General features: G+C 36.7%; 5 protein-coding genes across 13 annotated transcripts; 2 read left to right on the top strand and 3 right to left on the bottom strand.

Moving 5' to 3' along the window:
• Window positions 1-2801: 2801 nt before the first annotated feature.
• Window positions 2802-32583, top strand: ZBTB11 (zinc finger and BTB domain containing 11). 2 transcript variants are annotated; one of them, XM_044251276.1, is made up of 11 exons: window positions 2802-3310; window positions 10143-10378; window positions 11004-11235; window positions 20201-21039; window positions 21520-21699; window positions 24448-24693; window positions 25989-26133; window positions 27081-27198; window positions 29154-29312; window positions 29434-29609; window positions 30363-32583. In XM_044251276.1, the coding sequence occupies exons 1-11, from the start codon at window positions 3001-3003 to the stop codon at window positions 30878-30880; spliced, it is 3159 nt and encodes a 1052-aa protein (XP_044107211.1). In that variant the 5' UTR covers window positions 2802-3000; the 3' UTR covers window positions 30881-32583. The 2 variants fall into 2 exon arrangements, with proteins under 2 accessions (XP_044107211.1, XP_044107212.1); XM_044251277.1 differs by lacking the exon at window positions 2802-3310 and adding an exon at window positions 5591-5606.
• A 12105-nt stretch (window positions 32584-44688) lies between these two features.
• LOC122908457 (PEST proteolytic signal containing nuclear protein) lies at window positions 44689-62216 on the bottom strand. Of its 2 annotated transcripts, none has more exons than XM_044251274.1 (5): window positions 62109-62216; window positions 55763-55977; window positions 52658-52732; window positions 47645-47700; window positions 44689-46494 (listed from the first exon to the last, which is right to left on the bottom strand). In XM_044251274.1, the coding sequence occupies exons 1-5, from the start codon at window positions 62170-62172 to the stop codon at window positions 46368-46370; spliced, it is 537 nt and encodes a 178-aa protein (XP_044107209.1). In that variant the 5' UTR covers window positions 62173-62216; the 3' UTR covers window positions 44689-46367. The 2 variants fall into 2 exon arrangements, with proteins under 2 accessions (XP_044107209.1, XP_044107210.1); XM_044251275.1 differs by lacking the exon at window positions 62109-62216 and adding an exon at window positions 56001-56098 and having other exon boundaries at window positions 55763-55925.
• A 3959-nt stretch (window positions 62217-66175) lies between these two features.
• On the bottom strand, window positions 66176-71361 carry TRMT10C (tRNA methyltransferase 10C, mitochondrial RNase P subunit). Of its 4 annotated transcripts, XM_044251270.1 has the most exons (3): window positions 71207-71350; window positions 70371-70397; window positions 66176-67598 (listed from the first exon to the last, which is right to left on the bottom strand). In XM_044251270.1, the coding sequence occupies exon 3, from the start codon at window positions 67587-67589 to the stop codon at window positions 66318-66320; it is 1272 nt and encodes a 423-aa protein (XP_044107205.1). In that variant the 5' UTR covers window positions 67590-67598; window positions 70371-70397; window positions 71207-71350; the 3' UTR covers window positions 66176-66317. The 4 variants fall into 4 exon arrangements, with proteins under 4 accessions (XP_044107205.1, XP_044107207.1, XP_044107206.1 ...); XM_044251272.1 differs by lacking the exon at window positions 70371-70397 and having other exon boundaries at window positions 71338-71361; XM_044251271.1 differs by lacking the exon at window positions 70371-70397 and having other exon boundaries at window positions 71303-71360.
• A 10516-nt stretch (window positions 71362-81877) lies between these two features.
• Window positions 81878-86761, bottom strand: LOC122910051 (putative protein FAM172B). Its single transcript, XM_044254795.1, has 2 exons — window positions 86756-86761; window positions 81878-82972 (listed from the first exon to the last, which is right to left on the bottom strand). Exons 1-2 carry the CDS (start codon window positions 86759-86761, stop codon window positions 81878-81880), a joined length of 1101 nt encoding a protein of 366 aa, XP_044110730.1.
• Window positions 86762-95219: 8458 nt separating this feature from the next.
• On the top strand, window positions 95220-258340 carry SENP7 (SUMO specific peptidase 7). 4 transcript variants are annotated; one of them, XM_044251265.1, is made up of 24 exons: window positions 95220-95557; window positions 116086-116138; window positions 126425-126523; window positions 147041-147138; window positions 188090-188287; window positions 194713-194907; window positions 204973-205088; window positions 208944-209128; window positions 210177-210510; window positions 212885-213039; window positions 215522-215668; window positions 219992-220025; window positions 227173-227352; window positions 228985-229247; window positions 230838-230971; window positions 232528-232644; window positions 236095-236217; window positions 250302-250394; window positions 251012-251136; window positions 251919-251971; window positions 254013-254056; window positions 254151-254219; window positions 254903-255053; window positions 256494-258340. In XM_044251265.1, exons 1-24 carry the CDS (start codon window positions 95518-95520, stop codon window positions 256629-256631), a joined length of 3144 nt encoding a protein of 1047 aa, XP_044107200.1. In that variant the 5' UTR covers window positions 95220-95517; the 3' UTR covers window positions 256632-258340. The 4 variants fall into 4 exon arrangements, with proteins under 4 accessions (XP_044107200.1, XP_044107202.1, XP_044107201.1 ...); XM_044251267.1 differs by lacking the exon at window positions 188090-188287; XM_044251266.1 differs by lacking the exon at window positions 194713-194907.
• The last annotated feature ends 2269 nt before the right edge of the window (window positions 258341-260609 follow it).

Genomic DNA, 260609 nt, shown 5'->3' with positions numbered 1-260609 from the left:
AAATTGCAAAAGAAAAATGGTAACCTGATGTTTAAGAAATACTTACGTGTAAAATGTGATAAGGAAGAGTAATAATTTGAGTTAAGAATAGGCCTATGGGGGTGCCCGGGTGGCTCAATTGGTTAAAGCCTCTGCCTTCACCCGGTCATGATCCTGGGATTGAGCCCCACATCAGGCTCTCTGCTTCTCTGCTCAGCAGGGAGCCTGCTTCCCTTCCTCTCACTGCCTTTCTGCCTACTTGTGATCTCTGTCTGTAAAATAAAATCTTGGGAAAAAAAAAAAAAAATGGGCCTGCGCTGGGATGCTTGTGTGGCTCAGTTGGTTCAGTGTCTGCCTTCGGTTCGTTGTGATCCCAGGGTTCTGGGATGGAGTCCCACATCTGTCTCCTTGCTCAGCAGGGAGCCTTCTCCCTCTGCTTGTGCTCTGACAAATCTTTAAAAAGAAAAAAAAAAAAGGCTTGCTCTGGGGTGCCTGCAGTACAAGGGACTGAGCCCTGTGTTGGGCTCCCTACTTAGCAGGGAGCCTGCTTCTGCCTCTCCCTGTTTGCTGTTTGCATGCATTCTGTGTCTCTCAAATAAATAGAAAGTCTTAAAAAAAAAAAAAAAAAAAAAAGACAAGGCTTCCCCTTCGTATAAGGTAGATCATCTTGTGTTCCATGCTGCCAAGTTAAGACTGTATACAGTGAGTAAGCCTCATCCTCATTTGAGAAACATGGTTTTATACATAGAATACTTAGGTAAAGGTAAAAATCACATCCCACCCTCTCCACACATACCTACATTCTATCCAAGGTGATGGAACTAATGATTGTTCTGTGTAGGTGATGTTAAATTCAAGCATTGTACTAGGTGTTGGGAATAAAGAGTCCTTTTGGGGGGCTTGAATACTAAAAATATGTGTAAAATCAATCCTAAAAAAATATGCAAGATACACTGGCTCTGGTTTAGAAACGTAAGCTTTTGCTTGGGGAGAAGATCATTTTTATTGTGGTAGTGTTTTCTTTATGAAATTACAGGGAAAAATAAATCATTATTTAGCTATTAACAAGGAAAGCTTAGCCAATCAAAATATCCAACTTGAATTTAGAGTTACAGAGTTCTAAATTTTGGACACAAAGTTCTTTTTAAAGAACTGCTTCACATCTAATACAATGAAACTGCCAATTCTGATTACCTTTGATTACTGGGTAGCCTCCTGCCCAGCAGGAGGTAGAAATAAACACTGAATAGCTGTTGGGAGGATGGCAAGTTTAGCTTTTAGACCAATTAGACCACCTGTAAAATCTTTTTCTTCATATTGGCACAAAGGCACAGAGGCGAATCCAAGTATGGTGGGCTTCACAATGCTTTTACACGTTTGGTTTTGTTTGGCAAAAACTGAAGCGGGTGTAGGGATTTAAGTTTTTTTTTTTTCACTTACACGATTTGTTAAATTTTTATTTAAATAATTTTTAAATTTAAAGGGGGTCGATTTCACAGCTGAAGAGGGATGGTGCTGACCCGGCACACAGTTCTTGAAGCACTGATTTGAATATCTGCTTTGGATGCCCCACCCCATGTAGGGTAAGGGCGCATCTCCACCTTCTAATTCTTCCTTCCAGAGCTGTCTCTATGGATTGAGTGACCCTAAATAAATTCCATATCTGGTCGTTCTGTGTGTGACTCGGAGCTTACTTATCTACAGCCAGAGTCACTCAAGGATGCTCCTCAAGTATCTAAGCCATCTGCTAATTCCTGCAACCCCCCACCCACAAGTACTACAGAGACTGGGTGCCATCCTGTATTTTGAGCCCAGTGCATTCACCTGTTGTCTGCCCCTAACCTCTCTCCACAAAAAATCCTCACCCAAGGACTGCAGACTCCAGCCTGAGGAGAACGGGTTGGCCAGGAGTTCTCAGGCGCCAATAAAGCACTGTCAGTACCTGCCCCGTGTCAAGCAGGATGTAATAGACCTGTGGTCTTGTCTGAGCTGCAGATTAAACACATGGAGGGTGACAGCAGCCATCACTCTGGGCTACCCGCTAAAAGTGTGAAACTGGACTCACAATGCACACTGGAAAATGCAATTCAAGTCGCCCCAGCCTTTTGTGCATTCAGTAAGTACTGGGTGTAAAACTGAGAATTTCCCCCTAAATTTATGTAAAAATATGTGCGAATTAAGCTGCAAGAGTGCTAGCTACGCCTCCCCACTCTGCCACATCGTTACCTTCCTATATAGAAAACTGCCCCTATGTACGATTATTCCAGAAAAATCCCGACTACTCCATGCGTGATTTGGAGCCAACAGTTTAAGTTTAGAAATTACAGTAAGTCCTATCATTAAGGGACTTGGATTTTAAACGTTAACTGGTAATTCCTTTACATGTGAATGGGCGGTCTTCGGTCTTGGCGTCCCTAGGCTTACATTTTACTAGACGCCTCAAAATCTGATGCTTTCCTGTTGTCGGGGGATCTCAGAAGGTAGGCGGGGCAAAAACAGACTCGTCTATATCTCGGAGTACCTCGGACAAGATAACAACAGCCCACCAACTCCTACACGTGCTCAGAGCATGGGAAAGAGGGGAAAAATAAAAGGGGAAACTGCCAGGACTTAAGATGTCTGCTCGAAGCTACTTTAGTCTCCCAGGAAGGGCCTACCCGCTTCCAAAATGTCCGCCCGCAGTCCTCACGTCACTCGGTCGGCTTCTTCAAGTCAGAAAGCCAGTGCGCTCCAATCAGGACTCAGTCCCCTCACCCACTGCCCTTGATCACGTCACTTCCGGTGGTGCAGCAGCCATTTTGTCAGTCGCCTGCGGATCCCGCGCGCTGGAGAAGTGCAGTTCCCCCTGGTTACCAATTCGTCCGTTCTCCCTTCGCGCTGCGGGCGCCGTCGAAGAGCACTCACCACTGATACAGCCGTTCCTCCCTACAGTGCCACCGCCGCTGTTGCATCCGCCCGGAGCTAGTGCCCTGTCTTCCTCCCCCACCACTGACAGGCGCCCTCAGGGAGCCGCCGTCAGCGATGTCAAGCGAGGAAAGCTACCGGGCCATTCTTCGCTACCTGACAAACGAGCGTGAGCCGTATGCGCCGGGCACCGAGGGCAATGTCAAGCGTAAAATCCGCAAGGCAGCTGCCTGCTATGTGGTGCGCGGTGGGACTTTGTACTACCAGCGGCGGCAGCGGCACCGCAAGACCTTCGCGGAGCTGGAGGTGGTGCTGCAGCCGGAGCGGCGCCGGGGGCTCATCGAGGCGGCGCACCTGGGCCCCGGCGGCACTCACCACACCCGGCATCAGACCTGGCACGACTTGTCCAAGACTTACTGGTGGCGAGGTAGGACCTCGCCCGTGGCGAGGGGGCGGGCGGCGGCTTGTTGCCCAGGCCAGGCCCGCTGGCAGAGGCGGGCCTCTTCGTGCACGAGCGAGTTTGGGGGTCCCAGACGCCCCTCGCCGGGCCAACCTGCGCTCGCCGGCGGAGCGGCTGCCTGGCGGAGCCGAGAGGGTGGGGGACGCGAAAGGAGCCGTACTTCCCACAGGAAGGAGGCCTGGGAAGCTGGGGGCGGGCCCTGGCCCGGGGTGGGGCGAAGGGGGCTTCCCCGGGGGCCGGGCCAGCCGCCCGGAGGGGCCGGGCGGTGCGGGCGGCGGCGGGCCCGCCTCCTTCCGCTGCGCGGGCGGCGGTGGCTCCCGCCCTCCCGGGAGGCTACTAGACCGCGGGGTCGGCGGCGCTGCGGAGCGGTGTGTCGCGCCTCCTGAAACCCTGTTGTGCTGATGGTCTGGGGCAGGGACGGTCCGCCCCAAGCCAGGGCTGTTTGCTCCAGCCGTTTCCGCTGGGGTTCGGCCTGCGGTTTTGAGGTTCTCTGGACCTGCCTGCGCGTATTCCTCAAACTGTGCTACTGCGGCGTAAATAAGCAGTAAGGCAGTTGTGCGCAGAGGTGATCGGAAGGGACTGTATGGGAACAGCCGTCTGCAACTTCGATTATGAGGCAAGGAGTCTATGTCAAGGATAACAGCCTGCATTCTGAATGTTTTCATGTCCTTCCTCTGATACTGTGAAAAGCTCTTTGGAAACTCTGAAGCACTGTGTATACCCAGAAAAGATACGGTTACTGTGTTTGTAATAGTCAGGAAATAACTGCGCTCGAGTTTATCTTGACTCCTTGGGAACCAGGCAAGGGAAGGAGGGCAAGGGTCTTTACCTCTCTCACTGTCCACAAAGTTGATTTGCATTCATTTACGTGGACACTGTTCAGTTGGAATCAGTGAAAGATTTGCAGGCCCTGATGAGCGGTTGTGTCTGGAAGGATTCAGCCTCTCACTCTCCTTATGGCTCTGGAGAAGTTAGGAGTCTTGGTTCCTTATCTGTGAGCAAAGAAACTGGACTACTCAGTACTTTCTGAAGTTCTTTTCGGTTAATGAGCTTTGTCATCAATGAACAATGTCATCATTAGTGAGAAACTAATGGGTGGTCCTTCTTTTTGTTCCTTAGAGTTCTTTCGTGTTTTCAAAAACGGTCCAGCTCTTGTCTTCTTAAGTGTTTTCCCGTCATTTATTTACTATTTTAAACCAATATTTGAATGAAATTCCTCTAAAGGGAAAAAATTTTGTAGGGTGAATACGGAGTAATTGCATTTTGCTGATTCTTGATCTCTGGGTGTTAAGTTCGAGCCCCACCTTGGATTGTAGAAATCACTTGAAAAAAAAATTTTTTAAATACTTTATGACATATTAAAAATGACATTTATAGCTAAAAGTAAGCTTGATCAGATTTTTATATCAGGTGTAGCTCTGAGCTCTTAGTTTGTTTTTCACTCATTTACTCTTGATAAAACCTTGTAAGGTGGAAACATTTATAGCTCTATTTTACAGGTGAGGAAACTAAAAGCACCAGGAGGTTACATGTCGGAGGTCCTGCAGCTACCTTTGTAATTTCACACTCTTAACCACTGTTAATATGGTGCTGTAAGAGTTTAGTGTTAATAATTTTCCTTCCCAGGACCTCTGGGTGACTCATTAAGCATATGCCTTTTGATCAGGTCATGATCTTAGGGTCCTAGGATGGAGTCCAGCATCTGGCTCCCTGCTTCTCCCTCTTCCTCTGCAGCTCCCCGTGCTTGTTCTCTGTTGCCCACTCTCTCTCTCTCTCTTAAATAAATAAAATCTTTAAAAAAAAAAATGCCCTTCCCTGAATTTGTTATCTTTGAATGATAGCGAATGAAGTTTGGTGGGGCGGCAGGGGTTGTTTGGTTTTTGGTGTGCAGTGTCTTAGGCAAAAAAACTGAGACCATGTTTACGTTTAATTGAAAAATGAAAGAGATACATTTGTTATTTGTATACATTTGTAAAATTAAAAGTCCTTAAGCAACTAGATAGCTATTCTTGAAGTACAGTACTTATGGTACTAAACCTCTGACAAGGGAGGCCCTGAGATCCTTTGAGAGGATCCACAAAGTCAATTATTTTAATGATAATTCTAAGGCATTATTTGCCTTTTTTACTCATTGTCTCCCAGGTATACAGTGGAGTTTTCCAGAGGCTCTGTGACATATGATATATGATATTAAATTGAATGCAGAAGCAAATATGATGATCTGTCTTCTGTTGAGCCACACATTAAGAAGATTTTCAAAAATGTAAAGTAGTACCCCTTTTCTTACTAATTTTGTTTTGTTTGGGAAAATAGTGATTTTTCATAAAATGCTATTTTAACATTAATGAGTTTTCATTATTTGATGATCTCATTACTTATTATTTTAGTATTTCTTCCTTTAAAATAAGAATTTGGAGGACCTACCTGGTTCAGTCCATAGAGCATTGGACTCTTGATCGCAGGGTCATGAGTTCAGACCACACATTGGGCATAATTTACTTTTAAAAAAGAAAAAATAATAAGAATTCATAATAAGCATCAGAGAAGTTTGCCTCCCATTATTAGATTTTCATTTTAAAAAGTTTTTTTAATAGCTCTTCATTTTGATATTTAATACATGAACCCTTGGGTTATTTACTTGTTTCTACTTAAAATATACATATTCCAGAGCTATAGTTGTATCTGTTTATCTGAAAGCTTAAGATTTGATCAATGTAGGTGCCAAAAAAAGAACTATTCCCGAGTCATTCCCCCAGAAGTTGTATCAAGGACAGTTTACTGAGATTCATTATATATTTTGCTTTTTCGGAATGCTGCCATCATAAGTTATATTCTAGTGCTCAGGCAAGTTTGTAGCAATTTTCCTCCTTTGAGCATAGTTGAAAAACTTGAGAGAAAGAGAAGGAGAGTGCCTGACATTTACATATAGCACGTTTTGGGATGTAAAATGTTAATAAATATTCTTGCAACCCCCCCACCCCGCACACACATCCTCTTTTTTTATCCTGTATTGAATTATGTGGTGCAGTTTCAAAATAAATGATTCTCTCCCTTGCTTCAGTCAGATGCTGATGGGTAGGGAATTTACAGTGAAATGCTTCCAAAAGCATTATTTTTGTTTAAACTATGGGATAAATGGATTCCACTGTTATTTAGTCTAGAAGAGGAGGATGTAATCTCTAGAAAACCCACCAAAAATGGGTCTTTGTAAATATTAGGTATAACTAGCCATTGTAACCTCTTTGAAGAAAACAAAGAAGGAAGAACTAAAAAGTATGGAGCTAGAAGTGGGAGCCCCCGAACTGGGGGTGGTCACTGTATCCAAAACTGACAGGGAAGGAGGTTCTTGAACAGCTAACAGGAGCAGATTGTTCAGGCAAATAGATCTCTAAAGCATTGGTTCTCAACCCAGGGACGATTTTGCCTCTCAGGGGACGTCTGTCTGGCTGTGTCTGGAGACAATTTTGGTTGTCATAACTGGGGGTGATGGTGGTGGTGGTTGAGGTGTTGCTGTTGACATGTAGTTGAGGAGAGGTCAGAAAGCTCCTAAACTTTCTAGAGTTAAGAACGGACAGCACAGACCTTTGCATCCCTCCCCACTCCCAACAAGAATGATCTTGGCCCAAAATGTCAACACTGCTGAGGTTGAGAAACCTGCTCTAAAGAAACTGTTTCTCAAGTTGTTTTATTAGACAACTACCCACTAAGGTCTTTCATCTTTGTTTTTTTGGTGTGGCTTTTTTTGTTTGTTTTGTTTTTGTTTTGTTTTGTTTTTTTGATTCTGTGCTCAGTGAAGAATCTTTTAATGGTAACTTGGTGTTTTATGTGAGTTTTCGGTTTTTGTTTTGTTTTTGTTTTGTTTTTTAGTACCATAGAGGTTGATCAGTGATTATTACTGTATTTAACAAATACTTATGTAGTAACTATGTGTCATATATTGTTCAAAGAGTTTTATAAATATTAACAATCACAGCAGCACCTTATTGTTATCCCATTTTACAGCTGATGACACAAAGGCATAGGGAGGTTTAGCAACTTGACCATGGTCACAGAGCTAGTTAGTGGATTCAGATTTTGTTGCATAAGTAGTTTCAACCCTTTGCAGTAATGTAGTAAATTAACTACATTTATACCTTGATGCCTTTTAGTGGCTAACCTGAGTCAGTCTTTCAGCTTAATCAATTCTGGATTAACTGAAGAGGTCAGGTTTCTGAATCTGTAAAGATAACTTTAAGATGATCCCATCAAAACATTAACACTCAGATGAAAGGATTTAAAACATACTGGGTCCCTTTCGAGACAATTGTTAGACTATCATACATTAATAATTTTTTCCTGCAGATTTTATTATTTTCATCCTTTTCAAATGCTTCATTTGTAGTTTCTCCGATACCATTTGAACTCAACCAGTTTATAGTGTAATCAGATTTATGCTGTATGCAGAATATATTGAACTGTAGAATCATAAAATGTTTGGAAATACAGACAAAATTAATTAGGGGAAAAATGCCTTCTTTGTTCATTGTGAACATGGAAATTTCCACGTTTTTTGTTTTTTACTTCGAAATACATATTCTCAGGAAGCTTAGGTGGCTCAGTCAGTTAAGTTTCCAACTCTTGATTTTGGCTCATGTCACAAGCTCAGATTTTTGTGATCGAGCCCTACATCAGGCTTCTTGCTCAATGCTGAGTCTGCTGGTCCCTTTTCCTCCCCCTCAGCCCCATGACCTGTACGTGGGTACATGCAGTCTCTTTCTCTCTCTCACAAATAAATAAAATCTTTAAAAATAGATATATTCTCTTACATGTCTTCTATTCTTTTTTTTTTTATTTTATTTATTTATTTGACAGAGAGATCATAAGTAGGCAGAGCAGCGGGCAGAAAGAGAGGGGTAAGCAGGCTCCTTGCTGAGCAGAGAGCCCCATGTGGGGCTCAATCCTAGGACCCTAGAATCATGACCTGAGATGAAGGCAGAGGCTTTAACCCACTGAGCCACCCAGGCGCTCCTCCATTTACTCTTAATTGTATGTAAAATATATATATATATATATATATATATATATATATATATATATATATATCCCTCTAGACTTTTCATCACTTTTTTTATTCTGCTCACTGCATACCTCATACTGGTATAGACTTTTTATTGACTTAAGCATTTTCAGACATTAGAATGTATATTGTCCTCTAAATGTGCACATGCAAATTGACTTTTTATGGAAGTTTTATTTAACTGTAACCCATTATTTCCTAAGTTATGTTTTGGGTTGGGGGAAGGGGGTCTTTAAACGAATACATTTGGCAAATTCTTATTAAACTTATTTTTCACTATAGAACTCTCAGAGGTTTGAATATGATAATACCTATTGTGTGCATGTAAAATGAGAGTATAATTTTCTGAATTTATTAGTCCAATGTATATTTTTAAGTAAGTATGGGACTTTTTTTTTTTTTTAAGATTTTATTTATTTATTTGACAGAGAGATTGAGCTGTCATAAGCAGGGAGAACGAGAGGGAGTAGCAGACTCCCTGCCAAGTAGGGAGCACGATATGGGGCTCAATTCCAGGACGCTGAGATCATGACCTGACCCAAAGGCAGCCACTTAACTAACTGAGCCATCCAGATGCCCTGGGACATAATACAATTTGAGAAATATTGCTTGAATATTATCTGAAGGTTGAAAGTACAAGGAACCATGTTATAATTTGACATCTTGAAATTCTTTTTAGGAATTTACTGTCTATATCATTTTAGCTTATTAATGAGCCTTTCATTTACGTTTTACTTGGGATTGTGGGGAAGAGAATTTTCTGTCATAGTAATGGACAAATGTCTTCCTGTGTAAGTTAGCATAATATACTGAAAATCATAGGGATTTTGGAGGCCCAGTTTTGCAATTTAGTTTAGCAATTGACTTTGGACAAGTTTCTTAACCTCCTAGAGCTTCATTTTCTCATTTGTAGGATGGAAATTAATTGGTCTTATTTTACAAGTGGTGTTCCTCCCTGCTCCTTACCCCTACCCCAACATGCTGAGCTAGAAGTTGAAATTCAGAATAGGGTTTTGTGAGTGGTTTGTATACAATCTAACTTTTGTTAGATTGTTTATGCAGTTTTTTCATACAGCCCTAAAATCTCATAGCTTTCAAAAATGAGATTGATTTTATACTTTCCTTGCAAGTTGTGGTTGTAGTTCAGGTTGCAGTTGACTCCACCTGTCTTTTTCAGGCTCTGTCAATTTGGGCTATAAAGGATGGCATTTATCTGGAACATGCCGTCATTTGAGAGAGGAGACAAAGATCAGAGCCCTGGAGGGAAACCGTGCCTTTTACAGCTTCTGAGATGTGGCACACATTATATTTATTCATATTCCATTGACCAAAGCAAATTGCATGGTCAGGCCTGATGTTAGTAGGGTGGAGAGGTAACCACATTATATTACTGTTCATGAAGGTTATATTGGCATTTTCATGTAGTTCCTTTAGCATGAATGAGTTGCACATGGAAATGGGCACTGTTACATAATCATCTTTTATGGTGGGGAAGTGAATAACTAGGAATAAACAAAAATAAGCATGGAAACAAACCATCATTTATAACCTTACATCTATGAAAAAAATGTACTTTATGTCCTAAAAAAAATCACTTTTATATACTTTATGGGACATGTGTGTGTCTGGATGTATGCACTCAAACATGTATCAGTACACATAGATTAACCGACAATAAATAATTTTCAATTTTCAAATGAGAACAGCATTAAATTTGACTTTTTATTCTTATATTTATTATAGGTATATTAAAGCAAGTGAAAGATTACATTAAACAGTGTAGCAAATGCCAGGAGAAACTAGATCGCTCCCGTCCAATATCAGATACTTCAGAAATGCTAGAAGAATTGGGACTAGATCTTGAATCTGGAGAAGAAAGTAATGAATCAGAAGATGATCTGAGCAATTTTACTTCACCTCCAACTACAGCCTCCAAGCCTGCAAAAAAGAAGCCAGTATCGAAACATGAACTTGTTTTTGTAAGTGGAAATTTCCATCTACCTTTAACATCTGTAATACATTAGTATTTATAGTCTTGGTAAATTTTTTTCTTAAAGTACTGAAATGGCTTGACTGTTGGCACTGAGGTTGCAAATTTAAGTAATGCACTTAAATGTCTCAGGTAATGCACTCTCTTGTTACATACACTAAAAGTATGCTAATACTGCTTTTTCATTAATCATAAATATTCCTGTTGTTTCTTCTCTTCAGAAGTTCCTTGGTTTGTTGTTAATCATTCTTCCTGTCTTTTTAAATGGTATATTGGTACAGGTAGACAGAATACATTTCTGGAAGCAGTCTCTAGGTCGTGAAACAAGGTAAAATTAAACTGGCTAGGCCTTTCTTTTTTACCTGCAATTACTTTATACATCATGAAGTTTCTGACTGGTAAGAAAAGACAGCAAGAAGTGAGATGCAGGTTTCCACTGGGTCAAGTAGAATGAACACAGCAGAAAATAGTGAGAATGACCTATTTAAATATATAGATAATAAAGAACATCTCACTCTTTTCTTCATATTAGTTAATGGTGTTTTAAATTCTGTTAAAGGTAGAGATACAAATGATATATAATACAACTCTTGGTCTTGAACTTATTTTGATAGGTTGATACCAAAGGAGTGGTGAAACGTTCTTCTCCAAAACATTGTCAGGCTGTCTTAAAACAGCTCAACGAACAGAGACTCTCCAACCAGTTCTGTGATGTTACTTTGTTAATTGAGGGAGAAGAGTACAAAGCTCATAAATCTGTTTTGTCAGCTAATAGTGAATATTTTCGAGATCTTTTTATTGAGAAAGGAGCTGTTTCCAGTCATGAGGCAGTGGTGGATCTTTCTGGTAAGAATTTTCTAATACTCTTGCTTTCGTTTATAAGTACCTATTGGAAGAAGTGGTGTGTGTGTATGTGTGTGTGTGTGTGTGTGTGTAAGTACCTACTGGAAGAAGGTGTGTGTGTGGGTGTGGTATGTCTTAGAAACTCGGGATTTATGCTGCAGTGGGAGAAGCCCACCTATAGTAGTACACTAAGCTGAATTGAAAAAGTCTTTACTTTTAGCATAGTTTCCAAGGTAGGGTTATAGAAAAGGCTGTCATTTTCTATCACTACCTCTTTGGTGAGACAAATGTAGCAGTAGAAAAATTTCTGAGATTAACATAGCTAAAAACAGTTTGAGAGAGATCCATAACTGCATCAGTGTTACATTACACTAAGTGAATATGTTATTTAAAAATTTACTGTTAAAAGAATTGACTTCCTGTATCTTATGTTGTGGAACATGGAATAATAGAGCACCTTTGTAGGTCTGTTGTTTCTCATTTTTAAAGATTATTAGAATTCATTAGTTTGAATAATCAAGCTGTTAATATACATTAATCAAAATTCTAGGTGTGGCTTTTTTCTTTGCTTTTATTGTTATTGTAAATGAATAATTTGACTTTCTTTTGGCCCACTAGAACTTATATATTGGCTTAGGAGTCAACAAATGAAAATTTAGGAAGAATTAAAATAGGTAACCTTATTTATACATTTTTTCATAATATTAACCTACTGTAACTCCTGATTACTGAATTACTGACATCACTGTGTAAAATATTATTTTCCCTTTCCGAAACAAAAAAGTGACTTTATCCAGGTATATAAATACTTAATGTAGTTAACCCACTGGTCCTTTTCTACCATATATATCTATATCTATATCTATATATTTTTTATATTTTATTTAAAGTAGACTTCACACCCAATATGGAGCTCAGACTTATGACCTCAAGAGTAAGAGTTGCATGCTGTATCCACAGAGCCAGCCAGGCCCCTACCTCATGCTTTTAAAAATCACTTATTCTGGGGGGCGCCTGGGTGGCTTAGAGGGTTAAGCCTCTGCCTTCGGCTCGGGTCATGATCTCAGGGTCCTGGGATCGAGTCCCGCGTCGGGCTCTCTGCTCGGCGGGGGGCCTGCTTCCTCCTCTCTCTCTCTGCCTGCCTCTCTGCCTGCTTGTGATCTCTGTCTGTCAAATAAATAAATAAAATCTTTAAAAAAATAAAAAATAAATTTAAAAAAAATCACTTTTTCTGGGAAGACAAATAACGTGTATTTTTTCTTTGCTGTAACTATGTTTAATTATTTAAAAAAATACTTATTAAGCATCTGCTGTGTGTGAGGAACCAGCCTAGGCTCTGGGGTTACAATGGTGAGCAAAGCTTTTCATGGAGCATAGAATTGCGTTACATTTTAGATTAGCAATATTTTCTTTTTTCTGGGTTCGATGATTTAGGAGAAAATATGTCTTATACTGGGCCATCTGAATAATAAAACTCATCACAGATGTAGTCTTTTGAAATAAGTTAGCTTTGGGATTTTTTCCCCTGTCTTTTATGCATCTTAAGCAGGAAGAGAGGTATATGAAGTGTTCTTTTTCAGTTTCTCAGCAGCTTAGCGAATGAAGTGTTTGCCCCAATTAACTGCAGTACAGCATCCTAAAATTCCAATGAAATACCTCATTTGTTTTTCATCCTATATGCTTATTTTTATATATTGTGCAGCAAATATAATGTAATTCAATAGGCAAAATAGATGGCTTTTATTTTGTTTAATATTAGGTAAGGAATATAAAACATGTACAGTATAAAAAGATAAAATGTACATCTTTTTAAATTACCCAATTAATGTAGTTGAATTAATTTGTGTTTTCCTTTATTTGTTTATGCTTGTAAAAAATTTTTCTGTACTGTCATAAAGACATGTTCATAGATTTTCTTCTTAAAATTTTCATCGTTTTTCTTTCATATTTAAGTTTTAATCTGTTTGCAGTTTATTTTTGTTGGTGTGAAATAGGTGTTTGATTTCATTTTTTTCCCATTTTAATCATCGCTTCTCTCAGAGCCCTCTAGTGAAGACGCCATCCTCCTTGTCAGTTCACCATTCAGATTCTCTTAACAAAAACAGTCCCAGGAGTTTGGTGCTGATTCTAGGCTTTCTTCTAGTCTATCGGTTGTCTTTCCATACACTATTTTCACTTTTCTTAATTACGTTACCTTTATAATAGTAAGGGGAGTCTCCCACATTTATTATTCAGGTGGGTCTTTGTTTCATAACCCTTTGCTCCATAAAAACTAAAAGCAGCTTGTCAGTTTATACACCGAATAGTGTATTTTGATAGAGATTACATTGAATTAATAAAGTTTTAGAGTTATCCCTAACAATCTCAAACACCTTTTGTAGGATTACTCCAAGATACTTTATATGTTTTGAAACTATTGTATTTCTTCCTTAAAATTATATAATTTCAGATTTATTTTGGGTGTATATTTTGTATATAGTAATACTGCTAGATTCTCTTAATACTGCTAAATTCTCTTAGTCATTCAGTCATTTACCTATAGATTCTTAGGAATTTTCCATATAAAGAAATAAATTATCTGCCAATAGTGTTGGTTTTGTTTCTACCTTTCCAGGTTTTGTATTTTGAAAACTTTTTTCTTGCTTTAAAGTGCTGTCCAGGACCTCAAAAAACCAGTTGAATAGAAATGATAGGGGGTTTACTTACCTCATTTCCATTTCTAAAGAAGGTGCTTTTTTACCACAAAGTATATGACTTGGTAAATGTTTTAAATAGATAACTTTTTACTGTTTTAACATTAAGGATATTCCCTCTAAAATGGGTGCTGGTTTGTAATTCTCTGAGGAGGTTCCCAGGTATAATCTGCACAGGGAGCCAGTACTTATAAGGATTGTCTGGGGCAGCTGCAGGATGAGTAGATCTCTGTGCAGAATCTTAGAAGTTTATATAGAGGCCTTAACAGTATTCAGTCATGTACTCAGGAGGCCTTAAGTGGGTTCAGTCAGGTACCCAGTCCAGAGGGCCTCAATACCAAGTTTCTATCTCAAAGATATATTTGGGGGGCAACTTCTGGGAACAGAGAAGGCAAGTGAAACACACATTTCAGAAACAGGGGAGTGGTGGAGTCCTCCACTTGTCTGGGTCCATCCAGCTTGAGGGTCAGCTGGAAGTCAAATCTTTTTGATAACCTCCTCCTCCAGCAGTATTGACTTACCACGTATTTTTTCTGTATTTATTGAAATTGCCTGTATTCTTACCCTTCTGTTAATGTAGGAAATTACATGGATTTTCTGTTAAGCCAGTTTTTTTGTTCTTGAAATAAATCCAGGTGGGTCATATTATTACCAGCTTTTGTATAAATTGCTGTTTATTGTTTGCTAATGTTGTCTAGAATACTTGCACATATATTCACAAGTAATTCTTCTTTTTCACAGTTTTGTGTTTTGATATCTGAGTTGCTCTAGTCTTTTTTTTTTTTTTAAGATTTTAATAATTTTATTTGAGAGAGAATGAACAAGAGAGCATAAGAGCAGGGAGGGTCAGAGGGAGAAGCAGACTTCCTGCCATGCAGGGAGCCCAATGTGAGACTCGATCCCAGGACCTTGGCTTCATGAGCGGAGCTGAAGGCAGATGCCCAATGACTGAGCCACCCAGGCACTCTGAGTTGGTCTAGTCTTATAAAATGTATGCTCCCTCCAATTTTTAGATACACTGAAATATACTGTGGATTAGCATTATTTTTTCTTGAATGTTTGGTAGAATGGTGGCTAAAATTGCCTGGGCTTATGCTGGAGTTGGAGGGAAGATTTTTAACTACTTATCTGGCATATTTAATGGTTAGAGAGTTATTCAAACTTTCTTTATTTAAGATTTATTTATTTCGAGAGAGAGCGAGCAGGCGAAAAATTGGGGGAGGGGAGGACAGAGGGAGAGGGAGATGGAAAATCTCAACCAGACTCCCTGCTAAGCTTGGAGCCTAATGCAGGACTCCGTCTCACAACCCTGAGATAATGACCTGACCAAAACCAAAAGCTGAACATCAACCTATTGAGCCATCCCCTCATTTGCATTTTTATCATTTTTCTGTAAGTTACTTTTTACAGAGTTGTAAAATAGACTAGTCAATAGCATTAAATCAGTGATGCATCTTCAACACTGCTCTTAGTACCTGGTAATCTTTTTTTGCCTCTTACCAAGTTTTGACTTATTCTTCTTGACACACCGTTCAAAGAATAGCTGTTGGGTCACCTGGGTGGCTCAGTCAAGTTAAGCAGGGGCCTCTTGATTTTGGCTCAGGTCATGAGAGCAACCCCCACGTTGGGCTCCATGCTCAGTTCAGAGTTTGCTTGTCCCTCTCTGTCCCCTTTTGCCCCTCACCTGCTTGCATGTGCTCCTTCTCCCTCTAAAATAAGTAAATAAAATCCTTAAAAAACAAAAAAATTGTTTAAAAAAATAAAGGAACAGCTTTTATTTTCTTTTACTGATTTCCCTTCATTAATCTGCCTTTTACTGTATTTGAGTGTTACTGTCTTTATTTTTTAAAGAAAACTGTACACCCAGTGTGGGACTCACACTTAGAACCATAAGATCAAGAGTCACATGCTCTCCTGACTAAGCCAGGAGCCCCGTTATTTTTTTTTTTTTTTTTTGACTGTTAAGTATAATGCTTTTCACTCATTAGCTCCCAGCCTTCCTGACTTTCTGTTGTAAGCATCAAGGCTATAAGTTTCCCTTTAATACTGTAGATTTGTTGCTTTTAACCCTACATATGGTCTATTTTTATAAGCTTCAATTTACTTGAATAGAATGTGAGTCTTTTCATTTGGAACCAACATTCAATATATTGTGGCTTGTTAATTCTTTACTGATTATTTTGTGTGCTTGATCTATCAGTTATTGACAGAGGTGCTTTAGAATATTAATTAATGTGATTCATTTGCCTATTACTGAGTTTCCTCAGTTTCTGTTTTGTGTATCTTTTTTTTTTTTTTAAGATTTTATATATTTGACAGACAGACAGATCACAAGTAGGCAGAGAGAGAAGGGGAAGTAGGCTTCCTGCAGAGAAGAGAGCCTGATGCAGGGCTCGATCCCAGGACCATGGGATCATGACCTGAGCTGAGGGCAGAGGCTTTAACCCACTGAGCCACCCAGGTGCCCCCTGTTTTGTGTATCTTGAGGCCATGTTTGTTTGCATATAAGTTGCATATAAATTTCGAGTTACTGATTTAGGATAAAATATCTTTTTTATTATTAGGTAGTGATCCTCTTTATCTTTGTTGGTGATTTTTACCTCTACATTCTAATGTTGGCTCCTGTTATAAACATTTTTTTATTTTTCTATTTTGACTACTTTAGTAAATATTTTTTAGATACGTGAACAGTATTTTCATTACCATTTCCCTAGCATGTCTTCCATCTTTTATTTTCAACCTTTTTGTATCTTTATGTTTTACATTTCTCTTTAAACATCATACTTTTGGGGCGCCTGGGTGACTCAGTGGATTGAAGCCTCTGCCTTCAGCTCAGGTCATGATCCCAGGGTCCTGGGATCGAGCCTGCTTCCCTTCCTCTCTCTCTGCCTGCTTCTCTGCCAGCTTGTGATCTCTGCCAAATAAATAAATAAATAAGTAAACATCGTATTTCTGGATTTTGTTTTTAATCTAGCCTGAGGATCTTTGCCTTTCAACTGTCCTGCATAAAAATGGTTGAACTTCCTGAACCAAGAAATTGAGATTATCCTTAATCAGTTGAGAAAAAGTCTCAGCCAGTATGCCTTCAAAACTTGTTTCTGCCTCATTTTCTCTCTTCTACCTTTTGAAATTCCAATTGGATAGACATTTTTCACTTTATATTCTGTGACCTTTAATTTCTCTTCTGTATTTATCTCTGTGTAGATTATCCTGGAAAATTTTAATTGACCCATTATTTAGCTGTATTTCATTTGCTGTTAAATTCATTTATTGAGTTTTTATTCCAGTCTCTTCTCCATTCTTTTTTTAAATTTTTGTTTTTATTTAAGTGAATTCTGTGCCCAACAAGGGGCTTTGAACTCACAAACCTGAGATTAAGAGTCATACGCTCTACTGACTGAGCCAGCCAGGCATCCCTCTTTTCCATTTACTTCTTTTTCAGATGTCTCTTTTGGGGCGCTGCTTTTTATGACCTTTTCCTCTTTACTGGTGATATGCCACTCTTAACTTTCTATATTTGATTATAGCAGTACTTAAAATCTTTGCGGATTTGATTCATGCTGTTTGTTTCCACTAGCTCTTGTTCATGGTGCCTTACGTGTGTGTGTATGTGTGTGTGTGTGTGTGTGTGTGTGTTTGTTTTGATCTGTGCGCAATGAATTCATATTCTTTAAAACTTTGTGGGAAATGTTTTGAGTTCTGGGTTGAAGTGTTTTCTACAGAGAAAACATTGGATTCTTAAAATGCTGAGGGCATTACCGGTCTGGGATTGCTTGAAATTTTGACTATGAAACTGCTATATATTCAACAAAAAATCCCACCAAATTAAGCTTGGTTTGTAGTCATGACTAATCAGGAAGGATTTCTTAGTTCCTTCACTCAGTGTTGGAGTACCAAGTATATTTAAAATAATACTTTAAATATTTCTCTCTCTCTCACTTTTTTAAAAGTAAGTAGGTCAAATTAGGGTACCTTAGTTGGCCATATTGCTGGATGTGGAAGTCCATCCCTGTCATAATTTTTCTTTCTTTTGGTTCGTAACCCTCCCATGAGCTTCCCTGGTATAATCTGAAATTGGCCCCTGTACCGAAGAAACCGGCAGGCCATTCCAAGCTGGTAGGTGGCAGTTTTAACAAGCAAAGGGCACTTATATATGAGGCTTGTCTTGGGCAGCAGCAAGATGAGTGGAACTCTGAACCTCCCCAAAACCAAACTTAAAAGATTAGAAAGATGCCTTAACTGGGTCCTATCACATTAGTATAGGTGTTTTCAGTATCACATCACTGTCTCACGGCTATGTCCTTAGAGCAGCCTCAGGGAGCAGGAAAGGCAAATGGCACCCTCATTCCAAGGATGGGGAGGGGTGAAGAGCCTTTGCCTTAGAGACCAGGTCACAGGTCAGCTGGAGATCACATCTTTTTGATGATGTTCTCTAACACTATCTATAACCAACTGTTGTGTCCATTTTTTTCTTTTTTTTTGTTTTTAATTTTGGTAAACACACATTATAAAGTTTATCCTCTTAATGACTTTCAAGTATTAACTCTGTTCACTTTGTTGTGTAATGGATCTCTGGAACTTTCTCTTTTTTTTTGCAAAGTTGTCCATTTTGATTAAAATGTTTTGCGGAATCTGTATATGTATATGTGAAAAGGCTGGAGTTAAATACTGAAATTATTTGCCATTTCTCTTGGCAGAATTATGAATGACTTAAAACTTTTGTGGGTTTTTATGTTGTACAGTGAACATGACTGTGCCTTTGGAAAAAATTGTTTTACATATTTAAAGTGTTACTTGGAACAGTGTTAATTCTTTTGTGGGAAATTTTTTCTTATGACTTCAAACTTAAAGAAATTAAATAGGTGCTAAGTAGAAGTCCAAAATATGTTATTCTGTTTGTGGCTTTTGTTTGTTTTTTGAAAGAAACACTTATCTCAAGCTTAATTAACTTGGTCATATTTTGTAGCAAAAGTAACATGGCTTCAGCCTATTTAATTACCAACTTACAGGATGACTGAATTAGCCGTAATGATGATGTCCATGTGTAGTGCCTTCAGTTTGCAGTGGGACTATTAATATACCTCACAGTTTAAGGCTTCCCTTCTTTGTCCATCATTTATGGACTACATTTTATGTACCTTGAGTCAAAACTGAAAAATAGAGCAAATGTGAGTTTTTAAAAGGTTGCTCTCCCTCTTTATTTTGGTAAAAGATCTCTAAGATAAACTGTAATACCAGAAAAGCAAGGCATAGGACAGTGTATATAATATGCTACCAACTGTAAGAAGGGGGAATAAAATTATTTGCTTGACTGTATAAGGAAGCTCTGAAAGCTGTACAGATTCTTAATCATACTGATTGTGGAGATGGAGTTGGACTTAATACTCTTTTATCTTCCAATTTTTGAATCATGAATATTAATGGCTTTTGAAAGTGAAGTATTGAGAACTGAGAAATAAACTACTTTTATTTTCTCACATAAAATAAGAATGTCATAACTCCTGTGTGTAATTATTTCCTTCCTTAGACCAGGAATAGGCAAACTGTAGCCCAAAGGGGAAAGACTCCCTTCCCTCCCTTTTTGTAAATAAAGTTGTATTGGAATACAGCCATGCTCATTTGTGTGTGTAGTATCTTTGGCCACTCTTTTCAGCTACAGTGGCAGAGTTAAGTAGTTAAAACAGACACCTTATGGCCTACAGTAATTATTAATCTGATTCTTTACAGGAAAATTGTGCGGACCCCTATGTTAGATCTTGTTCTTAAATTTTCAGTAGTACAGCCCTTTGTTCACGATCATATTTTTATATAGACTTATATTATTAAAATATACAGTTATACTTACAGAAGTGAGGTTAGGGGACAGGTTGGTTGAACCCTGCCTACTCACCTGCCTCCCTCTCTTTTTTTACCCTCCATTCTCCAGCAGCTGTTTCTTGAGGGGAATTTGAGGAACCCCCGGGGTTCTAAGGAGTACAGTTTGAAAATGACTGCCTTACAACAACTCTTTGAGGTAGTAAGTCTGATATTATTTTCTATTTTAGGTATTGAGAGACTCGGCTCATAGAAGTGAGTTAGTCAAGGCTTATTTAACAACCAGAACACAAAACAAATCCAGAGTGTTTAATTGCAGAATAAATGGTCATATTTGCCTTTTTGCATTTGTATTTTATTTTATATTGTCATAATCATGTATTAATTGTTTTTCTTAAGTGTTTTAGTGGTTATTTAACTTTTTTGTACCCCCCTCCTTTTTTTTTTTTTGTTCCATGTAGGTTTTTGTAAGGCAAGCTTCCTTCCTTTATTGGAATTTGCCTATACTTCTGTGCTAAGTTTTGACTTCTGTAGCATGGCTGATGTAGCCATCTTGGCGCGCCATCTTTTCATGTCGGAAGTTTTAGAAATCTGTGAAAGTGTACATAAACTAATGGAAGAGAAGCAACTAACAGTGTATAAGAAGGGTGAGGTCCAAACGGTTGCATCTACCCAGGACTTACCAGAACCCAATGGAAATACTGCACCTCCTGTGGCTACCAGCGAGGGAACCACAACCTTATCTACTGAACTTGGGGATTGTGAAATTGTACTGTTGGTGAATGGAGAATTGCCTGAAGCTGAGCAGAATGGAGAGCCAGGACAACACCCTGAACGCCAGGTTTCTTCAGAGGCTCAAGCCACTCTGTCACCAGCAGGCTGTGTAACTGGTTCCCATCCTGAAATGGAGTCTGTGGATTTAGCAACAAAAATTGATGGCACAGAACGAGAAACTTTAAACAGCAAAGATAGCACACTTTCTAATATTCATCCCAAACTTTCAAAAGAGAATGTAATCAGTAGCTCTCCAGAAAACAATGGTATGGGAAATGACACATCAACTGAAGATATCTGTGCTGAAGACATTCCAGAACCAATGCAGAACCTTGGCCAGTCTTTAAAAGAGCAGGAAAATCTAATCGCACTGACAACAAAGACAGACCTGGGCCCTGATGATGAAACTTACAGAAGCAGGCTTCGGCAGCGTTCTGTTAATGAAGGGGGGTATATCCGACTACACAAAGGAATGGAGAAAAAGCTGCAAAAACGGAAGGCCATTCCGAAGTCAGCAGTTCAGCAGGTATAATGAAGAGGTTACCTTTGTGGTTTTAGCTTTAAGTCAAAAAGCATTCTGTTCATAAACTTAATACCTGTCATGAGAATTATTTTGGAAGGAAGTGCAGTAGGTATAGGAAAGCAATACCAATATTAATACCAAATAAATACTAATGTTAATAAGATAATATTAATTTGAAATATTATAACATGATTCTTGACTTTAAAAATTAAAATGAATTGGGATGCCTGGGTGGCTCAGTTGGTTAAGGGTCTGCCTTCGACTCAGGTCATGCACCTGGCGTCCTGGGATTGAGTCCTGCATCAGGCTTCCTGCTCAGCAGGGACTCTGCTTCTCCCTCTGCCTCTGCCCCTCTCCCCTGCTCGTCCTGTCTCTTGCTTGCATGTGTGTGCGCTCTCTCTCTCTCTTTCAAGTAAATAAATAAAATCTTTAAAAAAAAAATGAGTATATTTACTTAGATTGTGTTTTTTGTCTCTTAATTAGGTAGCCCAGAAATTAGTTCAAAGAGGGAAAAAGATGAAACAGCCAAAAAGGGATACTAAAGAGAATACTGAAGAAGCAGCATCCCATAAATGTGGGGAATGTGGAATGGTTTTTCAGAGACGATATGCCCTTATAATGCACACACTGAAGCATGAAAGAGCTAGAGATTACAAATGTCCGGTAAGTAACTGGAAAGCTAATTGAAGATGGCTCTAACTTCATGATAAACAGAATGCTGTTCACTGATTCATTGTTATTCTACTACTTGTGTTCTCTCAGTAAACACTGTCTCCTTTATATTGCTATGTAAGAGTCATCTTCTGATTTGTATCAGAACTCAGAACACTGTCTCCTTTATATTGCTATGTAAGAGTCACATTCTGATTTGTACGTCATTTCTTTGATTTCCCCCCCCATCGTGAAAAAAAAAAACACAAAAAACAGCGATGTATCTTTGCTTCTTCCTAATACTACCCTAGTAAAACAGGACTGAGATTATCATTTAAAAAAATTATAAGCTCAGGGGCACCTGGCAGTCTCAGTCAGTAGAGCATGTGACTCTTGATCTCAGAAGGTCATTGGTTCGAGCCCTACATTAAGGGTAGACATTACTTAAAAAATAAATAAACTTTAAAACTTTAAAAATATAAGCTCATAGAAGGGTAAAGAGAACAGAAGAGGAAACCTTAACAACTACACACTGGCCCCTGATAAATAGAGGGAATAATTGATAAAGCAGATTTGAAAGGTCTCATTCCCAGGCTTTCAGTGGGGAAAGCTTAAGAATCTGTCCAAATTGTATTATAGAAGTACCAAATGCCTCAGGAATTAATCTTACTAGCTACTTTGAAAGTAGAAGTGAGTCTGGTTGTTAGAAACTTTTCAAGAAGCAGCTTAATCACCATTGCTCCCTCAGCCAAAGAGCGGTCTTCTACTTTCTGGGAGAGAGAAAACCTCTCATAACTGCTCTGAGGGTGAATGCACTATACCCAAAACAAACTTAATGAATGTTGAAATTTTTCAAGTTCTCTTAACCTACCGAAGTCCCAGAATATTAGCAGCAGATTCTTAGCCCAAAAACAGGTTTCTCAAGATGAGAAATCTGAAGCCCAGTAACAAAGGACCTGGAGGGTAGTGCTGAGTAAAGCCTGTGGTTGACAGCTTCCCCCGCACCCACCTGACTTACACAGAAATTCCAGTCAGTTTTTTAACATTTTGAAGTGTCAGTAGATGTCAGGCATCATCATTATAATAAATATTTCAAGAAAGGGGTGCCTGGGTTGCTCAGTGGGTTAAGCCTCTGCCTTCAGCTCAGGTCATGATCCCAGAGTCCTGGGATCGAGCCCTGCATCAGGCTCTCTGCTCAGCAGGGAGGCTGCTTCCTCCTCTCGTTCTGCCTGCCTCTCTGCCTACTTGTGATCTCTGTCTGTCAAATAAATAAACAAAATCTTAAAAAAAAAAAAGATATTTAAAGAAAAATATTTCAAGAAAAAAGAGCAACTTTGGGGGATCCACAAATATAAAAGTCTCAGAAAAATTGGAAAATAGACTAAATGTCTCAGAAAATTATGCAAAAAACAAGCTAGAAAATGAGAGTAAAGAAATTTAGATAATTGGTGTAGGATGTCTAATATCCAAATAATAACAAACAGAAGATGGGGAGAAGGAAATCATTGGTGCATTAAAGAAAAATATCAGAACTTAAGTTTCCTTGTGAAAAAGGGCATGTTGAATTCCCACAACCATGGATGAAAGTAAATGTATGTCAAGATAAATTACAAAATCTTCAAATCAAGAGATAAAAAAATCTTATAAATAATGATACAGAAAAAGACCCATAGAAAGGATAAAGGTCAGAATGACTTCAGGCTTTTCAGCAGCAATAATGGAAACTGCAAGACAAAGAAAGGCATAGTGTCTTTAAAATTCTAAAGGGAAGTGATTTCCACCTTAAAATCAATAGCCGGATTATCAGTTATTTGTGATGGCAGAATAAGAACATTTTTAGACATGCAAGGTGTCAAAAGTTTTACCTCCCAAACGCCTTTTGTCAAGAAGCTTATTGGCAGAGGTGTTCCATTAAAATGAACAAGACCTGGGAAACCAGGAAACATGGGCTCCAATTCTACAGAGTCCAAGCATAGGAAACAACCAGTCCAGTTTGAAACAGGACAAAATGCCTTGACAGAAATCTCTTTCTTAGGGTGATGTCTTTCAGTCTGCTCTTAGTAGATTAACTGAGGGAAGGCTTTGATGATGAATTAGCAGAAAATATAAATAGAAATAAGCAAAACAGGGAAAAAAAGGAAAGAGAATCATAGTGTACTATATGACCTAGCTGTAGTAATAACTACATCATTGAAAAAATGTGAACATGAAAACTGGTCAAAAAAAGTAAGATAACAAGAAGCATCTGCATAGGTGTAGAGTGGAGGGGTGAAGGGAGAGAGTCCTCATCCATTATTCATGTTTCTTAGAGTTACCAAAATAAGCATCATAAGAGAGTTTAAAAAAAAAAGGGGGGGGGGCAGAAAAGTAGTAGACCAAAAGAATTTTAAGGGTCATTACAGTTTTATCTTTCTCCTTTCTCTAACCCCTAGTTTTCCTCCATATGAATACTTACTACTCAAATGAGTACTAAGTACTATCTCTCTCTCTGTCCTACCATTCCTTCTAGACAGACCTGGTCTCCTCATTGATGCCTTTCTTTATTGCTTCCTTGACTCCCTCTGTGGTTAGATTATATACCTCCAGAGTAGGGGCTAGGTCTTGACCTCTTTCATCTTTGTATCTGATACTTAGCATATTGTTTTTTATTTAGGGTATGTGTTTATTGATTTGTATAATTATAACAAAATGGAAATTGAAATAGTCAAGTTTAACATTTGTTATAGAATTACATTTAGATGGAATTTACTTTTCTTGTAGTTGTGTAAAAAACAGTTTCAGTACAGTGCTTCCTTGCGAGCACATCTTATTCGACATACCAGAAAAGATGCACCCACTTCATCCTCTTCCAATTCTACGTCTAATGAGACATCGGGAACATCGTCTGAGAAGGGGAGAACCAAACGAGAATTTATATGTTCCATATGTGGAAGGACATTACCTAAATTATATTCTCTTCGAATACACATGTTAAAGCATACAGGTGTAAAGCCACATGCGTGCCAGGTAAGGCCATGAAGTTTAATTTATTATATAAAGAAGATTTGCACTTAACTGATGATAATACTGACTTATTCTGGAGTCCCCCTTATTCCTGCAAAATGTCACAGAGAATTCTAGGACTTTTTCAGTTGCCTGAATTAAGGGTGTTTCCCAATTGTGTTCTTTCATTTGCTATTTAATTTGTTGTAATTTGAAATTAATCTACTAGGATACACATGCAACTCACTAAGATTCAGAAGATGTACTGGGTGAGAATAACAAATTCATCATCCCGTTCATCCCTTTAACCTTCAACAGGACCAGTCTGGACTGGAAAGGAACCCATGGTTTAAACAAATCTCCTTAGCAAAAATCCTGCCTAAGCTGTGTGCTTTTTAGAGCTGAGGACTGAGACTATTAAATGCCCAAATAAAACTTCTAAGAATCCTGTGATTAACCAGTTTAGGGCTATTTGAAACAGTGAAATTTTTCTAATAGGCCCTATAGCCTTGTATATAATAAGCATGATCCATTTTTTCCCCAGTGAAATTTTTAATGATCCTATCTTTTTTTTTAGCTTTTTATTATAAGAGAATAGAATAGACCCTCATGTACCCTTTATCCAGCTTTAGTAGTTACCAGCACATAGTCAGCTGTGTTTTATGTATAGTGTCACTCACTGTCCCACTCCCCCACCCCCTCATTTCTTTAGAAGCCATGTCCTAAGCATCATGTTATTCATAGACTTGAAAGTAAGTATTAACTGGGCCTCTGGTCTTTTCATGTAGAACTGCTCAAAATGTGTGGTCCATGGAAGATAAGTACAGAAATTGAGAGTAGACACCTAGAAATTGTCATAGCAATTGACATTATTGTGACATTTTTATCATATTTAACAAAAAATGGATTGAAGAAAGGAAAAAAAAACCTCATTCTTCATCACAGAGTTTGAGAAGCACTATTCTAGTCGGTGTAGCAAGAAATTAGTATATTTTCTTGATTAAGTTCTCATGTCTCTTTTAATAGGTAAGGTATACTGTTTACTAGTCACACAAGGATATTGTGAGGGTCTTTTGTACTGCTTTGAGCTCCTCCAAGGATCACCTGGCTGTAAGAAAAGTAGCAATATTTGTTAAGTACTGAGTCAGAAGATGATCAGTCTGCTAATATCCTTGACATTTGTTTCAACTTTCAGTTTGTCATTTTGTTCATAAGGTTTTTTCTTTAAAATGGCATACACTTTCTCTGTCCTCATTCTTCAGAAACAGTCATGACTTCTCTTTTCTGTTTTACCGGTTTAAACACCTGTGCTGTCTCAGGTCTGTGGAAAGACTTTCATCTATAAGCATGGTCTAAAATTACACCAGAGTCTCCATCAATCACAAAAGCAGTTCCAGTGTGAACTGTGTGTTAAGTCATTTGTTACCAAACGGAGTCTTCAAGAACATATGAGTATTCACACAGGTAATAAGAAATTTGTATTGACAAATAATTGACAGTTATACATTATATACTCTTAAGTTACTGTCACACTGATTATGCTTAATTATTTTAGAAATTATATCAATATACTAATGGCTCTATGTACGCAGTTTTTTATTAATGAAAGTAAGGCTAAAGGTTTTCTTAAATCTAGTTTTAGAGCTGTCTTACTGGTATAAAAATATTCATTGTTTTCCTCAGTATAGAAAAAAGTGTACTGAGTATTAAATTATGCATAATTTAGGGGCGCCTGGTGGCTCAGTGGGTTAAGCCTCTGCTTTCAGCTCAGGTCATGATCTCGGGGTCCTAGGATCGAGCCCCGCATATGACTCTCTGCTCAGCGGGGAGCCTGCTTCCCCCCAACCCCTGTAAATTGACCATTTCTCTGCCTATTTGTGATCTCTCTCTCTTTCTGTCAAGTAAATAAATAAAATCTTTTTAAAAATTTATGCATAATTTAGATCCAGACACTTAAAGAAATGGTCATGATTTTAAAAAGTTGATGGGGCACCTGTGTAGCTCAAGCATCTGCCTTTGGCTCTGGTTGTGATCCTCAGGGTCCTGGGATCAAGTCCTGCTTTGGGCTCCCTGCTCAGTGGGGAGTCTGCTTCTCCCTCTGTCTGTGCCTCTCCCTCTCTCTCTCTCTCTGAGAGAAGGGTATAATGGCTCTAGAACTTGCATTCAACTCTATATTACTACTCCAGATGATTATACAGGCACATGACATTCTTTGTGTAGTAGTAACCTTGCTAGTACTGTAGTTGAAATAGAGATTTTGACCTTGTTTGTTGTTCTTCTGAGTAGATGACTGCCAAATGTAATAGCTTTCGTGTCCCCTTGATAAAATAACTTCCAAAGTAGGATGTAAATTGTTCTATTGGAAGAACACTTGATTGTTTGATTTATGTTGTGTTTTTTATTTTTTATAGGTGAGTCCAAGTACCTCTGCTCAGTTTGTGGAAAGTCTTTTCACAGGGGCTCTGGACTCAGCAAGCACCTAAAGAAACACCAGCCAAAGCCTGAAGTTCGAGGTTATCATTGTACTCAGTAAGTATTTAATAGGTAAACTGATCAGTTTCCTTGTGTTCTTAGTAGATTTATTTGAAAGTTCCCAAAAAAAGATATTTGAAGTCACTCTAGTTGATAACACTATTATATAATTGAGATTTGCTAAAGGAGTAGAACTTACTACACACACACACACACACACACATTCACACACATATATGTCTGATGTGATAGATATGTGAATTAATTAAATAGGAGGAATCCTTTCACAATGGATACATAAACCATTATGATACACATTTTAAATGTCTTATAATTTTGTCAGTTATACATCTCAGATTCTCTTTTCTCCCTCTTTTTATTTTCCAAAGTCTCCTGAAATCTCTTTTATAATCGAGATAAAACTCACTTAACATAAAATTCATCATTTTAAAGTGTACAATTCACTGACTTTTAGTACATTTAGTACATTGTGCAGTTAGACATCACCACTGTCTTACTCCAGAATGCCTTCACATTCAGCCAGGCTGTTACGACTCTGTCTTGGCCTTCTCTTCCTGTTTGTGCAGTCAGCCAGAGATGAGAGCCTAGGGCCTTCTCAGGTTTTCTCTAAATATGTGTTGCCCTGGACAAGTACATGGACTTCTCAATTCTTGGGAGTATGTAAGAGTTTTTCAAAGCCCCTAATGCACCACCATTTCATTCCCTAGCCTTTTCTCCCAAGCCCTTGGTTTGTATAGTGTTTGAACCAACCACACTTGCCCTCTGCGGCAGAGGCAAATACATTTGCTCTTAAATGTTTTCAGCAGACTTCTCCTTCCCTACAAAGCCCTCTTACCAACATCTAACGATTTATTTTACTATATGTTTGCCTGGTTGCTTTACAGTTTTATTCAGTTTCCAGAGTTCCAGTAAAATTGATTCTCATAGTTTAGGCCAGTTTTGTCTACTGCTTTTGTGGAATAGTGGGTTTGTGGGGCTGCTGATTCTGGATATTTGCTGATATCACTTTGATCAGTCTTATTATAAAACAAAGATTTTATTATCAATAGATTTTTAGTTGCAAGTGAATGAAAACCCAATGTAAACTGGCTTGAAAGAAAGGTAAAGTCTAGGAGTCCAAATGGTTTAAGGTAAACGAGATTCATGCTCATCAGCACTTGATGTCTCCAAGGCTTTCTGGACAAGGCAGTCGCAATGGTTTCAGCCTCACATCCTCTCAACTCCTAAATCACCAAGCTGCTTTTCTGGTAATTCCTATATATAGGTGCTGAGATCCACACCCATCAGATCTGGTTAAGTCATTTGATTATCCCTAATTGGTAATTATGGCCAAGGGAATGCCCGTGCTCTGATTGACTTAGGCTGGAGGCAGTTGCTTCATTCTATCTGTGGTCAACACTGTGGCTTACTCCTAACACATGAACAGAGAAAGGGAGAGGGTAAAAGCGGAGATTTTAGGTGGAGAAAGAAAATCAGTGTCTTATAGCCTTTGAGAGCTTTGCGTGGTTCTTCTAAAATGTTTCTAGTACTAGAAATAAACCAGCAAAGGGAAAAAAGAGAGAGAGGGAGACAAACCAGGAAACAGACTCTGAACTGTAGAGAACAAACTGATGGTTACTGGAGGGGAGGTGGGTAGGGTAATGGATCAAACAGGTGATGGAGATGAAGGAGTGCACTTCTGTAGAGCACGGGTGTTGTATGGAAGTGTTGAATCACTATATTGTACACCTGAAACTAATATTACACTCTATGTTAACTAACTAGAATTTAAATAAAAATTTTTTAAAAATTAAAATGTTTCCAGTACTCCAGAGCTAAAAGAACTTAAAGCCCTGAAGCCTTATTGCAAGATTGGAATAGTAACAAATTCTTGTGTTTTAAATTGGCATCATTTTGTAGAGTTCTAGAAACCCATGAGTATACTGAGTCTTGGAAATTTGTTTTAAAAAGAAGAATAAAGTGATCTGATTGGTTGAACTTTATTATTACAGATGTGAAAAAAGTTTCTTTGAAGCTAGAGATCTTCGTCAGCACATGAACAAACATCTTGGTGTGAAGCCATTCCAGTGCCAGTTTTGTGATAAGTGCTATAGTTGGAAGAAAGATTGGTATTCTCATGTGAAGTCTCATTCTGTCACTGAGCCTTACAGGTAGAAAATTTGAGCAGGATCTAAACTTACTTGAGATGGTATATGTACTTGGATTAATTCTTTTGGATGCTTGTGCTTTGGGAAAAAAAATTCTTTTTTTTTTTTTTTACCCCCATTATAGGTGTAATATATGTGGCAAAGAATTTTATGAGAAAGCATTATTCAGAAGGCATGTAAAGAAAGCTACGCATGGGAAAAAGGGAAGAGCAAAGCAGAACCTAGAACGGGTGTGTGAACAATGTGGAAGAAAATTCACTCAGTTAAGAGAGTATAGGAGACACATGAACAACCACGAAGGTAACTGTACTTAATATTATGTATATATATATAAGTAGAATGAAAAGCACATCTAATAGTCTCTCTATACCAACCTTCTTGTCTGTTACCTCATCTTCCTTTGATAAGAGTTGAATTCCCATATTATGTGATACTTATTCAAGTGATTGAGGTGATCCTAAACCTGGGTGCCTAGTTACTATGTACATAGGTAGGTTCCTTCTTTAGTGAGCTTAATATTCTAGGTCAACATTTTTTTTTTAAGATTTTATTTATCTACTTGACAGAGATCACAAGTAGGAAGAGAGGCAGGCTCCCCGCTGAGCAGAAAGCCCGATGCGGGGCTCAATCCCAGGACCCTGGGATCGTAACCTGAGCCGAAGGAAGAGGCTTTAACCCACTCAGCCACCCACGCGCCCCTAGGTCAACATTTTTATGCTGAACTGGACTAGCGGAAGCTTCTGTTACCTTATCCTAATATTATAGGATCACAGGGAAGGTTAAATGAGTCTATGCATGGAAAATCAAAAGTTGTCTCTCAGTAACTTCTACATCTGGGAACACCTGTGGAGAGATTAGATTGCAGAATCTTGTTCATTCTAAGGTACACCATTAGGCCCTGAGTAAAGATTGCCATAATCCAGATAGAAAAGGGCTATTGGACTTAAAAGCATTATTTATCAGGGAACTTAAATATGTTTTGTTACTTGGACCTTATACATACACACACACATACATACACTTCTCTCTGTCTCCCTCACTCTTTTTTAATAGGAGTCAAGCCATTTGAATGCTTAACATGTGGAGTAGCCTGGGCTGATGCCCGATCTCTAAAACGCCACGTCAGAACACATACTGGTGAACGGCCCTATGTCTGCCCCGTATGTAGTGAAGCCTACATAGATGCTCGAACACTCCGTAAACATATGACTAAATTCCACAGAGATTATGTGCCTTGCAAAATTATGCTGGAGAAAGATACCCTTCAGTTTCATAACCAAGGAACTCAAGTGGAGCATGCTGTTAGTATCTTAACAGCAGACATGCAGGAACAAGAAAGCAGTGGTCCTCAAGAACTGGAGACAGTGGTGGTGACGGGAGAGACCATGGAAGCACTGGAAGCTGTTGCGGCAACGGAAGAGTGTCCGTCAGTATCTACGCTCTCTGACCAAAGCATTATGCAAGTGGTTAATTATGTGTTGGCGCAACAGCAAGGACAGAAACTCTCAGAAGTGGCAGAAGCTATTCAAACTGTTGAAGTAGAGGTGGCACACATTTCGGAAGCAGAGTGACTGTAGCGATGGAGATCAAAGAAGTGACATCCCATGTGTACTGAACTCACAGAACATCTGTTCACACTGCGGTGTGTGACTGTCTGCCCAAAGTTTGTAGGTCAAGGCTCTGGGCTGTTTGGTGATGTTTGAATTTCTGAACGGTTTGTCTGGCTAATGGGTTCTATTGAAAAATCCATTTATTGTAAAGGAATTGAAAGCAAATTTACTTGATGGTATTGGTTTATCATGGTGTACTTTTTATGAATTAATGTTTATAAAGGACTGGACTAAATTAAAAACTGTATAGTTTCACTTGCATTTTGACATTATTATATACTTTTGAGTTTAAAAGGCTGCACTAGTCAGATCATCTTCTCTTTTATTCTCAAAATAGAGAGGTTCTGTGATTTCATTTGCCCTGTTTATAGGTTTAAAAAAAATTCTAATATAAAGCATTTTAGTAGAATGCGTAAGTATATTACATTTTTAAAATGCTTCAAATCTGTGATTCTTGACTTACTATTTATTTTAACCCCTTATAAGTCAGGGATTTATTCTATTTTAAAGCACTTAATGAGTTACATGTTGTAATCAAGTTTGCACAGTATACTTAACCTAGATGGGGAACCCTTAAGTAAATAGCTGATTTTTTAAAATGCCATTAAAATGCATGAAATGCCTATTAAAGCCTTACTATATACTATCTCTTCAAGGCAAGTAAATTGACCATGAGCAAAGGACACTGTTATTAAACATTGTTGATGGGAAATTTCTCCTTGATAACATGGGACAATGAATGAAAAAAAAATCTCATTCTTTTGCTGAAGAATGAACAAATTAAAACTAGATTTGGTATGTTTGCAGCTTTTGTATCATGTTTAATCGTTCAGTTTTGTTGAAAAACTGCAATTTAGAAATAGGATAGCAATACGGACCTCTACAGTGGTCCTGTGTGGATACTGTATAATTGTCAAGTAACTTCAGAATATTGAAAATTCTTCAAGTCAGCCCTCATTTTAGTATACTATATAAAGAAGTTAATTGATTATGGTCCACCAAATTGTTGAAAGTAAATTATTTTTAAAAGTTATGTGAGAATTATTAATTTGTGTGTTTGATTTTTAAATTCCCACTTCTAGAAGCTATCCAGTTTTCTGACCTTCAAAATAACCTTGGGGAGATGCCACATTTCTCTCCTGTAGGAAACTACCACTCAAACTATAATTGTTAAAATTAAACCTTTTACTTTAGGTATTAGAAGCTAATATAAGGTATAAAAAATGAAGATATAAGCAAAATCACAAGTAAATCATTCCTAAAGCACAAGAAAAGAATGTGCCTTGATGTACATATATTATTAAGATATTTATTCCAGTTTACTTTAAAAAATGGCTGAAAAGATAAAGACTAAATGTGATGCCATGCATGCATTATACCTGCATATGTAATATTTGCATTTGCAAATTTCCCATTGTTCCTATAGCTGTGTGGCTGACTTTCAATTTTAAGTGAATTGACATACAGTCTATAACTTTATAATGGCTGCTCGTTTATCATACCTTTCAGTTAGTGAAAATGTATTTCAACCTAACTAAAATTTGGAATTGTGTCTTTTATGTTCCATCTTCACCATTGTTACTAGATTTAGTTAATTGTATAAGACCATTAATGTATGTCCAAAATTGTAAATAAAAGATGTTGAATCTTGTTTAAAAGCATAAGCTTTGGAGTTGACCTTGTCACTTTTCTCTTCATAATTCAGTTGCTGTCATAAATCAGTTATGTTATTAAAGTTAATCCATTTTTAAAGGCAAGGGGAATTGAATACATTAAAAAATAACCATTGGGTAAAAACATAATATTGAAACTTCTTACTCATAAACAAAATTTTCCCACAAAATTGGAAGTAGTGTGATTTACTAAATGTGTAGAGCTACAGGGTTACCGGTAGGCTCAGTTGGTAGAGCACATGACTCTTGGTCTTGAGGTAGTGAGTTCAAGCCCCATGTTGGGCGTGACTTTTCACAAAATGTGTAGAATTACATAAGTTTGTGTAGAAACAAGTGTTAAGGTTGCAAAAATTCAGTTTTATGTTGCCATGGGGGAAGCTTCTGTATTTAATTTACAATTCTTTCTTAGAAACATGCATTGCTTTGTTGTCAGGTGACTCTCCCCTAATTGTATGGGGACCCCTGGTTAAATGTACATACTACTCCTGCTGCCAAGCAGTTTGAGTCATAGCTGTTAGTCACTGAAATGTATAAATTGATAGCAATGAATTAGTTCTCTGACATGGGTTTTAATCTGTTTTATTAACAGTGGCTATATACAGAATTTCACAAGGTTGCCTAAACTGCTGAACTTAAAGCTAATCCAAAAGTTCAGTGTTTTGTCTTTTTTGATGCATTGATGCAAACTCTCTGTGCATGCATGATATTTCCTGCTCATGATTCTTCTTGTTAAACCTGTAATCTCTTGGAAATTCCTAAACAGTTTTACATCTAATGCTTCGAACATACATAATAAAAGCCTTTGCTTCCTCTTGATCCTATATATTGATCAATTAGAGTTTGTAGAAGCTTGTGGAGCAAAGATGCATAAGTAACATTTTTTTAAAAGATTTACTTATTTTTTTGACAGCACAAGCAGGCAGAACAGCAGGGAGAGGGAGAGGCGGAAGCAGACTCCCCGCCAAGCAGGGAGCCCGATGCAGGACTTGATCCTGGGCCTCTGGCATCATTACCTGAGCTGAAGGCAGATGCTTAACGACTGAGCCACCCAAGCACCCCTAACTAACTTATTTAATCAGTTTAAATATACCATGCTTATAATGTATTACTTAATGTTTTGAAGTTTAAATATGACTGCTTACTGAGTTTTTCCTCAAGAGTCTTAGGGGATTTTGGAGTATGAACTTACCTCCAATAGGGCCTCATCTTTAGGAAGCCTGTGCCACCCTCATGGGTTGAAGGATGAGTCCTTCCAGATCATTTTTGTATTTGCTTCTGCTAGGTTGCTCAAGAGTGTTCATGGTTAGGAACTATTTTTATATTAATTCTCCGACTATGGTTTCCTGGACCAGCACCTATAAATTTGAACTTCAGGCCAATTTGGGAGCAAGCTGGCTATTCTAAATCTTTTTTTTTTTTTTTAAGATTTTATTTATTTATTTGACAGAGAACATAAGTAGGCAGAGAGTCAAGCATAGAGAGAGGAGGAAGCAGGCTCCCTGCTGAGCAGAGAGCCTGATATGGGGCTCGATCCCAAGAGCCTGAGATCATGAACTGAGCTGAAGGTAGTGGCTTAACCCACTGAGCCACCCAGGTGCCCCTGGCTATTCTAAATCTTCAAGGGAGGTTTTTGCCCACCGACAGCCCAGGCTGGGATGGACAAATATCCGTATCTGCCTGGACTGGTGAACTGAGTTTTTTTCCTGACTGTTCTTTCACTGAAGATGTAGCTCTTCAGTGGTCCTATTGTTTTGTTTCTTTTTTAAGTAGGCTCCCTGCCCTACTTGGGGCTTGAACTCACAACCCTGAAATCAAGAGTCATGTGCTCTACCAGCTGAGCCAGCCAGGAGCTCCGATGGATCTCAGTATTGTGTTTAATTTCTTTTTCCAATTTCTGTAGACCTAAATGCTGATGGCATTGCCTTCTAGCTATCACAAGTCTGGAAACCAAATAGCATCTCTTTAAATATTTTCCCTTCTGGCTACTTTATATTTCTGTAAGTTTTATTTCTACCCTCAATACCTCTTTCATTTTCCCCATCTTTTTCTCACTCCTTGATAACCTTCTTGGAGTTCCTCAACTTAATCTGTAACTATTCTTACTCAATTATCTCTTCTTCATTTTAAAATTGTATTTCTTATCTTAGTATTTCCAATTAGTTCTTCATTTTCCTGCTTCCCTTTTCCATTCATCTTATCTTGCTGTTTGGGTGTGTTCTGTTCATTGTCTATTCTGTGTGCTCTCCAAAAAAAATATGTGTATATACCACAACTTCACTATTCTACCATTGATGGATATTTGAGTCATGTTCAGTTTGGGGTTATCCTGAGGAATGAAAGATTTTTATCCTCTTGGTATATACATGGGCATGCATTTCTTTTCTTTTTTTTTTTTTAAGATTTTATTTATTTATTTGACAGACAGAAATCACAAGTAGGCATAGAGGCAGGCAGAGAGAGAGGAGGAAGCAGGCTCCCTGCTGAGCAGAAAGCCCGATGCGGAACTCGATTCCAGGACCCTGAGATCATGACCTGAGCCGAAGGCAGTGGCTTAACCCACTGAGCCACCCAGGCGCCCCGGGCATGCATTTCTTTTGGATACATAACTTAAGAGTAGAATTTGAGTTACTTGGATTTGTGAACCAAAATATTTCCCAAAGAAGTTATACCAATGTACTCTCACCAGTTGTGGCTCCTCTGCGTGCTTAGTACTTACTTTATCCATTCTGAAATGAGTGTGCTTAGTATCCCATGTAGTTTTAATTTACACTTCCCAGATGACCAGTAAAGCTGAACTCCTTTTCATTTATTTATTGGCCATTTAGTAGCCTTTTTATGAGGCAATTGAATATCTTAACTATTTTCTACTTGTCTTCTTTCTGAAAACAAGCTGTTTTGTAGGCACCATCTCCTCTATTTTAGAGCTTGTCTTTTCATTCTATTAATGGTATGGGTTGATGAATGTTAAGTCTTTAATTTTAATGCGGTCCAGTTTATAAGCTTTTTAATGGTGTAGATTTCCCAACTGTGCACACAATTTTCTGAGTACTCTGATTTTTTCCATTGTTCAGCCATGCCATTTTATAAACGAAAGGTACATACATATGTAGATTTCTTTCTGGAATCTATTCTGCTTCTTTGCTTTATTTCTGTACACTTGCACCAATTCCTTGCAGTACCAAATTGCAACAATACTAAATCCTTATAGTACTTGCAACTACTACTACTATCTTAATACTGTAGGTTTATAGTAATTTTAATATCTGATAGAGTAAACCCTCCCACTTTGTTCTTATTTCAGATTGTCTTGCATATTCTTTAACTATAAATTCTATAATGAATTTACCAATTTCTACAATAAAATCCTGTTGGCATTTTCACTGGAATTGCTTCAAACTTCTAGATCCATTTGGAGAGAATTGGTATCTTTTTTTAACTGAATTTTCATTCCACAAACATATTTCTTCACTTACGTTAAGTCATCTTCTATTATAACTCAATGTTTTAGTTTGTATAAACATATTAGATACATTTTTATGCAATGGGCAAAATCTGTCCACAAAAAGCTACAGCAAAACATTCTAAAAGGTGAAATGTTTAAAATTTTCTGACATAGGAAGTAAGACCTTTTATCCAACAACCTTTCTAAATTCCCTTAATTAGTTTTTACTTTCTCTATACCCAATTATGTTATTTGGAAATAAGTTTTATTTCTCCTATTCCAATTCTAGCTTGCCTTACTGCTTTCTATAAGACCTCTGGTACAATGTTTAGTTGGTGTGATAGTTGGCATCCTTTTTTCCCATCTCAGAGTGAAAATCTGAAATTAACATGGTGAGGCAGATAGCTTCAGAATGGAGGCTTATTGCCAGAAAAACCAACCATGTAATTAGAGAGTTAGAATTTTAGCTCCACCCCACAATCTCCAGAGGGGAGGGGGTCTCCAGCTCCTAATTCATTAATTAACCATGCCCACGTAATGTAGCTTCCACAAAACCTAGAGACTTGGGAGAGTTCCTTGTTGCTGAACATAGAGCTGTACTAGGTGGGTGTCACACCCCAACCACAGGGATAGAAGGTCTTGTGCTCCTGCCTTCCAGACCTTGTCCTATAGGTCTCTTCCACATGGCTTTTCCTGGGTTGTATCCTTTATAATAAAACTGTCATTGTAAGTATAACACTTTAAGTGAGTTCTGTGATTTGTTCTACTAAATTATCAAAGGAGAAGCTCCACAGAAGCTCCCAAATTTGTAGTCAGCCAGGCAGAGGAGTGGGTGGTTCAGGGAAATCCAAGACTTGCAGCTGGCATCTGAAGCAGCTGCAGTAGTCCTGTGGGACTGAGCTCTTCACTTGTGGGGTCTGTGCGAATTCTGGGTCTTGTCATAAATGAATTGTATGTAAAAGTCTGTGGTGTTTCAAACAAAACCTCTCCTTCCCCAACCATCTCTCAGTGAGGTGGAGACACCACTCTGATCTCCCACTGGCTCCCAGTCAGAGGGCTATTTATCTGGGAGGATCAGGACATCAGTCCTCCTTATTCTGCCTCCAGCTGTCTGTTTCTGAGCTAAGGCTGGTTATGTGTGGTTGAGAGGTGGTGTTTCCCGGCTTCCATCCAGCCACCACTTGTGAAACAAAGGTTCTACCTGGGGCAAAGTGAGCTGAGAATACTGAGGCTCTGACCACTGTTGTCTCTGTTCATGAGGTGGTGTTGCCTTTCTTAAATGATTTTTCTCAAACACATGTCTTTCATTTGGTGCTTGGCCATTTCAAGATACTTTAAATGGTTGCTTTTATATTTGTTTTTACAATTTTCACTGGTTTCGTTGCACAACTCATCTATCATACAACAAGTTGATCCTCTTCCCAGTCATTTTCAGTATTTCAGTATTCTTTTCAGGTGCACATGGGATATTCTTCAGAACAAATCACATGTTAGGCCATAAAACAAGACTCAATAAATTTAAAACTGAAATAGTATCAAGTAATTTTCTGACCACAACTGTATGAAACTAGAAATCAATTATAAGAGAAAAGCTAGAAAAAACATAAACACATGAAGGCTAAACAATATGTTACTCAACCACCAATGGGACAACAAAGAAAGTAGAAAAGATAAAAAGAAAAGATTTTATTTATTTGAGAAGGGGAGAAAATGAGCAGGGGAGGAAGTGGAGGGAAAGGGAGAAGCAGACTCCCCACTGAGCACGGAGACTGATGTAGGGCTTGATCCTGGGACTCTGGCATCTTGACCTGAGATAAAGGCAGTTGCCCAACTGAGCCAACCAAGTGCTCAGCAGCTGCTTTGTCTTAAATTACTCCTATCAGAGTGTAACGTCTCTGGTAAAAGCGATGATTCTAATTTTCTTCCTTAGGGCAACACATAGCCAATGCCTGCCATAGTATTAAATGGAATAGAATGAGAATTTTTTTTTAATAGTGCTTTCTTAAAAAATATTTATTTGACAGAGCACAAGCAGGGGCAGAGGGAGAGGGAGAAGCAGACTCCCCACTGAGCAGGGAGCCTAAGGTGGGGCTCAATCTCAGGACCCCAGGATGACTTGGGCCAAAGGCAGACGCTTAACGGAGTAAGTCACCCAAGTACCCTGAGAAAAAATGTTTAAAAGATGGGAAAAGTGACTTTTTTCCCTCCAAGTGATCCTCTGAGAGTATAACTACACTGAAATCCTGTCTTGAGAAATTTGCTTATATAGTTATGTATATATGAATGTTTATACACAGTTAATATTCATCCAGAGCACTACAGTAGTGTTAGAATATTCTGGGGGTTTTATATCCAACTGAGTATCGTATTTATGGTGGAGAGGCACTTTGTGACTGAGTTAAACCACTGCTCACGTCTTGGATTTTTTTTTTTAATAAACTTTTTCAAAAGAGCAGTTTTAGGTTCATAGCAAATTTGAGCAGAAAAGTAGAGTTCCCATACATTCTGTCCCCAAAGATACACCTTTTCACTCTCAATATGCATCTTCCCTGGGGCACCTGGCTGGCTCCATCAGTAGAGCCTAAAACTCTTGACCTGGGGGTTGTAAAGTTGGAGCCCCACACTGGGTTTACAGATTACTTAAAAATCTTTAAATTAAAAAAAAAAAATTGCATCTTCAGGAATGCCTGGGTGGCTGTTAAGTGTCTTGATTTTGGTCCAGGTCATGATATTGAGCCTTGTGTCGCTTAATAATCTCTCTTCCTCTACCTCCTTCCCCACCACTACCTCTCAAAGAAAAGCGTCTTCACTTAGATTTGCTTTAATCATTTGGTAATGTTTCAACATCTAATTAGTACTTATTATTCTTTCAATGTTACTTTGTTTGCATTACTGGATTTCAAGTGTTCTGCTTGTTTTGATTCTTTTTTCTTATATATATATATATGTTCTATATATTCTATAGTTCTATTGATCTATCCTAAACTTCTATCAACTATGATTTAGTTATGGAATTCTGAAAGCAAGAAGCAGAAATAACCCAACTCCAGGTGTTTGACCAGCATGAAATCAGGACAGTACTAGGCTCCGCGTGAAATGCGACTTGTGGTGCATTTGGATGATATACCAATTAGTGAGAGGCGCAAAGTTCAGGTAACTTTTCCTGCAGTAAAGTTATAGTGGTTATCCTCTGTATTTTACATAGTACACAACAGTTCTTATTTTTTTTTTAATATTAAGCAATGTGAATTCAATGGATACTGCAGATAAAGTACTCCGAGAGGATTTACCTTCAGGAAAAAAAAGATTTGGGGTAACACCACTCTTGGACTACATAAAAAAAATGTACACAGCTATGAATTATTTCTGTGTCCATGTACAATAATTAAGTGGTTATCTACTGTGATGTGATGTGGGTCAAAGCAAGTTCTCACATAGAGGCACCTGGGCAGCTCAGAGGGTTAAGAATCTCCCTTTGGCTCAGGTTGTGATCCCAGGGTCCGGGAATCAAGTCCCATATTGGACTCCTTGCTCAGTGGGGCGCCTACTTCTTCCTCTGCCTGCCACTCCCCTGAGCTTGTGCTCTGACAAATAAATATTTTTTTAAAAAGAAAAGTTCTCACATATCTAATTCAGATATGCTAGAATGACAGCAAACCTAATTCACCTTATTTAGGGATGCCTCTACTCCCACCCCTTTCTCCAATGATTCAAGTAATGTAGGATCAATGTAGGAAATTTGAAAAGAACAGGACAATGAAAAGAAGTAAAATAAATAAATAAATAAGTACATACATACATACATACATACAAACAAAAAGCAACAATTAGTGCTAGCCAACAATGATTCCTGTGGGGGTAGAAGGGTACGTATTACCAGGGATTCGTCATGCAGTTGAATCAGGGATTCCCAGAATTTGTCTTCACTGTTGATGGTGGGCACCTTGCTATGTTGCTCCTCCCAGCAGCAGCCACACCTTCTCCTCGAAGATCTGAAATTTGGCCTCTGAGTCCCTCCTCTAAAATGTTAGATCTTTCCCTTATTCACTTACTCCCTATGCCCTAAGGTGGTAGATGGTCCCAGCAGTTGCTACTTCTGCTACACCTGAAAGTTCTCACAGTAATCTTTATGCAGATTTTCCTTGACTGGGGATGGTGTTATATTCCCATAAATCCACTAGAGTTGGAAATAAAGTTAAGTCAAAAATGCATTTAATACACCTAACCTACTAAACACCAGAGCTTAGCTTGGCCTAACTTAGAGGTGCTCACAACACCTACATTAGCCCACAGTTGGGCAAAACCATCTAACACAGAATCTACTGTATATGAAGTGTCTACCTTATGTAATTTATTGAATACTACACTGAAAGCAAAAAACAGAATGGTTGGGCAGCTAGGTGGCTCGGAGGGTTGAGCCTCTGCCTTCGGCTCAGTTCATGGTCCTAGGGTCCTGGGATTGAGCCCCACATCAGACTCTCTGCTCAGCAGGGAGCCTGCTTCTCCCTCTCTCTCTGCCTGCTGCTCTGCCTACTTGTGATCTCTGTCTGTCAAATAAATAAATAAAATCTTTAAAAAAAAAAAAAAAAAAGCCAGAATGGTTGTGTGTGTACAGAATAGTTTTAAGTGTATTGTTTACTCTTTAACTAATGGTTTGGACAGGTAGCTTGCTGCATACTGCCAGCCCAGGAAAAGATAAAAAATTCAAAATTCAAAGTACGGTTTCTATTGAATGTGTGTGTGTATGTGTGTAATATATATAATATACACATTTCTTAATATAATCTCTACACCCAACATGGGTCTCAGACTCATGACCCTGTGATGAGTCACATGTTCTTCTGATTGAGCCACTAGACAGGTGCCCCAAACGTGTTATCACTGTGCACCATCATGAAGCTGAAAAATTAGAAGTCAAACCATTGGTAAGGTGGGGACCGTCTGTATTAGTTTTCCCTGGCTGATAAAATCCTGAAAAGGACTTTGACAAAATTCAACACCCATACCTGATAAAAAGCACTTCAGGAAATAGGAACTGATGGATATTTTTAACATGCTAAATTATGTTTAGTCCTAAAGCCAGCATCTTATTTAACGGTAAAATACTGGAGACATTTCTACTGAGAACAGGAACAAGGCAAGAGTGCCTGTTATTTCTCTTATTCAGTACTGTACTAGCAGTATTAAGGAATACAGTTAGGCAAGAAAATTTAATTAGAGGCACAAAAATTGGTAAAGAAGTAAACCCAATTCTATTTGCAGGTGGAATGATGATATACCTGAGAAATCCTAGAGAAACAATGATAAAACTCAATAAAAGCATTCAGTAAGATAGCAAGACAGAATTAACATACAGAAATTGCCTTCATATCCTAAAACAACCAGCACACAATGACAGAGAAAACTCCATTCCAATAACAATAAAGTATTGAGGACTAAGCTTACAGTATGTCAAACCTATATGAGAAAAAAAACACCCCAGAAAGACACAAAGGCAAAATTCTCTTATGATGGCTTATTATCACAAAGATATCAGTTCACTAAAGTTAGATCCTGATCTCACAAATGCACAAGAATATACTCCAAATTAGTAGCAACTTAATTTTTTTAAAAAAATGAAACAATACAAAAACACAAGAAAAACATGGGTAAATTCCTCTGTAATATCAGTATAGAGAAAGGCTTTCTAAATATTAACATAAAATAAAAAATTAATGGGTTTACTATATAAAAAATGAAAGCTTTCTGCACTGCAAAAACACATACACAAAAAAAACAAAAAACAAAAAAACACTGAATTCAAAGCCAAAAGACAATTAATTGGGAAAACTGTAACATACCAAAGATAAAGAGTATATAAGGAGTTCTTAAAATCTGAGAAAGGACCAAAAACCCATAGTAAAATGGGAATGGACATCAACAGACTATTCATTAAGATATTCAGATGGCCCTTGGCCCTTAAATATAGAGGATACCATACCTCATTCATAGCTTGAGATGCAAATCAAAACTAATCTGAAATACCATGTTTTACCTATCTGATTTGGCAAAAATTTTAAAGGATGACCTAAACATCCTGTTGGCACAGCTGTGAAAAGAGGCACACACTCTTTTTCTGGTGGGAAAAGAAACTTGGTACAACCCTTTCAGAGGAGAATTTGGCAAAATCTAACAGAAGTACATATACACTTATATTTTAATTCAGAAATCCTATTTCTGGGAATTTACCTGAAGGAAGATACCTCACAACAGTATGAAAATACACATGTCCAAGGTTATTCGATTATAGCATTGCAATGGCAAAATACTGGAAATGACCTAAATGCCCAAACATAGAAGAGTAATTGCATAAACTCTAGTATATTCACACTACACAGCTGTTAAAAATGTTTTTGGAATAAAACCTCCATGAACTGGTATAGTTTCCAGGGTACACTGTAAAGTAGGAAAAAACCACCAAAATATAAAAGACTTAACTATAACATGCTATGTATCATGTAAGAAAAAAAAAGGGGGGGGGAGTAACCACTCATCTATTTATTCAAGAAGAGACATAGGAAGGATAAAACAGAAACCAGAAATAGATTACCTATAGGGGATAGGTGCAAACAGGATAGAAAGGCTAGGAGAAAGAGAAAGAGCTAGGAAAGATAGGAAGAAAGAAACTACACACTTTTTGTATAGTTCCAACTTTTAGAACTATTTTAGTACTTTACATACCAAAAAACCCCATGAAAATTAGCACAGAATGGGCAGCACTCATTATGAAATACAAACAAAAACAAGTTAACTAATTTCATTACAAATGAGTAGCATAACCATACTGAAAGGGTAACAGAAAAGAAGCCACATTACTTTGTAAAACAGTATTTTGATTATGAACTTTAAGACTAAAAAAAAGGAACTTTACACAAATACTGCACAGGTTGGTAGGCTGTTTTTTCATTGGTAAATATATGGTTAGTAATTATGAAAGTACTTTATGTGTATTCTAGAAATTGGCAAATAAAAGTAAACATATTATAGTGTATTTCTTGGTATTGGGTAAGTTTCAAATACAGGAAGACTAGAATGAATTCTGGTGTTGGGTCTGGTAGGGGAAATAGCAATATGAATTAATGGTAATACACGTACATATAATATATACATACATATACACACATACATATTGATCTAGAAATAAATATAGATGTGTACATTACAGATACTTTCTAGCTCTGTTAAGCAGGCTAGAAGCAATGGTACCTCAGTATCAATGAGCACATCTAGTACTGATTTTGATTTCTAAACACCAGTTTCTAGAAGGAACCATGGATTAAATAAAAAATTAAATAAAAAATTAAATAAAAAATGAAGAGGGGGCTTTCTCATAGTAGAATTTCAACTACTAAAAGCAGAAGAAATGTTGGGAATAGCAAACCATCACTTGGCAAATACTATACTAACAACTGTTTCAGGAAAGAACCATGAATACCTGCCCTATTAGTGGCCAATAGTATGAGAAACAGGGTACTTACACAGTCCCAAGAATTTCCCAAGATACTTACTAATTACAAAGAAAACAGTAATTTGACAGTGGAGAAATCTGGCAGACAACACCTTAAGCAAGTGATTAACATTACTAGCAATAGAACAATTTAATCATGCACTTGCTGCTACTTTGGGGACACATCAGTTCTGTGCTATTCTTGCCAAAAATTTATAAACTGAATTTAATCATGAGGAAATAGCAGGCAAACCCCCAACTGAGGATCTTTTACAATAATTGCCCTATCATTTTAAAAAAGTCTAACGTCATGAAAGACAAACACTGAAGTGTTCCAGATTAAAGGACTAAAGAGAGACAGATAACAACTACACCATGTGGGATAATGAAGTGGATCTTTGACTACAAAGACAGTAATGGAGCAAATGGTGAAATGGGAGAAAAGTCTGCAGGACAAAATACAAAGTAATACAGCAAAGTATTATAATAATGTTAATTCCCTGATTGTGACAATTGTCCTATACTTAAGAATAACATTTGGAGAACATGGAAATACCTTGTAATACTTTCACAATGTTTTCTAAGTCTGAATGAAGTTTAAAATTCAAAGTACCTTCACGTGACCAGGAAAGTAACTTCCCTCCACACTAAGTGAAGCTAACCTTGATTACGAGATCTAAGAAATACATTTGAAAACCCACAGCCTTCATTTGTTATTATTGAAACTGGAATGAGTCTTAATTCTAAAATGTAGCTCAATTTGTTATTTACTAGGACCTGACCTACTGGGCAGCAGTCATATAAATTATTTCGAATACGACATGGAGCCAATGGATGGTAGACACTATGTATACCTTCTAACACTTAAGGATTTTCAAAGATATGCCTTGGCAGGATTTTCTACAGCACAGGACAGAAACACTTAGGCAGTGAAGGAGAGGGAGGATGTGGATTAAGTCTTTTCCAACCCCAGACACTAAAATGTTATAGAACTATGTGCTGAGTTAGGTGAACTCCAATAATACTAATTTTAAATTTCTCATTACTTTGGCCAACAATCTGGGCAAGAGCAACAATTGTAACATCTGGCTCTTCTTTTTTATTAAAAAACAAAAAAAACCCCAAAAAACCCAGCAACAATTACATAGAATAGAAAATAAGAACACTATTGAGTTTGACAAATTTATTGGTATTTTAGTAAAGACATTCATCTCAGTCGTTTCTCTCCCATCTTGACCTTAGGTTAATATTTCACTTGAGTCAAGAAAAGAGTAAGTCGGAGAGGGATGTTATTTTAACATAAGCAGTAAAATGGACAAAAGTGGAAAGTTTGCCTACATTAAAGCAAGTTAAATTCATGTATCTTGATATAATTAAATCATGTAAGAACTAATAGTTCTATATACATTTCCATTGTTTTACTTGGGGCTTACTCTAAACTTAAATGCAAATGAACAGAATGTTAGAAATATATATATACAGGCTGCTTCTCTGGAGTTATTACCTATTAAAAGAGCTCAGCAAGTAGTTACCACCAATAAAATAGTCTGAAGCTGCCTCCAAATTAAGCACTGCAGGAGTATTCAAAGAAATCATTATACTGTTTCTTTTATTTGTGACGAAGCTTTTATAGATGTATTTAACTGTCACATTAAAAAATAATTTATACAAGAATTTAAAAAAAAACCCTAGAATACATAGGTCTAACAACATATATGTGGTCAACGAATCCATAAGATATGTTTAAAGATGCATTTTCTTTCTTTCTTCGGTACCTAAAATGTGCTTTTGAGAGGCCACTGGTTAATAATATGTATACACTTCAAATAAACCATATTACTGTACTAAAATAATTCTTGCATTAGGTTCAAATCAAATTTGCTTTCACAAGTTAGTAACTTAAATTAAGCTTAAACGAAGTTATAGAAAGTGCATCTTTCTCATTTTCATCTTCATACAATGTTGTTTTTTGGTGTTTCTACCTTTTAAAAATAAAAACAGCCAAATATTTAAGTATTATGTACATTTAAATTTTGGGGGGTGGTTTGTATTTTAAAAGAAACAGCTTCCTTACGATATGCCTCAAGATCTGGTGGAAATGCTTACAGGAACTAGCTAGTAACAAAAACCAAGAGAAGCACATTCAAAATACTGATTTACTTTGGTAGCAAATGGTCTTTGAAGACTAAGGTAGACAAGACCCATTAAAGTGAAGTGGGCTATTTCCAATACTCAACAATTTACATAAAATTAAAAAAATTTTTTTGAAGAGCTAAGCATCTGTACCAACTGACAGCAATGCAATATCTAGTTTACAATGACTTGAAACAAAACAAATGCCCATTGGGGGGGAAAAAAGCCGTATTTTAATTTTATCTAATGTACTTTTTTCAGTCATAGGTCAGTAACATTTTCTTCCCAATACAATACTCCCTCTCTATAAGGCTGTTCCTGGGAGCCAGACACTTTAGGTTAATAAGGGAGTTAAGAGTAATTGCTTGCAGGTTAATAGACGATAACTTTTTGCGTTCCTCTTAATGTGCTAATAGTTGTGTCTAAAAAAATATGCAATTCTTAGAAAGGTACCATTTCTGATTTTTTATTATCTGTAACCTTTGGAAACTAATCACATGAAACTACAAAATTAGCAAATGTCTTGAAATCTGTATATAAAACATAAATTACCTCTAATTTCAAACTCTCATTTATTAGTGTACCACTCAATCTTTAAAAAAAAAAAAAAAAAAAAAAGGCGGCTCCAAAGATAGTCTTATACCATTCTTTAAAAAAGGAAACTGTTCCTTTTAACTTTACACCCACCCCCACACCCCAATTTCAACACATCATTTAATTGTCTTGGTCATGGACATTTCCAAGATGAGATTTTATATTTCGTTCCCAGAGCTTCTGGTTATCAGAAAAACCATGCTTTCCTTTATTGAAGGAGTTTGGTCCTGCTGATGTTGGTGTATCCCTGTGTTAAAAGATAGGAAGTTTATTTAAAAGTTACATAAAGCCTTTCGGGTCATGTTTTTAATTCATTCAAAACATATTTGTTTAGTACCTATTATGAACAGAGGCTGAGTATCAAAAGCCCCGAGAGATTTTTTTTTTTAATATCCTTTCTGTAAGACCCAGTCCTAAAATTTCAGATTCAGTAGGTCTGAGGAGACCAACATGTTTAACACTTAAGGTGATTCTGACATACAGCTAAGGGTGGCAACCATAACAGTTTTTATAAGGTCATGAAATCAACTGATGGCTTGCCATCAGCATTTATAAAAAATGAAAAAGAAGAAAAACATGAAGACATATTAATAACACATAAAAAGGTTCACTGTCATTGTGGATTTATGTAATAGATTTGTTTCAATTTTACCTCTTTGATATGTTTCCAAATATATAAAAAAACAAACTGGGTGTTTAAACTGGGTTACACAGTCAAATGTATTTCTTACTTTAGGGTCCAGTACGAAAGGAAAAGTACGTAGACAGTCACTGGGACTGTTCCTATTTGAATCCTAGACCCCAAGTCTGAAATGGATGCTTGCATATGTACCTGGTTGTCTATGAGTTTATAATTTGGCAGAAATGGGGACAAACTATGGGTTGCTTTAAATCCAAACTTTCTGACTAGCCTCTAAGTTACCTTTTTATGTATACAAAGAAAATAGGCATTATGTTAACTTGATATTAATGTTATTTCCATGACAAAAGAACAATGGGGGAAAATTAAAAATTAAAACACTTGTCTTATTTTGGTACTTGGCACCTTAATTACAAAAGGAAAAAAGGGCATGTACAATTAAGATTAAATGTAAAGAATAATATGACAGGTGAATGAGTGAAAGCCTTTTTTTTAATACTGAAAAAACTTAAATTTTAGATCAGAAACATTTCTCACATATGTCTGAAGAAAATAAAGATTATATGTATTTGAAAAGAAATATCCTTAGAATTATTATTTTTTAATAAGGTATTCAATTTCCCTTTCCAGAAGAGAAAATAAGATCACTGATAGCTCACAAAACAGAACTATTTTGTCCAAATATGTAAGAAAAGCCTAAACACTAAAGTTCATTTTAAAAGATCATTCTTAACAATTTTTATAAACAAATATATACCTTCCAATATTCTTCATCCTCATCTTTGCTTCTGGAGGCATTTCCTCTGGCTCACTCTGGAGGAGGAAAAAAAAAGATGATACATTACAGGTTTATTAAATTCACTTGATTACTAATAATACTAAATTTTGTATTGAAGTCTTCTAGCATTTTCCATACTATAAATTTTGGTAAAAGGAGAAAAGTATTTACCTTAACTACATTTTATTTTTTTTTTTTTCCCAATTTATTTATTTTCAGAAAAACAGTATTCATTATTTTTTCACCACACCCAGTGCTCCATGCAAGCTGTGCCCTCTATAATACCCACCACCTGGTACCCCAACCTCCCACCCCCCCGCCACTTCAAACCCCTCAGACTGTTTTTCAGAGTCCATAGTCTCTCATGGTTCACCTCCCCTTCCAATTTACCCAAATTCCCTACTACTCTCTAACGCCCCTTGTCCTCCATGCTATTGGTTATGCTCCTTAACTACATTTTAAAAAGAAACACAGATCTTCAAGTGTGCTGACTCTGCATAAATAGACCTCCTAGAACTCAAACCACTTGTTTACTGTGCTGTATACATTTTGCTAAGTGCTTTAATATGCTCTCTTTCAAACCCTTAGCAATCCTCAGGGCACTGGGTGGCTCAGCTCACTGAGCATCCATTCGACTCCTGGTTTCAGTTTGGGTCTTGATCTCAGGGTGATGGAATCAAGTCCTGAGTTGGGTTCCTCACTGGGGGGTGGGGGTGTAGTTGGCTTGGGGATTCTCTTCCTCTGCCCCTCCCCTGACTCGTGCATGTGCCAGCTCATTTGCACTCTCTAAAGATCTTTAAAAGAAAAACAAAGGGCGCCTGGGTGGCTCAGTGGGTTAAACTGCTGCCTTCAGCTCAGGTCATGATCTCAGGGTCCTGGGATCGAGTCCCTGCATCGGGCTCTCTGCTCAGCAGGGAGCCTGCTTCCCTCTCTCTCTGCCTGCCTCTCTGCCTACTTGTGATCTCTGTCTGTCAAATAAATAAATAAAATCTAAAAAAAAAAAAAAAAACTAATAATCCTACCAGGTAAGGATAATTATCATCATTTGCATTTTTAAAATTAAAATGAGATAAACAAGGGTAATTGGTCCAAAGTTAAAAAGCTAATAGCAACACAGCTGGATGCCAAAGCAAAGATTCTTGGGGTACCAGGGTGGCTCAAGTCATGATCCTGGGGTCCTGAGATGGAGCCGCCACCTTCTGCCACCTTCCCCGACCTGCCACCTTCCCCCATCCCCCATCTGGCTCCTAGCTCAGCTGGAAGCCTGCTTCTTCCTCTCATACTCCTCCTACTTGTGTTCCCTCTATCCCTGTCTGTCAAATAAATTAAAAAAAAAAAAAAAAAAAGTGTTCCAAGCAAAGATTCTTAACAACCTTATGGTATTGCTCCTTCTAAAAATGTCTCTTTTACTAAAAAGTATCTTTAAAGGTCATTGTTTCCATACTTCTAAAGATGTTAAAAAGATACATAAGTTAAATTCATTTTAGGTCTATTTTTATGTATGAATTTTACTGTTGAGCTTTTTATTTTTAAGTAGGCACCACGACTGACATGGGGCTTTAACTCATGACCCTGAGATCAAGAATTACATGCATGGTCTACCAACTGAACCAGCCAGGAACCCCTAAATATTCTTTTTAAAAAACGTATCATTAAGATCTAGACTAAAGGAGCTTCTCCTGGTCAAATCTGAGATAATTTAGGCATTACTACCTATTGAATAAAGAATCCACAAACCTACACTTACATAAATAAGGGAAAGCTCTTCCTTACAGGAAGAGACAATAAATGTGAAAGAGGTAAAACAATGAGAAAAATCACAATTTGGCAAACATTCATAACAGATTCTGGCAGGAATAATCAATGGATGCTAACACTCATGGGAGTGTTTAAAAAATTATATATTTTCATGTATCCTTTCTTTTTCTTTTTTAAAGATTTTATTTATTTATTTGACAGACAGAGATCACAAGTAGGCAGAGAGGCAGGCAGAGAGAGAGAGAGGGAAGCAGGCTCCCTACTGAGCAGAGAGCCCGATGCGGGACTCGATCCCAGGACCCTGAGATCATGACCTGAGCCGAAGGCAGCGGCTCAACCCACTGAGCCACCCAGGCGCTCCATGTATCCTTTCTTTTCATTAAAGATTAATTTCTAGGTAATTTCTTTACCCAACTTGGAGCTCAAACAACACCGAGATCAAGAGTGCACGTTCTACTAACTTAGCCTACTTAATTTTAAGTAGCCTACTTAATTTTAAGTAGGCTCCACACCCAACACAGAGCTTGAACTCACAATCCTTCATGGGTTCTATCGACTGAGTCAGCCAGGCAACACCTACGTATTTTTTTTTTTCCTCAGAGAGAGAAAGACACAGCAAGAGAGCGAACACAAACAGGGGGAGTGGAAGAGGGAGAATCAGGTCTCCTACTGAGCAGGGAACCCTATGTAGGATTGGATCCCAGGACCACGACCCTAGCCAAGGCAGATGCCTAAGGACTGAAGGACCCAGGCACCCCACCCCCATGTATTCTTTAAGCATATCCCCAAAGATAAATTTTAATAACAAAAGGTAAAACAGTAATTTGAAAAGTACAGAAACCTGCCAGACATGACTTTAACCAAATGATCAAAGTTAACACTGTCAGTAATGGGACATACTGATATGTGCTCCCTGATATGAACTTGGCATCACCTCTGTGGTATTCCTGCCAAAGTAATATGAATCTAATCATGAGGAAACATCACACAAATTCAATCTAAAGGACATTTTACAAAATAACTGCCCTGAACTTTTCAAAAACATTAATGTCATAAAACAGAAAGACCCAAGAATTGTCCAAACTAAAGGAGACTAAGGAGACCACAACTAAAAATACATTTTTAAATTTCAAAATTAATTAAATGGATGCCCTCATTGTCCAACATACTAATATATATTCAAGGTTACTTAACTATGGTCTGCAGAAAAAGGAAAAACCAAGCACACATTCTTTTATCTAGGAGACAAGTTAAAGTTTATATCCTCCACCATCAATTTGTTAATTTCTCCATTTGCAGAATGGGAATAACTACATTACGTGATTCACAGGAATATATGGAAGATAAAGTTACGGGAAAAGATGTCCAAACTGTGAGGTGTTCAAAGCCAGTACTATGATGCAGGAGTTTTTCCAGCCTCCCTTCTTTTGCATATGCTGTTCCCTTCTTCCTATAATGTCCTTCCCTCATACATTCTATACATACCAAAAAAGAGCTACCTAGTCTCTTAAGAATATTAGAGATGACAGAAAACATTAAATACTATTAAATTTGTATTTTTCAAACTTTTTTTGAGGGGGTGAAATACTCTTTTCCTCAATAAAATCTTATTTGGGTCCCTAAGTATAAAACAGATTAAAGAATAGCTACGAGTGAAAAAGAGGGCAGTAGACTAGAGTCATGCTTGTTAGGGATCACCTAACACCACAGGAGCTCCTGAGACATTTCCACAGAATCCCAGAACTCTGAGTAGTAGTTTAAAAATACATGATTTAAACTGAGTCTTCATTTTATAGCTGAAAAACTAAGGCTCCCAAAGATGAAGTGACTTATTCATAGGTTTTCTACTGGTTAGTAACTAGAGAAGACAGGAAAAGAATCCACGTCTTCCCACTGCCAGTCTAGTAGTCATCGTCTTTCCATGCTGTTGCATCTAGTTACTCAGATTCTCTTCCTTCCCTGAATTTCCATACCACTTTATGTCTTCAGATACTTTTGATTTTTATTTTGTTCTACTTTATGCCCCGCTAGTCTGAATTCCTAGAGGAACATGTCTGATTTATCTTTATAATCTCACTGTGCCTAGCATACAGAAATCACTCCAATGTGTAAAATGAGTAAGTCCAAAGAACACATTGATAACTACAGTAATTCTTTACCTGATTTGGGCTCCAATCACTCCATAGTCATCCTTGCCCAAACTTCTCCACAGAAATCTCCAGTCCAGTCAAATGCAGCTGCTATGTATTTACTGCTCTTAAAACTCTCAGCTTATAAAAGTAGTCCTAGGTTTGTCACAACGCTGCCTAATGTTTTGGTATCCAACTCCTATTTCTTCTCTATATATTCTTCCCAATCACGTCAGTCTACAGTATGCTCCTCAGAATGTATTAATTCTTAACCATACTGCTTTTGGGAGCAATTGCTCATGTACCCTGTTAATACTTAACTGTTATACAATGGTGTCACATTTTAAGTAAGGATTAGTTTCTAAAGTCAGAAATCAAAGAGAAGAATCAGTCAAAATGATGCTTAACATTCCACATCATATGTTATTGATAAGCGTAAGAGAGGGACACTGTGAGAGGCATAAGGAACCTAGGACTGCCTAAGGGAACAGCAGATGAGCAACTCATGCTCACTCTGGAACACCTGCTTATTGAACAGACTTCTAGCAGAATCACCTGCACTATTAGCTATTCTTCTTGGGGATACCAGAGAAAGCATTACAGCTGCCTTTTCAAAGCTGAATGCATGCATGATTTCACCACTGAAGACTCCAACTACAGAATTATTAAAGACAGCAGCATTAAATTTCTGTTTTTGGACCCTACATATGTCCTAGCACATATGTGTACCACTATTGTTCATAATAAGCATTTTTTTTTTTCTTTTTTGAAGTAGGTTCCCTGCCCAGTATGTGGCTCAAACTCATGAATTTAAGATCAAGACCTGAACCAAGATCAAGAGTCAGACACTTAACCAACTGAACCACCCAGAAGCCCTTGCTGATTTGATTCTTAACTTGACTGCTCCCAAAGGCAGTATTTTAAATAATCCTACAACAAAATAAAATCAATAGAAATATGCAGATTTTGTAGACATCACACACACAACTATTCAGAATTACAAAGAAAATTCACTAGTACCATTAATACAACCTATAATCAGCCACTAACATCTTCCTTGAAGAACTGGTTAAAGTAAAATAAACAAAACTAGTTGTTGACTTACATCTTCATCTTCATTAAAAGCTGCTGCTACTGAAAGGGTTTTTGGAGCAAGTGTTGGAACAGTTTCTTTAGGCTTCTGAAGAAAAAACACATTAAGAAGTATCACGTAATGTTAAAAAAAAGTATCATATAATGTTTATACAGGCATGCTTAATGATACAAATAACTTATTTTAAAAGACTTGATTTTATGTTTTCATAGAAACCTACAATAAGGAACTCAGAAAAAACTTCAAAGAAACCCATTTTTTGTTTTTAAAAATCTGGTTATCAATGGGTAGCTTTAGCTCTATTAATTATATGTCCATTTATTTTCATCCTGTAAAACATTTTCTAGTCAGGATATAGAGTATCATTTAGCTAAGGGGTATCTGGAAAAGGTAAAAGAAAATGATTAGTAGTATTTTACCACAGTAACAAAAAATGAACTGCAGTGTGCCTTGAGAACATAAAAGACACCAAGACTCAACTCTCTACTGGTTAGCTTTCTGCCCTATAGCCTATAAATGTGGTTCTCTTCAATCTAACCTAAGTTTCTGAGTTCAGTTGTCCACATATCTTCATCCTCTCATCATCCATTTTGTCTTCAAACAACTGTAATCTGGTTTCCTCATTGCCCCACGGCTTCTCACCTAGAATTGGGTGACCTTGGTTCTATAGGGTCACCAATAACCAGTGCACCACTTTCAACTCTAATCCCCAGCTACTTTTTTAAACACTCCTACCTTGACTTCTTTGACAATGCTTTTTAGAGGCTCTTCTAATTCTCTGATCTTTTGTTCCCTCTTTGTTTCCTCCTGATCCCCCCTTAAATGACAGGCACCCCAGATTCCGTCCTTAGGGATTTTTCCTTTCCTTCTCTGTACTTTGCTAGTCAACTCCATTCACTCCCATAGTTTTAACTTCCAAATCCTATGACTGCCCCAAATAGGATGCAACACGCCTACTGGATAGCTCCACTTAGAGCCCCAATGGGTACTTTAGTTTCACAATGTTCTAAGTACCTAAGCCAGAAAACATTTTCCTCAACTTGCATTCAATTGTGAAGTCTTGTTGCTTAAATCTCTATCTGCATTCCCTCCCTCATCTCCCTCTGCATTCCCATCAACTACTGACACTTAAGGGCCCTTAGCATTACTTGTCTCAACTACTGTTAGAAATACCATCTCCCCACCATCCGCCCCTCCCTCTAATCCTCTATAATGCTACCAGAATGATTATCTCTAAAATGAAAATGTGTTGTTCCCATAGTTCTGCTAGAACTTAAATAAAACAAAATTATATTATGTAAGTCCTTTATGATTCCGTTCTGTGGTCTTATTTGGGGGGCTTTCTACCCCTACATTTGGATACCACTCTCCAACTACAACTTCCTGAATGGCTTCACATCTAAACTGCTTTTGCACAAAACTCTTTTTATCTGAGATGCCCTTTGCCTCCTGTCTACAGTTAAACCTAACTCAAACATCACCTCATCAGTGAAAACTTCTCTGATCTACTGAAACAAAATGAAGCACTTTCTTCTAGAACACAAATGCTTTTTTATAAATGTTTGCTTTTGAAGGAATAAAAATGTTAACTTGGAGATTATGCATAGAGCCTCTAGAAATATCCTTTACTCTTTTAAATACATCAGGTGTTTGATGTACATACAACAGATGACACAAGTAAGTGCCTGTTGATCAACTGCCTTTTCATATCATATAATCAAAAGCAATAGTTTCAACTATTTTTTCTATCTTAAAACTCACTTCCCCAAGATGACCCTGTTTATAATAAAGTTTACCTGATAAAAACAGGTTTTTGTTTTCCAAAGATTTAAAAGGTTTACTGAATAGGTTTTATCAACAAAATCCTCCTATCTAAAATGATCAGCAATTACTAAATCATGTTAATGATTTAGAAAAAGTAGGGATCTGGATATCTAATTTAGGGGTGTGCTGACCACAGAAAAACCTGTTATCAAAAGTAACATCCATATGAAGGTGTATATGAGAATACATGTTTAATGGCTATCAAAAAAATCCTGCAAATATTTATGCAGTTGGTCTATGCAACTTCATTAAAAAAACTGAACAGAAAGAATCACTCAAATAGGAAGAAAAGTCATGAAGTAATGAACTTAAAAGCTGCATATCTTTTGTCCAGAATCCATTTTTTAAAGGAAGAAAATAAAGGCAAAACAACATAGGATGGGAGTAGGAGTTCTGAGAAATGGTAGCTCTTTTAAAATCAGAAGTGTAACTCAAACACACTGACTCTGGCGGAAACCTGATCCACATTATATCCTTAAGGTCTCTGAATGAAACATCAAACACACAAATAAAGCTATATGCATCTGGTAAATGAACATTAATTTTCACAGAACAGATATGAATAAACAATTCAAAAGCAATGATCTTAATAATTTCAGGATTATTTTCCTTACACAAGAATGTAACTATTTTCTAAAGCTAACAATAATATACTAAGCATTTTTTTCTTAAAGATCTATGTGGTTGGAACATATGAAATTGTCACTTTTGTAGGTCAGAAATAGTCAAATCTAGAAACTTCATGTTTCAATCTAGCATTTCAAAACTTTCCAGATACTCCATGGTTAAAAATTATTAATTCAAGTTTTATATTTAAAACAAAGACTCAAAAGTTGATCTATCATAGGACAACATGGCTCAATGTCCATTTGTAGCTCCAAAGTAATAGGAAGTTCTTATTAAGTAATACCTCACTAGTACTGATTTCTACAGATATTATTTTTAATATTACCAGAATTGAAAGATAAGAAAAATAAATTCTTTCTGAAAATATTTTTCAGAGTTTTTGCTCAATTTGGAAAAATTCTAAGCTATTACTTTATAAATCATGTATTGCTTATATAGTTACTCCTTCTCCTATTCCAAACCTTTTTAAAAAAAAGTTTTCTTGAGTTATAATATATCCACACCATTCTGGAATGCAGAGCTAGTAATTTCTTAAATACTTACATGTAAGTTCACGCACTAATGTACCTTTTTAGACTCAATTTTCCATAATCCCCTATAAGCAAGTTCCTGAAACAAATTTTTAAGTCCCATTTTGAACATCATACAGGTAAAAGAACAACTCACACTTGATCCAAGTTTGATGGATATGGCTGAGGCTTTCTTTGTCGTCTGACTACCTATGGCAAATCCAAACTTGGAGATCTTTGTAGGTTTTGTTGGGAGGTCTGCAGCTTCTTCTTCAGCTGATCGCTTCTCAGCGCTGCGACTGGAACTTTCCCCTCCATTACTGGAAGAAACAGTCTTAGTTTTCACAGGTTTTTCTGCTTCTTCTTCAGGTCCTGGTGAAGTCGAAACAACTTACCAAGATGAGCTATTTTTACTGAGCAGATTGATGGGAGCAGCAACCTCAAAAATCATCGTTATAAGGAAGATACCTCTGCAGTTGTCACCTACTGACCCAACAGTCTCTTCCACTGTTTGTTAGAGTATACAGCAGGAACTGAGATTGTGTGGCAGTAGAAGAGGCTCCCATGAATTAACTAGCATAAAATACAGAGCAATTTAAAATTATAAACACAGAGTTCACAAAATCTAAGACCCCTCAACTAAACATTATTATAAAAGTTATATAATTAATCATTTGTGGGATTTTGCTTTTTAGAAATTAAGGTCTGTAAGTTCTTCTACACAAACTAGGTTGTGAGCAACTGGTCACATCACAGAATAATACATTTGATTAATAAATTCTGACATTCTTCAATTATGTACTACTAGTTATACAAAATACCTAGTTATGAATGGCTTATTACCAGAACTACAATGTTAATACAGCCTGGAGTAAGTTTCTTGAGTGAGGTGCTCCTCACGTACCTCTCACACAATTTTTAGAGTTGAAAAGGAAACTGAAGGAAGACATCAAGTCATTCCCTTTTATGTGATTTAATTTTACTCTGAAACCTTAATTATCACCTATTTTAACAATCATGTTTAGGTTTACACACTACTTTTTCTCAAGAAAGAAAGATGAGCTCATTAAAATTTCAAATAAAGCCATACATATGTAAATTTGGAATATAGGATGATTTTCAGTGATTTTGCTTGTATTTGTATTAATCAGTGACAAAATAAGTTAGCATCTTGAGTATCTTTGGTCTTTTACACTAGAAAGCTATTTAAGAACATACTGAATGGTAACACAGAAATATGGTTGACTAAAAATTTTATTTTCTTTCCCCAATTCGCCCTATAGAATGTTTTCTGGCTGCACTAAACAGTTTATTTATGAAGAGAAGATGCTCTAAGCAATAGCCCTGACAACAGTTAACAGGACAAACTAGAATGGGGGGAAAAGTGCAAAATCAAACACAAATAGATGGACAAGTAACAGATTAAAAAACCCAGAAGTGAGAGCTCTCAATCTATGTAATTTTGAAATCATGAGGTCTCTAGATTAATAAGCACTTTGAACAGAACATCTAATTTTGTTTAGAGGAAAGATAACAGAACTCTTTATTCCCTTTGGAAGGGGGTGAAAGCTGTAATAAAATGTAGGGGAGGAATTAAGCAGGATTAGATGTTTTGGGATTTCCTTAGGAGACAAAGACAGCACTGGAATAGTTGCTGGAAGTGCCATTTACTTATGTAAATATGAAATTACAAAAGCATTTGAAGGATGTAAGATCAATATTTAATAGCTGAAATACAGAAATCAATTTAGAATTTCTAGGGGCACCAGGAAGGCTCAGTAGGTTAAGTGTTTGCCTTAAGCTCAGGTCAAGATCTCAGGGTCCTGGGATCTAGTCGCACTGGGCTCCCCGCTCAGTGGGGAGTCTGCTTCTCCCTCTTCTTCTGACCCCCCATGGTCTCTCTCTCAAATAAACAAATAAAATCTTAAAAAAAAGTTAATTTAGAATTTCTTAAAAAAAAAAAAGACTCTATTATGACAACATTAGTGTTTTCAAAGCCTAAGTATAGAACTAAAAGCATTATTTTAAATTTTATTCTGCATTATATTTACAGTTTTAATCAAGTATGAGTTTTACTATAGAACCTAAACAGTGATAACTATTTCTTTGTGACTGACTAAAACTGAGAGAGAGATTGCCGAATCCTAACCACTAGACCACCAGGGAGGTTATGACTGACTAAAATTGAAAATGCAGTCTCTATATATGGGAACACATAAAAACATATAGAAAATGCACTGCATTTACATAAAGAAACAATCTATACACTAAGGAACAAGTTTTGTGCAAACACAAACTCTGAAAAACATCAAAACAAAGAGCATAAAGAACATTCAGTCTTGACTGCAATATACTCTGTTCTCTGAACTGTGACCCAAGAGCTACACATAATTAGTCAAGATTTCCAGTTCTTTAAAAAAAAAAAAAAAACAACCTATCTTTTCTTAATTTTAGGTCTCCTTTTACCCAGAAAATAATTCTGGAACAAAGAATCTAGAAAAACTAAAGCATAAATAATAAAGTGAAGAACATTAATCTCATTACAATATTAATACCATTAAGAGTGACAACTGGCTAAGTTAGTATGTGATGATATATGGAACACAATACTATCTGCCCAATCACACGATGCTAAAGAGAAAATTTCTATAGACACTGCTATAGAAAAGGCAGCATGAACAGGGGAGTTGGGAAAACTACCACTAATTAAGTAATCAACTGGAAGAAATTCAATTTTATTCACACCGCTTTCTTGTCACCTTAAGAGACTATCTATTAAGACCACCCACACCTCAGGTCTGTTCTGGAAATAGAACATACTATGTCTAACAGCTTATTTCTAAACATGACTAATTCCAGGGATGCCTGGGTGGCTCATTCAGTTAAGTGTCTCCCTGAGGCTCAGATCATGATCCTAGGTCCTGGAACTGAATCTTGCATGGGGCTCCTTGCTCAGTGGGGAGTCTGCTTCTCCCTCTGCCTGTGCGCTCTTTCTCTCTGATAAATGAATAAAATCTTAAAAAATAATAATAAATAAATAAACATGACTGATTGCAGATCCAGCAAATTATTTTTGGACGTGGTAAATAACTAGCTATGTTCAACTCTAAAGAAATTTGTTGGTTTTTTTTTTTTTTAAGCCACTGTAAATACACAATAGCTTTGAAAATATCCACACTTCAGAGAAGAGATGAGGGGAAAAGGAGTGAAGGAAGAAGGTGGGTGTACTATTAGTACTCATTGCTTAACCTTAAATGGCTATATGTGTCAGATGGATTGGAGCTTTTATTTTATCTTTAGGTAATCATCCCCTATCAATTATGTAATAAAATACACAAAGTACTTAGGAAATAAAGCAAATGGAGTAAGCAATGGAAATGGAAAAGTGTGACACCCAAATCTACGTTATCATCAATGTGACTGTTATTACAGATTCTACAAGTCTACATAGAGCTCTTTAGAAAGTTATTTCAACCTTATGTGAACTTTGAAATAAATCACTAAATATGAGCCTTAATTTCTAGGTACATTAGAGTGTTTTATTTTTTTTTAAGATTTAATTTATTTATTTGACAGAGAGACAGCGAGAGAGGGAACACAAGCAGCGGGGAGTGGGAGAGGGAGAAGCAGGCTTCCCGCCAAGCAGGGAGCCTGATGTGGGGCTCCATCCCAGAACCCTGGGATCATGACCTGGGCCGAAGGCAGACACTTAACTACTAAGCCACCCAGGCGCCACTAAAGTGTTTTTCTTTAAATACAACATGTACTACACTTTAGCATTTGGGGCTTTTAATCAAGAACTGTTGTTTTCATTTAATGGGAATTGTTTTATTTAATGGGATCTTTGTATTTTGGACCACAGAAAATAAAATTTTTACATGACCATGGATTAGCAATGTGAAAATTCTTGGCAACATGGCTTATATTTTGAAGAATGAGTAAATACGTGATCAGTTTTCTAAAAATAAGAGAATCACAATTTACAGCAAAACATGCATAAAATTATATAAATGTACTAGATTCTTCATCAAGGAATATTTTAATAAAAGGGATTTTTATCTAGTTTGCTTTCACTCTGAGCTAACAAAGTGTGTAGTTAATGTGAAATCATATGACACATGGTACTAGCATTTTCTTTTCTATTCCACTGAGTAGCAGGAGAGGAAAGGTGGCCCTTGGAGGACAAAGTTACCTTACTTTAAAAAACAAAAGTACCTAATAAGAAAGTTTAAGTCCATAAGGATATATCCTTCATAATCCATTTGTATTCGACTTAAATGAGAACATATTCAAGACCCTCTTAGTGGCTGGGATAATGTCACTTTCATTAAAGTAGTTCTCAGCTTAAAATAGCACAAGATGGTCATGATTTTGATATGGACAGTTTTCTAAGGTCTCTGTTTCAAAGAGCCACAAAAATGTAGCTGAAGAGAGAATAAAAGTCTGCCCAAAGCCTTATCTTTAGCATTATCCTCCTCTTTAAGGTGAGAACAAGTTCAAGTACATAACTTCTCTTACTGACATAAATTCATTCATAACTACTTACAAAAAGTTACACTCCCAACTTACTGGACTGTTCAACAGGAGCTAAAAATCAGCTCAGTAAGATCCTAAGACAAACCTGAGTGTGTTTCAAAATAGTGCTAACTTGCCACAAAATTAGCAATTCAGCAAATCCACAGTATTACATGTTTTTATCTGACATTCAAAATCGATTTATATGCAACAGCACTATCTTCTTGTTAAGGTAGGCACATTGAAGGCATATTACGACAAAGTTATGAAGGGACTACTTATTTTATTTATTTATTTTTTAATATTTTTAATTTATTTATTTGAGAGAGAGAGTGAGAGAGAGAGAGAGCATGAGAGGGGAGAAGGTCAGAGGGACAAGCAGACTCCCCATGGAGCTGGGAGCCCGATGTGGGACTCGATCCCGGAACTCCGGGATCATGACCTGAGCCGAAGGCAGTCCCTTACCAACTGAGCCACCCAGGCGCCCCAGGGACTACTTATTTTAAATCACCACAAAGGATACCATAATTTTTTATATCATCCAAGTTAACTTTATACTACCACCCCGCATACAAAAACATGCTACAATAGAAACATCAACAGTCATACTAGAGTTAATTACCCCTAACTGAAAGGGTGATGGATAAATTAAACAGTCCAGTTATGCTGACACTTAAGGTACATTTTGGTAACACATTAAACACATCTTTAATACTCTCAAGACACTTAAAAAGCTATTCTACAAAGTTAAAAGATAGTCTGAAAGCCAGTTAAGATTCTTTCCTTAGGTTACAGATCTTTGGTTTTCCTCACACTATTAGTTTTTTATCATTTTACTCAATAATACCCCAGATGATTTTTGAGGGGGGAAAAAACCCAACCCTAATGAGATAGTACTATACGGTTTAAATTGCTGTTTAATTAAGTAACTGAACGTTACGTTTTTCTCAGTTTTTGTTCCCAAGACAAATCACATTAAACGTCATGTTAGTAACGTCCTAGTAACTGCCTTCCTATGCTATTAATCTTCGATATTTTCTCAAACTAAATAATTTCAGGTATAAGATTTGAAAGAGTCAGAATAGAGAGTAATACTTAAAACGTTCTAAAAAGATATTATGATCACCTCGCACGTGTTAAGTTACTTGCCTTGTTGCGACAAGGGGGGGGGGCTGGAGAGATGCTTCTTTCCCCTCATGCACAAGGCCCAAATTTACGGGGGTGGAGGATACAGAATGAAGATAGCTGTAACCTGAGTTCGCATCGTAAGAAAATACAGGAAAAGTCACACTAGCCTATTAAGCCACCTAAATATCTGTCATGAGGTTAGCTAGCAACAGCCTAACTCAGAAAAAGCAGGCACTTTAAAGGCAGTCAAACCCTAACCCTAGACCCCGCAGTTTAAACAAGGGGGCAGGCAAAGGCATTCTTTTCCTCCATCTCGACCCATGCCGTTACAGGGTCAGTATTCAGCTTGAAAATAAAAGGCCGAGGTCCACCTCCTCGGCGAAGAGAGAAGCCCAGTAACTCCTAGGTGTAACTTAGAAGCCAGCACCGTCGGAAACTCGGCCTGCGGCCAGTTCCCGCAGCCACTGCTCGGTGACTCCCACTGTGTGTGTGCGCGTGTGTGTTTTGTCTGCTGTGCGTCTCCGGTGTGGCGGCAGCGGCTCCTGCACTGCCGCTCCCGGTCCCACCCCGAGTTCCGTCCCCCTTTCTGGTACCCATAAGCCTTCTCCTCGGAAGCAGGGCCTCCGGTGGGGCCAGCAGGTGACGGACAGTGGCCGGCTCTCCCCCGGCAAGGAGGCGATGTGGGCCCGGATCTCAAAGGGCCGCGCCGGGCGTGCCCGGGTCTCGTCTGGGCCCAGCACCTGGCCGGGTGAGCGCCAGATCCGCCCATTCTCGCCCCCTTCCTACACCCCCCACCCCGGGGACCTCAAAGAAAGGCCCAGAGTATCCCACGCAGCCCGCAACGCTGGGGTTGTGTTCACCTCCGGCGGCTCCAGCTCGCTGCGGTTTCTCAGGCTTCTCCTCTCCCGCCTTCCCGTCCGCCATTTTCCCCGCCGCGGCCTCCCCTGCAGCCACGCCAAGGACGTCACGGCCCCGCCCAGCAACCATTGAGTTTCGGAGCTAGCCAACGAGGCAGCAGCGTAGAGCGGCCTTGGAAAGTGGAAAGAGGCCATTTTGGAAACGGAAATGGATGTGACATCATCTGCGAGTCGCCTTTGAACGAAGAGCGGGGAGGGTTGGGCTGCGTGTTTATGGGGGACTGGTTAGAGCTAGAGCTTATTTAGGATTTTATGTCCAGAGAAGTGGGGGAGATATGGGGGAACCACACTGCGAACGTTGGTGGAATCTTGTAAGGTTTCTGTAGACCAGGGTGTGACTACAGCTAAAGCGAGCCGGCTTATTCATTCTGGTCTTTCTGGATCTCCTGTGTTTTCTTTAAAAAAAAAAAAAAAAAAAAGAGGGCTGTGAGGGCTCCTGGCTGGCTTAGAGGAGCGTACGGCTGATCTCGGGGTCCTGAGTGCCAGCCCCATGTTGGGTGTACAGAGTGCTTACATATATAAAACTTACAAAACAAAACAAAAAACCTTAAAACACAATATTTATGGTGCGCCCTCTTATGTCATTTTGCTTAATCCCAGCAACAGTCCAAGGCAGAATCATCCTCTTTTTTAATTAACTATGAGAATTGAGACCAAAGAGAGCAATTTGTCTAAAGTCACGTAGCCAAATGGTAAGTCTACTTTTTATGTAGGTCGTAATTGTTCTATCAAGTTAAACTGGGTGGCTCAGTCGCTGAGGTCATGATCCTAGGGTCTTAAAACAAATCGCACACCCAGCTCCTTGCTCAGTGGGGAACCTTCTTCTCCTACTTCCCCCTGCTTGTGTGCTCGCTCGCTCTAACAAATAAATAAATGAAGTCCTTTTTTTTTTTTTAAAGATTTTATTTATTCATCCGACAGAGAGAGATCACAAGTGGGCAGAGAGGCAGGCAGAGAGAGAGAGGAGGAAGCAGGCTCCCTGCTGAGCAGAGAGCCCAGGACCCTGAGATCATGACCCGAGCCGAAGGCAGCGGCTTAACCCACTGAGCCACCCAGGCGCCCCAAGTCCTTTTTTTTTTTTTAAAGAGAGAAGTTACTTCATTCAGTTAAGATTAGAGGCATTTCCACCTTAGAAAACTTTAGTGAATCCCTAGGGTTTGCAGAATGAGGTTCCAGTGTTATATTGGGCCTTAGCCTAACTTTCTAGACTCATCTTCACTTTCTCCCTATATTTATACTACTCTCTTGCCATATGAGGTCAATTCCTTGCCTAGGGGCCTGGAGTTTCTGGGTTTGTCCTATATTAAAAGGTGAGTATTAACAGAAATTAGTCTTTTTTTTATTTAAAATTATTTATTTATTTGACAGAGAGAGATGACAAGTAGGCAGAGAGGCAGGCAGAGAGAGAGAGAGGAGGAAGCAGGCTCCCTGCTGAGCAGAGAGCCCGACGCGGGACTCGATCCCAGGACCCTAAGATCATGACCTGAGCCGAAGGCAGCGGCTTAACCTACTGAGCCACCCAGGCGCCCCTAACAGAAATTAGTCTTAAGAAGGGACTCTTGGGTGGCTCAGTCAGTTAAACATGTGCCTTCAGCTTAGGTCATGATCTGGGGTTCCTGGGATCCAGCCCCTCATCAGGGTCCTCGCTCAGCGGGGAGCCTGCTTCTCCCTCTGCCTGCTGCTCCCCCTGCCTAAGCTCTCTCTCTTGCTATCTCTGTAGAATAAAATCTTAAAAAAAAAAACACACATTTTGAACATAATCCAAATTAGCTAACTAGTTAATATTTACTTAGCATTTATGTGCCAGACTCCCTATTGTTTTCTATGAGTCAAGAACTACTTCTAATCTCCTTTTCACAGAGGAGGAAAACTGAAATTTCAAGCGATTAAGCAATTTAGGCATCAGAGCCTATGGTGGAGCTGGAACCCAGGGAGTAGGGCTAGGACTTGGGAGATCAGTAAGGTGCCCTAGAAGCCTTGTTTTCCTCACTCTATGTGCCAGTCCTGCCAGGCAATCCTAAATCCTGTTCTTAAGTACTATGCTGTTTTATCTTCATTCTATTGCAAATGGCTCAAGTATTAGCACCTTGCCACTTAGTTCAGCCAAAGGTTGAAATTCATTCATATCATATTTACCAATTCTAAGTTTACACATCACTTTGTCAAGGCCCTTCCTGGTCGCACCCATGAGTTTAGGTTAGGCATCCATTGTTTTTCCATTGCACTTCATACTTGCCTTATTATAGAGAGAATAATTTATACATTGAAAGCCAGGGCTTTAAAGTCAGACAAATCCTTTGAATTCTGAGACTATACTTAAAGGTTGAGTTTTGAGTAAATTTTCCTCATCTGTAAAAAAGGTACTATTAGGCAACTAAGTTACAAATACTATAATAGTTTAGTATAATACATCATAATAAAAGTATAATAGTTGTTTAAATAATTCATGTAAACTGTATATTGCTTGGTAGAGTAGGTACTTAGTAGTATTCAGTAAAAGATTAAATCCTGCTTTAAGAAATGTATTGGATTGCATCTCTCATGTTAATTTCCAGTTCAGAAACTAGGTAGAAGTAGTTGGCTATCCATCTTTATTTCCTGTGTTTTCAAAAAAGTTAACAGTGCAGGTAGTCTATAATGAACATTTCCTAAACTTCTTTTCGTAGTAAAGAAGTACACATGTTCTCTAGTAGGACTTACTAGGTAGCAAGCGGCAGAAACCCAAATACTGGCTTGGGCAATAAAGGGGAATTTATTAGAGGAATTACCAAGGTGTTGCATGAAGTTTAAACAACCAATGAATGCTAAAGGCAAATCTATAGCTGGACCTCAAGAATAACCGGAAGCAGGGATTTAAACAGTGCCAAAGTTGGTCTTACTTTTACATGTAAGCTTCACTTCCTCCTCTATAGCCTGTCTTCCTTCATAAAAAGGAATGCCACCATCAATTCCAGAGCTTCCTGTCTGTCGATGTCCATCATCACAGTGACACAGGTTTAGTTCTCAAATCCAAAAATCCTAGAAAGAGTTGTGACTGGCCTATCTTAAAAGTCAGATGCCCATCTCGAAGTTTGAGTGAGGTATCTCCTTAAGGATAATCAGCTGTAGCCAGAACAAGGTCTGTAAAAATATGGCAGGTTCCACTCAAAATCAACAGCTGGAGAAAAGGAAGTTTTTCCTATAAGAGGAAAGCTGAGGCACCGAGGTGGCTCAGTCAGTTAAGCTTCTGACTTCAGCTCTGGTCATGATCTCTGGGTCCTGGGATAGAGTCCTTGATTCAGTCCTTGCTCAGCAAGGGGTCAGCTGTGCCTCTGCTTCCCTGCCCACCCCCCAGCTTATTCTCTGTCTCAAATAAATAAAAATCGTGGGGGGAGAAGGAAGGAAAGGAAAGCTCTCTATACTGCAATAGGGAAGTGCTATATGTAAGTCATCAAGTAAACCTCCTTTTTCTTCCTAAGAGGACATGGAATGAATTCCATCTCCCCAAGCCCATTTCTCATAATATAGGCAAATTCCATGACATGTCAAGGGATGTCTTAACCTTTTGTTTAACCAAGATTCAGTTAAACAAACTTCAGTGCCTATGACATGCCCAGAACTGCACCAAATGTCACTTTGAACCACCACCTGAAGTTTAAAATCTCTTCTGTAACAATTTTTGATAAAAAGGTAGTTGTTGACATTGCTAAAAGAACAATTAAGAAGGTAAATGGAGCGGATGAGTGGCTTGGTCAGTTAAGTGGCTGACTCTCAATTTCTGCTCAGGTCATGATCTTGGGGTCCTGAGACTGAGCCTGCATCAGGGGCCTCTGCCCTCAGCGGGGCGTCAGTTTGAGGATACTCTTTCCCTTACCCCCTGCTCTAAGTAAATATATCTTAGATTTATTTATCTAAGATATATATAGATACTATGTTTGGGAAAAAACACTTCAGTTAGTTTGGAAGGACAACCTTTAAAAGAAAAGAACAAGTGAATTCCATTCAGGAAGAAACAGACCAGTAGAACTGTATTTTCACTCCATTTTCCACTCCTTTTTTTCTTCCAGTTTTATTGAGAAATAACTGACATTCATTACAGTATAAGATTAGGCATACAGTATCATAGTTTGATTTACATATATTGTGATCATTTATTTAAGTTATCAAATTTTCTCATTTAAGCCACCTTTTGTGTGTGTGTATATTTAGAGAGCCTTTTGGAGATGAATTAAAGGTCTTTGACTTCTTCAATCTGTTGACAAACTCTTGAGAATGCTGAGAAATCTCCAAACAACCACTGTATTTTCTTCTAGGAACAAACTTCAGAGCCTCTTCCCAACTACCAGTGTTTTTCAGACATAACAAAATACGCATCATTTGATCTAAGGTGAGATTTTTGGTACCAGTATCCCACTGTAAATATCTATCTAATGGAAGGCACTCCGTTGCCAGCTTCAGCCGTTTTGCCTTGGCAAGGGATGTGCCTGACTGCATAGCCTTATCAACAAAAGATCCCACTATATAAATTTTATCATGCTTGAAAGTAGTCATAACATTAGGAGAATCTGCAGTTAAATATATAAGACTATCCTTTGGGAATAAATCTACATGAGACTTTTCTGTTGCTGTTAAAAGCAATTTGTCCCATTTTTCTCTGTAACGTTTAACTAACTCTTTATGATAAGCACCATCTATTTTAAGATTGCAGAAATAAAGATGGAAAGGATCAACATCCCTTCTGTTACATCCTTCACTTTCTAGAAGTTGGGAAACAGTATTTTGGAGTTCTTTTGGTTTCATGTAGTTATCATAATCCATGTCAAAAACCAAAGGTTGTCCAAACTGCATGGCCTGAGCACCTTTCCAGCCCATGGCAATGTCCATATTCCTATCCCAAAGTCGTAGAAATAGAAAGTTTTGCTGTTTATCTTCCTTAGCGGTTTCTAACAATTGCTCTCTTATTGCTTTTTCCCTTGTTGCTGCTTTCATTTCCTTTTTTATTTGATCAGCTTTTTTCTTTTTTTCCTTAATATATAAATATTTTAAGTATTTTTTTTTGGATGATTTAGAAACACATTCCATAGTAGTTTTGAGTTCTTCTTCACTGATGTGTTCTGGTACTTCTTTGCCAAGCAATCGCCACATCTCAATTAACTCCCTGACGGCAGCTAGAGGATCTTCATCCTTGCTACTTGAGACTGGTGAAACATCTTCTTCTTGCACACTAGATTTCATTGTAATTTTCCACCCATCCAGTCCCAGCTGTTCAGGAGGTGATGTACTCTCCGTTTTAGGATAGGACACTCCTGGTATTTTGGAAGACATGTATCTCTGTAGAATGGCTGAACATAAAACGCTTCTCTTCCTAGGAATGGTAAATGGCACCAAATACCTGGCACAAGATCTTAAAGTGATACTACCACTCATTTTGAGGAAAATAGGCATGTAAGACCCCTATAAGAGAAGCAAAATGTAATGAAAAGTTAGACAAACATTTTTTAATTTTTTAAACCTGTCAACTAATTATGCAAGTATAAATTTGAGACACTAAAAGCAACTGACTTTTTAAAAAAGATTTTACTTATTTATTTGACAGGCAGAGATTACAAGTAGGCAGAGAGGCAGGCAGAGAAAGAGAGGGGGGAAGCAGACTCCCTGCTGAGCAGAGAGCCTGATGAGAGAGCCCTATGAGGGGCTCGATCCCAGGACTCTGGGATCATGACCTGAGCTGAAGGCAGAGGCTTTAACCCACTGAGCCACGCAGGTGCCGGGAGCAATTGATTTTTTAACACAAAGTGAGGACAATTTTATTTCCTGTACTATTAATTTTTCCTAGACTCCTGTGGCATAGAGCCTATGATCAAACATCAGGCAAAAAGTTTACAACTTATTTGGATTCTTATTTTATTTTTTTAAAGAGTTTATTTATTTATTTGACAGATCACAAGTAGGCAGAGAGGCAGCTGCTGAGCAGAGAGCCTGATGCGGGGCTCCACCCTGGGATCATGATCTGAGCCGAAGGCAGAGGCTTTAACCCACTGAGCCACCAAGGTGCCCCTGGGTTCTTATTTTTTACATAAATTTCATTATTTCTTTAGGAAAAAGAATATCTTGAAGAAAGATCCTTTTTAGATTCTTATTTAGGGGCCCAGAATATCAACATTACTGGATAACAAAGTAATGTTCTGCTGATAGGGTTGAGATCATGATACTATTTCTTCTCCATTCTACTCTAAGTCCAGATAGAGACCCAAACACAAGCTCCTTAACATAAGCAACACACGAAGACAGTAAGATAAAGGGCAGAAAAGTTATAGGGTACCTACCTGCTGTATCAATAGGACCTGCTGTATCAATGCTCTCATGTTTTCAAAACAGAAATAGACAAAGATTTACTGATTTAAAAACAAAACAAAAAATAGGGGTGCCTGGGTGCCTTAGTGGGTTAAATTGCTCCCTTTAGCTGAGAACATGATCTCATGGATCCTGGGACTGAGCCTCATATGGGGTTCCCTGCTCAGCAGGGAGTCAGTTTCCCCCTCACCTCTCCACCCCCACTCACACTGTCTCCTAGATAAATAAATCTTTAAAAACAAGAAAATAGACCTCTTTTCTCCAGTTCAGAGTTTATTTTGCAGCACATAATGTTACTATCAAACAAAATATCCCAAATTAGGGCAAATATATATAAGCTCCACAATTTTATCCTAAAGGTCTGGACATCCACAAAACAATGAAGAAGCTTTAAAATGTGAAACTAGTACAGGATTTGAAGGAAAAAAAAGGAAATCAACTTTTTACAAAATGCAACTGAAAAACTTGAACTATTCCTTCTTCCCTCTGCTTTATTTAACAACTCTGCATGTTTCTTAGAGTGGTTCTCTAAGCTGTGTCCTGATGCTCACATGTCTTCCCCTCCTTTAAAAGCAGATGTGCCTCTGAATTCTGTCGTTAGCTTCCACCCCCATTTTTCCCCCAGTCTAAAATTCTCCATGTGAGGTCTGATCTATCTTTGTGGTTTCACCACCATGCATCAGAAGAAATACTTCAAATGCAACGTATTAACATAATTGCTCTCCCTTCCCTTCCCAATCTGCTTTACCTTCTACATGGTTTCAGGGAGAGACCCTGCCATTCATTCATTTGCTGAAGCCAGAAACTGGGGGTCGTTTTATTACCACCCTGACACCCACCACATCTAATCTATTTGAATTACAACCACTTTACTTTATAAATAATCTTGAATCCATTAATTTCTTTTGAATCCCATTATCTTAATTGCATCTGCTAGCCTCCTGATTTGCTCTGTCTCATCTCTAAGCCATTGGGAGCTAGTGCAAATCTAATCAATGCACTTGTTATGGTCTCCAATGTGAACTTTTTAAAAAAATATTTTATTTATTTATTTGACAGAGAGAGACACAGTGAGAGAGGGAACAGAAGCAGGGGGAGTGGGAGAGGGAGAAACAGGCTTCCCACCAAGCAGGGAGCCTGATGGCAGGCTCGATTCCAGACGCTGGGATCACCACCTGACCCAAGGCAGATGCTTAATGACTGAGCCACCCAGGTGCCCCCTCAATGTGAACTTTTAAATACACTGCTGCCAGGCACAAGTTCCAAACTTACACACATGGCTTTTAAAGTTTTCCACAAAACCATCTTTTGCTTACCTCTTCAGATACATCTTAGCTATTCTTCACCTCAATCCTTAAATCAAGTATTCCTCCTACTAGTTCTTATAGCACCCTCTACCTCTCTACTACAGTATTTGTAACACTCTTTGTAACTGCCAGGTTACTTATTTGCCTGACTAATGGTAAACTCTATCAGGACAGACTATTTATATTAACACTGAATCCAATGCTCAGCAGTTTATGGCTCACAGGAAATCACTCAAGTATTTTTCGAATAAATATCCTGGACCAATGCTTTTCACATTTAAAATATGTTCAGACACCTTTAAAAAAAAATAAAGAAAAGAAAAGAAAAAGAAAGAAAAGAAAAAAGTTTGGGGGAGGCAGCTAGCTAGCTCAGTTGGTTGAGCGCAATGATTCTTGATCTGAAGGAGAGGGTGTCCTGAGTGCAAGCCCCATAGTGGGTATAGAGCTTACTTTAAAAAATTCTCTTAAAGTTTGTTACTGTTTTGCTTTTTAAGTAATTTCTACACCCAATGTGGGCTCGAACTCAAGTCCACAAGATCAAGAGACGCATGCTCTTCCGACTTACCCAGCCGGGTGCCCCATCTTCAGACACCTTTGAAAGAAAACAACAGTTTAGGGCACCTCGGGGTCTCAGTGGGTTAAGTGTCTGTCTTGGGCTCAGGTCACGATCCCAGGTCCCGGGAGCCAGTCCCACATCAGGACCTCTGCTCAGCGGGGAGTCTGCTTCTCCCTCTGACCCTCCCCGGTCTCGTGCTCCCACTCGCTCTCAATCTTTCTGAAATAAATAAAATCTTAAAAGTTTTGTTTTGTTTTGTTTTTTAAAGAAAGAGGGGTGCCTGGGTGGCTCAGCGGGTTAAAGCCTCTGCCTTCGGCTCAGGTCATGATCCCAGGGTCCTGGGATCGAGCCCCACATCCGGCTCTCTGCTCACCAGGGAGCCTGCTTCCTCCTCTCTCTCTCTCTCTCTCTGCCTGCCTCTCTGCCTACTTGTGATCTGTCTGTCAAATAAATAAATAAATAATCCTTAAAAAAAAAAAAAGTAAAGAAAGAAAAAACAATTTAGACTCCCTGAGATATGATATTTAACGGGGAGTCCTCAGCCCCAATATGAGAAATACTGATTTCAGAAACAAGTCTTCGGAGTTTTGTCTTTGTAACCGGTAAAGATTTTTTTAGGATATCATAAAAATGAAAACTCAATTTTTAAAACAAACAAGGATATCATTTTTGGTAAACACTGCTCTGTTCCAGGGACTGCGCTACTTATAGTTTAAAAATCACTGGGCTTCCCCTCATCTGTGAGCCTTCTTAGCGCACGTGCTCCACTAAGCCCATTTTAGAAAGGTTTCCGCGTCCTCCCACCTCAACACACACAATTAAGATGTCAAGAAACATGCCCATACCAGGTGTGCGGAGACGGTGGCTCCCACTGGTGTCAACCGCGGGGACGCACACACCACGCAGTAGCCCGCGGTGAAGCGCTACGCGAGAAACCGCACCTCCGCATCAACGCAGGTCGGTTTAGTTTCCGTACCTTGCAAGTCAGCCGTGGCCGGAAATCCCGCCCTCTCTCTCCGGCGCTTGCCTGTGACGTCAGGCCACTAGGGGAAAGCTTTCCAGCCGGAAAAGCGGTGCTGTTGTGGAGAATGCTGGCTGCTGCTTTGGGGCCGATGCTAGCTAGGGACCATCTCGAGTGTTGTGTTCTTGTAGCTGGTTTAACTGGGCTACACCACTATTTTAAAAGTTTCTGTTCCTCTTCTCTTAACTTACTCTCTACTTGGTACACGTATTTATCAGCATTTACTCACGCAGTGCTAAAATAAAATGATGTTTTCAAAAGTCTCACTCAACTTTAAAACTGCTTGATGCAAGACTTAAACGTATACTTTGTGAGCAGTTTATCAACAGCACCTGACACAATGTTTAGAACATGATAGGGGACACGAAGTATCTCTCACTCCCCTTAGCTCACTTGTTAAATTTAATGTGAAAATGAAATTAAGTCATCCACTGCAAATTAGTGGCCTTTGGGGCAAAATCCAGTCTGCAGGTGCTATGTTTAGGTAGTACATTTTCAAGTGTTGTAATTTAGTTGTCACTATTAAATCATTAGGGCCAACATCATTCACTGGGGGAAAGGACGGTCTTTTTTAAGGAAGGGTGCTGAACAAAGTTGGACCCTTAACCTAAAACCACAAAAAAATTAACTCAAAATGGATCAAAATCTTCAACATAAAAGTCAAAACTATAAAACTCTTAGAAGGAAACATAGGGGAGAATTACATGACATTGGATTTGGGAATGATTTCTTGTATGTGACCCCAAAACCACAAGCAACAGAAGAAAACAGACATTTTGTACAAAATTAAAAACTTTGTATGTCAGGGGACACTACTGACAGAGTAACAGATTTGGAAGATGTGTAAGAAGTAAAAATGATAGAATTTGGTGACTGGTATTTGGGGTAGAAGAAGTCAATATTCTACTTTGAGCATTGGGACAGACAATGATTAGTAGTGTGGGGAATGGGGGAACGGAGTAGACAGGATGAGGGAAGAGCTGGTGAGAGCAATTTTATTTTTTTTAAGATTTTATTTATTTATTTAACAGACAGAGATCACAAGTAGGCAGAGAGGCAGGCAAAGAGAGAGGAAGGGAAGCAGGCTCCCCGCCGAGCAGAGAGCCCGATGCCCAGGACCCCGGGGTCATGACCTGAGCCAAAGGCAGAGGCTTTAACCCACTGAGCCATCCAGGCGCCCCAGTGAGAGCAATTTTAGACATAATGACTGAGCTCCCTTCAAAGTCAGATGATGTCTCCTTTACAATATATGGCAGTTGGCTGCATGGGTCTAGAGTTAAGGAGAAAGGGAATGAACCAAACCTAAATATTTGAGAGCTATGAAAGAGACTCTGAAACCAGTGTCTGTGAAACCATGTGGGTGGAAAAGATTACCCAGTGTCTGGGTAAAGAGGAAGAGTCAGCAAAGGAGACTGAAAATGAGCAGTTAGAGATACAGTGGTAAAATAATCAAAACATGACAGAAGCTGAGGGAAGAGTGTTTCAAAGAAGAGTGACCCAAGAGGTTTCAATTGGGCCAACTAGGTCAAATGCTGTCTATACATCATGTAACACAGACTGAGAAGCGTCCATTGCCTTGGGACCATATTGTGAGGTTTGGAAACTGAAGACAGATGACAGTGGTTAAGGAATGAGTGGATTATGAGAAAATGGAGTTAGCAAGTGTAAATGTTTTAATGAAAATTGTCAGGGGCAATATACAATAGGTTCAGTTCCTAGGTGTGGCATCCAGGAAATTTTTGTTAGTTATTATTATTGTTATGTTGGGAGAGACTTGACCAACCAATAGGATTTTTAGCAAGGTAATTGTCCCATTACTTATTTGCCTAATGATAAGCGCTATATAAATAAAAGATAGTGAGAAGAGTGAACTTCCTGAGAAGACTGAAAGAGATGGTGTTCAGAGGACAATTGGAGGGAATTGGTCTTGGATAGGAGGAGAAAATTCTACTTCCTTTATAACAGGAAAAAAAGAAGCGGCAGGTGGGGATAGAAGTCAGTTTGTAGATATGGCAACTTACTTTTTAGTTTCCATTTCCGGAAACATTTAAATCTCTTATTTTTTTAAAGATTTTTATTTTTATTTTTGACAGACTGAGATCACAAGTAGGCAGAGAAGCAGGCAGAGAGAGAGAGAGAGAGGGAGGGAGGAATCAGGCTCCCCTCTGAGCAGAAAGCCTGATGCAGGGCTCAATCCCAGGACCCTGGGATCATGACCCAAGCCGAAGGCAGAGGCTTTAACCCACTGAGCCACCCAGGCGCCCCTAAATCTCTTACTTTTAATTTTTATTTGTTTTTATGTTATTGGAAGACAACTGGAAGGACTTGTCTTGAAGAGTGAGAAGCAACCTTTACTACAGGAGGGAAAAACACGTGTGTCAGTTCACATGGATCATAAACACCGACTCAATGAACTCAATGAGCAAACCCCTTTTGTTGCTTTCCTTAGGGGAGAAAACTAGGCTAGATGATAATCCATCATAACTTTCACCTCACATGAGATAAATTTAACTATTATCTCTCTGGCAATTTATTACCTAGTCTTTTTATTTTTTCAAAGAATTTTTTTTTTTTTAATTTGAGAGAGAGAGCGAGCACCAGAGAGAGAACACTAGCTGAGCGGAGAGGTAGAGGCAGAAGCAGACTAAGCAGGAAGCAGGATGTGAGGCTCAATTCCAGAAATCTGGGATCATGACCTGAGCCAAAGGCAGATGATTAACTGAATGAGCCACACAGGCACCCCTACCTAGTTTTTCTAACACCAGTTCACAAAGTATGGTCCCTGGAGCAGCAGGATCAGCATCAGCATCACTTGGAAACTAGTTAGACAAAATTTTCATGCCCTACCTACCAATTTTACTGAATGAGAAACTTTGACTGTGAGGCCCATCAATCCTTTGCCTTAACAAGAGGCAATGGAGTTTAATAAGGAGTCTTCCCAGGGCACCTGGGTGGCTCAGTGGGTTAAAGCCTCTGCCTTCAGCTCAGGTCATGATCTCAGAGTCCTGGGATCGAGCCCCATATCCGGCTCTCTGCCTAAGCAGAGAGCCTGCTTCCTCCTCTCTCTCTGCCTGCCTCTCTGCCTACTTGTGATCTCTGTCTGTCAAATAAATAAATAAAATCTTTAAAAAAAAATAAGGAGTCTTCCCTTAGCAAACAATATGTTCTCCTCATTTTCTTTTTAAAGACTTTACTTATTTATTTGACAGAGATCACAAGTAGGCAGAGAGGCAGCGGGGTGGTGGGGGGAGCAGGCTCCCTGCTGAGCAGAGAGCCCGATGCGGGGCGCTCGATCCCAGGACCCTGAGATCATGACCTGAGCCAAAGGCAGAGGCTTAACCCACTGAGCCAACTAGGCGCCCCCTAATTGGATTTTTTTAAAAAGACTTTATTTATTTATTTGACAGAGAGAGACACAGCGAGAGAGGGAACAGAAGCAGGGGGAGTGGGAGAGAGAGAAGCAGGCTTCCCACCCAGCAGGGAGCCTGATGTGGGGGTTGATCCTAGGACCCCAGGATCATGACCTGAGCTGAAGGCAGATGCTTAACGAATGAGCCACCCAGGTGCCCCTAATTTGGATTATTTTTTTTAAAAATTTACATCAACCCTTACAAGGTAGATAAAGCATTAACATTTTCTTTAAGATTTTGTTTATTTATTTGTCAGTGAGAGAGTGAGTGCTCAAGCACAAGACAGGGAGTGGCAGGTGGAGGGAGACGCAGGCTCCCCACTGAGCAAGGAGCCCATTATGAGGCTCCATCCCAGGACCCTGCAATCTTGGCCTGAGCTGAAGTCAGATGCTTAACTGACTGAACCACCCAGAAATCCTTGTGTTCTCCTTTTTGTTAAGATATGCTTAGTTTGGTATCGGAAAGTGACACCCAAATGTTGAAGCACTTTGCTTATGGACAATGATAATAGCCCATTACCTCTATTTTCCACATGGAAAATAAATCACATGGTGATATCACAAGATCTTAAGGTTTTCCTGAAGACCTCTCATACCAGTCTTTTCTCTTTCAGGACACATCTCTGGTCTGCAGTTTATAGCCAAGAACCTGGGTTTGTTTTTTTTGTTGTTGTTTTTGGTTTTGTTTTGCTTTGTTTTTGCTTCAAGTTGCAAAAAGATCAACATCAAAAGTCAGAACACACGAACAGATTAGGTCAACCCCTGAGAGGAGAAAGCTTAAACTTTATTATTAAAACAAGCATTTGTTTGTGGCAAAATGCTGATGTTTTGCAGAAAAAGAAAAAGCAGTTTCTAAATACACAAAGCTGTTTCTTAAAGCAAGAGAAAGGGGCACCTGGGTGGCTTAGTTGGTTAAGTGAACAACTCTTGATTTCAGCTCAGGTCCTGATCTCAGGGTCATGTTATCAAACCCCACATTGGGGTTAGCACTGGGTGTGGAACCTGTTTAAGATTCTTTCTCCCTCTTCCTCCCCCGTCCCCCGCCAAGGGCTTTTGAATGCACATGCTTTTGTAAAAACAAATAAATAAAACAAGAAAAAAATTTAATGAGGAGATAAACATGCTCTTAGAGCAGAGATAATCTTATAACCAACAACTGGTATGCTGCCTAGAGCAATCTATACTTTCAATGCTGTTCCGATCAAAATTCCACAGCATTTTTCAAAGAGCTGGAGCAAACAACCCTAAAATTTGTATGAAACCAGAAGAGACCCCAACTTGTTAAGAAAATGTTGAAAAAGCAAAACAAAACTGGGGGCATCACGTTGCCTGATTTCAAGCTTTACTACAAAGCTGTCATCACTAAGACAGCATGGTACTGGCACAAAAACAGACACATAGACCAGTGGAACAGAGTAGAGAGCCCAGGTGTGGACCCACAACTTTGTGGTCAAATAATCTTCAACAAAGCCGGAAAAAATATCCAGTGGAAAAAAGTCAGTCTCTTCAATAAATGGTGCTGGGAAAATTGGACACCTCTGTGTAGAAGAATGAAACTGAACCATTCTCTTACACCATACACAAATATAAACTCAAAATGGATAAAAGACCCCAACATGAGACAGGAATCTATCAAAATCCTAGAGGAGAACACAGGCAATAACCTCTTTGACATAAGAGGTTATTGTGACATAAGCCAAAACAACTTCTTTCAAGATATGTCTCCAAAGGCAAAGGAAACAAAAGCAAAAATGAACTTTTGGAACTTCATGAAGATCAAAAGTTTCTGCACAACAAAGGAAAGAGTCAACAAAATTTGTTTTGTTGGAATGGGAGAAGATATTCCCAAATGACAGTACAGACAAAGGACTGATATCCAAGATCTATAAAGAACTCCTCAAACTCAACGCACACAAAACAGATAATCAGGTCAAAAAATGGGCAGAAGACAGGAACAGACATTTCTTCAAAGAAGACATAAAAATGGCTAACAGACACATGAAAAAAATGTTCATCATTAGTAGCCATCAGGGAGATTCAAATCAAAACTCATTGAGATACCACCTTATACCAATTAGAATGGCCAGAATTAACAAGACAAGAAACAACAAGTGTGGACAGGATGTGGAGAAAGGGGAACCCTCTTACACTGTTGGTGGGAATGCAAGTTGGTACAACCACTTTGGAAAACAGTGTGGAGATTCCTCAAGAAATTAAAAATAGAGCTACCTTATGACGCTGAAATTGCACTACTGGGTATTTACCCCAAAGATACAGATGTAGTGAAAAGAAAGGCCATCTGTACCCCAATTTTCATAGCAGCAATGGTCACAGTCGCCAAACTGTGGAAAGAACCAAGATGCCCTTCAAAGGAAGAATGGATAAAGAAGATATGGTATATATATACTATGGAGTATTATGCCTCCATCAGAAAGGATGAATACCCATCTTTTGTATCAATATGGACGGGACTGGAAGAGATTATGCTGAGTGAAATAAGTCAAGCAGAGAGAGTCAATCATCATATAGTTTTGCTTATTTGTGGAGCATACGGAATAACACGGAGGACATGGGGAGATGGAGAGAAGTGAGTTGGGGAAATCGGAGGGGGAGAACAACAACGAGAGACTGTGGACTCTGAGAAACAAACTGAGAATTTTGGAAGGGAATGGGTTGGGGGGATGGGTGAGCCTGGTGGTGGGTGTTATGGAGGGCACATATTGCATTGAGCACTGGGTGTGAGGCATAAACAATGAGTTCTGGAACACTGAAAAGAAATTTTAAAAAATAAAAATTAAAAAACAATAACCAACAACTGAGTTGAGTTGTTACACCATTAATTTTAGTTGGCATCATTTATCATGTAGTGGTCTAAAATAAGCCCTGAAAATCTTTGGCACTGTCTTTAAGAGGTGGAGCCTAATCCCCCTTCCCTTGGATTAGTGACTCATTTATAACTAATAAAAAAAAAGGGGACCAGTATGCAACTCAGAGAGCAGGTCATAAAAATGCATTGCATTTCTTGCTTGCTCCTTCTCCTGGATGATTCCCCCTGGAAGAGTTGCCATGTCCTGAAGACATACAAGTGACAAAGTCTCTTCTTCACTAAACTGTAGTTAGCCTCCTCTGAGCCCTCTTCTGGGCTAGTCCTTAACCTTGGTCTTCTGTGAGGCTGCAGAGCTAGTCTTAGCAAGAATCCTGCTAAATCAACTCTTTAAAAATTTTTTAAAAAAATTTCTTTTCAGTGTTCTAGAAAACTCTTGACAGCTAATCAAGTTCCTTATTCCCCACTCTTGATGTCTAAAGCCCTGGCTTTCCTTTAGCAATAATCTTCCTACCCTAGTGTCTCCTCTTAGTAGTTTTCCATCACTGACACCCTATCTTTGCTATATTCAGATTTGAGTCCAATCCCTCTTCCCTATTGCAATATCCCTAATGACAACAGTTTCAAATTAAGTCTTCTTTACCATTCTAACAAATTGCAGAATATTTTTTTCTTCAGCAGAAGCAGTCTATGGAAAAGGTCTACATGGTGAAGAATCAAGGGCTTCTGCCAAATAGCTGCTCAAGCTTGACTGTACTCTCCTGAGAGATCACAAGCTAAAATTACCCCCACAAAACTGTTCCTGAATTTCTGGACAACAGAAACTGAAATAATAAATTATTGTTATTTTAAGCCACCAACTTTGGGGGGTAATCTGTTATGGAGCTATGGATAATAATATACCTGACTACCTGGGGCGCCTGGGTGGCTCAGTGGGTTAAGCTGCTGCCTTCGGCTCAGGTCATCATCCCAGGGTCCTGGAATCGAGCCCCGCATCGGGCTCTCTGCTCAGCCAGGAGCCTGCTTCCTTCTCTCTCTCTCTCTGCCTGCCTTTCTGCCTGCTTGTGATCTCTCTCTGTCAAATAAATAAATAAAATCTTAAAAATAATAATATACCTGACTACCAGATTAAATAGCAAATTGGGAGTTATGAGAAATATCACCTTCAAGTTAGTTAAGTGCAAGACAGAAGAGCTTTTATGGCAAGTTCTAAAAACTTTTTTTGGGTGCTTTTTACATTAAGTGTATTAAATGCACTCTAGATAGACTATGTCGAAAGGGAGTTCAAAGCTTACTTCATTTATAAATTGTAAAGTAAAGGCTGGGAAAGAATAATTGATTTGTCCAAGGTTGAGGTTCGTTTAAAACCTGCATATCCTGACTTTATATTTTAGTGGGATTTTTTTCTATTATGCCAATTAAGACATGGTAGAGAAAGAAGAGAAATATGAAATAAGTCTTTGATTATAAAGATTTGTCTTTGTCTGGGATGCTATAACAGAGTATCACAGGCTGGAAGGCTTAAACAAATGTTTATTTCTCACATTTCTAGAGGCTGGGTAGTCTAAGAGAAAGGCACTGGCAGATTCAGTGTCTGGTAAAGGCTGCTTCCTGATTCACAGAAAGCTGTCTTCTTGATGTGTTCTCACATGGTAGAAGGCAATTCTCTGGCATATCCTTCATAGGAGCACTAATCCCATTCATGAGGATCCACTCTCATGACTGAATCACCTTCCAGGGGCGCCTGGGTGGCTCAGTGGGTTAAGGCCTCTGCTTTCGGCTCAGGTCATGATCCCAGGGTCCTGGGATCGAGCCCCACATCGGGCTCTCTGCTCAGCAGGGAGCCTGCTTCCCCCTCTCCCTCTGCCTGCCTCTCTGCCTACTTCTGATCTCTGTCTGTCAAATAAATAAATAAATAAATCTTTAAAAAAAAAAAAAAAATGAATCACCTTCCAAAGACCCCACCTCCTGTTATACTGAGGATTAGGAATTCAACATATAAATTTAAGAGGTACACAAATATTCAGTATATAACAGGAATTAGAATATATGCTAGGTTAAAAAACAATGTGAATAGAAACACTAGAAGACACTAGAAATAACTATCAGAAAAACATGTACATCCTATTATATACAGCAGAGTTAATTTTTTTTTTGAGTGTGCGCTCACACATGCATACACACATAAGTGGGAGTAGGGTAGGAGGGAGGGGGGTGGGGGGAGAGAGAGAGAATCTCAAGAGGGCTTCACACCTACTGCGCAGAGCCCAATGCTGTGCTCCATTCCAAGACCCCAAGATCATGACCTTAGCCAAAAATTAAGAGTCAGAAACTTAAGTGGCTGAACCATTCAGACACCCTGTGGCAGAGTTAGTTTTTCAAATGCAATGTCTGCTATGGGTTCTCTCTTACTCTTCTATGGGCAGAGCTAAATTTGTAAACTCCTCCTTTTTCTCTTTTCAGAACTTCTGGAACAGCCAAAATAAATTTTCACTAATAGTCACTATTTCATCAAATGGCATTTCTATACATCTAGTTGCTCAAGTCAAAAATCTGGGAATAATCCTTATTATTTCCTTCTTCTTATTTTTGACCTCCAACCACAAAATTTTATTCACAGAAACAAAAGTATTAGCATATAGCCTAAGTATCATGTAATTAAATACTATTATTTAAGTATTAGTGTTAACTATATAGTATTAGAAGTTAAGTATTAGTATCAAGTATTTCTCAGACTACTACCAAAATTTAATTTGGTCTCTCAGCCTCCAAGCCTGTCCTTCCTCTAATCTATTCCCTGAAGTGCAATCAGGATATTCTTTATAATATGTTAAGCTGAGAATATACTTCTGTCTAAAACCATCCAATGTTTTCTATTGTTATGAGAATAAAGTTGAAAATCATAACCAAAGGACCTTGCAGCCTTGAGCAAGCTGCCTCTGTTTATTTCTCTAACTTAACTTTCCAACTACAGACAAAAGTTCTCTCCTTGACCAGATCTGAGCCTGGCTCCTATAAGCCCTCTTCTCAACTAGGCTCCAGTGTTGGACTCCATGCTTGGTCCACTAGTCCAGTTTTTTTGTTGTCGTCGTCACTTAATCCAGGCTTAGCAAGCATTCTGCTGTCAGTTAGTGAAAATCTCCCATCTTTGGCATCTGATCATCCTCAGGATCTGGTAAAATTCCTCATCCTCTAGGATGTTATCATCCTGACTTGCCTTCAGTAAGAATTATGTTGAGTCAGTCTATTAAGAATCTCTCTTATGCCTGATGTTTCCTCTTAGCTAATTTTCCACTCACTGACCCTCACCCTACACTTTGGCTATAAGGTTTACCCCCCTCAATTATCCTTGTTGAATCAGAAGTTGAGCCTGATCTCTCTCCCTTACTGCAAAACCCCACTGCAATAATCCTTCCTGAATAAAGTCTTCCTTATGTCTTTAACAAATGTCATGAATTTTTTTCTTTAACACTACTCACCCATAATTTTTAAACTTCAACTGAACTGGACTTCTTTCTCCCACATCAAGTCTTTTGCATATGCTGTTCCCTTGCCTATGAATTTGTTTTCTCACCTAATTGCTAAGCATCATTTAAACTAAGCATCATTTTCTCAGGGAGGCATTCCCTGGCCCCCAAGGCTGTCAGCTCTCATACTAGATATTCCATGGCACCTTATATTTTCTGAGCACTCGTCACACTTGCAATTTGTTTTTCATTGTAAACTCCATATATGTAAATGCAATGCTGGCCTTATTTGCTCGTGTCCTGAACAGCTACAATTGACAGGTACACAGTGAATACTCAAATATTAGCTGAAAGTGTGAGTAAATGCCTTTAATACATTTGAACAGAAGACTAATAAATTTAAGGAAAAGAACACAAAGATATAAAAGATAGAGTTTATGATAATTTTTATGTTCACTTATAGTTTTAATATAGCATTAACAACATAGAAATCAAAGACTTAGTATTTAATCTATATCAACTATAGTCTATTAAATCATAAGAGATATTTTCAAAAGATCCTCTAACTTGAATAATACTCTAAAATATTAATTTTGGTACTGACTGTTCATCAATAGGCTATGAAAGAGAACACATTCACTTTTCAAAGAAAGTAACAAATCAAACCTCAAGACAGAATATAAGACTGAGTATATTGGTTTCATAACATAATACTGTGAAGTATTCTTTTTCTTCTACCATCTACATTAGCAACATTTCAGTAAGACAAAAAAAACTTAGATGACAAAAACCAACTTAAGCACTTTGCTTTCTTTTTGTGCAGCTTCTTGTTACTATTGGCACTCGAGAATAATTAATAGTTGTTTTGGCTTTCAAAGCTTTTTTAAAGTATTTAAAAATTGACTGGAGGCTAGAGGAAGGGGCTAAGTTGTGTTTTTCTGTACCAGCAGAAACCATAGGAAACTCCTTTCTTAAAACAGTAGTTGCAGGTTTATCCAAAGGCTTAGGACTTGTCACCCATTCACGGCAATGGTGCTTTATCCAGGCTAATAACTGTACATCACTTCCCAGCTGGTGTCCTACATGATGTTCAGAGTCAATGAGTGCAACAGCATATACTTTGTTCATCACTTCCCACTTTCTACGAACAAGTAAGTCCATAAAAACCAAGCCTCCATAACCATGTACAATGAAGGCAACATCCTTTCCTTCGGTCTTTGAGATGAAGTAATCCCAAATGTAAGCCATGTGTTCTTCAGGGGTGTTGCTGCATCTTTTAGGGATATACTGGAGAGGTTGCTGGAGAGAGAAAAAATTCTCTGCCTGAACCATTTTTAGGGAAGAGGACCCAATATTTTGTGTTAAAAGACCTTTCCACTCATTCTCCATCTTTAGGTCCACAAAATTGTCATTGGGGTTTAGCACAATTACATCATAATGTGCCTGCAATGCCATCTGAATACATGGTATCTGACTTCCATGTTGGAGACCATGATGTATTATTGCTTGCTGGCTCCACTGACCAGCTCTGAAGGCCCCATGGTCTTGAAGAAGGACAAGAAGCACAGAATGATGACTTGTTAATGCTCTCTCACTCATGAAGAAGAAGCTTCTTGGTTCCTTATCAGCCTCTGTTGGGATATACACTTTTTGTAATTTGCATACTTTCTGCAGAAGCTCATAAATATATTGTGCAAGCAAATGGCCAAGGGCTTGGTAGCGCTTGCTATTCCTCTCAAGGACATTTTTATAATAGTTAAAGACAAAAGGCCTTTGTGTCTCAGTGTGTCTCAATTCAGCTTTTTCATTGAAGTCATATTTAAGTTCTTCTAGTAAGTCAGATTGTTCAATCAACTTTTGGAAGCTCAGCTCCTGAGTCACTGGTAACCACTGAAAGTGAAAATCAATAATATGTCAGCAGTAGAAAAAATAAAATTTTCAGCTTGTTAAATTATTCTTGTGGGAAATCATGCTAAAATTAAGCACTTCACCAAGACATTACCTTTTACCTTACACTAAAGACTTTAACTCAAAATAACTGTAAATGATACAAAGTAGTAAGACACAGTAAAGTAAGGGACAATGGCCAGACCATACATAATGACAGAACAGACCAACAACCATAGCATCTTGCCCAGGAAGCCAACCCTAATAAAGAGCCCAGAAAGCCAGCCTGCTAGGAGTCAGAGTTGTAGGAAAGTCAGAACACTACCTCTAGTGACAATCTGAGAAGCTAAACAATAACCTCTGTTATAACTGGCCCCAAATGACCAGGACTTAACTAGGGACTGAAAAGGTTCCTAATTTTTATCCCCACTTCCAACTCAGGACCCACCCGAGGAGAGCCAAATGTGCATCTCTAAACAATCACAGGAGATATTCTGCTTCTAGTTAGCCCACCTGCAGTTTCCCCGGTCAATGGCCTCAGGACATCCCAACAGCCTTCCCTACTTTCTACTATAAAGCTTTCCCATTTTTCTGCCTGCCTTTGAGTCTTCACCAAACTGCAAGTGATGGTGGCTGACTCTGTTGCTACAGTGAGTGCAGAATAAATAGGTTTTGCTTTTCTCCTCTGGTTGGTCTTAGTTTACTTCTACAGTAAGCATTTAATAAATTTTGCTGTTAAATAAATGTCAGGGGATGGCAATGGGAGTGAAATGTGAAACAGTACAGGTTATGATCAATTTATCTTATGATAGAGGATATGTTTATTTTGATGTCTGAGGAGAAAAAAAAGCTGTGACTAAAAAGTTAATTTAGGCAGTTATCGTGGACAGAGCTTAAAGGGAAAAGAAAAGACATTGATAGGTTAAGTGGCTTGCCCTGAAGATTATTAATTAAATTAATTAAATTATTAATTAAAATAAATGATTGGGTATGAGGTTGTCTTGACTCTAAAATTCAGGGTCTTAACAAGTACATGAATACATTCTCTGCTTAATTTCTTAGTACAGACACTGAGAACCCATTATGCACTTCCAGTAAGTAGCGCTGAAAATGATTTTTAGTGCCACTCTAGATGGCAAAATTAAGGCTTAAGGCAAAATTAAGATGGTGTTTGCTTGCTTTATTTTCTTGACTTTTTTCTCACTTTATGAATCTTATTCTCTGATTCCTTTTTCTTTTAAGATTTTATTTATTTATTTGACAGAGAGAGAGAGAGCACAAGCAGGGGGATTGGCAGGCAGAGGGAAAGGGAGAAGCAGGCTCCCTGCAGAACAGGGGAGCCTCACAGGGAACTTGATCCCACGACCTTGGGATCATGACCTGAGCAGAAGGCCGTCACTGAACCAACTGAGCCACCCATGTGCCCTTATTTTCTGATTCCTATATGTAACTGGCACTTCATGAAAGTGTTTGTTTGTTCAAAGTACCCAGCTTATCTAGACTTTTCTCTATTCTTTCCTGTTCCACTAAAAACTTTTTTGCTACTAGTGTGGCTGACCTCAGGTACTATTGTATAATTAATGTCTTTTTCCAAAGTATAAATGATAGATAGACCTAACCATCCTTTAAAAGGAGAAGCTCGGGGCACCTGGGTGGCTCGCTGTTAAGCAGCTGCCTTCGGTTCAGGTCATGATCCTGGGATCCTGGGATTGAGCCCCTCATCGGGCTCCCTGGTCAATGGGAAGCCTGCTTCTCCCTCTCCCAATCCCCCTGCTTGTGTTCCCTCTCTCGCTGTGTCTCTCTGTCAAATAAATAAATAAAACCTTTAAAAAAAAATAAAAGGAGAAGCCTCTGGGATTAGATTGATTTAGGTTTAAATCCTAGCTCCAGATTCTGAGACTGAGTGACTTTCAGCAGGTTGTTTACCTTCTATGAGTTTCTTCAACTTCTGAATTTTAGTTTATCTATGCTATCTAAAATAATGATCCTTATTACTCTCTATCCTGCTACTCTGCTTTATTTTTCTTTGTAGACCACATCACCACTTAATACATAATTGCTTGCATATTTTTATTAAAAATTTTTTAAAAACCATTTTATTTTATTTATTGGTGGGGGAGTGGGGGAGGTAGAGAGAGAATCTTAAGGAAGCTCCAGGCCCAGTGCGAAGCCTTGTCTCATGACCCTGAAACCATGACCTGAGCTGAAATCAAGAATCACACACTAAACTGACTGAGGCACCCAGGCATCCTTTGCTTCCATATTTGTAAATTATATGACTTCCCTCACTAGAAAAAGCTCTAGTAAAACAGAAATTTCATTTAACTACTATATCTTCAATACTTAGAACACCCTCTGGCACATATATCATTGATTTTTTTGAATAAATACATGAAAAATATGTATAACATCATTTGTTTCACAAGGCTGTTGTGAGAAATTAACTAATATAGGTAAAAACCATCTTACACAGTGCCTTACACATGAAAGTTTTTGTGAAATTAGACAGAATGATATTCCTTTTTGAGATGAAATAAAAAACCATATATATAATTCTTTTTAGCCTTCCCTATGTACTTTAACATTGTGATACTGATCCATATTAATAAATGTAGTTCTAGGTCACTCATTTTATCTGTGTATGGTATTCCATTGTTTGAATATACCATAGTTTAACTATTTTCTTGTTGAAGAACATTTAGGTTACTCTAATTTTCCAGTATTATAAACAAAGCTGTGATGGACATTTTTGTAGCTATAGTTTTGTACACATATTAAGAATTTCCTTAGGCAAAATACTTGAGAGGAGAATTTCTAGGTTATATCAGCATCTCTCACTTTACCAGACATTGATTGCCAAATTGCTCTCTGAAAAGGAAGGTCTATTTTATAATTTGACATGGATGACCAGGTTTACACAGAAAAGCAATAGTCTCTCAGATCTAAAATAGTGCTTATGGGTGTCTGCTTTGTTGGGTCAGAAGAGCATGCAACTTTTGATCTCAGGGTCGTGTTGCATGTTGGGGGTAGAGATTACTTAAATAAATAAACAAACTTTAAAAATACCCTGTTTATTCAGGTGCTGTGCTGAAAACCACCTTTTTCCCATACTGAAGTAAAGAGAAAGATAAAGTATATTTAAAACTCAATGAACTAGACAAAGAGTCTTGTTAGCTAGTGATTTAACTGTTCTTTTAATCAGAGAGTAAAATAAAATCAGTGTTTTCTAATAGCATATAGTACAACATTAAATTATTTTCCACTTTTGTTAAGTGCGTACTTAGTTGTTTGAGAGACAATTCTCAGGGGTAAAAAAACGAGAGTTTGCAAACTAGAAAAACCAAATTGCACACAGATATATAAAGGACAGGTGGGGATGGGGTGACCAGGAGCAAAGTAGACAGTATCTTGCAGAACGAAAAGGGATACAATTCTTTAGAATCTATTTTAGCATATTTTGCTTGGTTAATATACTCTAACCTGTAACTCTCCCCTAAATTCATATCCAACTGTCTACTCGATATATTTACTTAGATGTCAAATAGCCATCTCAAGCTTAACATGTCCAACCACCCTCTTCAATCTATTCTCTCTCTACTCGTTACTACCTTAGTAAATGGCAACTTGATTCTTTCAGTTACTCATGTTGCAAACTTTCCTTCTCTTTTATATTCAACCCAATCAATCAGTTAATCTTTAAGTTCTGCTTTTTGAAATTTATCTGTCAGTGAATCATTTTCATCCTCCACCTCTACCACCCTAGTCCAAGTCACCCACAACTCTTACCTTCATTATCAAGTCTCCTATGCAATCTCTTGCCATAAGCTTTTATCACCCTGCAGTTTGTTTTCCACATAGAAGCTAGAATGATCTTTTCAAAGCCTCTAAACTGGATCTCACACCCTGTTCAAAATTCTCAATGGTTTCCCCTCCCTGAATAAAAGCCTAGATCCTGGGATGCCTGGGTGGCTCAGACGGTTGGTTAAGCGTCTGCCTTCAGCTCAGGTCATGATTCCAGGGTCCTGGGATCAAACTCCATATCAAGGGCTCCTTGCTTAGTGGGTAGCCTGCTTTTCTCTCTGCCTGCAGCTCCCCCTCTTTGTGCTTTCTCTCTCTCTAAATAAATAAGAAAAAAAAAAAAGCCTAGGTCCTTATCACCACCTATAAGGTCCCACATGGTCCTTAGCTACTCAATGTCATTTCCTTGTTTTCTTACTTGCTTACTCATCCAGCTGCATGATCTGGTTCTTAGCTCTTTCTCAGGTGTGTTTCCCACCATGCTCTTATTTATTTCACTCTAGCCACATCTGACCTTTTCGCCTTCCACCTGTGAAGCAAGCTCCTATTTAAGGGCATTCCCCCTTGCTATGCCTACAGCTTGGAACACTCTTCTCCTAGAGATCTATCAGGTTTTATTTCCTTCAAGTTTCTGACCACTTATTATCTGATCAGAGATCTGAGCATTCTATCTGAAAGGGCAAACCTCTCCAATTCTTCTTCATTCCCTTATGATTCTCTTTCTTTCTCTCTCTCTCTTTCCTTCCTTCTCTTTTTTCTTTAGTTCTTTCTTTTCTCTGCTGCCTCTCTCTCTTTTAAGCACTTAATACCTACCAGCTGACATAAACTTATTTTCTGTTCCCACCTCTCCTTCCTGCATTAGAATGTAAGTTCCAGGAGAGCAGGGACAAAGACTTTGTTTTGTTGGCTACTCTTATCTCTAGTTCTTGGAATAATACCTGAATTTTAGTCACTTAAGTATTGTTAGAATTTTATGATTTTTGCTAAGGGCATAAGGAAGTAAAGAAGAAAAGTTCTCCAGCTGTATATACAGGAGAAAGACGCATACCAAGCTTTTAAAAAATTATAGAGGTTTCTTGTATAATTTTAAAGTTAATAAATGTCAATTGAGTAATCATTTTTAGAGAATATCCTATGCATCTGTATGTTTTCTCTTTTACAAATCAAGATGGCCCATTAAAATAAAGGAGAGAAATCAAACTTTTTAGTTTTTGAAAGAATGGATTGGAATAAGGTAGCTTAGTTTTTGGAATAAGATTTTTAGAGCTGCGAAGCACGTTATTGATATTCTTCGTTAATGTGTTTATTTTACAGAGAAGTGAGGCTTTCAAAGGTAAAACAACATACTCAAAGTAATTCAGGCAGCTCTGGGAGCCCCAGAGAAGATTCATTTTTACCAGTGATCTTATAAATGCATAATATTTAGCTGTTTATTTCATTTATCCACCAAAAATTTAGTGAAGGCATTTGTTACACACTTAGTGTATTATATCACATGGCCTAGTCATTTTACATCGAATGGAATAATAGAGAATAGAATATAATCATTAGTGTGAATTGTAAATTAGGTTCTTCTAGTAACTTGGATTAGGTGGTTGACACAGCTGTTACTTTTTGTTCTAGGGACGGCTATTGTTTTTGTTTATTTAAAAAATTGTGGTATAATATACTAAAATTTACCATTTTAACCATTTTTAGTTGTACAGTTCAGTGGCATTAAGTACATTCACATTATTGTGCAACCATTACTGCTACCCACCCACAGAATATTTTTCATGCTGCAAAATTCTAACCTGGTAACCATTAAGGGATAACTCCTCATTTCCCCTTTGCCCCAGCCCCTAGAAAACCATTCTAATTTCTGTGAACTTGACAAGAGAGTGGGGCAACCGAATCACAGATGCAAATAATTTTAATTAGCTTGATTTTTAAGGAGCTCCTTTCCTATTTAGGATCATAAAATGGTTTTGCTTAATGATATTTTATATTTTTCACAGGTAAACAATAAGTTTTTATGAAAATAAAATTTTACTTTGTTCCTGGGTTTCAGCACCAAAAAGAGAGAGAGTGAGAGGAAGAGAGAGAGAAGAAAATATAAATTTAAATCTGAGAAGTTAGGGTCTAACACCTGATTACACAGTAATACCTTATTATAGTAATTATAGTCCTTTGGTATAACTAAGGACTTTTGTATATCCTATACCATTAGGAAGCATAGAATAAAGGAAGCTAAAAGTATCTAAATACTTTTTTAATGAATATCATTTTATTTGTTTGTTTATTTAGAAAAAAAAAGAATCCTTTAAAACATATTTTAAGAAAAGAATGAATATTTTGGTACGAAAGCAACATTATTATTTTCTCAACACAGAATGCAATTATGAAGTTTTTTACTAAAATTATATCTGTTTACCACTCCATTTAGTAAATTATAGAAAATAGTACAAAATGATAAAGCTAATGAAATGATATTATGTAGAAGTTTCAAAAAAAGCAAACTAAATCCCATCCTCTTAGTATTCCTTCTCCCTAACTACCTCTTTCCAGGAAAGACTAACATAGCTGTATTTTATCTGCTGAGGCAAATTTAATCCTGAGGCAAAGACATATAAAAAACAGAATATTCAAGATAGAAAGAAAAAAAACTCAGATGTCACCAAATCTTGGGTTTCCCAAATTTGAGTATGCAACAGAATTTTCTAGGAGAGTTAAAAAAAAAAGTTTAGTGGACAATCATAAAGAGAAACATCCTCTAATCACTGTGGACAATGCCAACCACCCCTAAATTTCCTTCAAACGCTTATCCCTCTCCAAAAGTAGCCATTCTGGACTTCTATAGTAATCACCGCCTTGCATTTCTTTATGGTTTTATCTCCTAAGTGAACCGTCCTGGAAATTATAGTTTAGCAGTTCAGTTTTGTAGTTAAAAAATTACTTGAGGAGTTCATTATAGATCCTGGATCAAACTCAACCCACACGAAACAGACAAACACATAAAAAAATGGGCAGAAGATATGAACAGACACTTCTCCAATCAAGACATACAAATGGCTATCAGACACATGAAAAAATGCTCATCATCATTAGCCCTCAGAGAGATTCAAATTAAAACCACATTGAGATATCACCTTACGCCAGTTAGAATGGGCAAAATTAACAAAACAGGAAACAACATGTGCTGGAGAGGATGTGGAGAAAGGGGAACCCTCTTACACTGTTGGTGGGAATGCAAGTTGGTGCAGCCTCTTTGGAGAACAGTGTGGAGATTCCTCAAGAAATTAAAAATAGAGATTCCCTATGACCCTGCAATTGCACTCCTGGGTATTTACCCCAAAGACACAGATGTCATGAAAAGAAGGTCCATCTGTATCCCAATGTTTATAGCAGCAATGGCCACGGTCGCCAAACTGTGGAAAGAACCAAGATGCCCTTCAACAGATGAATGGATAAGGAAGATGTGGTCCATATACACTATGGAGTATTATGCCTCCATCAGAAAGGATGAATACCCAACTTTTGTAGCAACATGGACGGGACTGGAAGAGATTATGCTGAGTGAAATAAGTCAAGCAGAGAGAGTCAATTATCATATGGTTTCACTTATTTGTGGAGCATAACAAATAGCATGGAGGACAAGGGGCGTTAGAGAGGAGTAGGGAATTTGGGTAAATTGGAAGGGGAGGTGAACCATGAGAGACTATGGACTCTGAAAAACAGTCGGGGTTTGAAGTGGCGGGGGGGTGGGAGGTTGGGGTACCAGGTGGTGGGTATTATAGAGGGCACGGTTTGCATGGAGCACTGGGTGTGGTGAAAAAATAATGAATACTGTTTTTCTGAAAATAAATAAATTGGGAAAAAAAATTACTTGATATGTCTTCCTGGGAAAAATTTTAAACATACAGATTGTTAGGCTCCAATTCTAGGAGATTCTGATTTAAAAGTTTTGAGGTGGGGGTGCCTGGGTGGCTCAGTGGGTTAAGCCGCTGCCTTCGGCTCAGGTCATAATCTCAGGGTCCTGGGATCGAGTCCCGCATCGGGCTCTCTGCTCGGCAGGGAGCCTGCTTCCTCCTCTCTCTCTCTCTGCCTGCCTCTCTGCCTATCTGCCTGCCTCTCTGCCTACTTGTGATCTCTCTCTGTCAAATAAATAATAAATAAAATCTTTAAAAAAAAAGTTTTGAGGTGGGACCTGGAGGTAGTGTGAAAAAAGATGCTCCCAAGTAATTCTGAAAATTAGATTTTTGAATTTACTGACTTTGTCCATCCTAGATCCTATGTTTCTTGATTTGGTTATTTAGATGTAAGTGGGTACCAAAAGTTAAAGGCTAAAGAAGATGAGACTACCCTAAAGCCTCAGCTTTTCTAAATAGTAACATAACATGAAATTTTTCTCTTAGAACTAACTAAATATATTAAGGCACAGAAACGCTGAGTAAGCATTACATTTTAAGATAGGCCACTTCAAAGGAATTAGTGGTATATGCACAAGATGCCTTGGGTTCAGCCCCAGGGCCAAATTTAGGGATCTTCAATTACAGGGTTGTGCATAGATTCCTTTTACAGCTTTTTGGACAAAAGATTATCCATCTGCTGCATGAATACCTAGAATTATTGGTATACTATACCTAGAATTATTGGAATACCTAGAATTATTGCAAGTTTTCATAACTTCTGGAAACAGGCTATTTCATTGCAGGGCAGTTAACAATGGCAGATTATCTTATAAAGGAAGATATCTTTAAAACTAAACAACCTATATGTGTCTTTTCATGATTCACAGGGCACTTCATTTATATGTGGAATAAAAATTCCCTTCACAGAATTCTCAGTATTCTAAAGAAAAGAATCAATTACTAATGAAAATGAAGTGAAGAGCAACACAATAAAGTACTCCATACATCTCTGCAAAATCTAGGCTTTCCTGGAGCCCGCGATAAGAAGTTCCAGATTGTTTAGTTTTTAAAACAGGAAGTCAAGATGTTCACCATGGCAAACTACACCCATTACAGGGGTTCTTGGGTGGTTCAGTTAACTGTCTGTCTTCAGTTCAGGTTAGGATGGAGCCCCAGGTTAGGCTCCTTGTTCAGTGGGGAGTCTTCTCCCTTTCCTCCACCTTGCTCGCTATTCCGTCTCTCTCTTTCAAATAAATAAATAAATAAATAAATAAATCTTAAAAAAAAACCCCACCTCTTTACATTCATATTGTACTTAAAGTTAATTCACTTGTGATGAGAAAGGGCCTTTTGCGAATTTTATTAAGTTCTCTTCAAAGAAATTGTTAATCAAGGGATGAAATAAAGGGTTGATCAATTTCACACTGCCACTTTGTCTTGAAACTATTAAAACGGTACCCACTATACCCACTGTTTAGAACAAAAATACAATGAATACCTAATTTAATAACTTTATATTCACTTTTAACGCTTAAAGAACCATACCTATTGAGATAATTCTCTCCATTCTCTCTTATAAAATACAGGGCTGAAGAATTTTTTTTTTTCTTCAAAGATTTTATTTATTTATTTGACAGACAGAGATCACAAGTAGGCAGAGAGAGAGGAGGAAGCAGGCTCCCTGCCAAGCAGAGAGCCCCATGTGATGCGGGCCTCTATCCCAGGACTCTGGGATCATGACCTGAGCCGAAGGCAGAGGCTTTAACCCACTGAGCCATCCAGGCGCCCCAGGGCTGAAGACTTTCTAATCTCAAATGATTTTAAAGATTTATTTATTTATTTATTTGACACACGGAGAGAGATCACTAGTAGGCAGAGAGGCAGGCAGAGAGAGAGGGGGAAGCAGGCTCCCCGCTGAGCAGAGAGCAGGATGTGGACTCCATCCCAGGACCCTGAGACCATGACCTGAGCAGGAAGGCAGAGGCTTAATCCATTGAGTCAACCAGGCACCCTCAAATGATTTTAATTTGAAAGGCTCTATACAGTGTGAGCTCAACGTACAAAACAGAAATGACATAATTCCCAAACATACTAAGACAATCATTTTTGGGGGGTCTTATTTTTATTTTAAATGAGGAAACTTTCACTGGAGCATTATAAAACACTATAAAATATCACTTAACCAGTCTTTCATAAAAGACAAAATGAGATTGTTAAGTGACTCGCTCAAAAGCAAAAAGTGAACTTTTAGTCCTTTAGTTATTTGCAATGTAGTTAACTATAAGGCAGAGATGAATACTGTAACAGTAAAAATACTGGTTAAAAAGCAAATTTGAAATTCTTGAGCTTCAAGTTCATCTATCTTTAGATGTTATTCAAAACAAGTTCCAATTCAAAGAAACAAACTGGCTTTCTAAAGTAGCAGAAATAGTATATTTGGTTCAACAAATTTAAACAATATATTTGCAAGCTGAATTATTTAACTTCTTATAATTTCATTTCTTGTAAGTTAACTTCTTACTGCTAAACTTTAAAACCACTTAGTTTTATGGAAGCTGCTAAAACACTTTCCTGTATTATGTTCCCATGTCTCAGCTCTATTTCCATCTTTTGCAGTTAATTTTTTTCCTACAATATTGGCAAATGAATTAAGCTGGTTTGAATCTGGAATTAAATTGCTCAATTTAAAAAGTTGAATTTTGAGGCACCTGGCTGGCTCAGTTAGTGGAACATGAGACTTTTGATGTCAGGGTTGTAAATTCCAGCCCCAGGTTCGTTACAGAGATTACTTAAAAATAAAAATAAGACAAATCTTGGGGCGCCTGGGTGGCTCAGTGGGTTAAAGCCTCTGCCTTCGGCTCAGGTCATGATCTCAGGGTCCTGGGATCGAGTCCCACATCGGGCTCTCTGCTCTGCAGGGAGCCTGCTTCCTCCTCTCTCTCTGCCTGCCTCTCTGCCTACTTGCGATCTCTGTCAAATAAATAAACAAAATCTTAAAAAAAATAAGACAAATCTTAAAAAAAAAAGTTGACTTGTAAGGAAACTTAAGATTGAGATATTCTTCTGTAAGCAGTGTTCTGATTTGTTAAACAGAAATAAAATAGGGTCTCTAAAATAGGGTCCTTTGTAGTGAATGTTAATCTCATTAAACCCTGAAATATTCCTGCCTTTCAACTATTCCTTCCCAGGGAAACACTTCCCTGAGCTCAAACAAGCTTTTGCACCTGGAGGCTTAAGATCCCAGAGTGATTAAGAGGCTTTGACTCAAGAAGAACAAGACTGGGCTCTAGTGGTGAGTTAGGCAAGTCCCTTTTTTGGCCTTGATGAAGGGGGGGGGGGGGGATAGGATGTTAAGTTCATGTAGCCCCAGGATCCCTTCTGGCTTGGAACATTCCAATATCACTTTGCCTTTGATTAAACCGCTCTGCTGAATTTTGTTTAACTTACTGTGATTACAGCTTCCACATTTAAAAATAAAGTGTATACATCGTGGCCAACAAAATAGGACAGCTTTCAAAACTGATGGGCCCTTTGAAAGACCTGAAAAAAAAAAAGTAAATCAGTCTAAATATACTAGACTGAGTTCATTGAGGACTGGGCTAGTTCCCGAAGTACTGTAATAAAAATTGAACGAATTTCAGTTTAAACCCATCCACTTTTATCACCTCAGCATTTCATGTTTTAGAAAATTGGGGTCTACAAATAAGTGACAAGGGGCGTTACAGAGGAGAAGGAAATTTGGGTAAATTGGAAGGGGAGGTGAACCATGAGAGACTATGGACTCTGAAAAACAATCTGAGGGGTTTGAAGTGGCGGGGTGGGGGGGGGGTGGGGGTGGGTGGGTGGGAGGTTGGGGTACCAGGTGGTGGGTATTATAGAGGGCACGGCTTGCATGGAGCACTGGGTGTGGTGAAAAAATAATGAATACTGTTTTTCTGAAAATAAATAAATTGGAAAAAAAAAGGTGGCATATAATAGAATCTTTAAAAAAAATTTGGGTCTAGTTTTTCTTTTTTTCTGGGCCTTTAAAAATGAATTTGGGGCGCCTGGGTGTTAGGCGTCTGCCTTCGGCTCAGGTCATAATCCCAGGGTGCTGGGATCGAGCCCCACATTGGGCTCCTTGCTCAGCAGGGAGCCTGCTTCTCACTGTCTCACTCCTCCAGCTTGTGTTCCCTCTCTATGTCTTTGTCAGATAAATTAAGAAAAAAAAATTACGAATTTGAATTTAAAGAGATCCTGTTACTATGACATGTTTTCCTCAGCTGACCAAATACACTTCTACTCCAAATGCTAAACCAACACCTAGACCAACAGGGGACTTTACTGAGCTTGGGGACGCTCCTTGAGGACAAATATATGAGAGATCGTGAGTAAAGAGATAATGCAAAAAGGATAACATTTTAATTTAATTAAAGGAATAACGTTTTATTTTAAATTTTCTGCATGACCTCGCGAGATCCACTAAATTACAGGAATTTCTAATCCCCTCTTTCAACTGTCGGTCTACCCGGTCTTCAAAGTAAACAAAGCCTCTAACGATCTCGGGCTAAAACCACGCACGCAGCCTCACTTTCCCATACGTGCACAATAATAAGAGAGACTGCTCAAAAAAAGTACTCGCGGTGGCAAGCCGCAGAGAAAACAAGTCCCAGGAAGTGATTTCCGGGTGAGATGGGAGGGGCGGTTGATTTCCGGTCAGAAGGCAGGAGACGGCTCTTGCGCAAGCGCTGTTCGTACTTTCCTGGCTTTTTTTTTTTTTTTTTTTTTCCCCTTTCTTCTCCCCTCCCCCTCCCTCTCCCAGCCTGAGGGGTCTTGAGGTGACAGCGACTGCAACTGCGACTCCAGCAGGAGGAGGCGAAGATGGACAAGGGGAAGGCCGGGCGACGTCGATCTTCATCCGGTGAGAAAGGGTCAGAGGAGGGCTGAGCATATTCTCTTCCACTTTGGGAGGCACAGGCGGCGACGGGTGCTGCGGCCCAGATCTGTGGGGCTCCGGCTCCCGCTGGGACTCTGGCTTGGGCTCCGGCTCGTGCGGGGAGGGGAGGGGAAGGCAGGAGCGGTGGGGCGCGCACAATAGAAGACTCCCGCGTTGCCCCCGCCCCTGCGAGTTGAAGGCCAAGTCCAAGCTGTCATCGAAGCCTTGGTCGCTTTCCACCCGGGGCCCCTTCCAGTTTTTCCTTCTTCCCGCAAACGCCTTGCTTGAGTCTCATCGGCCCAGGGATCTTCCCGGTTAGCTTGCCGCTGTCCTGCCACGCCTTCCTTTAATTCCACCCATGTACCAGTTTCACTTCCAGCGCCTGACCCCACTTTTTCTCTTTTCCTTTGATTCTCCACTTTGCCTCTTTCTCGCCGCCTTATCTCGGGGCAGGGAGAAGCGGCTGCAAAGAGGGAAAGGCGGGGCTTGCTAATTGATCCTTCATCCCTCAGATAATTGCTGCTACGGGGTTTCGTTCTTCTCAGCAGACCCTCCTAGTAACCTTTTTCTTTTCCAGCCTCTTACTGCTTCTTTCAGAAGTGATTAAACAGTCAAACAAAGGATGTGAGGCCGTGCTTCCATTGTGTTTTTATTCTCAGCATATTTTTATTTTTGAAATTGTTAATACGGTTTAAACGACTCTCTTCGGCTTGGGGTACTACATCTTGGAACCACAAAAGTGGAGTTAGAAGACATGGAGTGGAGCTCCTCCCAGTGACAAGTTTTTGTCAAAGACCTCATCCACTAAGAGTACCTCAATTCCTCGCGTTAAGTCCTGTAGACGAACCAGAGGAGGAGAGGGGGAGCACTTTTTTTTTTTTTTAAAGATTTTATTTATTGATTTGACAGACAGAGATTACAAGTAGGCAAGAGAGGCAGGCAGGGAGAGAGAGGAGGAAGCAGGCTCTCTGCAGAGCCGAGAGCCCGATGTGGGGCTCGATCCCAGGACGCTGGGATCATGACCAGAGCCGAAGGCAGAGGCTTGAACCCACTGAGCCACCCAGGCGCCCCGGGAGGACTCTTTCTTTAGTAAGCTTTAAGTCTAGTACACAAACACCCAATTAATCAATTATTTCGTTTTATTTTCTCCTTTCTTACGGTACCGTTTGCAGACTCAGTCTTAACAATCCCAGATTTATTAGGGGTCCTTTGTGGGAGTGTATCTCAAATATTTTTCTGCCTTATTTGCAAAGGAGAGGTAGACAGGATTTATGGGACATTGGAAAAAGCAATTAAAAATCTGAATCCCTTTTCATAAGCAACTGTTGTTATCCTTTGTGTGTGTGGCTGTGTGTGTTCTAGGGATATTCTTTGCCTTTGAAAGTATGTGTGTTACGAGTATATATAAATAGAGGCTTCCAGTAGATCAGTGTTTGTTTTAATATACTTTTTTTGTCCTCTAAGACCTTAATGTAAAATTTACAGGTTGGGAAGATGCACGTTGTTTATCTGGTGTCTTTTGTGTGCTCTCTAATAGAACTTTATGGGCTGTATTCCTCAGTTTAAGTTGCACAGTCTTTTTTAAAAAGTGTATTTCATCTTGGTGTAATACGTTTGGGGGGGTGGAACAGCGAGATATTAACCTGTTCCTTCAGCAAATCACATCTCCTTTCCCTTGTTACACTTAGAGTTATTTATTACAGTTAATTTGAAGCAAGTGGTTGTGGAAAGTAAAATTTTGAAAACGAAGCTGTTATTTCTTTTTTTTTTTTAAGATTTTATTTATTTATTTGACAGAGAGAGATCACAAGTAGGCAGAGAGGCAGGCAGATAGGCAGAAGGCAGGCGAGAGAGAGAGAGAGAGAGAGAGAGGAGGAAGCAGGCTCCCTGCTGAGCAGAGAGCCTGATGCGGGACTCGATCCCAGGACCCTGAGATCATGACGTGAGCCTAAGGCAGCGGCTTAACCCACTGAGCCACCCAGGCGCCCCGAAGCTGTTATTTCTTAAAAGATGTTAATATATATGTTAGCTATCCCTCTGGAGACTTTTCCCCCCTGTTGACTTTCCTTTTGGAGCTGTCCTTTCTCAAAAGTAATTGCTATTGTATTAAACCCATTCTCAAATCTAATATTACCTAGCTGTTCTTCTGTATTCATCTGGTTTTAAGAGATGAATATTAGTTTTTAAGAAAAAAAAAAGAATGACTCTAAGTAGTGTATACTTAATTTTCCCATAAATTATCAAGTAAAACTAATGATCAGTTGATTTGAAGGGATTCTGTGTTCTGTGTGACATTTATGGTCATATATTTGCCATTGCATTAGGAGTGTTTGCTAACTTGACCTCATGACTGGAAGTGACATTTATGGTCATCAGGATTTCATAACACCCAAAGAGGGGAATTTGATTAGTAAAACAGGAAGACTTCTAAGTTAGAAGCAGAAGGTGGATAACAGTAGAAAGAAAAAACGTGTTAAGTTTCCTCTGTGAGACTGCACTAGGTTTCCCTAAATGTTCTTCTGAATAAGGAAGAACTATGAAGGATTGTGTAGTGTTTTGCTCAGAACTCTTTTAGTTGCAAGTAGCAGAAATCCAGTTCCAGCCAGTTTAAGCTACACACAAAATAAGAATTTATGGACTCAAGTAACTGATAACCGTAAGAGTGGGATGACTTCCAGCATCTGTGTCTGCTTTAGGCACTTGTTGTTAAGGTGTAGTCTAGAGGCCTCTGGGTTCCCTGAGACCCTACTGATTCTGTGAGGTCAAAACTTTTTACAATAATTCTAAGACGTTGTTTGCCTTTTCCTCTTATTCTCCTGCATATGTACAGTAGAGTTTTCCAGAGTCTGCATGACGTATGTCATGACAAATTGAATGCAGAAGCAGATAGGGGAAACCAGTTGTCTTTTTCTTAAGGTTTTATTTATTTATTTGTCGAGGAGACAGAGAGAGAGAGAGAGAGAGAGAACACAAACAGGGAGAATGGCAGGCAGGGGGAAGCCGGCTCCCTGCTGAGCAAGGAGCCCAATAATGGACTCCATCCCAAGACCCTGGGATCCTGACGTGAGCTGAAGGTAGATGCTTAACTGACTGAGCCACCCAGGTGTCCCAAAACTGTTGTCTTTTATTAAGCCAAACATTAAAGAGATTTGCTAGTAGGTAAAATAATGCCATTCTTCTCAGTATTTTTATTTTTTAATATATATTTTTAATTTTTAAGATTTTATTTATTTATGTCAGAGACTGAGAGAGAGGGAGAGTAAGAGAGCACAAGCAAGAGGGAGGGACAGAGGGAGAGGGATAAGCAGGCTCCCTGCTGAGCAGGACGCCTGTTGTGGGGCTGGATCCCAGGACCCTGAGATCATGACCTGAGCTGAAGGCGGACAGTAAACCGACTGAGCCACCCAGGCACCCCATATCCTCAGTATTTTTTAAAAAATAGTTATTTTTCATAAATAACTAGTCATGCTAGCATGCAATGAGTTTATTGTTTTTAAATGAATTGGTAAATTTTTTTAAATAATTAAAAAAATTTTTTATAAACACATAATGTATTATTAGCCCCAGGGGTACAGGTCTGTGAATCACCAGGTTTACACACTTCACAGCACTCAGCATAGCACATACCCTCCCCAATGTCTATAACACAGTCACCCTCTCCCTACCCTCCTCCCCCTATCAACCCTCAGTTTGTTTTGTGAGATTAAGAGTATCTTATGGTTTGTCTCCCTCCCAATCCCATCTTATTTCATTTATTCTTTTCTTACCCCCCAAACCCTCCCACGTTGCATCTCCACTTCCTCCTATCAGGGAGATCATATGATAGTTGTCTTTCTCTGATTGACTTACTTCTCTAAGCATAATACCCTCTAGTTCCATCCACGTCATCGCAAATGGCAAGATTTCATTTCTTTTGATGGCTGCATAGTATTCCATTGCATATATATACCACCTCTTCTTTATCCATTTATCTGTTGATGGACATCTAGGTTCTTTCCATAGTTTGGCTATTGTGGACATCACTGCTATAAACATTGGGGTGCACGTGCCCCTTTGGATCACTATATTTGTATCTTTAGGATAAATACCCAGTAGTGTAATTGCTGGGTCCTAGGGTAGCTCTATTTTCAACTTTTTGAGGAACCTCCATGCTGTTTTCCAGAGTGGTTGCACAAGCTTGCATTCCCATGAATTGGTAAATATTTTTAAATTAAAGGAAAAATGTCATAAGTAAAAGAATTACAAAATCTCTGATTACCTTACTTTTCTGGAATGTGGCCATGGAATCAGGAATTAAGCACAAAACACCTCTGAACACTGAGAGGAGAAATTACAAAATCTATTGCTAAAGTTCACCCATGAGAAGATTCTCATACTTTTTTTTCAGAATATATTGAATCTGTATTTTAGAATTATTTGTAACCCCAATGAGCATGAATACCTTACTTCCAAGTTCACTGCATATCAAAATCAGTAAACTAAATGGGACACAGGTTAAAAAATCTGGCACCAGAGACTAGTCTACTAACAGTTGAATAAAATAATTAAATATGTGGGTCACTCAAGGGAGAATGGCCATTAGAAACTTTTAACAACAATAAAAGTATAGTAAAGTCATAGATAACAATTTTCAAATGAATCTTTGAATTAAACAGGATAGTTCAAGTGAATTTGAGGTTTTCAATTGATTGCTTCAGGCAACATTCTTGGAAATCTGTGTAGACTCTTTTAGTTTTTTGGTGAAATTTTACATTCTTTTTTATTTTTATTTTTTATTTATTTATTTTTTAAAGATTGTATTTATTTGACAGAGAGAGACATAGTGAGAGAGGGAACACGAGCAGGAAGAGTGGGAGAGGAAGAAGCAGGCTCCCTGCTTAGTAGGAGACCAATATGGGGCTTGGTCTCAGGACCCTGGGATCATGACCTGAGCTGAAGGCAGACATTTAACCATGGAGCCACCCAGGGGCACCTCTTTTTTTTTTTTAATTATTTTTATTAACCTGTAATGTATTATTTGCTTCAAGGGTACAGGTTTGTGATTCACCAGTCTTACACAATTCATAGTCCTTACATACCCTCCCTAAGATCCATCACCCAGCCACCTATCCCACCACCCCTGCCTTCCAGTCCATAACCCTCAGTTTGTTTCCTGAGACTGAAGGTCTCTTATGGTTTGTCTCCTTCTCTGGTTTGGTCCCATTTCATTTTTTCCTCTCTTCTCCCATGATCCTCTGCCTTCTTTCTCAAATTCCACGTGTCAGCTGGATCATATGATAATTGTCTTTCTCTGACTGATTTATTTTGCTTAGCATAATACTCTTCTAGTTCTGTCCACATTGCAAATGGCAAGATTTCATTTTTTTGATGGCTGTGTAATATTCCTGTGTGTGTGTGTGTGTGTGTGTGTGTACGTACACCACATATTCTTTATCCATCAACTATCGATGGACATCTGGTGTCTTTCCATAGTTTGCCAAATGTGGACATTGTTGCTATAAACATAGGGGTGCAGGTGCCCATTCAGATCACTATATTTGTATCCTTGGGGTAAATACCCAGTAGTGCAATTGTTGGGTCATGGGGTAGCTCTTTTTTCAACTTTTTGAGGAACCTCCATACTGTTTTCCAGTGTGGCTGCACCAGGTTGCATTCCCCCCAACACTGTAGGAGGGTTCCCCTTTCTCTGCAGTCTCGCCAACGTCTGTTGTTTCCTGACTTGATAGTTTTAGCCATTCTGACTGGTGTGAGGTAGTATCTCATTGTGGTTTCTTTTTCCTTCCTTTTTTTTTTTTTAGGATTTTATTTATTTATTTGACAGAGAGAGAGTGAACACAGGCAGGGGAGTGGGAGAGGAAGAAACAGGCTCTCCCTTGGAGCAGGGAGCCTGATGTGGGGCTGGATCCCAGGATCCTGGGATCGTGACCTGAGCCGAAGGCAGACGCTTAACGACTGAGCCATCCAGGAGCCCCCATTGTGGTTTTGATTGTATTTCCCTGTTGCGGAGTGATGTGGAGCACTTTTTCACGTGTCTGTTGGCCATCTGGATGTCTTCTTTGCAGAAATGTCTGTTCATGCCTTTTGCCCATTTCCTGGTTGTATTATTTGTTCTTTGCATGTTGAATTTGCTAAGTTCTTTATAGATTTTGGATACTAGCCCTTTATCTGATATGTCATTTGCAAATATCTTCTCCCATTCTGTCAGCTGTCTTTTGGTTTTGTTGACTGTTCCCTTTGCTGTGCAAAAGCTTTTGATCTTGATGAAGTCCCAGTAGTTCATTTTTGTCCTTGCTTCCCTTGCCTTTGGCAGTGTTTCTAGGAAGAAGTTGCTACAGCTGAGGTTGCTGCCTGTGTTCTCAAGGATTTTGAAGGATTCCTGTCTCACATTGAGATCTTTCATCCATTTTGAGTCTATCTTTGTGTGTGGTGTAAGGAAGTGGCCCCGTTTCATTCTTCTGCATGTGGTTGTCCAATTTTCCCAATACCATTTGTTGAAGAGACTGTCTTTTTTTCCATTGGACATTCTTTCCTGCTTTGTTGAAGATTAGTTGACCATAGATGTGAGGGTCCATTTCTGGGTTCTCTGTTCTGTTCCACTGATCTATGTGTCTGTTTTTGTGCCAGTACCATACTGTCTTGATAATGACAGCTTTGTAATAGAGCTTGAAGTCTGGAATTGTGATGCCACCAGCTTTGTTTTTCTTTTCAACATTCCTCTGGCAATTTGAGGTCTTTTTTGGTTCCATACAAATTTTAGGATTATTTGTCCCATTTCTGTGAAAAAAGTTGATGGTATTTTGATAGGGATTATGTTAAATGTGTAGATTGCTTTAGGTAGCGTAGACATTTTCACAATATTTGTTCTCCCAATTCATGAGCATGGAACGTTTTTCCATTTCTTTGTATCTTCCTCAATTTCTTCCATGAGTACTTTATAGTTTTCTGAGTACAGATTCTTTGCCTCTTTGGCTAGATTTATTCCTAGTTATCTTATGGTTCTGGGTGCAATTATAAATGGAATCAACTCCTTAATTTATCTTTCTTCTGTCTTACTGTTGGTATATAGAAATGCACTGATTTCTGTGCATTGATTTTGTACCCTGCCACTTTACTGAATTCCTGTATGAATTTTAGAAGTTTTGGGATGGAATCTTCTGGGTTTTCCACATAAAGTATCATATCATTTGCAAAGAGTGAGAGTTTGACTTCTTCTTTGCTGATTCGGATGCCTTTTATTTCTTGTTGTCTTTTTGCTGAGGCAGGACTTAAAGTACTATATTGAAAAGCTGTGGTCAGAGTGGACATCCCTGCCGTATTCCTGACCTTAGGGGAAAAGCTCTCAGTTTTTCCCCATTGAGAATGATACTTGCTGTGGGTTTTTCATAGTTGGCTTTTATGATATCGAGGTATGTACCCTCTATCCCTATACTTTGAAGAATTAATTAAGAAAGCATGCTTAACTTTGTCAAATGCTCATCTATTGAGAGTATCATATAGTTCTTTTTCTTTCCTTTATTAATGTTGTGTATCATATTGATTGATTTGCAGATGTTGAACTAAGCTTGCAGTCCAGGAATAAATCCTACTTGATTATGGTGAATAATCCTTTTAATATACTGCTAGTATATTAAAAGGCTAGTATTGTGGTGAGGATTTTAGCATCCATATTGATGAGGGGTATTTCTCTGTAATTCTCCTTTTTGATGGGGACTTTGTCTGGTTTGGGGATCAAGGTAATGCTGGCCTCATGAAATGAGTTTGGAAGTTTTCCTTCCATTCCTATTTTTTTGGAACAGTTTCAGAAGAATAGGTAATAATTCTTTAAATGTTTGGTAGAATTTCCCTGAGAAATTGTCTAGCTCTGGGGTCTTGTTTGTTGGGAGATTTTTTGATGACTGCTTCAATCTCCTTATGGGTTATGGCCCTGTTAAAGTTTTCTATTTCTTCCTGGTTCAGTTATGGTGGTTTATGTGTCTATAGTTATGCATCCATTTCTGCCAGATTGTCTGATTTGTTGACATATAGTTGTTCAAAATATGTTCTTATAATTGTAGTTCTTTGGTATTAGTTGTGATCTCTCCTCTTTCACTCGTGATTTTATTAATTTAGGACCTTTCTCTTTTGTTTTTGATAAGTCTGGTCAGGAGTTTATCAATCTTATTAATTCCTTGAAAGAATCAGCTCCTAGTTTTGTTGAGCTGTTCTACTGTTATTTTGGTTTCTATTTCATTGATTTCTGCTCTGATCTTTATTATTTCCCTTCTCGTGCTGGGTTTAGGCTTTATATGCTATTCTTTCTCCATCTCCTTTAGGTGTAGGATTAAATTGTGTACTTGAGACTTTTTTTGTTTCTTGAGAAAGGCGTGTACTGCTATATACTTTCCTCTTAGGACTGCCTTTGCTGCATCCCAATGATTTTGAATAGTTGTTTTCATTTTCGTATGTTTCCATGAATTTTTATAAATTCTTCTTTAATTTCGTATTTGACCCATTCATTCTTTAGTAAGATGGTCTAGCCTCCACGTTTTTGAGTTCTTTCCAACTTTCATCTTGTGGTTGAGTCCTAGTTTCAAAGCATTGTGGTCTGAAAATATGCAGGAAATGATCCCAATCTTTTGGTACTGATTGAGACTGATTTTTGACCCAGGGTGTGATCTGTTCTGGAGAATGTTCCATATGCATTAGAGAAGAATGTGTATTCTATTGCTTTGGGATGGAATGTTCTGAATATATCTGTGAAATCCATCTGGTTCAGTGTGTCATTTAAAGCCCTTATTTCCTTATTGATCTTTTGGTTAGATGATCTGTCCCTTTCAAAAGTGAGGGGGATGTTAAAGTCCACTACTGTTATTGTATGATTGTTGATGTGTTGTTTTGATTTTGTTGTTTATTGGGTTATATAATTGGCTGCTCCCATGTTAGGGGCATAGATATATAAAATTGTTAGATCTTTTTGGATAGACCCTTTAAGTATGATATAGTGTCCTTCCTCATCTCTTATTATAGTCTTTGGTTTAAATTCTAATTCGTCTGATATAAAGATTGCCTCCTCAGTTTTCTTTTTTGTCCATTAGCATGGGAAATTGTTTTCTACCCCCTCACTTTAAATCTGGAAGTGTCTTTGGGTCTAAAAGGAGTTTCTTGCAGATAGCATATCGATGGATCTTGTTTTTTTATCCATTCTGATACCCTGTGTCTTTTGATTGGAGCATTTAGCTCATTCACATTCAGGTAACTATTGAAAAATATGAATTTAGTGCCATTGTATTGCCTGTCAGGTGACTGTTAATGTCTCTCTTTCTTTCTGACCTATGCTACTTTTAGGCTCTCTCTTTGTTTAGAGGACTCCTTTTAAGATTTCTTGTAGGGCTGGTTTGTTGATTGCAAACTCTTTTAGTTTTTGTTTGTTCTGGAAGCTTTTTATCTCTCCTTTTATTTTTAATGACAGCCTAGCTGGATATAGTATTCTTGGGTGCATATTTTTCTCGTTTAGTGCCCTGAATATATCATGCCAGTCCTTTCTGGCCTGCCAGTTTTCTTGTGGATAGGTCTGCTGCCAAGTTAATGTTTCTACTGTTATAGGGTACAGACCTCTTTTCTTGAGTTGCTTTCGGAATTTTCTCTTTGTCTCTGAGATTTTAAAATTTTACTATTAAATTTGGGTGTTGACCTGTTACTGATTTTGAGGGGGGTTCTGTGTGTCTCCTGGAATTTGATTCCTGTTTTCTTCCCGACATTAGGGAAGTTCTCTGCTATAATTTGCTCTGATATATCTTCTGCCCTTCTGTCTCATTCTTCTTCTTCTGGGATCCTGATTATTCTAATATTGTTTCGCTTTATGGTATCATTTGTCTCTTGACTTCTCCCATAGTGACCCAGTAATTATTTATGTCTCTTTGTCTGAGCTTCTTTATTCTCCATTATTTGGTCTTCTATATCACTGATGCTCTTTTCTGCCTTACTTAGCAGTTAGAGCATACCTTTTTGGTTGCATTTCATTGATAGCTTTTTTAATTTCAACTTGGTTAGGTTTTATTTCTCCAGAGAGGGATTCTCTAGTATCTTCTGTGCTTTTTTTAAACCCAGCTAGTATCTTTATAATTGTCATTCTGAACTCTAATTCTGATAGTTTACTAATGTCCATGTCAATTAGGTCACTGGCAGTTGGTACTGCCTCTTGCTTTTTTTTTTCTGAAGTGAGTTTTTCCATTTTGTCATTTTGTCTGGAGAAAAATAGATGAATGAGAGAACAAAATGCTAAAAGGGAAACAATGACCCCAGAAAAATATACACTAAACAAATCAGAAGACCCCAAAACTGGAGGGAAAGAAAAAAAAAAGGAATATAATCAGGCTGTTGGAAAGAACAGAGCCACACACTAGATTTTGGTTGAATTTTGGTGTGCTAGAAGAAACTACCTCTTAAAATTTTAAAGAAAGAAAAACTTTTTTTTTTTGCAATTATCATTTTTTTTTCCAATTCTTTTTTTTTTCCAATTTATTTATTTTCAGAAAAACAGTATTCATTATTTTTTCACCACACCCAGTGCTCCATGCAAGCTGTGCCCTCTATAATACCCACCACCTGGTACCCCAACCTCCCACCCCCCCACCACTTCAAACCCCTCAGACTGTTTTTCAGAGTCCATAGTCTCTCATGGTTCACCTCCCCTTCCAATTTACCCAAATTTCCTTCTCCTCTCTAACGCCCCTTGTCCTCCATGCTATTTGTTATGCTCCACAAATAAGTGAAACCATATGATAATTGACTCTCTCTGCTTGACTTATTTCACTCAGCATAATCTCTTCCAGTCCCATCCATGTTGCTACAAAAGTTGGGTATTCATCCTTTCTGATGGAGGCATAATACTCCATAGTGTATATGGACCACATCTTCCTTATCCATTCATCCGTTGAAGGGCATCTTGATTCTTTCCATAGTTTGGCGACTGTGGCCATTGCTGCTATAAACATTGGGGTACAGATGGCCCTTCTTTTCACGACATCTGTGCCTTTGGGGTAAATACCCAGGAGTGCAATTGCAGGGTCATAGGGAAGCTCTATTTTTAATTTCTTGAGGAATCTCCACACTGTTCTCCAAAGAGGCTGCACCAACTTGCATTCCCACCAACAGTGTAAGAGGGTTCCCGTTTCTCCACATCCTCTCCAACACATGTTGTTTCCTGTTTTGTTAATTTTGGCCATTCTAACTGGTGTAAGGTGATATCTCAATGTGGTTTTAATTTGAATCTCCCTGAGGGCTAATGATGATGAGCATTTTTTCATGTGTCTGATAGCCATTTGTATGTCTTGATTGGAGAAGTGTCTGTTCATATCTTCTGCCCATTTTTTGATGTGTTTGTCTGTTTCGTGTGGGTTGAGTTTGAGGAGTTCATTATAGATTCTGGATATCAACCTTTTGTCTGTACTGTCATTTGCAAATATCTTCTCCCATTCCGTGGGTTGCCTCTTTGTTTTTTTGACTGTTTCCTTTGCTGTGCAGAAGCTTTTGATTTTGATGAAGTCCCAGAAGTTTATTTTCGCTTTTGTTTCCTTTGCCTTTGGAGACGTATCTTGAAAGAAGTTGCTGTGGCTGATATCAAAGAGATTACTGCCTATGTTCTCCTCTAAGATTCTGATGGATTCCTGTTTCACGTTGAGGTCTTTTATCCATTTTGAGTTGATCTTTGTGTACGGTGTAAGAGAATGGTCGAGTTTCATTCTTCTACAGATCCTAGCCAACAGGATCCAACAGCACATTAAAAAGTTTATCCACCATGATCAGGTGGGATTCATCCCTGGGCTACAAGGATGGTTCAACATTTGCAAATCAATCAATGTGATACAACAAATTAATATGAGAAGAGAGAAGAACCACATGGTCCTCTCAATTGATGCAGAAAAAGCATTTGACAAAATCCAACATCCGTTCCTGATTAAAACGCTTCAAAGTATAGGGATAGAGGGAACATTCCTGAACCTCATCAAATCTATCTATAAAAGACCCACAGCAAATATCATCCTCAATGGGAAAAAGCTTGCAGCCTTCCCATTGAGATCAGGAACAAGACAAGGATGCCCACTTTCACCACTCTTGTTCAACATAGTATTAGAAGTCCTAGCAACAGCAATCAGACTACAGAGAGAAATAAAAGGTATCCAAATTGGTAATGAAGAAGTCAAACTCTCTCTCTTCGCAGATGACATGATTCTTTATATGTTAAACCCAAAAGACTCCACCCCCAAACTACTACAACTCATACAGCAATTCAGCAACGTGGCAGGATACAAAGTCAATGTGCAGAAATCAGTGGCTTTCTTATACACTAACAATGAAAATACAGAAAGGGAAATTAGAGAATCGATTCCATTTACTATAGCACCAAGAACCATAAGATACCTGGGAATAAACCTAACTAAAGAGGTAAAGGATCTGTACTTGAGGAACTATAGAACACTCATGAAAGAAATTGAAGAAGACACAAAAAGATGGAAGACCATTCCATGCTCCTGGATCGGAAGAATAAACATTGTTAAAATGTCTATACTGCCTAGAGCAATCTATACTTTTAATGCCATTCTGATCAAAATTCCACTGACATTCTTCAAAGAGCTGGAGCAAATAATCCTAAAATTTGTATGGAATCAGAAGAGACCCCGAATCGCTAAGGAAATGTTGAAAAACAAAAATAAAGCTGGCGGCATCACCTTACCTGATTTCAAGCTTTATTACAAAGCTGTGATCACCAAGACAGCATGGTACTGGCATAAAAACAGACACATAGACCAGTGGAACAGAGTAGAGAGCCCTGATATGGACCCTCAACTCTATGGTCAATTAATCTTTGACAAGACAGGAAAAAATATATAGTGGAAAAAAGACAGTCTCTTCAATAAATGGTGCTGGGAAAACTTTTTTATTTTTAAGATTTTATTTATTTATTTGACAGAGAGAAATCACAAGTAGGCAGAGAGGCAGGCAGAGAGAGAGAGAGGGAAGCAGGCTCCCTGCTGAGCAGAGAGCCCGATGCGGGACTCGATCCCAGGACTCTGAGATCATGACCTGAGCCGAAGGCAGCGGCTTAACCCACTGAGCCACCCAGGCGCCCAAGAAAGAAAAACTTAAAAATACCCCAAATCAGGGTAAATACAATGAAGGCATGGGATATGATTGTAAAAATGAAAATTAAAAAAGATTTTAAAAAATGAATCAATAAGATTAAGTTGGTTGAAAAAAGAAAGAAGGAAAATTGAAAAAATTGAAAAAAAAAAGGAGAGAATGTAATCAGATGGGTGAATAGAACAAAGTCATATACTAGATTTAGGGTATAATTTGGCCTGTTAAAAGCAACTGCATCCCAAAATTTTAAAGAAAGAAAAACTTATATTTACACAAAAAATAAGGTTAAATACAATGAAGGGGTAGAATATGACTTTAAAAATGAAAATTAAAAAATATTTAAAAATTGGAATTGATAAGCTCATTGAAAAAGAAGAAAAGCTCAAAGAAAAATGAAATAGAAAATAAAAAATAAAATTTAAAAATTAACTTTGAAAGACTAAAGAATCATGGGAAAAAGCCATGAATTCTATGTACTGTATTCCCTTAGTGCTAGAGTTTTGCTCTTCTCATTAATCAGTAAACTTGGTCTTGGCTTGATGTTCTTGCTGATTGTCTTGGGGAGGGGCCTGTTGCAGTGATTCTCGAATGTCTTTGGTCCAGGAGGAATTGCACCACCACGGCCAGGGACGAGGCTAAGTACTTTGCTTGGGTTTGCTCTCGATAGCTTTTGTTCCCTGAAGGCTTTTCATGCAGCTTTAGAGGGCAAGAATGAAAATGGCAGCCTCCCAATCTCTAGTCCCCGAGGAGCTGAGAGGTTGCACCCCAATCCTTAGTGCACCCTAGAGAAAAGCAGTTAATTACTCCTGCTTCTCTGGTCTCCGACCACACTCTGTGCTCACCTGGATTGTGACAGAGCATTTCTATTTCTGGCACATGACCCCATTTGGAGTCTCCAGACCCAGCAGATTTCTGTGCTGTGCTTCATGCCACTCCTCCCAGGGGAAGAAGCAGAGTCTTCCTGGATCTGCCACTTGTTGGGCTGAACTGTGCTGCAGATCACGGATTATGGCAACCCTGAGCTGAGAACTCACTCCTTGGCTCACTACGGCCAGCTTCCCCTCTTCAATACGTGGGAGCTCTGCCACACTCATGCACCCTCAGTCTTTCTTTGACCCCGAGGGTCCTGAAACCACACTGTCCCAGGAAGGATTCTACCCCTGCTTAGCCCCTGGAGCAACCTCCCTCCCCAGAGCAGACTTCTAAAAGTTCTGATTTTGTGTGCTGCTGCTCTATCGCTTGGCTGGTAGCTGGCTGATGGAAGCTTTCTCCCGCCCTGCAGTCTATCTTTCAATGTATTGCCTCAGATTCACTTCTCTGCATGTCCCACCTTCCAGAAAGTCGTTGCTTTTCTGTTCATAGAGTTGCTGCTATTCTTTTCTTCGATCTCCTGTTGAGTTCATAGGTGTTCAGAATGGTTTGATAACTAGCTGAATACCTGGGACCATATGAAATTTAGGTCTTCTACTCCTCTTCCATCCCGCTAGCACAGGCGCTCTCATTTAAGTTAAGGATACATATTTTTTTTTTTGAGTACTTCAGTAGTAGGCAGTGTACTTAGAATTTTACAAACTTTAGTTCTTTCAGAAGCCGCATAAGGTGGTTATTATTTCTGATTTACAGAGGAGGAAACTGGATTTTAGGGAGGGTAAATAACCATTAGCAATAGCAAGTAAGAAACAGCTAAGATTCAAAATCTGGTCTTTCTAATTACAAAATATGTAATTTTATCTTCTTTTACTGTCACAGGACATTAGGTAGTCTTAGTTGGGAAAAATAAGTTTCTCTGGATAAATATGATTGAGAACTATAGTTATAAGAAAATTTTATTTATTGCAGGAGTTTTAGAGCTTTTTGCTGTTGTACATTGTGCCTCTTCAGGAGAGTAACTGAGCAGGCACTGTTCAAACGTGCTTGATTTTGAAACTCTTCCCTCTGTCCAGTGTCATCTTGAGGATCTGAGTGTCACATGCTGATACAGCTTTTTTCAGTAGGCTCAGGCAATGTCCACATATTTTGCATTGTAAGTGTAATGAGCCATGATTGAAGTTCAATATCAGAATTTGTAATTAATCATGATTAAAAACTACATTATTTGTGTAGATGTTATCTGAAGCCATGGGAATGAATAGGATTACACACAGATTATATAGATTGAGAAAAGTCTTCAAAGTTGGGAGGAATAGACATTGGTAGGCAGATAGGCAAATCAGGAAAGAGAGGTTTGGGAAGCAAGGCAGGAGCGTTGAAAGCAGTGTAGATTAGAGGTAAAATAGTGTGAGGGTCCTGACTTTGGCAGTTAGGGGGTCACTTTGACCACTGGTTGTAGTAGGGACAAAAGCCAGATTTTAAGAGGCTGAATGAAACAAGGAAAATAGGATGTAAAAAAAATTTCTGAAACAAGTTGGAGTAGGAAATAAGGTAGAAAGGAATTTTTTTTCATTAGACTCTAGAGACTTAAATCAAGTTGGCAGGGAGTGGGAAAGGTGTGAGTAGAGAGAGAAAGATAGTAAGTAGGAGGTAACTGATGGGGTGAGGTTTCAGAAGAAACGGGGAGATTGGAATAGAAAGATAGCTTTTTTTTTAGTTTTTTTTAAAAAAATTCTTTAAAAGTTGTACTTGTATTTCATAAGAGGAAAATAAAAATGTAGATCGTGTGTGTGTATAGTGAGATTATGCATTATATATACATGTGTGTGTATATATAATATATATTAAATTATATTATAATATACATTATATTATATATGTGTGTATATATAATATATATATATTACATCCACACATAGTGATTTCTTTGTCCCTCACACCTTGTTTTGTGATTATAGTCCATAGATTTGCTATGCTGGACACATGAGAGAAATCTTCTGCATTCTTTAATTTTTGAAAAATTTCTCCAACAAGAAAGGAAACAACAGGGGCGCCTGGGTGGCTCAGTGGGTTAAGCCGCTGCCTTTGGCTCAGGTCATGATCTCAGGGTCCTGGGATCGAGTCCCACATCGGGCTCTCTGCTCAGCGGGGAGCCTGCTTCCTCCTCTCTCTCTCTCTGCCTACTTGTGATCTCTCTCTGTCAAATAAATAAATAAAATCTTTAAAAAAAAAAAAGAAAGGAAACAACAAATGTTGGAGAGGATGTGGAGAAAGGGGAAACCTCTGCTAGTAGTAGTAGTAGTTGCAGTTACTATTATGTGACTTTCTTCAGCAGTGCTGTGGAATCTAGCAGCAAGAATTTGGAAAAAAACGAATTTAGTTTTAATTAAGGTTAAAGGGAGGACAAGACATGGGGCAAAAGATGGGTTCACCGTGAGTGAGGAAATGAAAGGTCAAAGAACTATGGGTTGTAGAATGAAGTTCACTTCTGAGTACTTGAGAAGTATAACGATACTCCTTAAATCCATTCACAAATGTATATTGCTGAAATGAGGATATGTAGAAGTTTGTTGGAGTAAATTAAAGTGTCTCTTGTTTTGAGGGAGTTGATTTATGGAAGTTTTGAGCTTCACAATGATGGTAAATTTTAGAGATAGAGAAGAAAACTATGAATTAAGTATCAGAATTCTGGGAATGTTGGAGAGGGTATTGGTCAGTACATGAGAATCACAAATATAGCTAAGGTAATATCAACTTAGGGGAATTTTAAAGGAGAATTATTGGAATATAGATAAAATATTAATTGGAAGTGGTGGTGGGAGGAGGAAATTGTTAATCCATACTCCTGATTTTATAAGTGTGAGAAGAATCTTGAGAGAACTTTAAAAAAATTAGCATAGTCAGTAAAAAGCTAGGATTCAGGTAAACTAAGGTGGAGGAAATGCTCCAGGAAAAGATTCAGAATTTAAGAATGTTGTACTGATTCTGCAAAGGAAGTTAGTGGGCAAGGGAAGAGATGGAGAAGAATGTGGATGACGGGTAGAACTGAATACATAAAACATGAGAGACCAGCAAGACAATAGGCTGTGGGGACTGACATCTAGGGTGGTGAATGTGATTACCAGGTCTGATGATGGAAGACAGAGAATTCGAAAGTAGATAAGAGAGACATGGTAACTCAGGGAATGGGTTATGGGTAGGATTTGTAGCTTCAAAGATCCAGATTGGAGCTTTGTTATTATGGTGTTGTCTTAAAACTGCCTTTGAGGTGGGTAACTCTAATAGGAGTCTTTAATAATTTGGAAGGCTAATATGGGCTTCTTTATCCTACTTTGTATTTCCTAATAATGATAACTCACCTCTTGCGTGCACCTGGAATGAACTGTTCTTTCATCCATTTCTGCCTATCTAAAATTTGCTCATTATCTAAATCTTCAAAGCTCAGTTCAGTTATGTCTTTCCAAGAACTATATCCTAATTAGCTCAAACTTAAAACAAATCATATCTATTTCTGAACTTCCATGGGTCTTAGCACCTCTTACATGATATTTATACTAGTTTCTATCATACATTTTAGCTTCCTAAATGGTTTTAACTTCTGCTGTTATTCTGTTAACTCTGACACAGGGACTGTCTTATTAATCTTATATCCCCAAAGCATCCAACATGCCTGGAGTGTACTGGTTAAGAAAGCTACCTCTGGGGGTGCCTGGGTGGCTCAGTCAGCTAAGCGTCTGCCTTGGGCTCAGGTCATGATCCCACACTCTTGGGATGGAGCCCCGCATCAGTCTCCCTGCTCAGCAGAGAGCCTGCTTCTCCCTTTCCCACTCCTCCTGCTTGTGTTCCCTCTCTCGCTGTGTGTCTCTCTGTCAAATAAATAAATAAAATCTTAAAAAAAAAGATAGCTACCTCTGGTATTAGACCAGTAATGAATCAACATGATGACTGGGAAAGTTACTTGGATTCTTCAGACATAAAATTTTCATCTGTAAAATGGTGATAATACTGTTATTGATCTAAGAAGGCTTTCATAAAGACTATTTGCATACTTAGCCTAGTGGCGGCAATGGTAACCATCATTATCTTAACCAAATGCTTGTGGAGTAAATGAGTGAGTGAGTGCTTCCACAATCTACTTAGGAAAAAGTCACGTTTTTCAATTGTTTGACTCATTTATTTAGAAAGAGAATAATTAGATTTTCCTGTGTGCTAATACCAATACACTGAGCTCTCTTAAAGAGTAATATTTCAATATAAACTGTTAAAGTAATCATTACCATTTATTTTGTACTACTATATGCCAGACATATGCTAAATGATATAGACTAGCTCACTTTAATCTTAATTGAAAAGTTGGATATTCTCCTTTGTTTTAGAGTCTCAAAAGTCATAAGTAAGCCAGGATAGAAATTTAGGTTGTCAAACTTTAAAATTGTTAACTTTTAGGGACGCCTGGGTGGCTCAGTTGGTTGAGCCGCTGCCTTTGGCTCAGGTCATGATCCCAGCGTCCTGGGATCGAGTCCCACATCGGGCTCCTTGCTTGGCAGGGAGCCTGCTTCTCCCTCTGCCTCTGCCTGCCACTCTGTCTGCCTGTGCTTGCTCTCGCTTCTCTCTCTATGACAAATAAATAAATAAAATCTTAAAAAAAATAAAATAAAATTGTTAACTTTTGAGTACCACACTATACCAGATAATCCCAAGAGGCATATCATATGTTTCTTTAAATGCCCCCAAACCAATGTAGTATAAGATGGTATAGCTCAATTATAAAAACCTCTAAAATTGTGGGAAGTCACAAAAATATTAATTTTAAGGGAAATAAGGAAACGTGCTGTAAAACAGGATAGATGCATTTTTTTTTGATAGATGCATTTTTAACTCATGAGTCAGTTTGGGAGTATTAATCTATAAATTACAATTATATTAATATAATTATATGTAATATTAATATTATATTAATAATTATATACAGCATATAATATTATAACAATTAATAATATATATAATTATATATTATTATATTATCTTGCTGCTATGTATTATGAACTTAGAGAAATTATTGCAGCTCTATAGATTTTTGAATAAGGTATAGTCCATTTGTTGTAACTGTTGTTTTTAAAGCTTTTTTTGTTTTGTCTTTAAGTTGAGTAGTACAGCATGGTACACATATCTTTAGTATAGTTTGGTGACTTTTTGTACTTGTATAAAAATACTGTTTAACAGTCACCTAAATCAAGACATAGAACATTTCCAGCATCTCAGAAGGCTTATTTGTATCCTGTTCTAGTCAGTATTCTTTCTCTCCTCAGGTACTCTCATTTCAAGGCTTTTGCCCATCTTGAAGATTTGTTGTCTTGCCTTTGCTTTGTAGTTCTTTATAATTTTGGTTTGGGTCCTTTGACAGATGTATGTATTATATAGTATTATTAACTTCACCGTACTGTATGTGGATAAATGTATTATAAATAATAATCTTCCAGTCTGTGGCTTGCCTTCTTACTCTCTTAATGATGAGGTTTGATGAGTTTTAATGAAGTTAAGTTTATTAATCTTTTCCTTTATGGCTAATGCTAATTGTGTCTTGTTTGAGAAATTTTTGCCTACCCTAAGATCATGAAGTTATTCCCCCCTTTTTGTTTTAGAAGCTTTATTTCTTTTATCTTTGGCATTTAAATCTATGATCCCTTTAAAATGAACTTTTGTTTATAGTATGAGGTAGAGGTCAAGTTTTATTTATTTTCCCTTTTGGTTATCAGATTGCTTCAGCATTACTTACTGTAAAGATCATCTCTTTCTTACCTAATTGTAGTGATATCTTTTTTTAAGTAAGTGACCAGATATGGATGGATTTGTACTGTTAATTTTTATTATGGAATCTGTGATATATTCCAGTAAATTATAAGTTCCTAAAAAGCTTAGATTGTGTTTCATTTGCTTATTACACTATCCCTACTGCCAAACATGCCAGGCACATAATAGACATTCAGTAAATATTTGCTGATTGAATGAAAGAATCATAAAGGAATAATCCACAGGAAGTTTCAAAAATGTTGGTGAGGAGACAGTTAAACTGTTCCTAGTTGCCGAGATGCCTAGGTATGTAGTAGAACTGGAAGTCTTTTTGTAGAATATTCTAAACATACCTCTTACCTTTTGTTTAACCCTTCCTACCTGCAACCTCCCCTATTACAAATGTTTATCTGATCATATGGTTCAACCAGCATTTATTAAACACCTATTGGACTTTTGCCACGGAATATCTTTTTTAGTTCTTAGAGCATTTTCTTCTTTTTTCTATTGTAATCATACATATATTATTTAATGAAGGCATTTTGTGAGAATTTGCTATTCTGATTATTTTTTGACCTTTATGTTTAGTCTGTTAGGTTCTGTAAAATGTATAAATGTAAATTCTAACGCTAACAAGTTACTTTAAAACAAAGGATGGCTATGAAAGGATTTGTTTTATCACATTGTTTATTTCATTTAGATGTTAAATGATAATTTTTACCATGTCTTTGTAGAAATTGTCACAGAAGGAAAAAGGAAAAAGTCTTCATCTTCTGAGTTACATAAGGTATGCATTAGTTTTGCTTTTAATCTATACATTATCTTTAGAGTTACCAATAGTGAAAGTATTTTATTTGTCTTTTAAATAAAAACTTAAAGAAAATGTTATAAAACCTTAACTAATTAGTGTTTTGCAGGGAATGATATATCCTAATTAATTTAAAGGTTAACAAAGAAAGAAACACTTTCTGGGATCTGCCTTGTTTAAATCATTGTAAGATGTGTCAGTATAATTTCTAAGCCTTGTTTTAGATTTTGTATAAAACATAACCCAGCATTTCTGTATTTCTTTGATAACTGGATATATTAGCATACCTCACATTCATTCATTTTTTACTGTAGATAGAGGAAAGTGTTCAAGTCATGTGCTGAAAATTACTAATTGAAATACCTGTTAAAATTTCTTCCTTCCCTCCTTCTTTTCTTCCTCCCTTCTCTTCGCCTTCCCCTCCCTCCCTCCTTTCTTTCTTTATCTTTCTCCCCCTTCCTTCCTTCCATGTATGCGAATAGTAACAAAAGAAGCAAAGTGAATTTTCTACTTATGTTGGAAGTGTTTCAAAAATTTAGTTTCTTTTTAGAAAGATTATCTTTTTTTTCCTAGAATTTTGTGATTTAAGCACCGTAGTTCCCTGATATACCTCAAAATTCATTAGACACTTTTTTCTGAAGCATTCCAGATTATGCATGGAGGACTTTTAATTTGGCACAGACAACTTTAATTTGGCATATTTCATGGATTAAAGTGAAGAAATCATAATGAGAGCTGTGGGAGGGAATCAAGAGCATACAGACAAGACCGAACAGAGCATGTCTTTAGGTACTCTTCTACCTTGGCTTATTTCACATTTCTGGGTATGATTTCTTTCAAAATTCTGGATTTGGCTTAAGTGCTGGAAGTGAGGGGGAGTAAAAATAAATTCTTACATTGTTGTCATACCCAGTTTTAAATACCTCTGTTGACTACCTCTTCTTTTGTGTTTAATACCTCTAATGAAATGAAATGCTCTGTTTTCAGTTGCTGCTTCATGCAGTTGAAAGTCCACCATTAGATATTCATAATATATTTCTCTTTCTTGTTTTTAGATGTACGACAGTATTTTTTTAACTTTTTATTTTCTTTCTTTCTTTCTTTTTTTTTTTTTTTTAAAGATTTTATTTATTTATTTGACAGGCAGAGATCACAAGTAGGCAGAGAGGCAGGCAGAGAGAGAGGAGAAAGCAGGCTCCCTGCTTTAAAAGCAGGAAGCCCGACCTGGGGCTTCATCCCAGGACGCTGGGATCATGACCTGAGCCGAAGGCAGCGGCCTTAACCCACTGAGCCACCCAGGCGCCCCTAACTTTTTATTTTCAAATAACTTTAGATTTATAGAAAATTTACAGAAATAGTATAGCATTTACATCTACCCTTCACTCAGTTTCCCCTAGTGTTAATATCTATATAACCACAGTATAATGACCAAAATTTAAGAAATTAACTTTGGTACAGTACTTTAAGCTACAGACATTATTTGGATTTCTTCAGGTTTTTTTTTTTTTTTTTAAACTGATACTGTTTTTTGATTCCAGGATCGCACATTGCATTAGGCATCATATCTCCTTGATTTCCTTCATTCTATGACAGTTCTTCAGTCTTTGTTCTTTAATGATCATGACATTTTTAGAGTACTATGATTTTGTCAGTATTTTGTTGAACATTCTTTGGTTTGGGTTTGTCTCTGGTCTCCCTTTTTTCTTTTTCTTTTCTTTTTTTAAAAAAAGATTTTTATCTATTTATTTGACAGAGGGAGAGAGATCACAAGTAGGCAGAGCAGCAGAGAGGGAGAGGGGGGAAGCAGGCTCCCCGCTGAGCAAAGAGCCCAAGTGGGCTCAATCCCGGGACCCTGAGATCATGACCTGGGCTGAAGGCACAGAGGCTTAACCCATTGAGCCACCCAGGCGCTCCTTTTTCCTTTTTAAAAAGTGATTTCTATACCCAGTGTGGGGCTTGAACTCACAACCCCAAGATCAAGAGTCTAATACTCTTCCAACTGAGCCATCCAGGTTTCTTTGGATTAGATTAAAGTTATGGATTTTTAGAAAGAATATCACATGATATGCCCTTCTTACTGTATCCTGTCAGGAGTACACAGTATACAATAATGATAGGTCTTATTACTGGTGATGTCATTCTTGACTACCTGCTTAAGATGGCTACTATCTGGTCATTCTGTTGTAAAGTTACTCCTTTACTTTGTAATAAATAGATATCTTGGGAGAGATACTTTGAATCTGTGCAGATATACTGTTTCTTAAACTTTCACCCACTATTTTACCATGTAGCAGTGGATCTGCTCTGCAAGAGTTGTGTATATGATATTCTGTTAGTGATTTTCTATTTCCCTTATTCCCTCTGCATTTATTAATCGAAGTTCACCTGTAACGGAGATCTGCCCCTCTTTTCTTCTTATTTATTTATTCAGTTACCTATTTTTATTAATATGGACTCAAGGGTATTTATTCTATGGGTTATAGTTTATTATAGCATTATTGGCTTTTCTGATTGAAATAAAATGTTTAGTGTAGGTATTGGAAGATCTTTCAGTTTGGATCCTGTGCCCTTTTAACGTGCTCCCCCCAGCTTTTTTTTTTTTTTGCACTTTTTTCTGGTACTCCATGATACATTTCAGGGAGCCCTGGTTCTTTTATTGAAGAATAGTATTTAGAAATCCAGGTCTGGGTACTAGGTGTGCTCATTGCTTGTGAGGTGTCATTGTTTCAAGGCTCTCACTAGAGAAGACTAGAAAAATTTTTGTATACTAATGCATACAGATACACATATCTCTGTATTTCTGTATTTATCTTACATCTATGAAAAACCATGAGTTTAGTACTGATAATTTTTTTAAAAGATTTTATTTATTTATTTGTCAGAGAGAGAGAGAGAGAGCGAGCAAGAGCGTACATGCATAAGCAGGCAGAGTGGCAGGCAGAGTGGCACGCTGAGGCAGAGAGAGAAGCAGGCTCCCTGTGGAGCAAGGAGTCCCTTTCGGGACTTGATCCCAGGACCCTGGGATCATGACCTGATCCGAAGGCAGTGGCCCAACCGACTGAGCCACCTAGGCATCCCCTGATAATTTTTTTTTTTTAAGATTTTATTTGTTTGACAGAGAGAGAATGAGCATAGGTAGGCAGAGCAGCAGACAGAGGGAGATGGAGAAGCAGGCTCCTGGCTGAGCATGGAGTCTAATGTGGGACTCAATCCCAGAACCCTGGGATAAAAATGATGAGCTGAAGGTACACACCTAACCAACTGAACTACCCAGGTGCCCCAGTACTGAGACTTTGGATTCTAATCCAGCACCACAGAGTTTATTCTAGCCTTTTCCCTTTTTTTATTTTAACTTTTTTTCTGTCTTATTATCTATCATACATTTACTTATTTGTTCAACTATAATCTGCACATGAAGTTATACTACTGCATTTAAAAATGTAGAATTTCTGGGGTGCCTGAGTGGCTCAGTGGGTTGAGCCTCTGCCTTTGGCTCAGGTCATGATCTCAAGGTCCTGGGATCAAGCCCCACATCTGGCTCTCTGCTCATCAGGGGGCCTGCTTCCCCCCTCTCTCTGCCTGCCTCTCTGCCTACTTGTGATCTCTCTCTCTGTCAAGTAAATAAATAAAATCTTAAAAAAATGTAGAATTTCTTAAAAATTAGCATACTAAATTTTTATTAGTGATTTATATTATTGCTTTTTCTATCAAAGTAGCTATGGTTATAAATTACTGAAAGGATTAGAGCTTTGATGGGTATAGGGCCAAGACCCCGATACATTTCGTGTTTAAAGTATTTCAAAAATATTTCTAAAGCAAAAGCAGTTTGTTGTAGAGAAATTAGGAAATTGAGTTGAGGGAAAAGGAGACTACTCAGATGGAACCAAAATGAATGCCTGGATATATATCTTTCTAGTTTTTCTGTCTGTATATCCATCTGTAATAAACAATTATTTATTTATTTTTTTTTAAAGATTTTATTTATTAGAGAGAGAGAGAGAGAGTGAGAGAGGGAACACAAGCAGGGGGAGTGGGAGAGGGAGAAGCAGTCTTCCCACTGAGCAGGGAGCCTGATGTGGGACTCGATCCCAGGACTCTGGGATCATGACCTGGGCCAAAGACAGACGCTTTTCCACTGAGCCACCCGGGTGCCCCATCTGTAATAAACACATATTTAAATATTAAAAAATAGAAAATCACAGAGTACTGTTTTATAATTTGCTTTTTCTACTTAACTATATATTGTGAACATCATTTTCTGAAATCTAATTTAAAGCATTGCTGGGTAGATACTTACTGAATATTTAACATGTATTTGACACTATACTAGGCGTAAGTACCAGGGAAACAATGGCAAACATTTTAATGACTACATTGTATTCAGTTATATGGGTATATCACAGTTAATTTAACTAATATCCTATCATTGTTTTGAGGTTTTTTGTTTGCTTGTTTGTTTTGAGTAAACTCTATGTCCAATATGGGACTAAACTCATGACCCTGAGATCAGGAGTCACATGCCCTAGTGACTGAACCAGGTGCCACTTGAGTTGCTTTTAATTAAAACAAAACAAAACAAAACAAAACGGAACAGCGCTGTAGTCATTATCCTTGTAGCTAAATCTCTGGAACATAATTGTCTACTAAATTATTTCTGGCCTTTTGATAGCTGAATTCACGTTAATTCAAGACTGATCTCTTGATAAATGTGAAGTGAGAGTGTGAATACTTTGTGGAGATCCACAGTTTTTGGATTTATACATGGGGAAGTTGTTACTCTATTCTGAATATTGAAAATTAAGACTTTTATTTGGTAAGTCCTGGTTATACCTTTTGGCAGACCCCCAATTTTCCTTAAGTAACAGCTTTGTATTGATGTAGTACTTGAACAAGTAATAGATTAAACTTTTGAAGTTCTCTGTTAAAAACATGGCAGAGGTCATTTCAGTCTAAACAAATTAAAGAGCATGTGTTTATAATAAATAACTTGTCAGCGGATTCCAGTATATTTCCCCCCCCCGGATTATCTGCTTTTGATAGCATTCTCTTTTGAAGGCTGTACTATAATGAATTATGTATAAAGTGAACCTAAAAGTAGCTGTGTGACTTGATCTGCTGAAGGGCTTGTTTAGTATTACGTTTGAACATTAATAAATAGAACAAATGTTCTTGAGCTTTTTTTGGGAAGTTATTAGAGTTCTGATAATGTATTTAAATATAACTTGAAGGGGGATTTAGAACCCATTTTTGCCTTAAAAATTTCAGTTTGACTTTTTAAAGTATTAGAAGACTATTGAAAATACTTGAGAGTATTAGGACTCCATTTGGATTTTTGTAAATGGAATTATAGGCTTTGCAGAATCATGAATAACTTAGAATCTTTGTTGATTGTACACAGCTGAGACCATGATTAAAATTTGTCTAAGAATAGATGAGATTGTTGCAAAAAGGCTTCCATTTTTAAAAAATTAATCATTAAGAAAAAAGTGAGTGTAGAAAATATTGACAGTAGTTAGTTGTACGTGAAATCTGCTTCTCCTATATTCATATACAATATTAGAGTGAGAGATTTAAATCTGTAATTTATTAATCAGGAAGCTACAGGAGAGGTTTTTCTGGAGCTTTAAATATTAATATTTTCCCGTGCCTTTAATAATTGCATTGTATTCTTATTAAAAAAAATTGGAAACTAAGAGAACACGAAAATAAAAATCACCTCTTAACTCACTAGAGATAATTACTGTTAAATATTTTTGTATATAACCTTTCATATTTTATTTTTAATCATGGGTATTTTATTTTGTCTTATGAAAGAAAGATATTTTATACTTATATTCAAAATAATTTCCTTTTTTTAAAATTTTAATTTATATATATATATTTTTAGTGATCTCTACACCCAGTGTGGGGCTCAGACTCATGACCCTGAGATCAAGAGTTGCATGCTTTTCTTTATTTTTCTTTATTTATTTTTAATTTCTTTTCAGCATAACAGAATTTCATTGTTTTTGCACCACACCCAGTACTCCAAGAGTTGCATGCTTTTCTGACTGAGCCATCCAGGTGCCCCCAAAATAATTCCTTAATATCATTAATCTTCTGGAACATGTTATTTAATAACAACTGAATAGTATCTGATTTGGTTTAGTTTTGCCATAAATTTGTTTAATTATTCATTTATTATTGTTTCTGGTTTTTCTATATTAAAAGTAATATAGAATATATATCTCTGTTCATAATTTTTATATATACTTGGATTTTTATTTTTTATTATTTATTTATTTTTATACTTCGATTTTCAAAGCTTCTGATATTAGTATATAGAGTATTAATAAACATCCAGATTTCATATGTCTATACTTTGGAGGAATAGAGAACTACCTTTTTTGAAAATAGGATAGATTATGTTTTGTGTCCATCCTAATGGAAGTATGCATCAGCATTTACTAGGGTAAATAATTCATTCATTGATACTGAATCTAAACCATTCATAGGTAAAGTGATTGAACATAAACTATTGTGAAAAGGTAATATAAAATCTTCCATGGAAGACATAAGGAAAATATTTTTTTAAAGATTTTATTTATTTGACACAGAGAGAGAGAGTGAGAGGGAACACAAGCAAGAGAATGGGAGAGGAAGAGAAGCAGGCTTCCCGCTGAGCAGAGAGCCTGATGATGCAGGGCTTGATCCCAGGACCCCGGGATCATGACCTAAACTGAAGGTAGCTGCTTAACAACTGAGTCACCCAGGTGCCCCAGACATAAGGAATATTTTATAAGAAACTGATTTTACAGAATACTCAGCATGCATAACCAACTTTTCCTTTTTCCAAATCTTAGTTGCTGTCCTTCAAGGTTTTTTTTTTTTTTTTTTTAGCTCTTCTTACAAAAATATTTTTTTGAGAGTGAGAGATAGAGTAAGCTAATGGACCTGGGTAGGGGAGAGGGGCAGAGCAATCCAGGGAAGAAAAAGACTTCCTACTGAGTTGGGAACTTTATAGGGCTGGATCCCAAGACCCTGAAATCATGAGCTAAGTTGAAGTCAGACACTTAACTGACTGAGCCACCCAGGTGCCCCATCCTTCAAGTTTGAACTGAGTAAATTTTTAGGTTATTACTAGGGCCATGTAACAAATGACCTCCCAAACTTAGTGGCTTGAACTTACTTTGCTCAGGAATCATCAGTCTGGGAAGGGTTCAATTGGAGATAACTTTTTTTTGTTTTACTTGGGAGTTAGCTAGGTTGGCTTGGAGGCCAGGGCTTGTAAAGGTTCACTCACTCACTTATCTTGATACCTGTTCTGAGAAGAGTCCGTATCTTGGTGTATATCTATGTCTTTTTAAATCTCTCCACTATAGAGGCTTAAGGATGTCCAGGATTTTTTTTTTTTTAAAGATTTCATTCATTTATTTGACAGCAAGAGATCACAAGTAGGCAGAGAGGCAGGTAGGAAGAGGGAGAAGCAGGCTCCCCACTGAGCAGAGAGCCCGACGTGGGGCTCGATCCCAGGACCCTGGGACCATGACCTGAGCCGAAGGCAGAGGCTTTAAACCACTGAGCCACCCAGGCACCCCCAGGATTTTTTTACTCATTGGTTCAGTTCTCCTGGGATATGTATACTGAGAGAAAGAGGGGGGGAAAAAAAAGAGGAAGGGAGAATACACAAGCATGTGAGACCAGGCTGAAGCAATACAAGTATTGCCTTTAATGATTTAGCCTTGGACTTCACAGTCCTGCCCAGATTCAAGGGGGAGGAATGTAGACTGTACCTGATGTTAGAGGACTGTCAGTAGCACATCGGAAGAAGAGCATGTGGGATGTGGAATATTGGTGTGACCATTTCTGGAAAACAGATTATGCTATAAAATCCAATGTAGGCTAACTAACTTGCTCACAAAGAATCCATGGGTGTGAACAGCCTGAAGCCCTTACCTTTGAGGAAGCAATTGTTGTTCCCTAATTAAGAATATAAAGGAAGTGATTTAGAGATAATACTGTCTTTTGCAGATGAAGAATTAAAAAGAGGTACCTTTTTATACAGATTAGATATAGATAATTAAGTTATTAGTACCTAAGAGGATCAATTCATAGGTGCTAGTGAAATAAGAGTTGGGATATCCTTTCCTCAAATTTATTTTGTCCTCTTGACTTACGCTGTACTCTCACTCAAATTATTTTATGGATTGTTACTGATTATAGTTGATGTGGTATTTATTATATATTATATTTTGTAGGCTGAATTTGATACTTAACTATTGTTTATAACTTTAATGTGAAATTTAAGTTATTTAAGTTCTAAACAAATGATTTCAAACTTGTGGTTACAGTCCATACATTCATTTGTTTATTCAGCACATCATGAGCCATGCGCTTTGGAGATATAAAGTCTACTAAGTCAGGGTACTCTCTTTATTTTATTTAAAAATAATTTTTTAAAAAAGATTTTATTTATTTGCAGAGGGAGAGAGTGAGAGAGGGAACACAAGAAGGGGAAGTGGGAGAGGGAAAAGCAGGCTTCCCACTAAGCAGGGAGCCCGATGTGGGGCTTGATCCCAGAACCCTGGGATCATGACCTGGGCTGAAGGCGGCCACTTAATGACTGAGCCACCATAGCACCCCTATTTTTAATTTTAAAAAAATATTTATTTGAGAGAGAACAAGAGTGTGAGAGAGAGAGTACCCATGGGCAGTGGGGAGGAGCAGAAGCAGGGGGAGAAGCAAGACTTTAAGGTGAGCAGGAACCTGGATATGGGACTCAATCCCAGGACCCCGAGATCACAAACTGAGCTGAAGGCAGATGCTTAACTGACTGAGTCATCCTGGCACCCAGAGCACTCTCTTTTAAAGACCAACACAGCCTGGAGAAGAGGGACATGTAGACAAATATTTATAATATAGTTTGATACATGTAATATAAGTAACATAATAGAAATGTACCAAGTACTATTACCTACAGAAAGGAATGCCTTGGTGTAGGAGTGACAGTTGTGTGGATAGAAGAATAATTTTGAGCTGAATCTGAAGTATTTAATAAGGGAAAAATAGAGGGAAGGGGAATTCATATATACATACAAAGGAAGCAGTACATACAAAGGTCTAAATATATAAAATAATGCGTGTTTGAAGGAAGTTGAGTAAATGGTGTGGTTGGGATGTAGAGTTGGTGATATGTGGGTATTGTTAAAGACTGCAGATTGTTAAAGAGTTTTATCTGTAAGTAGCAGGTGCCATTGTTGTTTGTTAAATGTAGTGATCATTAGGTTTGCGTATTAGAGAACTATGGGGATAGCGTTTGAAAGATTAGAAGAGGTAGAGACTGTGGGTAAGAGATGGTTAGGGGGCTATTGGGATACTTAATTTATCTACCATAATACTGAATGAGAGGTTTTAAATTTTTATTTATTTATTCTTAAAGATTTATTTACTTATTTTTGTGCACATGTGCGTGCATGCGCGTGCGCGATAGAGAGAGAGAGAGAGAACAAGCAGGGGGAGGGGTAGAGGGACCCACACTCCCTGCTGAGCAGGGAGCCCAGCACCAGGGGATCATGACCTGAGCCGAAGGCAGACGCTTAACCGACCGAGCCACCAGACACCTGAATGAGAGGTTTTTAAAATAAAATTATATTTAGCTGCCTGTAAATTAAGCACTGAATTTAAAACTCTTTAAAACTAATTGCAAAACAAAAATAATAAAACTAATTGCAAAATGGGGCATATGGTTGGCTCAGCCATTAAATCATACGACTCTTGATCTGGGGGTCATGAGTTCAAGCCTCACGTTAGGTGTAGTGCTTATTTAAAAAAACAAAAAACCCGCTTGACTTATTCTCCCTGATATGAGGAAGTGGTGATGCAACATGGGGGCTTAAGGGGGTAGAAGAAGAATAAATGAAACAAGATGGGATTGGGAGGGAGACAAACCATAAGTGACTCTTAATTTCACAAAACCAACTGAGGGTTGCTGGGGGGAGGGGGATTGGGAGAAGTGGGGTGGGGTTATGGACATTGGGGAGGGTATGTGCTTTGGTGAGTGCTGTGAAGTGTGTAAACCTGGCGATTCACAGATCTGTACCCCTGGGGATAAAAATATATTATATGTTTATAAAAAAATAAAAAATTTAAAAACAAACAAAAAACCCAAAACACTAATAGCAAAATACTAAGGCAGGTTAATATAATGGTCCTGTTAGTTCGATTAACATGATTCAATTCTTATTTATATTTCAGTTAAATCAATTATTTTCTCATTCTGATTTCAGATAACACAGATGTTAAATGCGAAACCAGAAGATGTTCATGTTCAGTCACCACTGTCCAAACTAAGAAGCTCAGAACACTGGGATCTCCCTTTGCAGGAGGTAAATAAAAACTAATTTCTTTTAAGTACATAGTGTTGTTTGGTGTGTTTAAAATATTTTAATAAAACTGAATTTTCGTTTTCTTATATATCCTTGCTGGGGTTTTCTTATATTATTTGCAGTTTTTAATTCGTTTATTTCTGGTATTTGTTGAAGTGATGCTTTGAGAGTTAGGGTCTTCTTTAGTTTAAGTATACCTTACTTTGTATAATTATTTTCTTGAAATTTAAATCTCATTATTAGAAAAGATATTTTAAATTTATGAGAATATTAAGCTTATTGGAATCATTTGCTCTTGCTCTTGTTTTGTAAATTTGAGAGGATATATCTTAAAATGTGGTGGAACTATACTTTAAAAAGGTACTCTAATTATAAATCTGGACTTTGATTTTATTGCTATTAAAAGCATTATTATGGAACTTTCGTGAATAAGGCTTAAGATGGCACTTTTTTTTTTCCTAAAGATTTCATTTGTTTGAGAGAGAGAGAAAGAGAGAGGGACAGGGTGCACAGGCAGGGGGTGGGGCAGACACAGGGAGAGGGTGAAGCAGGCATCCTGTTGAGCTGGGAGCCGGAAGTGGGTCTCGACCCCAGGACACTGGAATCATTACCTAAGCCAAAGGCTCATGCTTAACTGACTGAGCCACCAAGGTGCCCCCAAGATGCCACATTTTAAATATTTTTCCTTGTGCCTGGTACAACTCATGGTCATTAAAAAAAATTTTTTTATTAACATATAATGTATTATTAGCCCCAGGGGTACAGGTCTGTGAATCACCAGGTTTACACACTTCATAGCACATACCTTCCCCAATGTCCATAACCCCACGACCTTCCTTCTCCCTATCCCCCTCCCACCGGCAACCCTCAGTTTGTTTTGTGAGATTAAGAATCTCTTATGGTTTGTCTCCCTCGCAATCCCATCTTGTTTCATTTATTCCTTTCCTACTGCCCAAACCCCCCACGTTGCCTCTCAACTTCCTCATATCAGGGAGCTCATATGAAAATTGTCTTTCTCTGGGGTGCCTGGGTGGCTCAGTGGGTTAAAGCCTCTGCCTTCGGCTCAGATCATGATCCTGGGGTCCTGGGGTCGAGCCCCACGTTGGGCTCTCTGCTCAGCGGGGAGCCTGCTTCCCCCTCTCTGCCTGCCTCTCTGCCTACTTGTGATCTCTGTCTGTCAAATAAATAAATTAAAAAAAAAGAGAGAAAAGAAAATTGTCTTTCTCTGATTGACTTGTTTTGCTAAGTATAATACCCTGTAGTTCCATCCATGTTGTCACAAATGGCAAGATTTCATTTCTTTTGATGGCTGCGTAGTATTCCATTGCATATATACCACATCTTCTTGATCCATTCATCTGTTGATGGACATCTAGGTTCTTTCCATAGTTTGGCTATTGTGGACATTGCTGCTATAAACATTCAGGTGCATGTGCCCCTTCGGATCACTACATTTTTATCTTTAAGGTAAATACCCAGTAGTGCAATTGCTGAGTCATAGGGTAGCTCTATGTTCAACTTTTTGAGGAACTTCCATGCTGTTTTCCAGAGTGGCTGCACCAGCTTGCATTCCAGAGTGTAGGAGGGTTCCCCTTTCTCCGTATCCTTGCCAGCATCTGTCATTTCCTGACTTGTTAATTTTAGCCACTCTGACTGGTGTGAGGTGGTATCTCATTGTGGTTTTGATTTGTATTTCCCTGATGCTGAGTGATGTGGAGCACTTTTTCATGTGTCTGTTGGCTATCTGGATGTCTTCTTTGCAGAAATGTCTGTTCATGTCCTCTGCCCATTTCTTGATTGGATTATTTGTTCTTTGGGTGTTGAATTTGCCAAGTTCTTTATAGATTTTGGATACTAGCCCTTTACCTGATACGTCATTTGCAAATATCTTCTCCCATTATGTCAGTTTTCTTTTGGTTTTGTTGACCTTTGCTGTGCAAAAGCTTTTGATCTTTTTTTTTTTTTTTAAAGATTTTATTTATTTATTTGACAGAGAGAGATCACAAGTAGGCAGAGAGGCAGGCAGAGAGAGAGAGAGAGAGAGAGAGGAAAGCAGGCTCTCCGCTCAGCAGAGAGCCCGATGCGGGACTCGATCCCAGGATCCTGGGATCATGACCTGAGCCGAAGGCAGCGGCTTAACCCACTGAGCCACCCAGGCGCCCCAAAAGCTTTTGATCTTGATGAAATCCCAATAGTTCATTTTTGCCCTTGTTTCCCTTGCCTTTGGCGATGTTCCTAGAAAGAAGTTAACTGCAGCCGAGGGAGGTCAAGAGGTTGCTGCTTGTGTTCTCCTCAAGGATTTTGATGGATTCCTTTCTCACATTGAGGTCCTTCATCCATTTTGAGTCTGTTTTCATGTGTGGTGTAAGGAAATGGTCCAGGTTCATTTTTCTGCATGTGGCTGTCCAATTTTCCCAACACCATTTGTTGAAGAGACTTTTTTCCATTGGACATTTTTCCTGCTTTGTCGAAGATTAGTTGACCATAGAGCTGAGAGTCAATTTCTGGGCTCTCTATTCTGTTCCATTGATCTATATGTCTCTTTTTGTGCCAGTACCATACTACCTTGATGATGACAGCTTTATAATAGAGCTTGAAGTCTGGAATTGTGATACTACCAACTTTGGCTTTCCTTTTCAATATTCCTCTGGCTATTTGATATCTTTTCTGGTTCCAAATGAATTTTAGGATTATTTGTTCCATTTCTTTGAAAAAAATGGATGGGATTTTGACAGATATTGCATTAAACGTGTAGATTGCTTTAGGTAGCATAGACATTTTCACAATATTTGTTCTTCCAGTCCATGAGCATAGAACATTTTTCCATTTCTTTGTGTCTTCCTCAATTTCTTTCATGAGTACTTTATAGTTTTCTGAGTATAGATTCTTTGCCTCTTCAGTTAGGTTTATTCCTAGGTATCTTATGGTTTTGGGTAGTTGTAAATGGGATTGACTCCTTTCTCTTTCTCTTGTCTTGTTGTTGGTGTAAAGAAATGCAACTGATTTCTGTGCATTGATTTTATATCCTGAAACTTTACTGAATTTTTGTACAAGTTCTAGCAGATTTGGAGTGGAGTCTTTTGGGTTTTCCACATATAGTATCATATCATCTGCAAAGAGTGATAGTTTGACTTCTTCTTTGCCAGTTTGGATGCCTTTAATTTCCTTTTGTCATCTGATTGCTGAGGCTAGGACTTCTAGTACTGTGTTGAATAGCATTGGTGATAATGGACATCCCTGTTGTCTTTCTGACCTTAGTGGAAAAGCTTTCAGTTTTTCTCCATTGAGAATGATATTCGCTGTGGGTTCTTCATAGATGGCTTTGATGATATTGAGGTATGTACCCTCTATCCCTACACTTTGAAGAGTTTTGATCAGGAAAGGATGCTGTGGTTTGTCAAATGCTTTTTCAGCATGTATTGAGAGTATCATATGGTTCTTGTTTTTTCTTTTATTAATGTATTGTATCACATTGATTGATTTGCAGATGTTGAATCAACCTTACAGCCCTAGAATAAATCTTACTTGGTCGTGGTCAATAATCCTTTGAATGTACTGTTGGATTGTATTGGCTAGTATTTTGGTGAGAATTTTCACAAATATGTTCATCAAGGATATTGGTCTGTAATTCTCTTTTTTGATGGGATCCTTGTCTGGTTTTGGGATCAAGGTGATGCTGGCCTCATAAAACGAGTTTGGAACTTTTCCTTCCATTTCTATTTTTTGGAACAGTTTCAGGAAAAGAGGAATTAATTCTTCTGTAAATGTTTGGTAAAATTCCCCTGGGAAGCCGACTGGCCCTGGTCTCTTGTTTGTTTGGAGATTTTTGGTGAATGCTTCAACCTTTTTACTGGTTATGGGTCTGTTCAGGTTTTCTTTTTCTTCCTGGTTGAGTTTTAGTAGTTTCTATATCTCTAGGAATGCATCTGTGTCTTCCATATTGTCAAATTTGCTGGCGTAGAGTTGCTCATAATAATATGTTCTTATAATTATTTGTATTTCTTTGGTGCTGGTTGTGATCTCTCCTCTTTCATTCATGATTTTATTTATTTGGGTCCTTTCTCTTTTCTTTTTGATAAGTTTGGCCAGGGATTTATCAATCTTATTAATTCTTTAAAGAACCAGCTCCTAGTTTCCTTGATTTGTTGTTGTTTTTTGGTTTCTGTTTCATTGATTTCTACTCTGATCTTTATTATTTCTCTTCTCCTGCTGTGTTTAGGTTTCTTTGTTGTTCTTTCTCCAGCTCATTTAGGTGTAGGGTTAGGTTGTGTATTTGAGATCTTTCTTGTTTCTTGAGAAAGGCTTGTATTGCTATATATTTTCTTCTCAGGACTGCCTTTGTTGTGTCCCACAGATTTTGAACCATTATGTTTTCATTATCATTTGTTTCCATGAATGTTTTCAATTCTTCTTTAATTTCCTGGTTGACCCATTGATTCTTTAGAAGGATGCTGTTTAGTCTCCATGTATTTGGGTTCTTTCCAAATTTCCTCTTGTGATTGAGTTCTAGCTTCAGAGCATTGTGGTCTGAAATATACAGGGAATGATCCCAATCTTTTGATACCGGTTGAGACCTGATTTGTGACCCAGGATGTGATCTATTCTGGAGAATGTTCCATGTGCACTAGTGAAGAATGTATATTCTTTTGCTTTGGGATGGAATGTTCTGTATATATATGTGATGTCCATCTGGTCTAGTGTGTCATTTAAGGGCTTTATTGTGTGCCACGGATCACAGTTTAAGGTAACCCTGAGTTGAGCGCTCTCTCCTCAGCTCCGTCTCTGTAGCCAGCTTCCCTGCTCTAATACCTGTGAGCTCTGCGACACTCACACACCCCCAATCCTTCTGTGACCCCGTGGGACCCAACACCATGCTATCTGTGCATGGGCTTCACCCCAGCTTAGCCTCAAGAGCTATGGCCCTCAGTGGAGCAGACTTTTAAAAGTTCTGATTTTGGGGGCACCTGGGTGGCTCAGTGGGTTAACCCTCTACCTTTGGCTCAGGTCATGATCTCAGGGTCCTGGGATCAAGCCCCGCATCGGGCTCTCTGCTCATCAGGGAGCCTGCTTTCTCCCCCTCTCTCCCTGCTTGCCTCTCTGCCTACTTGTGAACTCTCTCTCTCTCTGTTAAATATAGAAAAAAAAAAAAAAGTTCTGATTTTGTGCTCCATTGCTCCGCCGCTTTCTGGGAGCCGGCCCATCTCCCCGCGGTCTTTCTTCCCATTGCTTTGGATTCACTTCTTCGCAGGTCCTACCTTTCAGAAAGTGGTCTATTTTCTGTTTCTAGAATTGCTGCTCTTCTCCTCTTCGATCTCCTGTTTGAATTGTATGTGTTTGGAATGGTTTGATAAACTATCTAGGTGATCTCCTGCTACCTGATATCATCTCAGCCTGCTACTTCTCTGCCATCTTGACTCCTCCTCTCATGGTCATTTTTTAAAAATAGAATTTTTCTCAGATTTTCCAGTTTGTCCATTTGAGCCTGTATTAATCTGCTAGGCTAACATAAGAAAATATCACAGACTGGGTGGCTAAACATCAGAAATTTATTTTCCAATAGTTCTGGAGGCTGAAGTCCACAATTAAGGTGCCAGTAGGGCTGGTTTCTCTAAGCCTTTTCTCTTTGGTTTATAGATGGTCATTTTCTTACTGTTTCTTCCTATGACCTTTTTTTCTATATACTCACATTTCTGGTGCTTCTCTTCTTATAAGGATGCCAGTCCTGTTGGATTAAGTGCCTACCCTTATGACCTCATTTATACATAATTAATTTTGTAAAGCCCCCATCTCCACGTATAGTTATATTGACAGTGAGGACTTTAATATATGAAATAGGCAGAGAAGCACAATTCAGTTCATAACATCAGCATTTTAGGATAGCAAATTTTAAGTCATGTTGAATATGTTTTTATGTACAGATGAGAAAAATTAACCATTTATTCTAATTCGTTCTCAGAGGAAAGATTTGTCATTAATAGTAGTTGCTTTAACATTATTTAAAAATTTGACTATCATAATACATTTGTTTCTTATACAAGGCACAAAAACCAGAAATAATAAATGAGATAAGATGACTTATGCTGGGGTGCCTGGGTGGTTCAGTGGGTTAAATCCTCTGCCTTCAGCTCAGGTCATGATCCCAGGGTTCTGGGATCACACCCCACATCAGGCTCTCTGCTCAGCAGGGAGTCTGCTTCCTCCTCTCTCTCTGCCTGCTTCTCTGACTACTTGTGATCTCTGTCAAATAAATAAATAAAATCTTTAAAAAAAAAAGATGACTTGTGCTGAGATAAAAAGAAAAAAATTGCTTAAGGTTAGAAAATTTGGGGTGTATAGAAAGGTATAGGTGAAATAAACACTCTTTCTCTGTTCCTTTTTCCTAATGGCAACCACCATTAATAGTTTTTTTTCATTTCTTTGAAGAAAAAAAATACATGTGCCTACATAAATAATAATTTGTATATATATGTATACATATATATGTGTGTGTGTGTGTGTATACACTTTAAAGATTTTATTTACTCATTTGACAGAGAGAGACACAGTGAGAGAGGGAACACAAGCAGGGGGAGTGGAAAAGGGAGAAGCAAGCTTTCCACCGAGCAGGGAGCCCAATGCGGGGGTCGATTCCAGGACCTTGGGATCATGTCTTGAGTTGAAGGCAGTTGCTAAATGACTGAACCACCCAGGCACCATTATATTATTTTTTAATTGTTATAGAACGGAGATCATGAAATATATACTGTTCTGTGCTTTGTTACTAATTTTTTTTTCTATTTTAGCACATTTATTTTTTATTTTTGAAGATTTATTTGTTGGGTGCCTGGGTAGCTCAGTTGGTTAAGCATCTGCCTTTGGCTCAGACAAGTATCCCAGAGTCTTGGGATTGACTCCTGGTTTAGGCTTTTTACTCAGAAGGGAGTTTTCTCCCCTATTCCTCTGCCCCTCCCCCACTCATGCTCTCCTTTTCCCCTACTCTCTCTCTCTCAAATAAATAAATAAAATCTAAAAAAAATAATAATAAATTATTTATTTATTTAAATTATCTCTTCACTCACAATGGGCTTTAAATCACAACCCTGAGATCAAGAATTGCATGCTCAGGACACCTGGGCAGCTCAGTCGTTGAAGCGTCTGCCTTCGGCTTGGGGCATGATCCCAGGGTTCTGGGACTGAGTCCTAAATTGGGTTTTTTGCTCAGTGGCGAACCTGTTTCTCCCTCTGCCTGCCAGTCCCCCTGCTGTGCTGTCTCTTTCTCTCTCAAATAAGTAAAATCTTTAAAAAAAAATCATAAAAAAAAAATCACATGCTCTACTGAGTCATCCAGGTTGCCCTATCTTAACACATTCAGATCTTCTTCTCTTATTTATTTTTGTTGACTTTGTAGTACTCTAAAAATTCTAATATATCATGATTAAAAACTTTTTTAGTAAAATTGACATACTGAATTACATTAGTTGCAGATATACAATGTAGTGATTCAGCTTCTCCTTATGTTATGCTATGCTCACAAGTGTAGCTACTATCTGTCACCATACATAATTTACTTAGTGAACTGTTATCGGTTGATATCTCTGGTATCAGAAAGAGTGTGAGCACGAGTGGGGGGAGGGGCAGAAGGAGAAGCTGACTTCCCTGCTGAGCAGGGAGTGTGACTGTGGGGCTCAATTCCAGGACCCTGGGATCAAGACCTGAGTGGAAGGCAGATGCTTAGCCAGCTGAGCCACCCGGGTGCTCTAATATGTGTAATTTTAAACACACATGCACGTATACACTGTCTCTTGGAAGTAGACATAGGCTTTATGTTGGGTTAGTTTTCTTAAGCAGTATCTCACTTAATGTGCTTTTCCTTTACCCTTGGGTCACACATATCTTCCTTTAGGTTTTGGCCTTTTAAAGAGGCAGATGTGGATTACTCGAGATCTCTTTAGGTATCAAGTCATTGTATTCTAATCTTCTCTTTCTCCTTAACTCTCAATTTCAGGAGTCCCTTTCTTCTGAGAAGCTACCATTTACTATCTTACTACCGTTTACTATCTACCATTTACTATCTTCTTTACTATCTTCTTTAGTTCCCGCTAACCCACTGAATAAAGCAGGGTCTCTTCAGAGACATTTTTTTCCCCCCATGCCTAGTTTCCCACCCTAGTTCGATGTCTTCTTAAAGATAGTGATACTTAAGGTTTTGGAAATCTGTATCCTGTTTAAGATTTAAAGTGGCACATGTGTCATGTGCTATGCTCTCCTGTTTCTTTAGACCTCACAGTATTTGCTGAGTATGCTTCATAGTTTGTAGAGTTTGAGGCTGTTCCAGTATCTTGCTTAATTTTTTCTCTTACGCACCTTTTTTTTTTTTAAAGATTTGTTTTTTTAAAGTGAGCTCTACACCCAAGTTGGGACTTGAATTTACAACCCCAAGATTAAGAGTCCCATACTCTACTGACTGAGCGAGCCAGTCACTCCCCACACACCCTTTTTTAACATTTGTAGTGGGTTTCTATGAATGACAAAGAGAGAACTTTATATAGTCTCCAGCAGAATTTTAACCCATTTATTTACTTATTTGTAGGTTTTATTGAGATATAATTACATGAAATAGGTTCCACAGGTCTTAGTACGTAATTGGATGAACATTGACTAATGTGACATATGTAACCAATCCTGCTCAAAAATGGTTCCCTAGAATATGAAAAATGATGTTTGCTGTCCCATTGTTTCAAAAGGAATAGAGCGTTGTCATTAGCCTTGAAAGTTCCCTTATCTCCCTTTCCATTGTTATCTTTGCCTGCTGTCCTCACCCCCACTCCACTACTGTCAACCACTTTCCTGATTTCTATTTTTGTAGGGTAGTTTTGCCTGTTCATACAATACTTTTTCGTATTTTGCTTCTTTTGCTCAGTAAAATGTTGAAATCCATCCCTGTTTTGCATCTATCGGTAGTTTGTTCCTTTTTATTACTAAGTAGTATTTCATTTTGTGGCTATAACATAATTTGTTTATTTAAGTCTTCTGTTGATGGACTTTTTTTTCCAATTTATTTATTTTCAGAAAAACATTATTCATTATTTTTTCACCACACCCAGTGCTCCATGCAAGCCGTGCCCTCTATAATACCCACCACCTGGTATCCCAACCTCCCACCCCCCTGCCACTTCAAACCCCTCAGATTGTTTATCAGAGTCCATAGTCTTTCATGGTTCACCTCCCCTTCCAATTTACCCAAATTCCCTTCTCCTCTCTAACGCCCCTTGTCCTCCAAGCTATTTGTTATGCTCCACAAATAAGTGAAACCATATGATAATTGACTCTCTCTGCTTGACTTATTTCACTCAGCATAGTCTCTTCCAGTCCCGTCCATGTTGCTATAAAAGTTGGGTATTCATCCTTTCTGATGGAGGCATAATACTCCATAGTGTATATGGACCACATCTTCCTTATCCATTCATCCGTTGAAGGGCATCTTGGTTCTTTCCATAGTTTGGCGACCGTGGCCATTGCTGCTATAAACAGTGGGGTACAGATGGCCCTTCTTTTCACGACATCTGTGCCTTTGGGGTAAATACCCAGGAGTGTAATTGCAGGGTATTAGGGAAGTTCTATTTTTAATTTCTTGAGGAATCTCCACACTGTTCTCCAAAGAGGCTGCACCAACCTGCATTCCCACCAACAGTGTAAGAGGGTTCCCCTTTCTCCACATCCTCTCCAACACATGTTGTTTCCTGTTTTGTTAATTTTGGCCATTCTAACTGGTGTAAGGTGATATCTCAATGTGGTTTTAATTTGAATCTCCCTGAGGGCTAATGATGATGAGCATTTTTTCATGTGTCTGATAGCCATTTGTATGTCTTGATTGGAGAAGTGTCTGTTCATATCTTCTGCCCATTTTTTGATGTGTTTGTCTGTTTCGTGTGGGTTGAGTTTGAGGAGTTCATTATAGATCCTGGATATCAACCTTTTGTCTGTACTGTCATTTGCAAATATCTTCTCCCATTCCGTGGGTTGCCTCTTTGTTTTTTTGACTGTTTTCTTTGCTGTGCAGAAGAAGCTTTTGATTTTTATGAAGTCCCAAAAGTTTATTTTCGCTTTTGTTTCCTTTGCCTTTGGAGACGTATCTTGAAAGAAGTTGCTGTGGCTGATATCGAAGAGATTACTGCCTATGTTCTCCTCTAGGATTCTGATGGATTCCTGTCTCATGTTGAGGTCTTTTATCCATTTTGACTTTATCTTTGTGTACGGTGTAAGAGAATGGTCGAGTTTCATTCTTCTACATATAGCTGTCCAGTTTTCCCAGCACCATTTATTGAAGAGACTGTCTTTTTTCCACTGTATATTTTTTCCTGTTTTGTCGAAGATTAATTGAGCATAGAGTAGAGGGTCCATATCTGGGCTCTCTACTCTGTTCCACTGGTCTATGTGTCTGTTTTTATGCCAGTACCATGCTGTCTTGGTGATCACAGCTTTGTAAGAAAGCTTGAAATCAGGTAACGTGATGCCGCCAGCTTTATTTTTGTTTTTCAACATTTCCTTAGCGATTCGGGGTCTCTTCTGATTCCATACAAATTTTAGGATTATTTGCTCCAGCTCTTTGAAGAATGGACTTTTGGGCTTAGTTTTAATTTGCATTTTCCTGATGACTAATGGTGTTAAGACATTTTCATATGTTGATTGGCTATCATATATCTTTTTTGTGAAGTGTGTGTTCAGTTTTTTTGCCCTTTTAAAATAAATTTTATTGAGAGTTAATTTTTTGCAATTAAACTAATCCATTTTAATTCTTCTTTGAACTTTGACAAATGTATATGCTTTTGCAGCCATCACCATAATAAAAGAGTGTGTGTGTGTGTGTGTTTGTGTTTGTGTTTTTTTTTTCTTAGTGTACAGTTCTGAGTTACAGGATCTGTATAGATTCATAGAAGTATCATGACACTGAAGATATTATGCTGTCCTGTTACTCCAAAAAATCCCCTGGTGCTGTCTCCTTTGTAATTATACTCTGTTCCCACTTTTAACCCTTGGTAATGTTGTTTTCTTTAGCTATACCTCTACATTTTCCAGAATGTCACATAAAATGGAATCCTAGAGTATATAATGTTTTGAGAATGACTTTTTATTTAGCATAATGCCATTGAAATTCATTCATGTTTTTGTGTGTTTCAGTAGTTTATTCCTCCCATTAAAGGACATATGGGTTGTTTCCAGATTTGGGGCATTAGGAATAAAGTTCCTATAAATCTTTGCATATATATATATTTTTTGTGAGCATAAATTTTAGTTTCTCTGGGTAAATATTTAGGAGTGGGATTCCTGGGTCATATGATAAGTGTATATTAATTGCCAAACTGTTTTTCAGAGTGTTTGTACCATTTTGCATTCTCACCAGCAATGTGTGGAGAGTTCTGGGTGCTCTGTATTTTTCTTAGCACTTGATATTGTCAGTTTGTTAATTTTTTTAGTTAATGGATTTTATTTTTAGAGTAATTTTAGCTTTACAGAAAAATTGAAGGTATAGTACCAGCAATACCCATATGCCCCTCAATTCCCCTTCCCCTATTACTCCCACATACTTTCCTTTATTAATATCTTTGCATCAATGTGGTATATTTGTTACATTTGATAAGCCAATACTGGTAAGTTATTATTATTTCTTGGATATAATTGACCTATAACATTGTATTAGCTTTAAGTATACAACATAATAATTTGATATATGTATATATTGCAGAATGATTAGCTAATATCTATTAACACATAGTAATAGTTTTCTTCTATATTTCTTAAAGATTTTATTTATTTATTTGACAGTGAGAGAGAGAGAGAGAGAGATCATAGGTAGGCAGAGAGTCAGGCAGAGAGAGAGGGGGAAGCAGGCTTCCCACCGAGCAGAGAGCCCGATGCGGGGCTCGATCCCAGGACCCTAACATCATGACCTGGGCTGAAGGCAGAGGCTTTAATCCACTGAGCCACCCAGGTACCCCAGTAATAGTTTTCTTATGATGAGACTTTTAACATCTCTTAGCAACTTTCAGGTAAATAATCAATATTGTTAAGTAAATCACCATGCTGTATATTACATTCCTGGGACTTATTTATCTTGTAACTTAATGTTTGTACTTTTTGACCCCTTTCACTCACTTTGCCCACTCTCCACCTCTGGTAATTACAAATTTGTTCCTTTTATAAGTTTGGTGGTTTTTTTTTTTCCCTCCCTTAGATTCCTCCTGTGAGTGAACTCATACAGTATTTGTTTGTTTGTTTGTTTGTTTGTTTATTTTTGGTCTGAGTTATTTCAGTTAGCATTAGGCCCTCAGGGTCCATCCTAAGTTCAAGATTTTTGGTGGCATCTTTAAGCTTTTCTATATATAATATCATGTCACCTGTGAATAGAGACAATTTTACTTCCTTTTGATTTGGTTGTCTTTTATTTATTTATTTTTTGCCTAATTGCAAGATTTGGTTAGTATTCTGTTAAAGTGGGTAGAGTTGGAATCCTTGTCTTCTTCCTGATTTTAGAGGAAAAACTTTCAGCTTTTCACAATTGAGTGTGATAAGCACTGTGCACTATGATATATGACCTTTATTATATTTAGGTACATTCATTGAGAGTTTTTATTAAACTCTCATTGAGAGTTTACTTCATTGAGCGTTTTTATTAAAGAATGGATGTTGAATTTTATCAGATGCTTTTTCTGCATCTGTTGAGATGATATGTTTTACTTTTGTTAATGGGGTGTATCACCTTTACTGATTGGTGGATGTTGAACCTTCCTTGCATTTCTAGAATAAATCCTATTTGATCATGGTGTATGATTCTTTTGTATGGTTGAATTGTATTTGCTAATATTTTATTGAGGAATTTTGTATCTATTTTCATCAGGGATATTGGTCCGTAATTTTCTTTCCTTTTAAAGATTTTATATATTTATTTGAGAGTGTGTGTGAGAGGCAGAGAGAGCATGAGTGGTAGGGAGGAGCAGTGGGAAAAGAAGCAGACTCCCCACTGAGAAGGGAGCCAAGTACGGTCCTCAATCCCAGTTAGGGTGCCAGTTGTAGGGTCCAAATCCTTTGTACCTTAGGCGAAGCTAGGAGTTGTCAGTTCTCTCCTGGTTGTGTTCCATTTTGCGGGGGGTGGTGTTTATGGTTAGATTATCTCAGCTTCTCCTGCATGTTTCAATGCTTTTCCTCATTCCTGTAATATTTAGAGGAGTTGTTCAGCTACTTTGTGGGTTTTTTCAGAGGGATTTCTTCCATGTAAATATAGATTTGGTATGTCTGTGGGAGGAGGTGATTTCAGGCTCCTTGTACATTGTCATTAAAATTTTTTAATTTTATTTTATTTATTTGAGGGGGAGAGCGAGAACAAGCAGGAGGAGCAGCAGAGGGAGAGGGAGAAACAGACTCTCCACTGAGCAAGGAGCCCAGTGTGGGGCTTGATCCCCAGACTCTCGGATCATGACCTGAGCCGAAGGCAGATGCTTAACCAGCTGAGCATCCCAGGTCCCCCTACAATGTCATTTTGGAGCCCAATGCGATCAGGTCATGATCTCAGGGTCCTGGGATCGAGTCTCGCATTGGGCTCTCTGCTCAGCGGGGAGCCTGCTTCCCTTTCTCTCTCTCTCTGCCTGCCTCTTTGCCTACTTGTGATCTCTGTCAAATAAATAAATAAAATCTTAAAAAAAAAATAAAAAAAAATAAAAATTTTTTTACAAGACTATTTCTTAGAGCTTTAGGTTTGCAGCAAATTGAGTAGAAAGTACAGTTTTCATATGTCCCTTGCCTCCACACATGCGCAGCCTATCCCACTGTTCCTTGTTTTTAGTGCTGAATAATTTCCATTAAGTGGATGTAGCACAGTTTGTTTACCCATCACCTGTTGAAAGATATCTTGGTTGCTTTCAAGTTTTGGCAATTATGAATAAAGACACAGTAAACATTTATGTGCAAGTTTTTGTGTGGACATGTTTCTGAATTGTTTCACTAAATACCAAGGATTGCAGTTGTTGGATTGTATGTTAAGTGTGTATTTAGTTTTGTCAGGAATTGCTAAACTGCCTTCCAAAATGGTTGTACCATATTGCATTCCCACCTGCATCTAATGGGATTTTCTGATGCTCCACATTCTAGTTGACATTTGGTATTGTCAGTGTTTTGTGTTTTAGCAATCCTAATACATATATAGTGGTATCTTGTTTTAACTTGCAGTTTGTGATGATATATTTTCTTGAGTTTCTTTTCATATGCATATTTGGCAGCTGTGTATCTTCTTTGGTGAGGTGTGCCTTCAGATCTTTGGCTCTTCTTCTTTTTTTTTTTTCTTAAAGATTTTATTTATTTATTAGAAAGACAGAGAGAGACCACAAGTAGGCAGAGCTGCAGGCAGAGAGAGAGGGAGAAGCAGACTCCCCATTGAGTGAGAAGCCCGATGCGGGACTCGATCCCAGGACCCTGAGATCATGATCTGAGCTGAAGGCAGTCGCCCAACTGACTGAGCCACCCAGGCACCCCTTGATCTTTGGCTCTTCTTAAAATTGGAGAGAGAGCAAGAGAGAGTACATACGAAGGGGGGCAGGGCAGAGGGAGAAGCAGACTCCCCACTGAGTAGAGAGCACAATGTGGGACTTAACCCTAGGACCCTGGGATCATGACCTGAGCTGAGGGCAGCTGTGTAGTCGACTGAGCTACCCAGGCTCCCCAAATTGTCTCTTCTTTTAAAATAGATCTATCCAATGCAATAAATTCCCCTCTTAGTGTACAAGCTTGAGAAGAATGTATATTCTCTTAATTTTTTAAATTTGGAAACCAAGTGCCTAGCATGTAGTAGGCACTCAGTATAATTAAATTAAATTAAGTTTTTTTTGTGTGTGTTCCAAAATTCATTGTTTATACACTATAACTATTCATAAATGTTAATTGGATACAGTTGATTGATGGTGTTGTTCAGTTTTACTCTGTCCTTACTATTTCCTGCTTTCTGCCTGCTGGATCTGTTTCTGATGGAGTGGTATTAAAGTCTTCAGTTGTAATTGTTGATTCTTTTATTTGTCTTTGTATTTTTATCAATTTTTGCCTTATGTATTTTGGTGCTCTATTGTTGAGCACATAGATATTAAAGATTGTTATGTCTTCTTGGAGAATTGACCCCTTTTAACATTATGTAGTATTTCTCTTTATCCCTCTGAATTGATAATTTTTCTTTTTCTGGAGTTTGTTGAGTCTAAAATCAGTATAACTACTCCATCTTTCTTTTCATCTGTGTTAGAATGGCATATCTGTATCCCTTGACTTTTCATATTGTATTCGGTGTATAGTGGGTCTTTTTTTTTTGGATTCATCTTTGAATATTAAACCACCTTTCTGCCCTAGAATAAATCTTAACTGCCTGTATTGTATTATTCTTTTCATGTATTACTTGTTTTGATCTGCTAATTTTTTTGTTGAGTGTTTTTGTTTATGTTTATTGGAGATGTTGGTTTTTAGGTTTTTTTCTTCTGGTACTGCCATTCTGTGGATTCATTATCAATGCAATACTTACATTATAGAATGAATGGGGAATTGTTCACTTCTAGTTAATGGAATAGAGAGTATTGCATTCATTTTCTTACTGAAATGTCTGATTTGCTAGGAAAACTCTCAGTGCCTTTAGAGGCTAGGAGTTAATGGAAGGGAGGGTGGCAAGCTGTGTTTATAAAATGGTAGCAGAAAGGATATGTGTAGCTTAACTGTTCTATATCTTGACTTTGGTTGTGATTACACAGATGTGCACATATGGTAAAAGAGCACTGAACTAAAAATGCACACATAACAAATGTTTGCATATAAAACAGGTGAAATCTTAATAAAGTCATAAATTGTCTCATTGTTAATTTCCTGGTTATATATTTTCCTGTAGTCATGTAGGTTGTTTGGGAAAAACACTGGGGAAAAGTCATTGAAGCGTATACAGGATTCTCCAGACCTTCCCCCATAATTCATCCAGTGGCTCAATAGATACTGGTTAGCAAATAATTTCAGTTTATTTTTTTTATGTGTTTTCATTGTTGCCATTACATATTATTTACTTTGGAAACTGGAAGAAGAGTCAATAGAGTTGAAATTCTGATATAAAGTTAAATCCAGACCAATAATCTCAATTGGTTGGAAAGTCATCATACATTTTTATTACAATATGCTGTGACGGGGTAAGTAGTTGTAAACAAAGTCAGCATTTTCCTCAAGATACAACTTTGGTCCCTTTTTAGTATCTAAGGAAACACTCTGTTGAGATTGTGAGTCCCACACCACTTAGAATGCATGTGGAGTTGATTTTGTCCCAGAGAAATTTTAGTAGTTATTGTGGGCCATTTTATTTTATTTTATTTTTTGGCCATTTTATTTTCATTAGCATAATATTTTATTTTGGTGTCCTTGTTAGAATGAGAGGGATAAGTTTATGTTACTGAATGCTTTGATCCTGTCTGTGAACAAAGTTTTTTTTTTCTTTCTAAAAGCCTTTTTTATATTTAAAATAAAATTCATGCTATCTTAACTTTCCTATTTGTGGTAAGGTAGCTTTCAGATTATGTATGTATGGACCCTGGGATCATGGCCCAAGCCAAAGGCAGAGGCTTTAACCCACTGAGCCACCCAGGTGCCCTATGAAGGTTGCATTTACTCTGAGATTAGTGGACCACTTCCAGGGAACTGGTTGGCCAGTAGTTCTGAAGAGTTCAACCCTTAAGCCAAATCATTCCCAGTACTGGTTGCAGGTGGATGTAAACAGATAATATTATTATTATGAGAATTATGAGAAGTGTGGGTATTAAGGAGGGCATGTATTGCATGGAGCACTGGGTGTGGTACATAAACAATGAATCTTGGAACACTGGAAAAAAATTAAATAAAAAAAGTGTTGTCGGTAATAGAGATATGCAAAGCTTGTAATGGTTTGTAGAAGAGATTGCTTTACTTTGCTAGAGGTGAGGAAGGTTTCTTGGTGATACTAGAATTGGGGCTAACTGGACAAAGAGAACTAGGGAGGGTAAAGCATATTCTAGTAAGGAAACATGTTCAAGGATGAAACTGCATAGCACTTTGAGGGAACTATGGATAGTTTAGTATTGTCAGAATACAAGATGCATGGGAAGCAGAAGTGAGAAATGAAAACACAATTATTATTATTATTTTCCTTCTTTAGGTAGTCAGAAGCACTTAAGAATTTAAGCAGAAGAATGACATCAGATATGAATTTTTGAAAGATTTAACTTTCATGATGGAGCAGATGCTAGATTACAGGTTAAGAGACCATTGGCAGGGAATCCCATTAGGATAACATTGTAAGAGTCCTGGTCAGAAATAAAAAGAGGCAGAACTAAGACAGTGATAGTGAAAATCGAGAGAAGATGTAGTTTTAATCTTGTTATATTGATAGATTTACATTTTTTAGTGAAATGAGAGTGATAAATGTGTTTAAGTTGGTATGATGGGGGCATTTCTGAGAATTTGTCTAATTTAGAATTAAATTATTGGGAGGAGCATGGGCTTTTATGGGAGAGAGACTTGGGTTCATTGGTCAAAAACTTCCCTTTCCTTTGATAAAATGTGTTTTATACCATGGAGGACTATGGTGATAATGAGATAACATAATTTCTAGAGAATTAAAAAAGGTATTTATCAAGGGCTGACATGTTTAAGACAGTGGTTTGTTTTTCACTACTTAAAATTTTTTTATCTTTTAAAAATTTATTTTAAATTGTGGTAAAATACACATAACATAAAATTTATCATTTTAACCATTTTTAAGGGTACAATTCACTGGCATGAACTACATTCACATTGTAATGCAATCATTACCACCATCCATCTCCAGAACTCTTTATATCTTGCAAACCTGAAACACTACCTATTAAACAATACTCCATTCCCCCCCGCCCCGGCCCCAGGCAACCACCATTTTACTTTCTGTTTGTACGAATTTGACTATTTTAGATATTTCATACAACTTGAATCATACAGTATCTGTCCTTTTGTTACTGACTTTTTTACACATCTTATAATGTCATCGTGTTGGGAAAAACCGAGTTTTCCTCCTTTGTTTCTGATTTACTCTTACACTACTATCATATTTACAATACTTTTGACACCAGTTATGTGTGGGTTTTCCCCTACCAAGCAATGCTCTGTGACACCAGCTGGGTATTCTATAATTTAATTCAGTTATGACACTACTTGAAAGTAGTGTCAGACCCCACAAGTTAAGGGCTTGGTCCCATAAGAATGCTTCCATCCTACTTCAGATGCCAGCCAGAAGTCCAGCTGTCACCTGTGCTTGTGATCTAGTGGCTATAAATCTGAGGTTCTCCCAGCTACCCCATCAGGTTTGATTACTTTATGCTAGAGATGCTGGGAGAACTCAGAAAAATACTTAAATTTATCAGTTTATTAAAGAATATAGTAAAGAATACAATTGAACAGCTAGATGAAGAGATAACACAGGATGAGGTCTGGGAGGGTCTCCAGTGCAGAAGCCTTTGTCCTTGTGCAGTTCACGGGTGTGGTATGTGGATGTGTTCACCAACCTGAAATTACTCTGAACCCCATACTGTTGGGATTTTTATGGAAGCTTCCTCATGTGGGTATAACTTATTAAGTCTGTTTTCAGCTCTTTCCCCCTCTCTAGAGAATGGAGGGTGGGGCTAAAAATTCCAAATTTCTAATTATGGCTTAGTCTTTTTGGTGACCAACTCTCATCCAGGAGCCTTCCAGGAGCCCACCCAGAATAACCTATTTTATTTTATTTATTTATTTATTTATTTATTTTTTTTTTATGTTTTATTTTTTTTTTCCAATTTATTTATTTTCAGAAAAACAGTATTCATTATTTTTTCACCACACCCAGTGCTCCATGCAAGCTGTGCCCTCTATAATACCCACCACCTGGTACCCCAACTTCCCACCCCCCCCGCCACTTCAAACCCCTCAGATTGTTTTTCAGAGTCCATAGTCTCTCATGGTTCATCTCCCCTTCCAATTCACCCAAAAGCACATACCCTCCCCAATGTCCATAACCCTACCCCCCTTCTCCCAACCCCCCTCCCCCCAGCAACCCACAGTTTGTTTTGTGAGATTAAGAGTCACTTATGGTTTCTCTCCCTCCCTATCCCATCTTGTTTCATGGATTCTTCTCCTACCCACTTAAGCCCCCATGTTGCATCACCACTCCCTCATATCAGGGAGATCATATGATAGTTGTCTTTCTCCGCTTGATTTATTTCGCTAAGCATGATACGCTCTAGTTCCATCCATGTTGTCGCAAATGGCAAGATTTCGTTATTTTATTTATTTGACAGATCACAGGTAGGCAGAGAGGCAGGCAGAGAGAGAGAGAGGAGGAAGCAGGTCCCCGCTGAGCAGAGGGCCTGACTCGGGGCTCGATCCCAGGACCCCGGGAACATGACCTGAGCCTAAGGCAGAGGCCCCAGCCCACTGAGCCACCCAGGTGCCCCGAACAACCTCTAGTACAAAAGACACTCCTATCACCCAAGAAATTACAATGGTTTCAGGAGGCCTGTGTTAGGAATGGGGATCAAGGATCAAATATTATAACAAAAGATCCTCCTATCAATCCAGGAAATTGTAAGGGTTTTAGGAGCTCTATGTCAGGAAATGGGGCAGAGACCAATATATATATTTTTTGTTCTCCGACAGTCATCAAGGGTTATCCATGTTGTGGCATGTGTGAAAGTTAACTTTTTAAGACTGAATAAAAAAAAGACTGAACAGTATTTCATTGTATCCATTTTTTTTTTTTTTTTTTTTTTTTTTTTTACTGATGGGATACTTGAATCACTTCTACCTTTTAACTTTTGTGAATAGTGCTGCTATAAGCACAGGTGTACAAATCTCTTTAAGGAAAACAGTGTTTTAAACTTAATACATATGTAGTCATCTTCTGTCCTTGTGAGATAGCGACTATTATGTCCATTTTAATGATAAGGGAACTAATGGAGAGAAGGAAACTAATGCAGAGAAGATAAATAATTTACTTGTCTAGATTCATATTCTTTTGTATTAAATAATTTTAATTTTTGGGTTTAGTCAGATTAAATCTAAAACCCTCTTAATAAGATGTGTGACTCTTTCCTAAAATTTTCCATTTAGCAATTCATAGGGAACCAGTTGTAATCCCTTCCAGTTGTTATAAATGCAACTTCAAAATCACAGACCCCATTTAACTTGGTATATAATAATTTTTATTTCCTTTTGTCTTACAAAATCATACGATTATGTAAACTTTGGAGCCTCAAAATGTTGCATTTCCTAACTAAACTTACTTTGACATTTTAAAATATCCTCCTTCTATTTTTTTGGTGGACTTATATTTCTGTACTAGCAAAAGAGCCAGGGGGTTTTGTGGATTGCACTTTTTTTCTTTTGTGCCCTATTTGGCTGTTTATCTTGAATTTCTAAATAAAAGCAAATTTAAGTGCCTTGTAATTGTAATATTGTCATACTTAGTATTAAATTCCATTTTTTCCCCCCCAGTGGAAAAGAAGCCTAAGAAATAAGGTCCTATCTCTAGACCATAAAAGTAGAAAAGGTGTCCGTGGACGTCCTGTCACTTCTAAAACATCACCAGAAAGGTAAGATAATGTGTGTATGACATAAGATGGACTTATATTGTGTATAAATAGTGTGACCATGGGTGATTCATCTAACCTCTTTGGGTCTCAATTACCATTCTTTTGAAATACAAAGACTGAATTCAAGATTCAGTTCTGTTTCTCTTCAAGCTTGGACTTTCTGTAATTCTATGTCATTTTAACTCCTTGTTTTTGTGCATTTGGAACATCTTGATAAACTTTAGCTGATAAAACAAGAGTTAAATATAGACTGATTGTAATGCTTGATTCATCATTTGTGGTCTGCAGTAAGAAGGATGCTCAACTTAGCAATCCTCTGACTAGTCATATTGTTAGTGAATTATGGTTATACTAGAATTAAATATTTGGGGTATTGTATTACAGTTAAAGGAAATTTAGAGCACTTTAGGATTGGACATCTGTTAATGATTAAAAAGCTGTTATTGTGCAAAAGAGCGTTGAATTTTCTTATTTAGAATAGTGAATGAATGAAAAAATGAGTAGTAAAGTAAAAATTACAGTTACTGGGAGATCACATGAATTAGAAGACATTAGTCTTGGAGTTCTTAAATTTATGTCAGAGGACTTTCTGAGGTACTTAATCTTATTCTCCCTTTTCAAGTTAATTGTCTGTAGGAAATGAAAAACATATTGGTGATTCCATATCCTTACCAATAGTTAATTCTCTCCCTTTCTCTCTCCCTTCCTCCCTTCCTTCCTCCCATAGATGTCCCTGTGGGTGTGAAATGGTACCTCATTGTAGTTTTGATTTGTATTTCCTAATGATGTTATTTTTTTATGTGGTTGTTGGTCATTTTTTATCTTTTTTGGAGAGTAGTCTATTTAGATCCTTTACCATTTTAAAATTGTGTTGTTTCCATTTTTGTTGAGTTGTAAGAATTATTTTTATAGTCTGTATACAGGTCTTTTTTTTTTAAGATTTTATTTATTTGTCAGAGAGAGAGCGAGCACAGCAGGCAGAGTGGCAGGCAGAGGCAGAGGGAGAAGCAGTCTTTCCACTGAGCAAGGAACCTGATGCGGGATTCAATCTGAGGACCTTGGGATCACGGTCCTGAGCCCAATGCACCTGCTTAATCGACTGAGCCACCCAGGCGTCCCTACAAGTCTTTATCAGATACATGATTTGCAAACATTTTCTCCCACTCAGTGTTTCACTTTCTTGATGTTGATAGTGTCTTTTGAAGCACAGAAATTTTTTCATTTCAAAAAACTCTCATTTATATATTTTTCTTTTGTTGCTGTGCTTTTGTTGTCTTAGGAAACTGTTTCCTAATCTGAGGTTATAGTGATTTAATCTTGGGTTTTCTTCTAAGAGTTTTAAGATTCTACCTATTAGATTTAGGTCTTTTATCCATTTGGAGTTAGTTTTTGGATATGATACGAGATAGGCATCCAAATTTATATTTTTGTTTGTGAATATGCAGTTGTCCCAGTACCATTGGTTGAATAGGTACCAATTTTTTGGGTACTTTTGTTTAAAATCAATTGACTATAAATATAAAGATTTATTTCTGGATTTGGAATTATATTCCATTGACTTATGTATCTGTTTTTTTGCCAGTACCACTATGTCTCGATTACTACAACTTGGCATTGAGTTTGGAAATCTGGAAGTGAGAGACTTCCAACTTTATTACATTTTTCAAGATTGTTTTGGTTGTTTTGGGTTCCTTGTATTTCTAGTTGAATTTTAGAATCAGATTGCCACTTTTAACAAAAAAGCCAGCAAGAATTTTGATAGAGGATGTGTTGAATCTGTAGACTAATTTGGGGATTTTGGCCATATTTGACTTAATATTTAAAAGTCCTCTGATTCATGGACATGAATATCTTCCCATTTATTTAGATGCTTTTTAATTTCTTTCTACAGTGTTTGGTTATTTATTTTCTTCTTGATGCTGTTGTGACTAGAATTTTTTTTAAATTTTATTTTCACACTGTTCATTGTTAGTGTATAGGAACTGATTTATAATATGCTGTGACTGTGTCTTACTAATTCTAGAAGTTTTTAGTAGATTGTTTGGAGTTTTGTTCATAAAGGCAGTTTTACTTCTTTATTTCCAATTGGAGGCCTTTAATATTCTTTCTTTGCTTAATTGTCCTGGCTAGAACATCTAGTACAATGTGGAATAGAAGTAGTGAGAATGGACATCTTTCTTTTTTCCCCCACTCTCAGAGCAAAAAGTTAGTATTTTACCATTATCATTACCATTATTTACCATTAGTATCATGTCAGCCAGGTTTTTCTTAGATGCTTTGCTGTCGTTTGAGTGTCTGTGTCCCCTCAAAATGTTTATGTTGACATTCCCAGCTATTGGATCAACATGGATGGGACTGCAGGAGATTATGCTAAGTGAAATAAGTCAAACAGAGAAAGTCAGTTATCATATGGTTTCACATATTTGTGGAACATAAGGAATAGCATGGAAGACATTAGGAGAAGGGAAAAACAAAGGGGGAGAAATTGGAGTGGGAAATGAATCATGAGAGACTATGGACCCTGGGAAACAAACAGAGGGTTTTAGAAGGGAGGAAGTGGGGGGTTGGATGAGCCTGATGGTAGGTATTAAGGAGGGCATGGATTGCATGAAGCACTGGGTGTTACACACAAACAAGGAATCATGGAACACTACATCAAAAACTAATGATGTACTGTATGGTGACTAACATAAAACAATTAAAAAAAAAAGATATTCTAATGCCCAGTGTGATGGCATTTGGAGATGGGGTCCTTAGGAGGTTGTTTAACTCATGAGGGTGGAGCACTCATGAATGGGATTCCTGCCTAAATAAGAGACCTCACAGAGCTTCCTCGTTTCTTCCATCATGTGAAGACACAGTGAGAAGTTAGCAATCTGCAGTCTAGAAGAGGGCTTTTACCAGAGCCTGACCATGCTGGCTGGCACCCTAATCTTGAACTTAGCCTCCAGAGCCATGAGAAATGAATGTTGTTTATAAGCCACCCACTTTATAATATTTTGTTATAGTAACCCAGATAGACTAATACCTACCCATTTTCATGATGAGGAAGTTCCTTTCTATTACTAATTTGTTGGAGGCTTTTTATCATGAATGTGTGTTGGATTTTGTCAAATGCCTTTTCTGCATTCATATTACATAATTTGTATCCTTTATTGACATAATGTATTAATAACATAATAACATAACTTTATTTTAAAATCTTAAACTAACTTTGATTCTTGGGACAAATCCCACCTGATCCTAATTTATTATCCAATTCATATGTTGCTGGATTCAGTTTGTTAGGATTTTGTTGAATATATTTACATTTTCATTAAGAAGAGAAATTTAACTGCTGTTTTCTTTTTTTTTAAGATTTTATTTATTTATTTGACAGAGAGAGAGATCACAAGTAGGCAGGGAGGAAGGCAGCGAGAGAGGGAATCAGGCTCCCTGCTGAGCAGAGAGCCATATGCAGGGTTTGATCTTAGGACCCTGAGATCATGACCTGAGCTGGAGGCAGAGGCCTAACCCACTAAGCCACCCAGCTGCCCCTAATTGCTGTTTTCTTAAGTTCTCTCTGTCTGGCTTTGGAATCAGGTTAATACAGGCCTTAAATAATGAGTTGGAAGTGTTCTCTCTTCCTTTTGTTTCTCTGGAAGAAGTTTTGGAGGGTCAATATTAATTTTTCTTTAAATGTTTTGTTTTTAAGATTGTATTTTTTTAATTTTATTTTTTTATTAACAGTTTTACTTATTTGTCAGAGAGAGAGAGAGAGAGCTCGAGCGAACACAGGCAGGGGGAGCAGCAGGCAGAGGGTGAAGCAGGCTCCCTGCTGAGCAAGGAGCTGGATGTGGGACTCTATCCTAGGACTCCAGGATGATGACTTGGGCTGAAGGCAGATACTCAACTGACCAAGCCACCCAGGTGTCCCTAAGATTGTATTTTTAAGGAATCTCTACACCCAACGTGGGGCTTGAACTCAGATTGTGAGATGAATAGTCAATAGTCACAATCTCTTTTGTCTGAGCCAGTTTTTCTTTGACTGTTTGATCAAATGCCTCAATGAGCCATCTGGTCATTACCATTTTGCATGTGTGTGTGTTTGTATGAAGTTTTCACATTACAACTATAAATTTTTATTTGTTGTAGCTCTATTCAGATATTCTTTTTTAAATTTTTATTTATTTATTTATTTTTTAAAAGATTTTATTTATTTATTTGAGAGAGAGACAGTGAGAGAGAGCATGAGCGAGGAGAAGGTCAGAGGGAGTAGCAGACTCCCCGTGGAGCTAGGAGCCTGATGCAGGACTCGATCCCAGGACTCCGGGATCATGACCTGAGCCGAAGGCAGTCGTCCAACCAACTGAGCCACCCAGGCGTCCCCAGATATTCTTTTTTTTAATGTCAGTTTTGGTAGCTGTGCCTTTCTAGGAATTTGTACGTTTATAAGTTGTCTAATTTATTGGCGTATGCTCATTCAAAATATTCTCTCATAATCTTTTTACTTACTGTAATATAGTTGATGATCTCTTTTCCATTACTGATTTACTAATTTGCGTCTTCTTTCTCTTTTTCTGTTCAGTCTTCCTAAAGATTTGTTAATGCTGTTGGTCTTTTCAGTGAACCAACTTTAGATTTCATCAATTCTTCTTATTGGTTTTCTGTATTTTATTTATTTCTACTATAATCTTTTTTTCCCTTGTTCTTATTTTGGAAATAGTTTGTACTTCTTTTTCTAAATTTTAACGTGTATGGTAAGGTTATTGATTTGAGGTTTGTCTCCTTTTCTAACATAGACGTTTATAGTTTTAAATTTCCCCTGAGCTATATTAGCTAGTTATATCTCATAAATTTTGGTATGTTGTGATGTTCTTTTCATTAATCTTGAAAGTATTTTCTGATAGGTAAGATTTTTTGGACCCATTTGTTATGAAAGTGTATATAATTTAATTTCTGCATATTTTTAAATTTCAGAGATTTTCTTCTGTTAATTTTTTATTGAGATATAATTGACACAACATTATATTATTTTCAGGTATACAATGTAATGATCCAGTATTTGTATATATTGAGAAATGATCACCACAGTAAGTCTAGTTGGTCCTTCTGCGTGTACAGTTTAACATTTTTTTTTTCTTGTGATGAGAACTTTTGAGATTTACTCCCACTCCCTTAGACATTTTCAAATATACAATACAGTGTTATTAACTATAGTCACTGAGCTCTATAGTATGTTACCGTGACTGACTTGTCTGTTGTTAGTTTTTAATTGAATTTCACTGGGGTCTGAGAACACTTTGTATAATTTCCTTTCTTGCAAATTAAAAAAAAAATATTTCATTTATTTATTAGCAAGTGAGAGAGAGAGAGAGAGTATGAGCAGGGGGAGGCACAGAGGGAGAAGCAGACTCCCTGCTGAACAGGGAGCTTGACATGGAACTTGATACCGGGACTCCAGGATCATGACCGAAGCCGAAGATAGACACCTAACCAACTGAGTTACTCAGGCGGCCCACCTTTCTTGTGAATTTACTGAGCTTTATTTTATGGCATCACGTATGGTCTTGAGTCTTTTTGCAGAATATTTTGTGTATTTCAGAAGAATATGTATTCTTTTCCTGTTTGGTGGAGTGTTCTGTAGCAGTCTGTTAGGTTGAATTAGTTGATACTGTTATTCAAGGCTCCTGTTATCCTTGATGATGTTCATTCTAGTATTTCTAAAAATTCTCAAATGTTTTGAAGTATCGAACCATTACTGTTGAATTTCTCTCTTTTGTTTTATCAGTTTTTGTTTAATGTATTTTGTTGTCCTGTTATTAAGTGTATGGATATTTGTAATTGATGTATCTTTCTGATGAATTAACCCTTTTATCAATGAAATGTCCCACATTATCTCTATTTTTGTTTGTTTTAAGGTCTATTGTGTCTGATATTGATATACTCCATTTGTCTTAAGATTGGTGTTTGCATGGTGTACCTTTTTTCACCTTTTCACTTTGAACCTATTTCTTTCAATCCAAATTGTCTCATTGAGAGCATTTAGTTGGATCTTGTCCTGGCAATTTGAGCTGCTATATAGCAAAGTACCATAGACTGGGAGGCTTATAAACAACAAATATTTGTTTTTCATAGTTCTAGTGGCAGGGAAGATCACTATCAAAGCCCTAGAAGCTTCATTGTATATGAGGGCTTCTTGCTTTGTGCAAATAGCCATCTTTTCATTGTATCCTCAAAGGGTGGAAAGGGTCTCTCTTAGGCCTCCTTTATAAGAGTGCTATTTATAGGATTGCACTCTCATGATCTAATCACTTCCAAAAGGGCCCCCTCCAATACTATCACTTTGGGGGTTTAGGTTTTTAACATAAGAATTTTTAAGGGAAACAACGTGGCAGGTCTTGACTTTTCATCTATTCTGGCAGTTTCTGCCTTTTGACTAGATTGTTTAATCCACTCACAATTCATGTGAAAATGTCAGTAGGGCCATGCTTCCTCTAAAGCTATCTCGGAGGCTCCATAGCTCAGGGGTTAGAGCACTGGTCTTGTGTATGTGCTGCTGAAGCGAGCACAGAGCGCTGATCTAGTGAAGGCATCAGGGAGAACCTGTTCTTGTCTCTCTCCTCTCTTCTTCAGGCATTCCTTGTGTTTTGGATGCATCACTGCAATCTTTTTTGTTTACATATTCTCTCCAGGTGTCTTCATGTTGTCTTTCCTTTGTGTATTTCTGTTTCTGTGTTCAATTTCCAGTGGTTTTTTTGCTTTAAAGATTTTATTTATTTATTTATTTGCCAGAGAGAGAGAGTGAGAGAGAGTGTGTGGGAGAGTTGAAGCAGCAGGAGTGGCAGGCAAAGGGAGCTGCAGGCTCTTTGCTGAGCAAGGAGCCTACTGAGGGACTCAATCCCAGAACCCTGGGATCATGACCTGAGCCAAAGGCAGGTGCTTAACTGACCGAGCCATCCAGGCATCCCTACTTTGCAGGTTTTATAAGGACTCCAATCATAATGTATTATGGCCTAACTTGTTGATGTCATTTTAACTTCATTACCCCTGTAAAGACAATATTTCCAAGTAAAGTAACATTCTGAGATACTGGGGTTAGGAGTTTAGACTGTCTTTTTTTCTGGGGCACAATTCAACCCCAAAAAACAATTTTAATGTGCAAGAGGAATTGAGCTTCTTTTGGGACCAGTGATTTCTTTTCTTGAGGAAATAAACTGGCAATCTGTCAATTTCCTTTTCCTCATTCTTTATTGCTTCTTAAAAATTCAGTCCTTCCTCGTTATTTTGTGTTGCCTTTTTTTGTGTGTGTGCAGCTTCTGATTATAGAACTATTCTGGTTTTCTATTTCTTTTTTTTTTAAAGATAAACTTTATTGGTATATCATTTACTAGAAGAGTATGTGTCAATTTTAAGTATAAGTTTTTATAATTTTTGACAGATACTGCTTTTTTTATTGTAAAATTCACAAAACACAAAATTTACCATCTTAACCATTAATAAAAAGAATTTTTTATTTGAGAGACAGAAAAAGAAAGAGCACATGGTGGGGAGGAGCAGAGGGAGAGCGTCTTAAGCAGATCTGTGCTCAAAATGGAGCCTGGTGCGGGGCTCATCTTACTATTATTTTTCAAAAAGATATTTATCTATCCATCTATCTGTCTATCTATCTATTCATTTACCTATCAGAGAGTCAGTGAGTACACAAGCAGGGGAAGCAGCAGGCAGAGGGAGAAGCAGGTTCCCTGCTGAGCAAAGGGTGCTCAACTTACAACTCTGAGGTCATGACCTGAGCTGAAACCAACAGTTGGCTACTTAAGTGACTGTATCACCCAGACACCCCCCCATCTTAACCATTTTTAAATGTGTAGTTTAGTGGGTTTTTTTAAAATTATTTTTAAGGATTTTATTTATTTATTTGACAGACAGAGATCACAAGTAGGCAGAAAGGCAGGCAGAGAGAGAGGAGGAAGCAGGCTCCCCGCCAAGCAGAGAGCCCAATGCCGGGCTCAATCCCAGGACCCCGAGACCATGACCTGAACCAAAGGCAGAGGCTTAACCCACTGAGCCACCCAGGCACCCCAGTTTAGTGGTTTTATTTATTTTTTTTATTAAATATTTTCTCGTGTTTATTTATTATTAATTTTTAATATGCCATTCATAGCTTGCTTTTTTAATTATTTTCTTGTAGTTTAGTGGTTTTAAATACATTTATAATGTTGTACTAACATCAATGCCATCCATCTCTACAACTCTTCATCTTGTACTACTTAAACTGTATACTCATTAAACGGTGACTACCAATTTCTCCCTTATCCTTCAGACCCTAGTAACCACCATTCTACTTCGTATGGATTTGAGTACTTTAAAGTGCCTCATGTAAGTGGAATCATTGATTATTTATTTGTGGTTAGCTTATTTTACTTGGCACAATGTCCCCAAGTTCATTTATATTGCAACATGTCAGAATTTATTTATTTATTTATTTTTTAAAAAGATTTTATTTATTTATTTGACAGAGAGAGATCACAAGTAGGCAGAGAGGCAGGCAGAGAGAGAGAGAGGATGAAGCAGGCTCCCTGCTGAGCAGAGAGTCCGATGCGGGACTCGATCCCAGCTGGTTAAAATTATATTGTGTGTGTGTGTATGCCCTCTCTCTCTCTCTCTCTCTCTCTCTCTCCACACACACACACACACACACACAGCACACAGTTTTGCTTAGCCATTAATCTGTCAGTGGACACTTATGTTGCTTCCACATTTTTACTATTGTGAATAATGCCACTGTGAATGTGGGTATACAAATATATTGTTAAAACCCTGTTTTCAGTTCTTTGAAACTGGGATAGATACCCCAAAGTAGAATTGCTGGATCTTGTGGTAATTCTGTTTTTTGTTTTTATTTTTTATTCACTGTGCTCTTTTCCATAGCAGATGCACCATTTTACATTGCCACTAGTTGTATGCAAGGGTTCCACTTTTTCTGCATCTTCATCAATGCTTTTAATTTTTTCATAATAGCCATCCTAATGGTGTGAATTAATAGGTGGTTGTGTTTTTGATTTGTGTTTCCCAAATAATTAGTGATGTTAAATATCTCTCCATGTGCTTATTAAGCATTTGTATATCTTCTTTGGAGAAATGTTTATTCCAGTTTTTTGCTGACTTGGGCAGGTTTTTTGTTGCTGTTGAGTTTTAGTTTGTCTCTATATTCAGAATATTAATGCCTTATTAAATACATGACTTACAAATATTTTATCCCATTTTGTGGGTTGCCTTCCTACTTTTGTTCATATTTTTTGAGATGCTTAAAATCCTTAATCTTCATAAAGTAGTTTGTTTTGTGTTTCCTGTGCTTTTAGTGTTATATTAAAGAAATTGGTGTCAAATTCATTGCCATGGTCATGAAGATTTTCCCATATGTTTTCTTATATGAGTTTTATAATTTTAGCTCTTGCATTTAGTTCTTTAATCCATTTTGTGTTGATGTTTGTATATGGAGTTGAGTAGAAGTCCAACTTCGTTCTTTGGCATGTTTATATCCAGTTTTCCCAGCACCATTTTTGAAAATGCTGTCCTTTCCCCCATTGAATGGTCTTGGCACTCTCGCTAAAAAACATTTACTATATAGGGGTACCTGTATGGCTCAGTCAGTTAAACATTTGACTCTTGATTTCAGCTCAGGTCTTGATCTCAGTGTTGTGAGTTCAAGCTGCACATTGGGCTCCATGATAAGTGTGGAGTCTGTTTAAAAAAAATTAAAAACATTTGCTATATAGAGTTTATTTCTCAGTTCTCTATTCTGTTCTATTGATCTGTATGTTTCTTATGCCAATGCCACACTGTTTTGATTACTGTAACTTTATATTAAGTTTTGAAATCAAGAAGTGTAAGTTCTCCAGCTTTGTTTTTCTTTTTCAAGATTGTTTTGGCTATGGAGTCCCTAAAGTTCCATAAGAGTTTTGGGATAGGTTTTTTTTTAAAATTTTTTGATACAGTTGCATTGAACCTATAGATTGCTTTGAGTAGTATTTATATCTTAACATTTAGCTTTCCTATTCATGAGCATGTAATGTGATTACATTTATTCATGTCTTTAATTTCTTCTAGCCGTGTTTTGTAGTTTTCATTTTATGTGTCTTTTACCTCCTTGGTTAAGTTAATTCCTAAAGCTTCTTCTTTTTGATGCTATTATAAATGGAATTGTTTACATTTCCTTTCAGATTTTTCATTGTTAAATGTATAGGTATGCAGCTGATTTTTGTGTTGAGTTTGTATCCTGCCACCTTATTTGGTTCATTTATGTAACAGTCTTCTTGTGGAATTCTTCGGGTTTTCTATGAATAAGATGATACCATCTCTAAAAAGGACTGAAAAAATAGAAGAAAAAATAGAAGTCTTTTTACTTAATCCTTTTCGGTTTTGGTGCCTTTATTCTTTCTTTTTTGGTCTCATTGGCTATGTACTGTGTTGAGTAGAAATAGCAAAAATGGGCATCATTTTCTTGTTCCTGATCTTACAGTAAAAGATTTTAGTCTTTCACCACTAAGTATGATGTTTGCTTGGATTTTTCATGTATGGCCTTTATTATGTTGAAGTAGTTTCCTTCCAGCCCTGGTTGAGTGTTTTCATCATGAAAAGATACTGAACTTTGCCAAAATTTTTTGTATTAGTTGGGATGATCATTTGTCTTTTTTCTATTCATTTTCTTACTGTGGTCTTTATACTGATAAATTTCTGTATGTTGAACCATTCTTGCATTACAGGAGTAAATCCCACTTGGCCATGGTGTATAATGTTTTTAATTTGCTACTGAATTTGGTTTGTTATTATTTTTTGAGGAATTTTGAGTCAATGTTCATAAGGTCTTTAGTTTTCTTTCCTTGTGGTGTCTTTGTCTGGCTTCAGTATCAGGGTAATGCTGTCCTCATAGAATAAGTTAGAATTGTTCTTTTAGCTTCCATTTTTGGGAAAAGTTTAGAATGATTGCCTTTACTCATAAAATTTTGGAATTTACCAGTGAAACCATCAGGGCTAGGGCTTTTTTTTGTTGGGAGGCTCACTGATTCAATCTTCTTACTAATTTTAGGTCAAGTCAGATTTTCTTTTTCTTTGTGATTCAGTCTAGGTTTTCTATTTTTAGGTATTTGTACATTTCATCTACATTATCCAATTTGTTGACATACAGTTCGTAGTACTCAATAATAATCCTTTGTATTTTTGTGGAATCATTAGCAATGTCCCCACTTTAATTTTTGATTTTAGTAATTTGCATCATCTTGCTTTTTTTCTTCACTCATTTTACTAAAGTTTGCCATGTTTGTTGATTTTTTTAAAGAACCAACTACTAGGTTCATTAACCTTTTCTTTTTTCTTCTGTATGTCATTTGCTCTGCTCTTTATGATTTCTTTTTTCTGTTAGCTTTGAATTTATTTTTTTCTTCTTTTCTTCTAGTTCCTTAAATTGTAAACTTTGGTAGTTGATTTGAGGTCTTTATTTTTTTATAAGGTAAGAATTTATAGCTAAAAAATACCTCATATTACTAGTGCTTTTGTTGTGTTTTGTGAATTTTTTAAAATTTATTTTCAGCGGAACAGTATTCATTGTTTTTGCACCACACCCTGTGCTCCATACAATACGTGCCCTCCCTAATACCCACCACCTGGTTCCCCCAACTTCCCACCCCCCACCCCTTCAAAACCCTCAGGTTGTTTTTCAGAGTCCATAGTCTCTCATGGTTCATCTCCCCTTCCAATTTCCCTCAACTCCCTGCTCCTCTCCATCTCCCCATGTTCTCCATGTTATTTGTTATGCTCCACAAATAAGTGAAACCATATGATAATTGACTCTCTCTGCTTGACTTATTTCACTCAGATTTTATTTATTTATTTGACAAAGAGAGAGTGAGAGAGCACAAGCAGGGGGAGTGGCAGAGGGAGAGGCAGGCTTCCTGCTGAGCAAGAAACTGGATGCGGGGCTCAATGCCAGGACCCCTAGGATCATGACCTGAGCCAAAGGCAGATGCTTAACCAACTGAGCCACCCAGGCGCCCCTGTTTTGCAGATTTCTTTTGTATGTTGTTTTGTTTTCATTCATCTCTTAAGTATTTTCTAACTTCTTTTGTGATTTCTTCTTTGAAGCATTGGCTATTTTAGAGTGTATTGTTTAATTTCCACAGATTTGTGAAAATTATATCTAAATCTAAATCTGTTGAGACTTAATTTGTTCCTAGAATATGGTCTATCTTTAAGAATGTCCTATGTATGTATTCTCCTTTTGTTCCTGTTGTTCAGATTGTTTTTTGTGTGTCCATTAGATCTAGTAGGTTTATTGTGTCTTTTAAATCCTCAAATTTGTTCTCTTCTTTCAGATTGTATTATCCATTATTGAGAATGGGGCATCGAAGTCTCCCAGCTATTACTGTAGAACTGTCTATTTTTGTCTTCTGTTAATTCATGCTTTATATATTTTAATGGTCTGTTATTAGGTGTGTAAATGTTTATAATGGATATTTCATCTAGCTGTATTATACCTTGTATTAATACAGAATTACTTTCTTTTCTCTTATAATGCTTTTTGATTTAAAGTATATTTTGTCTAATAGCCTTGCTCTCTTTTGGTAATATTTGCATGGAATATCTTTTTCCATCCTTTCACTTTTAAACTATTTATGTCTTTGGATCTAATGTGACACTTGTGTGGACAGTATATACTTGAACCACTTTAAAAAAATTATTCTACCACTATCTTTAGATTGGGGAGTTTAATCCATTTACATTTAAAGTAAGTATTGATAAGGAGTGACTTATTTCTGTTATTTTGCTCTTTGTTTTCCATGTCTTACAGGTTTTTTTATTTGTCCCAACTTTCTTGCATTTTCCTCTTTTGTTTTGTTGATCTTTTTAATAGGGAGATGCTTCAATTCTTTTCTTTTAAAAAAAATTATTTTTACTTTTTAAATTAACACATATTATTTGCCCCAGGGGTACAGGTTTGTGAATCATCAGGCTTACACAGTTCACAGCACCCACCATGGCACATACCCTCCCCAATGTCCATCATGCAGCCACCCTATCCATACCACCCCAGCCCCTGGCAAACCTCAGTTTGTTTTGTGAGATTAAGAGTCTCTTATGGTTTGTCTCCCTCCCATACCATCTTGTTTCATTTTTTCCTTCCCTACTCTTCACAGTCCCCCACCCTGCCTCTCAAATTCCTCATATCAGAGAGATCATATAATAATTGTCTTTCTCTGATTGACTTATTTCACTCAGCATAATACCCTCTAGTTCCATCCATGTCATTGCAAATGGCAAGATTACATTTCTTTTGTTGGCTGCATAGTATTCCATTGTCTATATATGCTACTTCTTTATCCAGTCTGTTGATGGATGTCTAGGTTGTTTCCATAGTTTGGCTATTGTGGACATTGCTGCTATAAACATTCGGTTGCATGAGCCCCTTCGGATTACTACATTTGTACTACCCAGTTGTGCGAGAGTGCTGGGTCATAGGGTAGCTCTAAGTTCAGCTTTTTGAGGACCCTCCATACTGTTTTCCAAAGTGGCTGCACCAGCCTACATCCCCACCAACAGTGTAGGAGGATTCCCCTTTCTCTGCCTCCTCGCCAACACCTTACTTGTTAATTTTAGCCATTCTGACTGGTGTGAGGTGGTATCTCACTGTGGTTTTGATGTGTATTTCCCTGATGCCCGGTAATGTTGAGCACTTTTTCATGTGTCTGTTGGCCATTTGGATGTCTTCTTTACAGAAATGTCTGTTCCGTCTTCTGCCCATTTCTTGATTGGATTATTTGTTCTTTGGGTGTTGAGTTTGCTAAGTTCTTTATAGATTTTGGATACTAGCCCTTTATCTGATCTGTCATTTGTGAATATCTTCTCCCATTCTGTCAGGTGTCTTTTGGTTTTGTTGACTGTTTCCTTTGCTTTGCAAAAGCTTTTGTCTTGATGAAGTCTCAGTGGTTCATTCTTGCCTTTGCTTCCCTTGCTGTTGGCAACATCTAGGATGAAGTTGCTGTAGCTTAGATTGAAGAGGTTGCTGCCTGTGTTCTCCTCAAGGATTTTGAAGGATTCCTGTTTCACATTGAGGTCTTTCATCCATTTTGAGTCTATTTATGCATGTTGTGTAAGGAAATGGTCCAGTTTCATTCTTCTGCATATGGCTGTCAAATTTTCCCAACACCATTTGTTGAAGAGATTATTTTTTTCCATTGAACATTCTTTCTTGATTTGCCGAAGATTATTTGACCCTGGAGTTGAGGGTCTATTTCTGGGCTCTTTATTCTGTTCCATTGACGTGTGTCTGTTTTTGTGCCAGTACCATAGTGTCTTAATGATGCCAGCCTTGTAATAGAGCTTGAAGTCTGGAATTGTCATGCCACCAACTTTGGTTTTTTTTTTTCAACATTCCTCTGGCCATTTGGGGTCTTTTTTGGTTCCATAAAAACTTTGGATTAGTTGTTCCATTTCCTTGAAAAAATTGGTGGTATTTTGATAGGGATTATGTTAAACGTGTAGATTACTTTAGGTAGCATAGACTTTCACATTATTTCTTCTTACAATTCATGAGCATGGAATATTTTCCCATTTCTTTGTGTCTTCCTCAATTTCTTTCACGAGTATTTTATAGTTTTCTGAGTACAGAAAATGTCTTTGGTAAGGTTTATTCTTAGGTATCTTATGGTTTTGGGTTTAGTTGTAAATGGGATCAACTCCTTAATTTCTCTTTCTTTTGTCTTGCTTTCAGTGTATAGAAATGCAACTGATTTCTGTGCATTGATTTTTATATCCTGACACTTTACTGGATTCCTGTATGAGTTCTAGCTGTTTTGAAGTGGAGTCTTTTGAGTTTTCCACAGAAAGTATCATATCATCTGCAAAGAGTGATAGTTTGACTTCTTTGCTGATTTGGGTGCCTTTAATTTCTTTTTGTTGTATGATTGCTGAGGCTAGGACTTGTAGTACTATGTTGAATAGCAGTGGTAGTAGTGGATAGGCCTGCCATGTTCCTGACCTTAGGGGCAAAGCTCTCAGTTTTTCCCCATTGAGATACTCTCTAGGGGTTTTTCATAGATCACTTTGATGATATTGAGGAATGTATCTTTTATCCTTACACTTTGAAGAGTTTTTTTTTTTTTTTTAAGATTTTATTTATTTATTTGACAGAGAGAAATCACAAGTAGGCAGAGAGGCAGGCAGAGAGAGAGAGAGGGAAGCAGGCTCCCTCCTGAGCAGAGAGCCCGATGCGGGACTCGATCCCAGGACTCTGAGACCATGACCCGAGCCGAAGGCAGCGGCTCAACCCACTGAGCTATTTATTTATTTGACAGGGAGATTACAAGTAGGCAGAGAGGCAGGCAGAGAGAGAGGAGGGAGCAGGCTCCCCCCTGAGCAGAGAGCCTGATATTGTGCTCAATCCCAGGACCCTGGGATCATGGCCTGAGCTGAAGGCAGAGGCTTTAACCCACTGAGCCACCCAGGCGCCCCGTGAAGAGTTTTGATCAGGAAAGGATGCTGTACTTTGTCAAATGCTTTTTCAGTATCTATTCAGAGTATCATATCGTTCTTGTTCTTTTAGTAATGTATTGTATCACATTGATTGATTTGCATGTGTTGAACCAACCTTGCAGCCCAGGAATAAATTCCACTTAGTCATGATGAATAATCCTTTTAATGTACTGTTGGGTCCTTTTGGCTAGTATTTTGGTGAGAATTTTTGCATCCGTTCATCAAGGATATTGGTCTGTAAAATTCTCCTTTTTGATGGGGTCTTTGTCTAGTTTTGGGATCAAGGTATTGCTGGCCTCATAAAAGGAGTACGGAAGTTCTATTTTTTGGAAAAGTTTCAGGAGAATAGGTATTAATTCTTCTTTTAATTCTTGGCGGAATTCCCATGGGGAGCTGTTTGTTTGGAGATTTTTGATGACTGCTTCAATCTCCTTACTGGTTATGGGTCTGTTCGGGTTTTCTATTTTTTCCTGGTTTACTTTTGGTAGTTTATATGTCTCTAGGAATGCCTCCATTTCTTCCAGATTGTCCAATTTGCTGGCGTATAGTTGCTCGTAATATGTTCTTGTAATTTTATTTCTTTTGTGGTGGTTGTGATCTCTCCTCTTTCATTCATGATTTTATTAATTTGGGTCCTTTCTCTTTTTGATAAGTCTGGCCAGGGGTTTATCAGTCTTATTAATTCTTTCAGCGAACCAGCTCTTAGTTTTATTGATTTGTTCTCACTGTGCTTTTGGTTTCTATTTCATTGATTTCTGCTCTGGTATTTATTATTTCTCTTCTCCTGCTGGGTTTAGGCTTTCTTTGCTGTTTTTTTCCAGCTCCTTTAGGTATAGGGTTAGGTTGTATACTTGAGACCTTTCTTGTTTCTTGAGAAAGGCTTGTATTGCTATTAACTTTCCTCTCAGGACCACCTTTGCTGCATCCCAATGATTTTGAAGAGTTGTGTTTTCATTTTCATTTGTTTCCATTAATTTTTTTCAATTATTATTTAATTTCCTGCTTGGCCCATTCATTTTTCAGTAGGATGTGCTTTAGCCTCCATGTTTCTGAGCTCTTTCCAACTTTCTTCTTGTGGTTGAATGCTAGGTTCAAAGTACTGTGGTATGGAAATATGCAAGGAATGATCCCAGTCTTTTGGTACTGGGTGAGACCTGATTTGTGACCCAGGATGTGACCTATTTTGGAGATTGTTCCATGTGCCTAGAGAAGAATGTGTATTATATTGCTCTGGGATGGAATGTTCAGTATATATGATGTCCATCTGGTCCAGTGTGTCATTTAAAGCCTTTATTTCCTTGTTGATCTTTTGCTTAGATGATTTGTCCAGTTCATTGAGGGGGGTGTTAAAGTCTCCTGCTATTACGGTTGATGTGTTTCTTTGATTTTGTTATTAATTGGTTTATAAAATTGGATGCTCCCATGTTAGGGGCATAGATGTTTAAAATTGTTAGATCTTCTTGTTGGATAGACCCTTTAAATAGGATATAGTGTTCTTCATTTCTTATTATGGTCTTTGGCTTAAAATCTAATTTGTCTGATATAAGGATTGCCACCCCAGGTTTCTTTTGATGTCCATTAGCATGGTAAATTGTTTTCCACCTCCTCACTTTAAATCTGGAGGTGTCTTTGGGTCTAAAATGAGTTTCTTGCAGACACCATATCAATGTATATATATATTTTTTAATCCATCCTGATACCCTGTGTCTTTTGATTGGGACATTTAGCCCATTTACATTCAGGATAACTATCGAAAGATATGAATTTAGGGATGCCTGGGTGGCTCAGTGGGTTAAGCTTCTGCCTTCAGCTCAGGTCATGATCCCGGGATCCTGGGATTGAGCCCTGCATCAGGCTCTCTGCTCAGCAGGGAGCCTACTTCCTCCCCTCTCTCTGCCTGTCTCTCTGCCTGCTTGTGATCTCTCTCTCTGTCAAATAAGTTAATAAAATATTAAAAAAAGGAAAGATGAATTTAGTGCCATTGTATTGCCTGTAAGGTGACTGTTACTGTATATTGTCTCCGTTCGTTTCTGGTTTGTTACTTTTAGGCTCTTTATTTGCATAGAGGACCCTTTTCAATATTTCCTGTAGGGATGGTTTGGTGTTTGCAAATTCTTTTAGTTTTTGTTTGTCCTGCAAGCTTTTTATCTCTCTTTCTATTTTCAGTGACAGTGTAGCTGGATATAGTATTCATGGCTGCATATTTTTCTCATTTAGTGCTCTGAATATATCATGCCAGTCCTTTCTGGCCTGCCAGGTCTCTGTGGATAGGTCTGCTGCCAATCTGTATTTCTGCCATTGTATGTTACAGACCTCATGTTCTGCTGCTTTCAGGATTTTCTCTTTGTCACTGAGAGTCTCTGTCTTTCATGAGACTTGTAAGTTCTACTATTAGAAGATGGGGTGTGGATCTATTCTTACTGATTTTGAGAGGGGTTCTCTGTGCCTCCTGGATTTTGATGCTTGTTCCCTTTGACAAATTACAGAAATTCTCTGTTATAACCAGATTGGAAGAGACTCGAAGCTGGGAGAAGAAATGAGGAAAAAAAAAAAATTAAACTGGTGAATAGAACAGAGCCACACACTTGATTTTGGTTGTATTTTTGTCTGTTAGAAGAAACTGCCTCCCAAAATTTTAAAAGAAAGAAAAAAAAATATATATATATATATAAATAAAGGTAAACACAATGAAGGTTTGGGGTATGATTGTAAAGATGTAAATTAAAAAAAAGATTCTAAAAAAGGAGTTCATAAGGCAAGAGTGTGGTTGAAAAAAAGAAAGGGGAAGAGAAAAAGAAACAATGTGACCAGGCTGGCAAATAGAACACAGCCATGTGCTAGATTTAGAGTATATTTTGATCTGTTAGACGAAACTGTATCCTGAAATTTTAAAGAAAGAAAAACCTGTATGTATACAAAAAATAAGTTTAAATGCAATGGACAGAATATGACTATGACAATGCAAAGTAAAAAAGATTTTTAAAAAAGTATTGATATGATATAATAGTAAAAATGTTAAAATAGGAAAGAGGAAAAATTGATAAGAAATAGAATAAGAAAAAAATAAACTTTAAAAAATTTAACTTCGACAGACTATAGAATCATGGAAAAAAAGCCATGAACTCTATGTATTGTATTTTCCTCTTCAGGAGTTCCGCAGTTCTCATTGATAGTCAACTTGGTCTTGGCTGGATGGTGTTGCTAATCTTCTAGGGAAGGGCCCTGTTGCAGTGATTCTCAAAGATCTTTCCCCGAGGGGGAATTGTGCCACCCTTGCTGGGGGCCAGGCTAATCTGCTTGTTTTGCTCCTGGTAGCTTTTTTTCCTGAACACTTTCTGTACCGCTTTGGAGAATGGCAATGAAAATCATGGCCTCCCACTCTCTGGCCTGGATGTGCAGAGACCATAGGGCCCTATTCCTCAATGCGCCCTCAGAGAAAAGCAGTCAATCCGTCCCATCTCCCTGGTCTGCTGCCGCACTCTGTGCTCTTCCAGCTTGTAGCCCTCTGTTTTTATCTGTGGCGCACAGCCCTGTTTGGAGTCTCCAAACCCAGCAGATTCCTGCGGTACAGTCCCCGCCGTTCCTCCCGAAGGAGGAAGGAGGGGGTCTTTCCGAATCTGCCACTCGTTGGGTCCCTGCTTGAAGAGCAGTGGCATGACTGTGACTTGGGTCATGGTATAAGGTAACCCTGAGCTGAGAGTGCACTCCTTGGCTGCGTCTCTGTAGCCAGATTCCTTGTTCCAATACCTGGGATCTCTGCCACACTCAGATACCCCCAGTCTTTCTGTGACCCCATGGGTCCTGAGACCATACTGTCCCCATGAGGGCTCCACCTCCTGCTTAGCCTCTGGAGCAATGTCCCTCAGTGGAGCTGACTTCTAAATGTTTTGATTTTGTGTTCCGTTGCTCTCTTACTTGCCAGGAGGCCACTGCCCCCTATTCCCCAGGTCTATCTTCCCATCACTTCAGATTCACTACTCTGCACGTCGTACTTTCTGGAAAGTGGTGGATTTTATGTTCCTAGATTTGTTGATCTTTTTCTCTTATATCTCCTATTGAGTTTGTAGGTGTGAAGAATGGTTTGATAACTATCTAGCTGAACTCCTGGGACCTGATGATATTTTAGTTTCCTACTCCTCTGCCATCTTGCTTCCTCCCACCTTAAATTCCCTTCTTAATTCCTCTTATATAGCTATTTTCTTTGTGGTTACCATGAGCGCTACATTTAGCATTATCAAGTTGTAGTACTCTAGTTTGAATCTATGTGTTTCACTTGAATAATATGTAAAAACTAACATGTAAAACATGTAAAAAATTTCTTAAAGTTTTATCTCCTCTTTTAATTTTTGATTTCAAAAAATGACATCTTTATATATATTTTATCCTCAAAACCAGAAACTAATAATTATTTTAAATGCATTTTTCTTTATATTATGTAAGGAACAAAATATGCAGTTATAAACCAAAATTGGAATAATAGTAGCATTTAGACTAATTTTTTTAAAAATATATTAGTCATTTAAATCATATGGAAAGCAAAAAGTGTCATTTCAAACCAAAGTTAGACAGTTGCTCATATATTTACTTTTACTGAGATTTTTATTTCCTCATATGGTATTGAGTTACTCTGTAGCTTTTTGTTTCTTCTTACAGGATTTCCTTGAGCATTTCTTGCAAGGCAGTCCTTATGGTAACCAACTAGCAGCTTTTGTTTGGGCATGTCTTAATATCTCTCTACTCTTGAAGCACAGTTTTACTTAATATAAGATTGTTGGTTGATGGGGTTTTTTTCTTTTAGAACTTTGAATATGTCAGTCCACAGCCTTCTAGCCTCCAGAATTTTTGATGAGAAATTTTCCTGTCTTTTTGAACATTTCTCATATGTGACAAATCACTTTTTTCTTGCTGCTTTCAAGAGTCTCTGTCTTTCATGAATTTGATTATAATGTATCTCAGAGTGATAAACAATAAAACAATAGAAAATAAAATAAAAATAAATAAAATTTTTTATTTGTAAATAAAACCTTCATTTAGTAATTAAATAATTAAATAATTAAAAATTACTAAATAAAAATTCATTGAATTATTTTAAATTGAATATGCCCTTTGATTTATTTTTTATTTTTAAATTTATTATTATTATTATTTGACATTTAAATTGCTCTTTATTTCTTTGTGTAGATCCATGCTTCCATCTGTTATCATTTTACTTCTGCCTAAACAACTTTTTTTTTATTTAAAAAATTTTTTTTTCTTCAATTTATTTATTTTCAGAAAAACAGTATTCATTATTTTTTTCACCACACCCAGTGCTCCATGCAGTCCATGCCCTCTATAATACCCACCACCTGGTACCCCAACCTCCCACCCCCCCCCCCGCCACTTCAAACCCCTCAGATTGTTTATCAGAGTCCATAGTCTCTCATGGTTCATCTCCCCTTCCAATTTACCCAAATTCCCTTCTCCTCTCTAACGCCCCTTGTCCTCCATGCTATTTGTTATGCTCCACAAATAAGTGAAACCATATGATAATTGACTCTCTCTGCTTGACTTATTTCACTCAGCATAATCTCTTCCAGTCCCGTCCATGTTGCTACAAAAGTTGGGTATTCATCCTTTCTGATGGAGGCATAATACTCCATAGTGTATATGGACCACATCTTCCTTATCCATTCATCCGTTGAAGGGCATCTTGGTTCTTTCCATAGTTTGGCGACCGTGGCCATTGCTGCTATAAACATTGGGGTACAGATGGCCCTTCTTTTCACGACATCTGTGTCTTTGGGGTAAATACCCAGGAGTGCAATTGCAGGGTCATAGGGAAGCTCTATTTTTAATTTCTTGAGGAATCTCCACACTGTTCTCCAAAGAGGCTGCACCAACTTGCATTCTCACCAACAGTGTAAGAGGGTTCCCGTTTCTCCACATCCTCTCCAACACATGTTGTTTCCTGTTTTGTTAATTTTGGCCATTCTAACTGGTGTAAGGTGATATCTTAATGTGGTTTTAAGATTTTATTTATTTATTTGTCAGAGAGAGAGGGAGAGAGAGCGAGCACAGGCAGACAGAGGCAGGAAGAGAGGCAGGCAGAGGCAGAGGGAGAAGCAGGCTCCCTGCCGAGTAAGGAGCCCGATGTGGGACTCGATCCCAGGACACTGGGATCATGACCTGAGCAGAAGGCAGCTGCTTAACCAACTGAGCCACCCAGGTGTCCCTCAATGTGGTTTTAATTTGAATCTCCCTGAGGGCTAATGATGATGAACATTTTTTCATGTGTCTGATAGCCATTTGTATGTCTTGATTGGAGAAGTGTCTGTTCATATCTTCTGCCCATTTTTGATGTGTTTGCCTGTTTCGTGTGTGTTGAGTTTGAGGAGTTCATTATAGATCCTGGATATCAACCTTTTGTCTGTACTGTCATTTGCAAATATCTTCTCCCATTCCGTGGGTTGCCTCTTTGTTTTTTTGACTGTTTTCTTTGCTGTGCAGAAGCTTTTGATTTTGATGAAGTCCCAAAAGTTTATTTTCGCTTTTGTTTCCTTTGCATTTGGAGACGTATCTTGAAAGAAGCTGCTGTGGCTGATATCAAAGAGATTACTGCCTATGTTCTCCTCTAGGATTCTGATGGATTCCTGTCTCACGTTGAGGTCTTTTATCCATTTTGAGTTTATCTTTGTGTACGGTGTAAGAGAATGGTCGAGTTTCATTCTTCTACATATAGCTGTCCAGTTTTCCCAGCACCATTTATTGAAGAGACTGTCTTTTTTCCACTATATATTTTTTCCTGTTTTGTCGAAGATTAATTGACCATAGAGTTGAGGGTCCATATCTGGGCTCTCTACTGTGTTCCACTGGTCTATGTGTCTGTTTTTATGCCAGTACCATGCTGTCTTGGTGATCACAGCTTTGTAATAAAGCTGGAAATCAGGTAACGTGATGCCGCCAGCTTTATTTTTGTTTTTCAACATTTCCTTAGCGATTCGGGGTCTCTTCTGATTCCATACAAATTTTAGGATTATTTGCTCCAGCTCTTTGAAGAATGCTGGTGGAATTTGGATCGGAATGGCATTTTTTAAGATTTTTATTTATTAATTTGACAGACAGAGATCACAAGTAGGCAGAGATATAGGCAGAGAGTGAGGAGGAAGCTGGCTCCCTGCTGAGCCACGAGCCCAATGTGGGGCTCGATCCCAGGACCCTGGGATCATGACCTGAGGCGAAGACAGAGGCTTTAACCCACTGAGCCACCCAGGCGCCCCTGCCCTTTGATTATTTATGTGTCCTTGGCTAATACAGTCCCAGGCACAGATAATATTGTCAGCCATCCCATGTTTTTCAAGGGCAAGTGATACAACCTCTAAGCCTTAGTTGCTTATATATTAAGTTAGGAGTACAGGTATCCTTCCATGTTTGCTGATTCTTCTGCCTGCTCAAATCTACTTTTGAATCCCTCTAGTGAATATTTCATTTTAATTATTGTGCTTTTAGTTTCGGAATTTTGTTGGTTTACTTTTAGGTATTCAATCTCTTTGTTGATCTTTCCATTTTTTGTCCATAAATCACTTCCTTGACTTTTCTCAGATTTTTAAAAAATTCTTTGATCATCTCCAAGACATTTGTTTTAAAGACTTTGTTTAGTAGATTTACCATCAGGTCTTATTCAGGGACAGCTTTATTGATTAATTTTTTTTCCTTTGGATAGGTCATACTTTCTGATTTTTGTTGAAAACTGGGCATTTGTATCTAATAATGTGATAATTTTGGAAATCAAGTTCTCTCCCTTCTCCAGAGTTTGCTGTTTTGTTTTTTATTATGTTTGTTTTTTATTGTTGTAGGCTGTCTCTTTGACAAAGTTAATTGTGTGCTATAAATTCAAGGTTTTTTGAGGTCTTACTTGAGCCTATGACTTTCCCTGTGTATATGTGGTAACTTTGTAATTTCATCCTTTTATTCATTTACTTTTGAATGGGTAGTCTTTAATGTCTGTCTCCCAAACAGGGAAGAGGCGAAAAATGAAGAGAGAAATAAAGGGACATTATTTTTTAAGTTCTCTGAAGTCACTTTTCTGGAAAGGGTGGGGCTTGTTTCAGTTTGGTAAGGTGCAACGGTTTGGAGATAACCATCACTACAATATTTTTCAGTATTGTCTTTGTGAACCTTGTAGATCAGCTAGTTAGAGTTTTCTGGGTGGTGGAGGTAGTTACAAAAAAAAAAGAAAAGGGCAAAGGCAAAAAGGAAGGGGAAAACTGGAGACCTACTATCTTGTTTGTCTTTGTCTTTTACAGAGTAAGATCACATTCCTGAACAATAGATAGGCAATTGTAAAAGGTGACATTTTGAGAATAAGAAAAAGCTCTTGGAAATTACAAATAAGATTGAAGTAATAAAGAATACCTAGTAGAAGATAAAGCTAAAAATTTCACCTGTTAAATAGATTAGGTAGAGATAGTAGAAAAGATAAGAAAAGTAGTGAATCAAACTGGTACAACATGTAAATAATAGGAATATCAAATAGAGAAAATAAAGGGAAGGATTTATCAAGAAAATATTAAAAGACCTCCCCAACATCTGAAAAATAAGTTTCCAGTTTGAAAAGCCGTAATGAATGTTACCACTATGTCGAGGGAGAAGAAAATGGAAAAAGAGAAACCTTAACTAATGCACATAATGAGATTTCATAATATCAGAGATAAAGAAGAAATCTTAACAGCTTTCAGAGACCAAAAAAAAAAAAAGTCACTTACAAGGATTAAGAATTATAATGGCATTGAAATTCTTAGCTGCTCTGGGTGGTAGAATATTACGAAGCTATATCTTCAGAATTCAAAGAGAAAATTATTTCCTGTCTATTGTTCTATACTCAACTCATCAAGTCTAAGAGTAGATTCAATATGTTTTTTAGACACAGACGTTCTCAAAAAAAATCACTTGCCATATACACTTTCTTAGGAAACTCCTTTATCTTTTGTGATATGCTTCACTAAAATGAGCATGTAAAAGGACAGATCTCTCTCTCTCTCTATATATATATATTTTTTTTTTCCTCCCCTCCCCCAGAGGGCCAGGTAGTAAATAATTCAGGCTGTGTGAGTCACAGTCTCTGTCCCATATTCTCTTAGAGATGTTACGCTACCTGATTTTTGGTTTTATTGAGAGGATTTTATTAATTATTATCAGTGAAACTTAAATGATATTACATGGAAAAGTAAGTAAATTGACTGTATAAAAATTTAAGTAATTTACTCCTTGAAAAACAAAACATTGTTTAGGATAAGAAATGCAACTGCAGTGGATATGTGGTTCAGCTTTGAAGAATATTCATATTAGGATTAACACTGCAGGTTGAAACATAATTTCTTATGTAAGTATAATGGGAATTTACTGGATGTAAGGGTGCGTATTGGAACAAAGATTGTAATAAAATGCTCATGTTCTATCAGTGGATTTTGTTTAAAAGAAAAAAATCAGTGTTAGTAATTAGTAGGAAAATAGTAGAAAGTTTTAAAAATGGTTTCATTGGGGAGTAGAGAAGCTTGGAGAAGTGGGTTGTTTGAACATGAATTCAGTAAACTTGTCATTCATGTGAAGGAAATCAAGTCAACAGGTTAGAAAACTCTGTTTAGGGGACTTAATGAAGGTATTTTAGGCTAATTGAAATCTGAGATTTATTTCCTCAGTGACATATCTGGGATTATCTAGTACTTTCTTATATTTAAATTACATAACGTATTATATATGTAGCACTTTTTGGGGAGAAAGAAAATAATAGTTACGAGTATAAGTAAAGCAGCACCTGGATTACAAGGCAGTAAAAGCCAGACTTGAATGATCTTCTTTTACTTGGGATATTCAGGGAAGGCAGTAATTTTGTAATTAATATATGTAAATACATTTTTTTTCCCTACACAGATAACTGCTGTGGTACCATGTGAAAGATAGGAGGACTTCCCCTGAAAAATAAAATGACCCATGATTGAAAAATAAAGGAATAATTACAAGAGAAGGAAAGGGACAATTGTAATAGGGAGAACACACTGACCATAGATCTTTAAGTATCTCAAAAGTTAGCCAGAAAAAGGCTTTTCTTTTTTCTATTTTTATTTATTATTTTTTTAAAAGATTTTATTTATTTATTTGACAGACAAAGATCACAAGTGCAGAGAGGCAGGCAGAGAGAGAGGGGAAAGCAGGCTCCCTGCCAAGCAGAGAGCCCGATGTGGGGCTCGATCCCTGGACCCTGGGATCATGACCTGAGCTGAAGACAGAGGCTTTAACCCACTGAGCCACCCAGGCACCCAAAGGCTTTTCTTTTTTAGGGAGAAGTAAACAAGGCTTGAAATACTGGATTTGGGGAAGTAGAAATGAGCAACCATTGGGATGGTATAATAGATAAAAAAATGTTTTAGCTTGAGGTCAGTTCTATTCTAGGCGGGGGTTGTATGCTGGCTCAGGCTGAGAGGAGGTCAAAATTCATAGGTCTGGGGCAAAATTGACAGCTTTAACCACAGTTTGGTTAACAAGAATTATGTTCCTATAGATCAGTAGAGACACGCAATTCAGTAAATCGTGTATGAAGTTTAGGGGAGGAAAAAATTCCTGTAGCAACTTAGATTCAGTGCCTAGGCCTGTAAATAAACTGAGAAAAGACAGATTAATGGGGGGGGGGGACAAGGATACCTGGTTGGCTCAATTAAGCATCTGACTTTGGTTTAAGTCATGATCTCAGCATCCTGGGATTGAGTCCCACATTGGGCTCCCTGCTCTATGGTGAGCCTGCTTCTCCCTCTGCCTGCTGCTCCCCCTGCTTGTGCTTATGTATTCTCTCTCTAACAAATAAATGAATCAAATCTTTAAAAAAAATGGGAGAGAAACAGAGTTTATTAACATATGCATCACTATACATGTGGAAGAACTCAATGATTAAATCATGGGGCGGGGAGGTCAGAATTTGAGGTTTATTTTTTATTTTTTAAAAGATTTTATTCATTTATTTTGCAGAGAGAACACAAGCAGGGGGAGCGGCAGCCAGAGGGAATGGGAGAAGCAGGCTCTCAGCAAAGCAGGGAGCCAAGTACGGGACTCATCCCAGGACTCTAGGATCATGACCTGAGATAAAGACAGACACTTAACAGTCTGAGCCACTCAGGTACCCCAGAAGTTGACATTTATATAATGTCTTAACAAAGAACAGTAGGGGGACGCCTAGGTGGCTCAGTTGGTTAAGTGTCTGCCTTTGGCTCAGGTTATGATCCCAGAGTCTTGGGATCGAGTTCTGCATTGGACTCCTTGCTCAGCAGAGTCTGCTTCTCCCTCTGCCTGCTGTTCCCCCTGCTTGTGCTCTCTCGGTCTCTGGCAAATACATAAATAAAATCTTTAAAAAACAAAAGTAGGACAAAGTAAAAAGGGTTTAGGCTTTTAGGGGCTGCAAGCCCATACGTAAAATAAAATGGGAAGTAAATATATGGGGGAAACAAATGGAAGATAAAGGTTATGTGGTAAGGTTTGTTATGTGGATAGTTCTTGGTATCTGTTTCTGGGCTGGTCAGAATCTAGAATTGTGTCTTGGTGAGTAAGAATTCTGCCTTTCCTGGTACAGGAAAGGGAGATACCTTAATAAATTATGCCCTGTTTCTAGGCAAGTAGAGGGATGGTAGAGAGCTTTTCTTTATTATTTTTTTCCCAGTGTTCACACTATAAGTGTAGTCACCATACAATGTTATTACATCATTACTTACTGTGCTGTTTAGGTTGTATTTTCTTCTTTGGGCTTATTTATTTTATAACTGAAGTTTGTACCTCTTAAACCACTTCATTTGTTTCGCTCATCCTCCCATCCCACCGCCCCCATGACAGCCACCAGTTTGTTCTTTGTATTTTAGAGTCTGTTGATTTTGTTTTTTAGATTCAGTATGTAGGTGAAATCATATAGTATTGGTCTGTCTTTGACTTATTTCATGTAGCATAATACACTAGGTTAATCCATAATTGTTGCACATAGCAAGATCTCATTCTTCTATGGCTGAGTAATATTCTGTTGCATACACACACACACACACACACACACACACACATACCCCACATTTTCTTTGTCCATTCATCTATTGGTGAATACATAAATTGCTATCATATCTTGGGTTTTGTAAATAGTGCTGCAATAAACATAGGAGTGCATATATCTTTTCAAATTCATTTCCTTTGGGGAAGTACCCAGTGGTAGAATTACTGGATCATATGGTATTTTTATTTTTAATTTTTTGAGGACCCTCCATACTGTTTTCCGCAGTGGTTGCAATAATATCCATTCCTATGAACAGTGCACAAGGGTTCCCTTTTCTCTACATCTTCACCAACACTTATTACTTGTTTTTTTGTTATTAGCCATTCTGACTGGTGTGGGGTGGTTTCATTGTGGTTTTGATTCATATTTCTCTAATGATTTTTTAAAAAGATTTATTTATTTGACAGACAGAGATCACAAGTAGGCAGAAAGGCAGGCAGAGAGAGAGGGGGAAGCAGGCTCCCTGCTGTGCAGATCCCGATGCAGGGCTAGATCCCAGGACCCGGAGATTATGACCTGAGCCAAAGGCAGAGGCTTAACCCATTGAGACACCCAGGCTTACCATGCATTTCTCTAATGATTAGTGATGTTGAGTATCTCTGCGTATGTTTGCCACCTGTATGGCTCTTAGGAAAAAGTCTATTTAGGTCCTCTGCCCATTTGAAAAAAAATTATTTATTTGAGAAAGAGAACATGTGCAAGGGGAGGGGCAGAGGGAGAGGGACAAGAGACTCCCTGATGAGTGGGGATCCTGACATGGGGCTTGATCCCAGGACCCTGAGATCATAATCTGAGCCCAAGTCAGATGCTTAACCAACTGAGCTACCCAAGTGCCCCTTTTGCTCTTTTTAAAATTGGATATTTTCGTGTGTTGAGTTATATGACCCAATGTTAACTCCTTATCAGATATATCATTTGCAAATATCTTCTTGCATTAAGTAGATTGCCTTTTTATTTTGTAGATGGTTTTCTTTGTTGTGCAAAAGCTTTGTATTTTGGCATAGTCCTAGTTGTTTATTTTTGCTTTTGTTTTCCTTGCCTGAGGAGACATATCCATAAATAGGTTGCTAAGACCAATGTCCAAAATATTATTGCCTATGTTTTCTTGCAGGTGTTTTATGGTTTCAGGTCTCACGTTTAGATTTTTAATCCACTTAGAGTTTATTTTTGTGTGTGGTGTAAGAAAATGTGCAGTTTCCTCAGAGCCATTTAGTCCAAAGGCTTTTTTCCCCATTGTGTATTCTTGTTTCCTTTGTCATAGATTAATCGAACATAGAGGCATGGATATGTTTCTAGGATCTATATGCTGTTTCATGAATCTGTGTGTCTGTTTTTGTGCCAGCACCATATTGTTTTGATTATTGTGTCTTTGTGTAATATATCCTGAAATCTGAGATTGTAATACTCCAGCTGTGTTCTTTCTCAAAGTCGGTTTGTCTATTAGAGATTTTTTGTACTTCTATATAAATTTTGGGACTATTTGTTCCAGTTCTGTGAAAAATATTATTGTTTTTTGATAGGTATGCATTGGATCTTCAGATTTCTTTGGGTAGCATGGACAATTTAACAATATTAATTCTTCCAATCTGTGAGCCTGGTGTATCTTTCCATTTGTTTGTGTCATCTTCAATTTCTTTCATCAGTATCTTACAGTTTGCAAAGTAGAGGTCTTTCACCTACTTGGTTGAGTTTATTCCTAGGTATTTAATTCTTTTTGGTGTAATTAGAAATGGGATTGTTTTCTTAATTTCTCTTTTGCTACTTTGTTATTAATGTATAGAAACACAACAGATTTCTGTGTGTTGATTTTTGTATTCTGCAACTTGACTGAATTTATTTATCAATTCTAATAGTTTTTTAATGGAGTCTTTAGGGTTTTCTATATATAATTTCATTACCTTCAAATAATGACAGTTTAACTTCTTCCGTACCAATTTGGATGCCTTTTATTTCTTCTCTGATTGTTGCAGCTAGGACTTGCAGTACTGTGTTAAATAAAAGCAGTGTGAGTGGGCATTCTTATCGTATTCCTAATTTTACAGGAAAAAAATAATAGTTTTTCACCATTGAATATGATGTTAGCTGTGGGTTTTTTATATATGGTCTTTAATATGTTGAAGTATGTTTTTTCTATACCAATTTTGTTGAGAGTTTTTATTTTGAATAGGTGTTGTATTTGTCAAATGCTTTTTCTGCACCTATTGAGCTGATCATATGGTTTTTGTTTTCCTCTTATAATACTTGTTTTCCCTTATAATACTTTTAGATAACAGGCTTGAGCAATGGAAACTTGATTAAGGCAAAGGGGCCCATCGTGACCCCCAACCCCTTGGCTGAATGTAGACAAGCCCATCACTTGACCCACCTCAAAATATCAGTAGGCCTTAACTAGCCAGTGGGCTACTTAAAACCAGACACAGGTAACAAAAAGAGGAAAATTCCATATATCTCATACATTCCACCTTTATTTATTTTATATATATATATATATATATATATATATATATATATATATATTTTAAGATTTTTTTTCTTATCTGTTTGAGAGAGAGAAAGTCCAAGAGAAAGAGAGTACAAATGTGAGGAGGGGCAGAGGGAGAAGCTCACACCCCACCAGTCAGGGACTCCCAGTGCGGGCCTTAATCCCAAGATTCCAGGATCATGACCTGAGTGAAAGGTAGATGCCCAACTGATTGAGCCACCCACACACCCCACTTTCTGCCTTTAAATACAGTCTTCTCTCACTGTCTCATTGCAGATAGTCTCTGATTTGCTGTCCTGTTTGTGACTCCCTTGTTTTGTATTTAATAAACATCTCTTGCCTTTGTTTTGCCTCAGGTGAATCCCTTCACTGCCTGTGCCACCAGTTTCCACCCATGTGGGTTGCCACACATTTGGGGGCTCCCATTCGATTGGGAGAGATACCACAGTAATGTGATGTGTCACATTGATGGGTTTGCAATTATTGAACCTTCCGAGCATCCCTGGAATAAATTCTACTTGAATAGTGAATGATCCTTTTAGTGCATTGTCAAATGCCATTTTTTAATATTTTGTTGAGCATTTTTGTATCTGTGTTCATCACAGATCTTGGCCTTTCTTTTTTTGCAATGTCTTTGTCTAGTTTTGGTATCAGCGTAATTCAGAGAGGTTTTCTCCTATCTGCTCCTTCTCAGTTGTCTTTGGTTAAAGTGATCTTTATGCTAGGTGTTTGCTCTATTCTCCAACGTTATGAGTTTGTTATCAAGTATTACAGTAGGTCTAGGACCGTAACACATTAAATGAGACAATTTAAATCATATCTCTAGTAATTCCTAATAAGACATATGACACATTAGAATTATTTTATTATTTTAGATCTGTCTCAATGGTTGTGTTGATTTTGATGTCATCTGAAAAGGTGTGGGGCCTGGAACAGTGGTTCTGTCTGGATTCCTTTCTTCTGTTAACGTTACTATGCAAGTAAGACCAGTTATAGTTTGTAGCACCTTGGACAAAATGGAAGTGCAGGGTCCCTTGTTTAAAAAAAAAAAAATGGAAAAAATGCAATTAAATAAAGGTACTTATGAAGTGTTTTTACTCACAACACTTCTTACACCAAAATGCATGTGTTTTTTCCAGTACCATTTCCCAACTTTCCAGGTATAGCTGGATGTAGTGCTCTTCAGTTCTGACACTCTGTGGTGAATTAGCATCAGATCTCACAATTTAAGGGCTCAGTCCCACAAGACTGCATTTATTTCATATGCCGGCGAAAGTCTCAGGTTGTCCCTGGTATTTCTCACTGGCTGGCTATAAATTGGGCATTTCCATGACTTCCTTTTCAGGTTTGATAATTTATTAGAATGGCTCACAAAACTCAAGACATTTTATTTACATTTATAGGTTTATTATAAAGGATACAATACAAGAACAGCCAAACAGAAGAGTTCTCAGGCAGCTCTCTCATCTCTTCTACCATGTGAGAGAGGGGGTGTGGAGCTTCCATGACCTTTTTGGGGATGTTACCTCCCTTTGCACCTTGATGTATTTACCAGAGGATAAAAGACCAAATATATATTTCCCATTATATCATAGTGCTAAACTATAAAACATTTTTCTTTCTTTCATTGTCTCTTTCTCAACTTACCATGGTGTATTTTATTTATATCTGTGTTGTTCTAAGTAAAGAAAAAGAAAAATATTAAATTATTATGATGAATCTTGCTGTTCACCTTTATACTGTTTAATTCTTTTTAAAATATGGATATGAGCATCGAACTAGTATGCACAATTACTGAAATTGTACAATTTATATTTCATAGTTTATATGGATATAAACTGTGAAAATATCTATATAAATATATATATGTATTGTTCTTATCAGAAGAGTAGAAATACTGCACAAAACTAAACTTAGCAGCTTTTTATCACTTTTTGATACATCTACATTCTACCAAAACTTTCTATTTTTGGCATAATAATGTATAAAGAATGAATGAAAGTAAAAAAGGAACTAAGAGTTGCCCTATCATTCCTTTTCCTGCTGTGTCATCATTTTCAGTGTAAGTGTTTGGCTAACACAGGGAATTAACCGAAGTAAGAAAGGATACAATAGGGCGCCTTAGTTATTTGTGTTTCTTAGATGCCATTCTTCTTTTTTTTTTTTTTTTCTCTTGGAGCCATTTTATTAGACTGAATGAAAAAATGTGGCCTCAGGACTTTTAGTGCCTCTGTTTACCTTTTCTCACTTTGAATATCATGGAACTCCCACATATGTTGAATCCAACAGAATTTTTTGCTCATGGACATCTAAAATATTATATGTGAATGGAGTAGCTAGGAAAGGTTGGACATGCCTGTGGTGAATATTTTCTCTGTTCATGTGCATGCATTATTGTTTTGTGACTTTCACTTACAAAATACAGGTATGAACATAAAATTATTAAGAATTTCAAGATAGCAACAGCAGAGCTTTAAAACAAGCATGGCGTATGTATGCTGTGCAGGTTGCATGTCTGTGAAGCTGGTGCTAGATGCAAGTGAAATAAGATGGAACTGTTTACTAAGAGCAGCCTCCGGGAAAAAAGAATTGTCATTAATAGGTGATAAAGAAGCTTAAAGTATTGCTGAAATTAAGTATATGTTATGGATTGAATGTTTGTGTCTATATTAAAATCCTAATCCTTATCACTAGTGTAATGGTGTTAGGAAATGGGAGGCCTTTGGGAGGTGATTTGGTGATGAGGGTGGAGCTCTCATGAATAGGAGACCCCAGGCAGCTCTTTCATCTCTTCTACCATGTGAAGATGTAGTGGGAAGATGGCCACCTGTGAACCATGAAGCTTTTACCACAAATCGAACCTGCTGGTGCCTTAATCTTGGACTCCCTACCCTCCAGAACTGTGAGAAATACTTGTTTGTTGTTAAGCCACCCAGTCTATGATATTTTTGTTAAAGGAGCTGGAATGGACTAAGACAGTAAGAAAGGGGAATATGGAAAAGACATGCAATTTATTGTGGTAACTATCTGGATTATGGATTAAAATTATTCAGTCGGTTGTACTTTCCTCAAAGTCCAAATCAGTGTAGTCCTATGTGTATATTAAGTACCAGTGTTTTAATTTCAAAGTATCAGCTTAAATACTTTTCTCCTTTAAAAGGTGCTTCCTAAGGCACTTGGGCAATTGCCAGGTAACAAATTCATACACTGGAAAGGTGGATTCCAAGTTATACTGTGGTGATGATGATTCTTTAGAGCCCCTGAACTTACTCTAATGAGTTTTTCAATCCAAATTTTAGCAAAGTATACTTGTATAAATTAATAAAAATTTACTCATTTGATTCATTTAATTTGGCTTTGATGAGGAAAACCAAATAGGTAGATTCATTTTCTAAAGACAATATAAATATTTTTGTATGTTCTTAATGACTTTTATTGTTTGTTTATTTATTTATTTATTTATTTTTAAAATTTTTTTTTATTTTTTATAAACATATATTTTTATCCCCAGGGGTACAAGTCTGTGAATCGCCAGGTATACACACTTCACAGCACTCACCATAGCACATACCCTCCCCAGTGTCCATAACCCCCCCACCCCCAACAACCGTCAGTTTGTTTTGTGAGATTAAGAATTTAAAATGAACCTTTTTTTTAAGATCAGAAACATAAGATAAATAATATTGAACATCTTTGCATATACATATTGGCCATTCATGTCTTTTTCTTGTGAAGTATTCAAATATTTTGTCCATGTAGAGAAAAAGCCTTTTTCTCTACCCTTCTCAGTTCTCTGACGCCTTGCAAATTAGACTAACAAAATATAGATTTATTAGACAAACATAGAGTTTACTACCACATGGAATGTGCATCTATGAAGGAGAAATGCTGTGATGAGTAACTCAAAGGGGTAATTACAACTTGGGCTTATGTAGCGTCTAACAATGAATAATAAATTTCTGGAAAAGTGAGAAGACAAAAAAGTTTAAAGACTTCCAAGAAAGGCAAACGGTGGGAAAGTAAAAATATGAAGGAAGCTAATGGAAAATAAGGTTTAGGCTTGTTATATAGATTCTATCTCTGAGCTTTTAAGAATTTCTAGTGATGAATAGTCTAAGCCTGCGTTGTGGAGGATGGACAAAGATTTTTTATTTTTTGGCATTTGCTGTTTCTCAGTTGTCTTCAGTTCAAAACAGTCCCTGTGCCAAAGTGACATTTTTTGGGGTGGCATATTCTTATTTCCTACAGCCACTGTTTTTGAAGGATAAGAAATGCTCTCAATTAAATTATGAAAAGAGAAATTAAAACACTGCTTTTATTCTGGCTAGTTTCCAGAACCAAAAAATAGGACTCCAAGTTTTGGGGAATGATTATTTTTTCTGATTTCTCAATTTTTTTTAGCCCAATTATATAGCTAACTCATATATTCATTGAGTAAACTGCTTTTGTTAAAAATTATAATTAAAAATTTTGAATTAAAAAGATTTTATTTATTTATTTGAGAGAGAGAGAGAGTGAGCAGGAGTGGAGGAGAGGGGTGGAGAGAAAGGGAGGACACGGGCTCCATCCTAGGACCCTGTGATCATGACCTGAGCTGATATCAGATGTTTAACTGATTGAGCCACCCAGGCGGCCTTTCTGCCCTGCCACCCGAACACAAAATTTATACTTTTTAAGAAAACCTAGTGTATGTGTTTTGTTCATAGGCCAAAAAAAAAAAAATTCCTGCTATAGTTATGTTATTTTCCTACAATTAGAAGTTTTCAAATATATAAATAGTACTCTAGAAAAATTATAGTTATTTTTATTTCTACGTGTAATATTTTTGAGACTCTGAGTACATACATCAGTGATTATTTCCCCTGTAAATGAAATTAGATTTGATCCTTGAGCAATGTAGGGTTTAGTCATGCCAACTCCCTTGCTCAGTCGAAAATCTGCATTTAACTTCCATTTTTAATTTTTTTATTATGTTATGTTAGTCACCATACAGTACATCACTAGTTTTTGATGTAGTGTTCCATTGCATTTAACTTTGGACTTCAAAATTGAACTACTCATAGCCAATTGTTGACCAAAAACATAAATAGTTAACATATATTTTGTATGATCTATGTATTATATACTGTATTCTTTTTTTTTTAAAGATTTTATTTATTTATTTGACAGAGAGATCACAAGCAGACAGAGAGGCAGGCAGACAGAGAGAAAGAGGGGAAACAAGCTCCCTGCTGAGCAGAGAGCCCGATGCAGGGCTCCATCCCAGGACGCTGGGATCATGACCTGAGCCGAAAGCAGAGGCTTTAACCCACTGAGCCACCCAGGCACCCGTGTGTACTGTATTCTTAAAGTAACCTTGAGAAAAGACAGTGTTACTAAAATCATAAGGAAAGGAAGAATACAATTACAGTACTATACTATATTCATCCAAAAAAAATCCTCATATAAGTGGGCCAGCGCAATTCAAACCCATGTTGTTCAAAAGTCAATTGTAAATTAATAGTATCATGGTTGACAGCTTAGAGAGGGGTATTTCGTAAATAGATAACTGGGTGCTTTTAAAAAGCCTAGGCAAGTACTTTAGCAGGAATGTGATATACAATGTTGGGTTAGATGGAGTTCTCTGTTTAGGTGTTCTCTATTCTTTATTTATACTGTAAAATGTAATGCACCTACCAAAAAGAAATAAAAGGTAAACAATAAATTATTTATTATAATTTAAAAATTTTTTTATAAGGCAAATATACTTTGGTAACCACCACACAGAATAGAAAACTACCCCAGAAGTTCTCTCGTGTCTTTGCAGTTACAACTCCTTTTCTGTCCTTTAACTTGCAAGGATGCCCGGGTGGCTCAGTCAGTTAAGCGTCTGCTTCAGCTCAGGTCATGATCCCAGTGTCCTGGGATTGAGTCCCCTGTTGGGCTCCTTTCTCAGTGGGGAGCCTACTTCTCCCTTTGCCTGCTGCTCCTCCTGCTTGTGCTCTCTCTGACAAATAAATAAAATCTTAAAAAAAGTTTCTCTTGACTTTCTTACTTTTTATTGGCATAGTATTTCTACTTAAGTGGTTTCTAAAATACAAAGTTTAGGTTTTATTTTGCATGATTTGAATGTTGTTCTTCACTCTTAATTTCTTTTCCAATATCCATAGAAATTTTATGGCATTTAAATGTAGAAATTAAACATTTTTTCCTTAATATTTTGGGGAAAAAAGAAAATATTAAGGTAAAAATGTTTAACTAAAAAAAAATTGTTCTGACTCATGCTTTAGGATGTTACTAGTCAGCCAAATTACAATCACAACAAAACCAAATATATAAACATAAAATAAATATTTTCCCCAGAGGGGCTTTGCCCTACCTTGGGCTCTGCACTCAGCAGGAGGCCACTTGAGGTCCTCCCTCCCTCACCCTCTGTTCCTCCCACTCTCTCTCTTTCTCTCATAAATAAATCTTAAAAAAAAAAAAAACAAGAAAACAAATGAAGACAAGGAGAAAAAAAACACAGAGATAGCTTAAAGTAGAAGATTAATGAGTATCATTTGCTAAAGTGGCTTTATCCTGGTTTACTTAACCATTCTGCTGTTTCTGAGCATTGAATGTTGATTTTAGTTCACTGCTTTTATAAATTATACCATGAAGAATACTCTGTGCATAAACTTTTCCCATTTTTCATACTTTTCTTAGTATAGGATTCCAGACATGGGATTATTTTGTCAAGAGTGTTATAAACACTCATATAAATCCCTCATCTAGATTCACCAATTCTTAACTTTTATCCACACTTGCCTTCTTTTAGCCTTTCCATATATGTATGTAATTGCATACATATTTTTAAGAAATATAATACACATTTTTCCTAGAACCATTTGGAAGTAGCAGACATAGCATTTCAACCTGTGTTTCCTAAGAACAAGGACATTTTCTTACACATTACCACAATATATTATGAAGAAATTTAATAGTAATTTCATTTGTAATCTAATGTAGAGTGTAGAATTAATCAGAATTCCCTAAATGTCCCCACAATGTCTTTTTTATTACTTCAAAAAATTTATTACTGTTTTTTTTAGAGAGGGAAAGAGAGGGGTGGGAGGAAGGGGAGAGGGAGAGAGGGAGAGAGAGAATCTTAAGCAGCACGGAGATTCCATGCTCAGTGTGGAGCACAATGTGGGGCTCAATCTCACAACCCTGAGATCATGACCTGAGCTGAAATGAAGAGTTGAACGCTTAACCAACTGAGCCACACAGGCACCCCTATTTTATTACTTTTTAAATACAGGATCAAGTTGAAGTTTGTGCATCGTGTATTTTGGTTCTTAAGTCTCATTGGCCTCTTAATCTTAGAATACCACTGTCTGTCTTTTTTATTAAAAATCCTGACACTTTTTTGAAGAGTTTAAGCAGTTGTCTTATATAATGTGCTATATTTTAGACTTTTATGATTCATTTGGGTTTGTCCTCATGGTTTAGATTCACCTTACATTTTTTGATGAGAATACTTCACAGCTGATGTCATTTGCTTATTGCAGCGTATCAGAGGACACATAAGGTTTGCTTGTCCACCTGTTGGTGATTCTACATTTGATCATTGGTTAAGGTGGTGGCTGATGGAATCTCTCTATTATAAAGGTGCCTTTGTCTTTTGTAGTTAATAATCACCTGTGAACCTAATTATCTTTTTTGCATTGGGCTTACACTATGGTGGCTGAGCAGTTGTGGAAAATAAATCACAAAACAGTATATTTGTGACATTGTAAATTCATGGTTATTAATCTCACTGGATGCCTAAACTGCAAGATAATCCTACTGTGTTTTTCTAATCAGCTTGTATTTTCCCTCTCCACAGTGATGATTTGAAATCTTTCTCTTCCCAAGCCTTTGTTCCTTTACTTTTCCTATCACTTTGAAAAGGTGATCTTGGTTCCTTTTAATTCCTGGAAGAAGGAAAGGGGTGCCTTTTCTTCCATCGTAAACTGTCATAGTGGAGCAGTTAGGAGTGCTGGCAGTAGAGTTGAGAGTGTATGGTTTTCGATCCCACTTTCACTATTTACATTTTACTTTGGGCTTAATTATTAATCATTCTATATTAGTCTTAATTGCAGAAGAATTACCATTGTACCCCATAGAGTAGTTGTGAGGTGTAAATGAAGTAACTCATTATAAAATGGTTAGCATAGTGCATGGTATATAGTGCATGTTAAAAAAATATTAGCTCTTATATAATTTCTTGAGAAATTTACTGTGTTAATTATTCTGTCTCTTTTTATCTTCAGCCTCTCCTATTCTGTTGACCTCTTCCCTAGGTACTTAAATTTACACAGATGTCTTCTGTCTTAAGCTAACTAACTAATGAACCAATGACTAAGAAAACTTTTCCCACGTCTTTGCTTGTCCTCAGCTCTTGTTCTGTATCCCCCTTTCAGTCTTATGTCAACTGCCTACATTTGCTGTTCCCCTTTCCTCCTTTTCCATTTACTCATTCCACTGTGTTCTGGTTTCTGCTCCCACCATTCCACTAAACTGCCCCTGATAAAGTCATTGTTACCCCTCTAAATTCATTTTTATAACTCTTAAACTTAGTGCTTCCATTTCATTCTTAATAAGAGATCAGAGTGATCTTTTAATAATGCAAGCTGTGAGCCCATCATTCTCTTGTTAAAACTAGTGAATTTCTATTGTTCTTGACATAAAATCTCAAATCATTGATATAGTTATCAGTCTTGCCTCACTGTCCATCCCTGTCTTGTACAATTTCCTCTTCAGTCTGAGCAGTTGAGCCAGGTAAGTCTGATTTTCTTCAATTAGCTTTACTCATATCAGAGCATTTGCATTTTGTCCTCCTTTTGGACTTCTCTATAGAGATGAGTGACACTCATTCCACCTGTTTCTTTTGGATAGTGACTAGCTTCAACTCAAAGGTCATATTCCAGGTAAAACCTCCCCTGACCTAATTCAGAATAAGTACAGTATCTATACTTCAACTTCATATCATTTATCATACTTGTAATTAAGTAATTAATTGGGTAATTCTTCTCTGGAATATAAGCTCCATGAAGGCAGGCACTGTAACCATCTTGTTTATTGCTGAATCTGTAGATTCTGCTTGTACAGTTGTTTGACTAGAAGGTACTTGGTAAGTATTTGTTGAATGAAGAATGAATTATTAGTATTTATTCATAGACATGACACTCATCTCTTTATTATTTAATGATAATTCTAAAACCTGTAGATTAAAAAACAATTTTTTTAACTCAAAATATTTGGAGTTTCAGTGCATTCTATGAAGGTTTCCCTGAAAACTTATACTGGTCTTCCAAACTGTCTGAAGATAGCCCAAAGTGGCAGCTACAAACAAGTGATCTCTTTGAAACCTAGTTTATCTTTTATTTATTTTTTTTAAGTAAACTCTAGGCCCAGTGTGGGACTTGAACTCATGACCCCGAAGTTGGGAATCACATGCTTTACCAACTGAGCCAGCCAGGCACCCCAAGATCTGTTTTATCTTTAAAATATATGAGCACTTTGCTTTGTTTCTTAATATTATTATTATTATTATTGTTGTTGTTATTTTTAATGATTTTTAAGTAATCTCTACACTCAGTGGGCCTCAAACTTACAACCCCAAGATCATGTCACATATTCCACTAGCTGAGCCAGCCAGGCACTCCAGTTTTTTAATATTCTTACATTTGTTAAAGAAACAATGCCTAAAATGGGTTCTGGGGAATAGAATAGACACTCTTATGATTAAACATTTCCAATTCTCTTAGACATTTCTTTCTTTTTTTTTTTTTAAGGTTTTATTTATTTGACAGAGAGAGAGAGAGAGAGCACAAGCAGGTGGAGTGGCAGGCAGAGGGAAAGGGAGAAGCAGGCTTCCTGCTCAGGAGCCTGATGTGGGGCTCTATCTGAGGATCCGGGATCATGACCTGAACTGAAGGCAGATGCCCAACCGACTGAGCCACCCCAAGCCCGCTTTCAGACATTTCTCATTTGATGTTGTTTTGAGTCCATTTGGTAGCCTGTCCACACTACTGCAAGAACTATTCTCTTATTATTAGCAAAAGATATATTGAATGGAGTAATGGCCAAAATGTAATGAGGCAAAAAGCTGAAGCTCCTTGCATTTATCAGTTATACCTTTGAAAAGGGTATAGGTACAGTAAAAGCAAATGTTTTAAATTGACTTATTTGTTGAAATAAGGTAAAATTAAGCTTGTATCTTAAGACTATGAAGACATAAGACTAGACTTAAGACTATAGACAATATAGTATTTCACCGTTAGTTTTAGAGATTTCATTTATTTTTAGAGAGAGAGTGTGAGCGCATCAGAGCAGGGTGAGGGGCAGAGGGAGAGTGCCAGAATCTCAAACAGACTCTCACTGAATGAGGAGCCCCATGTGGGGTTGATTCCACAACCCTGAGATCATGACCTGAGGCAAAATCAAGAGTCAGACGCTTAACAGACTGAGCCATCTAGGTGCCTCTTACCTTTAGTTTAAATAATGCTTTCCTAATCAACAAATACTAAAAACACAATTATAGTGCAGGAAGTGGTTGCCTCTTGTGAGTTATGCGTATGTGTATTGTTGTTTCACTAAAAGTATAAATAGGCGCAGATGGGTTATCATGGATTCCAACAGCTATATGTATGTGTGTGTGGCCACACTTGTAGTATACCAGAGAGAATTATGAAGAAAAGTCCAGTAAAAGTAAAATAGACTTATTAATATATATTTGAGAATGGTTAAGCACATATTTTACTTATTTATTACCCTAGTTAATTGACTGAAGAACTGAAATTGAGAACTTCTGGAGGTTTTCTTTTGGTATAATTTGTGATTACTTCATGTATTATACAATGTTTAGTACTTTATGTATTAATTATTTATGTGTGTAACAGGCAACTCAAAGTTGTGTTGACGAATGTCCTATGGACGGATTTAGGACGAAAATTCAGAAAGACCCTACCTAGAAACGATGCTAATTTATGTGATGCCAACAAGGTGCAATCAGACTCATTGCCTTCGACATCTGTTGACAGCCTAGAGACATGTCAAAAATTAGAACTTCTTCACCAAAGCCTTAATTTATCTAAAAGGTATGTTGTTCAGTATTGATTTTGTTCAACCTACCACATTTGAAATAGTAGAAGTCCAATAATCTTAAAATTGTTAAGATTGTTGGGAAGGATTTTTAAAAGATCTGCATATACAGGTGTACCCCACTTGAAAGCAAATTTTAAAGCTGACAATCTCACTTTACAAAATTAATGATAGTTTTACACTTCATTAAGTAAGTTGACATAAAATTATTTTTAAAGCCAAGTATCTTTAGTACATTTAACTTACTTTATAATTTGATTCACATATACATGTTTTAGAGATTCATTGATGATATAAAATAAAGATATATAGATAGATAGATAGATAGATAAAGGACCTAGATAAAATAACATGTGAAAGGTATGCTAAAGATGGAGAAAATGAAGGTATATGTATTTATCTATTTATGTCTTAATAGAGTTTACAGAATTAATAGTTCAGTTTTTATTTTCTTTATCTTTAGCATACCTATTAAATATTAATCTGAGTCCTTACCACTTTTGACTTTGTGAGCTTTCTTGTATTTTACATGCATTTTTATGGAAAGGAGGTGATATTGAAATATTACCCCCAGATTTTTAATGATATGTGTACAGTTTAATTTATAAAATAAGACCAGTTTTGTTTCATACTTTTTAAAGGAATTGTATATGGAGTATATGGACTTTGAATGAATGCTTTATCTTTGTTCTTAGACTTATTTCTATTTCTGTATCCCCTGTCTGTCTGAGTATATGACACCTCTTTCTTTCTTATCCTTTATTTATTTTTTTTCTTTCGTATCCTTTATAGCTAGTCATTTTTCATGTGTAGTTGTTTTTGCTTCCTAAATATGTCTTGAAATGATCTCTTCTCCATTTTTATTGCCACTGCCCCAGTCAAGCCCTGATAACTTTGTGCCTTTATTACTTTGATAGTATAGGGCTTCCTGTGTTTGGTGTTCTTGATTATTATTTCTCTATATTGTTGCTAAGTTACTCATTCTCAAAGGCAGATGTTACTTTCTGTTCTGTAGTTTAACATCTATCCATCTGTGGCTCAACATAACCACCAGGATAAAGCTCAAACTCCTTAGCTCAGCATACAGGGTCCTTAATGATCTCACCTTTGCCTATCTCTAGCTTTGTGTCTGTCCACTCCATATTCATAACTGAGCTTTAATCTCTAGGGAACTAGTGGTAGCTCAATGAATGTATAGTCCTGTTTTATACCTCTGAGCTCATGCTGTTTGTTCTCTTATTTTGGAAACAATTCTCCTTTTCCCTTTTACTGACATCTTTTAGTCTTTAACATTGAACTCATATGCCATCTTTTTGGGACAGTGTCCTTGATTCCACACCCTAATTTGTGTTTAATCCCGTTTTTTTTTTTTTTTTTTTTGTCTTGTTAAGCAGCCTGGTCATATATCATAGCACTTATCACCCTATATATTTTTAATTTCTCTTCCTCCCTGACATTAAGCTTCATAAAGGCAGCAACTACATTTTATTATTTTTACTCTAATACTAATACCTGGCACATTGCTGGGCACATAACTAAATGCTCAATCAATTTTTGCTGAATTCAAGGGAGAGGTTGCTTCTCAACAGAGTTACATCTGTCTCTTTGATAGAAATGTATTTTCATCCATTAGAACTAGTTATTTGCTGTGTAATTTTGGTGACAACCAGGAAGAGAGCTATTACAAGCTTAAATAAGAACTGGAGAATAGTTTTGAGTAATGGGTTTGGGTAACATTTTCTGTATAGGACTTGCTGTGTGGAATAGACTTATTCTTTTCTTCAGTTGTTGCTTAACTTTGACGTGATGCTTTTTGTCTTATTTTCATTTTTACTTAGCTAGAATTTCATTATTTCAGAGAGATGAAACAGAGGAAAGTTTATTTTTGGTTTTTAATTTCATCTTAAAGTTCAGCTGTTAAGTAAACCAATATTATTCAGTCACACCAAAATTAAATTTTTTTTTAGAAGTTTTATTTGTATTTTAGGATCTAAAATGGTTATGTTGCCTTTTATGTCAGGACATATACCCCTATCCCATTAAGAAAAGTTAGGTTCCAGTTCTTGGACTATCCCTAATTATATTTATTAATTTTTCTCTTAAATCTACATGTTTGAAGTTTTAAGAAAATACATAATTTAGATATTGTGATGGTAAGATTTTTTGGATACTGTAGTATTCCTATCACCTTACGTTTTCTTTAAGCTGGTATAATTTTAGTTGAGTGATAATTTATTCATTTAAAATTCAGCTTAGTAAAAGAAAAGAGCAAATTTAGAATATCTATGAATCACTTTTAAGAAATATTCAGCAGTTAAATTTGTTTCCTCTACATAGCTTAAGAAACATAATACATTTTGAATTGTATCATCTAAGAATGGATTTATAAGAACCTTATTAAAATGTTACATAATACAGTTTTTGAAAGGTATTCATCTAAGTGACAACAAAATGAAAACTAAATTAGTATTATAATTTTTTTGCTTTCTATATTATAGTTTTCTTACCAGATATAATTATGTTGTCGTTCAACAATGGTTGCTTCTCTTTAAAAATTTGCTTTTAACATGTTTATATTAATAGCTCTTACTAGCTTTTCTCATTTATTAAATTATTTGCATCTTACATATCTTGCTACTTACGCAGGTAAGGACTCCACAATTTATAATTGAAAAAATTGAGAATCAGAGAAAATAACCATGCAGAGAAACAATCAATAAATGGCATTAATTCTCAGGCCAGTATACTTTATGCTTCATCTCACTGCATTACAAAATTTGTTTCTGCTTTGGTTTAGCATATTATATTTTGAAATATGATTTCATAATATTAGTAAATCAACTTAAATAAATGTAATTTTATTTTACTTACTGTTACTACTTACATACTGAAGAAAAAAATTGGATAGACTGTGAAATGACCATTTTTTAGTCCTTTCTTCCATATTGACTTAGTATGAAAGATAAAGTATATACCTTTATATATTTCTTGTGAAAATTAAGAATCTTTTGAAATTCTGACTAGCCATGAAATTTCTACGGCAATCCTAACTTATATAGTTCTATATCAAAGATAGTTTAGGTATTATGAACTTAGACATCAGTATATAGATTTGTATTCTGTAAGGCTCTCACAGAGTTCTCTTTCTTCAAGATACCCAAATTACATGAGTTGCAAATAGTTGATGAAAGATGTTTGTGCTATGGCTGTGTGTTATGAAAATCTTGGTGTACTATAGGCATTGCTAACTATTTAGTTATGTACTTTTCTAACGTTTTTATCAAGATTGCAGAGTATGATAAATTAGGACAATTAAGCACCATTTGAAAGAATAGTTTATGACTTTTTAGGAGGACTTCAATAATAGGAAAATTAAAGTGAGTTTCCTTGTACTATGTACTGACTATGTGCCATACTAACTGCTTTACATCTAATATTTCATTTCATCTTAACAACTTTGTAAGATAGATTTTCTCTTAATTTTAGAGATCAGAATGTCAATGCTAAGAGGAAAAATTATGGTAAAAACTTGACTAAGGTGTATTATGTGCTGAAATCAGAACGTGGACCTGTTTTTGTCTGACTCTAGAATCATTGTTCTTAATTCCTGTACCTCAGTGCTTTTTACTCTTCTGAAATTTAACTTTTTTCATAAGTAACACAGGAATTAGGTTTTATTACATTTTTTTATGATATCTAAATTATTGACCTTTAAATATTCTACTTATCTTTAATTTTTTTCTTGTGACATTTTGTTCACATTATAATAGAGTGCTATCTTATTGAAAGATATTCTGCTGCTGAGATAGTGCCTTAAACCTCCTAATAGCTTAAAAGGCCCCCTAGGGTACTTGTGCTTTAGAGATGCAGGTTCTACTGCAGTCTGGTGTATTGTCTTTTCAGATGGCTTTTGGGTAAATTTTGATATTTTTCTCTTTTAGGAAAGACTTTAATCTGTTTGTTTAACTTAAAGGTCTTGTTTATCCTCCAGAGTTCTTTAAATCTAGTGGCAAAATAAACTGGGTAAGAATATGGTGATCATTTATTACTGCAAAAAGAATTCTGATCTTTAAAATTTACCACTTGCTTGCTGATATTTGTACTTTTTGTTGCTGATTATTCTCTTCAACACTTTGTATAAAGTAATCTTTTATGGACTCCATCTCTCCTTTTTGGAGAGAGAGCTCTTTTTAGGGACTCAGCATTTTAAAACATACTTAAACATGTTATAGTCAGGCATTTAAACAGAGATGCTAACTGAGAGCTGACATTTCTTTGATGTATCTCCTTATGTGCCCTGAATTTTCTATTAAAATTATTTTTTATTATAAGCCATATTTTAGAATTCAGTAGTGATAGGGGACTGTAAAAAGAGTATGTTATCAATTCTTAAAATAAGTTATCAATATATCAGATTCTCTCATATCCTAAAAGTAAGTAAAATTTATTTGCATTAAGGTATTTATTTGGAAAGAGTTCTAACCTGAGTAAAATTATCTGTGCTAATATTTCTGTATTTTCCCTAAACTACTGAGAAACACCGATGAGTTTTCATTAAACTATAGTTTAAGTTTTTTTAGTGTTTTATTTCATAGCAATTTCTAGTGTGAGGTCAGATGAAAAAAATCTTGAGACTCCTTGCTGGTCCTATATTGCCTCCATTCCCACATCACATTGAGAATCTTGAGGAGGTTTCTGTCAGGCATCAAATACACAAAGCAGACAGTAATAACTAGTATCCTTAGAGATTTAAATCATATGAGAAGTAGAAAACTATCTCTGCCTTCCCTCCCTCATAATTAGTGTTTGTACTAGATAACAGATTTTCTTCCCCTTCTTTCTTCACTCAAACTCTTAGTTTAGGGAGTTGTATTTATGACTACACTTTGCTTTTACTTCATATATACTACTTAATCATTGCAGTACTTTTTTGGTGGAGATTGTGCTAGAAATGCGTACTTTCAAAGATTTCCTGCAGTATCTATAGAAAAGCCCAGTTAACTGGATCCTTTGGCAACTTAGTATTAAGGATACGTGTAATGGAATAAAATAAAGAAACCAAAAGATAATAGGCCTAGGTTCTTCTACTAGGAAGAGTTATACCTTCAGCCATTTAACTTTTCTGAGCTTTGAGTTCCACCTGTTTAAAATAAAGAGCAGACTCAAATTATTTTAAAGTTTTCCTAAGAACTGAAATTCCATGCTGTCTGGAGCATAGTGTGAAAAGAACATAATGTCTCTATGTCGTAAAAATAAGTGAAAAAACCTCTAGGCACTACAGCAAATATGACAGAGTACAGGGAAGCTCACATTTCATTTAAACAGAAATACTCAGGCCCTTTCTAAGTGTTTTCTATTGTTTCTCATAAAGGGTCAGTAAAGTGCTGCAAGTGACATATTGATAACAGTCAAGGAGAATATCTGGTAAAGAGGAGATAAGAAAACTTAAAAAAATGCAGTAACAAGAACAAAAACATCCCAGTAATTTGGTTTGGGTTGGTCAGTTCAGGGCAAATAATTGCTTTAGGGCATGATTGTGGTGTGGCGAAGTGTATCAGTTGTTACATAATAACTATTGGCTAACCAAGAAAAGATTATATTTATCCTCTTCTGTTTAAGAAGATACCGGGCTTTGATATAGTACATTTGATGTGAACCCCACCAATTTTTTTCAATTTATTTATTTTCAGAAAAACAGTATTCATTATTTTTTCACCACACCCAGTGCTCCATGCAAGCCATGCCCTCTATAATACCCATCACCTAATACCCCAACCTCCCACCCCTCCGCCACTTCAAACCCCTCAGATTGAACCTCACCAATTTTTAAAAGTTTGGAGATTTAAAAAATACCCTTTAATTTTCTAGACATTTGATTTATTGGCTCTTCCCTTGGTGCTGTTAAATAAAGCATATATATTACCACCGGTATGTGTGCGGTTTCACTTATGGAATCTATCATTACCATTGATGCATTCTGAATGATTTCTTTCCTGTTAGATTTAGCATTTCTCATTTGCCAATTACTAGTATGTAATTATTTATCAAGGACTCTCTGTTGAATGAGAAGAATAAAGATTTCTTGAATTTGTTTGTAGTAGTCTCTTTTTTATAAATACTGGAAAAGAGAAAGAATTTTTGAGAAAAATTGGTTAAAATTTTAAGCACCCCAATAGCATCCATTAGTACAGTGAAGCCATTATTGTGGCAGGCTAATCTGTGTCAATTTGTAAGACACAAGTAGTTCTAGAAATATAAAAAGATGTGTTCATACAGTGTATTTATGGGTTGATTTCTAGAGTGATATAGTTCTAATAGCTTGTGCTAAGATGAAAATGTTTGAAAAGTCAACTTCCTAGAATACATTTTTTTTTAACTGCAAACTTCAGTACAGTACAGTGTTTGTTATTTTGTGTGACAGGATACCCAGAGTTATATTGACGAATGTCCTGGGAACGGAGTTAGGAAGAAAATACATAAAGACCTCATCTGTAACTGAGGCCAGTTTGGGTGATACAGACAACTTGCAATCAGAGCAGCTTTCTTCATCATCTGATGGCAGCCTAGAATCTTGTCAAAATCTAAATCCTCACAAGAACTCCTTTTTAACTGAAAGGTATGTTTAGTGATAACTTTACTTAAAACAAATATTATATTTATTCTAATGAGCCTCTATTCTTCCCCCATAGATGTGTTATTGTGAAAAGTGAGGCAAATGTGCTCTGGTGGCTAGTACGACTTTTGTCGCCAGGTGGCTTGAGATGGCTGTTTGGAACCAGCAGTCTGTGGCTAATAATCAGTTTCAAAAAAGTACAATATACTGTACTTGTGTTTTGGGAAAATAGATGCAGACTTTTAATGAAAATTGAGTTACCTATTTCAGTATTTTAATTTATTTGATATAACTGAAATCTATTCCTCTGACATTTTTCTGTTCCTCTTCCACCTCTGTGCTATTCTTGTCTGTCTGGCCATCTGTCAGTCTGTCCATCCATTTGTCTGTCTCTCTCCATCTTACTGTATTCACCATTTTTATGTCAAGATTCTAGAACTGTCAAGTTTCTAGAATTGGCACTTAGTACTCAGGAACTATTTGCTGAGTGAATGGCTGAATGAATTCCTCAAAAAATGGTTTGAGATAGCTGAATTCTACTAACAATTGTAGCTTACTGAGCCAGTAAGAGAAATGGAAATCTAAAGTTGCTTTTGTTTTATTTATTTATTATTTATTTATTTTTTATTTTTATTTATTTATTTTTTTTGATGTGGGCTCTGAAAATTCATTCTCTTGGTGGTAGTTTTTTTGATTGTTACATTTAGAATAGGCATAGAATTTGGAGCCCGACATCTGGATTCAGATCTTAGCAGTATTGCAAACGTGCTGATTTACCTTGGGCAAGTCACTTATTTTATCTTTAAAACAGGGGTAGTAACACATCTTATAAGATTATTGTGCAGATTTAAGGAGCTAACTATGTAAAGTTCTTAATATTATGCCAAAAACTTAGTAAATGATTAATTAATGTTGGTCATTATTTTTGTGTTTCTCTTTTTGATGGTGCTATCAAAAGTACCATTACTGGTGCTATAGTTGATGCTCCTGAAGTCCTCTATGGTGAGGATGCCAGTATGGGATTCTGAGATCACTGCCACCCCTGTTACTATTACCAGTGCTGCCAAGGCAGTTGTCACAGCCACACTAGTATTACCGTTTGGCTTAAGGAGGAGTATTATATTCCTTAAACCATGGAAATAAATTGCAAATATGGCTGTACTGTGACTTTAGTATATGTGCCTGATTTAAACTGAATATAGCATGAACACAGGGTATGCTCAAGGATGGGACTCTTGCAGCCAGCCTCATCCCTGCCTGCCTATCTTAAGAATCAGGAAGAAGAAATATGAATTTAGATCTTCTGAGGAGACGTGATATTCTCACATTATTGTTATTGTCATTATTGCAAAGAATGTAGTAAATATGCCAACTCTTTGTTACAAAGATATAGTGTCAATTAACAACTAAAAATTGGTGGGTAGGAGAATGGGAGCTATGACTGAAAATGAGGAAGTTTTCTCTGAAAATCTAGCACTTATGCCCTTGATGAAACCCGAGGAAAAATTTTTTGTGAAGGCTAAAGATCTTATTTTAATCTTAGCCTATCTTTAGTGTTCACAGCTGTTATTGTTGACTATAATGACAACTTGAATGGAATTTATGCAGGAAAAAAAATACTATGTATTTTATACTGTGTTTTATGCCAAAAATAAAGGAATAGTTAGAAAACACCAAGGCTGAAAAGGAAATCTGAATTAAAATGGTCTCTTTGAAGTAGCATGTTTATTTTTTCTAGATAGCAACTTATTATTTGAAAATACATATATTTATTAAGCTTTCTATTACTCTTTTAAAAACTTTTAACTAATATTTATTACCTGTTTATTATGATATTACACTGTGGTAAATGATATACCTGTACAATGTATATAGTATGGTGTTGAATTTTATCTCAATCTATTTGCTTAGCTTCTTTATCTATGCCTCAGTTTTACCTCATTTGTAAAATAACATGATAATGTCTAGGAATGCTGGAGAGTAAATGAGAAAATTTGCTTTTCTCTTGTAATTTGGTAGTTTGCCAATCAATACATAGAGATGTATCTACTTTTATAAATATGTGCTTCCTTATGAATGGACATTCAGATATTTTTCATTTTTTATTTGTTTAGCATTGCCACAGTAAGTTTGTGTATTTATTTTTATAAACTCTTTTTAAAAAAAATTTTATAAATTCTTATAGCATCATTTTTTAATATTCTAACCAGAATTAAGTGTTATCATTGAAAAGTTTTTTTGATAACCTGTTGGCAAAAATAAATATAACTGTTCATATGAAATTGCTTTCATTTCAGTCATTTTTTATTTTTAGTGAAGATGGATTTTCTATTTATGTGAGTCTTCTCTTAGTCTTTGTATGTATTGGGGTGTTCCATCTGTTTCTTATTGACTTGTAAGAACTTATTAAAGAACTTATTAAAGTTATTAACTCTTTGTTATATAACACGTTGTAAAAATCTCTTGAAGTTTCCTATTTATCAATTTTACTTTGTTCATAGTATCTTCTGTAGTTTATAAATTTAAAATTTTATTGTGTAGAATATGTTAGTTTATCCTTGGAAAGACCTCTTCAGTCTCAAGTATAGAAATAGGTTAGTTAGGTGGTATTTTAATTTGTGGTGATTTATATGAGATATCAGATTCAGAACAACTGCCTAGAGGTTATTTTCCTAATTGAAGTTCTGATTCCTTTTTTTCTGGAATCTGGTATAAATGTCTTTAGGTGGTTGGGTTGCTTTCACCTTTTGGCTATTGTGACTAACACTGTTATAAACATTGGTGTGCAAGTGTCTCTAACTCTACTTTCAGTTCTTTTGCATATCTACACAAACGTGGAATTTTTGGATCATATGGTAATTCTAATAGTAATTTTTTTAGGAACCACTGTGCTGTTTTCTATAGCAGCCATACCATTTTACATTGCATTAGCAGTGCAAAGGGTCCCAGTTTTTCCACATCCTCGTTAAAACTCATTCTTCTCTTTTTTATGTAATAGCCGTCCTAATGGGTGTGATGTGATATCTCATTGTGGTTTTGATATGGGCTTTGTAATGATTAGTGATGCTGAACATCTTTTCATGTGCTTATTGGCCATTCATGTATCTTCTTTGGAGAAATGTCTATTCAAGTCCTTTGCCCTTTAATGAATCACGTTATGTTTTACTTTTGAGTTTTAGTAGTTCTCTCTACATGCCGAATATTAATATCTTACCAGAAATATGATTTTCAAATATTTTCTCCCATTCTTCTCTGACTATATGGTATGAAGTTAGAAATCATTAATGGAAGGAAAACTGGAAGACTCAAAAATTGGTGGAAATAAACACACCTAAAGCAACCAGTCGGTCTAAGAATAAATCACAAGGAAATTAAAAAATGCTTAGGAATGAATGAAAATAAAAACATGGGATGCAGCAAAAGCAATGCCAAAGGAAAAATATATAGCTGTAGATGCTTGCATTAAAAAAGGAAGAAATATCTCAAATCATCAACCTAACTTTATAACTGAAGGAAGAAGAAGAAGAAGAATAGTTTTGCCAGATACAGGATTTCCGGTTGACACTTTTCTTCTTCAGTACTTTAATATCCCCATGCTTTCTGGCCATCATGGTTACTGATGAGAGAGCTCATGGAGTATTGCTGTTATATGAGGAGTTCTTTCTCTCTTGGTACCTTCAAGATTCTCTCTTTGCCTGTATCTTCTGACAACTTGATCATTAATGTTTCTTGGTGCAGGTCTCATTGAGTTTATTCTGCTTGTAGTCCCTTGGACTTCTTGGATGTTTATATTCATGTCTTTCATCAAATTTGGAAATTTTTTTGGTGATTATTCATTTCAGTAATTTCTCTGCTCCTTTATTTTTTCTCCCTCTGAGGTACCAGTGTTGCATATATTGGTCTACTTGTTGGTGTCCCACAAGTCCCTTAGGCTCTGTTGACTTTTCTCAAATTTTTTTTGTCCCTCAGATTTGATAATTTCTATGATCATATCTTCAAGTTATCTTTATTTCTTTTCCCTTTCCTTAAATCCAGGACTGATGATGGACTATTTCTTCTGCCTGCTCAAATCTGCTTTTGAGTCCCTTAATGAATTTTTCATTTTATTTATTTATTTATTTATTTTAAAGTTTGAGTAATCTCTATACCCAACATGGGCTTGAACTCATGACCCCAAAATCAAGAGTTGCATGTTTTCCCAACTGACCTAGCCAGGTGCCCCATGAGTTTTTCATTTTAGTTATTATACTTTTTAGTTCCAGAATTTCCTTTTGGTTTATTAATATATTTCATCTTTTAATATTTCCATTTATTCATATATCACTTTTTTGACTTTGTACAAGACTTTTCTTTTAGCTTTTTGAGAAGCTTTAAGATGGTTGTTATAATGTCTTTGTCTATTGAGTCTGCTTTCTGGATTTTTTTCCCCAGGGACATGTTCTTTTGTTTTTGTTTTTTTTTCTCTTTGAATCATCCCATGGTTTCCTGTTTGTTTATAATAAGCCTTTTGGTATGTTTGTTTGTTTGTTTTTTGTTGTTGAAAACACAGTACTTGAATCTTATAATATAGTAAGTCAGGAAATCAGATTCTCCCCCTTCCCAAGGGTTTGCTGTTTTTTTTTTTCTTCTCTTTTTTCCTTCTTTTTTTTTTAATTGCTGTTTTTCATTATCTCTGTTCCCACACATCAGCTTCATATGTAAACATAAAATCTTCCCAGGTCTTTTCTGAGTTTATGCCTTTCCCTAGTATTTTTGTGACTTTTTGAATTCCTTTGTATATGTGATTATTTTATAATACTGCAATCCTTTAAAATTTGGTTCCCAAAGGGAGAAAATGGGAAAAATAAAGGAGGTACAGATAAAACAAAATAGGTGCTAGCCCTTTAAGTCTCCCGGAAGTGCTCTTAGCTATGTGGGAAAAGTGTTGTAACATTGGTGGTGGTGGTTGCAACAATGGCTGCCTTTCTCTATGTCTGCTCATCCATAAGCAGAAACCGCCATTGTTAATCAGAATACAGATTCCCGGTATTTGGAGAATAAGGTCCTTCTTGCTTACCTTGGTAATTGTAAGCTGTGCAGCCTATTTTAGGAACTTGGGCTTTGCTGCTTGCTTTGTTCCTAGTGGTAGGTGACTGGGTCACTGCTACCAACTTTGCAGCTCAGATTGACTGAAATTAACTGCAATTTACTGTTGATCCTCTTGACTAGTAGTTGCAGCCGTCAATAAACTCCGGAATACCAAAACAGTTATATCAGACAGATTCTGCCAGTGTGGCCATTGTCTAGGTGGCAAGATGGTAGGTGCTTCCTACTCCACAATTCTCCTGTGGTCATTTGTATGTTTTATAGTTTACTGTACAGGGATACTTGATTTATTCTTGGTACCTGATTTTTTTTTAAATGCAGCAATTATTATATAATATATTTCATTATTAGAAAATGATATAGTTAATAATTTTATATAGTTTTTTATTTCACAGATTTTTCTACTGCCATGAGTTTTATTAAAAACTACTATGAGTGAAAGTATTGTGTGTAAAGATTTCATTCATTTTTTGGCTATTTTAATTAGTACTAAATTGTTTTCCCAATGGTTTCTGTCAATTTATTTTTAAAAATTAATTTTGTTGACATATCATTGACAAAACATTGTATTAGCTTTAGGTGTACAACATAGTGATTTGATATATGTCTGTATTGTGAAATAATTAACATTGTAAATCTAATTAACATCAGCTTGTATAGTTACTTTTTTCTTGTAATGAGAACTTCTAAGGTCTAATGTCTTAGCAGCATTCAAATGTACAATGCCCTATTGTTATAGTCACCATATTGCATGTACATTATACTCTAGCACTTGCCTTACAACTAGAAACTTGTACCTTCTTACCACCTTCATCCGTTTGCACCTATTTCTCTCCAACCTCCCCATCCTCTGCAACTACCAATCTGTTGACTGTATTTAAGTGTTTTTTTTTTTTTAACTAAAAGAGTTGACAATTTTATTTTCACATTTCACAATACAAATGAAAACTACTTTTTTTTTCCTCCTACTAACTCCCCTGCAAAAACTATTCTCTTTTATAGGAAGGGGGAACAAGTCTTTCTTGTCTTGCTGTTAGAAAACACCCAAAGTCACAATACCATGATCTCCTGGTGAAGTAGAACAAATAACATAAAATAGATATAAAGAGGTTCCCATCTCTCCTTATCTGTCTGATTGAGTCATTCCTGACCAAGTGGGCACCATCATGAGATGTATAGGAGGGCCCAGGCATCATTGACATGTGGCTTCCCAGAGCTGGCCTCATTCCAGAAGCAGGTACACTGGCATCATCCCAGAGGATGAGGGTCCATCATTGGCATGGGAGGGTCCCCCCATTGGGTGTTGGCATCATACCAGGGTGAGGAGGACCCAGGAAACTAGGGAGAAGTGGGATCATTGTTTTTGCAGGAGGAAGAGCAGGGAATTGCCTAAGAGGTATCCAGAAATGTAGCAGTTTAAATATTGTAGCAGTTGAAATGTAGGAGTTGTTTTGTTGATCTGGTTCAGAGCTCGTCCATCCATGTCTGGTAGTTTTTTTTAATTCTCTTTGTGTTTCCTACTATTGTACTATGTTTTTCTGACAGATGGAGAGTCCTGGATGAAGTATCTATTGCAGTAGTTACATAAGACTTAGGTATGTTGATCTGCAGGCTGTTGGCCACTCCCTGTGGTTTTTTTTTTTTTAAGTTCTTACATATAAGTGAGATCATACAGTATTTGTCTCTTTCTGACTTATTTCACTTAGCATAATGTCCTCAGGTCCCATCCATGTTCTTGCAAATGGCAGTATTTCTCTTTTTTTTGTGGCTGAATAATATTCCTGTGTGTATGTATCATATTTTCTACATTCATTTATCTGTCAGTGGACCTGTAGGTTGTTTCCATGTCTTGGCTATTGCAGTAGTGTTGCACTGAACATGGGGGTGCATATATCTTTTTGAGATAATGATTTTGATTTTGAACATAAATATCCAGAAGTGGAATAGCTGGATCATATGGCTGTTCTATTTTTGAATTTTTGAGGAACTCCATAGTATTTTCTATAGTGGCTGCACCAGTTTACATTCCCACATTCCCATCAAGAGTGCTCAGGAGTTCTGTTTTCTCTACATTCTTGCAATGTGTGTTATCACTTTTTTGTTGTTGTTGTTTTTATTTTGTTTTGTTGGTTTTTTTGATAATCATTCTGATGGATATGAGGTGACATCTCATTGTGGTTTTAATTTACATTTCTCTGATGATTAATGATGTTACACTCCTTTTCGTGTTCCAGTTGGCCATGTGTATGTCTTTGGAAAAATGTCTATTCAGTTCATCTGCTCATTTTTTTTTTAAAGTAGGCTCCATGCCCAGCATAGAGCCCATAGTGGGACTTGAACTCAGCACCCCAAGATCAAGACCTGAACTGAGATCCAGAATCAGGTGCTTAACCAGCTGAGCTACCCAGGCACTCCCCTCTGCCTGTTTTTTTTTAATGGAAAGTTTTCTATTGAGTTGTAGGAGTCCTTTATATATTTTGGGTATTAACCCCTTATTAGATATATGGTTTGTAAATATTTTCTCCCATTCCATGTCCTGCCTTTTCATTTTGATGATGGGTTCATTTGCTGAGCAGAAGTTTTTGGTTTTGTTGTCGGGTTGCAAGGTTCTTGTCTCACAGAGTAGAAGAATGAATCTTGTGGACACAAAAAGGTGAAGTGAAGTAAAGGTTTATTAAGTGAAGATGAGAACAGAAAGGAAAGAAAAAAGCTCTTTAGAGGGAGAAGGATCTGGAATGGGTTGTCACTGAGGGCTGTTATGGCCAGTCTTTTATAAAAAACTAACCAGGGAACTTGGTAAATTTGTCAATACATGGTGGGTTTCTAAGTTTCATGAGAATATCTTGTCTATATTTAAACCAACATGGTGGACTGGTAAATATCATGAACCTATTTTGTCTCTGTTTAGAACAATGAATGTGTTCCCTTCTCCCTGGTTAATATCTCATCTGTCGCATTTCTCCACATCTGGGATTTCTGTGAGCCTGGACATGAGTTCCCTTCTTGTCTCTTCCTACCTAGCCTTGCCTGTTCCTTACTCAGTTTGATGTAGTCTCACTTGTTCATCGTGCTTTTATGACCTTTGTTTTGATATTAATTCCAAAAAATCATTGCCAAGACTGATATTAATGAGCCTACCCCCATGTTTTCCTCTAGGAGTTAGATGGCTTACAGTTTTAATGTTTTAAATTTTTAATTCATTTTTTAATGTATGGTGTAAGATGGGGGTCCAGTTTCATTCTTTTGCATGTAACTATTTTTCCAATGCTATTAATTGAAGAGAATATCCTTTCCCTATTGTATATTCTTGTCTCCTTTGCCATAAATTAATTGGCCATGTATGTGTGGATTTATTTCTGGCTCTCAATTCTGTTCCTTTGACCTGTGAGTCTCTTTTTATGCCATACCATACTATTTTAATTACTATAGCCTTGTAATATAGTTTGAAATTAGAATGTGTGGCAGTTTTATTTTTTCAAAAAACTAGGTTTTACTTGTGTTGATCTTCTTTTTTTAATATGTATTTTTAAAGATTTATTTTTTGAGAGAGAGTGTATGCTCAAGGCGGGGAGGCGGCAAGGGAGAGAATCTCAGACAGATTCCCCACTGAGCATGGAGCCCAGTGTGGGACTTGATCTTATGACCCATGAAATCATGACCTGAGCTAAAACCAACAGTCGGATGCTTAACCACCTAAGCCACCCAAAATTAACAAGAATTAACAGAAGAAATTTTGATCTTTTCTATTGTTTTTCTTATTTCTGCTCTGATCTTTATTTCCTTCTTTCTGCTAACTTTGGCCTTAGTTCTTTTTTTAGTTTCATGAGGTGTAAAGCAAGGTTGTTTATTGGAGTTTTTGTTTCTTAATGTAGGCATTTATCACTACAGATTTCCTTCTTAGAATTGTTTTTTGCAGTATTCAGTAAGCTTTGATATGTTGTACTTAAATTTTTATTTGCTTCAAGGTATCTTTTGATTTCCTTTTTGCTTTTTTCTTTGACAACTTGTTCAGGAGCATATTGTTTAATCTACATATATTTTTGAATATTCTAGCTTTTTCCTGTTACTGATTTTTAGTTTAATATTTTTTTGTGCTTAAAGATAGTTTTGTGCTAAAGATAGTTTCAATCTTATTAAACTTGCTAAGACTTTTTTGTGGTATATCATATGATTAATAATTCATAATCATATGATTAATAATTCATAATCATATGATTATGGTTCTGTAAACATTTGAGAAGAATTATGTATTTTGGTGTTATTGGATGGCATGTTCTATAGATGCATGTTCAGTCTAGTTAGTCTAATGTATGGTTTTAGTCCAACGTTTTCTTGATTTTTTTTTTTTTTTTTTGGTCTGGATGGTTTATCCATTGCTCAAAGTGGGGTGCTGAAATACCTTACTAATATTGTATTAAGTTTTCATTTATAGTAATATTGTGCTCATTATATCAAAACTTGTTTTTCATACAACCTTCTATTTCATATATTTAATGGGTACCTAATAATATAAATTATTCCTTCTGAGGGTAAAATTTATTACTCCAAACTTTATTTTGTACTTAATTTTTGATATGTGAACCATGCTTGAAACATATAAACAATTCCCTTTGGGTTATTTTTTGATTACATATAGATGTGCTTATCATGTACTTCTCTTCATGGAATTTTTACTTTTTAAACCTCTTTGATGTATTTAATACCTGTATCATTCTTTTGCTCATTTTGCATGTGCCTAATCCCATGGTGTCCATATTTTTTTTTCCCCACAAAAGAATAGGGAGAATTTAATGGTAAAATAGGGATGAGAACTTACTTCTCAAATCTTAGTTCAATATTCTTTCTTCTGTGCAGATTATATATGCCGCTATATGCGACTGTATATGTAACCTGTAAAACTGGATTTTTATCTTGAATATAAGTCAACTGGCTTCTTAATTCATTTGTATATAGAAGAGTTGAATATAATATTTTCTTTTGCAGGGGTTCCCAATCAAGTAAGACAGTAGATAATAATTATGCAAAGCAGGCTTCACACACTAAAGAAAAGCAAAGAGACGATGGCATTTCTCTTGTAATGTCTGATGCTCAACCTAAAGGTTTGTGAACCTTGAAAATTTGTTCTCATTTGAATTTTTATCTTTTGCATTTCTAATAATTTTTAAGTTATGGTTAACTTTATTTAATCTTACATTTAAAGGATTTGTGAAAGTAGAGGGAGGTACATTTAGCAACACAAAGAAAATTGCTAAATTTGTTATTTGTACACTATGGTATACATTTCTAGATTTATTTACTGAATCTATAAGTTAAATTTTAATATTATTTCTTTTTGTTGTTATTGTTGGGGCTGGATATACAGCTATACACTTAGAACGTTAGTTTAGCTATTTGTAAGTGTTGTTTTCATGGATATGTCTGGTAATTCATATCGCTGCTAACTCGATTATTATTCTTAGCTTCCCACTGTCTATCCTCCTATGACATACATTCTTTATTCATTAGAATTTCTCTCAACTCTAGGAGGATGCCAGTACAAGCCACTATTAGCAAATTTAAAGGTAAATACATCCCAGACTTCTGAAAATTCTTTTTAGGCCTCCTTGCATGTAGGGTTAATGAATTGACCTCTTTTCTCCTTTTTGTCTTTCTTTTAAGATTTTAAAATAATTTTACAAAAATTCGCACCAAAACAGTTTACTACATTAGTCAGATGTGCAACTAACATCTTTAGGGGTCTCTTGGATTACTGATTACTTGAAACTAGTTGAGATATTTTGTTTTCTGAATGATTTTATAAATTATTCACTAGAAAAGATTTTTTTAATGACACTATGCAAAAATTCTTTGTACTTTATTTGAAACACAGTTATTTATAATTTTTAGTAGCCTTTTTTTAAAAAAAAGATTTTATTTATTTATTTGACAGAGATCACAGGTAGGCAGAGAGGCAGGCAGGGGGTGGGGGAAGCAGACTCCCCGCTGAGCAGAGAGCCTGACACAGGGCTCGATCCAGGACCCTGGGATCATGACCTGAGCCGAAGGCAGAGGCTTTAACCCACTGAGCCACCCAGGTGCCCCTAGTAGCTTTTTTTCATAGAAGAGGAAATCTTAAAAAGAAACTAGACTAATAACCAGCTTCAATTCTTACAAGGGCAATGTAGAGAAAACATTGTAACTGTAGATGTAATCTTTCAATTGGTCACTAAGCACTAGCTACACATATTGAAAGACATTTATTTTCTTATGAATTGTACTTTTCCCCAAAATATTCTCATTAATAACCAAATAAAAAGTATTTGGACAAGTGGTCTCCATTCACATACTTTCTAGACACCATTGGTAAACCCTCACATTTTACTGTTTTCTTGGATAGAATAGGAATAGTTGAATAAAAAGCTTCTGATTTCTACCTTTCAGTATTACTTCAAAGTCACAGTGGAATTTTAGACATAGCAGGGGAAAAAATGCATGATTAAAAAAAAACAAAAACACTTTATAGTTCTTTAGTACCCCTGAGGTTCTCTTCAGAGAGAAAGTTTTTTTAAGAAAAGTAGCTATTGAAACTTGATTGAAACTCACTCACCATAAGATGGAAACTTGTTTCCATCTTATGGGTATTTGTGTCCAATACCAGTTTTTGTTTTGTTTGTTTTTTAGAGAGGGAAAGGGGGAGGAGAAAAGGGAGAAGGAGAGTCTTTTTTAATATTTATTTTTTATCAAAAAGTTTTTTTTGAGAGAGAGAACAAATAGGGGGAGAAAGAGAGAAAGAGAATCTTAAGTGGGCTGCATGCCTAGTGCCTGATGTGGGTCTCAGTCTCATGACCCTGAGCCAGAATCAAGATTTGGACACTTAGCTGACTGAGCCACTTATGTACCATCAGTTAAAAAAACCCATACTAGTTTTTTAACATAAGCCCATAAATTAATGGGAATTCTGAATTCAACTCCAAGTGTACCATTCTTTTGTAGTATACTGTTTGCCTTATAGAATTTGCTTTTATGAAAATAATATATTGGTACTATACAAACATACACACACACTGTATTTTAAAGATTTTATTTTTAAGTAATTTCTATACCTAACTTAGGGCTCAAACTCACAATCCCAAGATCAAGAGTCATATGCTGTACTGATTGAGCCACCCAGGCACCCTGTATTGGAAATATTTAATATTCTTTAGTTTACAAGAATTTGTCATTTCTTTAATTTTACATATAGTAAAATGTGTGAGTTAAATTGTATATATTATGTAGGTAGAATCCTATTTTTATAATGCCAAGCCTTATCTAACTTATTCTTATTTTCCATGAGATAGTTTTGGCTGATGTTTGAAAAGCAAATAAACTGTTTGAGCGAAAACTCCTGTATAATAGGGTTTTTCTCAAGCCCCTTTCATTTCCTCAGTCTTTTTGCTGTAGTATTTATGTTTAGAAAATGTAGTTTGATATAGAAGTTATATGTAGAAAATGTAGAAATTGTATTTGACTCCCTTTCCAATTTACAAAGTTTACCCCCCCGCCCCCGCCCCACAAAAAAAAAGCAATTGTGCTTTTCAAAATACTATGTTTAGGAGGATATTTTATTTTTCTGGGGGAGAGAGCAAAGAGTATTTTCTTTGGAAATTGGAAGACTGTTGACCATCTTGGCATTTTGCTCTCAATCCTGACCAATGCCTGCCTTTTAAAGAATGATAAGAGATACTGTGAATGCCAGTTATTAGGTGTCTATGCAGCAAGAATAAGGGCAAGAACAGTTTGAAGAGAAGGTGGGTAGTACTGAAGAATTTTGAGTGAACAGAGAGGTCAGGCCAGTAAGTGTCACATGAATTATAAGTTATAAATTCTAAGAAGCTGCCTTGGAACTCTGTTTACATATACTTTGAGTATGTAGATTCAGAAAGCAATAGAATTCAGGATGAACTTTAGTTAGTAAGGTAGAACCTTTTGGAAGGTGTTTTTGTATAGTACATATATTTGATAACTAAAATACTAAGCATTTTTAGTAATAATTGACATAGGTTTTAAATAATGGTTTGTTGATTTACAGAAGGGAACATTTCTTTATCTGTAGGGGAGTATATTTATTGGATACTTAAAATGAGATCTTGATTTTTAAATAGAAGAAACTGAATTAAATTGATAGCTTTGTGAATGATCACATATTATATTCTGCTGTTGAGGTTAAATGTTTTGCCTTCATTCATTCATTCATTCATTCATTCATTCATATTTTTAAAGATTTTATTTATTTGTCAGAGAGAGAGAGAGAGAAAGAACAAGCAGGGGGAGCAGCAGGCTGAGGGAGAAGCAGGCTTGCTACTGAGCAAGGAGCCCAATGTTACTCAATCTGAAGTCATGACCTGAGCTGAAGGCAGATGCTTAACCTACCGAGCCACCCAGGTGTCTCTTGGCTCCTTTTACTTATTTTTTTTATTTTTATTTTTTTTCCCCTTGGCTCCTTTTAAAAGAGCAGTGATTAATACTCATAAGTACTGTCTCTTTTCACTTAAAAAAATACATACATGTATATAACATTTAAATTTTAAAAAGACAACTAATTACTAAAATCACAATGAATTATCAAGATGTTTTAAAATGTGAATTTTCTAAATTTTATTGTCAGTTCCCCCTCTTTTTGTATTACAATCAAATGTAATTGTAGGAAAAGGAAAAATATAGTTTGTTTTGCTTTGGTTACTAAAGAATACTCCTTTTATATATATTTTCCTCACTTTGTATTTATTGTACAATGAACATTTACTTTGTGTAGGCAACTTAAAATAGGGTATTTCTTTACATTCATCCATATCAGTATGAAAGTGTAATGGTGAATTTTTTTTAGATTAGTTTTGGAAGTTGTACAGCAATTTTGATGATGTTTATCTGAGCTCTTTTAAAAGGGATTCTTTCCGTACTTTTTGGCCATATTTTTGTTTCTTTTATTTTTTAAGAGCTCAGTAGTGGAAGTAGAGGTTGTGATCATCTTGAAGATGGGAGCAGAAATAAGGATGATACATTTTCTGATTCAAAAGTGGAACCTGCCCTGACTTCCAGGAAGAGAAAAAAAAGGCTTAGAAGTAATTTGCCTGGTTCTCATAATTCTACTTCTGCTTTGTATGAGTCAGCAGAACAGATAGTAAGTAGAGGTATTTAGATATCATATGAAATAATTTATTCTATGACAAAAATGAATTGACTGTGACCAAATGATGTTCTTATAACAATCTGTTTTTATCTTTAGATTTCTTTCTATTCTTTGCCTATTTTTTTGATTCTCTGATTTTTGAAAAATAACGTAAATGTTTTTTAGTACTATAGCTATTGAAACAAATTTCAGATGTTATGAACAAGTAAAGTTAAAAGTACTCTTCTCTGATAGCACTTCTTACTTTGGTAGATATCTGGTGGACTTGCTCTCTTTTATTTTCCCTTATTTTAACCAGATTTTATTAATGCTCCATTCATACTGTCCAGGCAATTGCTTTTTCACACACTGAGTAAAATTATTACCAGATTTCTTTTATTAGTAGTAATTTACTTACCAACTTCTTTAAGACTCTACTTAGGATTTAGGGAATTTGTTGAAAGTGAAGAATTACCATACTTATTAATGCACACTATTTTCAAAACTTAGTGAACAGCTAATAAAAGTAAAAGAAGAGAATTTTTTTACTCCCTTTAATTCACAAGGCCTTTTAAGGACTTTTCAGGAACTTTGAGTTACAGGTTTAGATTTAAATGGTGATAGAGATGTGAAGGCAGTGATTTATTTGATAGTTTTTTCAAATTGTTAGCCTCTTAAGTTTTTACTTTTTTGCTTTTGTTGATAAAGTCACATGATGTCATTTAGCTTTATTACTTTTACAAAATAAAACTGTAAAAAACATTTTTCTTATTCTAAAGTTGACTAGGTTGTGGGAGACCATCTGAACCACTTGTAAATATGGGAATTCCACATCACAGCATTTAAAAAAATGTTTGGATGTCTGATCAGACAGACCAAATTCTGTCTTTTTACTTGGGAGACCCTGGCAATAGTAATATAATATAATTATGTAGTTTCCTATTCCTTTGTTATAGAAATGATATTTTTACTTTTATATTCTCCTTTAAGAATTTAAACTTTAAAAAATTCTTTAGCCAAATCTGACTAATGCTAATTTTCTGTATGCATTTATGTTCAGAAAATACAAGAAAATGACTCAGCAGCATCTGCTGAATTTGAGAAGCCAAGTGAAAACTATCATCAAGACTCAAAAGTGCTTGAAGAAATTACACCTGAACCTGTAGAAACGGATATTGCTAAACTATCCTTACTTAATAGTCAGGAGTTGGCTTTGAGTGCTGCTCCCAAAAGTACCTCTGACTGTTCAACCACTGAAACTTTTGAGAGCTCTATTTCCACTGATACTTTGGGGAATTCTACCCTGCTTGAGAAGGATGAGTTGAATGCAATAGAAAAGTCCGTTTTAAGTGAACACAGTGAGGGGAACCAATCTCTGATATCAGTTGAACCAAGTAAGTAACAGTAGGATAATAATGTTTTTAAATTTTCTCTGCTTTACTTAGTTGTTTTATTTTACTTCTCAAATTTTGCTGAGGAGTTAGCTGTTTATGACGTCCTTGTGGAATATATTAACTTGAGGAAAAGAAAACTTGGGGTTTTGGGACTTTGTTTATAAATTTTGTAATAATGATTTAGGTAAACAATACAGTTTACTTGGAAGTAGGGTTTTTGTTTTTTGGTTTTTTTTTTTTTTTTTTAGAATTGTGAACTATAATTTATCTCAGTAATTTTTTTTAAAGATCTGCTTATTGATTTTAGAGAGAGAGCATGCTCACACATGCGTACACACATGTTGGGGGAGGGGCAGAGGGAGAGACTCTTCAAGCAGACTCCCCTCTGGGCATGTGCTGAGATGCTCAATACCATGACCCAGGAGATCATGAACTGAGCCCAAACCAATACTTGGGCGCTGAATCAACTGAGCCACCCAGGAGTCCCTCATCTCAGTAGTTTTTAAAAAGGATTCCAGAAGAGCCATTATTATTGACATTTTGGTTGATGAAGTTGAAGTGCAGAGTTTAGGTGCTATATAATAATTATCATTAATTTTGATTTAATTAAAGTTCAAGTATTTGATACACTCACATGGTACAAAAAAAGGTTTTGCAAATCAAAAGCTTCTGCACAGCAAAGGAAACAGTCAAAAAAACAAAGAGGCAACCCACGGAATGGGAGAAGATATTTGCAAATGACAGTACAGACAAAAGGTTGATATCCAGGATCTATAATGAACTCCTCAAACTCAACCCACACGAAACAGACAAACACATCAAAAAATGGGCAGAAGATATGAACAGACACTTCTCCAATCAAGACATACAAATGGCTATCAGACACATGAAAAAATGTTTATCATCATTAGCCCTCAGGGAGATTCAAATTAAAACCACATTGAGATATCACCTTACACCAGTTAGAATGGCCAAAATTAACAAAACAGGAAACAACATGTGTTGGAGAGGATGTGGAGAAAGGGGAACCCTCTTACACTGTTGGTGGGAATGCAAGTTGGTGCAGCCTCTTTGGAGAACAGTGTGGAGATTCCTCAAGAAATTAAAAATAGAGCTTCCCTATGACCCTGCAATTGCACTCCTGGGTATTTACCCCAAAGATACAGATGTCGTGAAAAGAAGGGCCATCTGTACCCCAATGTTTATAGCAGCAATGGCCACAGTCGCCAAACTATGGAAAGAACCAAGATGCCCTTCAACGGATGAATGGATAAGGAAGATGTGGTCCATATACACTATGGAGTATTATGCCTCCATCAGAAAGGATGAATATCCAACTTTTGTAGCAACATGGACGGGACTGGAAGAGATTATGCTGAGTGAAATAAGTCAAGCAGAGAGAGTCAATTATCATATGGTTTCACTCATTTGTGGAGCATAACCAATAGCATGGAGGACAAGGGGCGTTAGAGAGGAGAAGGGAATTTGGGTAAATTGGAAGGGGAGGTGAACCATGAGAGACTATGGACTCTGAAAAACAGTCTGAGGGGTTTGAAGTGGCGGGGGGGTGGGAGGTTGGGGTATCAGGTGGTGGGTATTATAGAGGGCACAGCTTGCATGGAGCACTGGGTGTGGTGAAAAAATAATGAATACTGTTTTTCTGAAAATAAATAAATTGGGGAAAAAAAAAAAAAGGTTTTGATGGATACACAGTGAATAGTTTCCCAAATCTTTTCAGGCATCCACTGCTTCCTCCTGGAAGCAACTAATGTAACAAGCATTAAAGTACAATTTATTTTTAAAAATTTTAATCTTTTTTTTTTTTAAAGATTTTATTTATTTATTTGACAGAGAGAGATTACAAGTAGGCAGAGAGGCAGGTAGAGAGAGAAGGAGGAGGAAGCAGGCTCCCTGCTGAGCAGAGAGCCCGATGCGGGACTTGATCCCAGGACCCCGAGATCATGACCTGAGCCGAAGGCAGCGGCTTAACCCACTGAGCCACCCAGGCGCCCTAAAAATTTTAATCTTAAATTTAATTTTTTAAGTACAGTTCAGAGTGCTGGAACAACACATTTTTATTATTCTCGCCAGAACTTTTCCCTAAGTTCTTTCTCATGGCTTTATCCATTTTTAAATATCTTCATCCTCCAGAAAGTAAGGTTGGAAGTAACTGCTAAACAATAGCACTGATATGGAAATATTGTATATAACTAGTATAAATCAGATAATGAATGATAGTCCAGCTTCTAAGTTGGACAAAGTTAGATGATTAAATTTTAATGGGATTATTAAAGGTATATTGCATGAATTAGAAAGTTTTCTTTTTGATGTGTGTTTATTGTGACACATTTAAAAAACAATTGTTTCTTTTTAGTTGTTGTTTCCAGTGATGAAGAAGGACCTGTTGAACATAAAAGTTCAGAAATTCTCAAATTACAACCTAAGCAAGACCATGTCATCACTAATGAAAATAATACTTCTGAATCAGCATTGTCAGAACTTCCATTGATTACATGTGAATCTGTACAGGTAATTTATTTCTGCTTTCTCATAATTAGCAGTGAAATATGCACTACTGACTAACAACTGTTTCTTTCATCAAGCAGAATATTATAATAAAAATTATAGATATTCCTAGTTTAAATTTGAGATAATTTTCATATTCATTTGAAAATATGTAATTTTATTGAAGTGAAAGAATTTTTTTTCGTCATTTATATTTTTTCAGTCTAAATATTCTATGACTTGAATACTTTTTCTTTTTTTAAAAAATGATTCTGATTAGACATTTAACTACTTTATCAAAACATTTCCTAGAATTGAACAGTTTCCCATATTTATCTGTCCGGTCTTCCAGTAGTGTGGCTACCTGGACTTATTCCTTTTCCTTACATGCAATTAAGGTAGGATTATGTAGAGGAAAGAACATGGTTTCTGGAGATCACAGACCTGTGTTCAAATCTCACCTCTGTCATTTGGGCAAGTCACTTCTTTAAATCTCAGTTAACTTATATGTTAAATGAGGTTGATATATCTACCTCACAAAATTATTTTGAGTATTAAAGAAAATAACATATGAAAGCATTTAGAATGGTGTCACAAACCTAGCAGTTTGGTAAGTCCTTTGTCTTTTCCTTCTTAAAGAAGATAACAAATGGAAGTGCCTTGTTGGCTTAATGTCAGCCAGTTGTGTTTTGACATAGTACTTTAGGAAGTATAGCTCTAAGGTGAGGTTCAAATCATTTATTGTCAGTATTCTTATTATCATCCTTTTATTATCCTATTTTAAAGAAATGATTATCAGTGACCACCAGTGTAGGATTATGGTAAAACTTTTGTTGGTTTATTTTTTAATAATGTCAGAAGCTGTTATTCTCTAAGGTGTGATGAAGAATTGGGTCAGTTCTATAAAAAAAATATGGTGGTCTGATTATTGTTTCACTGGTGTTTTTATTGCCTTGGTGCTCTATATAGAGATCAGCTTAGCATCTGTCTTGGGAAATTTTGTTAAAATGTAACCATTTTTGCTTGATTGGGCCAGTAGCCTACTTGATGTCTTAGTTGTATTGGTAATAAAAATCATGTCATTATTGATAATGAGTTCAAGTGTCTCAATGAATTATAGTTTCCTGGGAAGCATGTAAATTCATAATGCAGCATGAATGATCATATCGTAAGAAAATAACACTTTTTGTAGAACTGATGGAATATGATTACAACTCAGGCAGAAAATAATGTGAAGACCTACTAAGACCTCTAGGGCAGCATACCTTAACATCTCTACACATTTCCTTGTTTCCAGTTTTAAATGAAGTTATGAGAAACATGGGTTGGCCATTTTTAGGAAGCTCTTAAAACACACACACAGTTATTAGTCTGACTGATTAGAGTCCCTGTAGTTGATTTGTTATCTGTTCTTTAAGGGATAAGAAGAATTTTAGAGTGAGCAATAAAAGATAATGATAAAGATTTTTTATTAGGCAGATAAATGGCATTGTGAGCTGGGTTAAGAATAATGGGTGCTACAAGTTTCACATGAGGATTAATCACATTTTGTAGAGGTAGAAGAAGAGTAAGTACACGTGCGTAGTTGCTGTAGTGGTCATTTATTTGGTTGTTAGTGATCTTAGGGTTAAAGGGGAATAGTGCACAAAGGCTAGCCAAATGTGGAGTTGAAAAAGTCATTTGAAAGCAGTTTAAAGTTCAGAAGAGATTGTAGGAAACAGCTGCTGCTAATACTTCCCAATAGTGTATTGTAATTTAAAAGCAGAGTTCTATAGTTGTTTGAGTGAAAGTGGTATAATTTTTGAGGTTTTGGGCAACTGGTTAGTTATTTTCAGACATAGAACATAGAGTAAAACATATAGATTTGATATAACAGATGGGTTTTCGGCACTTACATGCCTTCAAGTGCATTACCTAAGAGCATCATCATGGTGTATGAAACAATTTTACATGGTTGAAATAACCCTTGACCTGCAGGTAGAAACCTGTATTTGACTTAATGTTGCTTCACACCAACTTCATGACCTTTGCAAGTCACTTAACCAATCGAAACATCTATTAGTTTTACTTATGAAATGGAAAAAAAAAACCAGAACCCAAACTACTTCACAGGGTGGTTGTGATTAAAAGAGATAATATATTTAGAAACTCATTTCGTACTAAGGTACTATATAAATCTTAATATATTTCTGTTGAGCTAAAATTGAATAAAACCTATTAGGGAATATTAAGTTTGAAATTATGGCTTTGATGCAGAGGAAGATATATTTCTAGAGCTTAGGCCTATGTAATTAATTTAAGATTCAATTATTAGGAGTAGTTTTTTAAGGTAAATCATATGCTTTTTAAGAAAAAAATTATAGATAATGATTTCTTTACAAGAACAGTATAAAATCTTTCACAAATTCATTAATAGCAATTTAAAGAAGTATTTGACTTTGAAAATCATTGTCAGCATTTGTCTAATATTTAGGGTTATATGCATTTTATAATTTATTCCTGTTAGGCTTCATCTGAATTATGTCCATATAATCCTGTCATGGAAAACATCTCCTGTATTATACCTAGTAATGAGATGGACCTGCAACTGGATTTTATATTTACTTCTGTTTATATTGGTAAAATAAAAGGAGCTTCTAAAGGTTGTGTTACAGTAAGTATATTTAATTTGTTTTTGTTTTTTCAGTTTTGGATTATGGACAAGACATTTACAGATTGTCTTTTTTTAAAATACAAATGAAAATGGAATTGAGATTAATTTTATATGGGACACTTTGAATATGTCATTATACCTACTTTGAGACATGACCTTAACTGGAGGAAATCCGAAAATCATAAGGGAACATCCTAAAATTATATCTTTGACCCAGCTATTCTTTTTTTTTTTTTTTCTAATGAAGATCATGTATGAAAAAGATAATATGCAGTATTGATACTCATTGAGTTCTTAAACTTACTTGGTGGTAAAGTCAATTTTTATTCAGGGTATAGTTGAGAGCAAAAAGAAGAAATCCCATTTTGCTGCTTTAAATTGTAAACTGAGTTCTTCAAATTCCTAAATTTCTTTAAAGATCTCCAGGAGTAATTCCTAGACTGGATTTTACTCACGTCTCTGTATTTTCTTACTATTTCTGCTGTTAAAATTCTAACCATCCTTTTAGGCTTATCTGAAATATTTCCTCTTCCAGGAAACCTTTCCTGATTCCTCTCTTCTAGCCAGAACTAACTTCTCCCTTTACTGTATACTTAGAGCACTTTGTTTGTACATCTGTTGTAAGATTTATTCTGTGGGTTTATAATTGTTTATATTTTTGCCTGAACTTCTCCATTGGCCTTTAAGCTTCTTGTGGTGAAGAGCCATGCTTTTATTTGCTTTTACACCTTCCATAAATGGTTCAATCCTAAATAAGCATGTGAAATGCTAGTTGAATTGCATTGACCATGTCAGATTATAACTCAGGTATTCTCCCAAAAGTTTTATTAATATGTCAGTATGTTAGGGATAGGGCCGAGAAAAATAAAATGGTAAGACATACACTCTCCTTTCATGGAATTTGTAGTCTAATGGAAGAGACAGACACATAAATAGATATTTACATTATGATAAAATGTTAAATGGAAATATGTACAAGAAGGGTGCATATGGGAATATCTGTCTGGAGGAATCCCGGAAGACTTCACAGGGAAGGCACATGATTTAAGACATAAAGTAGATGTCTACTTGGTGACTATGCGGGAGGATGGCCTAATTCATGTATACAAACAGCAAAATCTGGGATCTACAAATAATGGCAGCTTGTAATATAGTTAAAATTGCTTTGATTGAAAACACAAGAGCAATTTTGTTTAATATTCTCTGATCAGTAGCTTTTAGATATTAATGATTTGGGCATGCCTGGGATGGTTTTACACTTTATTTTCTTTTAAGGAATTTCATTCACTTTTTATAATGTTTCTCCCTTCGCCTCCCGTTTTACTTTTTTATTTTAGATTCAGTTTAATCATTTTTTCTTCTTTTGTTTGTAATGGTGAAAAGCTAAACAATATAAATATATGATAATAATTGAGTAGTCAGTGGAGACAATCCAACATAAATATTCAGCAGTGGGTTTTTATTAGTTAATGTTATTAACTGTATATCATACTTAGGTGGACTTGTGGGCAAAAAATAAGACCAAACAAAAAATTATAATTGAGTAAAGAAACTATTTTATTGTAAGAAAAATTTAAAGAATATCTATAATCTTGCTTATCCAGAAATATTTGACATAAACTCTGCTGTCAGTATCATTCCATATTCTTCATATTAGATATGCATATTATGTTTAAAGCAGAAGTATATGACATATATGTTGTTTTGTAACTTACCATTATTAAGTTAGTTCATATATCTATTTTGGGGTACTTGGGTTGTCCTGTTGAAACATTTCGGTTGCCCCAATATTTACTATTAGAAGTAGTAGGGGAGTGCAGATATTCAATAAATGTCATAAAGTAGGTTTTCAAAATTTGTTTCATGTTTGTTGGAACAATTCTTATAATTGAAATAAAAACTTAAATGTCTAATTAAAGGAAAGTGATTTAGTAAATCAAAGCAAATATATACAGGTAAAATATGTGTATATGAAGAAAGACTGAGAGGAATTCTGTAAATATTAAAACAATATGTTACTAAGGAGAGAGCATAAGCAAATTTAACATATAAAAACAATGATTAACATGAAAAGGGGAGAGAAAAAGGTAAAAGTCTTAAAACTTTCAAGGATCCAAAAGACTTCTAATATATTCCTTTTTCAGACACAGTTCATAATGTTTTGTAACAGAGAAATGAAAGAACTTTTTTGTGGGGGAGTAAGTAAGAGAATTAAACTCAGTCATTTTCCAGATATTTAATGAGTCTCTACTAATGTGTCGTTGTAGATTGACTGGAGATACTGTTTTTACTCTCATGATAGTTTCATTTTAGCTAAACTAAAAAATACCTATATTGGGAAGCTATTTACATAAATTAGAGCTCATTTTTTTATAGTTGGACCTTTACTATTTTTTTTTTTTAGTGTAGAGAATGCTGCAATATATGTAAACACTTCATTTTTTGGTTTCTCAGCTTTGTTGATAGTAGGGCAGTTGATTATTAAGTAAACATTGTGTTCAGAGAACTGTACTGGCCATTTTTAAGAAGTTATAAAATAGGTATGGTATGATTTCAGAGAACTGGGTTTATCTTACTCTCACAAAATTATCTGTCTTATCTTCCTAACTGGGGATTAAGTTTTTGCTGGGAATAGGGCTTTGCCTTTGGGAGAGGTTACATGTTGGCTTAGTCATCACACAAAGATAAAAATAATTATCAGATCCTAGCTGAAAGATTTGATATAGGACAAGAATACTTAGTGTGGAAGAATGAGAAAATAATGACAAAGTAGAGGCCAAGATATATAGATACACTATTCTAGTTCATAATTTTGTAGTACTGTCTATAAAATCTCAAAAGCAAAATTCCTTATACTCATTTTCTGTAACTAATTATTTACATTTGATGAGATATATTTTATAAGATTAAAGACTTAGTAAATATGTTCATAATTTGGCAAGGGAAAATATACACCAAATATATATAGCAGTTGTGTGAAAGTGACAGAATAATAAGGTGCATTTGACTAAATTAGATAATATACTTAATCAGATGTTAGTGTCTAATGATAATAGTTCCTTTTGAAAGATTTCAGCTTTAGATAAGAGCTTATTGAATTTAGGCTCAGTAATTAACCTAAATTTACCTACTTACTTTGTGTATAAGTGGTAGAGACAGGATTTGAATCCCAAACTCAACTTTTAATTCATATGGACTTCTGGCTGAATTTTGCTTTAGTGGCTGACTTAGACTCTGAAATATGAATTTTATATGTATTAAACTGCAATATGAAATAATTTTTAAATTGGAAAAAGAAATGAGTCACAATAATCCTATGGTTTCACTGGACATTGTTTGCTACTTATTTGGAATTCTGTTGGTAGTTAATTTATGTAGCCATGTACCAAGACCATTTTAAATTTTGTTTTGTGCTCACAGACTATACCCCTGATGTGGTAAACAATTTCATAAATGTATTGATCAGAAGAGAAACCCAACTGAAGAATAAATAAGTAGCCATGAATTCATTTTGACATTACTGGAAAAATGAATTTAAAAGCCTATTTTAGATGGAACATTTAAGATTTTAGGTGCTCTATGACCTTGAAAATTTGTTATAAAAGCAGTTTAAGGTCAGATATATACAAAAATTCCTAGAGAAAATTAGTGTCCTGGCACAGAAGGACCAGAAAGAACAAAAACTGTGCTGCACTTTCAGTCAGAAGTGAATTTGTAACATGGAAAGATGAATGCTGGGAATGTCAACAAAGCCAAGAATCAAACCCTGTTTTGTGGTTTATTTACCAAAGTCACTGACACCTTGGGGTTCTCTTGGCAGTTTCTTGGGACTTTGTCTTTTACCTTCCATAATATTCAGGAAACATTTATAAAAGATATATTAAGTAAAGTCTTACTGGTTTTTAATAAATGAACATATTGAGAGTTAAATTATATGCTCAGGGTTCTTCAATAAAATTAGGTCTTTACCAAGAAAACCCCAGCTAAGTCTTTACAGTGAGACATTTTCTTGGCTTATTTTTAAAAAGGCTTAAACACTTTTTTAAAATATTTTATTTTAAAATAAAATTTAAATTTATTTGTACATCTAAAAAAAATTATTTGTACACCTAATGTGGGGCTTGAACTCACAACCCCAAGATTAAGAGTTGCATGCTCTATGGACTGAGCAAGCCAGGCGCCCCTTGAGCACTTTTAGTATAGACTTTGAATACATGCTTGTGGTTTGAAAAAGAAGAAAACAAAAAACAAAAAAAACTGAAAATTTTGAATAGTAACATATTGAGCGGTAACTCATTTTTTGCTTTTTTATGTTTCCTTTAGTTCACGACAAAGTATGTTAAGATCCCATTTCAAGGTAAGCTGTCATTGTCTTTATGATTTCTTTTCACTGTAATTTTGAACATAAAATAGCAAAAATTCTGAAATCTTTCTGTAGCCAGCTTTCCATAATTTTTTCAGTATAGAAATTAAGTAAAACTAAGGTTAATAATGTATTTCAAGTTTGATTCCTTTTATTATAATTTTTTCTCACCATAGCACATACCCTCCCCAATTAATATATTTCTAGTAAACAATATTTTTTTATCAGCTTTAAAAGAAGTTAAAACATTTTATTAGACTATTTGAATATATTTTATAACTATTGTTTTAATGACCAGTAATATTAAGGGACTCAAAGTAACAGAAATAAAGTTTTGATAGCAAGAAGATTTTGGTGTGATGAAATGTATGAAAATAGGAACTGTAAGGAAAATTTATAATGTTGCACACAATCATGTAAAATGGTTTTGCATAGGGGTTAGGAGAAATTTTTTTATACCATTTCTTATCTGAGTAAGGCACAATAGATTGGAAACTATACTTGCAATATACAGAGACTCAGAACATTTTCTGTTTTCTCCCCACTAAAATCCTTTCAGAATAATAATGACACCAAGAAAACAAATAAGAAGCAAAAGAGAATAGTCTCTGTAGAGATTGAATTATGAAAAAAATGAGGAAGAACAATAGACACAAATAGCACTTTACAGATTGACTATGGAAGAGAGGAAGCTTCTGTTCCAAGACTGAAGATGTGATTGAAGTAACTTTAATTGGACTCCCCGCATAGCCACATACAGAATCCACAGCTATATATTACAATAATCTAATAATTAGAAGTTAGTATTAGTAAGAATATATAAGGCAAGGCACAGAATAAACAAATTGATATTCCTAATTAGGATTTTTTAATAAGTTATTGTGGAATAATATAACATTTAGAAGAAACAAAGACCTGATTTAAAAGAAAATAATAATTCCTAGAAGAAAGTATAGTAATCTATAGTTAAATATCTATGTAACAACGCTCCTCCCATATCCTTTTTTTTTTAAATTGAGGTATAATTAACATGTAACATGATACTGGTTTCAGGTGTACAACATAATGTTTTGTTATTTGTGTATATTGTACAATGATCCCTACTATCTGTCTAGTTAACATCCTCCCCATACATAGTTGCAAAAGGTTTTTTTTCCCTATTGTGATCGATGACTTTTAAGATCTCACTTAGTGACTTTCACATTTGTGATACAGTAACAGTAGTCACCATGCTGTATATTACATCCCCATGACTTATTTATAACTGTTAAGTTTGTACCTTTTGTCCCCTTTACCCATTTTGCCCACCCACACCCTGCCTTTGGCAGCCAGTAATCTGATCTCTGTATCCATGAACTTGTGGTGTTTTTTTTTTTTTTTTTAAATTTTACATGTAAGTGATGTTATGTGGCTTTTGTCTTTCTCTGACTTATTTCAGAGCATGAATGGGAGGAAAGGGCAGGGGGAGAGGGAGTCTCCCAGAGAACAGATTCCCTGCTGAGTGCAGAACCCCACATGGGACTCCATCTCAGGACTCCTGAAATCATGACCTGAGCCGAAGTCAGACACTTAACAGACTGAACCACCAAGGCGCCCCATAAAAATATTTTAAAAAAACGAGGCATGCATATGAAAGGTTTTAATAGACAAGGAATGTAGAAGTCTAAATGCTTATTCTTTTTCTACAGTAGCTCAGGGAAATACTAATTATATATTTATATTATCTATTATGTTTGGCTGTGACTTAAAGAAAATAACTTAATTTTTCTTCATGAAGAAGAAATCCAGAGATAGGCTGAACAGGGCTGATACAGTGTTTCTTTGGTCTTCAGAGGCCCAGTCGCTTTTGTTTTTTTACTGTGTCATTCCTGACATACGACTTTCATCCTTGTTTGTTTCATGGACAACAGGCTGCTCATATTTCAGTCATCATGTTTGTGTTCTAGGTAGAAAGCAGGAGGAAGGGGAAAATGGTAAAAAAGCACACATACCACCTATCTCTTGCCTTTTTAAGGAGTCTTCTTGGTTGTGCATGCCACCTTACATTTTCTTAGGTAGAATATAGTCATATGATGACACATCTACTTGCAAAGAAAGCTAGGAAATGGAGTCTCTAAAAGCTGAATTTCTTGCTTCCTAGATAAAATTAGGGTTCTCTTACTAAGATCCCTAATAGTGGGTAGGAAAAATGATAGGCAACTCCTACTTTCAGTTTTTTCCATAGTCCTGTAACAAAATAAACCAAATGTTGGGGAAAATTTGGTAGTGAGGTCTATTTTCCTTAATGGTGGTGTTAAATCTCCTTTTTTTAAAAAGGGAAACTTTCTCAAGCAGTCTTTGTAAAGAAAATTATGCTTTTATACTAAAAGGTTGGTACATTTGGATTAGTAGTAGTTGTCTAGATTTCACAGAAATAGTATCAGTTATTTGGGATTATAAGCTGTGTGAGGAAGAAGTGCTAAGTTTTCTGAAGGTTCCTACTCTTGTAATTTAGTCTGTCTTTGCTGCCAGTTTCACTGACAGTTTTTGGAATGGGGGAGTTACAGTGCCCATGAATTAGAAGAACTAATGTTATTAAAATGTCCATACTACCCAGGGTGATCTGCAGGATCATTATAATACCTATCAAAATTTTAATTACATTTTTCATAGAGAAAAAATTCTAAAATCTCTCTGGAACAACAAAAGATCTCAAATAGCCAAAACAGTCCTGAGAACATGGCTGGGGTCATCACACTTCCTGGTTTTAGACTATATTACAAAGCTATAGTAATCAAAACAATTTTGTACTGGCATAAAAATAGATAGACACATAGAACAGTGGAACAGAATTGAGAACCCAGAAATAAACGCATGCTATGTCTCAATAACTGGTGTTGGGAAAGCTGGATAGCCACAAGCAAAAGAATGAAACTGGAATCCCATCTTTACTATATGCAAAAATCAACTCAAACTAGATTAAAGCCTTATGTGTAAGATGGAAAACTATAAAACTCTTAGAAAAAAAAATAAACAACATTAAGGGTTAAGTTTTTTCGCATCGGTCTTGGCAATTTTTTTTTTTATTTGACTTTAAAAGCAGAGGCAACAAAAGCTAAAATAAACAGGTGGAACACCACCAAACTAAAAAGCTTCTGCATAGCAAAGGAAACCATTAGCAAAATGAAAAAGCATCCTAGGGAATGGGAGAAAATATTTGCAAACCACATATCTAAGAAAGGATTTTGCAAATCCAAAATATATAAAGAACTCTGAGAATTCAAAAGCAAAAGTCTGATTAAAAATCAGGCAGAGGAAGCCATCAAAAAAAATGAAATCTTGCCATTTGCAATCACAAGGATGGAACTAGAGGATATTATGCTAAGCGAAATAAGTCAATCAGAGAAAGACGATTATCATATGATCTTACTGGTATGAGGGATTTGAGAAACTAGACAAAAGATCATAGGGGAAGGGAGGGAAAAATGTAACAAGACTAACCAGAGAGGGAGACAAACCATAAGAGACTCTTAATCTCAGGAAACAAACTGAGGGTTGCTGGGGGTGGCGTAGGAGGGATGGGGTGCCTGGATGAGGGACATTGGCGAGGGTATGTGTTGTGGTGAGTGCTGTGTGTTGCGTAAGACTGATGAGTCACAGACCTGTACCCCTGAAACAAATAATACATTATATATTAATTAAAAAAATAAAAGGCAAAAAAACCCCAAAACAACAACAACAACAAAAAAACAAAATAAAAAGAATGATCATACTTAAAAAAAAATTAGGCAGAGGAAGAAATGTGAATGTGAATACACATTTTTTCCAAAGAAGACATACAAATGGCAAATAAGCACATGAAAAAATGCTCAGTATCACTAATCATCACAAAAATGCAAATGAAAACCACAATGAGATAGCCCCTCATACCTGTTAGAATGGCCATCAACAGAATGACCAGAATTCAGCAAGTGTTGATAAGGATTTGGGGAAATGGGGTACCCTTGTACATTGTTGGTGATACTGTAAATTGCTGTAGTTACTATGGAAAACGCTCTGTAGGTTCCTCAAGAAATTAAAATTAGAACTGCTATATGATCCAGCAATCCTACTTCTGGGTATTTATCCAAAAGAAATGCAAACAGGATCTCGAAGAGATGTATGTATCCTGCATTATCCACAGTAGCCAAAATATGGAAACCGCCTGTTTGTTGACAGGTGGATAAAAGTGTGGTTTATATATACAATGGAATATTAGTCTTGAGAAAGAATGAAATCTTCCCATTTGTGAGAACATGCAGGACATTGAGGGCATTAGAGTAATTGAAAAAAGTCAGATGGAGAAAGACAAATACTGCATGATATGCTTATATGTGGAATCTAAAAAAGCTGACTCACAGAAATAGAGACTAATGTGGAGGTTACCAGGGACTGGGACATGGAGGAAATGGGAAGATGTTGTACAAAGAGTATATACTTTCGGGTGTAAGGTCAATAATGTACACAATGGTGATTACAGTTAATAATACTGTATTATGTACTTGAAAATTGCTAAGAGAGTCCATCTTACATGTTCTCATCATGAAAAAAAATGGTAGTGATGGAAGTGATGGAAGCCAATGCTTCAGTGGTAATTGTTTTGCAGTAAATACGTGTATCAGATTAACATTAGACAGCTTAAATTTATACAGTGTTATATAATTGTATCCCAGTAAAGCTGGAAAAAAAAGAGAAAAGTCATAGTCAGTGTAAAAAAAAAAAAAGACAGTAAAATAAAGTAGGGTAGCTAGGTAGAGAGAGAGATAGCAATAGGGAGAGACAGATTGGACTTTAAAGGGCATAAGCCAGTAGGAAAGACTGGACAAAATAAATGCAAAGAGAAAGGGAACAAAGGAGCGAGGAATAGAAAAATATTTAAAAACACAAGTAAGGAAAAATGGAAGGAGGAAGGAGAAGGAGGGAGGAATGAAAGAAGGAAAGAGGAAGGTAGAGATAAAGAGATGAATGAAGGATGGAAAGGAAGTAAGAAGAAAGGTAGGCAGGTTACAGGCAGGTTAAGAATAGAGAAAGACTGTGGAGTCTGAGAAACAAACAGGGTTTTGGAGGGGAGGGAGGTGGGAGGTTAGGTGAGCCTGGTGGTGGGTATTAAGGAGGGCACGTATTGCATGGAGCACTAGGTGTGGTGCATAAACAATGAACTCTGGAACACTGAAAAAATAAAATAAAATAAAATAAAAAGAATAGAGAAAGAAAAGGATGGTGATTGGATTGGGCTGAGAAAAGATATAGAAAAAATATTAAAAGAGGGAAGAAAAAGGAAGGGACAAAAGTAGGAAGTAAGAGGAAAAAAGGAAGTTTAAAATGATAAGTCTGTAGGAAAGAGTAAATACAAAAGAAATAAAGAATATGGGAGTAAGAGATGGAAAGAAGGTTTTGAAAGAAGAAGCTAGTAAGAAAATTAAGTACAATTGTGGATAGTGGGGAAAGAAATCTAAAAAGAACTCAGCTAAAATAGTACGATAAAATAAGATCGATGAATGGTGACAACTAGATAGGAAAAGTAGTCAGGTATGTGAGGAGTAGATATAAAACGTAAATAGATGGATAGATATAGATGATTGATAGAAGTGATTTTAAAAAGGATTATCCAAGAAAATGCCAATAAATAAGAGGTAGTAACAGAGTTTGAAAGGAAAAGAAGTTATGTAAAATGTTTTTAAAAGGAGTAGTGAAATAGTATAAGTAGGCAGGCAAACATGCAGACAGGCACAGAGGAAAAATAGAAAAGGAGCAAGAAAAGACATGAAGAAATGGAATAAGGGAAGGAAGGAAAAAGCAAGAGGAGGAGTATGAAAGAAAGAAAGACGGTGTTTAAAGTGGATCAGTTGATTATAAGAAAAAGTTAAAAAATAGAAATGGTGTGAGAACATAAAGATGACTAGTTAAGTATTTGAATGCTTATTGTAAAATGCTTTTCAAACTTCAGTGTTGAGTGATATGAATCACCTGAGTTTTTTGTGTTTTGTGTTTTGTTTGTTTGTTTTTTTGGTAAGTCAGATAATCTGAGTACATCTAGAGTGCAGCCTGATACTCTGCATTTCTAACAGGCTCTGATGTGATCCCAGTGTCAAAGGCGGAGAACTAGATTTTGACTTGCTAGAATACAGTGCGGGTAGGAATAGTAAGAGGTTTGTTTCAAATAGGTATTCATCTTGAGTTTGTACTTAACCGATACTTGTATTCCTACTAGTTCAGATGCTTGTTTTCTTAAAGTTGGACCAGATGACTTTCAGGACTTCTTTATACTACTTTTCTATGTTTATTTGAATTAAAAAAAAAATCCTCATAGAAGTTTCTTTTAGCTTACTAGGAGGAAGACCCATCATTCTGAGTGATTACCTAGAAATTTTGAGAAGTAAAACCTGGAAGAATTTTAGTTTAGTTATTTATTTTTTTAAACCTGGAAGAATTTTATAAGAAATACTATCTGAGACCATTCAAAAGCTCATAATATCTTTGAGAGTCTTTTGATATTAGCTAGTCTATATAGTGGAATGCAGATATTTTGGGAGAAGAAACAGAGGAATAAATTAACTTATGATAACATTTGAGGTCTTGGTTGATGGTATTGACCAAAATAGAAATACATAATTTTCTAAGTTATATTATGCTTATTTTTCTGCATAGATCAGATAGTTGTCATTGTCATTGTCTTCTTTTTTAAAAATTTAATTTAATTTATTTTTTTTCAATGATCCAAAATTCATTGTTTATGCACCACACGCATCTTCTTCTTCCTCCTCCTCCTCCTCTTCTTCTTCTTCTTGGCCTTTTTTTTTTTTTTTAAAGATTTTATTTATTTGACAGACAGATCACAAGTTGACCAGAGAGGCAGGCAGAGAGAGGAGGAAGCAGGCTCCCTACTGAGCAGAGAGCCCGATGCAGGGCTTGATCCCAGGACCCTGGGCTCATGACTTGAGCCAAAGGCAGAGCCTTTAATCCACTGAGCAACACAGGTGCTCCTTGGCATTTTTTCTGTACTGGAAAATAATACTTTTGTAAAATTTCACATCTCATTCTTTTTGAAGAACATCGTGTTTTCAAGAAGAGTCATAAAGTGTGTAAGTGTTGTATTCCTAATGTTATCTTCTTTTGATTTTAGTATCCTTGAATGAGGTTTCATTGCTAGTGGATGCCACACATTTAAAGAGGTTTGGGTTATGGAAAAATAAGGACGATGATCACAGTAAAAGGAGTCATGCTATCCTTTTCCTCTGGGTCTCTGCAAATTATCTTCAAGAGATTCAGACCCAGCTAGAAAACTCCATATTAAGCCAGCAATGTGAGTATGACATAATTTCTAAATTTTGGAATAATCTGAGAAGTCCTGTAAATGTTTTCTTCTAAAGTAATTTAATAGAATGTGATTATTTCATTGAGTTGAAATTAAGTTCATTGAATTAAAAGAGATTTTAACCCTTAATGTTATGCAAGATAAATTATTTATTCTACATAATTTCTCCTGGTAATTTTACTCAACCAAGAGAAATTATCTTCTAAAATAAAAGGGATGCCTTATCCTAAGTCAGTTGCCATCCTCAACTGTTTTTCTTATGAGTTTCTTGCCCTTGTTTTCTAATAACTTGTGACAGTAATCAGTGGCAATGTTAAAGAAAATATAGAGGTCTTTTATCTTCAATATTTTCTTGAGTTTTTCAGAAAACTCTCTTTACTTAAATATATCATTTTTCTAAGACTGGATTGAATACTTTGGGGAGAATGCTCCCAAAACTGTGCATTTGAATGTATTTTAAATATCTCCCAACTTTGCTTAGTTTTCAACTTCTGAAGAGTCTAGCTTAGAATTGCATAAATCAAATAAGTAAGGTTTGTTTTTACCTCTTTGATCTCTCTACCTTGCCCTCTGTATTCCTTTGCATATAAAATGTGGTAAGTAGTGAACTCAATTTTATACCTTTAATATTACAGTAGTCTCTTCCTTTATCCATAGAGGATATGTTCCAAGACTCCCCCATAGATGCCTGAAATGACATATAGTACTGAAATCTATACATACTATGTTTTTTCCCTCTACATGTGTACCTATGAGAAAATTTAATATATAAGTTAGATACAGAAAGAGATTAATAATAACTAATAACAAAATAATTGTAACAATATCCTGTAATAAAAAGTTACATGAATGTGGTCTTTCTCAAAAAACCTTATTATACTGTACTTACCCTTCTTGTGATGGTGTGAGAAGATAAAATGCTTATGTGACGAGTTGAAATGAGGTGAATGACATAGGCATTTTGATGTAGTGAGAGCGTACTACAGACACGATGGCAATAGGCCAGAAGGAAGATCGTCTGCTTCAGGACTGCGGTGGTTGACCGTGGGTGACTGTAACTGTGGAAAATGAAACCATGGATAAAGGAGGACTACTGTGCTTATTTTGATGTCCTACTCCAAGTTAATTGGGAAAATTTATGATTAAATAGAGAAGTTGGGGAAATAAAACTAGCCATTTATAATTATTATGGGGGAATGAATGTCATCTGAGACCATTGTTGAAATGATAGATGAAACAAAATGATTTTGAAGGAAGTGTTTGATCAGAATACTTTTTTAATTGGTAGATTTGACAAATGGATGGTAGAGAAAAATAATTAAATGCTTAGTTATTATTCATTCATTTACTCATAAATTCATTAATAAATGTTTACTAATACTAAATGCCAGATAGTAGAGATACAGCAACCAATACCATTGTGGAGTTTCCCTTTTAATGCAGGAAGAGTTTAAAATTTGTGAGTCTTGAATCTCAGTTACTAATGGCCTATTTGGGGATTTAATTTGCCTGAGTTATTAACTAATATACAAAATACTGTCATTAATGATTAAATTATTTTAATTATAATCCCCTTGAAAAATAACACTACTGATAAAAATTGGTTTATTTCTTTTATAGCAAAATCCAGTGAATTCATTTTCCTTGAGCTACACAGTCCTATTTCACAAAGAGAAGAATTGAAATTGAAAGATATTATGACAGAAATAAGTACAACCAATGGAGAATTAGAGCTTTCTTATCCATTATCTTGGGTTCAGGCACTTCCTTTGTTTCAGAACCTCTCTTCAAAAGAAAGTTCTTTTATTCATTATTATTGTGCTTCAACTTGCTCTTTTCCTGCTGTTGCTGCTGAAGAAATGAAGAGGAAATCAGTATCTCAGGTTAGCATATGATTTATATAATTGGCAGGGTTCAGTAAAAATTTTTTCACTGAAAATAGAGTGATCTGAAAATGCTGTGTTTGGTCAGAAGGGCACAGGAACCAACCTGAAAGAACTCCCAGTACCAAAGCTAGAACAGTTTTAATTTAATTTAATTTTAAAGTAAACTTGACTCCCAACATGGGGCTCACACTCAATGCTGAGATCAAGAGTGGCATGCACCACGAACTGAGCCAGCCAGGCGCCCCACAGCTAGAACAGTTGGATCAATAAAATCAATAATAATAATGTGATTGTTACCAAAGAATGTAATAAATACCCATAAATCTGTATTAATACAAATAAATACCTGAACTAATGAGTGAAAAATAAGTACTGATGGTGGATAATTGATAATTTTTTCTTAGGAAAGTATTTGAATTAATAAATATAAAAGGAATAAGAAATACAAAGCCACCCTAGTTAATGTTGTTGCAGGCAAGGTCCACCAAGAGATACTAAATTTAATTGTAAGAACTTAAGGAGAAAAAGGATATGTACATAATCTTAAATTCTCTCAGCCAAAATATTTATTAATCATAAAAAAAGTAACTTTACAGTGGAGAAATGCGGCAGACATCACCAGGAATAAGATACTGTCACATCATGCACTGAGAAGGGTACATGACTTCTCTGTTATTCTTCCCAATATTGTGTAACCTCAATCTAATTATGGGAAGAATCAGACAAACCCAGTTATAAAATAACTGACCAATACTCTTGAAAATATCAAGGTCATGAAAGACAGGGAAAAACAGGAATTGTAGGATTCTCATACAGAAAAAAGATACTGGTGGAAACACTAGCAATATCAGAATAAAGTCTACAATTTAGCTTATAATATTATAATAATGTTATTTTCTTAGTTTTGATGGTTGTAACTGTGGTTATATAAGATGTTAGTATTAGGGGAATCTGGAAGAGGCTTGTATATCTCTGCCAAATACCTCTAGAGAGAAAAGTTTTTTCGAGTTTGCTATGGCAAATACGAACTTTTTATCTCTTAAATTTTATTTGTTCTAGCTATTATATCTTTTGTTCATTTTGAACTGAAAAGTTTTCACATTTTTCTTTAATTCTAATGCCCATATCTATAAGTAACACTTCAAGTTAACCTTTGACCATTGTATGGACAATATCTTTATTTTTTTTTAAAGATTTACTTATTCATTAGAGAGGGGTTGCATGTGAATATGGGGAGGGGCAGATGGTGAGAAAGAATCTCAAGCAGATTCCCTGTTGAGCATGGAGCTCAACAAGGGGCCTACTCTTACAACCCCGAGATCATGATGTGAGTTGATATCAAGAGTTGGATGCTTAACCGACTGAGCCACCCAGGTAACCCTGTATGTATAGTATCTTTTGATCAAAAGTATTATCTTGATTTCACAGTATCTTTGGAGAAATTCTAAATGTATAGATATAACTCATTGATACGGATTTCTTTTAGTCGTATTTTTAAAAATTAGTCTAGGTTTTGACTTCATTCTTTGAGAGTTAATGCGTATTTATGTATCTATAAGAAAACCTTTTTTTGCCATTTTCTGTCAGCCTTCAAATACAGATACAGCCAAGCCTACTTACACCTTCCTGCAGAAGCAAAGTAGTGGTTGCTACTCACTTTCTATTACATCTAATCCAGATGAAGAATGGCGAGAAGTCAGGCACACTGGGCCTGTTCAGAAGTATGTACTGTGTCATACCTGTTTGTAATAGGTAGACATATTTGTAGTTTTCACTCATGTTGATGCTTTTTAAATAGTTTACCTTTTTCTTCTTAATTGGGGTATAACTGACAAACAATATTACATTAGTTTCAGGTATATATATTGATTTGACAGTAGTTTACCTTTTTAAATGTTTTGAGTTTCGCTTTTAACACTGATAGTAATAGAAGTAATATTTTTTTTTGAGAAAGTTAAAAAAATTTATTAAGAAAACAGTCAGTGCCATTTCGTTTAGTTTTATGTCAGTAAGACATAAATGGTAACCAAAATGTCAAATTTGGTAAGATTAAAATATTTGTTGAAAATACTAGAGTGCAGTTTATGGTTTTTATGACTATATAGTCATAAAATCAGTTACCATATATCAGTCAGATATACCATATCTGAATATATGGTAGGAAAAGTGGGGTTACTTAACTGAGGTGTATCTCAATTTAATGTACTTTGAAGTTTATTAGAACTTCCTTTTCATAAGTTGCTACTTTATTCATATTTCATCTTATATATGTCTTGTCATGGTGGCCAGAATAGGGAGTCTCTGCATTTGAGGGTGATTTCTCTTCCTCTGTATGATTCCTTTTTTCTGTTAAGAAAAAAAAAACAACAAATGAAAGAACAGAATAGAAAATAGCCCATAAAATAGTAACTTTCATATTAGCATTTAAAATTTCACATATTCTTATATGATTTAGGTGCTTTGTTTGCCAAGATTAAGTTAATTACAGGTGACTTCATTTTGAAGTCAAGATGCACATATTATTTCTGGTTTAAGATACACATATTATTATACTTTTATTGTTGACTATATTTATGCAAATGATGACTATCATGTGTATTCCAAGATTATAGCTAGAAACTCAGAACTGCTCATGTTTCTGAGATTTAAGAGAAGGTATCAGAAAAAAGATGCCTAATTAGTGGCTTTCTGTTTTCTACTTCTTTCTGCTTGTGTTATAATTACTTGTTTCCTTTATATTCTCTTTAGTTTTACATTGTAAGCACTTTATTATAGGAAACCTGCCTTGTCTGCTCACATGTTATTTCTTTATTGCTCTGCTGTTGCTGTGGACTAGCCACCAGTAGGAGAACATAGTTTTTTACTGTTGGCTTCTAAATGGAAAGGAACTAATCTTGGGGATTCAAAATTAGAGCTGGAAAGTGGAGCTTAGGAAAATCTTTTATTGTTTATTACATCAGTTTGTTGAAAGTTAAACATTGTACAGAAGAGAGATATCTTTGATGGTATTACAACTGATTGTGATATCTAAGGTATTGATTAGGTGAATATGATACTAGCCCCACACGGGATTGGAAATGAAAAGACAGTGAAAGTACTATTAGTACCTTGTGAAAATAAAGAAGGAAAATAACTGTCAGTTATTTTTACTCTGTACACTTTAGTTATTGAATACATTGCCCTATTAGTGTTCTATATAACAAATCTCTTTGTTATATATTGTTGTATACTGGAATTTTCACTACAATATGTTTAAACTTTAGTTTTACTTTTTAAGGTTGATTGTATATCCTCCACCACCTACAAAAGGGGGATTAGGAGTAACTAATGAAGATCTGGAGTGCTTAGAAGAAGGAGAGTTTCTTAATGATGTAATCATTGATTTCTACCTTAAGTAAGTACAGTGATGAATGAGCTTCTCATTTATCAATTTTGATTTGAATCTTAAACCACATGTCTATCACTGAAGTTTTTTTTTTAACTCTAACTAAAAGTAACCTGCCAAGAATTCAAAGGTTTTTGCTTACAGCATTTTCTATAGTTGACTTCAGTTTCATTCCTTTATCTCTTGAAGATGCTATGTACTCCAGAAGAGTTACTATTTTTTGTTTATTTTTGTTTTTGTTTACTTCAGATTTATATTTCTTCATTATATTTCTGTGATGAAGGAAATACTTAAAAAATTACAGGTCACTTTGGGAAGGGAAAAGAAGCAATTCTGAAGTGATCTCTTGTGTCTTTAAGCACTGTAAGAGCTACCTGTCATTTAAAAAACCCATACCACTATTCCATTAAAAAATAATTTTCAACTTTTTGTAGAGCCAAGCTGAAGGAATAGATAGGAAGGTAAGCTTCATCTTACCTGAACCCTCTTGTTTAACTAATAATACTAGCCTTATTTAAATATCTTCTACCAGGGCCTCATGAATTATGAGGTTTTCCAGTCTGTTTGGAAAGAACAGGCACTATTTTTGTGGCTAGCTACCATTCCCTCTAATCTTTTCAGGTAGTTCTCTCCCCAGCCTTTTCCTTACATGCATGTGGTGATGAAAATTCTGCATATTCAAGGAGGATTCTCTGCAGATGTCTGGAATTTTCTTTAAGTACAGCTTTTCCCTTTTTAGTATTCTGATCTGCAAATTCTATCTGCCTTGGTCTCTACCATCTTTCAGTGTCTCCTCTACTTGTAGTCTGTCACCTGGGTTACTCAGTCCCATGCTACAGGCTGGACAACATATTAAGCTGGTGCATTAGTGGAACTCACCGTGTTTATTTCCCATTTCTCAAGGATCATTGTTCTTTGTTGCCTGGTGTCCAGTGTTCTGAGAACTATTGATTCATATATATTTTGTCTGATTATTTATTTATTTATTTATTTATTTTTTGCTTCTTTCATCCAGGAGGGTTAATCTGGCTTCTGTTATTCCATCTTGGCTGGAAGCAGAAGTCTCCATTATCAATTACTCTTTACTCTCCCTTCCCCCTCTGTATACTCAGTTGCCAACTTTATTTTTTCTTTTTCTTTTTTTATATTAACATAGAATGTATTATTTCTTTTAGGGGTACAGGTCTGTGATTCATCAGTTTTACACAACACACAACACTCACCACAACACATACCCTTCCCAGTGTTCATCATCCAGGTACCCCATCCCTCCCACCCTCCTCCACTCCAGCAACCCCAGTTTGTTTCCTGAGATTAAGAGTCTATTATGCTTTGTCTCCCTCTCTGGTTTTGTCTTGTTTCATTTGCCAATTTTATTAGATTCTGTCTCTCAAATTCATTTATTCTTTTTCTTCTATCATCATGTCATGATTTTCTAGTACCTCTTACCTGGATTGTTATTCTGTCTTTTATTTTATTTTATTTATTTGTCAGAGAAGAGAGAGAGAGGGCAAGAGAGAGCGTGCACGCACACAAGCAGGGGGAGCAGCAGGCAGAGGGAGAGGGAAAAGCAGATGCAGGGCTCGATCCTAGGAGTCTGGGATCATGTCCTGAACCAAAAGCAGCTGCTCAATGACTGAGCCACCCAAGTTCCCCTTTCTGTTTTTCTAATGTGTCTCCTTGTATCCTTTATCTCTGTTTTCCTGTCTATTAAGTATATTATGACCAGCAATATTCTTCTTAAGGTATTCTATGATGCAATTCCCATGAAAAATATATATTAATTTCTTACTACCTGTCAAAATGAGTTCAGACACTTTGGCATTCGAGAGCCTTAATAATTTGACACTATCTTTTTAGCCATCTACTAATAACCCTGTATGTATCACATAGTCCAGCAATATTGAATTATAAATAATTTACTAAATAAAGCCCATTTTTATTCACTCTTCTGCCTTAATGCACTGTTTGTCTTGATTCTGAACACTTTCCTCTTTATCTCAATCTTTTAAAGTTTTATTCCTCTTTCAAGGTTTCTCTCAAGTGATACCTTCTTGAAACTTCTCCTGATCTTCTAAACAGATATTACTAACTCCCATAATACTTCATTTACATATTTTGTAGTACTTAAAATATTTTGCCTGATTTTAAAGTTAGTTGGTGATATTATGATGATTCTCCTTCTCCTTATGCTCTTACATCTTATTTATTTTTGTATCCGTATAATAGTGTCAAGCTTATATTTGGTGAGGTGAACTGGATCATATTCTTAGTTTTTTTATGTTTTATTGGAATTAACTAATACAATTTTATTTATTTATTTCTTTTTTTTTTAAAGATTTATTTATTCATTTATTTGACAGAGAGAGAGATCACAAATAGGCAGAGAGGCAGGCAGAGAGAGAGAGAGAGGAGGAAGCAGGCTCCTTGCGGGGCAGAGAGCCCGATGCGGGACTCGATCCCAGGACCCTGAGATCATGACCTGAGCCGAAGGCAGCGGCTTAACCCACTGAGCCACCCAGGCGCCCCTACAATTTTATTTCTAATTTATTTCCAGTAGTACTTTTCTATACTTCCTTTTCACTGAATTGCCTGTATGTCGCTCTCATTGACTTCCTTTCAGAGGGGATTCTAACTTTATTTTTTAAACAACTTTCTATTTATTTTTTAAATTAATGAATAACTTTTAAGTAGTAAAGTACATAAATTGTAAGTGTATAGCGAATGAATGTTCACATATATATGCACCCACATAATCATCATTCAGATCAAGATACCATTTCTAGAACATCAGAAGCATCCTTTTTGTCTCCTTCCGTGTAGCAAAGCCTTCCCATAACCACATTAAAAAAATTTCAAGTTGTGTTGGTCTTTTGTGCTTTTTTAAAAAAGCGATTACAAGGTCATTTTTGAACCTGTATAAGCTATTAAGAATAGCAGAATTCTCTAATTATGAAGGGCTTAAGCACTAAATCATTGAATTATAAGCTTATATTGAAGAATTCTTTTAGTAGAAATGGACTAAGGATTTTTAGGTTAGGCATATCTCATAGTAATTAAAATTTTTCTAGATTTATTATAGGAGTGCCATGGTTTCAGTATTTGATTAATCTTTCCTTCTATACTCTCCTTTGTATTTATTGTAAGCTATATGGTGACAGCTACTTCCCCCCACTTATTTTATATGTTAGTGTACATATGGTGCTTGGTATATGTTAGGAATTTGATAATACATGTTAAGCAAGTAAAAGAATCATCAGGCAATTTCTGCTTTAAGCAGTCTTGATGGGAGATGAGGTAAATAAAGAACCAAAAATACTGAAATCAGAGCAAATTTCAAGATGACTTTGATTCTAATTGGTCATAAAAATGAAGATTTCTGGAATACATAAGATAACTGGAAGAAGATCAGCTAGAAATCTAAAAACAACTTTCTTTTGTGGTGTTGCTGTTTTACAGGTATCTTTTATTGGAGAAGGCATCAGATGAACTTGTTGAACGAAGTCACATTTTTAGTAGCTTTTTCTATAAATGCTTGACAAGAAAGGAAAACAATTTAACAGAAGACAATCCAAATCTTTCGTAAGTCATACTTTCAATGTACTTAAGTTTTAAGAGGAAAATATGCTATTTTGATGTTTCTAAGTGAAAAAACTTGTTATGTTATTTCCTGGAGTGAGCAGTATTACCACTTATGCAGGGTTTTTTGCTCTAAGATATGCTTCTTACCCTTCCACTGTTCTGTTCCCTGAAACAGGAGGCTGACTCTTGCAGGCTGCATTTCCAAGTGCACGTTCTGTGGGGACACTGGAGGTTGGAGGGCAAGGAGGGAAAAAGTCAGGTTACCCTCTTTGCCTTAGGTAGTGATTTGGCAGTGGCTCTATTTCCTCTGTGGGTTGTGTCTTTCAATGAACAGATCTGTAAGAATGCCAGCTCCTATCTGGAGTTGCTACTGCTTCTTCCTCTTTGCCCTTTAGGTAGGGGTATAGTAATTTCCTCCTATGCTAGTCTCTTGTTGCCTCTCTGCTCTCTTTTTGGCTTTGCACTTTCTTTATCATCACTATAGCCAATTCTCTACATTACATTTTTTAAAAAAGATTTTATTTATTTATTTGACAGAGAGAGAGAGAGAGAGATCACAAGTAGGCAGAGAGGCAGGCAGAGAGAGAGGGCAAAGCGGGCTCCCGGCTGAGCAGAGAGCCCCATGCAGGGCTCGATCCCAGGACCCTGAGATCATGACCTGAGCCGAAGGCAGAGGCTTAACCCACCGAGCCACCCAGGCGCCCCTACATTACATTTTTATCTGTCTTAAAATATAGTGTCTTTTGATTTTCTGGTCAGACTGTCACCAAAATACTACTCTTTAGTTAAACTACTGTAAATTATACAAAATACTATGTTTACATAATTTGGCTTACAGTCAGAATTAATGGGGAGGGATATTTGGAAGGGGAAAGTTTATTAAATACATTGATATTAAACATTTTTGATGCCTTTCCTGTTCTATTTTATGTATATAGAAATTCATGGTTAGTACCATGCTTTTAATCTTACATTTTTTAATAAAATTACTAGTCAGTGTTTGTCATAACCACCTAGAAACTGATGAAATGAAAGCAGGTAGGATCTGTTGTAGTTTTAAATTTTAGGATAATTTTTAAAAATTAAAATTTGGTATTATATGTTTGATCATATATAAAAGGAATATAAAACAAAGACACATAAGTGGCATATTCCAGAGTAAGATATATATATATATATGATACTAAGCTTAGATATTACTATACTTAGTATATTATACACACACACACACACAGATGACCCTGGAACAACATGGGTTTGAAACGTGTGGTGCCCTTACATGCAGATTTTTTTTATAGGTACAGTATATGTATTAACTGTAAATACTGTAAATGTATTTTCCTTATGGCTTTCTTGATAACTTCTTTTAGATACCATCTATTTATTTATTTCTTGTTTATTATTTTCTCTAACTTACTGTATTATTTTAATAGTATATTATATAATACAGTACATGATAAAATACATATAACATGCAAAATATGTGTTAATTGATTTTACGTTATTGGTAAGGCTTCTGATCAACATGAGACCCTTAGTGGTTAACATTTTGGGGAGTCAAAAGTTACATACATGGATTTTCAGCTCCATTGGGAGTGTGGGTGCCACTAAACTCCTCATTGTTCAAGGATCAACTGTGTGTGTGTGCCTGTGTGTATTTGTATCTCTCTCCTGGACAAAAATTCATACTAATGCTTGGCCAGATATATATATATATATATGTAATTAGTATTCATGCAAAGAATTTCTATAAATCAGTAAAAAAATTAAAAAGCCCAGAATCAAAGTGATAAGGGATACAAACCTTTAAATTTTTTAAAAAAATTAACATATAATGTATTGTTTGTTTCAGGGGTACAGGTCTATGATTCATCAGTCTTATACAATGCACAGCACTCACCATAGCACATATTCTCCCTAGAGTCCATTACCCAAGCACCCCATCCCTCCTACTCTCTTCCCCTCCAGCAACCCTGAGTTTGTTTCCTGAGATTAAGAGTCTCTTAATGGTTTGTCTCTTTCTCTAGTTTCATCTTTCATTTTTCCCTCCCTTCCCCTATTATCCTCTCTGTCTTGTTTCTCAAATTCCTCATATCAGTGAGATCATATGATAATTGCCTTTCACTGACTGACTTATTTCACTTAGCATAATACCCTCTTAATTCCATCCATGTTGTTGCAAATGGCAAGATTTCATTTTTTGATGGCTCCATAGTATTCCATTGTGTGTGTGCGCGTATGTGTTGTGTGTGTATCTGTCTATCTATCTATCTGTCTTACATCTTCTTTATCCATTCATCTGTTGATGGATATCTAGGCTCTTTCCATAGTTTGGCTGTTGTAGATATTGTGGACTATTGTGGGTCTTTCCATAGTTTGGCTACCGTGGATTGCCATGAACATTCAGGTGCATGTGCCCCTTCAGATCACAACATTTACATCTTTAGGGTATAAACCCAGTACTACAGTTGCTGGGTCATAGAGTAGCTCTATTTTCAACTTCTTGAGGAATCTCCATGCTGTTTTTAAATATATATATATATATATATATATATTTTTTTTTTTTTTTTAAGATTTTATTTATTTATTTGACAGACAGAGATCACAAGCAGGCAGAGAGGCAGGCAGAGAGAGAGGAGGAAGCAGGCTCCCTGCTGAGCAGAGAGCCCGACGCGGGGCTCGATCCCAGGACCCTGAGATCATGACCTGAGCCGAAGGCAGTGGCTTAACCCACTGAGCCACCCAGGTGCCCCCTCCATCCTGTTTTGCAGAGTGGCTATACCAGCTTGTATTCCCGCCAACAGTGTAAGAGGGTTCCCCTTTCTCTGCATCCTCACTGACACCTGTCATTTCCTGACTGGTTAATTTTAGCCATTCTGACTGGTGTGAGGTGGTATCTCATTGTGGTTTTGATTTGTATTTCCCTGATGCCGAGTGATGTTGTACATTTTCTCATGTGTCTGTTGGCCATTTGGATGTCTTTGCAGAAATGTCTGTTCATGTCTTATACCCATTTCTTGATTGGATTATTTGTTCTTTGGGTGTTGAGTTTGCTAAGTTCTTTATAGATTTTGGACACTAGCCCTTTGTCTGATACATCATTTGCAAATATCTTCATCCATTCTGTCAGTTGCCTTTTGGTTTTATTGACTGTTTCCTTTGTTGTGCAAAAGCTTTTGATCTTGATGAAGTTCCAGTAGTTTTTTTGTTTTGTTTTGTTTTGTTTTTTTAATTTTTTATTTTTTATAAACATATATATATATATATATTTTCAATTTATTTATATTCAGAAAAACATTATTCATTATTTTTTCACTACACCCAGTGCTCCATGCAAGCCGTGCCCTCTATAAAACCCACCACCTGGTACCCCAACCTCCCACCCCCCCCGCCACTTCAAACCCCTCAGATTGTTTTTCAGAGTCCATAGTCTCTCATGGTTCACCTCCCCTTCCAATTTACCCAAATTCCCTACTCCTCTCTAATGCCCCTTGTCCTCCATGCTATTTGTTATGCTCCACAAATAAGTGAAACCATATGATAATTGACTCTCTCTGCTTGACTTATTTCACTCAGCATAATCTCTTCCAATAAACATATATTTTTATCCCCAGGGGTACAGGTCTGTGAATCACCAGGTTTACACAGTTCACAGCACTCACCAAAGCACATACCCTCCCCAATGTCTATAACCCCACCCCCCTTCTCCCAACCCCCCTCCCCCCAGCAACCCTCAGTTTGTTTTGTGAGATTAAGAGTCACTTATGGTTTGTCTTCCTCCCAGTCCCATCTTGTTTCATGTATTCTTCTCCTACCCACTTAAGCCCCCATGTTGCATCATCACTTCCTCATATCAGGGAGATCATATGATAGTTGTCTTTCTCTGCTTGACTTATTTTGCTAAGCATGACCTAAATGTCCATCAACAGATGAATGGATAAAGAAGATGTGGTATATATACACAATGGAATACTATGCAGCCATCAAAAGAAATGAAATCTTGCCATTTGCGACAACATGGATGGATCCAGTAGTTCTTTGGCCCTTGATTCTCCTGCCTTTGGTGATGTTTCTAGGAAAAAAATTACTGTGGCTTAGGTCGAAGAGGTTGCTTCCTGTGTTTTCCTCAAGGATTTTGAAGGATTTCTGTCTCACATTGAGGTCTTTCATCCATTTTGAGTCTATTTTTGTGTGTGGTGTAAGGAAATGGTACAGTTTCATTCTTTTGCATGTGACTGTCCCATTTTCCCACCACCATTTGTTGAAGAGACTATCTTTTTTCCATTGGACATTCTTAACTGCTTTCTCGAAGATTAGTTGACCCTAGAGTTGAGGGTCTATTTCTGGACTCTCTATTCTGTTACATTGACCAATGTGTCTGTTTTTGTGCCAGTACCATACTGTCTTGATAATTACAGCTTTGTAATAGAGCTTGAAGTCTGGAATTGTGATGCTGCCAACTTTCAACATTCCTCTGGTTCCATATAAATTTTAAGTTTATTTGTTCCATTTCTTTGAAAAAAGTTGATGGTATTTTGATAGGGATTGCATTAAATGTGTAGATTGCTCTAGGTAGCATAGACATTTTCATAATATTTGTCCGTCTGAATCATGAGTGTGGAACATTTTTCCATTTCTTTGTGTCTTCCTCAATTTCTTTCCTGAGTACTCCATAGTTTTCTGAGTACACATTCTTTGCCTCTTTGGTTAGATTTATTCCTGGGGATCTTATGGTTTGGGGTACAATTGTAAATGGAAATGACTCCTTAATTTCTTTCTTCTGTCTTGCCGTTGTTGTAAGAAATGCAACTGATTTCTGTGCATTGATGTTGTATTCTGCCACTTAACTGAATTCCTGTATGAGTTCTAGCAGTTTTGGGGTGGAGTCTTTCAGGTTTTCCACATAAAGTATCATATCTGCCGGGAATGAGAGTTTGACTTCCTTTTTGCTGATTCAGATGCCTTTTATTTCTTCTTGTTGTCTGACTGCTGAGGCTAGGACTTCTAGTATTATGTTGAATAGCAGTGGTGAGAGCGGACAGCTCTGCTGTGTTCGACCCTAGGGGAAAAGCTCTCAGTTTTTCCTCCATTGAGAATGATATTTGCTGTGGTGTTTTTCATAGATAGCTTTGATGATATTGAGGTACGTACCCTCTATCCCTACACTGTGAAGATTTTTGATCAAGAAAGGATGCTGTACTTTGTCAAATGCTTTTTCAGTATCTATTGAGAGTATCATATGGTTCTTGTTCTTTCTTTTATTAATGTATTGTATCACATTGATTGTTTTGAGGATGTTGAACCAACCTTGAAGCCCAGAAGTAAATCCCACTTGGCCATGGTGCATAATCCTTTTAATGTACCGTTGAATCCTGTTCGCTACTATTTTGGTGAGAATTTTTGCCTCCATGTTGATAAGGGATATTGGTCTATAATTTTCCTTTTTATGGGGACTTTGTCTGGTTTTGGGATCAAGATAATTCTGGTCCCATAAAATGAGTTTGGAAATTTTCCTTCCATTTCTATTTTTTGGAACAGTTTCAGGAGAATAGATATTAATTCTTAAAATGTTTGGTAGAATTCCCCTGGGAATCCATGTGGTCTTGGGCTCATGTTTGTTGGGAGATTTTTGATGACTGCTTCAGTCTCCTGGTTATGGGTCTGTTCAGGTTTTCTATTTCTTCCTGGTTGAGTTTTGGTAGTTTCTATGTCTCTAGGAATGCCCCCATTTCTTCCAGATTATCTCATTTGCTGGTATATAGCTGCTCATAACATGTTCTTATAATTGTTTGTATTTCTTTGGTGTTCATTGTGATCTCTCCTCTTTCATTCATATTTTGTTAATGTGGGTCCTTTCTCTTTTTGATAAGTCTGGCCAGGAGTTTATCAGTCTTTAAATTCTTCCAAGGACCAGCTCCTACTTGTGTTGATCTGTTCTACTGGTTCTTTTTTGTTGTTGTTGTTTTTGTTTTTGTGTCTGTTTCATTGATTTCTGCTCCGGTCTTTATTATTTCTCTTCTCCTGCTGAGTTTAGGCTTTCTGTATTGTTCTTTCTCCAGTTCATTTAGGTGTAGGGTTAGGTTGTATACTTGAGACCTTTCTTGTTTCTTGAGAATGGCTTGTATTGCTATATACTTTCCTCTCAGGACACCTTTGCTGTGTCTCAAAGATTTTGTACAGTGTGTTTTTATTTTCATGTATTTCCAGGTATTTTTTAAATTCTTTAATTTCCTGTTTGACCCATTCATTCTTTAGTAAGATGGTCTTTAGCCTCCATGTATTTGAGTTCGTTCTGACTTTCCTCTTGTGGTTGAGTTCTAGTTTCAAAGCATTGTAGTCTGAAAATATGCTGGGAATGATCCCAGTCTTTTGGTACTGGCTGAGACCTGATTTGTGACCCAGGAGGTGATCTATTTTGGAGATTGTTCCATGTGCACTAGAGAAGAATGTTTATTCTGTTGCTTTGAGATGGAATGTTCTGAATTAACTGTGATGTCCCTCTGGTCCAGTGTGTCATTTAAAGCCTTTATTTCCTTGTTGATCTTTTACTTAGATGATCTGTCCATTTCAGTAAGGGCTTGTTATAGTCCCCGCCTATTGTTGTATTATTGTTGATGTGTTTCTTTGATTTTGTTATTAATTGATTTATATAGTTTGCTGCTCCCATGTTAGTGCCATAGATTTTTAAAATTGTCTGATCTTCTTGTTGGACAGACCCTTTAATATGATATAGTGGCCTTCTTCATCTCTTATTATGGTCTTTTGCTTAAAATCAAATTTGTTTGATATAAGGATTGCTACCCCAGCTTTCTTTTGATGTCCCATTAGCATGGTAAATTGTCTTCCATCCCTTCACTTTAAATCTGGAGGTGTCTTTGGTTCTAAAATGAGTTTCTTGCAGACAGCATATCAATGGGTCTTTTTTTTTTTTTTAAATGTTTGCTGATACCCTCTGTCTTTTGATTGGGGAATTTAGCCCATTTACATTCAGAGTAACTATTGAAAGATATGAATTTAGTGCCATTGTATTGCCTGTAAGGTGACTGTTACTGTATATTGTCTGTATATTCTTTTCTGGTCTGTTACTTTTAGGCTCTTTCTTGGCTTAGAGGACCCCTTTCAGTATTTCCTGTAGGGCTGGTTTGGTGTTTGCAAATTCATTTAGTTTTCATTTGTCCTTGAAGCTTTTTATCTGTCCTTCTGTTTTCAATGCCAGCCTGGATGGATATAATATTCCTGGTTGCATATTTTTCACGTTTAGTGCTCTGAATATATCATGCCAGTCCTTTCTGGCCTGCCAGGTCTCTGTGGGTAGCTCTCCTGTCAGTCTACTATTTCTATCATTGTAGGTTACAGACCTCTTGTCCTGAGTTGTTTTCAGGATTTTCTCTTTGTCACTGGAACTTGTAAGTTTTATTATTAAATGATGGGGTGTTGACCTACTTTTATTGATTTTGAGGGCAGTTCTCTATGCCTCCTGCATTTTGATGCTTATTTCCTTCCCCAAACTAGGGAAGTTCTCCCCTGTAATTTGCTCCAATATACCTTCTGCCTCTCTCTTTCTTCTTCTTCTTAGTTCCCAATTATTCTAATATTGTTTTGTCTTATGGTATCACTTATCTCTTGAATTCTCCCCTTGTGATTCAGTAGTTGTTTATCTCTCTTTTTCTCAGCTTCCTTATTCTCAGTCATTTGGTCTTCTATATCACTAATTCTCTCTTCTGCCTCAATTATCCTAGCAGCCAGAGCCTCCATTTTTGATTGCACCTCATTTAATAGCCTTTGTGATTTCAACTTGTTTAGATTTTAGTTCTTTTATTTCTCCAGAATGGGATTTTATTTCTTCAGAAAGAGATTCTCTAGTATCTTCTATGCTTTTTTCAAGCCCAGCTGGCATTTTTATAATTATTTTCTAACTTTAGTTTTGACATCTTACTAATGCGTATTGATTAGGTCCTCATCAGTCAGTATTGCCTCTTGTTCTCTTTTGGAGGTGAGTTTTTCCACCTTGTCATTTTGTCTAGAGCAGAATAGATGAATGAGAGAACAAAATGCTAAAATGGTAACAATGACCCCAGGAAAAAAAAAATACAGTAACCAAATCAGAGAAAACCTGAATCCAGTGGGAGAAGAAAGGGAAAAAAAATATGATTGGCCTGATGAATATAACAGAGCCACACAGTTCGTTTTGGGTGTATTTTTGTCTGTTAGAAGAAACTGCCTCCCAAAAGAAACTGCCTCCCAAAATTTGAGAGAAAGAAAGAAAGAAAAAAAAATATATAGGTAAACATGATGAAGTGATGGAATATGACTGTTAAGATGAAAGTTAAAAAATATATATATATATATTTTTAGTTTTAATTTTTAATTTTTTTTATGAACATATATTTTTATCCCCAGGGGTACAGGTCTGTGAATCGACAAGTTTACACACTTCACAGCACTCATCATAGCACATACCCTCCCCAATGTCCATAACCCCAACCCCCTTCTTCCAATCCCCCTCCCCCCTGCAACCCTCAGTTTGTCTTGTGAGATTAAGAGTCACTTAGGGTTTGTCTCCCTCCCAATTCCATCTTGTTTCATTTATTCTTCTACTACCTCCCTAACCCCCCCATGTTGCATCTCCACTTCCACATATCAGGGAGATCATATGATAGTTGTCTTTCTCCACTTGACTTATTTCACTAAGCATGATACCCTCTAGTTCCATCCACGTCATCGCAAATGGCAAGATTTAATTTCTTTTGATGACTGCATAGTATTCCATTGTGTATATATACCATATCTTCTTTATCCATTCATCTGTTGATGGACATCTAGGTTCTTTCCATAGTTTGGCTATTGTAGACATTGCTGCTAAAAAACATTCTGTGATGTCCATCTGGTCCAATGAGTCATTTAAGGCCTTTATTTCCTTGTTGATCTTTTGCTTGGATGATCTGTACATTTCAGTGAGGGAGTGTTAAAGTCCACTACTATTATTGTATTATTATTGATGTGTTTCTTTGATTTTGTTATTAATTGGTTTATATAGTTGGCTGCTCCTACGTTGGGGGCATAGATACTTAAAATTGTTAGATCTTCTTGTTGGACAGATCCTTTGATAAAGTGCCCTTCCTCATCTCTTATTATAATCTTTGGCTTAAAATATAATTGATCTGATATAAGGATTGCCACTCCTGCTTTCTTCTGATGTCCATTAGCATGGTAAATTCTTTTCCATCCCCTCACTTTAAATCTGGAGGTGTCTTCGGGCTTAAAATGCGTTTCTTGTAGGCAACATATAGATGGGTTTTGTTTTTTTATCCATTCTGATACCCTGTGTCTTTTGATTGGGGCATTTAGCCCATTAACATTCAGGGTAACTATTGAGAGATATGAATTTAGTGCCATTGTATTGCCTGTAAGGTGACTGTTGCTGTATATTGTCTCTGTTCCTTTCCGATCAACTACTTTTAGGCTCTCTCTTTGCTTGGAGGACCCCTTTCAATATTTCCTGTAGAGCTGGTTTGGTGTTTGCAAATTATTTCAGTTTTTGTTTGTCCTGGAAGCTTTTAATATCTTCTTCTATTTTCCATGATAGCCTAGCTGGACATAGTATTCTTGTCTGCATGTTTTTCTCATTTAGTGCTCTGAAAATATCATGCCTGCTCTTTCTGGCCTGCCAGGTCTCTGGATAAGTCTGCTGCCAATCTAATATTTTTACCATTGTATGTTACAGACTTCTTTTCCCGGGCTGCTTTCAGGATTTTCTCATTGTCACTAAGACTTGTAAATTTTACTATTAGGTGACGGGGTGTGAACCTATTCTTACTGATTTTGAGGGGCGTTTTCTGCACCTTCTGGATTTTGATGTTTGTTCCCTCTGCCATATTGGGGAAATTCTCTCCAATAATTCTCTCCAGTATACCTTCTGCTCCCCCCCCCTCTTCTTCTTCTGGAATCCCAATTATTCTAATGTTGTTTCATCTTATGGTGTCACTTATCTCTCGAATTCTGCCCTCGTGGTCCAGTAGCTGTTTGTCCCTCTTTTGTTCAGCTTCTTTATTCTCTGTCATTTGGTCTTCTATATCACTAGTTCTTTCTTCTGCCTCATTTATCCTAGCAGTGAGTGCCTCCATTTTTTAATTGCACCTCATTAATAGCTTTTTGATTTCGACTTGGTTAGATTTTAGTTCTTTTATTTCTCCAGAAAGGGCTTTTATATCTCCCGAGAGGGTTTCTCTAATATCTTCCATGGCTTTTTCGAGCCCGGCTAGAACCTTGAGAATCGTCATTCTGAACTCTAGATCTAACATATTACCAATGTCTGTACTGATTAGGTCCCTAGCTTTCGGTACTTCCTCTTGTTCTTTTTTTTGTGGTGAGTTTTTCCGCCTTGTCATTTTGTCCAGATAAGAGTATGTGAAGGATCAAGTAAAATACTAAAAGGGTGGCAACAACCCCAGGAAAATATGCTTTCAGAAAGTGGTTGATTTTCTGTTTCTAGAATTGCTGTTCTTCTTCTCTTCGATCTGCCGTTGGATTTGTAGGTGTTTGCAATCTTTAGATAAGCTGTCTAGCTGATCTCCTGCTATCTGAAGTAGTCTCAGCCTGCTACTTCTCCGCCATCTTGTCTCCTCCTTGAAAGTTAAAAAATATTTTAAAAAAGGAATTGGTAAGTAAGAAGTTGGTTGAAAAAAAAAAAAAAAGATAGAATGTGATCAGTCTGGAGACTAGAACAAAGCTGTAACTAGATTTAGGGTCTGTGTTGGTCTTTAAGGAGAAACTCTATCCCAAAATTTTAAAGAAAGAAAAACCTATATGCATACAAAAAATAAGGTTAAATAGAATGAAGGGATAGAATATGACTATAACAATGAAAATTTTAAAAGATTTTTTAAAAAGTTATTTATAAAATAGTTTAAAATAGGAAATAGGAACAATTAACAAAAAATAGAGGAAGAAAAAAATAATGAAAATTTTTAAAAATTTAACTTCAGAAGACGAAGTAATCATGGGGAAACAGCCATGAATTTAATGTGCTCCGTTCTTCTAGCACTGGTGTTTTGCTGTTCTCATTGATCAGTAATCTTGATATTGGCTGGATGCTCTTGCTGGTCTTCTGGGGGAGAGTCCTGTTGTAGTGATTCTCAAGTGTTTTTGCCTGAGGTGGAGTAGTATTGCCCTAGTCAGGACAGGCCAAGTGATCTGTTCTGTTTCGCTTTTGGTAGTTTTTCTTCTCTGAACACTTTCCATACAGCTTTGGAGGATGAGAATGAAGATGGCAGCTTCCCAGTCTCCCACCCGGAGTTGCTGAGAGCTCGGGGTCCTACTTCTCAGTGCACCCTCAGAGAAAAGCAGTCAGTCACTCCTGTCTCCCTGATCTCTGGCTGCACTTTGAGCTCACCGAGCCTGTTACCGGGCATTTCTGTGTGTGGCACACGGCCTCGTTTGGAGTCTCCCAACCCAGAAGATTACTGCAGTGTGAATCCATGCCACTTGTCCTGGGAGAGGAAGGGTGGGGTCTCCCCAGATCTGCCACTTTTGGGTTCCCTGCTCCAAGAGCAGTGGTACCACTATGCCTCAGATCACGGTTAGTGGGAATCCCAAGCTGAGAGCCCACTCCTTGGCTCTGTCTTTGCAGCTGGCTTTCCTGCTTACCTGGGAGCTTACAGCACTCAGTCTTACTGTGACTCCAAGGGTCCTGTGTCCTGAGGCCACACTGTCCTAGCGAGGACTCCACCCCCTGCTTAGCCTCTGGAGCGATGTCCGTCAGTGGAGCAGACTTCTAAAAGTTTTGATTTTGTGCTCCACTGCTCTGCTGCTTGCTGGGAGCTGGCCCCTCCCTCAGTGGCCTGTCTTCTGGTATATCACCTTGGGTTCACTTCTCCACATGTCCAACCTTCCAGAAAGTAGTAGGTTTTCTGTCCATAGAATTATTCTTCTCTTCAATTTCCTATTGAATTTGTAAGTGTTCAGAATGGTTTGACAACTATGTAGCTGAATTCCTGGGACCAGATGAAATTTAGGTCTCCTACTCTTCTGCCGTCTTGCTCCTCCTTTTCCCCCAAAAGGGATATAAACCTTAATGGTAAATAAATCCCTGATAAGATGCTCATACTACTAGTGTTAGGAAATCTCAGACTAAATGATTCACAAACTCATTACTATGGATTATGAGATGCTGACAGATCTGGCTTCTGTCCATCTCCTATACACATCTCATGATATTCTTTCCACTCACTTATCCTACTTCATTCAGCTCAACCTGCTTCCTTTAAATTTTCAAATATGCATAGCTCTTTCCTATTTTCTGATGTAATTTTTTCTCCCGGCACTTTTTTGTTTCATAACATGATCTCTAATCATTTGTTTGCTTGTCCTAAAATTAAATTTCATGAGGTCATGAACTACATTTGTCTTATTTTCTACCCTTTCCTCAGTGCCTTTTGCTCAATGCTTGGTACATATTAGGATCTCAAGAGAATAATAATGTATCTTACTGAATGGGAAGAGAAGTGTTAGACATTTAATTGAACATATTCATTTTCCAAAGAGTTAGGAACTGAGAATAAGTGATTATATGATGTTCCTCATATTCTGTCCTTTTCTCCTTGCCCCATGCAGTGTCTCATAAGTTACCGATCAAATAAGGTTAGCATAGTCAGGAAACCAACACCAATATAACAAAAAAAGAAAACTATTTTTCTATCTTTAAGATTTTCTTTTTTTTTAAGAATTTATTCATTTATTAAAGAGAAAGAGCATGAGCAGAGGGAGGGACAGAGGGACAAGCAGACTGCCTGCTGAGTGCGGAGCTGGACATGAAGCTGGGCTCAATCCTAGAACCCCGAGATCATGACCTGACCCAAAATCAGATGCTTAACTGACTGAGCCACCCAGGCGCCCCATCTTTAAGATTTTCAAATGGAAAAACAGATTAATAGGCTATGCACTAGTTGAAAATAATTGTTTATAATCACTGGAATGGTTGGGTCATTCTGAAATAAGAAAATGCTGTAAACATAGGACTTCTGATTATTTTATAAAGTTAATTACATTGTGTCTAATTTCTGCCACTTGTTTTCAGCTCATTCTGAATATTTATCCCTCTGAGTTTGGTTAGATATTCAGATTAATAGGGATGGGTCAGAGAAGTCTGATTCCTATATTACTTGGAACTTTAAAAAAATAAATATAGAAGAACTTAATGATTTGTTTCATTCGGTGCATAAAAAAGAGGTTCTTGAAGGGACTGAGCTAGAAGTCACATACCATCTCTTTTATGTCACTGTTAAATACCACCCCTTTCCTGAAACTTTTTTGATATTCAAACTTGGTTAGATATCATCCTTCCTTAGTTTTCCTGATAAAGAAAAGATAAGTATTTCTCTGTCCCAATTCTTTTCTAGATGGCTTTTCTAAATGCTGTAACGTAATTTCTTTATAATCCTTATGACATTTATACTTTAGTTATTTGTTGTAGTTGTTTTCTGCCCTCATTACTTTATAAATTCCATAAAGGTAGTGTGGGTGATTTTTATTAATTGCTCATAGAAAACTAATATTTATTGCAGAAACAAAATGGAAGATGGATGAATGGTGGCTATGTTTAACTCATTATCTTATAATTTCCTTATATATGAAATGGAAGTAGATGAATGTCGTCTTTAAAAAAATCTAAGAATATATGCCTCATTCCTCCTCTTCCATTGAGTTTTGATACCTCCCTCATCACATATAAAACATTTAGATTATTCTCTTAAGATTCTTATCATGTCCACATGAAGCTAAATTGAATAAATAAGTATAGCTATTTTTAGTTGCCGAACTACTTTTAAAATCTATAAAACATTTTATAAATTGCTTTTATTCTTTTTATATTATTATTTATAAATGTGATTAGGATTAAGAACAAACTAGACTTAATGAAAAGGGGTGAATATTATATATCTTAATGTGTTTTAAATATTATGTATCTTAAAGAGGATGGTTACGTAAACTGACTCTAGCATTTTTTCAGTGTATGAAAATGACTCTTGAAATCTGTATCTTAAAGTTTAAATTTTTTATATGTAAAAAATCTTTCATATTCTCAGAATGGCACAGAGAAGACATAAAAGAGTAAGAACATGGACTCGTCACATAAACATCTTTAACAAAGATTACATTTTTGTGCCTGTAAATGAGTCGTGAGTATTTCAGATTATTTAAAAACAAAATTGGAGCATACAGAAAAAATATATTTTTTCTTATGGGTATGTAAGTTACAGGTATTATTTTTAATTTTTTCCAAAGAAATGGCTAGAACTATGAGTTACTTAACTTAAATTTTGATTTGACAGTGGCTATATTGTAAATATAGTGGAAAAAAAATGACAGATACCCACAAGACTATAATGACTGAGACATTGAGTTTTTCTTTCTTGGACTCAAAAGATTTTCTGCATAAAAGATCAAAATGTTTTGGGATCAATCTTAAAATATTTAAGAGAACAAGCTCTTCAAGCACAAATAGAAAAAAGTTGATGTTGTGAGTCTGTCTATTTATTAAAGCAGTTTCTCGGTAGGAAGCACTGATTGGATGAAATAAATAAACTTGAAATAGCTCAGACTTTACCCTAAGTAGTCTTTCTGCTTATTGAATTACTTTTGGAATGTATATTCCATATTGTGTCAAATATTACAATGGGCTTTTTCAGAATTGGTATGAAAATTGTCATACCCACTTTCTCAGCTGTAGGTCCTGAGCACATTGTTTTGCATTGTTTGGATTTTGTGTTATTAAGATTGTATTTCTTTTCAACAGATCTCACTGGTACCTTGCAGTCATTTGCTTTCCATGGTTAGAAGAAGCTATATATGAAGATTTTCCACAAACATTATCCGAGCACTCCCAAGTTCAGCAGTCTCAACATGACAACAAAACAACAGGTGGTAAACTTAATGTAGTGTTTTTAATAATAATGACAACAACAAAATGAGTATAGTGAACAATATAAAGTTAAAAGATACTTCATGACAGTTTTTTATCATGACATTTATTAGAAGAAAGAATAAGAAATCTGAAATTTTCAAAATAGATGCCCAACCTCATGTATAATCAGATGTAATTCTTAATTTATACTGTTATGTCAAGTTTTATTGTAGTACTTTTTGTAATTTTGCTAACATGACTAAGAATTCATGTTATGGATCTGCAGGCATAGACCAGTTTAGGTCTTTTGCCTCCTTGGTTAAATTTATTCTTGGGTATTTTATTATTTTTGGTACAAATGTAAGTGGAATTGTTTTCTTAATTTCTCATTCTGCTATGTGTTATTAGTTTATAGAACTGCAACAAATTTATGTATATTAATTTTGTGTCCTGCAGCTTTACTAAATTCATTTATTTTAATATTTTTAGTGGTGAAATCTTGCATTTTTTTCTTAACAAATGAAAACAATTCTTGTTAACACTAGTAAATTGACTAGGTAATATCAGGTCTCTTAAAATTTTTCCATGATTTTTCTTATGTTACAACACAAATCTTAAGTATGCAAATAAGCTCAATTTTTTGAGAAAAAAAATGAAAATTATGTTTTTAATAGCTGTAGTCTAAACAGTAAGCAGAATTATTAATAGCCATTATCATTAATACTGACCCAAACCACATCTAAATATTTTGCATTAGACATAAATAAACACTCATAACTGCTTTATTATTTCTAACTAGATAATGATCTACATACTGCTTCAACACTGTCTTTGGGCACAGAAGATTCCCAAGTAAGTATATTCCTTTAGGTATAAAAGAGGGAAAACCCTTGAATGTAATAATTTTATCTATAAAATAGGGCATAGTGAGGTATGGATTATGATGGATATTGATTTTTTTTAATTAAAAAAATTTTTTTATAAACATATATTTTTAACCCCAGGGGTACAGGTCTGTGAATTGCCAGGTTTACACACTTCATAGCACTCAGCACAGCACATACCCCCCACAATGTCCATTCCCCCATCACCCTCTCCCAACCGCCCCCCGCCCCCAAGCAACTCTCAGTTTGTTCTGCGAGATTAAGAATCTTTTATGGTTTGTCTTCCTCCTGATCCCATCTTGTTTCATTTATTCTTTTCCTACCCCCCAAATCCCCCATGTTGCATCTCCACTTCCTCATATCAGGGAGATCATATGATGGTTGTCTTTCTCTGATTGACTTATTTCTCTAAGCATAGTACCCTCTAGTTCCATCCACGTCGTTGCAAATGGCAAGATTTCATTTCTATTAATGACTGCTTAGTATTCCATTGTATATATATACCACATCTTCTTTATCCATTCATCTGTTGATGGACATCTAGGTTCTTTCCATAGTTCGGCTATTGTGGACATTGCTGCTATAAACATTAGGGTGCACGTGCCTCTTTGGATGACTACGTTTGTATCTTTAGGGTAAATACCCAGTAGTGCAATTGCTGGGGTTGTAGGGTAGCTCTATTTTCAACTTTTTGAGGAATCCATATACTGTTTTGCAGAGTGGCTGCACCAGCTTGCATTCACACCAACAGTGTAGGAGGGTTCCCCTTTCTCTGCATCCTCGTCAGCATCTGTCATTTCCTGACTTGTTAATTTTAGCCATTCTGACTGGTGTGAGGTGGTATCTCATTGTGGTTTTGATTTGTATTTCCCTGATGCCAAGTGATGTGGAGCATTTTTTCATGTGTCTGTTGGCCATTTGGATGTCTTTGCAGAAACGTCTGTTCATGTCTTATGCCCATTTTTTATTAGATTATCTGTTCTTTGGGTGTTGAGTTTGCTAAGCTCTTTATAGATTTTGGATACTAGCCCTTTATCTGATATGTCGTTTGCAAAATCTTCTCCCATTCTGTCAGTTGTCTTCTGGTTTTGTTAACTGTTTCCTTTGCTGTGCAGAAGCTTTTGATCTTGATGAAATCCCAATAGTTCATTTTTGCCCTTGCTTCCCTTGCCTTTGGTGACCGGCATAGGGTGGGCAGAAGAAAGGAAGTTTCCTCTTCTGCTGTAACAGTGACATGATTGGGGAGTTTCTTCTCGCTTATAGAAACAGGCTTCCCAGGAGTGTCTGGGTGGCTCAGTTGGTTAAGCATCTACCTTCAGCTCTGGTCACAATCCCAGGGTGCTGGGATCAAGCCCTTCCTTTTTCCCTCACCTCCCCACAGTCTCTTTCTCTCCTTCAAATAAATAAATAAAATCTTAAAAAAAGAAGTAGAAGAAAGAAACAGCCTTCCAAATTAGGTTCCTGGGAACACTTGTTCTAAGATGCAGATTATGATAAAAAGATTATAAGGTCAGTTGGGTAAATCCTATGTTTTAGTCCTCTCTTAAAGATTCACGGTTACATTAGAATAATAAAGGTACTGAGAAGATTTCATTAAAGAAATCTGCTTGAAGTTTGATCTGTTGTTTCTCAAATTTGTCTCCACCAACAGCATATGTTGAGTTAGAAAATGTAGATAAGGATAGATTAAATTAACTTGTTTATCTTTGCTTAAGATGGGGACTCTAAATAGAAGTAGTTAGAATTCTAGGTTGTTTTTAGGCCATGTTAAAGTGCCATAACTTCTTGAGGCCACATGTAAAAGTGTATATATAAGATACTCTCACCAGTGTAAGAACATAAATCAGTGAGTTTCTGAAAAAAATGACGTTGGTTCACTTTAGATGATGAAAAGAGCTCTTACTTGAAATTTGAATTTCAGAGTATTTCAGCATTTTAAAGAGTAACTGCATATTAATTTATTCAAATTGGTTTTAATTGCAAAGTCATAAAAATGCCTATTATTTCAGAGTACAGAGACAAATCCATCAGTACCAAAGAAAATGTGTAAAAGGTAGGTACATGCTGTAATAATAGTTTTTTCAGATATTTAAATTTACTCCATATGCAGATATGTACACCTTGATTTCTTTTTTTGCTTTTCATAGGCCATGCATTCTCATACTAGATTCCTTGAAAGCTGCTTCTATACAAAACACAGTTCAGAATTTACGAGAGTAAGTAATGACAATTTTACCCTCATTCTGTTACCTAAAATCTCAATAATTTTGAAGTTACTGTAAGAATTACTGAAAAGACTATACCATGAATTATATTTTACTACATATTTAGATGAAGTCTACAAATATAATCAATCATATATATCCCCATGTATGTTAATATTCAAGTATTAATATTTCTCAAATATTAACTTGTATATATTGAAAGAAAATTCAGAATTTGCATTCGTAACTGAACAATAAGTGTAATTTTACAAAGGAACATTGCAGATATTAGTGATTATCAAAAATATCATTGTAGAAAAAATAAGAACTTTTTCATATTTTTATTACTTGTGTGTTCACGTGTGTGTGTGTGTGTGTGTATAATTTTGTAATTTACTATACGATCTGGAAATAGCTTCCAGCTAAATTTTTAAGATAATTTATCAGTTTACTTCATAATATAAATGAGTTTATGTATATGAGTTATGAAGTTGAGTTGTTGAAAAAAGTCTAGATTTTAGTCTGAAACTCAGATGATTTTAAGTAGTAACACTTAAAGCCTTAAAACACCTGTACTGTTAAATTTGGAACTTTGACTTGAGGCAACACATCTGGCAGCAAATGTTTTTCTTTGTGTTGAATAGTAATAGTAAAGGAATTTCTACTAGAATCACTCTACTTTTTGATGATTCAAGGTATTTAGAGGTAGAATGGGAAGTTAAACGAAAAACTCATCGTGAATTCAGCAAAACAAACATGGTGGATCTATGCCCTAAAGTTCCTAAACAAGATAATAGCAGTGATTGTGGAGTATATTTACTGCAATATGTGGAGAGCTTTTTTAAGGTATGTAAAGATGTAAATAAATTTTTTATTCACAATTAGTAGGATATAATCACAAATTACTGGGTGAGCAAGAAAATATTACAGTTAATCAAGAAAGAAAATAATTAAACCACATATAATCCAGATATTGGAGTTATTTAACAGAGAAGAATTTTAAAATGGTTTGAATAATATGTTAGAGAAAACAGTCAAAGATAAACAAAATGGATAGAGATGGAATCTACTAAAAAATCAAGTGGATATTCTAGAGCTGAAAATGCAGAATAATATATCTGAAATTAAGAACTTACTGGCATTTCTGTGATGAGCATTGGGTGTTGTAGATATGTGGTGAATCACTAAATCCTGCACTTGAAACTAATATTACACTGTATGTTAGCTAAGGGGAATATAAATAAAAACTTAGAAGAAAAAATAAAATGAACTTATTAGTTGGGTTTAGTAGCAGACTTGGATGCAGCAGAAGACAGGATTAGAACTTTAAAAAAAAAGGGCAATGGAAGGAATTCCACTATATTTCAAAGAGAAAAAAAAAGAATATAAAAGACAAGTGTGATACAGGACAAAAAAATGTAATTTACATGTAATTAGAGTTCCAGAAGGATTAGGTTGGGAGAGAGAAAGGCAGACAAAAATTTGAAGAAAAAATTTCAAAACTAAAAGGCCCATATATTGGGGCACCTGGGTGGCTCAGTCAGTTAAGCGTCTGCCTTCTGCTCAGGTCATGATTTCAGGGTCCTGTGATTGAGTCCTGTGACAGGCTCCTTGCTCAGTAGGAGGTCTGCTTCTCCCTCACACTCTCCCCCTCATTTTCCTTCTGTGCAAGCACTCATTCTCTCTCTCAAATAAATAAATAAAATCTTAAAAAAAAATAGAAGACCCATATACTCAAGAAGCTCAGAAAACCATAAGCTAGATAAATACAAAAATAAGCATGAGTGTTAAACTTTCTAGCTCATCAGTGATACTATAAGTAGTTGTATTAAGGAAGAAATTTTAAAAGCAAGGAGTCACTGTTTGCTTTTTAAACTGTCCACTCATTACTTCAGTCATTACCAACATTATTTATGAAGCCCCTCTCCACTATCTGTAGGCCAGGGGGTTGAGACTGGAAGTTCTAGCCCTCCTGCATTGTTGGTTGTCCTGGCAGCCAGCCCCATTTTTTGGTGTGGTGTTCATGAAAATGGGTATAGGAGTAGAGTATTTTTGACTAGAACTGAATGCACTTTTAGCACATAAGGATTATAGTATATAGTTAGAACTTTTCATATAGGTGGGGAGGAATGGTAATACATAGGTTTAGGTGAATTATATATTTTTATATCTCAGTAAAGCCGTTATTTTAAAAAGCTAGCAATTTCTCATTTCTTGTAAAATGAAATAAAAACAAATTTGAATTGTACTGCTAAAGTGATTGCATTCTTTGTTTTCTTTCATTAGGATCCTATTGTTAATTTTGAACTTCCAATTCATTTGGAGAAATGGTTTCCTCGTCATGTAATAAAGACCAAGCGGGAAGATATTCGAGAGCTCATTTTGAAACTTCATTTACAGCAACAGAAGGGCAGCAGTAGCTAGTTAATCTGTACAAACATGACACAGATGTTCTATAAGATTACTGGAAAGCCGCTTATCAGCATTTGTGTTAGTCAGCTCACAGAGAAGAAAATAACTTGTGGTAGTTTTATAAGTCATTGAACAGTATCTAAAATATATAAGATATATTATTAGATTGTTGAGATCTCATAGATGCAGTGGAAAATGGGGGTGGTATAGATAAACTTACTAGATAGAAATTAAAATTTCATAAATATTTGATATTTTTCTGATTAAATGTTTCTGATTATGCAATAGCATATGTAAATGTGGGAATGTTTTTGTAGATAATAAACCTATGTGATCTGTACTTCCATATAACTGGGAGTTGAGGGGAGTTAGGTCCTCCCTGGTGCCAGCCCCAGTGCTTGTCAAGTTTGTTGGCAAGTCACATTATATTGTAATTCTCTTCTTTGCAGCTCAAGCATGCAGTATGAATACTGTGTATTTTTTTAAAGAAGAATTTAGTATTAAGGCTTCAGAAAATGCCATTTACGGCATCCCTTCTGTATCGTGTAAAAGAAGACACAATGTTAGGAAGATGATAAAAATTGACTCTTTCAAAGCGCAGCTTATTTTTCTCAGTTGCTGAATGGAACCGTTACTCTGCTGTAAATTGTTATATGTTTTCTTTTTCTTTTGATGTCGTATGTGGGGATCTGAGAATTTAGTTCATTCATTCAGAATGAAATTTGGAACAAAAAATTTTAACTGTCCAAAACAGATTTATAAAAATTACATATGTAGCTCAATTAGTTTATTTGAGGTATAGCTTTATCAATATTGACTTCTATCCTATTCTGATATCTTAGAATGTATGTATACAGTTTCTGTAAGTGTAGAAGATAAAATTGGTGTCCTCATAACTTTAATTAAAAATACCCTCAAAATCTTATTTATTAATTGTTAGAACTAAATATATAATTTTATAACTCTTTACCCAGTATTCATCTGCAAAAGCCAGATTGCTAGAATTGCTTTTATATTTTTAAATTGTAGTTTTTAGAGATCTATGATCCCCATGGAGCTTAAGTTTTTATTGAATATTCAGGTAACAGTTTTGAATTCATGTGATGATGGTGGTATTACATGGTTAAAGACTTCACAAGCTTTTGATGTTATCAGGAAAATTTTGAGGGGACAATGATACTGTATTTTCTCAGATAAGAAACATGTTTTCTAAGAGTTATTTTGATCTTCTGTTTTAAGCATCTCTTGGATTTATATTGTTAACTGTATATAAAGCAGTGAAGCAAAGGCAATTTAAGATAAAGCTAAAAGTTGGAACATTTTATTTCAAAATCATGTGTATTTGAATTTGTCAGTTAATCCTCAGTGTTTTTGAGTTTTTGTTAATCTTGTCATCATCTTTATATTGTTAAAGATATTTATCTTTTGGAGATTTCTTATAAAGATGGTTATAATTACATGTTTTCATTCCCAACTTGTATGTGTATGGGAGGGGACTTTTTAAAAAGACTATTAATTATTTCATACATCTAATTTTGGGAAAGCAAGTATGTAATACATCTTCTTGTGACTTCTTAACTTTTTGTTTGTATGTTTTTCAAAGGTACCACTGTCCTTTATCATGTTTTGAAGATTGTTTAAAATTCATTTTCCTAAATTCATGTGGAAATGATGTGTTGATTATCCACATTTTATATTAAACACGTTTCCAATTCATTAAATCAAGGTGTAATATTCTTTTCTTAAGAAACATGAGCCATTCTTAGAAATAAATTTTCCAAATTTATGATTTCCAGTTCATATCATATAACTGATGCTTAGATTAAATTTTCTTTCTTCTTTAACAGGCATATAGTTAATTTGTTCATTCAGGAAACATTTTTAGAGTATCTATTAGTAGGCAATTTGCTAGGTACAAAAAAATGAACCCCAGCTTTTGTTCTTGAGTCATTTATAGTCAAGTGGGAGAAATGAACATATGAATAGTTTTAATATTCCCGGTAAAACCTGTAATAGACTTTCTTGGAAGCTCAGGAGAGAGTTCATCCTAGTTGTGTGTGTGTGTGTGTGTGTGTGTGTGTGTGTGTTAGTGAGAAGTGGTAGAAAGATAGTAAGAGAGTTGTCACTAGACAGGGAAAGTCTTTTCAGAGAAGATAATACTATTTTTAATTTACAACTTTTGGGATAAATAAAAGGAGTAGCTTTTTTGTTTGTTTGTTTGCCTCCTATCTAAGCAAGACTTAGAAAAAGTTTAATGCCTCTTATAATCAGCTTGTTTTCTTTTTATGTTATGGGAAAAAAATATGGGGAAAAAAAGGGAGGAGCTTTTTTTTTTGGTTTGTTTGACTCCTATCTAAGCAAGACTTAGAAAAAGTTTAGTGCCTCTTATAATCAGCTTGTTTTCTTTTTATGTTATGGGGGGAAAAAAGGGCTCATACAGAGCCCTTTCTAATCTGGTTCCAATCTATGTGCTGTCCTCATCTTCCAGTGTCACCTACTTTTTAATCATATAAAGTTATTCACTTATGCTGTAATTGCTTTTGGCTTAACACCAAGCTTAAGCCTTTTCTTCATAGCAAATTATCTTGAGTTTTCTTTCTTGTCACTAGTGTTTCTTTAGAAATGTACTGGGCTAAAATAAATGTAAAATGTCATTTGTATTCAATATTTTTTTAAATTGTGAAAATGACCTCTAATTGTTGACCTATGCCTGGTATGGGAGAACTGTGAGTAGACATGCATACTTTGAAAGCCTGCTTGACCAGAAGTATATAAAATGGTATTGGAAAACATGTGTTTTTTCCTTCCTTCTATAGAGTCCCTTGTAACTGAACTTGTCCTTAGAGAAATTTGGAAACTTTACCTAGAGGCCATTAAAAGACAGGGCTTTTGTGGGTATCAGGCTTCCTTATGTTGGTTTGGTCTACACCCACCCAGCTGGTCTCTTCTTTTACAACTGAGTGCATCCCTTTTGGGGGCTGAAGAAATTGGGGTCAGGACTACTTTAGGATTCTCAAGAGAAATGTGCTTTAGATCTTTACCAAACAGTCTCCTCCCCGCCCCCAGAAAACTTCACTAGAGGTACATGACGTAAGATGTAAATTCAGTGCTATTTGATAGTAAATCCTAGCTTTCCCAGGGACTTTGATGAATTTAATTGCTTTCTACTAGGTTTATTTGATAAAAACAACTGTCCTAATACAAAGAATTTTATCTGGTCCTATTGTGGTAAAAGATACCCTTTCTTGGCTAGGAGTTCCTCATGTACATAAACACACCGGGCCTCATGTTTACTAGCTAACACAGTTATCATGTGGCTATCATTTTTATTGTATGCTTAGTATGTATCAGACAATATTATAAGCATTTTCTGTGTATTTACTAACAATTCTCACAACAGCCCATCATGAGTTAGGTTTACTATTCCTATCCCATTTTATAAATACAGAAGATGACATTAAGTGGTTATAACCAAAGATTTTCAAATTTCTTTTTTTTAAAATAGATTTTATTTACTTGTCAGAGAGAGCACAAGCAAAGGGAGCAGCAGGCAGAGGGAGAAGCTGGCTATCTTCTGAACAAGGAGCATGATGATCATGACCTGGGCTGAAGGCAGACACAACCGACTCAGCCACCCAGGCATCCCTGATTTTCAGATTTTTTATCAAGGAGAAAAATTTACATGACAGTAACTATGCCGAAAAGAAATAGCTCCGGGAAAACTAGCTAAAGTTAGTTTTGTACCTAGCTCTGTATTTCTGAAGTAGATAGGTATAGTCAGTTTGGGCTTGTAAATCTTTTGCTTACATATCATAAGTCCTAGGGGCACCTGAGTGTCGCAGTTGGTTGAACTTCTGACTCTTAGTTTTGGCTCAGGTTGTGAGCTCAGGGTGGTGAGATCAAGTCCCGAGTTGAGCTCTGCATTAAGCTTGGAGTTCTGCTAGAGACTCTCTCTCCCTCTGCCTCCACCCCACCCCGACTCTCTCTCTC

The sequence above is a fragment of the Neovison vison genome, chromosome 6 (assembly GCF_020171115.1).
Source record: "Neovison vison isolate M4711 chromosome 6, ASM_NN_V1, whole genome shotgun sequence".
NCBI lineage: Eukaryota > Metazoa > Chordata > Mammalia > Carnivora > Mustelidae > Neogale > Neogale vison.
The sequence above is the reverse complement of the archived record's forward strand: the minus strand, read 5'-3'. Positions and strand labels throughout refer to the sequence as shown.

Coding starts and splice junctions, on each gene's coding strand:
- ZBTB11 (XM_044251276.1), top strand. CDS start 3,001: ATGTCAAGCGAGGAAAGCTACCGGGCCATTCTTCGCTACCTGACAAAC. Junction 11,236..20,200: donor GGCAGTGGTGGATCTTTCTG/GTAAGAATTTTC, acceptor TGTTCCATGTAG/GTTTTTGTAAGGCAAGCTTC. Junction 21,040..21,519: donor CGAAGTCAGCAGTTCAGCAG/GTATAATGAAGA, acceptor TCTCTTAATTAG/GTAGCCCAGAAATTAGTTCA.
- LOC122908457 (XM_044251274.1), bottom strand. CDS start 62,172: ATGGCGGACGGGAAGGCGGGAGAGGAGAAGCCTGAGAAACCGCAGCGA. Junction 52,733..55,762: donor CCATCAAACTTGGATCAAGT/GTGAGTTGTTCT, acceptor TTTTTTCTTCAG/AAGCCTAAAGAAACTGTTCC. Junction 46,495..47,644: donor AGGATGAAGAATATTGGAAG/GTATATATTTGT, acceptor CTTTTAACACAG/GGATACACCAACATCAGCAG.
- TRMT10C (XM_044251272.1), bottom strand. CDS start 67,589: ATGCCTATTTTCCTCAAAATGAGTGGTAGTATCACTTTAAGATCTTGT.
- SENP7 (XM_044251265.1), top strand. CDS start 95,518: ATGGACAAGGGGAAGGCCGGGCGACGTCGATCTTCATCCG. Junction 227,353..228,984: donor CTCCATATTAAGCCAGCAAT/GTGAGTATGACA, acceptor TTTCTTTTATAG/CAAAATCCAGTGAATTCATT. Junction 250,395..251,011: donor TTTGTGCCTGTAAATGAGTC/GTGAGTATTTCA, acceptor TCTTTTCAACAG/ATCTCACTGGTACCTTGCAG.